The sequence below is a fragment of the Panthera onca genome, chromosome C1 (genome assembly GCF_046562875.1).
Source record: "Panthera onca isolate mPanOnc1 chromosome C1, mPanOnc1 haplotype 2, whole genome shotgun sequence".
Taxonomy (NCBI): Eukaryota; Metazoa; Chordata; class Mammalia; order Carnivora; family Felidae; genus Panthera; species Panthera onca.
The window spans coordinates 160,191,146-160,479,503 of record NC_138346.1 but is presented as its reverse complement, the minus strand read 5'-3'; the positions used below and the strand labels follow the sequence as shown (position 1 = coordinate 160,479,503).

Below are 288,358 nucleotides of genomic sequence, written 5' to 3'. Positions count from 1 at the left end.
GTTTATGATTTACTTGACCAAAAGCACTAGAAATGTTCGATTCCAAGAATGATACTGGTTAGAATCATTTTTTTTCTATTTTTTGCTTTGATTTTCATTTGAGGAGAAGGGGCTTTGGGAATTTTATTTTATTTATTTTGTTTTTTAGAGTTTTGACGGAAGAGGTAGAAAGAGACAAATCCCTTGAATAAACTGGCCAAAAACCAATCATTAAGCTCTTTTACTTCTGCTTCTAAGGAGGGAAAACTTGGGGAGACAAATGTGAATTGCACTAATACTTCAGAAATAAGCCAAAGTTTTCCATATATTATCTGTTTGGACAACACTCATTTGGTCCCTAGTAACATATTCTCCATATTTAGCTGATCTACTCTGATTCTATCTGACTCTATGTTAAATTTTTGAGCTGAGTAATGCCTACTTGTTCTCTCTTTTTATCCTTAAATCCATTTTATTTTTTTTATAAAACTAATTTTTGTGTGTTTATAACAGTCTAACTTCCTTACTTATTATAAAGTGCATACATCTTATGTTACTTTAATTCATCCAGGAATTTGGAGTAATTGTACAAAGATCAGAAAATACATATAAAAGAATAAAGAATATCAGAAGACTCCAAGCTGCTTTTAAACACTTTTTTTTCTTTTTTTTAATGTTTATTCATTTTTTGAGAGAGACAGAGACAGAGTGCAAGTCGAGGAGGGGCAGAGACAGAGGGTGACAGAATCTGAAGCAGGCTCCAGCCTCTGAGCTGTCAGCACAGAGCCTGATGTGGTACTCAAACCCATGAACTGGGAGATCATGACCTGAGCCTATGTCAGAAACTTAACCAACTAAGCCACCCAGGCACCCCAATTTCTTATTGCACTTAAGTAGATAGAGCTTAATTGAAAAGCTCAAGGCTATCCATTTACTTACCTTGAACTTCTATTCCATTTTTATTTTTCCCTGCTCCTATACTTATAGTCCATATTCCACCTAAACTGATTAGTAATTTATGAATTTGTCTCCCAGGTCCAATGCAGTGACTGACACATAACTAGTGATACACATACACACACACACACACACACGAAGAATTTATATATCTGATGGAGCAAATATTGGTGTAGCAGAGTCAGGTTTTGTTTTGTTTTATTTTTTGATAAAAAATTTTTCATACTATTGATTTAAAGTTTTCATGTAGGAGCTTCCATTTGACCTTAGGATAATGGCACAACTGAAGCAAATATCACTTCCAGAAAGAAAGTTTATCACTAAGTGCTAAAATATTGAATACATGTCTGGGACTTGGTAACCCAACATTGACTATAAGAAATGAACTAAAAGTGTGAAGAACTGCATAGCATTCTCAGAGAGGCATCAATTTTGGGGTAGAAGGAAATTGAGAGAAAGTGGCACTTACTCAGCTGACGAAAATCCATTCAACAAAACCAACTATGAAGGGAAGAAAACTATAACACAGCTTCCACACAAAATTGAATGTAATTTTCAAAATTATAAATATGAGGGAAAAGAACTTAAATTAGATATTCCAAAAGTAAGACCACAAATGAACAAAAATAGAGATAAATGGAATGTGATTTTCTCAAACTAAGGTGAACAATTTTTAAAAAGACAAAACTATACCAGTACTAAAGAAGAAAATACAAGATGTACAAAGCAGAATATATTTGAGTAAAAATTTACTAAAGGTCATTGAAGAAAGGATGGTAAATATCCGAGAGAGAGAAAAAAAAGTGAAATAAGGAAATAAATTAAAAGAGAAAAGGGAAAATAATCGAATAAGAAGGCAGGCAAAGATCAAAAAGACTTATAATTGGAGCCATTAAAGTAGAAAGAGAAAACAAACAAAAGAAACTAGAATTTTTAAGCTACAATTAAAAAGATTTCTCAAGAACAAGAGAAAAATAAAATCTAAACATTGAAAGGATCCATCATGTATATGAGATAATTGACCCAGAACAATCAAATATAAGACATATCTTATAATAAAGTTAGGCTTTAAAGACTGAGAAAAATTCTTCCAAGTCTCTAACAAGAAATGATAAAAATATTTTATAATAGTATATAAGACTAGAATAATAATTTTGAAAACCACTAATTCAAAAAATTAGAATGAAACCAGCATTTTCAAGAAACTCACAGAAAAAAAAAGTGTAAGACAATCATTGTGTATATCTAGTATACTTCAGGACTATAGAAAAACAGTTTAAATATGCAAAAATTCAAGACTTATTGTATTGCAGATTATTTCCTGAAAAGTCTGTTGGAGAATGATCTTCATTCAACTAAGAGACATATGAAAGAGACTTTAGCAAAATAATTGTGGGTGAGCATTTAATATATTTAACGATAGATTAATTACAGATCAATACAATGTTTGGAACTAAGCTAGTAGAGTAACATGTAAATAGAATGACAAAATAGAATACATGAAAATTTTATAAAGGGCACAAAAGGGCAAAGTATAATAAATTCATTGATTGATGTTTTAGAAATAGGTAAGAATTAAGGGATACCATTTAAAAGTGAAACAAAATCAGATAGTAAAAGGTTGAGAAGAGAGGCACCTTGGCGGTTCAGTCAGTTAAGTGTCCAATTCTTGATTTCAGCTCAGGTCAGGTCTCACAGTTTGTAAGTTTGAGCCCCATGTCAGACTCTGTCCTACCAGTGTGGAGCCTGATTGGGATTTTCTCTCTGTCCCTCCCCCATGCTCTCTCTCTCTTTCTCTCTCTCAAAATAAATGAATAAACTAGAAAAAAAAAAAAAAGATTAAAGGGGTCCCTGGGTGGCTCAGTCAGTTAAGTGTCCGACTTCAGCTCAGGTCATGGTCTCATATTTCATGAATTTGAGCCCTGTGTCAGGCTCTGGATTCTGTGTCTCTCTCTCCCTCTGCCCCTCGACCACTCACACTCTGTTTCTCTCTTTCTTCCTCTCTCTCTCTTTCTCAAAAAAATAAAATATACATTTTAAAAAAATTTAATAAAAATTAAAACAGGTTAAGCAGAAAAAGAGTTTAAGGGCACTAAAAATTGGATAAATATAAAGGTAATCAAGGCAGCAAAAATACAAGATGCCGTTAATACTTAAAGACGTTAAAAATATTAAGGATATTAAAAATCTCTGTGAACTGATAAGAAATGATTTTTTGATAAGATATTACTTGGAAAAAGTAAAGTACAGAAAAATATTATATAAGCATGGTCTCACTTTTCCAACAGAAAATTCACTGTTCATGGGTCTGTTTAATTTTGCAAAGAGAAACACAGGAAGGATAACCTTGAAGCTATCAAACCTGTTTGTCTCCACAAACAGGTTTTCTTACCTCCACAACAGGTGTGGGGGTAGGGAAATAGAATGAAAGTGATAGAAAAGAAGCTATACTTCCCTGAATATATCTTTTGGTGTAGATCTAACTTTGGAATTATTTAAATGTCCTGCATGTTCAAAATATAAAACTGAATTTTAAAAGATAGAGGAATACTGTAAAATAGATTAGAAACATGAATACAATTGTATTTCAAATGAAATATAACCACATTGAGAGAAAAAAAGATAATACTAATTTATGTAACATTTGCAGAGAAACTTTCACTTCTTACCTTCAGTCTAAAGACAAACAATGCTAAAACTTACAATTTTACTAACAGGTAGGGGTTTTTATAGTGTTGTTGGTATAATGACTCTGAAACTGTATCATGTACACTGTAAGATTATAAAAAGAAATATAGTCCTTGACATTGTTAAAAGCCAGGTTCTCATTATGGAAGAGAACAGAAAGAAGATGAAATGGTGAAACTCACAAAAGAAATCTGTCAATGGTATAGGAACAGGAATTATTGGTATAAAGGCATGGATTCCAAATCTGCCCCTTAAAAAAGTCTAGTAGCAATATACACTATAGGGAGATAGGACAAAGACCTTTCCTGCAGAATTTCAATCAATAAATGTGGAATAAATGTTAGAGTTAGAACATCATCAGTTTTCGAACCTCAAAAGTATAACTGATTTAGGCAAGAATCATTAAGAAATTCCAAATCTAGACAGTGAAAGATTTATGAGGAACATGCATTTACGTAATCACAAAGTATATTCCACAAATTACTTCTTAATTACAAAAGAAAAAGGGTAAATTTACAGTGAAGTTATCTAATGGATAGTACTTTAGTTCTCTACATCTCATTAATAAGCCCCATCTGTTTTATCTCTGCATATGATTTGGCACTACAAAGATCATTAGCTACTTTAGCAAATGGAATGGTACGTTAATAATCAGTTATATCAATATTCAATGGTTTAAAGAATGAATAGAATGTAAAAAATTAGAAAAAGTCAGCGGAGACTAGTCAGAAGAAATTTGGCTGTGAAGAGGAGAAAGATTTGTAGCTTAAGTGACACAGAATTTAAGAAAGAATTCTTAAACATAATAGATATTTTATCATATTTATATACCAAAGACAAATCACCACTGGTGTGCTAGTAAAGTAGCTGTTAAAACAAACAAACAAAAAAAGACCCCAATCTTTATCTTTTGCTGATTTGGATAGTGTAAGTATTCCCACTATGGACGTTTCCAAGCTACCAACAGTTTAACAACCTCTTAAAATCCTTGAATATTTAAGAGGAGCAGCAGGGCTTGGAGACCTCAGTATTGGAATCCAAAGGATAGTTGGAGGAATTAGCTCCTCTGATGCTGAAAAAAAGCATAAATGCAAATAGAGATGTATATGTGTGGGTATTGAGAAAGGAAGTCATATGACTTCATCACTGAAACCCTTAAGTAGCTAGAGAAATAAGGGGCAAAGAGGTCTGGTTAGATCAAAAGAAAAGATCGTAGATCAAGTTTTTGAGAAGAATGATGAACATCAGAAAAAGCTAACAAGGTAAAAACAAAATTGTAGCATTAGGAAGAGTCTCAAATTCTACTAAGGCTGGAGATCATCCTCAGATCATCCTTTTTTTTTTTCAACACTCTTTGGTGGGCTGGGTATAGGAGAAAAGTCAAACGGACTGATGCAGAGAATTCCACAGAGTAGGTAAAATGGAAAGACAAGGTGTTGGTATAGGTACGGGCAATGGTGAGCATTTTTTTGTTACCAAGGTACCTAACTAAGTTGCAGAGGATACCCAGGCTCAACAGAAGGGTGATCATGGGGCAGTGTTATTTTGGATATGGCAATCATTCATTCATTTATCCACAAAGTGAGTTGATGACCTATATCTGATTTGGTTCCTGTGTCAATGGACAAATTTTTCAGCATGTATCAAAGAACAATCTTCCCCCCAATACCACCATAATCAACTTCATCTCTTCTTATCAACTCAAAGACTTTGTTTCTGCAATTATCCAGTCTCTCTCTTACTTCTTAAATTCCCCCTCTCTAGAGAATCATATCTTGGCAAACAAAATGCTTTTTCATGCCCATTTCTATTCAAACCCTCTCACATCCACATCCCCTTCCAGTTGCTGTCCCTTTTCTCTGCCTGTCTCTGCCCCCCTGAACAGTTGTCTATATATATAGGCTACTCTACTTTTTTAGTCCCTATTCTTTCTTGACTTGTGTCTTGTATTTTTAACAAATAATTATTTTGTTCATAGTATATGTCAATGACTAATCTATGTTTTGGGAATGCAGAAGTAAACTAAACAGATCAAGTCTATGGTCTCAAGAAGCTTACATTTCGGTTGGGAGTAAGGGAGAAAAATGAAAGCAAATGAATATTTGTCAGGTCAGCACTACACAATGCTCTTTTGTATAGTAGTTATGTAACAAATATTCAATGAACGGCTGGCTAAAAGATAAGTTTCAAAGAGAAAAAAATGATTTATCAGTCCCATTAGAAATTGGTTCATAATGATAGTGTTTTACTTTTAGTAAAGTAGCCAAAGATTGCTTGTGATGTATATGGAGGATCACTATAAATAAATACTGAAATTTCACACATAAAACTACTAACCATCTTTTTATTTGAAAATTAATAATTATAAGTAGTATGTATACATAAGTAAATGAGAAATACTTGAGAATCCAATACTCAGGGAAGAAAATGGAATATTGTCAATATGTCAGAAACCTTTGTCATGCTTTTCCATAATCCTGTCTCCCCAGGAATGGCTACATGATTTGTGGGGCACAGTTGAAAATGAAAATTTGGGTTCCCATGTTCAAAAATTACAGTGAATTTCAAGATGCCAATAGCATATCATTGTAGAATGTGGGGATCTTTTGAACATAGGACCCTGTGAAAGTGTACAGGTTACACACACAGCCAGCCCTGTATCACCCTTTCTCCACCCCAGGGGTAACCTTTTGTATTCCGTTCAAAGGTATAAAATTGCAACTTTTGGATGTCACTTAATATATAGTTTTTTAGTGTATTTTGTTTTTGAAATTTTCCCAAATAAAATATCATATTAATCTGTCTCGTAATGTTCACTTAATATTATAATGGCAAGATTCATATGATTATCACATGTGGCACTACACGCTTGCTTGTTTTTGTCACAGTGTTATATTATGCTCTATGAATATACTATCACTCATTTATCCAATCTAAAGTTAACAAGCATTTAAATTCTTAAACACATTTCACTATTATGAATATAGCTGTTAGGAATATATATATATATATATATATATATATATATATATATACACTTTTTTTAACTGGGACATAAAGGCAAGCATTTTTCAAGGGTAAAACCTAAAAAGGAAATTGCTGGGCAACAAAGTTAGCACATGTTCCTCTTTATCAGACAATATCACTCTTTCAAAATGGTTGTTCCAATTTATACTGTCACTGACAATATATGGGAAGTTCTCATTACTGCACATTCCCGCTAACACCTGCAATTGTTAGAACTCTTTTTTTTTTTTAATGTTTAATTTTGAGAGAGAAGGAGAGAGGGAGGGAGACAGAAAGAGAGAGGGAAAGAGAGAGAGAGAGAGAGAGAGAGAGAGAGAGTGAGAGAGAGAGGAGGGGCAGAGAGAGAGAGGGAGACACAGAATCCAAAGCAGGCTCCAGGCTCTGAGCTGTCAGCACAGAGCCTATTGTGGGGCTGGACTCATGAACTGTGGTATCCTGACCTGAGCTGAAGTCAGATGCTTAACTGACTAAGCCACCCAGGTGCCCTTGAAATTGTTAGAACTTTTAACGTTTGCCAATATGGGGTATGTGAAATATATTTTAAAATTTTTGTTTTCAAGTTCAACTTTTTTGATTACTAATTTAGTGGAGGGTATTTTATATATTTATACGTATTTAGATTGTTCTGATGTGAGATATCTACTCACAGATTTTTTTTCATTTGTCTATTAGGTTTTTTGAATCACAGAAGTTTTACAAATGCATCATAGGTATCAATCATTTGTCATTTATTTGTGTTAACAAATAACTTTCCTCAGAGTTTTATCTTTCACTTTATGGTATCTACTATCAGTTATTTTTATTGAGGTATTATTGACATACAACATTATACTAGCTTCAGATGTATAACATAATGATTCAATATTTGAATGTATTTCAAAATTATCACAACAATAAGCCTGGTTAACATCATCACTATACATAGTTATTTTTTTCTTGTGATGAGAATTTTTAAGATTTACTCTTTTTGCAATTTTCAGATACATAATACAATATAATAATATTAACTATAGTTACCACTCTATACCTTACATCCCCATGATGTATTTATTTTATATTTGGAAGTTGGTACTTTTTTATTCCATTCACCGATTGCACCAAACTCCCTATCCTTGCCCCTAGCAACCACAAATCTGTTCTCTGAATGTAGGTAGCTTATTTTTATGTTTCTTGATTCCACATATAAATGAGATCATATGTATTTGTCTTTCTCTTCCTGACTTATTTCACTTAGCATAATACTCTCAAGCTCCAACCATATTGTCTCAAATGGTTAAGATTTTATTCTTTTTTGTCTGAATAATATTATACATATATATGTATATATGTGTATACATGTATATATGTGTGCATATATGTAATATATGTATATATGTGTGATATATATATATATATATACAACACACACACACACACACATATATATATATGACACATTTTTCTTTATCCATTCTTCCATCCATAAACACTTAAGTTGTTCCATATTAGCCATGGTAAATAATGCTGTTATGAACATAAGGTTACCTTTTTGTATTCAAATTAGTGTTTTCATTTTCTGGATAAATACCCAGAAGAGGAATTGCTGGATCATACAGTAGTTATATGTTTAACTTTTTGAGGATCTTCTTTAATGTTTTCCAAATTGGCTGCACCAATTTACATTCCCACCAACAGTGCACAAGGGCTTCCTTTTCTTCACATCCTCACCAATACATATCATGCCTTTTTGATGAAAGACATTTTAACAGATGTGAAGTGGTATTTCATTATGATTTTAATTTACATTCCCCTGGTGTTACTGATGTTGAGCACATTTTCATGGATGTGTTGATCATCTGTATATCTTCTTTGAAAAATGTTTATCTAGATCTTATGGACATTTTTAAACAGATTGTTTTTGGTATTGAGTTGTATGAGTTCTTTATACATTTTGGATATTAGCCTCTTATATATGATTTGCAAATATTCTTTCCCATTCAGTGTTTTTTTTTTTTTTTAATTCTGTTGCTGGTTTCAGATTCCTTTGAAGAAGCTTTTTAGTTTCATGTAGTCTCACTTGTTTTGTTTGTTTTTGCTTCATTTGCTTTTGGTGTCCAACCAGAAAATCATAACCAAGACCAATATCAAAGAATTTACCTGCTATGTTTTCTTCTAGGAGTTTTAGACCTGGTCTCAGGTCTCACATTCAAAACTTTAATCCATTTTGAGTTAGTTTTTGTTTATGGTGTTAGATACAGTCCAGTTTAATTCTTTTGCATGTGACGGTATAATTTTTCCTGACACCTTTTGTGGAAAACCCTTTTCTTCTTCCCTTTGTATATTCTTGGCTCCCTTGTGGTAAATTAATTGACCACGTATGTGTTGGTTTATTTTTGTGTTCTCTATTCTGTTCCTTTGATTTATGGTCCTTTTTTATGACAATACAATACTGTTTTTATTACTGTAGCTTTGTAATATATCATGAAATCAGGAAATGTGATATCTCTACCTTTATTTTTCTTTTTCAAGGTGGCTATTCTTTACCTTTTGTGGTTCCATAAAAATTATAGAATCATTTGTCCTATTTAATTGAAAAATTCTTTGGAATTTTGATAAATATTATATTGAATCTATAGACTGCTTAGTGTAGTATGGACATTTTGATAATATTAATTCTTCCAATCCATAATAATGGACTATCTTTCTATTTTTGTCTTAAATTTCTTTTATCAGTGTCTTATAGTTCTCAGTCTACAGGTCTTTCATAACCTTGGTTAAGCTCATGTCCAGTATTTGGGTTATTTTGATGCAATTATAAATGACATTGTTTTCTTAATTTCTTTTTCTGATAGCTCATTATTAGAATACAACTAATTTTGTATGATGGTTTTGTATCTTGCAATTGTTAACATAAACTGTTAGAACTAGATAAATAAATTTAGTTCTAACAGTTTTTCATGGTGTCTTTAGGATTTTTTATATATACTTTCATGATATCTGCAAACAAAGACTGTCATTTTTTTCCTTTACAAGTTAAATACATTTTATTTCTATTTCCTGCCTAATTTCTCTGGCTAGGACTAATATGTTGAATATAAGTGACAGGAATGAGCATCCTTATTTTGTTCCTGATTTTAGAAAAAAAAAAATCTCTCAGCTTTTCACTGTTGAGTATGATATTATCAGTAGGTTTGTTATATATGGCCTTTATTATATTGAGTTGTTTTCTCTCTCTACACCCAGTGTGTTGAGAGTTTTATCATGAATGGATGCTGAATTTTGTCAAATGCTTTTTCTGCATCTATTGAGATGATTATGTCATTTTTATCCTTCATTTTATTCATGTGTTCCTCTATTTAATTTTAAGGGGAAAGCTGTAGATTCATAAGACTTTGTAATATTAATATGGAGAGATGCATTCATCCAGGTTTTTCCCCCATGATCGCATCTTATGTAACCACAATAAATACTAAAACCAGGAAATTAACCTTGATATAATGTGTACATTTATATAATGCACACAAGTATACCATATCATTTTTATCATGAGTGTAGTTTCATGTAGCAATCACTGAAATAAAAATTGAGAAATATCCTGTCACCAGGGAAATCTCTTTTGAGTTACTCCTTTATATTCAAACTTACACCCTGCCCTGAAACATCTCTAACAACTGACAATTATTAATCTGTTCTCTGTCTCTATAACTTGTCATTTTGAGAATGTTGTATAAAATTACTCAGTATATAACCTTTGAAATTCTTTTCACTTAGCATAATACCCTTGAGATTGTTGTATTTGAGGTGAACTTCTTGTAGAAAGTGGATAGTTGGAGCACTGATTATTTGTATCCACTCTGCCAATTTGTTTTTTAATTGGTGCATTTAGACTAATTACATTTAATGGAATTATTGATGTTGGAACTTAATTCAGCCATTTATGGATATTTTTTGTCCCATTTCTTGTTTCTCTTTTTTGTTTTTCCTATCTTCCTGTTGATTATTTAAACATATTTTAGAATTTCATGTTTACTCATCAATAGGGGGTTTGAATGTATTTTCTGGTATACATTATTTAATGGTTGTTCTAGAGATCACATTGTATATGTATACCTTATCACAGTTTACTGTGTCAACATTTTACCAATTCAAGTGTGGAAATCTTTCCTCCCTGTATGTCTCCCTCTCCTTTATTGTCTCCCATTCATAATATAATTGTCATAAATATTTTCTCTACATACTTGGAGAATCATATGAGAATGTTGTAATTTCTGTTTCAGTTGCCAAACATTATATAGTAAACTCAAGCACAGAAAAACAATCTATTATATTTATCCACATATTTGCTCTCGGCATTGGTCTTCCTTGCTGGTATGACAAGATTTCTTCCTTTACTATTTCTTTTCTGTTTAGAGATGTTATTTTGATCATTCTTTTAGATTAGACCTCCCGGAAACAAATTCTCTAACTTTTCCTTTATCTGAGAATGTCTTAATTCCCCCTTCTTTCTCGGATGATATTTTAGTAGATAAAAATTCTGATTTGTTGTCTCTTTTCTTTTAGCACTTGAAAGTTATTGTGTCCTTCCTTCTGAACTTTATGGTTTCTGATGAGAACTCATCTGTCATTTGAATTGTTTCTTTCCTGTAGGTAAGGCTTCATTTCTCTTTGGCTACTTTCAAGATTTTTCTTTGTAGTTTTTAGAAATTTGGTAATGTACCTCGGTATGTATTTCTTTGGGTGTTTCCTCTTTAGGACTCAATCAGCTTCTTGAATCTGTAGGCTATGTCTTTTGACAAATTAGAGAAACTTTCTACCATTATTTATTTATTTTTTTTGTGGGAGCAACACTTACTCCCAACCTTCAACATCACCTACCCCCATCTATCTTCTAAGACTTCGATGACAGTAGTGTTAAATTATTTGCTATAGACCCAGATATTTCTAACTTTGTTTATTTATTTGTTTTTTTTCCTCTGTGTCATTCAAAGGAGTTATAATCTTAGTATTGGCATCTATTGATTGTCTTTTCTCATTTCAGTTGATATTTTCATAGTTTTGGTAGGATAAATTATTTTTTAGTGAAATTTGAAAAAATTGGGGTATTATTTCATGAGGCTCTGGATCTTATTTGAATCTTTTCTTTTAATAGGACTTCTCTGACAGACTTAGCAGGGAAGTCATTACTGTCTCATTACTGCTGGGGGACCATGCTCCCAATTTAGTTTCCTTTGACACTGTGGTGGGAGGAGTCCCCTTACCACTGGCTAGTGGTGATAGCCCTGATTCTTCACTAGGCTTCTTCTGACATCATCCCCTTAGGGAGAAGGAAGAGTATCATTACTGCCAAATGGTGGTGGAAATTCAGGCTTCCCAAGTGGTTTCCATGGACACTATACAAGGTGGAAACCTTTTTACCACTTGATAAGGATAAAATATTGATTCCTCACTCAGTCTTCTTTGCTGACTTGGATTTGGGGTGCTATCTTAGAGTATAGCATGGATAGAATTCTAGGCTTCCCATTCAGCCTTTGCTGAGGTGGCTACGAATGAGGCCATAGTCTTCTCTAGGTTATTTTGCTGGAATAGAGTGGTTATTTTCTAAAACTTTTTCATCTTGCTAGGTAGCCCCTTTAATGGACCCTTGGTTATCACAGTAGGTTTTTCTTACGGCTTTTTATTATCTGAACTCTTTGGTATTTCCAGCTTGATTTTCTATCTGAAAAGATATATGAGACAAAAAGAAAATTTAGGGAGCCCATTGCCATTTTGCTTCTTATGTCCTGAGGTCCCTAGCCCGTCTTTCTTCTTCTTTCCACCTTTCTGAGTGGAAATTATGTTATTTATTTATGTTTATTTTATATATGATATAAAACATATGATATATGATATCTGGGGTTATTAGCCATGGTTAGCAAGAGAAATAAGGAAAAGTAGTCTACTCCATCTTTTCAAAAGCCCACTGTCCATGTTTTTAACCTTTATTTGATCCTACCTCGAAGTGAAATCATGTATATAAAGTTTTTGCTTACTATATTATAAGAATCCCCTAACTCTTACCACCTACATTTGTAAAATTGGGATAATAATATTGCACCCAAGATTGCTGTGAATAGTAAATCACAGGCAGTAAGTGAGGATTTTGGCACAGTGCCTAGAGTTTAGTAAGTATCCAGTAAACTGTAACTCTACAAATAGGAACTGCAACTTCAAAAGATTTTAGTTAAAAAAAAAAAAAAGAACTGATAAAGAGAATAAAGCAAAAACTAATATCAAGAATAACACTAGGGAAAACAAATATTCAACTAATAACAATGATCTTTAATTTTTTTTTTTACTATCAATTATGTTCTAGTCTTTACAATTGTTTTGTGCTTAATTCTGAATATCATCTTATGAGGCCAATAATATTATCATGTCATTTAATTGATGAAAACACTCAGGAAAAAAGGGATAAGTCTCATTATCCAGTTTTCAAAGAATTCAATATGTGAATAGAACTTGTAATTTTCTCCAGGCTATATTGCACCAGAGAGTGATCCTTTCAGTGTCTGCAATATCCCAAAATTTCCATACTGACCTCTTCAAATTATATATGTTAAGTATATACCTAGGAATTGGGGGTTCACATGAATAAAATAATGTAGAGTCTTTTAAATTTAACCAAATAAAAATATGAATTACAACCCATATCCCATGCAAGAGATTAATAAGCTCTCTATATCCAGTCCACAGAAAGTATGGTACAGGAGAACACATTGAATTATTTTAAAACACTTACAAAAGAACAAAAACTAACGTCTATATGCTTTACATAAAAAACGGATTTGAGAGGTAGAAAAATAATCACTCTACAACAAATTAGACAATGAGGTACCTTGAAGAAAGAAAGAAAGAAATGAAAGAAGAAAGAAAGAAATGAGAGAAAGAAAGAAAGAAAGATAAAGACCGAGCATGGATTTATCATCTCTTTAGATACCCAAAATGAGGCACAAGCTGAACTAATATGTTAAGGCTACAAATTCCCACCATACTATTGCTAAAGGAAAGAGAAAGGGGAACAAAAATACCTTTCTATTTTAATTCCTCTCAGCTGTGGACTATATGATTCACTGTTGGTGTTCACTTTATAACCACATAGTAAAACTACATATTAGTGTCTGAAATTTTATTCAGATACTTATATTTGCTCACTTGTTTAAAGTGTTGGAGGAGGAAGGCAGGGAATTATTGGAGCTTGCAAAATGCATGTGATCCACTGAAACTAAAAGTCCAGGCAAGTGCAGTTATTTGCCAAAATATGGTCTCTAAACAAGCAGCAACTGCATAACTAGAAAATTGCTTAGAATGCCAATTCTTATCCTTACTCAAAGCAGGGCTGAATTGGAAATGGGGTGGAGCCCCCAAATCTGTGTTTCAAGAATCCCTCTATATAATGGTTATGTATGGTAAAGTTTGAAACCACTCATGTAAAGATAATAATAAGCTTTCTATATTTAATTCTCATCAATTGTTGACTTTAATATCTACATGTCAATTTATCCCAATGCAATTCTTAAACCAATCCAAACAAGCACAGAGACATAAGAGGTGTGCCTACTAATGTCTTATTTTATGGACCTGAAATATGATTTCCCTTCCATGGGCACTGGGTAATCACTTTCCCACCAACAGATTCTTTGTGGGTGACTTTCACTCAATACCACCTTCCCCAGTGCTTTGGCCTTGCCATACTACTGACATATCTTAACTTTGTTCACTGACAATCAATTCTTCCTTCAAACTTTATTTCTTTCTTGAAACACTATTCCTTCCTTGAAAATCAGCCTCCTTGACTGATATTCTGCTTGATACTCTGTCAAGTTCCATTCAATCTTGAAAATTGGGTATATTGCTGCCTTTTGTTGGCTGCCAACAGTCTGTCTGTGAGATTATAAAGATAAACAAAATATTCAAATTTTGTATTTTCATAGTGTTTGTAATCTAGAGTGGATAGCAATTATTCATGAAATAATTTTATATGTGAATTTTATAAAAGAAAACAAATAGAATCAAGTCCTAGGAGAATATTGCACTCCAGATTGGAGATTCACAGAAGAATGCCCTAATAAAGTACATATAAGTTCAATCCTAGAGCAAGATGGGCAGAAATTAGCTACATGCAGAAGACATGAGGATGAACATGCATGAATATCCCAAGGAAGGAGGATAGAGTATTTAAGTGCCAAAAAAAAAAAAAAAAAAAAATTGGAAGAGAGTGACATGGGATGAGGCAGGGGAGAATCTGCACACAGTGCTCAGCTTGAGAGTTAGGTACTCACAGCCTTGTAAGTCAGGTAAAGAGTATTGAACTCAATCCCAAAGCAATTTTTAAAATTTGATGATGAATGGTATGAGGATATTTTCCATCAAGAAATATTCCTCAGAAGACCACAGAAGACTAATTTGAGGAGGATAAGAGTAGATGTCAAGGAAGGGAGCCAAGAAATTACTGGAATCAGGTAGGGGAGAGATGATGATGACCTAGACTGAAGTGATAGTATTGGAGATAGAGTGTTGCAGATGTATTTGAGAGAAGATTAATTGTTGCCAGAGGGAGTCAAGAATAAAACCTGGTTTCTATAATATGAGAATAGATAATATCAATATCATATTTTTCAATATCATATTTTTATTTCAATTTTTGTTGTCATCTATTATTTCCAGAAGCACTTTTCAAAAATGTTGCAGCATTTGAATATATACATTAGTATCCTCATATACCTCATGGAGTCAGAGTGAAGAAATGGACTAATTAACACGGAAGAGTTAAACTCTTGCCAATTGCCATTTGTATCATAAATGATATTCTTTAGAAACATAGACATTCTCAACATTACACATAATGATATTTTGAACCTAACATGAAAGGCTGAGGTTCTTTAAATTACACATTTATCATGTCTGGATGATATAGTCATATTTTAAATATTATTCAGCCATGAAAAAGAAGGAAATCTTGCCAGTTTTGACAACATGGGTGAACCTGGAGGGAAGGATCCTAAGTTAGATAAGTCACATGGGGAAAAACAAATACTATGTGGTATCACTTATATGTAGAAAATAAAAATGTTGAACTAATAAAAACAGAAAGTAGAATAGTAGTCACCTCTGGAGGTTCATGAATTGGGGATATGTTGTTTAAGGGTAAAAAAATAGGAGCTAGTTATTATATAAGCCCTGGAGATCTAATGCACAGTATAGTGATTTAGTCAACAATACTGTATCATAAACTTCAAAGTTGCAAAGAAAGTAGATCTTAGTTGCTCTTACCATAAAAAATAATAATTATGTTTCATAAAACAAGTGTTAGCTAACACTGTGGTGGTTATCATATTGTGATATATAAAGGCACTAAATCAACACATCATATACCTTCAAATTACACAATGTTTTATGTCGAACTATGTTTCAATAAAAATATAGTAAAATATGAATATATCACTATGGTACAGCAATGAAGAAAATCCCTTGAAATCATAAACAAGTGTTTTGCTAGAAATCATAAACAAGTGATTTCAATATCATAAAAATATTGGTTTAATTTTATTCCTTAATTTAAAAATTCACGGGGGTATCTTTTCTTTCAAAGTCAATTTATATCATATCAGAAAATATTATTTCAGATGTTGTCTGTTTTTTTCACAGAGCATACTGAAAAGTAAACTTAGTAGCCACAGTTTATATTTTGTAATTACCAGTAATTAAATTAAAACTGAGTCAAGATCAGGAGACATGGTTTTGACTATTAATCATTTTCTATAACCTTAACTCATATATCTATTGTCCTCATTGTCATTGTATAAACGGTATTCCATAAGTACTGAGGCCTATGCATTTTTGTATGCTACTCACAAAACAATCACCTTTTTTTTTATAATATGGATTACATATTAAACTAAGAACAAATTCATTGAACTTTAGTTTCAATTCTGATATAGAGAGAGCTAAAAAGAACATTGCTTCTACTTATAAGAATACAATAGATGCACAAGCTGTAATTTTCTTGATTCTATCAGAGAACTGAGGTTACAGAGCCAATAAATAATCCAAACTATGGAGAGAGAAAGGAACCTGCAGAGAGAAACAGGACTAGAACAATTGTTTACCTAAGGCAGAAGAAACAAAGCATCACAGAAACTAGTAAGGGCATCTCAAGAAACTGTAAAGTTTGAGTGGACTAACATGAAAGTGAAAATACAGATTCTAGACAGTAAATTCACACCCTCTTCTAAGTTTTTCCTTCAGGAAATCCTCCAAGATAACTAGAAAAAGTCTAGTTGGAGGAGGAGGAGGGAGGAGGGAATCCAGAGAAAGCTGTCTTTGTGGTACTGACTTGCAGAACTCTGTTAAAATCTTACCTATGATCAGCTGCCTATTGTCCTTAAGAAATAAGAACTTTCATTTGCAGCAGCAGAGCCAAAAACCTGAGACAAAAAACACAAACAAAAAAACCCACATTTATAGCCTGGGTGCACTGGTGGAAAACTACTGCAGCTTGGAAGTAACAAGAGGGAAAAATAAAAACTTCTATTTTTATGGAAGGGGCAGAAGTGTATACTAGCATTACATCTAAAAGACGACAGGAACATGTGTGAAGGTCACAACGTCAAGATTCAGGTTTACAGTGCCTGCCTAAAACAAAGAAGGTATTCCATTTCCATCTGCTACTAACACAGTAAAAAGTATCACATAAAACTAAAGTAAAATACAGGGAGAGCTACAAGAGAATTCTCTCTGGGAAGCAGCACAAAAGAAAAATCTAGGGGTGCCTGGGTGACTCAGCTGGTTACGTGTCTGACTCAATTTCAGCTCAGGTCATGATCTTACATTCGTGGCATTGAGCCCTGTGGGGTCTCTGTGCTGGACATGGAACCTGCTTAAGATTCTCTCTCTCTCTCCCTCTCTGTCTGTACCCCTGCTTTGCTCTCTCTCCTCAAATATATATATATATATATATATATATATATATATATATATATATATAATATATAATATTTATATATAATATAATAATATATAATATATATAAACCTGAATATATATGTTATATATATATATATATATATATATATGTATATATATATATATAAAGCCAAGTGAGCAGCAAGTTCAACAAAGAAATTTGAAACTTCTGCTACACTGAGGGTAACCATAGTGACAATAAACCACAAAAACAACTCAACTTCCTAATAGTAAAAACAAACCCCTATACTCAAGGTCTAGTAGAGAGATAGATGTAGTCATCTCCAAGTATAATCCTCGATATCTACTATTATCTATAATAACATGTACAGCTTTCAACAGCAGCAAATAAAAATTTGAGGCATATGAAAGGCACAATCTGAAAAGACAAAAGCAATCATCAGGATTAAATTCAAATATAATACAAACGTTGCAACTGTGAGACAAAGTTACTAAAATAAAGACACATGTGTTAAAGGCTCTAATTGATAAGGTAAACAATATGAGAAGGCAGATAGGTAATTTTAACAGAGGGAAGAAAATTATAAAGATAAAGAACACAGTAACAGAGATAAAGAATGTCTTTCAAAGGCCGCTTTAGTAGAATTGACATAGACAAGGAAAAATCAGTGATTCTGAAAATAGGTTAATAAATATTAGCCAACTGAAATGCAAAAAAAAAAAAAAAAAAAAGTGAAACAAATGAACAACCAAAAAACAAAACAGCATCCAAAAAAGAAGAACAAAGCTGGGAGCATTACACTTTCTGATTTCAAAAATACTATAAAGCTATAGTAATCAAAACAGTATGGCATGACATATACATAAATCAATGGGATAAAATAGATCAAAAATAAACCCATGCAATGGTACCCGACTGACTCATTTGGTAGATGATGCAATTATTGATCTCAGGGTTGTAAATTCAAACCTCAAATTGAGTGTAGAGTTTACTTAAAAAATTAAAAAAAAATTAAAGAAATAAGGCCATGCATAAATGGTCAATTAATTTATAACAAAGTAACCAATGAGGACATAATAGTCTCTTCAACATATTAGGTTGGGAAAATCGGACAGCCACATTCAAAAGAATGAAACTGAACCACTATATATTACATGATAAAAAAGAATCAGTTAAAAATTGATGAAACACTTGAACGTAAGACCTGAAACCATAAATAAGCTGGAAAAAAACATATGCAATAAACTCCTTGACATTGGTCTTTGTGACAATTTTTTGGCTCTGAAACCAAAAGCAAAGACAACCAAACAAAAATAAACAAGTGAGACTACAGCAAACTAAAAAGGTTCTTCACAACAAAGGAAACCATTAACAAAAAGAAAATGCAACATTTGAATGAGAGAAAATATTTGTGAATCATATATCTGATCCAAACCATATATTTGGATAATCTCTATCCAAACCGTATAAGAAATCTTACAACCCAATAGAAACAAAACACACACAAAAAACAATTAATTAAACAATGGGCATAGAATATGAATAGACTTCTCCTCAAAGGAGATATACACATGGCCATTAGGTACATGAAAAAGTGCCCAATATCACTAATTATCACAGAAATGTGAATAAATCAAGCCCACAATAAGATATGACCTTATACATGTTTGGAATGGCTGTCATCAAAAAGATAAGAAATAACAAATGCTAGTGAAGATGTGGAGAAAATAGAACCCATGTGCATAGCTTGTGGCAATGTAAATTGGTTCAGCCACTATAGAAAAATCACAGATGTTCTTAAAAAAATTAAAAAGAAACCAACCATATGATCCAGCAATTCCACTTCTGTAATATATCCAAAGAATATAAAAATACTAACTTGAAAATATATCTGCACCCCCATGTTTGTTGCAGCATAAATTAAAATAGACACAACATGGAAACTATTTCAGTATGCATTGATGGATGAATGGGTGTGTGTGTGTGTGTGTGAGAGAGAGAGAGAGAGAGAGAGAGAGAGAGTGCAATGGAATATAATTCAGCCATAAGAATTAAATAAATTCTGCCATTTGCAATAGCATGGATGAGGCTTCAGGTCATTATGTTAAGTGAAATAAGTCAGACAGAGATTGAAAAGTACCATATGATTTCACTTATATGTCAAATCTTAAAACAAAACCAAAAACCAAGACTTGGATACAGAGAATAGAATAGACTGTTGATTTCCAGAGGTAGCAGGAGGTATGAAATGGGTGAAGGTTGTTAAAATATACAAATTTGGTTATAAAATAAGTAAGTCCTGGGGCTATAAGGTACAGCATGGTGACTATAGTTAATACCACTGTACTGTATATTTGAAAGTTGTGTGAAGAGTTGATCTTAAAAGTTCTCATCACAAGAAAAAAATTGTAACTATATGTAGTGATGGATGTTAACTACACTATTGTGGTGGTCATGTGGCACTATATATACATATATTGGATTATTATGCTGTACACCTGTAACTACTATAATGTTATATGTCAACTGCATCTCAAAAATAAATTAAATGAAATAGAAAGTAGAAAAAATAAATAAAACCAAATGCTGATTATTTGAATTCAATAAAGTTAATGAATCTCTAACCAGGCTAACCCAGAAAATAACAAGACACAAATTACCAATTTTTGGAAGGAAAGATGGAACTTTACTACTGATCCCACAGGCATTAAAAGTATAGTAAAATGATACCATGCATATCTCTAGGCCAGTAAACTCAACCATTTACATGGCAGACACACACTACTAGAAATTTGGGAAGAAATAGATCATCTGGACTGACATATATACAGAAGAAATTGAATTTATAATGAACACTTTCAAGAAAAGAAACTTTAGAATCATATATTTTGCTCGTGAATTCTACACAATATTTAAATAAGAAATAACACCAATTCTATACAATATCATTCAGAATTGATAAGAGGAGGAAATACTTTCCAATCCATTTTATGAGGTCAGATTCATTCTACTACCCAAAACAGACAAAGACAAGAAATCTATAGAACAATAACCCTCATGAACATAGACAAAAAACACATCAACAAAACTAAAGCAAATCCAATTTAGTAATAAATTAAGAAAGGGACATTATATTAGAATCAAGGAGAGTTCAGCACAGGAATGCAAGGCTGATCTGACATTTAAAAACCAAACTAGAGGCACCTGGTGGTTCAGTTGGTTAAGCGTCTGACTTCAGCTCCAGTCATGATCTTGCAATTTGTGAGTTCAAGCCCCATGTCAGGCTCCATGCTGACAGGTCAGGGCCTGGAGCCAGCTTCTGATTCTGTGTCTCCCTCTCTCTCTCTGCCCCTCCACCGCTCACACTCTCTCTCTCTCTCTCTCTCTCTCTCTCTCTCTCTCTCTCAGAAATAAATAAACATTAAAAACCAAACTATGAGTTATGGACTGAATTGTCTGTCCCTCAAATTCATATATTAAAGTCGTAAACCTTGATGTGACTATAGGGCCTTTAAAGAAATAAGGGCAAATGAGGTCATAAGGGTGAGACTGTAATCCAACATAATTGGTGTTCTTATTGAAAGAGGAAAATATACTAGGTATGCACACACACAGTGAGAAGGCCATGTGAGGACACAGAGAAAAGTTGGCCATTTGAAAACCAAAGAAAGAGGCCTCAGGAAAATCCAACATTGTCAGTACCTTGACCTTGAACTTCCAGCCTCCAGAAGTGTGAGAAAATAAATTTATGTTGTTTAAGGTTGTAATATTTTGTTATGGCAGCCGTAGCAAACTAATGTACTACATAATTCGTCATGTTAGCAGACTGGGTTAAAAACATAAAAGCTTGGGGCGCCTGGGTGGCTCAGTCGGTTGGGCAGCCGACTTCAGCTCAGGTCATGATCTCGCAGTCCGTGAGTTCGAGCCCCGCGTCGGGCTCTGTGCTGACAGCTCAGAGCCTGGAGCCTGTTTCAGATTCTGTGTCTCCCTCTCTCTGACCCTTCCCCATTCATGCTCTGTCTCCCTCTCTATCTCAAAAATAAAAATAAACATTAAAAAAAATTTAAAAAAAACATAAAAGCTTATGTTCACCTCAGTAAAGACAGAGAAAGCATTAGCAAAATTCACCTTTATTTATGACAAAAAATACATTTCTCAGAAATCTAAGAATCAAAGGGAACTTTTCTAACCTACTAAATGACACCTATAAATGTATAGGTTACATAATATTTAACAGAAATATACAGAATATTTTCCTTATGTGTTAAAAATATCTTTTCTCCTTACCTATATCCAACATCATACCAGAAGTTCTATCCAATGCAATAAGTAAAAAAAAGAATAAAAGAAAAAAGTATACAGTTCATAAATGAAGCCATAAAACTATCTTTATCTGCAGAATACATGATTATGTAGAAAAATCCCAAAGACTCAAAAAAGCTCCTATAACCAAAACTCCTATTTTGTGAGTTTAACAAAATCACAGCATTAGTCTCAAAAATACAATTACATTTTTAGATACCAGTAATGAATAAACAGAGTTTGGTATATTTTTTAAAAATCCACTTATAATAGCACCAAACAATTAAGGATTTAGGTATATCTAATAAAATATGTGGTAGATTGCTGTGTTAAAAATACAAAACACTACAGAAAGAAAACAAAGGAAAGCTAAATAAACAGATATATACAATGTTCATGGATTGGAAATCTCAGTATTATTAAGATTTCAATTCTCCCTCACTTTGCTCTATACATTCAACAGAATCCCAAACAAAATCCTAGCTAGTGTTTTGGTAGATAATTCTAAAACCTACATGGAAAGATAAAAAACTAGAATAACCAAAACAATTCTGATAAAGAACAACTTTGGGGGAATTCTGAAATCTAATTCCAATACTTAATATAAAGTCAAAATAATCAAGATATTGATTGGTGAAAGTTTAGACATATAGATCAATGCAACAGAATTAAAAAACCAGAAATAGTCTCACAAAAACTTAGGCAGAATTTCCAGTTTCCAGTTTTTCATATGTGAAGCTTAGAAGTTGCCACTCCATCCAAACAAGTGCAAAGCTAAACCGACTACAAAATCATCAATTCTTCTTAGATACATAGGAGAGGGGAGAACACCGGGGAAAACTTACCCCACTATTGGAGAGACAGACAGGAAAATATAGAGTCACAGCTTACTGGAGCAGACTCATGAGCTGAAACAATCACAGGAACCAGTGCTGGGGTAGGAACTCCTGACCTGTGAGTTGCTGGAAACTCAGTGTGGACAATGTTGAGATTTAAAAACTCCATCAAGACCCAGTCATGGCGAACCCTTCTAGTGTTGTGAGATTTACCTCCAAGAGCTCAACCCAGTTAACACGGTAAATATTTGAAGAAAATCTGCTCGGAGTTTTGGCAGGCGAAGGGGAGGAAAGGAAACCATTCTGAGCACAGAGCACTCTGCTTTTTTAACAAGGCCTACCCTCAGGGGAAACCAGTTAAACAGAACTTAAACTATGGAAGTATTGTCAGAGCCTAATCGACCTAATCCCAACTCCATCCCACTGTAGCCATTTTGTCTCACCAAAGAGGAAGAAATAACTGACAAACACTTGTGAAGTTTACAGTCCAGAAGCACAGGCTCACTAAAAGACTGAGACCTAATCATAGGACCAGAGAATGCTTCCCTCATCAGCCCTCAGCACCATACTGCTAAAGGCCTATTTACAGCAGTTCTTTTTACCTGGTATATCGTGACTGGCTATCAAGAAAGATTACAAGGCACACCAAAAGGCAAAAAACATGATTTGAAGAAACAGATTAAGCATCAGACCAGATGTGGCAAGAATATTAGAATTATCAAATGAGGAATTTAAAATATCAACGATTAATATGCTAAGGGCTCTAATGGATAAGGTAGACATTAAACAATAATAGATGGATAATTTAAGCAGAGAGATATAAACCCTAAGAAAAATCCCAAAAGAAATGCTATTGTAAAAAGAAAAAAAAAAAAGCTTATAGAAAAGAAGAATGCCTTTGATGAGTTTATTAGTAGACTAGACACAGCTGAGTATTGAATGTCTGAGCTTGAGGATGTATCAGTAGAAACTTGGACACTGAAAAGCAAAGAGGAAAAAGACTAAAAAAACCCCCCCCAAAAAAAAAAAAAAAAAACCAAAACAGGACAAAATATCCACAAGGACTATTTGAAAACTACAATAGAAGTAACATATGCATAACAAAGATATCAGAAGGGGAAGAAAGAGAGAAAGGAACAGAATAAATATTTGAAAAGATAATGACTGATAATTTCCCCAAGTTAATGTCAGACACCAAACCACAGAATCAGGAGGCTCAGAAAACAGCAAATAAGAGATTAAGAGGTACAAACTTCCAGTTATAAAATAAGTAAGTCATTGGCATGTAATTAATATACAACACGGAACACAGTCAATAATGTTGTAATAACCTTGTCTGGTGACAGTAACTAGACTTTTCATGGGGATCATTTAAATATGTATAAAGAGTGCCTGGGTGACTCAGTCAGTTAAGTGACCATCTTTGTCTCAGGTCATGATCTCACAGTTGGTAAGTTACAGTCTGACATTGGGCCCTGTGCTGACAGCCTGCCTGAGATCCTCTGTCTCCCTCTCTCTCAGCCCTCCTCTGCTTGCACTCTCTCTCCCTCTCTCCTTCTCCCTCTCCCTCTCCCTCTCAAAAATAAATAAAACATTTAAAAATTAAAAATAAATTAATTAAATTGTATAAAAATATAAATCACTATGAAGTATACCTGAAACCAATAGGGTATTGTATGCCAAATACATATACATATTGTATGCCTATATATATATATATATATATATATATTAGGCATATTGTATGCCTTATATATATATATGCCTATATATATTAGGCTCCACACCCAGCATGTAGCTTAACATGGGGCTTGATCTCACAACACTGAGATCAAGACTTGAAGACCTGAGCTGAGATCAAGAGTGGGATGCTTAATTAACAGAGCTGCCCAGGTGATCCAGCAATTATATTTTTTCAGTAAAAAAAATAACAGCAAGCAGAATAAATATTTTTAAAAATTTTAAAAACTACATATAGACATAATATTTTCAAATTACAAAAAATCAAAAATAAAGAAAAAAATACTGAAAGAAACCAGAATAACATCTTTTTCTTGAGAGAGAGAGAGAGAGCAAGATCAGAAGATAGAATGTCAAACTGGCTCTGCATTGGCAGCACAGAACCTGATGTGGGGCTCAAACTCATGAACCATGTGATCATGACCTGAGCCAAAACCAAGAGTCAGATGGGTGGCTCAGTCAGTTGAACGTCAGACTCTTGGTTTTGGCTCAAGTCATGATTGCATTGTTTGTGGGATGGATACCCCTGCAGGGGCTCCTCATTGACAGTGTGGATGGAGCCTCGTGGTCTTCTCTCCCTCTCTTTGCCCCCCCTCCACATGTGCACACTCACACATGCACTCTCTCTCTCTCAAAATAAATAAACTTAAAACAAAAGGTAAAACTTAAAAAAAATGCCATACTTATAAGGAACAAAGATAAATATTTCATATGATTTATCCAGAAAAGAATGAAGCCAAGAAAATAATGGATTTAAAACGTTGAGAGAAAAAACACCAACCTAGAAATCTTTTCCCTAAAAATTCTCCTTTAAAAGTATAGGAGGGAAAAAAAAAACTTTTTTCAGATAAAATTTGAGAGAATATGTTGCCAGGAGACCTATCTTGCAATAAATGTTAAAAGAAGCTCCTTGGAGGAATAAAAAGTACCATAGGTCAGAAATTGGATCTACATAAGGAAAGGAAACATATCAAAGAAGGAATACATGGAGGTAAGATAAAACTTTTATTTTTCTTATTAACTGACCTCGCAGATACCAATTTATTCAAATAATAATAGCAACAATGTACACACTTATGTATCTTCCATATATATTCTACATTTGTACATATGCTTATACAGAAGTGAAATAAATGACAGCAGTGATATAAGGGACAGCTGAAAGGAATCAGCATTTCTTTGTTATTATAAGGTTCTCACACTACCCATGAAGTGGCATACTGTAATTTTAAAGTGGATTTAGATTAGTTGTAAATGTATATTTTAGACTCTAGGGCAACTACAAAAAAGAAGTATAGCTAAATGTATGAAAAAAGAAAAATGGAATTATATACAATGCTCAATTCAAACCATAAAAGCAGAAAAATATTTGAAGACAAAATAGAACAAAGCTATTTTATGGATGTAGACAAATGAGTTGTAAAGTTTATATGGGGAGGCAAAAGACCAGAATAATCAACAAAGTATTGAAGAGGAACAAAGTTGGAGGACTGACACTAGTCAACCTCAAGAATTACTAAAATGCTACAGTAATCAAGAAACTGTGATAATGCAAAAGAATAGACAAATAGATCAATCGAACAGAGTAGAGAACCCAGAAATAGACAGACATAAATATATAGTCAACTAATCTTTGACAGAGGAACGAAGACACCACAATGAAACAAAAATAGCCTTTTTAAGCAATGGTGCTGAGATAACTGGACATCCACATGTGAAAAAAAAAAGTATTTAGATACAGACCTTACACCCTTCACAATAATTAACTCAAAATGGATTGCAGATTGAAAGGTAAAATGCAAAACTTAAAACTTCTAGAAGATAATATCAGAGAAAATCTAGATGACTTTGAGTATATTGATGCCTTTTTGGTACAACATGAAAGACATGTTTCATGAAGCAAATAATTGATAAGTTGGACTTTATTAAAATGAAAACTTCTGGTATGCAAAAGATAATATAAATAGAAGACAAGCCACAGACTGGGAGAAAATATTTGCAAAAATCTGTGAGAGGACAATTATCCAAAATATACAAAGAACTCTTAAAACAACATTAAGAAAACAACTTTATTTAAAAAATCATCCAAAAAATGGTCTATTAACCTTGACATACACCTCACCAAGAAAGAAATACATATGGCAAATAAGAATATGAAAACATGCTCCACATCATAAGTCATCAGGGAATGTACATTGAAACAACGAGATACTCCTACATACTGTTAGAATGGCCAAAAACAAATGCTGACAAGAATGTGGAGGAACAATAACTTTCATACTGGTTAGAATGCAAAATGGTACAGCCACTTTGGAATACAGTTTGGCAAAACTTACAAAACTAGACACACTCTTACCACACCATCCAGCTTTCGTGTTCTTTGGTATTTATTGAAATTGAAAACTATGCCTACGCACGGACCTTTATAGCAGCTGTTTCATAATTGCCAAAGCTTGGAAGCAACCAAGATGTCCTTCTGAATGAATAAACTGTGATATACCCAGACAATTAAATATTATCCAGTGCCCAAAATATATGAGATATCAAGCCATGAAAAGACATGGAAGAAACATTAACACATATTATTAAAAGAAAGAAGCTAATCTGAAAAGGCTACATAGTGCATGAGTCCATTCTATGACATTCTGGAAAACGCAAAACTGTGGAAAAAGTAAAAAGATTGGTGGTTACTAGGGTTAAGGCAGGAAGAAATGAATAGGCAGAGAAGAGAGGATTTTTAGGACAAAGAAAATACTCTGTATGATATTATAATGATAGATATGTGCCATTAAACAATTATCCGAATCCATAGAATTCACATCACTGAGTGGACTCTAAGGAAAACTCTAGACTTTGGATGATTTTGATGTGTCAATGTAGTTTCATTCTTTATTTAAAAAAAAAAAAAGTACCAATCTGGTGAATGACATTAACAATGGGGAGATTATCCCATTATCTCACTATGCCCATGTGAGTGAGGTATAGGGAAATCTCTGTACATTGCTCTCAATATTGTTATAAATATTGTAAAACTGTTCTAAAAAATATGGTCATTTTAAGTAAAAATGAAAAATAGAAGGTAAAAACCAATTATTTTTTAAAATCATTTTTAAGTTTGTTGGTTTGTTGGTTGGTTGGTGGGTTGTTTATTGATTGATTGAGAGAGGGAGAGAGAGAGCATACAGCGGGGTAGAGACAGACATGGGAGAGAGAGAATCCTAAGCAGGCTCAGCACTGTAAGCACAGAGCACAACACAGGGCTTGAACTGACAAAACATGAGATCATGACCTGAGCCAAAACCAAAGTCAGATGTTTAACCGACTGAGCTACCCAGGCACCCCAAAAGCAACTAACATTTGATCAAAATGCAAAAGCAATTTGATGGAGAAAGGATAATCTTTTTCAACAAATGTGAGCCAAGTAAATGTTCATTTGCAAGATAATGAACCTCAGTACATGCTTCACACCTTATGAAAATGTTAATTTAAAATATATCATTAGCCCTCAATGTAAAATATAAAACTATAAAATTTTTTGGGGCGCCCGTGCGGCTCAGTCAGTTAAGCGTCCGACTTTGGTTCAGGTCGTGATCTCAGTTCGTGGGTTCAAGCCCCACATCAGGCTCTGTGCTGACAGCTTGGAGCCTGGAGCCTGCTTCAGATTCTGTGTCTGTCTCTCTCTCTGCCCCTCCCCAGCTCACGCTCTTTCTCTCAAAAATAAACATTAAAACTATACAATTTTTGAAGAAAATACGGAAGAAAATCTGCATGGATCTGGATTTGGCGATCAGTTTTTAGATATGATAGAAAAAGCACAGTCCATAAAAAAAATATATTGGGCTTCATTAGACTAAATCTTTTGTTCTGCAAAATAAACTGGTAAGAGAATAAAAATACAACACACAGACTGGGAGGATATATTTGTCAAGAACCTATCTTATAAATGACTTATATAATACATACGTACACACACACAGAGACACACACACCCCAATTTACAAAAAATTCAATGGAAAAAAATAGGCAAAAGATCTAAAGGGACTCTCCTGCAAAAGATATACAAATGGAAAAAAAAAAGTCTATGAAAAAATCCTCAACATTATTAGTCATTAGAGAAATGCAAATAAAACCACAATTATATAACACAACATATTTTTAGAATGACTTTAAAAAAGAAGAAAGATATCAGTATGAAATGCTGGGGAAAATGTAGTACAGGGCATTAGGAACTTTCATTCATTGCTGCTGGGAATGCATAATGGTACAGACACTTTGGAAACAGGTTCACAGTTTCTTAAGATGTTAATCATATACTTACAAAACAATCCAGCAATCCTACTCCTACATATTTACCCAAGTAAATTGAAATTTTCTGTTCACACAAAACCTGTGTGTGAATGTTTATGGCAGCTTTATGGATAATGGTCAAAAGCTGGGAATAACAAGATATCCTCCAACAGGTGAATGAATCAAACAACTGTTGTACATTCATTAAGTGGATTACTATTCAATTCTAGGAAAAATTATCTATTGGCTCCACAACAACATGAATTAACCTTAAATGTATTTTGCTATTTGAAAGAAGCCAAACCTGAAGACTACCTTTTTGTATCATTCCATTTACACAGCATTCTGGAAATAGCAAAACAATAGTGATAGAAGACCCGTCACTGATTGTCAGACATTTCCAAGATGTGTGTGGCTGTGTAAAGGGGGCCACATCAGAGAATTTTTAGAGGCTGGAGCTGCTCTATATGATACCTCCATATGATACCTCAATATGACTCTACACATTTTCACAGCTAATAGAACAGTACAACACAAAGCATGAACTTAATGCAAGCTATAAGGAAAATCTAACAGGATATCGATCACAGTATGAAATGTAAGCTGTGAAAAGGGAATCTTATTCTGTAACCACAGGTTACATGAAGGTGAGGGGGGAGAAGCTGACCTAAGTAACTTTCAAAAACAATGTTTTGACTAGATAAAGCTGAAGACTAAACAAATAAAAATAAAACTGCATAATAACATTGTACTCTAGTTTATAAATTTGTTACTTATATGGATTCTATTTCTGAAATTGATTTACAAACTAGGTTGAATGAATAGGTAAATAAATTAAAGATAATGGGAACTAAGTTTCTCATTGTCAGAAAAATACATTACATAAATGCATATACAACAAGGTGGAAGGCATGAATGGACCCTGTGGTAATGGATTAGAGTGGAATACATCATCATAAATTTATATTTATCTTAATATACATCAGATAAAGAGATATACAGATATACAGATGTGTGTATACATAGGTTAGAATACATACACATGTTTCTTAGTCTGTTTACTGAGAAGGCCTACACCCTATAACACCCCAAGTGAAATGAGTACACTTCATATGGAGACATTGGATTCTAAATTCCAATCTCCAAGAAGGATCAGGGCTCCTTTGAGCAATGGTTGATTCTAGGGCTGTAATTAGGAAAATGTAAGATGAACCTAGCACCTTGCAGTGCCAAGCATAAGGAGGTGCTGTGAACAAAGACTGAGTACATTTCAAAAGGATACAATAGCCAACTGAAATGGCTCTCAATGTTCAATGCTAGAATATTTGATCAGCAAAACAAATCAATATATTACTGTATTATAATGCAAAGAATAGGATAAATATCCATAGTACATATTCATACAAATAAATAATTTTAAAAAGAAAAGAAAAGGTACAAATCTTCCTTATAGGTGAGTTCCAAATAATTAATGAATTCCAGATAATAAGTGAGGGAAATAGAAGACCACCATTAAAACATCACAGTAATAACTGATGCAGGCATGAGCCACTGATGACTGATATAATTAGCAGTCACACTCTGAGGAAAAGCAAAATAGTTCCATAACCTCAAAGTATCTCCCTGAAAATATTTAATTACTATGGTTGTTTAACTTATGTCCATAAAGTCTTTGATATTTTTCACTCCAGGAGGTAGAGCTTAATTCTTCTTCCCTTGAATATGGGATGAATTGAGTGGTTTGCTTAAAACAGAAAATGGAAAGGAAAAAGTGGTGACTTTACAGTGGAGAAACCTAGCAGATATCACTTTAACCATGTGAGCAAGGTTAAAATGGCCAGAAAGAAGCCGTATTGATATTAAATACTGATGTGATGAGAAGGGCATTTCCCATCTCTATTAGTCTTCCTCCAAATCCTTATCCCAGTTTAATTAAAAGAAAACATCAAACCCAAATTGAGGGACATTTTACAGAGTACTTGAATAGTATTCTTAAAAAGCACTAGTTTCAGGGACACCTGCGTGGCTCAGTTGGGTAAGTGTCTGACTTCAGCTCAGGTCATGATCTCACAGTTCATGAGTTTGAGACCCGTGTCAGGTTCTTTACTGACAGCCCAGAGCCTCAATCCTGCTTCGGCTTCTGTCTTCCTCTCTCTCTGCCCCTCCCCTGCTCACACTCTGTCTCTCTCTCTCTCAAAAATAAATAAACATTAAAATAAAATGAAAAATAAACTAAAAAAATAGTACCAGTGTTTAGGAAGGACAAGACAAATTTCATAGACTGAAGGAAGCTAAAGGCAAAGCGATGATTAAATGCAACATGGTAACCTGAGTTGTACACTGGGACATGAAAAGGACTTTTGAGGGAAAAACTACTGAAATTTGAAGAAAGCATATAATTTAGTTAATATTTTTCTGACATTATTTTCCTAATTTTGATAATTTATCATTGTTATATGAGATGAAAGCTGTGATATAGAGGAGCTCTTGGTGCAATCTTTGTAAATCTTCTGTAAATCTAAAATTATTTAAATATAAAAAGTTAAGAAAGAAGTCATTCATTCTTACATAGATTCCAAACATATGCCCACGGCTGATTCATACTTTGATATTAGTTGTTTTAGACAACTCTAAATTGACATATCTATTAAGAAACATATGGACTATTAATTTTTCTTGTATATTATATGCCACTGATAGTGTGTAATGACAAAGAATGCCATTTGAGAGAGGAATTCTGCCAACTGCTAATTCTATTTTCTTTCTGAGCATATTATTTGTCTGGTTTTCTAAGACTCTTGGCAGTAGTTTATATCATGTCTATTAGTGCTATATGTGGAGTGAAACTTTGAACGATTCTTCTATACTTGGTCTTCTTTCTGATTTTACTGACAAAACTTTTTCTTTAACTAGAAATATTCATTTGCAGTTTGGGAAAAAATAAAATAATTTTATTGGTTACCACAATTACAATATTTAATTTGAAAATCCCTGATAATCCATGATAATGTAGTACTATTTTGGGGAAAATTTTTATAAGAGAAAATAAACTTTGGATTGGAGCAAACTAATCACTGTTCCAATGAAATTATATACAGAAATTAATTTGGTTTTTTTGCACACATATATTAAACTGTCATACTCACTTATTCAGCACAAATGGATTTACATTATATATCTGTAATACAGCCCTGTCCACTATTATTACAACTTAATTCTGAGTATCACATTGCTACTTTGACTTCTTCAGTGAGCAATTTTTAAGCCATAGATACATCATTGTGTATTAGTGATTTTATTAATTTTCTATTGCTGTGTAACAAATAATGACTACCTTAAGGGCTTTATAAAAGACACACTCCTTATTTTACAATTTCTGTAGGTCAGGAGTTTGGACATGACTTGACCAAGTCTGCACTCAGGATTCCGCAAAGCTTCAATAAAAGTATTAGCTGGGCTGCATTCTCATCCGGAAGTGTGACTGGGAAAGAATCCATTTCTACTGCTCACACAGGTTGTTGACACAATTTATTTTCTTGTTACTCTATGACTCAGGGCTATAGATGCCCACAGGCTACAAGTTGCCATTTCTAGAGGTCACACACAGCTCCCAGAGGCTTCCCACAGTACCTTGTCATATGGGCTTTTCCCCAGGTTGCTCCATCAGGCCTGCAAGAAGAATTCCTATTTCCAGTCTATTTTAGATAGAGTCTTATATAAAGTCACTTAATTGTGAAAGTGACATCCTATCACCTTGCATATTCTATTAGACCCAAGCCATAGGTCTCATCTGCTCCCAAGGGAAATAATTACACAATGGTATGCACACTAAGAGATCACTGGGGATCATCATAGGGTCTACATGCAATGGTAATGTAATATATAATATCATCATAAAATAGAAATTAAATTAATGAAGGGCACCTGGGTGGCTCAGTCAGTTGAGCATCCGACTTTGGCTCAGGTCATGATCTCACGGTTTGTGAGTTTGAGCCCCGCGTCGGGCTCTGTGCTGACAGCTAGGAGCCTGCAGCCTGCTTTGGATTCTTTGTCTCCTTCTCTCTCTGCCCCTCCCCCACTTGTACTCTGTCTCTCTCTCTCTCAAAAATAAATAAATGTAAAAAAAAATAACAACAAATAAATTAAATTAATGAAAATGCCAAACACAAATCATATGAAATTATGTTCATTTAGAATTTTTGTGCTCTATCAACTGAATGGTAGGCAAAACATTCTTGAAAAATAACACCAACCTTTACAGATTTTTTGATTGTTAATAATATAATGGTAATGTATGTAAAATTATAATTAAATTTACATATCATATGTATCCGTGAAAATTTATTTTTCTCTGAAACCACTAAAATGCCTATCAGCCCTTTTATACGTCACCTGAGACCACCAGTATTGAACAGGCGTATCGAACAGGCTCTTGTTTAAGAAACAAGGCCTGGAGTATAGATCTATTAGACAACAGTCCATGTTATCTCATCAAGATAAAGATATGGATTTGGGGCATTTTTCTCACTCTGATTCCAAAGTGATGCTTTAATATTTGTTTCTTCTCAATAAATTCCTTCTTGGTTAATATTTTAGTGAATGTGAAAAATATGCTACAACTGTTACAATATGCAACGTCTTCTTGTCTTCTGGGGAAATAATTTATGTGCAAACGTGAATGCATAGCGTTTTTTGATACATTACTACGCGGGAGCTTCAGCTATGTTGTGAAAATGTAGAGGGATGAGTAAGACAAGATCCCAGACGTTCTGGCTATTTAAAGCAGGCACTATTAAAGTGTGCCATGGCAACTGTTTATGTAAAAGATGGGCAAGAAGTGATCTCAGAGAGGAAAATAAAGTTAATCACTTATTTTGAAGTTAGTTTGGGGGAGATCTATTGAACTCAATTACTAGGAGCAAATATCTTTGTAAGCACAACTGAAATAAGGAAAGAAATATATTACACTTGTAGGTCTTTTCCTAAAGACCTATTGTTTTCTGTGTTAACTGGCCTATTTCAAATACAGATATTCAGTCAGCTGCAGTGCACTCTATTGTCTTTAGTTATTTCTTTTTCCTGGCCTAGAAACCCTAAGTATGCTATTAAACTATATAAGGAAATAGATATGAAAGGCATTAAAAATATAAATGGAGCATTTCAAATATGGCACTATAATGGGAAAGTGATACGTCTCTTTTTTACAGGCCTAGATGAAACACAAAAGAAGATGAATATAGCCATAGATTTATGGAATGTTTCAAGAAGCTTTTTTGTAAGTTTATAACATATAGGTTTTCATCTGCTCTGAACCAACTACTACTTCAGGTGGTAGAACTAACACATAACACACTATTTCATTTCTATGGCTTAACTTTTAAATAGCATAAAAGTGTATTTTTCTGAAATACTTGTTTGCTTTATTTGCTGTGTATCCATAACATTATCAAGACATTGATAATTTATCTAGATATGCTTAAATCACATGATATAAAGACTTCTTCACTTACGTAATTAGTTGTGTTCAAATTCAATAGTTGTATACAATAAATCTCATCTAACTGTGGCAGAAAATATGAAAATTATATATTAATTCCATGTAATAGGTTTAGAGTTAAATACATTTTATGAAGGCATAGGTCTCATTGTTATGAAGCAAACTTTCCCTTTAGCAATATTTTTCTGCGATTAAGTTAGAGATCACATAAACTTCTTATGAAGTATATGCCCAATAGCAATATAAAATTCAATATCAGCTGTTATTATTCTATAGACTTATGCTATCCTACATGGAAAATGAATACAAAGTAAATAGATAAACCAAATATAAAATGTAAAACATACAAAATTTATCACTTGAAAATATGAACAAAGAGAGCAAAATAAAGAAAACAAAATTTGTGGTGGTAATAGAATAAAGCAAAACATAAATCTGCAACTTTACATTTTCAACAAGCATTTTATGCGGGCTTTGTTAAGGCCTGGACACTGTGAAACAGGAAGTGTGACTTGTATAATCATCTCCATTAACATACATTGCCACCGCAGGCTAGAGCTCACATTCATTTATAGTTTTTTTCTTTCCCTGGAAAATGCTAAAATTATTTCATTCGAACAAATCAAAGCATTAATTCAACAACTAAAGCTACAGCTGGCTAATTTACTTATTTTATGGTAAAATAAAGTGGTTGTAGTATTTATAGATCTGAAAGTGATCAGTTAGCCTCTGAAAAATAGATTCTGGAGCCATGTTAGATATCATTATTGTCTTTGTCAAACACAATGTTAGTATGCACTAAACATTGGTTGAGACAATGTGATAGGGGCCGAAGCAACTGGAAACTATTTTAGTGTTGTCTAGTATCAGTGTTCCAGTGGAGTAGGACTGTGTTTAGAACACTTCTGACTTTATACAATTTATTGAACCATATAGAAGCTGATATCACAGCCATTAGGTTAGGCTTTCTTTTCTTTTTTTTTTTTTTTTAACATTTATTCATTTTTGAGAGACAGAGCATGAGTGGGGGAGGGGCAGAGAGTGGGAGACACTGAATCTGAAGCAGGCTCCAGGCTCCCAGTTGACAGCAGAGAGCTCAACACGGGGCTCGAACTCATGAACTGTGAGACCATGACAGGAACCAAAATCAGAGGCTTACCCAACTGAGCCCTTTGGGTGCCCCAGGTTAGGCTTCATAAGAGCACTTTTTTCCTTGGACCTTCTGAGGCTGGACAAGGGTGGGATCTGTAACATAGACAAAAATCAAATACTTGGAAAATAAATTTGTTCTACTTTCAGAACATATTTAGTCAAAATTCACATTGAGAATTGCCAAGTTGAAGCTTGCCATTCTAAAACTCCTATTTCCTCCCTTCCTTGGCAAAGTAGATTGAGATGAGTAAATACATCTCTGAACATTGCATGCTTTTTATCCTTTTTTATAACTTTTGACTCCCTCTCATCTTTGTACACGGTAATTCTTTCCAGTTTTAACAACAAGAGCTGATTTTAATAAAGTTTACTTTTAATTTTTCTGTGAGGAGCAGTCTCTGTTAAATCTGTTTCTTTTTATCCCATTTCTCCTAACAAGGCTTGTTTTATTGTGTAGGAAATGCATATCAACCATACTTCTCACTCATAGCCGCATCATTCTCAGATAAACCTTTAGAAGCAATGATAAGTCAGTATATGCTGCGCTACTTACTTGAGCAGATATTAGCTATACAACTTGAAAATTAAGGAAATATTTTCCAGTTTGGGAAATCATAGTGTGAAAAAAATAAATTCTCCATTTCAGGACTTTTCATAAAATGGTAGACATCTATTTGTCCTGGGTAAATTGCCATTTACCTTCCTGGACATATTTGGTAGAGAAATTAAGCAAATTTTTTGTGCTGGGAAATTTGCTAGGTGTTATGCATGTACTTGACAGATACTCTTTGACTCTATCAAGGAACATGCTGTCAATTAGAAGAGATTGAAGCACCCATAGTGTTTTACACACTAACATTGAGATAAGCATAGGATATATGGAACAGACAGGAAACTCTATCCCAGGTCAGATGGGGAAAGCTGAACCAGAAAGAGATAACTGAATGGGTCACTAACTGATGTTTTTTGGCATTATCAAAAAAAAAAAAAAAATGAGGCACTGAGTATAAGCTGCAAACGTCTACCTTCATAACAAATCACTGAGTTAAAAAATGATATAGCAAGTTTAGTTAATGCAGATCCATACTCAGATATGACCATAAAAACTGAAAAAAAATCTAAGCTTACAAAGCTTAGAAAGTTCAATAAAGAATTTTACCAGGTACCCATCTAGGCATAGAAAAGAGACAAAGACAGTTAACTTGGAGTTGGGATTGTAATCATCTCTTTTACTTTCCTTTTTTTTTTTTTTAAATATTTATTTAAGTAATCTCTATACCTCATGTGGGGCTTGAACTTACAACCCCAAGATCAAGAGTCACATGCTCTTCTGACTGAGCCAGCCAGGGTCCCCAACTTTTTTACTTTGCCTTCGGTTTTTCCAGGGTATAAGAATATAATTTGGAAAGGCTCTTTCGTGGGCCAAAGGTGAAAAGCATCTTGGCCATTAAGGGTGAACATTCAACTCATATTTTCCAGACTAGAGCTCTCCAAATCGTAGTGGTACTGGGGAGCATTGCTGAATAGCTATACAAAAGCTCACAGCCAAAAATCAGAAGCGCTGGCAGCTCTCCCCAACCCCCAACACAATAGACGTCCACCTGTCTGTTATTAGGTATACAGTAGTAACAGCAAAGGAGGTAGCAGGCAAACTAGAGTAGGTGCATGGGTAGACTGGGAAGAGTGGTCAGAAAACATCGATAACTGCAGACTGGTTGCCTACCGTCTGTCCATTACTCATGGCCCAAACTGTGTAGTTCTAGCAGCTGGGACCTAGTTGACTCTTCCCTGTATGAGTACAATGCTGAAATTAAAAACAAAAAAACAAGCAAACAAATAAGTTTATTCTGGGGTATGGGTGAAAGAGTTTATTGTAGAATAGTGAGTGGGTTAGCCTAGAATAGCAGTAATAGAAGGACTCTTTGTTTTTTGTTTTCATTTTGTTTTGTTTTTTTGAGGGGGGTTGCAAGTGGGGTAGGGGCAGAGAGAGAGAGGCAGACAGAGGATCTAAAGCAGTCTCTGTGTGGACAGCAGAGAGCCCAATGTGGGGCTCAAACTCAGGAACCATGAGATCATGACCTGAGTCAAAGGCAGACATTTAACTGACTGAACCACCCAGGTGCCCCAGAAGGACTCTTAGAATATGAAAAGATATTGTTCCTATGCATAAAGTCAACCAGACGAGTATAATTCCATACCCTGTTTTGTGCTTATCCAGAGATGGCTAATATTATATAAAAGAATAGCAGAAAATCAATAATGTAAAAATTGAGGGGTGTGTGGGTGACTCAGTTGGTTAAGCATCCAACACTTGGTTTTGGCTCAGGTCATGATCTCATGGTTGTGAGTTTGAGCTTCATATTGACTCAGTGCTTACAGTACAGAGCCTGCTTGAGATTCTCTCTCTCTCTCTCTCTCTCTCTCTCTCTCTCTGCCCCTCCCTGCTCATGATCTCTCTCTCAGATAAATAAATAAACTTAAAAAAATTGAAAAAAGAAAACATGGTTCATATAATTGATATTTCAAAATGAAAATTTTCAACAGGAAAATAAAGTATGTTAAATTAAAAATTAAAATAAGGGACACCTGGGTGGCTTAGTCAGTTAAGCTTTCTACTTCAGCTCATGTCATGATCTCACCATTATGGGTTTAAGGCCTACATCGGGCTCTATGTTGACAGCTCAGAACCTGGAGCCTGCTTCAGATTCTGTGTCTCCCTCTTGGTCTGTTCTTCCCTCGTTCACACTCTGTCTCTCTCTGTCTCTCTCTCTCTCTCTTTCAAAAATAAATAAACATATTTTTTTTAAGTTACACTAAAATACAAGGGAAAGTCCTAACACATCAGTGATTACAATTCTGCGTGTATTAATCTTGATGATTAAAAGATAAACGTTCTCAAGTTGGATTTAAGAAAAAACAAGATCCAGCTATATGTTGTTTTTAGAAGAAACACTTAAGACAAACACAAAAAGAAGGAAAGCAAAGGAATAAAAAATATAGCAGATAAATATGAATTGGAAGAAGACACAGAATTTTGAATATGTAAAATAATTTAAAAAAATGTACTCAAAAAGACTAATAAAAAAGAAGCTTCTAGGAGCACCTGGGTGTCTCAATCAGTTAAGTGTCCAACTCTCAGTTTAGACTCAGGTCATGATCTCGCAGTTTTACGGGTTTGAGCTCTGTATCAGCTCTGCACTGGCTGTGGGGAGAGAACCTACTTGGGATTCTCTCTCTCTCTCTCTCTCTCTCTCTCTCTCTCTCTTTCCTTCCCTTTCTATATACCCCTCCCCCACTCATGCTGTCTCTGTCTCTCTCAAAATAAATAAATAAACCTAAAAAAAAAGAAGCTTCCTGTAAAAAACTAAGAAAAACACAACAAAATAGGAAATTCAGAATAGAAACTACAACCACAGAGAAATTTTGTTAAAGCATAAGACAGTGTTACGAACAAATAATGAAAAGATTTCGATGACATTAAACAAATTGGCATATTCGGAAAAGCATAAAATGCTAAAATATGTCATTAGCCAGATAAAGATGGTAATTAGAGACAGCAGCATGAATAAATGCAGAAAGGACACCAAATCATCATGGAGTGGTTTAGTGAAAGAAACAGCTTTACTGGAAGAAAATAGGGAACTCTAGAAAGTTTTAAAGCAATGGAATACATCGACCAAAACTAAAATTTTGCAAGATTAAGAAGCTGAAATTTTAAGGTGACCAGCTGTTCCAGTTTGCCACACTGAGGGAGTTCCTGAGATGCATGCTAAAATCAGGAAAGTTCCTAGTGAATTGATCCAAATAGGTCACCCTACCTGTTATATTAAGAAAAAAAGAGGCATGTGGGTGATTAAGCATTGGACACTTAGTTATGCTCAGGTCATGAGCTCATGGTTTGTGGGATCCAGCTCTGCTTCATGCTCCACACTAATAGTGCAGAGTCTGCTTGGGATTCTCTCTCTCTCTCTGTCTCTCTCTCTCTCTGCCCCTCCCTCACTTGTGCTCTCTCTTTCCCTCAAAAATAAATAAACTTAAAAAAAAAAGAGAGAGAAGAAGACATCCACTCATTGTGAAAGTATTGATTAAGAAAAGAAAAAAAGCCACGGGGTGCCTGCGTGACTCAATCAGTTAAGCATCCGACTTCAGCTCAGGTCATGATCTTGGGATTCATGAACTGGAGCCCCACTCAGGCTCTGTGCTGACAGCTCAGAGCCTGGAGCCTGCTTCAGATCCTGTGTCTCCCTCTCTGTCTGCCCCTCCCCCATCCCCCCTTTCTCTCAAAAATAAGAAATATTAAAAATTTAAAAATTTAAACACATTAAAAATGTAAAAAGCCACATGACATAATCCTGCAGAAATATCCAATATTCTGACAGGAGGACATTAAAAAAACACATTTTTGGACTATAAAACACATGCTACCAACTGCAAATGAGAAGAGGCAGGAAGACATCAAACAATGTAGCATAGTGCCACTATCCAATAAGTGCACCTAAGACGAGGGCAAGGAGCCCTACTGACCAGATAAAAGTCAGTCGTTCCCCCTGGACAATATTCTAAGGCTGCCAAAGAGAGTTTGGTCAACTCTTCCTGTCTTTCATCTGCAGTGCTTTTCCTCCTTCCATTCAGAGAGTATAATTGCCATTAGGCTTAAAATCATTACATAGAATGATGAGGTAGGGCTATGTTTTATTTGAGGTGTTATCTAAAAAAATGTATGAAAGTTAAAGTGGGTGTTGAGAGCTTTGCATATAGGAGACTGCATTTATCCTTTCACTATACTTTCTAGATGAGACAGAGAACATGAAAGAGGGATTATTCAGCCCAGATCCTGAAAACATACCTGAGTGTTTGCAGATCATGACGGAGATTATGGAGACATAACCAACCTGGCTTTCATCTTTGAGTTTGAGTGCAAGGGGGTAGCAGATGCGAGCGGGCAACGACAGAGGCATCAAGACCTGACATGAAAACACTGGACCTATAAATATCTCTTCCACTTTGAAGATTAATAGAGAAGAAAAATGGTGTCCATGAAAAAAAAAACACAGCAAAAGAGATAAAAGAACATTATCAGGAAGTCACAGTATAAGAATGTATTTCTGAAAACAATGTTTCATTTAAAAAGTGAAATTTTATAAGTCACCAGTTAATTATCCTGGCGGTGGGGCGAAAAACTTAGAACAAATAGACTCTATAGAAGGACATAGATAGACATGAAGATAGAACAATATTAAAAGGTGAAAAGGAACATTACAGAATATAGGACATTTTTTAAGGTACCTAAAGTGAAATACAAAATTTAAAGTATATGTATTTTAATATAATATACATTTTAGATATAAGGTATACATCAGGATTAGAGAGAACATCAAGTCACTGGTGATCAGGAAACATGACAATCTCTATCAAAATTTAAGGGGAAGAAAAACAAGGAAGAGAGAAACTAAAATTCTAAGAATAAAGGTGATAAGTAAGAACAATGACTATAAATCCAAACTAAGAATAACAGTTTCCAAAGGAAGAAAATAGAACAACAGAAATAAAATCAATCATATCAAATACAATGGTGATGCTAAAGAGGTAAAGAAAATGGATGAAGATAATGGTAACAACAATAACAACATCCTTATGCTAAGACAAATTCTAAACACAGACATCATTGTTTGATACTTTGAAAATTAAGCATTTATACAACTCTCTGAAAAAGCTAAGTGAAGGTTCTAATTCTCTAATACTTGTTACGATTTTTAAATATACAAGAATAATGTGGTTTTATTATTTATAAATCTGGAAATTATGAGAGAGGAGAATCAGAAAAAAGTATATCAAATTATCTATTGATATGAGACAAAAAACATGAGACAAAAGCTATTATTTTGTTTTGTACTTTGGTAAGTAGAGAAATAGGTTGAATTGAACATATGCACTGTACTTTTTTCCAGCTTTACTGAGGTATAATTGACAAATAAAATTATGAGATATTTGAAGTGCACAGTATGATGATTTGATAAACATACACATTGGGCATATTCACTTTAAAAACTTAAAGAAAATCACTAGAGGAGTTAAAAACTGATTTTCTATCTTCTAAAATAGAATCTGATTCACTTTCAGATTCACAAGGGAGTAACCAGAAATCCATGAAAAAGGTGAAAACAAAATCTGTATACTTGCTGAAAACTAAGAGCAACTGTATTTTTTTAGGTTAAAACAAAGATGGGATTTTATTAAAGAACTACCAAGAACTTATTCTCACTCCCTTATTTAAAAGAAAACAATGTCATGGAGAGTGAAAATGACAAGGACAGAACTCCACTATCACAGCCAAAATTGAAAAATGAGTCTAGGTCCAGACATGGGCAGATAAAAATGTAAATAGCTGCATATTTCAGGAATAGGAGACTGTTTTAAAGGAGTGTCTAAAAGGAAACCATCCCCCTGGGAGCAATCAGCCATAAACAATGGTTTACCAAAGGGTGTGATGGATGGTGAAAGCACTCTGTCCTAGGCCAGAATGTAGAGGAGATAAAGGGATAAACATCATGTAGATAGATGATAGATAGATAGATAGATAGATAGATGATAGATAGATGATTGATAGAAGTGATAGATAGATGATAGCTAGCTAGGTAATATAGATGATAGGTAGATTTGCAACACTATATACAACACTATATTTATGTCTTATATTACCTTATATTTTTTGTAACTCTAAGTGAATAAGGAAAGAAAGAATAAAAGGAAACTATGTAACAGTAATTCTTTTAAGAATCTCTCCTACAAGTATATTTGCACATGTACCCGAATATTTATGCATGGGATGTAAATGGCAGATCTATACATAAGAGTAAATATCTGGAAACATCTAGAAACCCATCAATAGGGACTAGTTATATATATGATGGTACATCTATACATAAAATCTATACATAAAATAATAGTGTAAGTCCTTAGGGTAAAAATGAGTTGGATCTAATGGCATTATAATATATGTGATTTAAGTGAAATAAAATGAAGCCAGGTACAGAATAATGCCAATGGTATGTTCCTGCATTTCATTAAAGATGATTGGTATGCACATGTACCATGAAAATGCATCTGCTTTGAAAATCACCAAACTATCGAAATTATTTGTCTTTATGTTGTACAGCTGAGAGTCTGGGATAGCAGAAGAGTATTTTCCATTGCACAACTTTTGTAATGGTTGAATTGCATGTGTCACATTTATTTTAAGATATCTTTTAGAAGAAAATTTCCTTATGCTAAACTTTAGAGTTGGCTACATATGAAATGACTATGAAAAGTAAAAAACTGCACAGATATTTTCAACCAACATGTCTATCACCATGTACTAGTATTATGTGATATTATTTAGATAGAATTATAAGTAGGCAATTTTAAAATTGGAATAAAGCCAGATTTAAGTCTTGAGACTATTTGTTTTCTCTATATAGGAATAGTTGCCAATACTTATCAGATGATGTTGGGGAAATTGGCCATAGATCTCCAGATATTCAAGAACCATTGGAGCATACCATATAGCAGGAGTCATACATAGTAAAATATGAACTTGGAATGAAGAGAGGCAGAAGAGGACAAATTATTTTCATGACATGATTTTTACTAAAATAAAAGAGATTTTTGAATAGTTAAGTTCATGTAGAGATTGGTTATATATGCCAGAAGTATCTTGAGGCAGGATTGCCTTCTAAGAAGTAAGAAATATTTAGGCATTAGTCCTTTGTGCCTGCTAGAAATTCCTTGCATTTATAAATCAATGGGAAGAATATCAATGTTTTGGGGGCAGACCACAGATTGTCACCCTAAATCCATTAGCTCCTTCCTCCACAGTAATTAAGTTTCAGTGGGACATATGGCTACCCAATTAGTTTAGCAATTCCTAGTCTCTTTTGCAACTCGATATGTCAGAGGACTAAGTTCTCACCCATGGAATGAAGCAAAAAATAATAAATGCAACTGATACCTCAGATGCTTAAAGGGAAGTGCTTTGCCCCAGACTCCATTTTTCCCCTTTTCTATAGTCTGAAGCACAGACATGGCATAAGCATAGCTGCAACCAAGCAGATGTGGAAAATTCCCCAGAAGATGATGGAGCAAAGAGAAGAATATAAGAAACCCAGATCTCTGTAGTCCTTGTGGAACAAAATTTTTAGGATAAGAAACAAGTTTCCACTGCATTGCACCATGTTTTTGGTTTCTTTTTGCAGCTACTTAGCCATTGTCCTACCTAATAAATCTTATTCTCAATCGAGATATTCACCCTCTGATGCAGTGACTCGACTGAAGTCCCAGGAAGAATAAGCAGTTACCTCTATCTATTGTGATTACATTCCTCCATACTCCTCAAAATCCTCTCGTAGGTATATTGTAACCCAGATATTTTCATGTCTCTGACATCCTGGGAATATTCACTTGTCTCAGGGTCAATTTCTTTCCCCCACTCCCACTCGTATTACACTTCAATAGAGATTTCTTATTAAATCTATAAATTGATACATTATCTGAATTATAACGATTATTCAGAGGGGAAAAAAAGCCTGAAAGCCTTCTATGGATTCTTCCTCTGAACCCATAAACTCACATATTATTTTTTTTTTAAGTATGGGTATGTTCACATCATCAGAGCTTTAAAAACTAAATTAAAATAATGAGTGAAGGCAACAACTAGTTCCATATCTGGCACCTAAGGCATCTCAAATCTAGTTACTCCCTTTCTCTATTCCCCAAGCTAATGGCCAAAAATTTAATCTTAATATTTTATTTAAAAATACCACAACTAAAACTATTATTTCTATTCTGTTTCTTAAGGAGGGGAAAAAAAAAAGAGGAAGTAAATATGTAAAACATCAGATCCCGATAATTAATATGCTTTCCATAAAATGCAAACAAGTCATGAGTTGTGTTTAGCAATACCTGACCAAAATGAGTCCAAAAATGAAACAGTAGCCATGGATACTGTATGAACTGATATCCAAAAAAATCAAGAATTAACTGCAATTGAATCTGAATATTTACTCAAGAGATCCAGTCTTGGATTTGCATATTCAAAATTTATGTTCCCTTAGCAACTAGAATCCATCTCTTACATTTGGGTAGTATACATGTATATGTATACACACACCTACATAATACATATCACATATATATTTGTGGTATCTTTTAATAGAGTATAATCCATTAATAATACTTACAATAAATTGTAACTAATTACTAACACATTACTGATAACACATCATAGTTTATTAATGTGAATCCAGGAAGAAAATTAATACATGGATCTATTAAAATTCAAAATTCAAGTTATTACCTATTTTGTAGAGATAGCACATTAGCAAATTCTAAGTTGTAGATTAGGCTTGAGAATGAAGAATCTCTACATTTTTTTTGCCATCTTTCACACAAATATCTTTTATATTACTACTCTAATAAACTCTTCTAATGTGGAGAAAACTTTGTACTCTTAATATACAAAATAATCCTTTTATTTCCCACATCGGTGTGCCTATTAGCAGTTCTCACTACTGAAAATTTCTCATTCCAATCTGTATGGACATCCTTTCAACCCAACTTGTATCTCTCCTTCACTACTGAGCCTTCTTGGGCTATCTTTCTAGGACTAGTCTTTGGTATTTCTTTTCTGAATCTCTCCTGTGACATCAAACACAAAAATAACTTTGAAGTATTGAATACCAGAGAGAGTGTCAGCCATTTGATATTATTATGTATATATTATGCATATTATTATGTTTATGTAGATAGTATTACTATTCCTAGAATTAGGAATATAATATAATATAATGCTAGTATTCTTAGTTTTAGGAAGTATGCTGATGAAGACATTGAATCAAAGAGCCCTATGTCACAAGCCCAGTAAATAGTGTAACCAGAATTTTAGACCAGGCCTATTCAACTTTATTTTCCAATATAGCATTGAGTTGAGGAAAATGTTTCAGAAGTCCAAATCAGATGAGTGATATTCAGCTTGAAAATTGCAAATGAGAATTAATCATGCATTTCCTATGATTCTACCTATCTGGCATGAAATAAGTTGAAATATGTACTTTGACTAGGTTTGGAATTATAACAGTGAAGAGTATTGACAAAGTCTGTATCATTCTGAAATGTTATTCTTATGGGGAGGGGGAATAGATGGGGAGAAATAAGATGATTTCAAAAAACAGTAAGTATCAGGAAGGTGGAAAAATAGTAAGATGACAAAGCAATGGAGACTATGGATTTCTCATATTAGACCTGAGAAGCCTGACATCTAAATGATTAGTAAAATCCAGCCATGAAATTATCTGGAGGAAGAACTTAACAAGCAGAGAGCACAGCAGGTGCAAATGCCCTGAGATAAAGAGGATTTGAGAAACAAGTAAAAGGCCTGTGCAACTGGAGAATTCTGTGTAAAATCAGGCTAATATTGCATGAAGTCTGAGAGGAAGGCTGGGCCAGATAACATAGGCCATTGCAAGTACATTGGATTATAACCTAAGCTCAACAGGAAGCCACTGGAAGACTTTAAATTTTTTTTAACGTTTATTTTTGTGACAGAGAGAGACAGTCTCTTAAAATACAACATGGTTCCTCGGTCTGTGCACTGCCTATAGGTAAGTATACCAATCTGGCAGTCTGTTTTCCATTTTGAGTCTCCTGGGTCAAGAATGGTAAAATTAATGGGGTTACATGTTTCTGACTGGCAATTTGATTCAGCCACAGCCTTTTGGAATCTTTAGTCTGCCAGGTGGCCCATGTGACACAGCTCCAATAAAGACAGAAGAATTCAGGTGTCTGGGGCCAGGAACCACACCAGATCCCTTACACATGTATTTATAATTAAGTAAGTACTCTCATTCCCATGTCAGACCTCCACATAGCAAATCATATGGCAATGTGTCACCTACGGCTGTATATACATCAAAGAATATAGATGCCAGCCGGTTTGGATTGGTAATTTGAGTTTTGTTAATTGGCTGGCGCACACCAGTGGTGCCTGTCTTGGGATGACTCCCTACCTCTAACCATTCCTCCATTGGACAGTACTGTGGGTCGAAACAAGTGTATTGACTCTCCTGTTGGCAGATAGAAAGGTGGTCTTATTGTGTATGTATGTCCCCAGGATCTTCTCCCTGGCATGAGAAGTGGGTATGGTATAATAAGTTCCAAGAAACTCCCTGGCCTGACCTGGTTACGCAAATACATGGGTCACATGATGAGGAATCTATGTCTACAGAAGGGGTCCAGATTAGAAGCAACTAATACCAATGAAACATCCTATCCATAAAAAGAAGGTGAGTGCTAACAGAAACCTCTCACCACATTCCCACCTGGCTGGGGCAGCCTCTGCCAATCCTGTGGTGAAGAGTAGAGCAAGAATCACAATAACAACGGGTGACAGTGCATCACAGTAAGGAAACAGAGAAAATAAAGACCGTCAATTTGTTCCACCGGATAGTCGATTCCTCAAGCCTCGGCCATGCGTAGATTAGTCAGCTTCCAGAGTGACTAAAGCAGAGCTGCAGTCTCCCAGAGCCTCTGGAGTTGCAGACTGCTTCTTCCATATGGTTAGCTTGCACAGCATTGATGGATCAGGAATGCACTCCCAGTTTCGAGATGCCAGTTTCACTCTGCTGTGGTGAATCCAGGGACCCACTCTGGCTACCTTTACTGCAGTAGGGGTGGACAAAATGGCAGTGAACAGGCCCCTCCAGAGGGCTTTTAGGGGTTGAGCATTCCATTCCTTCACCCATATAGCATCTCCTCATTTAAAGGGGTAAGCATCTGAAGTCAGACTCATGGGTAATCATTCCCTAAACCCAGTGGTGTAAGGTAGTTAGGGTGGAGCCAAGGGCCTGCATCTGTTGCCTTAGGGTTAAATTGCCTAACTCATTTAGATCCCCCCTTATGCCCTTGATAACGGGGTTGGGGGGGAATAGGACTCCTATAAAGGATTTCATAAGGGGAGAACCCCATTTGCTTCTTTAGCCTTCCACTTGTAACTGCAGTCTGCCTCCCTTATCTCTCCCTGCCTAATGTTAACTTTCCCCCCATTCTTTCCTCCCTCTGGAATAGGGCCTCTAACTGCTGTTAGGGAACAGGGATGATAACCATTCTGGCTCCTTCAAGCTGATAAGGGATTGTGTGGGGGTACAGCAGTTAGAGACTACCCAAGGGTCAGTAGACTGGCCCACAATATGGTTCTACAGGAAGGCTGGCAGGCATGAGATGGCACAAACATTGACAGACACAAAGAAAAAAACAAAGATTATATTGACCAACAAGATGACATCTTAAGATAATGTCCCCAGTTCCCAAACCAGTCAAACAGTCCAGAAGAGACCCTGACTTTGTCCAGTTATGCCCAAATGTCACCTATCAGTTCTGAGACTCTGTGAGAATTATCAGTTATATTGAAACAACACATATATTGAATCTCACATAATCCAGGTGATGGGGGAGCAGTAAGTAATCATTGGTGGCTCTATTCTCCAGGAGTCAAGCCCTAACTTTATTTATTTATTTTTTATTTAAATCACCTAATGTTTGTAAGGTGTTATTTAGAGTTTTGCTGAGTATAAACAGTTTGATTTATTTTGAGGTGTAAAACTTTTTCAAAAGCTGGGAGTCTTACCAGAGAAAAAGTCAAGGTAGCCGTTTACCGTTGTTAATTTGCAAATTTTTAGGCAAGCTGAACCTGGATATTATTTTATAATGCCGAGCTTTTATTACTTCTTGTGCCTTTTGTTCTGTTTTTTTTTTTTTTTTTTTAGATTTTTATTTATTTTTATTTTTTTTCCTGTTTTCTTTTTTTTTTAATATATGAAATTTATTGTCAAATTGGTTTCCATACAACACCCAGTGCTCATCCCAAAAGGTGTCCTCCTCAATACCCATCACCCACCCTCCCCTCCCTCCCACCCCCCATCAACCCTCAGTTTGTTCTCAGTTTTTAACAGTCTCTTATGCTTTGGCTCTCTCCCACTCTAACCTCTTTTTTTTCCTTCCCCTCCCCCATGGGTTTCTGTTAAGTTTCTCAGGATCCACATAAGAGTGAAACCATATGGTATCTGTCTTTCTCTGTATGGCTTATTTCACTTAGCATCACACTCTCCAGTTCCATCCACGTTGCTACAAAAGGCCATATTTCATTCTTTCTCATTGCCACATAGTGTTCTGTTTTGTTTTTAGGGGAAGGCTTCTGCCCAATTAGTAAAAGTATCAACCCATACCAACAAATGTTGGAATTCCTTTGACTTGGCATATGAGTGAAACCTAATTGTCAGTCTTCCCTGGATAGCATCCAGTGTCCTAATTGCCTGGGAGAGCAAGTTTGTGGTCGAGAGGATTGTTTCTAAGACATACTTCACAGGCTGATGCCACTTGCTGAACTGCCCTTGACAAATTTTTCCCAGTGAACATCCTTTGGGCCATTTGATAAGTTTCATCCCTCCCTAAATGAAAGGCCTGATGCAGTGCTGTAATGATATTTTAGCTCTGTGAGCTAGGTGATAGTAATTGCCCCTGCCCTGTTTGTAACCACCCCAGGGCTGGAGACAGTGTCCATGAGTCAGACCCTATTTTATTTCCTTTGGAGAGTAGGTGGAATTGAGTCTCCTTTAATAATTGATACAGTGTGCAAGCTATTTTCCTGAACCCTGGTATCTATAGCCTACAATATCCAGTAATTCCCCAAAACTCACATAATTGCTTGTCTGTCCTGGAGTTAGTAGCACCATAGTCTCTAATTCAATTAGAATGTCTTTTCCTAGCAAGGGAGTAAGGCTTTCTGGTATTATCAAGAAAGAATGAGAAAAAATGAGTTTTCCTTATATGCACCCTAGACGCTGAGAAAAAAATTTAGTTACAAGTTTTCTGGAGACACCTCTAATCATTATGCTGCATTTGGATAGTTGGCCTGGAGTGGAAAGGAGGACAGAAAAGGTGGCTCCAATATCAAGAAGGAAATGAACCGGCTTTTTAGTTACCTGAGTTTTCCAAAGTTTCCCGAGGCTCCAGGGTTCCAATAGACAGTTGGTTCCAGGGAGCCACCCTGAAGAGCCCCAAGGCCCATCAGTTCCTTTCAGGGACACTGGTTACCTGAGGCCTTGCAGATAGAGGTCCCCAAGTACATTCAGACTTCAGGTGATTGTCTTCACACAAGGGGCATGGCTTACAGGGCTTTGACTTCTGTTGTCCATTCTGAGGGTAGTCTCATTTCCAGTGCCCTGACTGGCCACATAAGTGGCATTTGTTGCCAGGACCTGGGGAAGTCTAGTCTGACGTAGTGTGTAAGGCCACAGGTAAGGCCTCAGATTTTTCCTAAGCCTCATTTCCTGTTTTGTTTGTTTGTTCTTATCTTGGTTGTAATATACAGGATTGACAGCTCATAAGAGCTCCTCCAAGGTCTCTTCCAGGCCGACAGCCAATTTTTGCCTTTCCTCTGAATACCATTCAGAGAATACTATTCTCTGAATACCTAGGGCTGATTGAGTGACACATTTGTCCTTTAAAATTATCTTGGCCTTAAGGGTGTCAGGGCAGATAGCCATGTATGTAATGAGAGACTCCCTCAACCTCTCCAGGAAGGCCATTGGGCTCTCATTCTGTTTGTAAAATAGTGGTTAATTTAGCATAATTTAAGGGCTTCACCTTAGACCTTAATTTCCCTAAAGCACAAGCTTGGAAGTGGTGGCAATACCATTTTTAACATGATGTTCATAGTCCCAGTTATGATCTTGGGATGGAATTACCTGGCTCCCAGTAGGAAATGGGAAGTTCCCTATAGGACCTCCAGCCCCATGATAATTAACGAGTTGTGTTTTTTTCCAGTGTTTATGGATCAAAATCAACCCAATTTTTCAGAATGCATCCCAAAGGAGTACTAGCCTTGGTTGGGGAATTGTCCATGTATAGGAGAAAGGAGGAAGAGGCATCCCTTATCTTAATTTTCCATAGTTGGCCAAGAGAAGCCTCATATCCTGGCCCTGCATTTTGGCTGGCTATTTGGACGGGCAGCCAAAAGCTTTGTCAATCTTGCTAGGTGCTGGGAGCAGTCACTGTTATCCAGGCTTGACCCTACTTCCAAGAGCTGACCTTGTCTTCCCTGATTTCTCCTATCCCTCCATTTTCCACCTGCAGGACTTTGGGGGTATCAACTGTGACCAAGCAAGACTTTCCTGGTTGTAGAAGGATGCACCTACTTTATTTTGGCCCAACAGTAATCCTCTTTACAAATATATCTTAAAAGTCTGGTTAAAACCATTTTTTGTAAGGATAAAATTGGCCCTCAAGGGTGCTTAAAGGGCCAATGCTGAGATCTATTCACTTGCCTTTTTCAGCAGTGCCCACATAAATGTGTTCTAGTCATGTTGATATCTGTTTCAGAGTATCTAGGTTGTTACAAACTGGCATACACTGGGCTAAATGTAACAAAATGGCTCCTATGTATTCCAGTAAAAACCCTTTATATATCATAGTCATCCCTTATATGGCACAGGCATCCATTCCTTTACTAAACAGAAACAACATAAATGTGGAGCATTTGGAGGCTGGCAGGAAGGACATCGTCATCACCGTCTCCCTAGCCTTTGGATCAAAGGAGGGGCAATTTCAACAAAGGCTCAAGTAAAACAACTCAAAAGGGCATGCTGTCCTCCACTCCTGCCCTTTTGGTTAAAATCATATTTTTTTTTTCATCTTTTTGGGCAGACAAAGGGGGAAAAAACCTTTGTTTACCTCTTTTTTTGTTTTATCAAAAGCATACCAACAATTCAAGAAAACTCTGCCATTCTAACATAGAATAAAGCAGAATTTTAATCTTATACCAGTGTATTTCTAAAATCCATTTATTTTAACCATAGTCCATCTTGATCACATATAAAATTATTTTCTAAGATTTCCCTTCTCAAACCTTCTACAACTTTCCTTTGCTTTTAGATTTTGACCTAAGCCTTTTTTATCCAAAGAAACAGTCTCATTTAGGACAAAATTACTTTCTTTTACCTTCAACAAAAATGTACTCCCATTCCTTGTAACTTTCTTACATCTCCTACTTTTCTACATACAGAGTTACTTTCCTTATTTTTATTAGTCTTAATTACATTTAGCAGAATTTTAACTCTTACAAATTTTAGTCTCCAGTGAAAACTATTTGGTAACCAAGTTTGAACTATCTGTTACATCAGAGTTTCTTTTTTAGATGGCAAACTTATGAATTCATTAAGTATAAAGCATGCTTTTTTAACAGATCTAAATATCCTTAGGTTTGACTTATTTATTTATTTATTTAAGCCACCTGGGTTAGGTTTTGAAACATTTCTTTTTTTTTTTAATTTTTTTAATGTTTATTTATTTTCGAGAAAGAGAGAGAGAGAGAGAGGGAGGGAGAGAGAGACAGAGTTCAAGAGGGGAAGGGCCAGAGACAGAGGGAGAAACAGAATCCAAAGCAGGCTCCAGGCTCCAAGATGTCAGCATAGAGCCCGATGCAGGGCTCGAACTCATAAACCACCAGATCATGACCTGAGCTGATGTCGGCCTCCCAACTGACTGAGCCACCCAGGTGCCCCTGGAACATTTCTATATATTAATCAGGGTTTTCTGAAAATTTGCCCAGGTCCTTTTTATTTGCTTAGAATCTTGCTAGGAAAATGGAACCTTTATGGGGCCAAATCCACCATGAGGCATTTCAGTCAATAGATACATTGAACATGCCTTGATTTTAGGGAGAGAATGTTTTACCCTGGCAATCCTGGATAAGGAGAGCATGGGGGTCTAACAGGTGGCTTTTCCCTAGGAGAGGCCTCAGGAAGTGAGTTTGCAAGTACTTGCCTTTCTTGGCTCCTTTAAGGAAAGAAGACCTTCTGACCATTTACTCTCTCTTCTACAATATAGATCTAATGTTAAGATAGTACTGTACTGAATACTTCCCTCAGGAGGCCAGGACCCCCCCATTCTTCAGGAGATATTTCAGGTGCCTCTTAGCATTGGCAGGTTCAGTATTAAGCTCTCATCCAGATCAGACTCCCAAGGAAGTCTGATGCCACCTTAAGCCATATGAGGTCACCACGGAACCATAGATAGGACTTAACACTCACTTTGGCCTATTGGTCAGGTTGGAACCTTTCTACTGTTCATCTCATTACACATAGTTACACACCAACTCCAACCCACTGCCCGGCACCCAGTGACTTAGAGTTGTGGTTTCATTCCTTATTCCTTATGGAACTACTCGGGCAACTCTAGGAAGTGATCAGGCTCCCCATCTGCCTCTTAGGGGAAGGTCTACCAAAACAAAATCGGGTTCTTATCAGTCTGATGGGCAGCATTCCCTTAGCTGGTTCCTGGGTCTCACCAGGTTCTATTCTACATCTGGGGTCCTTGCCCCAGAGGGGCTATTCTCCTATAGATTGAGTGGTCTGCTCGTACCAGGCTAGGTCACTTCTCCCGGTGCTCTGAGTTTCACACCACGGCAACGAAGGAGGTGGAAATGCACCATCTCCAAATCCTGGATGAGCCCCCAAGAAATCTAGCAGGATTCTCTCACATAGAGACGGGACACTGAGGCTCTTCTTTCCAGGAAGCAACTTTATTTGTGCTGTCCTGGGCTCAGTGAACTAAGACCCCAAAAAGGCTGAGCCCCGAGCTCAATGAGGTGTAGCTTTTTATGCAATTTCTATTTCTTGTCTCCAATATATGGTGACACATGTAGTCTGTATTGGACACAATCCAAGTTACAGAGTCATGTCAGAGTTAGGCATACACGTATAGGAGTTGATTGGGCCACATTGTATACATTGCATACTTTGTGCACCTACCAAAGTCATAGAGATTGAAGCCAAATAGCTTGATTTCAAATCCAGGCTATGCCATGAATTAGTTCTGATATCTTTTTTTAAAGTTTTTTAAAGTTTATTTCTTTACTTGAGAAAGAGAGAAAGAGCCCAGGGAGGCACAGAGAGATAGGGAAAGAGGGGGAGAATACCAAGCAGGCTCTAGGCCGTCAGCGCAGAACCTGATGACATGGGCTTCAATCTCACAAACCCTGAGTTCATGACCTGAGCCAAAATCAAGCATCAGACATTTAATGAGTGGAGCCACCCAACTGTCTCAGTTCTGATACCTTTATCAATTTGCCCTGTTTTAGCTTTATTTTCTTCATCTACAAATTGAGACAATATCCACTTTCAGATATACTAAATGGATTGAATTAAACAATACTGAAATTGTTAACATAGTGCCAATACATAGTAAATATTCACTAAAGGTAGATATTAGTATTAAAACTATGTTTGTTTCATAATGAAAACCACAAATTAAATTACAATTTTTGCTGAAATCACGATTATCTCAAATCAGTTTCATTGTCTCAGTTCTTTTAAAAATAAACAAAAACAACATAAAGGGTTTTGTTGTTTGTTTGTTTATTTGTTTGTTTTGTAACCAGAAATCTAATACCATCCATCAAATATTCTGTGGTCATTTAGTACAAACAAGAACTGTGGAAGGCACAAGAAAATTTAAAATAAGCAAGAGATAGTCCCTGATTTCGGAGATCTCAAAGGCTCGCAGGTGAAAAATGCAGTAAAAATTACTATAACATGAGTTAAATACAGCAGTGTAGTTATATGCACTCTATTGTGGCGGCATATGTATGGGTAGGAGAGCACGTATTTCTGCGTAAATTGAGCAATGTTAGAGAAAGCAATAGGGAATGGTTTTCTGGGTCATCCTGTAGAAAAGGGAGTAAAAGGGGGAAGAGGGATATTTTAGGTTGAGGAAACAGCATCAGTGAAGAGAATATGGAGGAAAAACACTTGGGTGTGTTTCCTGGGCAGGGAGCAGTCCACTGCACCATTGCAGAAGGTAGAACAGAGAGAGCAGAGGGGTGAGAGATGGGACACTCACCCAGAGGGGTGAGAGACAGGTGAGAGGGACACTGCTCTGTCCAGGTCTAAGAAAGGTTGAGGCAAGATTTATGTAGGGTTGTGAAGGTGATGCTGAGGAGTTAGGAGTTGTTCTCACTGGCAGTGCACTGACAGAATTACCAGAGAGTTTTAAGCATGATCAAATTTATGTTTTAAAAATATTACCCTTTTGGCTTTTGAAGTATAAATCAGAATTAAGAGCTGTTAGATAAGTAAAATTAATTCAGAGACCGTAGGGGTCCCCCTCCCCACTCTTTTTTTCTGATGGAAGTGAAATGGTACACACGTAATTATTAAGCATATAGAGTTTCTGTTATGCATTTCCCCCCTCCTAGCCAGGCACGGGGTAAGTCAAGGTCAAAAAGCAAGTTAAAGACATAAACGAACACACACAGTTCCTGATTCTCAGTACTTTATGCAGCTAAATAATGTGAAAATGTGCCTGGATGCTGCCTGATAGTGGAAAGGTTCCATTTATATATGTAAAAACTACCTTTATATGCACAAAATAAATTATAAGAGCTGTGCCACTTAATCAATCTGTATTGCTAGAAGTAGGCTCTATAGCTATTAAAAGACTTCTACTTCCTGAGACTTCCTCATGCCATGCAGCTTAGTCATGCCTCCTTGAGCACATGGAGGCATGAATAAACTTTAAAAGAGAAAGAGGAATATGCCTTCACTGCTTTTGTAAACACAGCAGCTGATGTGTTTGCCCTGAAGGGAGAAATCTGCCACTTTGTAAGTTAAGCCTGAGTGAATTGCAGGGCTTCTGGACAGATACTCAGGAAATAGGAAGGAAAACTTTTAAAACAAAATCCTTACCTTCTTTCAAGAGCACAGGATATAGGGTAACTGGCTATTTGGGAAGAAGGCTTAAAAGGTTCAAGCAGAACGGCAATGTGCCTTTTCATGACCACCTGAATCCACGGAAGTAGTTTCATACAGAGACCTATTTTTAAAATGAGGAATCATAAGTAAAGTAATTGAGGGGCCTTGTCCAAGGTCAACAGTTACTAAGTTGAAGACCTGTAATGGCAGCTCCAGCCTCATGATGGCACACGCAGGAGACTTTTCTACCAGGCCACTCCACATGCAGTGAAAGCAGGGGTGGTTGATTTGGCATGCTTTCATCCTGTTTCCTTATTGTGCATCCCAAGAAGCCTGTCTTTCCTGTGAATTTCTCTCCTACCTTCCTTCCATGGAGAAATGTATTCTGTGTAATCATAACAAAATTTCCTATTAATTCATCCATCCATCCATTCATCCAGCAAATATCTATCATGCATCTATTAAGCATAGTTGTGGGCTACGACAAAATCCCCAAGAAGTTCATAATTGAGAGGCGAAATTGAAAAGAAAGATACCACAAGTGTAATCACCAGAGGGTATGGAAAATATTCGAATTTTTTTTAAAGAACAGGAGAATCATAGATGAAAGGGATTAGTTAAAATTTATTCTTCCCTCTTTCCCCCCAAAATAAAACTCATTCTTTCCCTTTAAATCACTGAAAATATACTGTTTCAGTTTTTCTTAATCTCTTAAGAAATATCCAGTGTTGAATCTGACATATTCAGAACCACTTCCTAATTTTGACAGTGAAATGAGATGTAAACCACATGATGAGAAATGGAAGTTTTCCCAAAACACCAGCTAGCCTGCCAAAGTTTGAAATTCTCATAATCTGAATAATTTAGTTATTAGACAACAAGACCAGCAACATTAATTTTTTTAAGTAGGGTCCACGCTCAACGTGAGGCTTGAACTCAGGACCCTGAGATTACCAACTGAGCTAGCCAAGTGCTCCCAAAGCAGTAACATTATTTTTATAAAGTGAATCTCAGTTAAAATCATATTAATTCACTAACAGGATTCATTCATTTAGATTAGCTTGTTGACAGACCAGACCCTTAGCCATTGATAACGGAAAAGGTGACCTCAGTGAGTCTTTAGATTGTCAGTAGATTCATCTTTAATACTCTTTCCCCTGTGTCTTTAAAAGGAGTTCTTAAGAAGCATGACAAAGGATCTTAAAATGAATAGTTTCTAGAGATAATGCCTGCTGCTCTGGAGATAGGAAAAAACCAATCATTTTCCTCAAACTATACAAAGACAAAAGGCCAATAAAAGAAACTACTTAAATTTAAAAATGCACTTGCCTCCTAAAAACAGAGTAATTAAATGTCATTTCAAATTTTATATAAAGAGTTGGCTCTGGCCTGCTATCACAAAACCTGGAAGTAATGAATAAGTCACTATTTACCTATGAAAGAGACTTTAGCACAGTCTTTCAAGTTGTTTTCAATACTTTCTATTTCTGAATGTTTCCTTTTAGAATAAAATCAACAAAGGAGATTTTATAAGCAAAAAAAAAAAAAAAACAAAAAAAACAAAAAAACCCAACCAGGTATTTTTGTTTAATGTAATATACCAAATAATATATTTAGTTTTATGAGCTATATCTCAAATGAATTAAAAAGGATCATTTTAAGGCTTTTTCTGAAAATCCTAAACATTTCTGTTAGCTTTGCATATGGCACCTTCTTCAAAGCCTGCAATTCTTTAAAATCTCTACCTTTAGAGTTGAATAATAAAAGCAGGATGATTTATACTTCATTTAAAATTAATCTCTGGCCACTGATATTAAAAATAGTGTGGTCATGACCTCTTCTCCAGTTTGGGGGAGAGGTTTTCTCAAGGCTTCTGATGGGTGTGTCTCTGCTGAGGAGAGGCTGTGGCTCTCCTGAGTGATGAAACCCACTGGAGTCTCCAGGGCCTGCACCTGATGACTGGATATCAGACATAAACTAAGCGACACAAATCAACTGGCACTGTCTGAAATTAAAAAAAAAAAAAAAAAAAAAAAAAAAAAGGCCAAGGTCAAGGTTGTTACCTTTTCAATGTTTCTAACTCATTCTTATGAGCTCTCTTTGATGCTGCACTTCCATGGCCCTGTGCATGCCTGTCTTGTCTGATGGACCCATTAGTTTAATCATCGACTGTCTGGCTCAGAATGTGCAGACCTTACTATCATCAAATACATTTCACAAAGTTTGGCTCGAAAGCCATCTGCGTCGGCATCACCTGAGATCCTTGTTAAAAATACAGATGACTACAGACCTACAGGCTGAAGATGGAGCTCAGAAATCTTTAATTTCATCCAATACTTCTAGTGATATTTTCCAATCTGAAGTTGGAGAACCAGGGACTTATAACATGAGAAATACTTATTATTCTTGAACTTGGTATCATGTCTTTATCACAAAACAAGGGCTAATACTTTAATTTTTTAATGCTCATTTATTTAGGGGCCAATACTTTAATGAACTCTTGGCTTATGGATGAGTTTCTCTATTTTCCTTTTTAAGATGCAGGAATGACATAACTATGAAAAGCTTGGTCTTTAAAACGAGGAAAACCTAAGTTCAATCTGCCTCGGTCTCCTCACCTATAGATCAGAAAACCTAGTGGTACCTAATGTGATTGGTTATTGTCTGTCTACTCTAGAATATAAACTCCATGAAAGAAGGGTCCTACGGCAAAGTCCTACGGCACTTTGTATTCTCAGCACTTTGGACTGCATATAGTATTGCACATATAATTGTTCAAAATATATCAATTCAGAATTTGTTACAGAAGCTAATTTGATGAAAATATATGAAAAATTGTAATGGCACCTCCAAAGTAAACTATGCCATTGTTGTTGTTGTTATTTTTATTACTATTATGATTTTAAAATATGAGAATATTCAAAATAAGAGAAAATAGTAATGACAGACATGTGGACTATGGTTTTCTGAGGAAGAAAAATAAAGTAAGGTTAAATTTTCGTCAATAAAGTATACGTCAATTCAGCAAGGTAGAAAGGTGATTCTGATTCAGAGAAAAAAAGCCCGTCATGTTGAAGAAATCACACAAACTTCACCTTTTCTTAAAGTTATGAGTGCTTAGAGAAAATACTTGAAATTGAGAAATCCTTCTTTTTAAGAATTGCTGAAGTTTAGATTTAGAATTCCACTGAATGAACATCAGAAAGGTACCAATTAGCATTTTGTTAATAATTTAGTATATCCTTAAAGAGGATAAAGGTATTTATAAATTTCCAGATAAGTGAACTTGAACTATAAAAATAGCCATGTACTTGTACTGCTAGGGATTCTCAAAAAGAGCCTAATGATAGTCCTAAAAAAACGAATGGCTCACCCAAAGTTACCATGAGGCCCACCTAAACTACTGCTACCTGTTACCGGTAATTCACTTATGAACCTCTGATACGTGTCTGTCCAAATAGCACCTAAATTACACAAGCCATTTCTGGCTTCCTTACCTGAAATAGTAACTTGTCTCTTACTCTTTTTTACAGCTTACCTTTCTTTATTTTTTTCTTCATGGCACTGATCACCATTCAGCATACCATTCTTTCCTATTCATGTATTGTCTGTCTCCTCACCCAACATAATATAACCAGAAGACCTCCATCAGTGGGCCACTTAAACTACAGACTGTTGGTCCAAGGTTAGGCAAGGTTGGAAAAAAGGCAAAATTTGGGCCAAGACAGTATTGGACATTGAACAGTCAGTACTGGTCTTGGGCAGTGATAGATTTGGTGATGCTGTATCTAACAGGATGCTAATAGATACAGAGAGCCACATGAAAAAAATCTATTTGAATATCAGAGGCTAAGTTAGCATTTCCTAAAGCATGTTCTATGATATAATTTGGAAAAAAAAACACAGATAAATTAGCAAAATAAAATCAGGAAATATTTTTCCAAATCATATCCTTTCTTTGAGGTTTACATTGGGTATTAAGATACCAAAAACTATGAGAAATATTGGCACAAAAACACTTCCTTACTTGAATATCCTGTTTCCCACACTTATTTCACCAAGGACTATTTCTTCTTCCCCACATCACATGCATTAAATATCTGAAATGAGTGATTAAGGAGAATTAAGAATACAATGTTAGCCATTTAAGAAAGGAATTAAACCTCCAGAAGAACTCCAGTGAAAACTCCTCTGATCCACACAAACTCAAGTTAGGGAGATGTGAACCCATCCTGAGATACTCATTTCTCTCATAGAATTCAATAGATACTTTATCTTGCTGGGTCTGACTCTGGGTTCTGGATAGGGATATATAATACCCAATAACACCCTTATATGTATGATTTCTTTATTCCCATGTGATTCAATGAAAGACTAAGGTCACAACATTCAAACTGAACCTAAACATACAGTGGGGTCCCTGAAGTAATGATGTTTATTTCATTGATATGTAAAACAGATCATTTTGATTCATGTTTAATCTAAAACCTGAGTGAAACCTGGGAAATCAAATAACATTTTTTTTCCAGTATCTGTCCAAAGGGCATTTTGGAAAATATCAAATTTAAATGACCTTTCTTTTGCTAGGTCCTGCAACTGAGAAAAGGGAATTTTAGTATGCTAGGAGAGACCTGAGCCTGGGCCAGTAAATCTCTGCTGTGTCCCTTCCCAGATCCTTACCATCAACCTTGATGGGTCTTTGAAGTCAGAGTAGAGATGGAAATGGTGCCGTGTTGGAAGCAGCAGCAACATGAGCTCCAGATGTGCTGACAGGTGGCCTCCAGGAAGGCTTCACTATAAGGGCAATTAATATGGATGTGACCTTCATCCTGAAATGAGCCAAAGAGACTTTTTGATATTTTCCACGTGTCAGGTCTGAGACTATTTCACAGCAGTCAGGATCAGATAGAACAAGCCTATTAAGGCTCCCCGGATTCAAATTTGCAGTGTGTTTAGAGGAAAGAACATTTATCATGGAGGGTCCAAACTATTTTAAGTTTTTTGCCCTCCATAAATGATAAAACTGTATCTTAAGAGCCTCTATTCCCACCCTAATTCACACCACACACATACATGCACACACACACACACCTCTACAAATCTACGAATACGCATGCATGTACACACAGATGTACATTTTATACTATCATAACAAATATAATACATAAACGGAATATAAATTCCATTTGGAATTATATAGCACTCTCTGCATCATTCTTTACCTTTTAGAGTTCACATAGAATATATTTATCCACTCCTAATGTGAAATATCCTACTCATATTTCAAATTTTAACTTACTCCTCTAAAACTCTTCCCTTACTTCAGAATGAGTTAAGTGGTATTCTGTCTGGGTTTCCATAGCATCCTAAAACATCTATGTCTCTTGGAACCCTTGTTGTGTTACATCGAAATATGAATAAGCATCTTATGAACTGAAGATTTCTCAAAGGGCAAGACCTGGTATTGTATTTCCAGAACCAAACAGTGTCTGACACACACTATATCACCAATACTGCTTGTAGAATTTATCCATATCTAAGCCTCTGTACACGGTTAAACAGTGACTTATCCAGAGAATTTGGTCTAATGACTAAGACAGGCATATGAAAATATAATGGGTCAATGCACTAACTATAATTCTGTGTGTATGAGAGACCTTTCTGAAACCCATATTTGACTGATATTTTTGGCAATCACCTGATTAAGTATGCTTAAAAACAATAAACATAGTTTATAATTGTGGTGCTAAATTCTTTTCAAAGTTTTATTTCATGGTAGACAGTCCATAATTTTTTTAATCTAATAATTTAATTTTAGTTTGAATTAGGTATTCTTTGGTCGAACATTGAGGACAATAGGAAAAAAAAAATGATTCCTCCCATTGTTTTGAACATAATATCTCAATCAAGGATGCTTGCTATCACTAAATATGATATTTACAAGTGGTTTATATTTGGCTTGCAACCATCTTTACCATTATATGTTCCTCTTGAAACACCTACTCTCTCTGGCTCTTTCAATGGGAATAATCACGAGCAAAGAAGGGCATTCCTTTTGAGAAGTTAGATCATGGGATCATGGCAGCTGTCACATAGATTATGAATTTCTAACAAAGTACTTTTATTTCCCATTATTGTCACACTTTAAACACCTATTTGTCTCTAGCCCCCACAGGGATTGGTTGAACTGTCACAAGGTTAAAAATGTGTACATACAGAGCTGAGGCTATTTTTAACGACATACGCTATTTTAGGCTTGTCTGATATTTTCTGAAAGCATACTAATACTCCCTCTGGAGTTTCTCACCATCATCTGAACTACTTATTCTCAGAGAAACTTATTATAATGGGTAAACTTTACCAACTTCATATCTACTTCATCTTCCAAATCATTAATAAATACAGCACAGAAACCATCTAATCGACTGTTGTTAAAGAGTCTGAGGCTGATTCTATTTTCCAAAGTTATTTCAATTGCCCTTCCTGCCAGTGTTCACTATTTCTCTAAGTACAGTCTCATTTTAAGTCCCATTGTTCATCACTAGTTACAAGAAAATGACGTCTCCACTTGCCCAAGGATAGAGCACTCCATTGAGGGAACAATCTCACCCTTTCATGATCACCGTGAAAACCGCTTTCATCAACTACTCAATGTCACACATCACAAAACTAACTAAATGCTTCCATTCTCCTTTCTAGGCACCAAACAAGCTATTCAAAGCAGCAATTTATTTATGACAGCAGGAAATTGGTTCCCCCTACTATCTTTCCAATGTGTTGCTGAAGTGGGTATTTCTTCAAAAATTGAGTTCATCCCTTATTCTCAATGTAAAATGATTTTACACTCTATTGTTCTTTATAACCTTTGCCTTTCAACCACAGTGAGAATTAACCACATTTTATGAGTTTCTCCTCTCCTTTTTGAGAGAAACACACACACACACACACACACACACACACACACACAGTAGCAAAGGGCAAGCTTCAACATAGATATATCTTAGATAACCCGAAACAATGCCACTTTTCCTAAGATGGTAACTACAAGGTTAAAAATTAAACCACTGGATGATTTCTTTAAAGACACTTTGGCCATTTCCTTTGTTTATTAGAACAATGTGTTTACAAAGAATAAGGCATAAAGTCAAAAGATCTAAGTTTGACTGCTCTTTTTCAATAAGTATGTGACTTTTGGAAAGTCCAGCTAACTCTTAAATTTCATTTCTCCTTCTGTAATATGGATGATGGTGACTGACCTGTTTACCTTACCAGGCCATTATAAGACTCAAATCAGCTAATATATGAAGGAACTTTATAAATGCAGAGCAGAATACAAAAGTGATGCAATATTATCAGTCTTCCCCCAAAATTAATAACATTGAAGAAAATTAAAAATTAAGGCAATATCATGATTTTTTAAACAAGCATGTGAGAACATATTTTTAAAAAATTTCCCAAATGTTAAAAGATAATTTTAAAAACCAAGCCTAGCACACTTAAACTGAAGTAGTGTTCAAGAGGTGTGATTATAGCAAAGCTGTACTTCTCTTTAATGGAAATAAACATCAAGTAATAAAAAATGAGACAGGCACAGGCAAGTAATTTTCCCACAAAATAGAATCAAACTATTCTTCCTAACAAGACTATGTATAAGGGTGGTCCTCCACTAGAAGGGGTAAGAGAACCAAAGAATAAACTAGAAATTTGAATGGGAGTCCTTAAAAATGTAATCGAGAATTGATGTATCTTTATGTCTTTGGCTTCAAAGCAGCTAGAGAAATAGAGGACTCAGGTACAAGTAATATCAATAAACTTTGCTTAAAGAGAAACAGTCCAATGCCTTACCTGAGCAGTTTAATAAATTGTTTCAAGGAGAATTGCTGTGAACTGGGTTACTAGGAGCTGACCATGGTTGAGAGGAAGAATTGACACATTTAAGAAAAACAAAGCAGGGGCACCTGGGTGACTCAGTCAGTTAAGCATCTAATGTCAGGTCATGATCTCACGGTTTGTGGGTTCTAGCCCCATGTCAGGCTCTGTGCTGACAGCCCACAGCCTGGAGCCTGCTTTGGATTCTGTGTCTCCGTCTCTCTCTGCCCTTCCCCCACTTGTTCTCTGTCTCCCCAAAATAAATAAATGTTTAAAAAATTTAAAAAAAAAAAGAAAAACAAAGCCTAATGAAGGACATTTTGGATAGTCAGGTCATGGTGATTATTCTGTTAATCTCTTGTGCATTTCTTTCCCTTTCTCTAATTTGATAAGACTATACATAATAAAAAGAACTTAGAACTAGTTAATTCCCCACTAGTAAACCAGGTTGGCAGCTTTACACAGAACCTTGAAGTGGGACTCTGTTACTTGATCTGTAAAATGGGAAAGTCAAAATGGGGATTGGGAGTCTTCCAAATTTTAACTATATTTTCTAAAAATCCTTTTTCTCTGAAGTGTTCTTCATGTATGTGTTAAAGCTATTTTTTTATTGCTTTGCTTGTTTTCAGGATACGAATTGAGACTTATATTGGTAACCAGTGACTAATATTGGTTACGCTCCACTCTGTGTCTTACATGGCTCCACATTACTACTTCTCCCACCCCACTCCCGTCCGCTTTCAAGCATCCATTTCTGTCTTAAGAGGCTTCTTTGATGTTTTAAGGTTCTGAAAGTTTCACCAGTCTAGAAATCTTGGCAGACAGGAGTGACTTTAGATTTTGGAAAGCTAGGATAGCTCTGTCCAATAATTGTCTCCATGAAAATCAGTGTAGAGATAGTTGAATGCTCATGGGCAACAGCCAGAACTGAGTGGAAGGAAGGAGGACATCTTCCAATGACCTCCTAAGCAGACAACATCTTGACTCCCAGACCAGGTATATCAGAAGTTCAGAATGAAAACACATTGGCGCCAATATCCCAGAGAAATGGGTCCAACCATGATACTAGTCGTTAACTTTGGCTCTAAGAGAAGATACGATAGCTGTAAGGAACAGATTCTCAACCTTCCACCATGTTATCTGTCTATCAGTTAATTAAGTAGGTAAATTTATGAGAGTATTATGAAAGGTAAATTTATGAGAGTCCCTTTAGTGTATTCTAGGTCTACACTGTATGCAAATAAACTAACCAGTTCATATATTTATATTTATTATTCTTACATACAGTATATTTGTTCATCATAGATACAGTTCAGCAAAGCCTATACTGTTGTTTTTGGTCTGTTTGTTGTTGACAGTGATTGTAGTTTGAGGTACTCAGTTTAATAATGAATTAGCATTCTTCAGTTGGGTTCCATGGTTTATTCCCAACCATGTTCAACACTCTCGACTTTAATAAAAGAAGAAAAAGAGGAAAACAAACAGACAAAAACTTGGCACTCAGCAAAGTGGTAAAAGCTTGAATGACAAATATGTTACACCTCTCACACAAAAGTCACTTTTGAGTTTAGAATGTGAAATGCTCTGCTGAGATAACCTCATCCTAAGAAGACAGGGAGAAGAAACAGGCAAACATACTGGCATGAAATATGGCCAAAATGAAAAGTAAAGAAGACACAGGCGCTCACCATTGTGTGCCTAATATGCATTGAGTGCTTCAAATACAATAGGTGTTTCCTTCATTCTTCAAACCCTGAAGGCAAAGAAAGGGGCAAACGTCGCTTAATAACCTTTCCAAAGTCATGCAACTAAAAAGAAATAAAGTCAAAGATTTGATACGAGATTGATCTGAGCACAGGTTTCATGTCCAGGATTTTTTCAGGTACATGAAGGATAAAAGAAGCAGTGATAGCCCACATTACGGAGCATGTACCACTTTCCAGGCACAGATCTAAGAACTTTGCATATGTTGCCTCATTTATTCTTCTACAACAAAATTTTTTTAAATAGATATTATTAAAATCCCTTATTTAAATAAAGAATGAACATAGAGTTTAATTAACTTGCTCAGTGTTGCCCACCTTGTCAGGGGCAAAAACCCAGGTGTGAACACTGTAATTTTGACCTTAAAGCCAATGTTTAGTCACTATTCTTAGTATACAACAGCTGAACTCTAAAACATTGTCCAATTTTTTATGGACCAGAACTCCATACTCCTTGTACTCAGTGCATTCATTCAAAGGCTATTTATTAAGTGCTGACTATATGATACACTCTATTAGAAACTGGGGATCCAAAGAAAAGTAAACCAATGACTCCTGCCTCTGCTACCTTGTAACAGTAATAGCAGCAAAAACCAAACCCGGTCACAGAAGGCCATCTATACTTATATGATCACCAATGATAAAAACCACAAATCCTAGCCTGGGTAGAAATAGGAAAGAAATAGAATATTAAAACCAAGATGAAAATGATGGGAGGATCTGTTTCAGATATGTGTTGGGTCATGTTATATGTCTAATTAATTAAAGTAAACCCTCAACAAACATCCTGTACCAGGCCTCTTTTAGGTGCTCAGGGAGCTGCTAGTAAAGGAAAAAGAAAAAATTCCCTATCTTAATGGAGCTCACATTTGCTACAGCCCGTTTTCTTTACTGTATTACCTTTATCACATCACCTTTATCAGTAGAAGCACTATTAGTCTAATTAAAATATAAATGGAAGACATTTGCTATTGATTTTGTATATTTCAAGATATATATATAAAGATAGGAGAATATCTGATTTTATAAATAACTATTATTCAGATCCATTGATTAAAAAATATTTAACATTAAATAACGCTGATCATTATATCTCCTGGTTAGTTTGAATATCATTTTCCTCTAGTAGATAGTGAAATAATGCCTACTTCTACTTTTAAGCCCCTTTGTTGAGCTGTTGATTTCAATCCTGGCAGTGTTTACGCATATGGAACTACATGTCAATCAAGCTCTCTTTCTCACTACCTGGGACTCCACCTCCCCCACCCCATGCCACAACTCTTTTTCATCAGCTAATATGAAGTATAAAATGGGATACTGCACCTCTACCTTAAGTCCACACTATCTTATATTTTATCCTGAAATATTCCTTTTGTCTTGGCATCTTTGTTATATATATCTATATACGTGTGTGTATATATATATACACATATATATATATATACACACACGTATATATATATACGTATATACGTGTGTATATATATACGCACGTGTATATATATATACGCACATGTATATATATATATACACGTGCGTATATATATATATATATATATTACCAAATGTATTGTGCCTTTGACTTTATGGCAAATAGACAAATTAAACATGAAGAAATAAAGGCACTGCCCAATCTGGCTTAAGTGCAGAAGTCCATTTAATTCTACTGCTCTTCCCAAGTAGTTCCCAGGGTCCACACTGAATGGATATAATTTTGCAGCTACTAATTTTCTTAGGGATTCTAAAGAAGTCATGAGAAAATATGTATGTGGCCAAAAAAGAGCTTTTTAATGCATTTTGCAATTTATGCAAATCTATACCTACTATAGCTTGCCATTTAGGAAATTACCTTAAACCATTTTCCATTCACCCGCCATTAACCTAGCTTGACGGATGTCCACTAACTTCCCTACAGTTAAGGCACTATAAAATCTCCATTTATCCCACCAGCTAGATTTTATTTTGCTCAAAAGACTCCTGCCATCCCCAATGGTTGTTAGCCACCATGCAGAGCCTTCCCACTTTTGTTTTAGTGAAAACCTTTCAAACCAGTACTCAGAAGCATTTACCTCAAAACCCCCTTCACCATGTCTTGCTGAAAACAAAGCTCAAAGATATTTTCTTTTTACTTTAAAAAAAATTAATACAATTTTACCTAAAGGGCTGTTCAGTTTGGGAAAAGATTGATACAAATCATTTCTGATGTGCAGGCATCCCTGAGTAATGCATATGCTGTTACCTGTTGGCATTTTTCTCTACCTGCTTGAGTGTACCTGTCAACTTTGAAAGAGGCAATAGCTGATTTTCAATGCAAGCTCATCTGCAAGCAGAGGCTTAGAAAGAAACTCTCAAACAGAGCTTTTACATAATGCCTTGTTCCTACAGAAACCATTTTTGTTTTGTTTGAGCAAGAACTGACCCGTATTCTATCATATGAAAGAGTGTATGTGCATGTGTGTTGTATTTTGCATTTTGATCCTCAGACTGTAATTATAAAGCCTGATCCACTCATGTTGAAAGGACATGATCTTGTATGTTTTCTCTGTTTATTCTTTATACAGGGAGAGGGTTTCAATTTGAACTGAAGAAATCAGACACAACCTTTGATATTAGAAGCATTTTAATTGTTTATTAATACAAATCACCATGAATTTATTGAGGTCAGACAAATAAATACAATAATGTCACTGTGTTAATTTATTGATAAAGTTATCTTAATGAGAAGGTAGTTATTCTAGGCTTCATAGAAAGAAGAAGTGTACTTTTTATAAATTGCTCACAAGATGTATTTCTCTGTGTTTAGGAAAAGATGTTGAAATTCATATGGAAAAGATGTTGACATTCATACGACTTCAAGTCCATTTAGTCAAAGTTATTATTTATCTTCTATATATTGTGTAATGCAAGGATCACTGTGCAAATCAGACTGTTTTGATCCTAAAACTTCATTTTTCTTTCTACCCTCAGGGGAAAAAAAAACCCTGTTCAATTTTCAATGACTTTCAATAGCAATGCTAGTTATTCCAGATTGTTCATATCCCTGAATAAGGGAATCGGCCTCAAATGGGAAAGTTCTTTTTCTATCTGTAATAGAATATGTTTTTAAAAATTGGTGGCTCCAATGTCAATGTATCATGGGAAATAATACATATAATCAGTAATTTCTTTGTTTCTGAGATGTATTCCAAAATGCAGAGTATATCTCAGGGGCAAAACTGGATTTATTTTTCTCCTTGATTACAAAACCCATGGAATTAGGAATCAGAAAATCATAAAGTAACTGTGTATTATAGTCATGACATTCCTTCTTTACTGTCCCACTTCCTACAGATATGCATGAAATAATTACCTCCTTTTTCCTTATAAATAACACCTTACAGCCTGAGAAGCACGGTTCATACTATTCATGCTCAGGACTGTATCTCCTGCAGTTGATGCTGTGGGTACATGAGGAGAGGGAGGTTTGTTCATCATTCAACTTTGATGCCTTTATAGTATGGCCATCACTCACCAGAGCATTGCATAAATAATGAAAGCATTGTGTTCTCTGAAGGGACAAGAGAACACAACACAACATGAGTAAAGTTCCCACTATGGATTTGGTTTTTCCAAGACTCTTCTGTCTCTGTTGTTATTTTTTAATCATCACTCCCACCAGGCATTGTTTGCCTATTGCAACAGTAACTAAATGAGTTGAGAATTCTGTCAGGTTTATATCCACAGCGGTTACTGCAGACATTACTAACTCATTAAAAAAAGAAATTCAGAAGAAACAAAGAACGTTTACTCTCCTTTTCAGATATCACTATTTAACAATAACTATTCCTGGTTCCAAAGGTATAGATGCAAACTACGGTTCCACAGTAGGCCAACTTGTTTTTGTTTAAAATAACATTGATAAATGCTTAAGAAAATGTTGCCTTATATGGGGCACCTGGGAGGTTCAGTCAGTTAAGTGTCCTACTTCGGCTCAGGTTATGATCTTGTGGTTCATAGGTTCAAGCCCCGAATCGGGCTCTGTGCTGACAGCTCAGAGCCCAGAGCCTGCTTCAGATTCTGTGTCTCCATCTCTTTCTGTCCCTTCCCCGCTCCCACTCTGTCTCTCTTTCTCTCTCTTTCTCTCAAAAATAAATAAACATTAAAAAAATTATAAATAAAAAAAAATGTTGCCTGATAAAATTCATTCTTTGCTTCATTACAGCTATGTGCATTATATGCCCTATAGAGTTTGTTGTTGTTTGTTTGTTTGTTTGTTTGCTTTTTCCTAAATAGTTTAAATGGCCAGACATTAGCACATCTTTTGATAGATAGTAAGACCTCGGTAAATATAAACTATTACATGTGAAACAATGACACTTTTGAAAACAAATCCTACCCTGAAAGGACATTACTGATGTGCCATCATCAAAGAAAATTAAAACTATGAACTGGAGGCTTAGAATTCTAAATAAGGAGACAAAAAATTGATTTAAAAAACAAAGACTTCATCTTTGAAATTTAAATGTATTGGATTCTTAAGGTGGAAATGGTCATAAATGATTAAATGTCCAACTTTGGACATGTTTGTGAAAGCTTAGCCCTTTTGCTCTCAAAGAGTATTTTTAAATCTTTGTTTCCAGAGCCCTGGGTTTCCGTAGTGTTGCCAGGGTGCCTGCTTCCAGGAACCAGGGAACAGGGGTTGGAAAGGTGATGCTTTATCTGTAGGGAGCTAAAGTACAGAAAGGAGAAAAGAAAATGTGGAGAAGAATCTTGAAGTGGAATATGGGGCAGGATTTTTCCAAAGCATATTGTATTATTAAAAGATAATATATCATGATAACACAAAATGAAAGGCAGTTGGTAGGATAAGGTTGAAACAACACTGACTTCAAGACAAAGAGACTGGGTTTGATTACTGTGATTATCATTTAAAAATGTTGCAGTCCTAGGAAAGTTATTACACCTGTGAGATTGCTTATTCATGAGCAAAATAGTGAATTCCAGTAAGAACCAATGTAATGAGTATACTAACTAACATATGTGAAACTTTCCATACAATGTGTGGACCTTGTAAATCCTGCACTTTCTAAGACAGGCTTGTGAGTATGCTCAGCTGAGGTGAATATAGCAAGATAACAATGTAGGTGCAATTTATGAATGTATAGAGAAAATGAAGACTAGATTTAAGTGATAAGAAAATATCTAAGATAAGATTAATAATAGTCTAGTCCAACAATACAATAGTTCAACATAGGATTTTTCTACTTTATGGTGGTGAGAAAGTGATACCCATTCAGTAGAAACCATACTTTGAATTTGGAATTTTGATCTTTTCCCAGGCCAGTGATATGAGGTATAACACTCCTGTGATCTGAACTGTGTCAGTGAGCTGTGGCCCCTGGTCAGCCACGTGATCACAAGGGTAAAGAAGTGACCATCTTCTGTAAACTTACGTAAACTTACAATCACTCTGTACCCAGACAACCATTCTGTTTGCCACTCTCAGTACAGTATTCAACAAATTACATGAGATAGTCAACACTTTATTATCAAATAGGCTTTGTGTTAGATGATTGTGGGCTTAATGTGAGGGTTCTAAACATGTCTAAGGTCACCTAGGCTAAGCTCTGATGTTCAATAGGTTAAGTAAGTATATTGATTGCATTTCAACTTACAATATTTTCAGCTTATGATGGGTTTATCAGGACATAGCCCCATTGTAAGTCATCAGACTAAAATGTTTAAATGAAAGTAATTTCCCTCTTTAATGTGTGAATATCAATGAAAATATATAAAAAAGATATTTTGGCATTGTCATTTGGAAGACAGGGGGTAGCAGCATGCTTACTTGCTGCTGTCCTGGGGCATGTGAACGTTTTAACATCTCATGATTTGGGTCAGTAGAAGGTATGTTGTAATCCCTCAGATACTGTGATGTTTCTGTAGCATTGAACATTATTAACAATTTCCATAAATTATCTTCTCACGTTTAAAAAAATGTTTATTTATTTTGAGATCGAGAGAGAGAGAGCACAAGCAGGGGAGGAGGGATAGAGAGAGAGGAGAGAGAGAATCCTAAGCAGGCTCCTTGCTCAGCGTGGAGCTTGGCAGGGGGCTCCATCCCACAATTCTGAGATCATGACCTGAGCTGAAATCAAAAGTCCGACACTTAGCCAACTGAGCCACCCTGGCATCCCTATTTCTCACATTTTAATTCCTTATCCAATGTTCCCTGCAAAAATTGAAACCCTTTATCATTCCAAATGTTTATTTTCTCTCCTTTCACTTAGTGTCAGGAACATTAATTGAGAAAAAACTAAAAGCCAATGAGCAGATTAATATCACTACAGGACTGTAGTTCCCAACTTCCTTTGGGACCTTGGTTATGACCATGAATTCTGTAACATGCCTGTTTTGCTTCCTTCTGCAATTCCAGAATTTCCCCAGTCTGATTAAGACATCTACATCTGACATTCACTTTTAGCAGATGCCCTTAACATTTACTTGAGAGTAAAAAGGAGACTTTTCTGTCACCTGGGATGACAAGAATCTCATGAACTTTTTCTTTCGCCACCCACAAGTATATATCCACATCAAAAAAATCTTATTTTATTTTTCTTATTTTAGTAGGAAAGTGTTTTCTTTTGTGTTCTGTGCTCTGAATATACCTCTTCAGAGACCTGTCTCCCTATTTCCTTATATTCTTCCTGTCTCTTAATTCTTGAGGATATGAACACTTTTAAAAATAACAGCAATAAAAAACAAGTAACCATTACCAAATTTATTGTAATGTGAGATGAGAAAGTCATTGTTACCATTTTATCACCGTTCATTTACTCTTCATTTCACTGTTATCTGGATGCTTTTCCTCACCCACCACTGAAACTGCTGTGGCTGGGGTTAAAAGTTCCTTAGGGAAATGATACAGATAGCTGGAAAACCCAGGCCTATGTAAAAGAACCTTTGTTTCAGAAATAATAAACAGAAAAGCCTAATTTTTTCCTGTTTCTTCATTTGATTAAAAGAAAATTGACACTAATGCTTCCAGGAAGATGGAGTAGATATACTTTTCCCTATTTCTCCCTATTAAAAAACACAAACAAACAAAAAACTAAACTAATAACCTTGAACATAATGTATTAAATAAACACAAAAGGTCTATAAAGATAGAGTGCAGATAGGCTATGGAGCTTAGTACCCAAGGAATGATATGATGGTGATGTTTGGAGTTTATTTTTGCCTTAGAGATCTTGGACCAGGAGCTGACTAAGCTAGCAACTTGGAAAGACAAACAGCAGCAGAAAAGAAAAGCCCCAACAAAAACTATTCTCTGTAGCCAAAGAACTCAATAAGAGGAGACTTAGCAAGTCAGAGGTGCTTTAGACATAATCACTCTAGTCTAGCCAATTACATAGAAGAAACTGTGCTTCCATCCAAGCATTATTAGCAAAGGACAAGAGAAGAGCCTGGACTTCCACTACTGCAAATTTCTAGTAAGGTGACCCAATATCCCTACTAGTCTGGGGTCAGAGAAGGCCAAGTAGAGAGCCAGAATTTTCTTACCAACCAGTAGCAAACTCCTCCCCACCGAGGGGTAATGGACACTTAAGGTATCACTATATTCCAGGTGCCTGGATGACTCGGTCAGTTAAACGTCTATCTTCGGCTCAGGTCTGTGATCTCCTGGTTGGTGGGTTTGAATCCTGTGTCCAGCTCTGTGCTGACAACTCAGAGCCTAGAACCTGCTTCAGATTCTGTGTCTCCCTCTCTCTCTGGCCCTCCCCTACTCACTCTCTCTCTCTCTCTTAAAAAATGAATAAACATTTAAAATTTTTCTAAAAGATATCACTATATTCCAAGGAGAATGACTAAAGTAAAAAAAAAACAAAACACATATATGTATCCACACACACACACACACGCACACACACACATATGGCAACACCCAATGCTGGATGCTGGAGGATGCAGAGAAAATGAATCACTCATAAAATGCTAGTGAGAACATAAAACAGTGCTGCTACTCTGGAAAACAATTTGGCATAAAGAGCTAAACAAGTAACTACTGTATGACCCAAAAATTGCACTCCTAGGATTTATTCCAAAGAAATTATGACCTATGCTCAGACACAAAGCCATACACAAATATTTATAGCAGCTTTATTTATAATAGCCCCAAAGGTTTCCCTCAAAGTGTGAAATTTTGGAGCAACCATTCCATGGAATACTACATAGCAATAAAAAGCAAAAAAATAAAAAATAAAAATACTGATCCAGGCAACCACCTGGGTGGATCTCCAAAGAAGCGCACTCTGTGAGAACTGGTTGAGGTAAAGAAAGCCAATCCCAAAAGATAAATTACTGTATAATTGCACTTAAGTAACTTTCTCAAAGTGCCAAATTATAGAAATGGGAAGCATATAATGACTCCCAGGTGTTAATGCAGGGGTGGGGTGGGAAGGAAGTCGCTGTAACTGAAAAAAAGGCAGAATGAGAGCTCCATGTACTGAGGAGACATTCTGTGTATGAATTATGTGCATGTCAAAATCCTGGTTGTGATATATACTATAATTTTGGAAAATCTTTTCCTTGGGGGACAACTGGATAAAGGGTACGTGGTATCTCTCTGTACTATTCCAACTGCAAACAAATTTCTATCTTGAAAGAAAAAGTTTAATTGAATAAAGTAAAAAGAGATAGATAGGAAAATATAATTGAACATTGAATGCAAATACAAGAATAACAAGTTGAATGGTTTGTTGTTTATGACAAACTTAAAGCTTAAATGAAATGGATACATTATTTGAAAGCTAAAATCTACTCAAACCGAAACAAGGAGAAATAGAAATTCTATCAGCCCTAACTCTGCTGAAGAAAATGAATTTATAATTTAAATATTGCTCTAAAGTAAACTCCTGTTCCAGATGACTTTATTGGTGAATTTTCTTTCAAATATAAAGAAGATATGAAATCAGTTTTGCATAAGAAATAGAAAGACAAGACTTCCCAACTCACTTTATGTCAATAAACTCTGATACCAAGCCACACATGAATATTATAAGAAAGAAAACATGTCAGAATAACATATGTACAAAGACACAAAAATTTTAACAAAATGTTAGCAAAAAAAAACCGAGCAGTATATAAAAAGGATAGATTAACATGATTAAAGTGGGATTTACCTCATGAATGCAAGTTTAGTTTTGTTTTGCAAAATCAATTAAAGTGGCTAGATTATTAAATAAAGATAATATGACTATTGCAATAAATGAAGAAATCATTTAACAAAAATCTTTTTGTTTCCAAATTTTCAGGAAAGAAACTTTTAGCAAACTAAGAACAAATAAAAACATCATTCAATGTGGTAGAGTATAATTAAATTTATATAAGTGTATATAAGTATATACATGTGTATATGTGCACACATACACACAGCCACACAGAGCCACGGCTGCTAACATAATTAATGGAGAAATCCAGAGCAGATTTTTTTTCCATTCTACAATAGGTGAGAGGTCCTATCCAGTATAAAGAGGCAGGAAGAAAAAAAGCATAAACTTTAAAGAGAGAAAGGCATTATTAAAGAGAGAAAGGCATGATTAGCAAGATCAGTGGATAGAAGGTCAACATAAAAATTAATTATGTTTTTTATACCAGCAAAAATTTGGAGAAAATAAAACAACTTTAAAATATATATAATTTAGGATATATAAAAATATAAAATACCATTGTATAAATTTAACAAATGATGAGAGACACACCTACCCTGAAAACTGACATGAAATGCTAATTTTAGTTACACCAGTCTTGCATAAATGGAGAGATACACTATACTGATGAGTTGGAAGTCCCCTAATTGTTAAAAATTAAATTCACCTCAACCTGATCTATAGAATTAATGTAGAATGAATGCCTTCCCAACTGAAGCCCTAGCAAGGTGGGTTTTGTTTTTTGTTTTTGTTTTTTGGAATTGACAACTGATTCTAAAATGCATATGGAAATTTTATGGATCTAGAATAGCCAAACAAATATCAAAAGAACAAAGTTGGAGAATTTCTATTGCCAGATAGTCTAACCATATAGCTACAGTATTTAAGACAGTGGGATAGTCACGAGGATATATAACTTGATCATACATAACTAGAACAATGGGATAGAATAAGGAGTCTAGAAATAACCCATACTTTTACTTTTAATTGATTTTTCAAAAGAGGTACTGAAGCAGTTCAGTGGAGGAAGGAAAGTATTTTTAACACGTGCTGCTGGAACAGCCACAAGAAACCTTCGACCCTATTTCATATTTAGACAAAAAATACTTTGACAAGACTCACAGCCCTGGATGTAAAACAGGAGAATATCTTTTTACACAGATGTCATGATTTCTTAACACCCAAAATACTAACAATAAAAGGGAAAAAGATAGTAAATTTGACATGTGCAAAATTTTAAAATAAGCTCTTATTTTTCGAAAGAACCATTAAGAAAATAAAAAGATATGTGACAGATGGGGAGAAAAATATTCACTAATATCCTATCCTTGTTTTCAGAATATATAAATATATACATAACTCAATAATAAATGTAATATTTAGACTTATACAGACACTTCACAATGCATATGATGGGCTGAACTATACCCCCTCAAAATTTACATATTGAAGCCCTAACTCCAAAATGTGACTGTATTTGATTATAGCATCTTTAAAAAGGTGATTTATGAAATAATTGAAATGGGCCCGAGTCCAATAAGACAACAGGAAAAAATTGGACACACAGATAACAGGAATGCCCTTACATGGAGGAAAGACCATGAGAGGAAGCAGCAATGTGTAAGCCAAGGAGAGAAGACTCAGAAAAAGCAGACATACTACCACCTTCATCCTGGACTTCTAGTTCCCAGAACTGTAAGAAGATAAATTTCTATTGTTTTAGCCACCCAGTCTGTGGTGTTTTGTTATGGCAACTCTAGCAAACTACTGCAATGTAGCTATAAGAGTTACCAGTAGCACTGCAATAAATGTTTGATATTACCAGTCATCAGATAAATGCAATATTAAACCACAATGGGATACTACTTTACACCAACTAGAGTTACTGAAATTAAAAGCCTGACAACAGGGGCACCTGGGTGGCTCAGTTGGTTAAGTGTCCGACTCTTGGTTTCAGCTTAAATCATGATCTCACAGTTTTGTGGATTTGAGCCCCACACTGGGCTCTGAGCTGGCAGTGTGGAGCCTGCTTGGGATTCTCTCTCTCTGTCCTTCCCCCAATTGTGTTGCCTCTGTCTGTCTCAAAATAAGTAAATAAACTTAAAAAAAAAAAAAAAAGAAAGAAAAGCCTGACAACACCAAGTATTGGTGAGGTTATAGAGCAATTAGTCCTTCCATGTATTGGTAGTAGGAGAATAAAATAAAATAGTGCAACCAAGGGAAAACTTTGTCAATTTCATATATCAAACATACATGTATCCTATGATCAAGAAGTTCCACTGATGAGGCTCCATCTAAAAGAAATTAAAATATATGTCCACAAAAACATTTATAGGAATATATGATCCAACTTTAATATAATAGACTAAAGCTGATAACAACAGAATTATATATTGATCTATAGAATGAACACACAGAAATTTATGAAGTGTTGTATATTTGGAGAGTATAATACTACTTAACAATAAAATAGAACTACTGATACATGAAACAACATGGATGAATCTCAACATTACGTTCAGTAAGAAAAAGAAGAACAAATATACATTGTACTTGTTAATGTATATGAAGTTCAAGAACAGACAAATCAAAACTGTAACTGTCTCTTAGAGGGAGGACAGAGATTATTTTTGGATGAAACCAAGGGAAATTTGGAAAGCGTGATTCTTTATCCTGATAGGAGCATAATTTACATGTATGCATTTGTCAACACTGACAGAACTATATACTTAACATTTGTGTATTTCACTCTATATGTTTTAAAGTCTCAGTCATTTGGAAGATTATCCTAAAAATTGATAAGAAGACTTCACCTAGGGATGAAATTTGGATGCCAGAGGGACAATGTGAAATTTTTCACTTTTATAGCTTTTGAATTTTGTACCATGTGCATGGATATTACTCATTTAAAAATATAACAAAATGGTTTCAAAATTTTGTCAAAACAAACCACAAACTCCATTTTGATTAAACTAGGAATTAAGTATGATCTCTATACATTGTAAAGGCTGCCAATGGGGCAGGAGCTAAGTGAAAGGAACAGGTCAGGCACATCTTTGGAAGAAGTTTCACAAGTGGCGAAGACAGGAGATTTCAGAGAGTACCAATCATGATACACTTCATGAAGGCGAGGGACGCAATTGATATATTGATTGCCAAATCAATAAATATAAATGTATTTAGCTCAAGTTTAAAAAAGTACATCGCGGGGCGCCTGGGTGGCGCAGTCGGTTAAGCGTCCGACTTCAGCCAGGTCACGATCTCGCGGTCCGTGAGTTCGAGCCCCGCATCAGGCTCTGGGCTGATGGCTCGGAGCCTGGAGCCTGTTTCCGATTCTGTGTCTCCCTCTCTCTCTGCCCCTCCCCCGTTCATGCTCTGTCTCTCTCTGTCCCAAAAAAAAAAAAAAAAAAAAAAAAAAAAGTACATCGCACTATGCCACAAAAGAAAGCATAGCTTTGTAAAATGTAAATAGCATATCAAAATCAAAATGATTAAGAAGTTTTGAAAATAAACAGAAGGATACACAGAGAGTAAAAAAGTTAATTATTAATATTGGATATTGTGGAATTCAGTACAAAAGAGCATGAATTGGAAAAAGTAGAGAACCTAAAATACTAAAAGGTACAACGCAAAATGAGGACATAGAAGTTAATAATGTATATGAATTTAAATAAGATAGCAACATTTGCAAATCTAAAAGCAGAAAATTAAAGGAGAAATAGATAAAACACAGTTGTAATGGAAGATTTTAATTCATTGCTAACTTCCCTAACTCTAGTACAGCTTACGTAGTCAAAATAATTAATTAGGATATAGTACATTCGGATGTAGTCCTAAGTAATAATAATTAATAACAGACCAAATTATAGGATTCAGAGTCCCCTAAGATGAGGATCACATTTGAAGAGAAGTGTACCTTTAAATCTTTTCATGGCAACTTTAGGAATTGGCTGAACCAGCTGGCTTCACAAGACTCCTTGGATTCACTTTGGTTCAATGAATCAGGGGAGGTAAATTCAGAACCACACAAACAAACCATATTTGCAAGAGGCAGTCTGCTTGTCTGGCAGCAGAGCAGAAGGGACCTTGGAGTTAGAAGAGCCAACTAGGCTGGAATACTACTCTGGCTCCTTCCCATCCTGTCATCCCTTTCCAAACCCCACCATAAATTTCCTTCCAGTTAATTTCCTGCCATGAAAACCCAATTCATTCAATGATGATTAATAAAGAAGGATCAAACACAAATATAATACCTAAAATAAGAAACAGAAAGGCAAAAAGACTAGGGGTAAACACTGATCGTATTTGACTCTTCAACTCAAGAGTAAAACCAACGTATCAGAGTGATAGAATATAAAATATTATGTGCCCTAATAAGTAAAAATAATGTAGAAATTATATAACAAGTGAAAATGGAGAAGAGAAGAGAAAGTGGGAGATAGAATAAGATAACTGGTTACATTTTCTGATAAAACTAAGCATCAAAATATCATTTTCAGCTGAAAAATCAAGTAAAGGAGTTCTACTATGTCCTGAAATAAAGAATGGCCCTTATTTTCAATTGTCTATGTAGTAGTTACTAAAATATTTCACTTAGTAGATACCAAAGAAAACCTTCCAAAAAAGAAATAGTGTGTGTACACACACACACACACACACACACACACACACAACATATTATCTGAACAAAATGGGATCAAACTAGAAATGAACTATTAAACCATAAAATAAAAAATTTATACCAACTAGAAATTTAAAACTGTTTCGTAAGCATCTCTTCTTTAAAATAGTGAAATCTTGGGGTGCCTGGGTGGCTCAGTTGGTTAAGCGTCCAACTTCGGCTCAGGTCATGATCTCACAGTTCATGAGTTCGAGACCCTGGTAGGGCTCTGTGCTGACAGCTCAGAGCCTAGAACCTGCTTCAGATTTTGTGTCTCCCTCTATCTCTGCTTCTCCCCCACTTGTGTTCTCTCTCTCTCTCTTTCTCTTAAAAACATTAAAACCAAATAGTGAAACCAAACACAAGAGACAAAATTCTTAGAAAATAATGTAAATAGCTATACTACATACGAACTCTATGGGATGAAAAACAAATCTGGATAGCCCTGCAGCCTGATTTCTCATGTCTGTTTGGGGGATAGCTTAACAGAGAGCTAGCACAGCCAAAATGAGTCCTCTGCAGAGTAGGACCATCACCTCCACTGATGTCATCATTCCTGACTGACAAGGCAGCTCTCAGGGTCCCTTGTATGCATCCTCTTGCTCTTGGTTTGCCTCCGTTCCAATGATGTCCCTAAATGCAGCGATCTTTCGATGCATTTCTTTTTACTTAGAAGAGGGTGATGAGGATGGTGTTCCCTAGCCTCTCTTATACTTACCAATAAATATGAATCACAGTGTAGATATATGACTTGTTCTTGTTCATGTGGTGCTTCTGATTCCAGTCTTGTCTGCTAGCAGAGACAGATGCTTCTCTGCAGTTAAATTGGCCATGGAGCAGGCAGAACATTTATGGTGTGGAATAACAAGATTTCAGGGACGTCGTGTGCTCTGTTACTTCCCTACTGAAGTTATCTTCCTGATAAGACCTCTGATATATCTGTAGGAGAGCTTGCACACCATGTAGATTTCATATTTGTGGAATTAGAGAGTTTAACTGGACCACCCCAGGCCTTGGAAGCTTTTCCACCTAGGGACAACATGAGGTCACAAGTCAGCCTAATAAATAGGTGCCTAGTAACTCAAGATGGACAGCGTCGCCAAACTGCCCATTATCCCAGTATCCTCTAGAGTGGCTACTGAGGCATCACTGGTTGAGATCAAAAGGGAACTAAGCAGCCATGGGAGCCTAATCGTACAGGATGCAGCAAGGTGTTAGAGATAACTATTTTGGGCTCCTGGAGACAATAAGAGAATAAGACCCCCCAACAAGCAGATGAGCTAAGACATAAGGATAGGCCACAAAAGGAAAATTCCAGATGGTAGCTCTTGTAGTAGCCAGAAAATAGGAAGCCAGATTCTTTGAGGAGATACTAAAACATATGCATTATTTCTGAAGACTGGGAAAGTGATGAAATTACAAAGACAAGGGACAAGCTGAGATGAAATGGCTACTCTCATAGCAATAACATAGACAGGCCAATTCCAAAACTCATACTAGACTTCAGAACATTAAGATGGAAAGAACAGATACAGGGATTAGGTCTGGGACTTGCTCCTGCACTCTTCTCTCAGGTGAACAATCCAAACATTCTTGAACTTGTTGGATGCTGAAGTACACATGCCTAGTATTTGAGTTCCTTTTTTTTCTTTCTGAAATATACTTGCTAGTTTTTTGCCACCCTGTTCTCTTGCCTGGATAAAGATGCTTTGGGCACTTGAGTGATATGTTAGTTTTCTATTGCTGCATAAGAATAATACATAAGAGCTTAAAACAACATACATTTTTTTAGCTCTAAGTTCTGTAAGTCAGAAGTCCAGGCACAGCCTAACTAGGGTCTCCACTCAGTATCTTCCAAGACCAAAATCATGTTGTCTGTAAGTTATGTTCTTATCTGGAGCCCGGGGCCTTCTTTCAAGCTCATTCAGGCTGTTGACAGAATTTGGTTCTTTGCAGGTGTAGAGTTGGAGTCCCTGTTCTCTTATTTACTGTCCAGCATAGACTGCTTTCAGGTCTTATAGGGCCTTATAAATCCCTTTCCACATGGTCCAGCCTCTCTCTACCTTCCAAGTGAGCAAAAAGAACCTCCCTCATTTAGGATTCTACTGATGCTTCAAATGCTTCATGATTCTGACTTTCTCATTCACCATCAGATAGAAAAAAACTCTCTGCTCTTAAAAGCTCAAATGGTTAAGTCAGGCTCACCCAGATAATCTCCCTATTTTTTAAGGTCAACTAACTTAGCATCTTAATTATATTTTCAAAATCCCTCCAGAGAGTTACATAGATTAATATTTGACTGAATGACTGACAGAGGAACTGGAACCCCAGCGTTTGGAGGTCATCTTAGAATTCTGTCTACCACATACATAAACAAGTTGATTAGACACAGTTATATTTTGCAATCAAGCAGTGAAAGGAATGCATGGCCAAGAAGGGTGTGTACCTTTCCCAGATTTTACAATTGAAATAATAACTCAGACTAGGAAAAAAAAATAATTGGTCTTCTCAGAGAACAAGTTCAGCTAGTTCAGGCAGTTGTGTTCCCCAATGTCATTTCGTTTTTTAAAAACATTTATTTTTGAGAGAGAGCTAGGGAGAGAGAGACAGACAGGGGGGTGGGGGGGTGGGGAGAGAGAACAAGTGGGGGAGGGGCAAAGAGAGAGAGGGAGACACAGAATCTGAAGCAGACTCCAGGCTCTGAGCTGTCAGCACAGAGTCCCATGCGGGGCTTGAACTCACAAACTGTGAGATCATGACCTAAGCCGAAGTGGGATGCTTAACCTTCTGAGACACCCAGGTGCCCCCCTCAATGTCATTTCTAAACTGAATGTCCCTGAGTGGCTAATGGAAGCCAGTGATGCTTGGAGCCTTACCAGCGACCACAGAGGCTTAGATAAGAAAGCAGCCCTGTTCTTCTCTTTTATCTGACATTCTAACAGTGAATAAATGTGCTGCCACTACTTGCATTTAGTCCTGTGGCTTAGACCTTTTTTTATATATCTCTTGAAAGTAAAACAAAATCAATTTACCTTCATTACAAGGTATCGATACATTAGACAGACCCTAGTACAAATGAGAACCTGCTGCTGGATGTACAATCCCCATGAAGATGACTTTGTAATAATGGCCACTGCTGGGAAAACTGCCTACATTGCACTGAATGCCATCTAAACACAACTGACGAAGGGTGAATGGACTTTGATGGAGGGTATAATCTAAAATTCCACCACTCAAGTGGTTACCATGGGAGCTGTCTGAACTATAACCCAAGAACATTAAAGGCAAACTGTAAACAACTACTCAGGAGGTCCAACACCTGATTAGTCACTTTGGGTATTGGAGACAGCACATTTTACTCCCAGGAATTTTGTAACAACCTCTATATCAAGTTAACAGACATATAGTCAAATTTAAGTGGAAGTCCTTATAGCAAGAAGCTTTAAGGGGAGCATAGACAATAACAAATGAAGTTATCTGCTGGAATGCTTTACCTTACTTCACACTACTACATTCAGAGCTAATTACAACTCTGTCCCAAATCATTTCTCACCCAGATTATTGCAATAACTTCCTAAATTGTCTCCCTACTTTGCCTTTGCTTGATCACTCTCTGTTCTCCATTCAGCAACCATTGTGATCTTTTTAAAATGTAAGTAAAAGATCATCTCACTTTCCTGCTCACTGTTCAAAATGCTCCCCGACTTCCCATCTCTCTCAGAGTAAAATGCAAGATTCCCACACATAGCTCTTACTACCTGGTACCTAATTAAGGGTCTGACCTTATTTCCTGCTATTCCTCCCTTGCTCATTCTGCTTCAGTCATGTAGGACTTCTTGTTTTAAAGAGAATATGCCTCCTAAGCTCCAAGTTCAGAGCTTCGTGCTGTTTCCCCTCCTTGAGTTCTCTTATGCCTTATACCTCAAACCTTATTTCTTACTCCTTCACATTACTCGCTCAAATACATCATTTACTGTGATGCATATTGACCTATTTGAAATACCAGCAATATTTCCCATTCAGAAATCTACCCTCAAAAACAAAATAAATCAATTAAATTAAATTAGAAGAATCTCTCCTCATACCTTGCCTTATTTTCTTCTTAGCTTTTAAGAGTACTCATATATACGTTACTTTCCAGTGTTGGGTCTATCTCCTCTTTTGGGATGCAAGTCTTCCAAAGGCATAGAGTTTTGCCATGCTAAATTACCACTCCCCAGAGCATTGGCTGACACAGTCAGTATTTGATAACTACTTGCTGAATAAATTGAGTAAACAAAAGGTAACATGTCAAATCACAGAGGAATCTAATGGTATTCTAATCCAAGAAATTATATTGTTATAGCATCATAGCCATGTCAGAAAGGTAAAATTGGATCCATGCTTTATAACTTATAACATACACTTTCTGTAGATAGACTCAAAGATATAAATATGGGGGGGAAAGAAAGAGGCGCTTTGAGTGGCTCAGTTGGTTGAGCATCTGGCTCTTGATTTTGGTTCAGGTCATGATCTCAGTTTGTGAGTTCCAGCCCCACGTTGGGCTCTGTGCTGACAGTGCGGAGCCTGCTTGGGATTCCCTCTCCTTCTCTCTCTGCCCCTCACCCACTCGTATTCTCTCCCTCTCTCTCTCTCTCTCTCTCAACAAATAAGTAAACTTAATGAAAAAATTTAAAAATAAATATGGAGCAAAAACCATACAAACTAGAAAATTTAGGAATATTATTTCATAACCTCAAAGGAAGAAGCTTTTTAAACTATGATACAAATTCCAAGAGCCACAAAGGAAAAGATTGATAAATTACATCAAAAAATCCAAGCTCTAACCATAGGGCAAATGCTGTGATAAATAAAATTAAAAGGCAAATAATGTAATGCAAAAAATATTTGCAATCAACAGAGTAGAAAAAAATGAGAAATGTCCCTCAGATATGTATCTATAGCTGGATATGAAAATGACCAAACCAGTAGAAATTATAGGCAAAGTATGTGAATAAACAATTCATTGTAGAGGAGACACAAATAGCTTTTAAATGTGAAAACATGCTCAGTAAGTGAACCACAAAATCTAAATATATAGGGGTTTTAGTAAAGACCTGACAGTTTGATAACAACTTTATTGCCCATAGTGTGAAGAAATAGTAAATATTGGTAAGAATATATATTACTACAATCCCTATGGAGGAAAGTTTACCAAGATCTATCAAAATTATAAATCCATGTGCCCTTTGTATCAGCAATTTCATTCTAAGAATATATACTTCAGACATTCTAGTATCATTAAATCATTGTCTTGATAGAAAAATATTGATAGCTTTTTAAATGGACATTAACAGGGAATGGAGTTAAATAACTTGCACAAAAGCAAATGAAGAGTAAGAAAAGCCTATAGATAATATGCAAAAATTTCCAAGTAGAGAAACTAGTTGTACAACAGAGGTTATAGTATACAATTATTCGTGTTGAAGAAAGCAGAGGGAAAAAAAAAAGACACGTGTATTTTCTTGTATATGATTTACAAACTTTGGAAGAATATTCAGGATATCAAAAATAAGAGTTGCCTGTAGGAACAGGTGGTAAAACAGTTTGATGAGGCAAGGGTGGAGGGGTTTCACTACAAAACTCAATTATCTTTTACTATATAACTCAATATTTGAACTGTCTAAATCCTAACCATTCAACTGTGTGAATGTTGCTATGTGAAAGCATTAATCAATATTGTAAAAAACAAAACAAAACAAAACAAAACAAAAAAACCTCTCTACAGAGTATAGGCCAGTTGTTCTAATCATACTAAACCATGTGCCATTCCCCAACATTGGCTTTCAGGTCTTCATGTTCTTGCATATGTGTCCAGGTAAGTCCCAGAAGGATATCCCAACAATAATGATACAACCTATTAACCAGCATCCCTATAAAAGCATTACCAATTTCCTACTCGCATAGAAAAAAAAATCATAAATAGATAAAAACTAATCACAGAAACTAAGACAGAATGAAAGCAAAATGCCAGAACTGTGTCAGAATGTTTACCACCCCTAAGAAAAATGTAACTAGACAGAAAGGTAGACACAGATTTTAGATCATGGCCCAATAGAACCCATTTGTAAGCATTGAAAGTTATTTTAAACATGGTAAAAACTAAAAAAATAGTACAACAGAAGAACAAAGAGAGTATAAACCTTCATTCAATAAATGAAACAATGGACTATGATATGTTAAAGGATGTGAAGAATGTTAACATATAGAATGTATTCAATTTCCCTGCTATCTGAAAACATATCTTCCTTATCACAGATTCTATGGATAAAATCAATAATTGCCTTCTCAATTGTACCACATGAGGGAGATTATTAAAAATAAGATATTTGATATTTTACCAAGCTCAATACCATTCTCTAGATTGCTTAATTTTTATTATTTCAAAAAAGTAAGGGTCCTATAACACCCTTCATTTGACTTTATAACGTATGTTAAAATGTTTGCATCATGTGTCATTGGTATCATCAAATAAACATTTATAAGAAAAAGGGAAAACAAATGGCTGGATACATGATGACCAATGTAGCCTTGGATAGCAAATTTTCAAAATAGAACAGCTAAATTCACCAAGTTTATTTAATTGAATGAGAAACCTTTTAAAGCTGTCTTCTTGAAAATGTCCCAAAAAACAAAGTTTTAATCAGATGACTCTAAAATAATCTGAAAGCATATGAATAAGTTTTATGTCTACATTACTCAGATATTTTAAAATTAAGGATAAAAGAGACTGACATTTTGTTGCATTGAATTTTAGGAAAATCTTTCATTTGAAAATATTTCCAGACATTTAACAAGTCCAAAATGTGACAGAATTTATCCTTTCTCAATTTAGATGTCTGATTTGACTAATGAGGCAGGGCTTTTCATTTGAAAATGTTTCCATTTTGGATTTATTTTGGCTTAATCCTCCTTAAGACTGAGACAATGACACAGAGCACCCATCTTGATGTAACTTTTTCTTTTCTCCTGTCCTGTACTTGGCATTTTATTTTATCTTTCTCATTATTGGGCAGCCCTGGTCACTGAGAGTGTTCATCTGTTGTTGAATTGTTATGTAATTTATTGAAACCTCCTGATTCCTGATCCTTTTTTTAAAGTTTTTATTTAAATTCCCATTAGTTAACATATAGTGTAATATTAGTTTCAGCTGTAGAATTTAGTGATTCAACACTTACATACAACATACAGCGCTCAATCACAAGTGCCCTCCTTAATGCCCATCACCCATTTAGCCCACCACCCCGCCTGCCCACCTCCCTTCTAGTAACTCTATTTGTTCTCTATAGTTAAGAGTCTGTGTTATGGTTTGCCTCTCTCTCTCTCTTTCTCTCTCTTTCTCACTTTTTTCTTAATCCCTGATTCTTAATATTGAGCTGACTCAACAGAATAACAGAATAACAGAAGGTAAATCTTTCCCTTTCCTTCTCCCACACTTGAAGACAACTATTAGAAGAATTTTTATGGGGATAGCCTTGAACAGGAACCAGGAAAAATAAAAACGTAGACATCAAATTGTAAGCACCTCGCAATCTCGTATGATATAAATTGGATATCCTCTGGGAAAGCCATCTTTCAGCTTTCCAGTGTATGTTTTTCAACCTTTATGTAAGCAACCAATAAATCATAATGCTAATACAATCTAAAGTCACCATTCTGATAATTTTCTTGAATTGACTGCCACCTGGAGTTCCATTATTTCAACCAATGTAAATTTTGCATAATATTATCCCAGATATGATTTGGTGATTAGAAATGACAACTACTTTTAAAAGAAGAGCATAATAGGGTCAAAAGAAGGGAGCAATAGAGAAAAAGTCCCAGCAGAACTAAGAGAGTCAACAATGAAGCCTGTATCAGTGATTTCATCATTCATAGAGTGACTTCTACAAAACAAAAGAAGAAGGAAAGGTGCTTAAATGTAAATTTTCAGAAAAAAAGAAATAAATTTGAAGGTGAAATACTCTAATCGAGCATATTCACAAAGGAAATTATAGGGTTTGTGGTAAACTGCTTGTAGCATACAAAGCTAAGTGACCCTAGCCAAAATTCTGCTGCCAGCGCTTTTGCATCTCCCCTAGCATTTTCTCTTTGACAGTGAACTGATAGGCAGAAACACTTGATTCCCAGTTCATTGACAGACCTTCATTAAAATGGACATGGGAAACAACAGTCTACAAGACAGATGCCCCCATAATGGAGGGTAATAATAATGGAATGGAATCATTTATACCAACATTCAGAAGAGGTTTACATAGAGAACATACAAAAGATTCATTATCCAGTTACAAAGAGTATTACAAAATCAAGAAATTGCAATCTCAATCATATGTTTGGTGCTAGAATTTTCAATGACTCCATATCTGTAAAAGTGAGTGAAAAAAAGTATATGCATTTTTCCTTTAAAATGCATGTCTAGGGGCACCTGGGTGGCTCAATTGGTTAAACATCCTGACTTCGGCTCAGGTTATGATCTTGTGGATCATGTGTTCGAGTTCCGCATCAGGCTCTATGCTGACAGCTCAGAGCCTGGAGCCTGCTTCAGATCTTGTGTCTCCCTTTCTCTCTGCCCCTCTCCTGCTCACACTCTGTCTCTCTCTCTCAAAATAAATAAACAAGCAAACAAACAAACAAAACAAAACAAAATAAATGTCTAATTTACTGTTTAAAGCATGTCTGTGATTATTAGTTTTTTTTTTTAATGAAATGCATACAATTTAAAAAATAAAACTGTGGGGCACCTGGGTGGCTCAGTCGGTTAAACGTCCAACTTCGGCTCAGGTCATGATCTCATGGTTCGTGAGTTCAAGCCCCGTGTCGGGCTCTGTGCTGACAGCTCAGAACCTGGAGCCTGCTTCTGATTCTGTGTCTCCCTCTCTCTCTGACCCTCCCCCCATTCATGCTCTGTCTCTTTCTGTCTCAAAAATAAATAAAAAATAAATGAATAAAATAAAAAATAAAACTGTACTCCTTATATTACCAGAAATATCTAACAGTGGGAACGAAGAAAGGTAGATTTTAGCTTTAAGTCTTCTGGCCTATATTTGCTGCATGTTACTTTACTCATTGGATTTCTTTATGTAGAGTATGCAAAGACACTGCATGTGGTACTCTGAGATGTCCAGTTATCACATAGCCAATTGGGGCAGTACAATCAACAGTTCATTATGGGGTGCCTGGGTGGCTCAGTCAGTTGAGCGTCTGACTTTAGCTCAGGTCAAGATCTTGAGGTTTGTGAGTTTGAGCCCTGCATCGGGCTCTGTGCTGACAGCTCAGAGCATGGAGCCTGCTTCAGATTCCGTGTTTCCCCCTCTCTCTGCCCATCCCCTGCTCATGCTCTGTGTCTCTCTGTCTCACAATAATAAATAAACGTTAAAAAAATATATTAAAAAAACAGTTCACAAAAAAACACATTATCTTATGGCAAACTGAGGCATCAATCATATTTTATCATATTAATAAATTCATACTTTATTTCAAACATTGAGTTTTCTCCTCTAAAATACTACTTACATGGTGTAGTGAAAGATCACTGGACTCAGACTAGGGCTCAAATTGCCATAGAACAGCAACAGCTTTGCATCGTTGTGCAAATTTCATTCTCAATTGACTGATCTACAAAGTTAAAGTACCCTTAAGTTCCCTTTCAATTCTGGCATCCTGTAATGTTCCATGGCAAAACTGCATACAAATCATGTGAGCTATTTTATGAAGAGAATGGTGGTATAAAAAAGAATAAAGGCACATAGGAAAAGGAATGTGTGATGAAGAAAGCAAGTGACTTGTTTGCTAATTGTGATTCACTATTGTCATAACTGTAAAACTCTTAGTGTTTTAAATTCTGCAACCATTGGTTTCCCCAATGGTAAAATATGAAAGTGCTCGAGATCAGAAGTTTTCAACAGCCCAGTTTACGTATTATTTGTACACCTCAAGTTGATAATGAGGAATAAATAACTCCCACATCAATGTTTTACAGCATATCAAAAGGATGGCATGACACATATCACAATAACCCTAGGCCATTGAGTGATTCAAGAATATGTATGGTCTTAAAATTCCTATAACCGTAGGAAATCATTAGAGTCACAGAGTTTTAAAACTAGAAGGCAGTAGATACAATCTAACTTAATTATACATGTTATGTACATATCCTCTGCATATTTCTAATGTATCATCACTTCAGTCTATAATTTGAAAAAAAAATCTGGTATATATATTCAGGATATAATCTTTTGGTTTCTGCAGTTGGCCATGACTATATGTTAATCTCATGGATCCCAAAGATGGAGTTTTCTGAAATTCCCTCGTTGGGGTCCCAACTACTACTCTATTACAATTTGTATGAATTACTTTCACTTAATGCAGTGACCATGATCACATAAGCAAGGATTAGTAAGGATTCTTGAGCACTTCTTTGTAAGTCCCTTTACGTGATGAAGGGAAAGAGACCTTGAAGTTCTTAGATGAGTCCATAAAAGTGACTCATCCAGGGTAGCAGTTGTGAATTGCTGCCAAGTTTTCTAGACATATTTTGTTCAGTTCTGAAAATATGTATTGGTCATCTTTAACATACCAGAAACTATAGGGTTGGGAAATTAGGAAGTCAAAGCTTTAGATGAAGTAGGGGTGGTAAACAATGAATGGAGACCTACCATGGAGCAAGAACACTGAATTAAAGAGCTCAGACAGATTGGAAGGGTCTTGGAGTTAGTAAAAACTGAGTACTTAAATGCATGTACTAACCCAGGATAGAGCATAGGAGGCAGATGGACAGCAAGGAGGAGATGGTACAGAAACATTAAAAGACTGGCTATATCGTGTCATCTTTCCCATGATCCTGAGCAGTAGGTTAATCCTGACATCATCAATGTACCTGAGTCTCTATAATGTACCCGAGTCTCGGGGCGCCTGGGTGGCTCAGTCGGTCAGGCGTCCGACTTCAGCTCAGGTCATGATCTCGCAGTCTGTGAGTTCGAGCCCCACGTCGGGCTCTGTGCAGACCGCTCAGAGCCTGGAGCCTGTTTCGGATTCTGTGTCTCCCTCTCTCTCTGACCCTCTCCCATTCATGCTCTGTCTCTCTCTGTCTCAAAAATAAATAAACGTTATAATGTACCCGATGACCTGCTTATAGTTACCTTGAGAGACAGAGATGAGCTCGATGCTTAAAAATGGAAAGAAGAGTCATACATATAGGGACTTGCCTAGTAAATATGTGGACATTAAGGGACACCACGCATGGGAACTGCAGGATTCTTGTTATAGGGAATTTGGGAACATGACATAAGTTCCTTAAATTTACATGTTCATTTTTAGGAGACAAAAAATCTCAATACTTAACCACAAAGAAGTACGATTTTGATTAAATCCTGTCCCCATCTATAAATTTTGGGTCCAGTTCCTTAACTTTTCTGAACTTCCATATCCCGCATGAAATGGAACAAATCGAGTACCTACATCATTGAGTTGTTGCCAGGATTAAATGAGATGATCCATATAATGCAGTTAGAACTGTGCCTGCAAATCAGTAAAAGCTGAATAAATGCTGGCTATCATTTCATGTAGAGGCCGTGAACCCTTCTCTACGTTCTCCGTGCAGCTTTTGTTTGATGAAGGCTCTCTGGGCTTAAGTCACCTTACTCTAGGTCCTTGTGAGCAGCAGTCTTCTGAAAAGAATAGTTGACGTATTATTTTAGTGTTATAGTAGTTGCTTTATAAGGCACTGTTCTTTCAGAAACCGAGGATGTATTATAAATTCATTCTAAATGCATAGCAACCGCAGCTGTGTGGCAACTGCTGAATTAGACTTGCATTGTTCTCAAACACTAAAATCAAATTAAGTGGTTATCCTATTAATAGCACTACTTATTCAGCTCCTTTCCTCTTTAAAGTACTTTATAAACATTAACTAATTAATCCTCACACTCTTATGAGGTGGGTAAATACTTGTTAACTCCCAGTTTGAGGAAACCAAGGTTGAGGTTAAGTGGTTTGCTTGCTCAGGGCACTAGAGTGAGGCAATATTTAAGTCCTAAATTAGGGCATTTTAATTTCTATTAATTTATTTGGGACACTGTATTGGATTTCTAATGATAATTTATTATGTCAGATTATTGTACACTATGTCATATAGCAGATGGGAAAATGTAATTCATTGCTGAGTGAATAAAAATGGGTAAAAAAGTACTCCACAACTATTGTTCCCCAGAGCTCACTATGACACCAAGAACTTGGAAGCCATGCAGTTAACTAGCCAGAAATTGCCAGTCATTTCATTTAACATCGATTTCTTTACCACGTGCTTATGCACGCCTGCACATGTGTACATAAACACTTATTTTCCACAATAGCATATAAGTTCTTTAATGTTAGAAACCATATCTCATTAACCCAGATATCTCCAAAACGATATGTTAGCAAGGTATGAAAAGTGTGTAAGAAATCAATCTTTTCAGTAACCTTCTGATTGTTTTTTTCCTCTTCCAACTTTAAACCTCATCTTGTCTATCCTCCATAGTTCTATTCAATTTATAAATAAGAGAACATAAACTTGGCCATATTGCTCCGTTACTCAAAGTCACAAATGCCTCCGTATTTCTGCCCCTAACTTCAAGCCCTTTACTTTTAAAAGCAATTTTGTAATGTGAAATTCATTGAAACATGTTTATCATAGCACTTAAGATCTTACGACTCCTTAAACTTTGTATGATTGTCCCGTGAGGGCAAAGAACGTATATTTCAACCTCAATGTTGTGTTGTGTCAGTGCAGACACAAAGCAAGTGCACAGTAAATATTTGGTACATGAAAAGATAGTGGTAGAAATAGAGATGCTGTGCAACATCTTTTTCCAAGGCAAGTTTTGGATTGGATTTTTAATGATAATTTATTACATTTTATTACATATTATTACATGGGAATTACATTTTCTCATCTGCTATATGACATAGTGTACAATAATCCTACATAACATAATGGATTAATTATGAATTATATTACTTATGAAACTCCTCATGTTTAACATTGATGCCCACCAGAGGAAAACCATTGTTGTTTGTCTGTACTTGGCCTTTCTAATCTCCCTGTCATCTTTTTTCTATAATCTACATGTCATCAGAATCCCTGTGCCCTCCTGTATTCTCACTTTCAGGAAACTTCGGTGAGAGTGGATATATATTATTAGGTCTTAGAGTTTAGAATGACCAGTTTGTGAATGTAAAGGAATTCTGACAGCAGACATTTCTGACACAGTATCCATAAGATTAACACTTTGTACTACCTCTATGAAACCTATGCATTCTTGCTTATTTTATTGGCTTTCTTTAATTATAGAAATAATAAAAGTTATTTGTTTGAAACTCTTGATCCCAGTGATGTGGCAGTTTTTCTGCTGCTCTAGAAATGGCTATTTACATGCAAAGCTTGGGAGAAAACTCTTTTAAGCCTTGTAAGGCTATGTTACCCAACCATCATCTCAGTCCCTAACTAATGCCTAGGCTATTGAAGTACATGAAGAACTGAGATCATGGGAAATTTTCAGAGCCATCAGTTTTCAGTCCAGTGGGGAGTACCAAGGCAAGTAAACAGAACTCCAAGAGTTTCTTACAGAGATTTGTTGACTTCAAGATGGCAAGATTGGTATCTCAAACCCTGAATAGAAGTGTGATTATGTGGAATCCTCTCTGATCTACTTTTTGTGTTTATATATGGAATGGTAGAAGAGGACTGCAGGCGATATGGAGGTAGATAAAGGGAGCTCTCAGGGGAGCAACCTGCGCTCCCCACAGTTTGACATGGCCTGGATACATGAGTTTCACACAGGCCATGCAGACACCATGCAAAGTAGTCAGACTTTAGCCATTTTGTCAATAACCCTACTCCTGAAAATGAAGACCCTGGAGGACATCAGGTGGATCTCCCAGGGTGAGAGCTCAGAGATTGAGTTGACATATTTGAGAGACCGATCCAAAAAAGAGACCTTTGAAATTCATTCTAAAGAGCTTTTAGTTGCACCCCACAGGATTTGGATGCCTGCCATTGAGAGGACTGAGGGATGATAGCCAGCGAAGTGGAATCAAATGAGAACAAAAACAGTTTCAATGAAGCAAATCCCAAAGCAGGTAAAATAATACAGAGGGAGAGGAGAAAGAATAAAGTCACGGCTCACTTCCCATTTTAACTGAAGTGAAGTAAAGAAGCTCCTTCTAATTACTAACTTTCGATAGTCTACCAGGGTACATAATCTTGGGGCACCTGGGTGGCTCAGTCAGTTAAGCATCCAACTCTTGATTTTAGCTCAGGTCATGATCTCACAGTTCATGAGTTTGAGCCCCACATGAGGCTCTGCACTGACAGCACAGAGCCTGTTTGGGATTCTCTCTCTCCCTCTCCCTCTTCCCCTCCACCGCTTGTTCTCTCTCTCTCTGCATCTCTCTCCCTCCCTCCCTCCCTCTCTCAAAATAAAGGGAACATTGTCTCAAGTATTTTGCATAGCAAGTTCACCCTTGCTGGAAGCCCTGGAAGTTTTCACTGAGGCCTTTCTTACTAGGTTACTAAATCAAGTCCTTCAAGCTGAAGCCTGGGCAGGGCTGGAAAATGGAATGAGGTAACCACTAATTTGGATAGAAGCCTGACATTTCCAACCAGAGAAAGATAGAACTGAAAATTACTGGAAGGCAATGAGATCTGCCTGAGGTATCATTAATGCCCTGGAAAGGCAGGCTTGACACCGCATGGCTAAAAGAAATAACTGGTAAAAACAAAACCATTTCACATTTATATCTTCATTGAATTCAGACTGTTTAATAAACTGGTTAATAATTACTCAACAAAATAGCTAACTAACCATTTTAATATGTAAGTTTTTTAACATTATAATGTAAGAGTAAGCCACCTGTAATGTTGCTTCAGAAAAATAACAATCTAGTTCAGATTCCTGATTACATTGGTATGGCGCTTTTTTTAATTATGATTGTTTCTTTTAGTAATATCTGCTATCTTTCTTAGATGTAGATAGTAGTAAACATTTGATATGAATGAATGAATGAATGAATGAATTGATAGTTATGGAATATAAGATTACAATTAAATATTCATAATTATCTAGTAAATTATAAGCCACCATTGTTCAGGAATCTATAGAAGAATGCTTGCTTTCATGCTACCCATACTCAATAAGATTGCTTTAAACCCCTTTTATAGTATTCCTATACTATATAGGAAAAGTATACTTTTCTTTCTTTTTGTTTTCTTAGAAAGAGAGAGAAAGAGCACCCAGGAGCAGGGGGAGGGGTACAGGGAGAGAGAGAGAGAGAGAGAGAGAGAGAGAGAGAGAGAACCTTAAGCAGACTCCAAGCCCAGCATGGAGCCTGATGCAGCACTTGATCTCAAGACCCTGAAATCATACCTTAGCCTAAATCAAGAGTCAGATACTCAACTGACTGAGCCACCCAGGTATCCCAACTTATTTGCATACTTCCAATTTTCTGTCCTAAGGATTTCAGGGACACAAGAAATAAAAGTTAATATTTTGTAACAGAGTTCTTGAAGCCAGTGATCTGAAAAACTAGTCTGTTACTGGTTCCTTTATTATACAATGCAGATAAAATTATGCTTTATCTAATACCTCTGACCTCATGATAACTCTATAATCAGTTCTATACCCCTTCTTTCTGTTAAGTCAAACATCTGTCTACAGTATCTATATGATACTTTTGTTTGGGTATTATACATTTTGCAATTACCTTTGCATTTATTAGATACTTTAATCCATAACATTTCCATAGTAAAAACAGAGAAATCCAGACAATAAAGCTAGCCCCCCAGGGAGCATTGTAAATTCTTTTAAGACCACTCTGCTGACCTTATAGTGTCCAGAATACCAAAGGGAGGCAGAAATTGATGGAAATAGCAGTGATGACTCTTGAATAAATTTAAAAATTATGAGATATGGACAAGAACAAGCTTTTCCAGTAATCAAGCACATGCCTTATTATTTCTTAACCCCAGAGCAATACAAGTTCAATGCATGCAATTTTAGAAATCTAATTGCAGCAAATTCAAGAAGATACATATTTTTCTAAGCAATAAATAGAGTCATTTCTTTTTCCTTCTCTGAAGGATAAAGAGACGGGTGCTAGAAAACAGCTGCAACTCGAAAAAGATAGGCTCAGTATCTCAGAATACATGGTTTGGGTTTTTTCTAAGTGGACTAAATGAATAGCCAGTCCCATTTCTCTGCCCCAAGGAGAAGGATGTGCGTGAAGCGCTCTTTCAGACAGCTGCAAATATGAATGATTAAAGGGGCTCAGACAATGGAAGAATTGAAACCTGCATTTACAGATGTCACCTTCAAAATAGTGCGGAGTTGACAGCTTTGTTTTTTACCTGCTCCCTGCACCTAAGAACAAGCAAATTGATTTAAAAACTAGGAACCAATATGTTCATTTTATATATATATATATAAACAAAACACCAGAAAGCCTGGCCTCTGTATTTTTGTTGTTTATCCAGAGGACAAGGCACTACAATGATATTATTTTCTATAACCACAGAGTTGATTTTATCTTTACCAGTCAGGTGAATGCAAAGATATATAAACAGAGGTGTCAGTAATTTTGAACCTCATGTAATTTCATAGGGCTTTAGTCTGTCTCCAAAATTATTACTTTAAGTGCATTTTCTCTGATCTTCAATTTAATTTTGAACATTTTCCTTTTTGTATTGTCCCATGAGAACTGATACAGCAATCATCATACATGGATGAGGAGGGAAGGTGTGTTTTTACAAATTTTTTAATTCACATTTATTTTATCAGAATTATTTTGTGGGGATGAAGAAGAAGATGGTGCAGGAGCAAAGGTTATTTTCACTCTGCTCTTAAGGTACCTGTAAGATTGTCTGGAACTAAGATTTCTGTGAATTCTCAATATTTCTTCTTTTCATGTCATTTCCATCTCTGGCTTCTGTGAAATTCTGTCTCCATTTTGTATCCCAGAGCTGTTTTCCTTATCTCCATTCCCACACTCCATTATGTAGCACTCAACACAGGCAGCTGTATGTAATAGAACTTTAATGGAAGCTAAGATATAATGGTTCCATGGAAACAAATAAACAGAAAGTTGAAAATTAAACACTAAATATCTCAGTTTTTCAAGAAGACCCTGGATTTATTTCCATCAACTTGGGCTCCAGCAGTCTAAAGTGACTCTTGGTTCTCACCTCCTACTTTCTGGTCTTCTTCACTTGTCTTCCAAATTCTTGTTTATTTCTTACGTAGCACTTTCTTTTTTGCCTTCCTCCAAAATACGCTCTCAACTTCTCACCTTAACTTTCCAAGAAGATTGATGGATATTTTACTAGATTGAGAGCATTTTCTTTTCTTTTGGGAACAATTCAGATCATAGTTGCTAATACAATAATTATCTTCATGCTACACACCAAATAAACTTTCTCTCATGCCATTCTGCCTCACATCTTGCTATGCAGTTTCCTTCTCCAGTTCACATTAACCTCACTTCCATATTATACTCTTTGTACTCGTCGTATCCTCTATTTGATCCATTTGGCCCCGAATTATTCTCATGGCTTGCATCATTTTGTCATTCAGCTCTCCTCTCAAAGGACCTCTTCTCAGAGAATCATTCTTTGACCGCTCTACCTAAATCACATTCCCAACACACACTCATATTGGCTTTTTATCGCTTAGTGCTATGGTTACAGCATTTGTTATTCTGTACATTTTATTGTGCTTGTTTACTTTATTCTAATTTATTTTCTGGAGGTGAGACAGCAAGTACAATACAGCCAAGGTTCCGTTGTCACCAACCACTGCCACTGCACACCACCATTCTAACACATGCAGCACCAGCATGCCACCATGACACACTCCCACACATGAATCCCAGTCACTCTGTCACTCCCATGTCAGTCGTTCAGATCCAGACTCCTGTATAGGAGTTTCAGATTATCCTAACCGTAGGTCATGGGACTTCATCTCGGCTGTCAATGCAGTGAATGGACAGAGAGTAACGAGAAGGGATACTGTAATTCAACGGGCAAATAGAACATCGTACCTAAAATGCAAATGGTAAACATGGTGGATTGGTTCTCCAGGATTTTCCTCTTGAATTAGAGAAGTTAACAGAGCAAAATTACTTCACTTTTTTTGACTAAATTTAGTATAAATATCTATATCCATATCTAACTATATATCTATAGATATAGTTATATATTTCTCTGAAACAAGAGACTTGGTATGGCCTTCAGCATGGACTTCAGACCAATTCTTTGTATTACATTTGGTTGCCTCTTGGCTGAGTGTAAATTCTGAGAGTAAATCCTTGAACTCTTTAATGAAGTATTGTAGGAAATAAATCAAAATATATATAAAAAATATCCATAACATATTTGGAGTTGACATAGATCAAGTATTTAGAACACATGGTCTATACTTCACTAAAAATATATTTATGACCTCTACCTGATAGCAGTACCATCTTTGGACACAAAGTTAGTTTTCTACATATGAAATTTAAAAGCACAAAATTTCCCATTAAAATATATACATATATATACATATATGTATACATATATGTGTGTGTGTGTGTATATATATATATATATATATATACACACATATATATACATATATGTATATGTATATACTTACCCCCCCTACAGTATCCATCAGGAGAAAGTGGAACAATCTCACTTTTAGCTTTCAGGACAGTTTTAAAATAAAATTAGATAAAATCTGTTCTAAAACCTAAATTATATATATATATATATATATATATATATATATATATATATATTGCACTGATGAAATTTATATTATGATGAATTATGTATTCATATTTATGATGATATTATGTATGAATAATATATATGAATATATATGAATAATATATATAACCTGTTATATTATGATGAATTATATAAATATATATGTTTATATTATGATGAATTATATATTATATATTATGATGAAATATATATTATATATAAATCTAATATATATATATATATATTGCACTGATGAAATTTGTGAATTGTAGCTTTGAAAAAAAAAGTTTGTAAGACTGCTGCAGTTACCTATTATGGAAATGCCATCTGAACACTTGATTTGTATTCAGAGAAGTCAGGGAAGGCAAGGACTATCCAATTACTAGCTCATTTAATCCATCCCCTGAGCAAGAGAGACCATTCCTTACAATGTGTTCCCTAGAAGTTTGTGATCAATGTGTGATCTGACCTAATTCTTGCCATTTTTTCCCAGAAATCTCTAAAGTTGCCTCTCATTCTTACGCTTTACGAAGGTAAAAAAAATGTTTATGCATCCACAAAGGAAATGATCCTCATTTGAGTCTCCTTGGTTTGTGATTTAATGTCTGTGCCATTTAACGTTTTAGGTTATGTGTATGTGAACAAAGACATCTGGTGCTTCATTATCACATCTAGTAAAACCTACCATTCTCTGCAGTTCAGAATGATGAGAAACTAGTGTAGTTATTAGAAGTCCATTTTTACTTATGCTGTAATAATAGCTAACGTATATTAAGAACTTACTATATGAAATGTACTTTGTGATTCATATTAGTATTCATAACATATTTAATCCTCATAACATAACTAAAAGTTAGTATTTGTCTTCCCATCTTAGAAGCAAGAAAAACATGAAAACAGAAATAACTTATTCAAGATCATACTACTGGAAAGTGGCAAAGCTAAAATTCAGGTACAGGCCTTACTGATTCCAGAGCTCATGTTAGTAACAGTCTGTTAAATTGATTGATTTTCAATAAAATAATAAACATCTGGCCCCAGTTTGGAGTTGCTTTTCAACTGTGGCCGAATCTACAGGTCTTTCTTTGACATTTTATAATTCATTACGGGATTGCTAAATTTATCATCTGGTATTAAGAAAATCATAAAGGTAATTAAAATATCCCCTCATTTTTGTTTTTCCATCTTTACAAATCATCAATATTTTTCTTGGTGATCCTACTAAGGGTCCCTGCAGCTGAACTTTCTATAGCTTCTAACAAGCAGACCGAAGAGGGTAAAAAGTGACCTTCCATGTATTATTTTAAATCCAACCATTTCATAAATTACCAGTACCTGATCAATCAACCTAGAAGTACTTCTTGAACAATTTTTTATACTAGGCAACATGAGCATTTTTGTGCCCCTTTTTCCTTAAGAATTAAGGAAAAGAGCCAAGAAAAGACAGGAAATAAGAGGCACCGTTTCACAAATACCATGTACCAAAACTCCACACCTAGCCTTTCTAATGATGACTTTAGGTATTTAAATGCTCCAATAGTAGTGTCTGAATAGATAGATACACTTAGATGCTAAATAGATATATCAAAATCAATATATGCGAAAATTCTTGTGGCTCATCTCCCCTCAAATGTGCTCCATCAATAGCTCTCCTCCACTTTAGCTGATGGCCATTTCATTTTCATAGTTGTTCTGGCCAAAAACTCAGTGATCACTCAAGACTAACTAACTTACATCCAATTCATCTCTAGTTTGTATCTTTAAAATACATAAAGTTGCTTCAAAATAACCCAAGAAATGTGGAGGAGGTAGGAGGTTGGTGGGATATACATAAACAAGTTTTCTCTGAGTTAGTAATTGAGGTGAATAGCAAGGATCCATTCACTCTACATTTTACTGTGTTTGAAATATGTTCGTAATGCAAGTGTATATAGAAGTGTACACATAATTCTCTCTTTTAGAGAGACAGACTAGTTACAGGGACACGGAAAGAGAGAGACAAAATTCAATCTAATTTGAGTCATAAATAGTATTTTGGAAGATAATTCCAACAGCCCTCCATGTACACTCCTTAACCTTTAGAATTTGTTGTCAATGAAGCAGTTTTAGTAATATTTATAAAACATAACTTTCTGCTGAAAACCCTGAAGTTGCTTCTCATTTAACTCAAAGTGAAAGTCAAGGTCTTTATCACATTTTTCCTCTTGTCCTTCTCACACATTCCTCTTCTCTTTCCTCGCCCTCCTTCAGCCATCTGGTTCTGCTTCTCCTTATTCACACCAGGTTCCCAAGAGCCTGTGATTGATGGCTACTTGCACCAGTAAAGCTTTGCCTGTATATCATGTCTTTCCTTCAGTGAAGACAACCCTGATCACTGTATTATACCCCCACTTCTGGTACCCCCCTATACTTTGTTATGCATTTTCTTTGTGCCAAAGCAATGATCACATTGTAAAATACTATATGGAATGATGCACTTATGCATCCCATGTTTATTTTTCTCCTCTCTTCTACAGTATTACCTCCATGAGGACAGGGATATATATATTTTATCATCACTCTACCATAAGTATATTGAAGATGGCTGGCTCATAGATGCACTAGATTATATGTATCAAATGAAGAACTAAATGAATGATCCATGGAAAAAGTTTTGATGATTTAAAGTGCTATGTAAAATAAAAAATAAAAAGCCATGAAAAAGATGGAAAGATATCATCAGCTCTAAACTTCCAAACAAATCAGATAATCTACCCAATGCTCTTCTAAATTTTATAAGAAGTGATGTTAGAATCACTTGAATCTTTAAACTTTATGATAACCAGCCAAATAGTTTGGAATCAAATGTTTGATAGTAGTATTTTATATTCTGTACATTCATCATAAAATATAATGAAGCCCTCAATCTGAAATATGTTAACTAAACATATATATCTATTTTAGAATAGTTGAAATATTATTTTTTAGTAATTAAAGATTATGAATATTATATATTTACTTTTATCATATATTATTGGCCATGCCTCTGCTTTATTTTATAATTACTTATCAGGAAGTAATTCCTTCCTTTATTTTATCACATTGGTTCCATAGGAGTTTGGATTTGCCTTGTAAGAGATATGATTATATAAACCAGGCACCTTTGTTACCTGGGTTTTCTGCTGTTATTTAATGTCAATTGCTGTAAATTTGGAGATACTCATCATATATCTTTTCAGTGTGATTCTTTGAATGCTTAGGCACACAAAAGCAATTTTTACTTTTATATCATAAATATACCCTGTGTTTTTCTTTAACATTAGAATTATCTTGTTTTAGTATTAGCAGTATTGAACTATCGATATGAATAACAATTGAGTAACTATCTCTAAACCATGGTCTGAACATCCAAAAATGTGTTTAGGATGGGAAAACTTAGGTTGAACAATGAAATACTAGAAATTGTGTTTCTTCTTATTTTTAATTCATTTTTATTTCTTTCTTATTAGATATATATTTAATCTAAATAATATAATAGGAAATGTGAGTAACATAAGTAAATGAATTCATGAAACATATAAAATGTAAATACTATTTATGACAAAATGATATAAATAATAGAGACCTGCAAAACCTTTAATGGTGTTTTACAACGTTATAGTTACTTTGAAGTCCTCTGGTTTAGAACACTTGAGAGTATACAATTGTGTGCCCCATTTATCTATTGTGGAGTCACACACCAATTCAAAACTTAGTGACTTAAAATAATTTATCTCAGTCTGTGAATTGACTGACTGAATGGGGTAGTTCTTATTTGGGGTATCCTGAGATTCCACTTGGATAAGAGCTGGGAGAGACTAAAATCACTGGAAGCCTACACTGAGCAAGACTCCAAGCTTATCTCTTTCTGCATGTGTCTGGTTCCACCTACTTTTCTTACAACCTCTGTCTCTAGGAGAGTAGCCTGGACTTCTAACATGGCATTTGGATCCCCTAGGAATAGATAGCAAAAATTGCCAGGGCTAGACTTGGAAATGGCACAGCACTCAAAGCCACACCAGATTCAAAGAGTTGGGGCAAAAGATGCCATCTGTCATTCAGTGAGTTACATGTGAGCACAGGGGGAATTGATGGCAGCCCCCACCTTTCTAGGCAAATTTTGTAAATAAGCTAAACAGTTTGTACTTGTAAAATTTATTTTACTTTCATAAATTTCTTTTTGTCATTTGTAACATGGAAATAATAATCATGTATAAGTTCTCAAATTGTTGTTAGAACTAAATGGAATTATGCATATAAAATCCCCAGCATTTTGCCATGCACATACTCTCTAAATAAATCCCAGCTAACATCACCTTTGTTTCCCATGACCCTGGGACGTACTAAAGAGCAGATATTCTATTTTCATCAATATCTCAGCATAATATAGTATCTGAAAAAATTCAGGCTACTAATAATTATTATTTAACAAATGAACAAATGACTGTTCTACTATATATTTCTGTATTATAAAGCTATTGGGTCTGCCCATTGTCATCAGGTAGAAATAAAACAAACTGGGTCTAAAATTAAATGGCAGGTATTTTCTTTCCTAAATTAACCAACCTTTAATGGAATTGATTTACTGTTATTGCCTCATTTCATATAGACACAGCCACGGGATGAAAGATTAAAGTAGTATCATCTCTTTACAGCAAAAAATATCTGAAGCTGGAAAACAAATTTAGCACATGCTGGACTCACTAACATTAACTGAGTTAAAGCCTCTTGTCCTTCTTAGTAGGCTAATTAAAAAAGCAATATATGGACATTAAATTCTTGCAAGCAACTCAAATATGATTTATGTTAATGATTAAATGGAAAAGAAAAACAAAACAACATGAGCAGAAAACAAGAATGCTTTCAAGTTATTTCTTATTAATTTATGAAGTTATTGGTAATACAATACAACCAGTAAGCAACAGCGTACTATATAGTCAGACTATTCCTTTTTAAAAAAAAATCAGCTTACCAGGACTTCTGAGGAAGATGGTGGAGTAGGAGGACTTTAAGCATAACTTGTCTCATAGAAACAACTATATACCACCCAATTCAGTGTAAATAACCCAGAAAATGACTCAAAGACTGGCAGAACATACTCTACACAGCTAAATGTAAAGGCAAATCCACATTGAAACAGGTAGGAAGGGCAGAGACATGGTCAGGAACTAAATGGAGGGAGGGGTGCCACAATGCAGAGAGGGGAAAGGAAGCTTTCCTCTTGGAAAGGAAAGGAAGCTTGCCAAGCACCCCAAGCATGGGGAACTTGCACAGGGAGACAAATCCCCATAATACTTGGCTTTGAAAACCAGAGGGGCATAATTTTGTGAGTTCTTACAGTGAGGCTTAACTCTTGGAACTTTAAAAATTAGCAGAATCAGCTCTAGGAGAGCCTAGAGGCAACATGAAACTGAGTCCCTGCCCTTAAAGAGACTGGGCAACAAACACCTCAACGGAGATCAACAAGGAAGCAGCGGTTTGAAAAATGTTTAGGGTATATGAAAGGAAGATTTGTTTATTAATCTCAGAGCTTATGCTGGGGTGGGGGCGGGGGCAAGAATTGTTGAGAGACTTATCCAAGAACAAAGAGTTAGTGAGTGCTATTTTCCTCCTGTCCCCCAGCCTAGACACACAGATACCTGCAGGAACCAGCACAGCAACGATACTTGCTACCTAACATGTTAAAAATGTGCCCTGCTGCAGTATTCTCCTGCGAATACACCCACTCCAGCCAGGTCTCCACTCCAGGTTCCCTCTCACAGCAGACTGTGCAAACAATGCCCTGCCCTCAGATTCTCCTGCAGACATGCCCACTTCAATATGCCCTCAGCCTCAGCCCATCCAAAGGAGTTCTATAAGCCTGGCAATGTGCAAGCATCCCCAACAGGGAATAGCACCACACCAAAGTGACTTCTGCACCCTGGGAGAGAAGATAACCATACAGACCAGTCAGACTGTGGCCCAAGCAGCGGGCTGGGAGCAGACATCCAGTCTGACTGCAGGCCCCATGGACCAACAAAAGCTTCTCAGGGTACAACACAGGAAACGAACCCTGCAATTCTGTGATATAGCTTCTATAGCAAACCCAAGGTGGTTCCAGACTGGCCTACTAACACACAGAGACCAAACACTGTCCACAACAGGCAAAGTAGCCATTTCCAATGACTGAAGGCAAAAGTGGCTCTGTCACAATAGTACGGTACATGAAGCACCCCTGAAGTACAAGGTTCTGGGAAACAGGAAACATTGGACTGTATGGCATTTCAGGAATTCATCTCCACAAGGCCACTAATTTCAAGATCAGGAGATATAGCTGATTTACCCAACAAAAACAAATAGACACAGAGAGTTAGACAAAATGAGAAGACAGAGTCCCAAATGAAAGAACAGGACAAAATCACCATAAAAGAGCTAAATGAAACGGAGATAAGTAATATGCCTAATAGAAAATTTAAAGTATTGGTCATAAAGGCTCATTGGAATTGAGAAAAGAGTGGAAGGCCTCAACAAAGATATATAAAACTTAAAAAAAGAACCAAAAAGAGATGAAGAACTCAACAACTAAAATTTAAAATATACTAGATGTAATAAGTAGTAGACTATAGGAAGCAGAAGAAGAGATCAGTGACACAGAGGACAGAGTAATAGAAATCAATTAAGCTGAACAGGAGAGAGGGAAAAAATAATAAAACTAAAAATAGAGAACCCTGTTATACCATCAAGCATAGTAACATCTGCATTATAGGGACCCCAGAAGGAGAAGAGAGAGAAAAAGGGGCAAAAAATTAATCTGATGAAATAACAGTGGAAAACTTCCCAAATCTGAGGAAGGAAACAGAAGGCACAAAGAGCCCCCAGCAAAATTAACCCAAGGAGGTCTGCACCAAGATATATAGTAATTAAAATGGCAAGGAGTAGCAATAAAGAGAGAATATTAAAAGCAGAAAGACAAGGGGCGCCTGGGTGGCTCAAGTGGTTGAGTGACTGACATCGGCTCAGGTCATGATCTCATGGTTTGTGAGTTTGAGCCCCACATTGGGCTCTGTGCTGACAGCTCAGAGCCTGGAGCCGGCTTCTGATTCTGGGTCTCCCTCTCTCTCTCTCTGCCCTTCCCCCACTCATGCTCTGTCTCTGTCTCAGAAATAAATAAACATTAAAAATTTTTTTTAAAAAGCAGAAAGACAAGATAAAATAGTTACGTAAAAGGGAAATTCTGTAAGTTTATCAAGTGATTTTTTCAGTAGAAATCTTGCAGACTAGAAGGGATTGGCAGAGTACATTCAAATTACTAAAATTAAAAAAAAAAAAAGAACTTCCACCAAGAATACTCTGTCCAGCAAGGGTATCATTCATTAAAAAAAAAAAGGGAGATAGAGTTTCCCACACAAACAAAATTAAAGGAATCCATGACAACTAAATCAGCCCAACAAGATATGCTAAAGGGGACTCTTTGAGTGAAAAGAAAAGAACATAAGTAGGAGTAAGCAAAGTAGGAAACATAAAAAACATTAAAATTAAGTATATCTATAAAAATCAGTCAAGGTATTCACAAAATAAAATGATGTAATTATGATACCAAATATTAAAAATGTGGGAGTGGGGAGTAAAGAATGGGTTCAAACTTAAGGGACCATTAACTTAATATAGACTGTTCTATGGATAAGATGTTATATACAAACCTAATGGTAACCACAAAAACTAGTAATATAAATATATATATATATATATATAAATGAAAAATGAATCTAAGTGTATCACTATAAAAAAAAGCCTGCAAACCAGGAGAGAACCATGAGCAAGAGAAGAAAGAAACAGAGAACAACTACAGAAACAACCATAAAATAAATATCAAAATGGCAAGAAGTACATACTTATTAATAATAACCTTGAATGTAAATGGACTAAAAACTCCAATCAAAAGACATAGGGTGAAGTTTGGATTAAAAAGTAAGATCCATCTATGTGCTGCCTAAAAGACAGCTTGTCAGATCTAAAGACACTTGTAGATTGAAGTGAAGGGATGAAAGAGCATTGATCACACAAATGAAAGTGAAAAGAGGGGCACCTAGGTGGCTCAGTAGGTAAGCATCGGACTTCTGTTCAGGTCATGATCTCATGGTTCATGGATTCGACCCCCACATCAGGTTCTGTCTGTGCTGACAGCTCAGAGCCTGGATCCTACTTCAGATTCTGTCTCCCTCTCTCGCTGCTCATCCCCCACTTGCACTCTGTCTGTCTCTGTCTCTCAAATATAAATAAGCATTAAAAAAAAAAAAGAAAAGAAAATGAAAAGAAAGCTCAGGTAGTGATACTTATAATGGGCAAAATATACTTTAAAAGAAAGACTCTAAAAAGAGAAAAAGAAGGACACTAAATAATCAAAAAGGGAACAATCCAACAAAAATATATAACAATTGTAAATAATTATGCACCCAGTATGAAAGCACCAAAATACACAAACCAGCCAAAAACAAACATAAAGGAAATAATCAATAGTACTACAATAACAATAGGGTATTTTAGCACCCCACTTACAGTAACTGATACATCATCCAAACAGAAAATCAACATGGAAAGTGTGGCTTTGAATGACATTTTGAACCAGATGGATGTAACAGATATATTTAGAACATTCCAGCTTAAAACAGCAGAAAATATGTTCTTTTCAACACACATGGTATATTATCCTGAAGAGACCACTATTAGGCCACAAAACAAGTCTGAACACATACAAAAAAATTAAAGTCGTGCCATTTATTTTTTCTGAACACAACACTATGAAATTAGAAATCATAAGAAAAAACCTGGAAAGAATACACTATACAGAGGTTAAAACATGCTATTAAAAAGTAAATGTGTCAACCAAGAAATCAAAGAGTAATTTAAAAAAATACATGAACAACAATGAAAATGAAAATGCAATGGTTCAAAATCTTTGGGATGTAGCAAAAGCAATTCTAAGAGGGAAGTTTATAGCAATATAGGCCTAACTCAAGAAGCAAGAAAAATCTCAGATACAAAACCTATTTTTTAAACCTAAAGAAGTTAGTAGAAGAAGAACACACAAAACCCCAAAACCAGTAGAAAGAGGAAATAATAAAGATTAGAGCACAAATCAATGAAATAGAAACTAAAAAAGGAGCAGAAGAGATCAATGAAACCAGGAGGTGGTTCTTTGAAGACATCAATAAAATTGATAAACCACTAGCCAGACTCATCAAAAACAGAGAAAGAGAGGGAAAGAGAAATATAGAGAGATGACTCAAAATCACAAATTAAAGAGGAGAAATAACAACTGACACCACAGAAATACAAAGGATTATAAAAGAATATTATGGAAAATTATATGCCAAAAATTGGTCAACTCAGAAGAAATGGATTCCAAGAAATATATAACCTCCCAAAACTGAACCAGGAAGAAATATAAAATTTGAACAGACTGATTATCAGCACATGAATTGAATCAGTAATCAAAAAACAAAAACAAAACACCCAACAAATGAAAGTCCAGAACCAGATGGATTCACAGATGAACTCTACCAAACATTTAAAGAATAGTTGATACCTATTCTTCTCAAACTGTTCTTTAAAAAATAGAAGAGGAAGGAAAACTTCCAATTCATTCTATGAAGCCAGCACTACCCTGATTCCAAAACCAGATAAAGACACCACTAAAAAAGAGAACTACACGCCAATATCTCTAATGAATATGGATGCAAAAATTCTCAAAAAAATGTTAGCAAACTGAATACAACAATACATTTAAAAAATCATTTACCACAACCAAGTGGGATTAATTCCTGGGATGTAAAAGTAGTTCCACATTCACAAATCAAGCAACATGATACATCACATCAATAAAAGAAATGATAAAAACAATATGATCACTTCAATAGATGAAGAAAAAGCACTTGACAGAGTACAATATACACTCATGATTAAAAAAAAAAAAAACACCTCAACAGTGTAAGTTTAGAGGGAATATACCTCAACATAATAAAGGCCATATATGTAAAACCCTCTGCTAACATCATACTCAGTGGAGAGGAAGTGAATGTTTTTCCCTTAAGATCAGGAAGAAGACAAGGATGTCCACTCTCACCACTTTTGTTCAACATAGTATTGGAAGTCCTAACCACAATAATCAAACAAGAAAAAGAATAAAAAGGCATCCAAATTGGTAAGGAAGAAGTAAACTTTTCACTATTCACTACATATATATATATATATATATACATATATATGTATGTATATATGTGTATATGTATATATATGTATATACGTATATATATAAACATATATATATATATATATAACCCTAAAGGCACCACTAAAAAACTATTGGAACTGATAAATGAATTTAGTAAGGTTGCAGGATACAAAATCAATTGGCAGAAATCCATTGTACTCCTATACACTAATAATGCAGTAACAGAAGGAGAAATTAAGAAAACAATTCCATTTACATTGCACCAAAAAGAATAAAATTACTAGAAATAAACCTAACCAGGAGGTGAAAACCTATACTCTGAAAACTATAAAAAAAAAATGATGAAAGGAATTGAAGACAATGCAAACAAATGGAAAGATATTTCATGCTCATGGATCAAAAGAACAAATATTATTAAAATGTCTGTACTTCCCAAACAACCTACAGAGTTAATGCAATTCATAAAATAACAAACAAACCTAAAATTTGTGTGAACCACAAAAAACCCTGAATAGTCAAAGCAACCTTGAAATAGAACAAAACTAAAGATATCAAAATCCTATATTTCAAGATATACTACAAAGCTGTAAAAATCAAATTATATTTTGTGGCAGAAAAATAGATCAATGGAATAGAGTAGAGAGCACTAAAATAAACCCATGCTCATGATCAGTTAATCTTGGATAAGGAAGTTAGAATAAGCAATGGGAAAAAGAGTATCTTCAACAAATGGTGTTGAGAAAACTGGACAGCTACATGCACAAGAGTGAAACTGGACCACTTTTTATACCATATGCAAAAATAAACTGAAAATGGAATAAAAAACCCAAATGTGAGACCTCAAACTATAAAAATCATAGACAAAAGCACAGGCAGTAATTTCTCTGACATTGACCATAGCAATATTTTTCTAGATATATCTCCTGAGGCAAGGAAAACAATGGCAAAAATAAACTATTGGGACTACAACAAAATATACTTCTACACAGAGAAAGACACTGTCAACAAAACCAAAAGACAACCTACTGAATGGTTCCTACTGAACCAAATAAGATATTTGCAAATAACATATCCAATAAAGGTTTAGTATCCAAAGAAATTAGTATACAAAGAACTTAAACAACAGCAAAACAACATCAATACCAAAAAAAAAAAAAACCCAAATAATCCAATATAAAAAAATAGGCAGAAGACATGAACAGACATTTCTCTAGAGACGATATACAGATGGCCAACAGACACATGAAAAGATGCTCAACATCACTCATCATCAGGGAAATACAAATCAAAACCAAAATGAGATATCACTTTATACCTGTCAGAAAGGCTAACATAAAAAAACAGAAGAAACAACAGGGGCCATGGAGGACGTCTAGCAAAAGGAACCCTCGTGCACTATTGATGGGAATGCAAACTGGTACAACCACTGTAAAAAACATGGAGGTTCCTCAGAAAATTAAAAATAGAATTACTATATGATTCAGTAATTTCACTGTTGGGTATTTATCCAAAGAAAATGAAAACACTAGTTTCAAAAGATATATGCACCCTTATGTTTATTGCAGCACTATTTACAATAGCCAAATTGTGGGAGATGCCCAATGTCCATCAACAGGTAAATAGATAATGAAAATGTAAGATCTACATGCAATGAAATATTGCTCAGCCATACCAAGAACAAAATATTGCCATTTGCAACAGGATGGGCAGAAGTAGAGAGTATAATGCTAAGGGAAATAAGTCAGAGAAAGACAAATATGATATGATTTTTTTCATATGTAGAACTTAAGAAATAAAACAAATGAACAAAGAAAAAAATAAACAAACCAATGAACAGATTCTTAACTATAGAGAAGAAACTGATGGTTATCAGAGAGCAGATGGGTGGGGAGATGGATGAAATAGGTGAAGGGGATTAAGAGTGCACTCATCCTAATAAGCACTGAGTAATGTATAGATGGTTGAATCACTATATTGTACACTTGAATGTACATGTTATGTTAACCATACTGAAATTAATTTCTTTAAAAAAAATCAGCTTACAAATAAGAACACATTGAGAGGAGTCTCTAACACTACTTCCCCTGTCCACTGAATATTCTGTCACAAGTAAGTCTCCCTTTCCCAGGGAAAACTGTCTCTTGCTATACTCTAGTTATAAGGATCCAGGATCTACTGGATCTAGATATAGTAGATAATTACTGTAATCTACTAGTTACAGTAGATCCCAGGCATCTACTCCATTTTTAATCTCAATCTCTTTCCCACAGTGCATTAAATATACTAAAACTTAACACATGGTACATCAAAGTCTATGAGCACAGATTCAGACCTAGTAGACATCTAGAAAAAGTACCATTATAAAGGTGATTTGGGCTTCTTAAAGCTAAAATTAAAGTGGATATTGGAACTATGGCAGCCACCATGTATACTTTTGTGTGTGTATGTGTGTGTTTGTGTATCTATTTGTATATGTATATGTATATGTATATATGTATATATGTATATCAATCTTTATATGTCATCTTATCTACAGATAGATACATAGATGTTTTAAATTTCAACAATATCTTTTCTTGCAAACATGGATATTTTCCTTATAATAGATTTTATCTCCTTAAATGGCAAGAGACTATAAAGTACAGAATCAGACACTGTCATTGCTGCATGACTTTGAACAAGGTATGTAAACTTCATATGCTTCTGTTTTCTTAACTGTAAAATGGAGATAATAGTATCTTTATGGAATTGTTGGGGTTACTTATTGAGTTAATACTTTGAAAACTCTCAGAAATAGTTTTCATATATAGTAAATTTACAAAAATAGATCTATAAATAATTATCAGCTAATAAGCTGCAAGAAATCAACTAGCTTTGTCTGTGACTTTGTTTTTAGATACTACTATGACAATGTATTATTTCATGTTCTTTAATTTTTTAGCTGTATTGACATACAAAAATGACATTTTAATATTTTATATGGTATATACATAAAAAAACATATCAGGACAAATACATTTTCTAACGGGTTGTCTTAATGATCAACAATATGAATCTAAGGAAAAAAATTACTCAAAGGCTAGTTTAGCAGACATTATATCAAGAAACTGGAAGTGTAATTCATATACCATGACATTTAACTTTTGGTTGAATATGGGAGCATTGTGGGGGCATACAACTGAATCTTTACCTTATTTGTCTATTATTGCCAGTGAATTATGGTAGGCCATTTTCTTCACAGTATGCTGTATATGAGCCTAGTGGTAACCACAAACCAAAAACTTAGATACACAAAAAATAAAGAGAAAGGAATCCAAGCAAAATACTAATGTCATCAAAAAACAAGGAAAGAGCAAAAAAAGAAGGGAACAGAGAAGAATTGCAAAAACAATCAGAAAACAATTAATGAGATGACAATAAGTACACACCCATCAATAATTACTTTAAATGTAAACTGTCTAAATGTTCCAATCAAAAGACATGGAGTGGCTGAATGGGCCAACAACAACAACAAAATCATCTATATACCACTTACAGGAGACTCACATCAAACCTAAAGACATATACAGACTGAAAATGAAAGGCTAGAAAAAGATACTCCATAAAAATCGGAAGCAACAAAAAGCTCAGGTAGCCATACTTATATCAGAAAAATAGACTTTAAAACAAAGACTACAACAAGAGAAAAAGAAGGATATTACATGATAAAGTGATTAATTCAACAAAAGGATATAACATTTGTAAATATCTATGCACCCAACAAGAGAACACCTAAATGTATAAAGCAAATAATAATAGATATGAAGGGAGAAATGGTGAGTAATACAATAATAGTAGGGAATTTTAACAACCCACTCACAGAAATGAATAAATTATCTAGACAGGAAAGCAATACAGAAACAGTAGCATTGAATTATATATTGGACCAGATGGACTTAAGACATATATGCAGAATATTCCTTCCAAAACAGCAGAATATACATTCTTTTCAAGTGCACATGAAGCATTCTCCAGAATAGACAATATATTGGCCACAAAACAAGTCTCAGTAAGTTTTTAAAAAGTCAAATCATGCCACGCATCCTTTCTGACTGTAACGGTATGGAAATCAATTACAAGAAAAGAAAATGGAAAAACACAAATACAGGGAGGCTAAACAACATGCTACTAAACAACCAATGGGTCAATGAAGAAATTAAAGAGGAATAAAAAAAATACCTGGGGACAAATGAAAATGAAACACAAGAATTCAAAATCTTTGGGACACAGAAAAAAACATAAAGAAAAAAAAACAAATGGACAGCTTTATTTTTTCCCTCAGAAGTTCAGAAACAAGGTAAAATTGCCATTAAAAAATGCATAATGGTTTTTACCCATTGAATAATGATAATCAGAATTTCCCTTTGTTTTTCATAAAGGAAGAATTTCCCTTTGTTTTCCATAAATTTCCCTTTGTTTTCCCTTTGCTAAAATTTCAGCGGCCTTGGATCTTATGGAATTTCTCAATCTTTGAATGTACATATTAAGTTTCTCATAGTCTCACATCATACAGGTGTGGGAAAGGTTGAGTATTTAGAAGAAGTGTTATTTAGGAACTCAAACCATTTGACCCACTAACCTATGCAACAATAGTAATCTGAGCATATTGACAATCTGCATTAAGAAAATGAAGGGGTTTTTTTTTCAACCCCATTTAATATTTACAGCTCTGAAGGTTATGCTTTTCTACAAGAAAAAGGGTTGTCATGGAAGCCTTCTCATCTCCTATCTGAATAAGCAACACTTCTCATTTATACTTGTCATTAAGGGTCAGGGAATCTTCTCACACAGACTAACCCACCAGGACACTTAATTAGAACCATAACATGGTTTATGTCAAAATTAATCATACTTTGTGTTTAAAACAATCTCTCCTGAAGTAGATTATGCCTGCTTATTTTCTGATAATTTTAATGGTGCACATGATGAATACTAGTAACTTTCTTTTCAGGGACAGGTCTAAAGGTAATGCTACTTGGCCAAAGAAGGATTGATCTATACCATTTATCTCATAGGTAAAACATGTCTAAACCTAAACAATGTTGAATAAAGAATTCATTGCTTTGGGCAAGTGTCCAATTTGGAACCATTTTATTCCCTATTAAGAGTAAATTTTACCTATTGAAGGAAGTAGTGTTTAGAAAGAATATGAATAGTTTCATATTATGCATGTGAGTTAAAAAATGTCCCTTTCCCTAAGCAAACTTCATTCCTGATCCCTGCATCATTCTTAGTAGTTATAATAGTTACTGTATGAAAATGAGCATGGTAAATAAAGAATAAACTAACTGAAAACAAACACAGACACATTTTTCCTTTAAAATATTAGGAATCTGGGGCACCTGGGTGGCTCAGTCAGTTAAGCATCCGACTTCAGCTCAGGTTGTGATCTCACGGTTCGTGGGTTCAAGCCCCACATCCAGCTCTGTGATGACAGCTATGAGCCTGGAGCCTGCTTAAGATTCTGTGTCTCTCTACTACAAAGCTGTCATCATCAAGACAGCATGGTATTGGCATAAAAACAGACACATAGACCAATGGAATAGAATAGAAACCCCAGAACTAGACCCACAAACATATGGCCAACTCATCTTTGACAAAGCAGGAAAGAACATCCAATGGAAAAAAGACAGTCTCTTTAACAAATGGTGCTGGGAGAACTGGACAGCAACATGCAGAAGGTTGAAACTAGACCACTTTCTCACACCATTCACAAAAATAAACTCAAAATGGATAAAGGACCTGAATGTGAGACAGGAAACCATCAAAACCTTAGAGGAGAAAGCAGGAAAAGACCTCTCTGACCTCAGCCGTAGCAATCTCTTACTCGGCACATCCCCAAAGGCAAGGGAATTAAAAGCAAAAGTGAATTACTGGGACCTTATGAAGATAAAAAGCTTCTGCACAGCAAAGGACACAACCAACAAAACTAAAAGGCAACCAACGGAATGGGAAAAGATATTTGCAAATGACACATCGGACAAAGGGCTAGTATCCAAAATCTATAAAGAGCTCATCAAACTCCACACCCGAAAAACAAATAACCCAGTGAAGAAATGGGCAGAAAACATGAATAGACACTTCTCTAAAGAAGACATCCGGATGGCCAACAGGCACATGAAAAGATGTTCAACGTCGCTCCTTATCAGGGAAATACAAATCAAAACCACACTCAGATACCACCTCACGCCAGTCAGAGTGGCCAAAATGAAGAAATCAGGAGACTATAGATGCTGGAGAGGATGTGGAGAAACAGGAACCCTCTTGCACTGTTGGTGGGAATGCAAATTGGTGCAGCCGCTCTGGAAAGCAGTGTGGAGGTTCCTCAGAAAATTAAAAATAGACCTACCCTATGACCCAGCAATAGCACTGCTAGGAATTTATCCAAGGGATACAGGAGTACTGATGCATAGGGGCACCTGTACCCCAATGTTTATAGCGGCACTCTCAACAATAGCCAAATTATGGAAAGAGCCTAAATGTCCATCAACTGATGAATGGATAAAGAAATTGTGGTTTATATACACAATGGAATACTACGTGGCAATGAGAAAAAATGAAATATGGCCTTTTGTAGCAACATGGATGGAACTGGAGAGTGTGATGCTAAGTGAAATAAACCATACAGAGAAAGACAGATACCATATGGTTTCACTCTTATGTGGATCCTGAGAAACGTAACAGAAACCCATGGGGGAGGGGAAGGAAAAAAAAAAAAAAAAAAAGAGGTTAGAGTGGGAGAGAGCCAAAGCATAAGAGACTGCTAAAAACTGAGAACAAACTGAGGGTTGATGGGGGGTGGGAGGGAGGGCAGGGTGGGAGGGAGGGCAGGGTGGGTGATGGGTATTGAGGAGGGCACCTTTTGGGATGAGCACTGGGTGTTGTATGGAAACCAATTTGACAGTAAATTTCATATATTAAAAAATAAAAAAAAAAAATACATATTACTAAGTAAAAGAAGCCAATCTGACAAGGCTACCTACTATGTAATCCCAACTATATAACATTCTAAAAAAAAGTAAAACTATGGAGACAATAAAACGATCAGTGGTTGCCAGGGGTTGGAGAAGAGATGAATAGGCAGAGCTTAAAATTGGGGGGGCAATAACAATGCTCTGTATAATACTATAATTATTGATAAATGATAAATACTATAATGATTGATAGTATTATAATACTATAAATGATTGATAAAATCATTATACATTTGCCCAAACCCATAGAATGTTGAACAAGAGTGATCCATAATGTAAATTCTGGTTTATATTATGATCGGTATGTTGGAATATGTCAGTGTAGGTTCCTCAATTGTAACAAATGTACCACTCTCATAGGAGATGTTGATAATGGGAGAGATTATGCATGTGTGGGAGCCAGGGCATATGGGAAATCTGTACCTTCCACTCAATTTTGTTGCAAACCTAATATTGCTCTAAAAATAAACTCTATTAATTAATTACTTAAAAAAAAAAAAAAAAAAAAAAAAAAAAAAAAAGATTCTGTGTCTCTTTTTCTCTCTGCCCTACCCCTGCTCATGCTGTGTCTGTCTGTCTGTCTGTCTGTCTCTCTCTCTCTCAAAAGTAAATAATAAGCATTAAAAAAGTAAATAAAACATTAGGAATTTTTCTTTTGTTTATGACGGAGTGACTGGTTCTAGATTTTTCTTGCAATGTGGCCAAACCCCTTGCCATTTCACTGAATACAGAATGTGATAGAGGCAGAGTTCAGAGCAACCATTTTTTAAAAAATACCTTTATTTATTTTTGAGAAGGAGAGAGTGGGAGAGAGAATTCACACATGAGCAGGGGAGGAGAAAAAAGAGAGGGTGAGAGGGAATCCCAAGCAGGCTCCATGCTGTCAGTGCAAAGCCCAATGCAAAACTCTTATCTCGTGAACAATGAGAACGTGACCTGAGCAGAAATCAAGAGTCCAATACTTAACGGACTGAGTCACCCAGGTGCCCCAAAACAACTATTTTTAAGGAGATGACCCATTCCTTTGCTCACATTCAGATACATAACTTCATACAATTTCAAGAGAGACTAGAAGATAGTCTGTACCAAGGGGATTATGTGTATGGCTGATATTCACATCTTCTACTGCCAGAAAAAAGGAGGGATATTGGATACTGAGGCACAGTTCATATTTCATACCTCATACACATTTGAAGTTTTTCAGCTGCCAGGCATTGATCCTCTTTTCTTCAGCATTATGAATTTCCTGTGGGGGAATCATGCCTCTTCTAAGTTATTTCTTTAAAATTTAATATGGTTTCTATCCCTTGACTCCAGGAGTCATTTTGACTCCAGGGACATTTTACCCAGGTCATATTAATTAGAGTAACTTTGTCTTGCCGTCCTGGGGATTGGTTCTGGGACTGAGGTTAAACCTACCTAGGCACAAATAAATAATCCTTGGTCCTGAACAGGAACTGCATTCTCTTTTCCATTTGATGTGAAAACAAAGCACAATTCTCTCGGAGCTACTGGCAGACATTTAAGTACCACATGGAGACTGAAAAGGAAGCCAATACCAAATGAAGCCAAATCAAAGAATGGAGATAGATAGGATCTTAATTACCTTCTAGGACCTCTGTGTCCAGCCTTATTTAAATTCATATTTATCTCTAGAATTTTCAGCTATGTAAGACAATACATTTCCTTCATGACTTAACTGATGGAAAGCAATACAAGGAAGTACATAGGAGGGAATATATTTAGTTGTTGGCAATGTCTTGTAGATGATGACTTTAAAATATAATAGACCACTAATAAATTTTTACCCTCCGACCACTTATTCTAAATATGCAGTATTTAGGAATTTTTTATGGATTATAAAAAACATTCTCTGCAACATCACTTCTAGTGTACATTATATAAGGTTGAAATATTGAAATGATATTTTTGCCAATGTGCTAAACTGAAATAATCTTTCATTTTTCTCTCATATTAGTGATAATTCCATACTATTGTGCCATATCACACAATTCTTCTAAGACTTTGCTCAAGCAGAAAGCAAAACCTCCTTCAAGAAGTTTTCTCTGGTTTTTACTTTTGCTTAGTTATCTTCTTTGTTTGGTGCTCTGTGTATACTACTATCTTATCACCTAATTATATTAGAATTAGCTTGTTAATTTTCTATCTCCATCATTACAATGTGTTCAATACACCTTTATACTCCCAAGGTCAAAAACAATGCCCGGCAGATAGCCAGAGTTCAGTATTTTTTTTTTATTAAATAGATTTTTTTTTTCAGAGAAGTTTTAGCTCCATAGCAAAATTAAGTAGAAAGTACAAAAAATTCCCATAAAACCCATGCTCTCACACTCACACAGCCTTCTCCACTATCAACTTTCTGAACCACGGTGGTACATTTATTATAATCACTGAACCTGCATTGATACATTATCATCACCCAAAGTCCATGGTTCACATTAGAGTTCATTCTTGGTGTTGTACATTCTATGGGTTTTGACAAATGTATCATGGCATGCATCTGCCATTATAGTATCATACAGAATAGTTTACCCTAAAAATTTTCTATCAGGTCTAGTCATCCCTTCATCCCTCAAGCCATGGCAAACACTAATCTTATTACTGTATTCATGGGTTTACCTTTTCCAAAATGTCATATATTTGGAATAAAGCAGCATATAGCCATTTCAGATTGGCTTCTTTCATTTTTCCCCCATGTTTTTTCATGACCTGATATCTCATTTCATTTTAGTGCAGAGTAATATTCCATTGTCTAGATGAATCAGTTTCTTTTATCCATTCACCTACTGAAAAATATCTTGGTTGCTTTCAAGCTTTGGTAATTATGATAAAGCTACTATAAATCATGTGCAGGTTATTGTGTGGACATAAATTTTCAACTAATTTGGGGGAAATACTAAACATGATTGCTAGATTGTATGGCAAAAGATGTTTCATTTTGTTAGACATGGTCAAGCTGTTTTCCAACGTGTCTGTGCTACATTGCAGTCTGACCAGCAATACATAAGAGTTGCTGTTTCTTCACATCCTGGCCAGCACTCGGTGTTGGTAGTGTTTTGGATTTTGTCCATTCTAATAGGTGTGTAGGTCTTTGGCTGGATTTTAACATGCATTTCCTGCCACACATCATGTGGAAGATCTTTTCATATGTTTATTTATCTTCTGTATATCTTGTTTGGTGAGGTGTATGTTAAAGTCTTTGGTCCATTGTTGAAGCAGCCTGTTTTTTTATTGTTGAGTATTAAGAGTTCTTCATATAGTCCTTTATCAGATTTCTCTTTTGCAAAGCTTTCCTCCCAATCCATGGCTTATCCTTTCATTCTCTTATAGTATTCATCCCAAAACACAAGTTCTGTTTTGTTTTGTTTTAATTTTTATGAAATCCAGCTTATCAGTTATTTCTTTCAAGGATCATTTCTTTGGTGTTGTATCTAAAAGTCATTATGATATCTAAGGTCGACTGGATTTTCTCCTATGCAATCCTCTAAGAGTTTTATACTTTTGCATTCTGTATTTAAGTCTATCATCAATTTTGAGTTACTTTTTGTGAAATATATATAAAGTCATGTTTAGATTCCTTTTTTTACATGTGGAAGTCGAGTTTGTCCATCACTGTTTATTGAAAAGACTATCTTTTCACCATTGTATTGTCTTTGCCTCTTTGTCAAAAGTTAGTTGACTATATTTGTAAGAATCTTCATTCTGTTTCATTGATTTATACATTCTTTCACCAGTACCACACTGTTGACTATGAAAGCTTTATAGTTGTCTTGAGGTTGAGTAGTTCTTTATCCTTCTCCTTCAGTATCGTGGTGGCTATTCTGGATCTTTTGCCTCTCCATATAAAAGGACTTCATTACATTTTGTTTAACTTAAAGCATTTTCCAGGTCTTAGGTCACCCATTCTAAATAGTCTTCACAATGCCAATGGACTTTCCTTCAAAAAAAGGACAATACTCCAGACTCATAAACAATGGACTGTGGGAATTAAAACTTTGTGACAACTTTGTCAGTAACAGTAAAACAGGTGCACTGTTTTCTCTTAGTTAATAGTCACGCACATTATTTTTGAGGTGTTTGGCTTAGCTAGGCTTAGAATCTAATTAATGTCTGGGCAAGGTAAAGGAATTGAGAATGTAGATTGCAGCTTTCATTGCTAATAGAGGTTATTATACTCACACTTTCTGTTTGTTTGAAGATGCCTGTGGTACAAAAACTGGAGTAAAGAGAGTCCTACCCATCCATTTGGAAGACTTAGGTCCAGTCCTGTTATTTCCCATGTAATCAGCTGTTTGATCTTGGACATTTACCTATTCACTTAGCTCACCCAAAAGCTAACAATCTGGAGCAATGCTTTCTTTCATAAATTAAGCCACTTTTCCTTCTACTATTGAAGTATATACTACATGTGAAATTGTATCCCTTGGATATAAGGAAGGTAGTTTTTATTTGATTTTCAGTAGTATTCTTGAATCTTCTATCATCTGATAAGATAATGTAGCTTCTTACTCAGTAATAAGCCCTGTTCCTAAACGTCTCAAACTCTACCAGTTATGTGAGAGGTGGCAAGAACTGGCACATTAAAACAGAGCGGTGGCTTTTTGCTTCTACTGTTATTTTGAACATTTAGTTTTTGAAGAAAGTAACATGTATATAATAGATTTTGGCAACATTTTAAACATAGGCTACTCTGCTCTGGAGAATTTAACTCTGAAACTATTATGTATATTGAAAAGATGTGTTTTTTGAAAGAGTAGTGTTTGTATGCTCCTTATGGGCTCCTCTGTAGTCTTTCTGGACATATGATTTAATAAGTGCATGCATAAAAATTATGGCTTTGGTAGCCTTTTCTTTGTCTTCTTTTACTATTCATACCTTTGATAATTTTAAGCCATGGATTGTTTACACTAGGTATGTTATTTAGTGACTTGAACATTGTGAGAAAGGGATTAAAAGAAAGAGAAAAAAGAGTAAGCAAAGTTAACTGCAGCTCATTTGACATCTGGAATTGCAAGTCATTTATAAGTTAATATAAAAGGATGTATTTTATAATTCATTACTTATGAAAAGACAAGTGTACTTAAATGTTTTTACTCAAAACATTAGATGGGAAACATTCCTCTATCATATTACTATGCTTTATTGTCAATGCTTTAAAACATTTCATTTTTATTTAGAAAACTTTTCTCCATTCCTTTTCACCAAAGGGAAAGGGCAGGATAGCTTGAAAAATAAATAATAGGAAATGATGATTTTAAAATCTTTCAATATTCAGATAATGACTTAGTAAAAGGAAAATAATATATGACAGTTATGATCTCTTTTAAATATCAGGCATTGTGTTAAACACTCTACAGATGAAAACATTTTTTAAAAACCATATCTGGAAATATAAAAGAGTATTTATCACAGGGAAAACATGACCAAAAAAAAAAAACTTTTTGGAGAAAAGGTTTTGTGTCCTAGGGTCACATTGTAGCAAATATGAATGTACCAGAGAAAGCTATAAATAGACATGAGGCTGGAAACACACACACACACACACACACACACACACACACAGACACAGGGATCAGGGAGTTCAATTTAATTGTAAATGAAACAGAGGTACTCCTACAAGTTGGTGGACATACATACATGCATACATACAAATTTGTATTTGGAGATGACCATTAATTGCAATAATCCAAGTGTATAGTAATATAAGCCTGAAGTAAAGCATAGTCATGAGAATTGAAAGAAGAGAAACCTCTCTCTATATATATATATATCTATATATCTATATATTGATATATATAGATATATAGATATATATTTCTATAGATATAAATGTATAGTTCTCTCAATGTATATAGATATACCTATATATAGATATATATGGATAGATAGATTTTTTTTATTTCAAAGCAGAGGTGAAATTATTTGGTGATAGAATGGATATGGATGTTAGAGAGATTAAAAGATTAGAGATTCTATTTGCTTGACTGTTATTTGTTGTTAATAAAAAATCATTAAAAAGTAAGTATATTAATGATGCAATACACAATTTCTTTTGAGAAGTTTTAAACTCTCAAATGTTTGTATGTATGTAGACCAGATCAAAGCCAACAGTGGCTAGCAATGTTACAAGAGGATAAATGATTCCTCTGATTTGCTTTCTTGAATTGTGCTACAATCTCAGAATATAACTTTATTCCTATCTAAAAACTGAGAGATTATGAAGAAATTTTGACAGGGATTCGTCAAGAATTACATGTAAAGCTTATTTAAGATTACACACCAAATCTTTAAATCATACCCAGATTCTGTTATACTCTAAGGGTGAGGTGGTGGTAGGCAGTAAGTGGTGATCACTGTGCTAGAACCATAGTTAATGAAATGTAAAAGATGTGCACTAACCATGCCAAGTACAGGTCTGAATGGGTGTTTTGATGATCTAGTAAACTTCTAGTTAAAAACTTACAGTAGAGATAAAAAAAGAATACCTTTGAATTTGCTGATTAATTGGTATTTTGAATGTATTGTTCTACACATCTTAGGCACTTGACAAATGTTTATTTTAAAAATAAAATTGAACGCCTCTTTTTTTTCTGAAATTTTCCCTTATCATGTTCATATTCATTTTGGACATGGACTATAGATATTAACAATTGAAAATAAGGATTTCAATTGTAAGCACAAATGAAGGCATCAAAAGACCATAAGATATAAGTGATATAGCTCTGGATTCCAGCGTTGGCTCATTTACTAAAATTATATGACCTTGACAAAATATGCACTAAAATCATTTTCCTCATTTAAAATATTGAGATAACACCACATAAATTCATTTGGTTATTACAAGAATTAAATTGGATAACATGAATAAAAACATCTAGCAAAAAACTGGACCTAAAATAAGCAATATTAAATATCTACTTCCTTTATCCTTTAAGTTAAAACAAAGCATCATAAAAATATGGATCAGGGGCACCTGGGTGGCTTAGTCAGCTAAGTGTCCGACTTCAGCTCAGGTCATGATCTCATCATTGGTGAGTTCCAGCCCCAGGTCAGGCTCTGTGTTGACAGCTCAGAACCTGGAGCCTGCTTTGGATTCTGTGTCTCCTTCTCTCTCTCTGCCCCTCCCCCTCTTTCACTATATGTGTGTATGTGTGTGTGTGTGAGTGTGTTTCTCTCTAAAAAATAAACAAACATTAAAAAATATTTTTAAAAACATGGGTCAGAATTGTCAATAATGTAGTCACTAATACTGAATATTTACAGTTAGCATAATCAGAATAAACCATCTGTATGATTATTTTTTTATTTTATTTTATTTTATTTTTTAATATATGAAATTTACTGTCAAATTGGTTTCCATACAACACCCAGTGCTCATCCCAAAAGGTGCCCTCCTCAATACCCATCACCCACCCTGCCCTCCCTCCCACCCCCCATCAACCCTCAGTTTGTTCTCAGTTTTTAACAGTCTCTAATGCTTTGGCTCTCTCCCACTCTAACCTCTTTTTTTTTTTTTTTTTTTTTTTTTTTTCCTTCCCCTCCCCCATGGGTTTCTGTTATGTTTCTCAGGATCCACATAAGAGTGAAACCATATGGTATCTGTCTTTCTCTGTATGGTTTATTTCACTTAGCATCACACTCTCCAGTTCCATCCATGTTGCTACAAAAGGCCATATTTCATTTTTCCTCATTGCCACGTAGTATTCCATTGTGTATGTAAACCACAATTTCTTTATCCATTCATCAGTTGATGGACATTTAGGCTCTTTCCATAATTTGGCTATTGTTGAGAGTGCCGCTATAAACATTGGGGTACAGGTGCCCCTATGCATCAGTACTCCTGTATCCCTTGGATAAATTCCTAGCAGTGCTATTGCTGGGTCATAGGGTAGGTCTATTTTTAATTTTCTGAGGAACCTCCACACTGCTTTCCAGAGCGGCTGCACCAATTTGCATTCCCACCAACAGTGCAAGAGGGTTCCTGTTTCTCCACATCCTCTCCAGCATCTATAGTCTCCTGATTTCTTCATTTTGGCCACTCTGACTGGCGTGAGGTGGTATCTGAGTGTGGTTTTGATTTGTATTTCCCTGATAAGGAGCGACGTTGAACATCTTTTCATGTGCCTGTTGGCCATCCGGATGTCTTCTTTAGAGAAGTGTCTATTCATGTTTTCTGCCCATTTCTTCACTGGGTTATTTGTTTTTCGGGTGTGGAGTTTGATGAGCTCTTTATAGATTTTGGATACTAGCCCTTTGTCCGATGTGTCATTTGCAAATATCTTTTCCCATTCCGTTGGTTGCCTTTTAGTTTTGTTGGTTGTGTCCTTTGCTGTGCAGAAGCTTTTTATCTTCATAAGGTCCCAGTAATTCACTTTTGCTTTTAATTCCCTTGCCTTTGGGGATGTGCCGAGTAAGAGATTGCTACGGCTGAGGTCAGAGAGGTCTTTTCCTGCTTTCTCCTCTAAGGTTTTGATGGTTTCCTGTCTCACATTCAGGTCCTTTATCCATTTTGAGTTTATTTTTGTGAATGGTGTGAGAAAGTGGTCTAGTTTCAACCTTCTGCATGTTGCTGTCCAGTTCTCCCAGCACCATTTGTTAAAGAGACTGTCTTTTTTCCATTGGATGTTCTTTCCTGCTTTGTCAAAGATGAGTTGGCCATACGTTTGTGGGTCTAGTTCTGGGGTTTCTATTCTATTCCATTGGTCTATGTGTCTGTTTTTATGCCAATACCATGCTGTCTTGATGATGACAGCTTTGTAGTAGAGGCTAAAGTCTGGGATTGTGATGCCTCCTGCTTTGGTCTTCTTCTTCAAAATTACTTTGGCTATTCGGGGCCTTTTGTGGTTCCATATGAATTTTAGGATTGCTTGTTCTAGTTTCGAGAAGAATGCTGGTGCAATTTTGATAGGGATTGCATTGAATGTGTAGATAGCTTTGGGTAGTATTGACATTTTGACAATATTTATTCTTCCAATCCATGAGCAGGGAATGTCTTTCCATTTCTTTATATCTTCTTCAATTACCTGCATAAGCTTTCTATAGTTTTCAGCATACAGATCTTTTACATCTTTGGTTAGATTTATTCCTAGGTATTTTATGCTTCTTGGTGCAATTGTGAATGGGATCAGTTTCTTCATTTGTCTTTCTGTTGCTTCATTGTTAGTGTATAAGAATGCAACTGATTTCTGCACATTGATTTTATATCCTGCAACTTTGCTGAATTCATGTATCAGTTCTAGCAGACTTTTGGTGGAGTCTATCGGATTTTCCATGTATAATATCATGTCATCTGCAAAAAGCGAAAGCTTGACTTCATCTTTGCCAATTTTGATGCCTTTGATTTCCTTTTGTTGTCTGATTGCTGATGCTAGAACTTCCAGCACTATATTAAACAGCAGCGGTGACAGTGGGCATCCCTGTCGTGTTCCTGATCTCAGGGAAAAAGCTCTCAGTTTTTCCCCGTTGAGGATGATGTTAGCTGTGGGCTTTTCATAAATGGCCTTTATGATCTTTAAGTATGTTCCTTCTATCCCGACTTTCTCAAGGGTTTTTATTAAGAAAGGGTGCTGGATTTTGTCAAAGGCCTTTTCTGCATCGATTGACAGGATCATATGGTTCTTCTCTTTTTTTTTGTTAATGTGATGTATCACGTTGATCGATTTGCGAATGTTGAACCAGCCCTGCATCCCTGGAATGAATCCCACTTGATCATGGTGAATAATTCTTTTTATATGCTGTTGAATTCGATTTGCTAGTATCTTATTAAGAATTTTTGCATCCATATTCATCAGGGATATTGGCCTGTAGTTCTCTTTTTTTACTGGGTCTCTGTCTGGTTTAGGAATCAAAGTAATACTGGCTTCATAGAATGAGTCTGGAAGTTTTCCTTCCCTTTCTATTTCTTGGAATAGCTTGAGAAGGATAGGTATTATCTCTGCTTTAAATGTCTGGTAGAACTCCCCTGGGAAGCCATCTGGTCCTGGACTCTTATTTGTTGGGAGATTTTTGATAACCGATTCAATTTCTTCGCTGGTTATGGGTCTGTTCAAGCTTTCTATTTCCTCCTGATTGAGTTTTGGAAGAGTGTGGGTGTTTAGGAATTTGTCCATTTCTTCCAGGTTGTCCAATTTGCTGGCATATAATTTTTCATAGTATTCCCTGATAATTGTTTGTATCTCTGAGGGATTGGTTGTAATCATTCCATTTTCATTCATGATTTTATCTATTTGGGTCATCTCCCTTTTCTTTTTGAGAAGCCTGGCTAGAGGTTTGTCAATTTTGTTTATTTTTTCAAAAAACCAACTCTTGGTTTCGTTGATCTGCTCTACAGTTTTTTTAGATTCTATATTGTTTATTTCTGCTCTGATCTTTATGATTTCTCTTCTTCTGCTGGGTTTAGGCTGCCTTTGCTGTTCTGCTTCTATTTCCTTTAGGTGTGCTGTTAGATTTTGTATTTGGGATTTTTCTTGTTTCTTGAGATAGGCCTGGATTGCAATGTATTTTCCTCTCAGGACTGCCTTCGCTGCATCCCAGAGCGTTTGGATTGTTGTATTTTCATTTTCGTTTGTTTCCATATATGTTTTAATTTCTTCTCTAATTGCCTGGTTGACCCACTCATTCGTTAGTAGGGTGTTCTTTAACCTCCATGCTTTTGGAGGTTTTCCAGACTTTTTCCTGTGGTTGATTTCAAGCTTCATAGCATTGTGGTCTGAAAGTATGCATGGTATAATTTCAATTCTTGTAAACTTATGAAGGGCTGTTTTGTGACCCAGTATATGATCTATCTTGGAGAATGTTCCATGTGCACTCGAGAAGAAAGTATATTCTGTTGCTTTGGGATGCAGAGTTCTAAATATATCTGTCAAGTCCATCTGATCCAATGTATCATTCAGGGCCCTTGTTTCTTTATTGACTGTGTGTCTAGATGATCTATCCATTTCTGTAAGTGGGGTGTTAAAGTCCCCTGCAATGACCACATTCTTATCAATGAGGTTGCTTATGTTTATGAGTAATTGTTTTATATATCTGGGGGCTCGGGTATTTGGCGCATAGACATTTATAATAGCTCTTCCTGGTGGATAGACCCTGTGATTATTATATAATGCCCTTCTTCATCTCTTGTTACAGCCTTTAATTTAAAGTCTAGTTTGTCTGATATAAGTATGGCTACTCCAGCTTTCTTTTGGCTTCCAGGAGCATGATAAATAGTTCTCCATCCCCTCACTCTCAATCTAAAGGTGTCCTCAGACCTAAAATGAGTCTCTTGTAGACAGCAAATAGATGGGTCTTGTTTTTTTATCCATTCTGATACCCTATGTCTTTTAGTTGGCGCATTTAATCCATTTACATTCAGTGTTATTATAGAAAGTTATGGGTTTAGAGTCATTGTGATGTCTGTATGTTTTATGCTTGTAGTGATGTCTCTGGTACTTTGTCTCACAGGATCCCCCTTAGGATCTCTTGTAGGGCTGGTTTCGTGGTGACAAATTCCTTCAGTTTTTGTTTGTTTGGGAAGACCTTTATCTCTCCTTCTATTCTAAATGACAGACTTGCTGGATAAAGGATTCTCGGCTGCATATTTTTTCTGTTTAGCACACTGTAGATATCGTGCCAAGCCTTTCTGGCCTGCCAAGTTTCAAAGGAGAGATCAGTCACGAGTCTTATAGGTCTCCCTTTATATGTGAGGGCACGTTTATCCCTTGCTGCTTTCAGAATTTTCTCTTTATCCTTGTATTTTGCCAGTTTCACTATGATATGTCGTGCAGAAGATCGATTCAAGTTACGTCTGAAGGGAGTTCTCTGTGCCTCTTGGATTTCAATGCCTTTTTCCTTCCCCAGTTCAGGGAAGTTCTCTGGTATAATTTTAACAAGTACCCCTTCAGCACCCTTCCCTCTCTCTTCCTCCTCTGGGATACCAATTATGCGTATATTATTTTTTTTTAGTGTATCACTTAGTTCTCTAATTTTCCCCTCATACTCCTGGATTTTTTTATCTCTCTTTCTTTCAGCTTCCTCTTTCTCCATAACTTTATCTTCTAGTTCACCTATTCTCTCCTCTGCCTCTTCAAGCCGAGCCATCGTGGATTCCATTTTGTTTTGCAATTCGTTTAAAGCGTTTTTCAACTCCTCGTGACTGTTCCTTAGTCCCTCGATCTTTGTGGCAAGAGATTCTCTGCTGTCCTGTATACTGTTTTCAAGCCCAGCGATTAATTTTATGACTATTATTCTAAATTCACTTTCTGTTATATTATTTAAATCCTTTTTGATCAGTTCATTAGCTGTTGTTATTTCCTGGAGATTCTTCTGAGGGGAATTCTTCCGTTTGGTCATTTTGGAGAGTCCCTGGCGTGGTGAGGACCTGCAGTGCACTTCCCCTGTGCTGTGGTGTATAACTGGAGTTAGTGGGCGGGGCCGCAGTCCGACCCGATGTCTGCCCCCAGCCCACCTGCTGGGGCCACAGTCAGACTGGTGTGTGCCTTCTCTTCCCCTCTCCTAGGGGCGGGATTCACTGTGGGGTGACGTGTCCCGTCTGGGCTACTTGCACACTGCCAGGCTTGTGTTGCTGGGGATCTGGCGTATTAGCTGGGGTGGGTAGGCAAGGTGCACGGGGGCTGGAGGGGCAGGCTTAGCTCGCTTCTCCTTAGGTGATCCACTTCAGGAGGAGCCCTGTGGCAGCGGGAGGGAGTCAGATCCGCTGCCGGAGGTTTGGCTCCGCAGAAGCACAGAGTTGGGTGTTTGTGCGGAGCGAGCAAGTTCCCTGGCAGGAACTGGTTCCCTTTGGGAATTTTGGCTGGGGGATGGGCGGGGGAGATGGCGCTGGCGCCTTTGTTCCCCGCCAAGCTGAGCTCTGCCGTCCGGGGGCTCAGCAGCTCTCCCTCCCTTTGTCCTCCAGCCTTCCCGCTTTCCGAGCAGAGCTGTTCACTTATGACCTCCCAGACGCTAAGTCTCGCTTGCTGTGGGAACACAGTCTGTCCGGCCCCTCTGCTTTTGCCAGCCAGACTCGGGGGCTCTGCTTGGCCGGGGAGCCGCCCCTCCGCCCCGGCTCCCTCCCGCCAATCCGTGGAGCGCGCACCGCCTCGCCGCCCTTCCTACCCTCTTCCGTGGGCCTCTAGTCTGCGCTTGACTCCGGAGACTCCCTTCTGCTAATCCTCTGGCGGTTTTCTGGGTTCTTTAGGCAGGTGTAGGTGGAATCTAAGTGATCGGCAGGACGCGCTGTGAGCCCCGCATCCTCCTACGCCGCCATCTTCCCTGTATGATTATTTTTAACACAAACATCGACACAAAGAAAAACAAGATAGTAGCAACAACAATAAAACCACCTCAGTGATTTAATAGCCTCAAAAACAGTTTTCAAGATTCTCTAATAAATCACAAATATCACTGGGAATTTATTATGTAATATGTCCAAAAATGTTAATCATAATTATACTTCTTTAACTATTAATTTTGAAATAATATTGAACTTACTGAGAAGTTGTAAAAATAGTAAAAAGAAAGTCCATGTATCATATACTCAGATCCATCAATTTTTATTTAGCCATATTTCCATCCAAATGTGATACTCTAAAAAGTACACAATAAAGCTTCTGCAACATTTATACTGGGAAGCATAACTTGAAACTAAACATGAAAAGACATTAAACTACCCATCTTTTAAAAGGAATCTGTAGCAATGGCAATTCAACTCTTATCATCTTACTTTCCAATCTTAAAAAAGACATTTCCCAGAAAAGAATACAGTTTTTGTCTTGTCCCTGAAAGCAAGCATTTAGCATCATACTAGATGCAGCTTATGACTGGGTTCTGGAAGAATTAGTCAGGTATGCAGGCTGTTAATACTCATGAATTTATTATGGCCCATTTACACAAGTTGGAAAACCCAAACTAGGAAACAGAAATAGTGTTAGGGAAAAATCTGTTATAAGATGGCCAACAGATTGATAGGGAAATCCCAGTTCCTGACCAAAGACTCCCCTTCTGGGTTCTTCTTCCTACCCTGCTTGCCACACACGTACAACAAATTACTACTAATGTGGAATACAGAAGTAACAGACTATAAATTGTTCTTTCTGCTTATGCTCAGGACTCAGACCTCTGGAGAGTGATCTCCTCTGAAACTTCCAGTGTGAAATATACCTCCTCTCCTGCCTTCCAAGATCTCTGAGTGCCACTTGGTTCTTCCACCAGGTGATCCTGGCCAGGTTCCATTACAATAGTTGTCTATTAAAAAATAGACATATTTATGAGTGTTTTCTCATTAGTAATTGTTTAGAGACAAAAATTTCAGTCATTATTTGTTCGAATGACAAGCTGGATATATGAACAATGTACTTGACTCAACTGAACTGCCAAATTCATTACTAAAACATTTCATCATGGGAGTTGAAACAAACAAACAAAACACAAGGAGTAGTCAAATACACCCCATCCTTCAAGTGTATCATAGTTTTATCCACTTGAAAGGAGAATATCATGAAAATTATTTCAAAAATATAACTAGATCTTTCCAGATCAACACTCTTGGGTATTTATTGGACACTTATTTACCTATCAGGGAACTATAAATTGTACTGACATCAATATTTAATGATAGGAATTATGGATGATAGTAGAGAGTCACTTCCCACCAAAACACTCTGAGATAATATTCAAGGCAGCTTAAACTTTCTGAAATTGCTGAAATAACATCTGCCTACAAACAGCTTATTCTTTTTTTTTTTTTTTAATTTTTTTTAACGTTTATTTATTTTTGAGACCGAGAGAGACAGCATGAACAGGGGAGGGGCAGAGAGAGAGGGAGACACAGAATCTGAAACAGGCTCCAGGCTCTGAGCTGTCAGCACAGAGCCCGATGCGGGGCTCGAACTCACGGACCGTGAGATCATGACCTGAGCCGAAGTCAGATGCTCAACCGACCAAGCCATCCAGGCGCCCCCAAACAGCTTATTCTTATCTCCCAGTAAGAACAATGTTCACCTGAATCTCCCTAGCTCCCTGTACCTGTCTATCTCTAATCTAGTAGAAACAATTTTATGTCCTCGGTCTTTCTTCTTTTCTGTACCTGTCTCATTTATTTATCATGGTCTCATAGAGCTAAAGAGTAGAGTAGTATGCAGTTACTAACATTTATAGTAACAATTACATTACGGTCCTGGTAAAACAGAACAAAACAAAACAAAACAAAAGCAAAAACAAGACAAAAACCTACTCAGTGGTATGACAGCTCCTTCTTACTTAATTTTGGGGGTCTAAATCCTGATAATGGTCTGCTGAATAGGACTTTGGGTTTTGTAATACACATTTTTTCTTCTGTTTTGGTTTCCTTAGGCCCTGTTATTACATGCTTGTTCTGTGTCCTCTTCCTGTTACCTTAAGGCTGAAACGGCACTGCTTATGCTAAACTGACAAAATCAATCTCTGCATCTTTTCTGAAGCTTACAGATAGCTTTAATCTTATTTCAAAGAGATAAAAATTATTCATTTGCCCTAACGAATAAATGATCTTTTAACATAGGGAAGTTGTTACCCACTGTATTTGACAAAAACGAGCATCTTTATAAAGCCAAAATGGCGATTTATACATTTTGGATACAGAACTTTATTGCTTGCAGGTTAGTAAGTATGGGAAGACTGTATCCTTATCTGTTTAATTAATGATGTAGGCTTTTATATTTGGTTTTCATAAGAAATCAGTTGTTGCCTGGTAACCGATTTGCCTGTGGGCTCTCAGAAGAAGCTGGGCTTTCTATGCAAAGCACCCTGTTGTCTTATAAATAGGGCAGTAAAGCTTGCTCAGACATGCCTTAGGCATAGCAGCTCTTTTACTGTAGTAGTATCTGATTCTGACTGGGAAGTTCTCTTTGTCAGAGACACACTCAACTGGACAAAGAGGAAGAGGGAGAAAGGCCTCAATTTGCATTTTAGTTTAAAGGTATGAAGGAAAACAAGAGACAGAGAGATAACTGCTCTCATATTCCAAACTGAGGAAATAAATATATCAGAGGAGTATTGACTAACTTAAAATGAACATCAATTATGATTCCTGGACAATTTAGCTTTAGGACAAGCTAAATCACAGCAGGACAATGGCAAACAGTGACACCAAAACAGAGGTAATGAAAAAAATCCAACTTATAAGAATGGATTCTATAACTTATGTAACTCTGGTCATAAGAGAAGGTTTGCTAGGTGAGGGTAACTATGTTCCCCATGCTCCTTTTAAATACCCTACTATTGTTTGTATAAAATTATTGTCTATTTATTACATAAAACTGTTTGGTTTTTTTTTTTTCGTATGACAATACAAACCCCAAGAGGGCAGGGTGTTTTTTTTTCTTTCTTATCTATGTTCACAACATCTAGAACAGAGCCTGACACAAGATTTGTACCCAATAAATGTTTGGTGAATAAAAGTCAAAAGTACTTTTAGTAGTACTTTTAGTAGAACAGAGACAATGTTAACATTCTTTTTTAATTGCACATAGATGTTTTTCAATATAGTTTTATTAAGTGAAGGTAGCATAGGTAAATAAATGGATGGATGAAATGAATGAATGAAAGAATACATGAATGAGTGAATAGAAAAAAAGAACAAAACTCTTAACTTCTTACATGAAATTAAAAAGATTCTGCATAGCAAAGGAAACCATCAACAACATGAAAGACAACCTATGCAAAGGTTTGAAATATTTGCAAGCCATACATCTGAAAAGGGGTTAATATCCAAAACATATAAAGAACTCACAATTCAAAAGCAAAAATAAATAAATAACCCAATTTAAGAAAAAATGGGCAAATTACCTGAATGAACATTTCTCTAAAGAAGATATTTGAAAGTCTAACAGGTAAATGAAAAGAAGCTCAACATCACTGTGGATGATTCCTGACTTAAGATGATCTGACTTAGGATTTTTCAACTTTACAATGGTGTAAAAACAATAGTCAGTAGACACCATACTTCCAATTTCCAGTTTTGATCTTTTCCCAGGCTAGCAATAATATAAAATGATGCTTTCTTCTCATGCTGGGCAGTGTCAGCTGCAACTCTGAGTCAGCCACAAGATCACGAGCGTTAACAGCCAATTCACTTACTACCATTCTGTACCCATTCAGCAATTCTGTTTTTCATGTTCAATACAGTATTCAACAAATAGTTTTTGTGTTAGTTTGCCCAACTGTAGGCAAGTGTAAGTGTTCTGAGCACATTTTAGGTAGGCTAGGCTCAGCTATGACTTTCAGTAGGTTAGGTGCATGAAATATATTTTCAGCTTGTGATATTTTCAATTTACAATGAATTTATCAGGTGATAACACCATGTAAGTGGAGGAAGATCTGTAGTCATAAGAGAAATGCAAATTAAAACCACAATGAGACATGACCTCATGCCTGTCAGAATGACCATCATCAAAAAGATATACAACAAATGCTGTTATGGGTGTAGAGAAAAAGGAAACTTCTGCATTTGGTGGGATTGCAAATGTGTACAGCAGCTATGAAAACAGTATGAAGGATTCTCAAAAAAAAAAAAAAAATTAAAATAGAACTACCATTTGATCCAACAATTCCACTTCTGAGAATATATCCAAAGGAAACAAAAATGCTAACTCAAAAGAATATTTGTACCCTAATGTTCATAGCAGCATTATTTACAATAGGCAAGACATGGCAACAACCTAAGTTTCCATCAATGACGAATGGATAAATAAGTTGTGATATATATGTACAATGTAATATTAGCCATTAAAATTGGGGAAATTGTCCATTTGCAACAACATGGATGGATATTGAAGGCATTAAGCTAAGTGAAATAAAACAAAGAAAGATAAATACTGTATGATCTCACTTAAATTAGAATCTAAAAAACAAAAAACGAAAGACTCTCACAGAGAAAGATCAAACTTTTGATTACCAGAGACAGGGAGTGGGGGTGGGGGCGGTCAGAAGAAGGTGGTCAAAGTACAAACTTCCAGTTTTAAGATAAATAAGATAAATAGTGCTATAGTATACAACGTGATGACTATAACTAACATCATATGATACATAAGGAAAGTTGTTCATTGAATAAATCTTAATTGTTCTCATCAAAGGGGAAATTTTTTTCTCTCTTTTTCTTTTATCATGTCTCTATGAGAAGATGGATATTAGCTGAACATATTGTGGTAATCATTTCACAATACACATAAATCAAACCATCATGCTATATACTTTGAACTTTCACAGTGATGTATATCAATTATTTCTCAATAAAACTAAAAAAAAAAAAAAAAAAGAACACCATCTAGTGGTGACTGAATATCCTATCTATGAATATTGTACTCCATGCTATTGAAGCTCAAATGGTACTGAATCATGTACTTGGGAAAGCTACTTTGACACAATGTCTAAAAGACCAAGGACATATAGTAGGATAAATATTGTCATATGCATTCCAAGCATCAACTGTGAAATATATACTCATTCACTAAAATCTGTCTCAAAGAATTTTTTAGCATCTTAAATTTAGCTACAATTTATTGAGTGTCTACTATATTCTAGGCACTGATCTCAAACTATTTTTAATCATTAACATATATAAAGTTAGGCATTAGACTTACCCTCTCAAGCTGAAAAAACTAAGACAAAAAGAGGCCAAGATTTGTAAAACCTGCATATAAATTAAATGAAATATGCTGTATAAGTAAATTGAAAAATATTCTATATTTATTAAAATTATAACAAAAATCCAAACAAAAATCTTGAGTCAATTTAATACTTAAAGCTTATCTACATGGAAATAAAATATTGACTGAAATGTCTAATCTTCCTTACATAGTACCCTGGAATGTTTAGTCAAGAAGACAGAAAAAATCCTGTAATATTTACACACTAGGCGAGCATGTTTGTTTTTTTTGTTGCTAGTGTTCTTATTTTTTGCCAAAATTAGTAAAGATTCCAGAAAATATGTTACATTGATGTTCAAGTAGACAGAAGCAAACAAAAATTGTTTGGTAAAAACTATGACAAAAAATAGAGTGTTTATTAAAATATTAATTTCAGAGTAGTGACATTTTTTGTATACCTACCAATATTTCAATGTTATCATTGATTTTTTTAAATTACAGCTTAGAGTACCACAAGTAGCTATCAAAACCAAAAAGGGCAGGGGAGGAGCTTTATAAAAATAAATGAAAATCAGATTTTAATGTTTTCCATGCTGGCAATAATGATTCATATTATCATCATTATCATTATTATTTTGGCTTCTAAGTAAGTAATACATTTTTTTTCATAAAGCAAGAATTATTTCTTGAAGTGTATTTGTTTTCTAAGATATACAATGGCTCTTTGTTAAAACAATGGAGTTGAAAGAAGTAAAAAGTGAAACCCATTAAATAGAGAATATTTCTCTGTCTTTGGAAATAACCAGTTGTATCCTATACACTAATGTAACCTGTATGAAGTAGCAAATAAAATACAAAATGAATTGCTCATCTTTCTATATATTTATAGTAGTTCTCTCCTAAAATAGCCATTTTGAGGCATCTGTCATATTGGAAACATATCAACTTGCTAAGAACTTTGGAGAGGATAGTTAGAAAATGATGGCAAAGCAATGGTTTTGAAAATATAATGTCACAGTTGGAGCCAAGTGGAACAGAGCAACCCAACACATCTAATGTAGTATAACTAAAACTATTTTATATCAGTTTATTTCTTGAAATTCATACTATTAACTTTGAAGCAAAGCCCATAAAGCCTAAACTCAGTACCCATTAAAAATTCACTTTCTTATTTCTATTGGGTGGTTCTTTGGAAATAGGAATCTTTCTTATTACTTGAATTTTAAAATTTGTCACTCAAGGGTGTATCCCCATCAATAAGGAATTAATATTCATCTTCCAGATAAAGACTAAACGTCTTCAAGTAGCTTTCATTAAGTCTTCAGTGACATATATTTGTACAGATAAAAGTCACTACAGTAGTAGCAATGTATCATAGTGTTTTAACAGAAACCAGACTCTAGAATCAGACTGTCTGGGTTCCAGCACTTGCTATCTTTGTGACCTTCGTGTATCTCTCTGCTTTAGCAGATTCATAAAATTGAGTGTGCCTATCTTATAAAATTGTTATAAGAATTAAGGAAGATCAAAGATGTTAGATATCACTACTAGCGAATTCTGGTAGATAGTTTCATTTCCACAAAGGTAAAAACCATACATATTTTTGCTTACTACTGACTCCTAATACCTATTAAAATTTCCAGAAAACATTAAATATTTAACAAATGTTTGTTGATTAAATGGGTAGATGTACGAATAAAACGACAAACAATTGGATAGATAAAAGACGAAATGTGATGATCACCTCACAAGCTATTACATTTTGAAAATGCAAAATTGAATACTCAACCAATATTTTTCTTCCCAGTAAATTGTTGTTTTTGAGCTAAGACGACAAATATTCTATATGGTTCCTGAGCATGATTGTTTCACTGCTGCAAGGTAGAGGCAATTTTCTCCAAAAGGAATTTTCAATGTTTCCTTACATTATTAAGCATTTAGAATAGTATGTGAAAGTGATGGAAATGGTTTTGGGTTCAATAACAAAACAATTTATGAAAGGCCCTTTCTTATATTTCATGTTGTGACACTTCAAATGTACACATTCATATCTTCCAGGTGACCTACTGTTCTTATTGGGTGGACACAGTTATACTTTTCTTGAGAGGTAGAGATTCTGTCTATAATCTAGTGACTGACACCAAAATCTAAAGTCTTTAAAGCTTTCTTATTTTGATTTGAAAGGAGGAAAGTTGAAATGAAAATAGTTAAATGAACATTTATTGAGGACCTACTATATTTCAGTTTTGTACAAATATTTTGCTCCTATATATTATCTAATTTAATCATAAAAACAATTTTATTTTATGGTTGAGGAGTGTGTATATATATATATATATATATATATATATATATATATATATATTTAAGCTTATATATATATTTATATATAACATATTATATTATATAAAATATATTATATATTCTTAATATATATATATATATATATATATATATATATATATATATATATATACATATGAGAGAGAGAGGGACAGCAAGCAGGGTAGAGGCAGAGAAGGAGAGAGAGAATCCCAATTATGCTCCCACTGCCAGTACAGAGCCTGATGCAGGGCTCAATCCCGTGAACCATGAGATCATGACCTAAGCCGAAATCAAGAGTCTGATGCTCGAATGACTGAGCCACTCAGGCACCCCAAACATGTTTTTCAAAAGAAGAATCTGTTTCAATTAACTTTAGGAAACAATGCACCTTGGAGTTTTATAGAAGTTGTATTAAGCTGTGTTATTATTCATACCCAGTACTAAGATCACATACTAAGCATGTGAAACAAATACCAAATAAATATTTGTCAAGACGAGAAATAAAACGGTTATTCTATATTCAACTTGTAATGGTAGGCAGGAGGAGTGTTAGTAAGAAAGATTAATATTAGCATATAAAAGTGTTTTTGGTATTACTATAGTAAATAACTTCATGTAATTTCTCCAACCAAGATTTTGCAAAGGTCTAGGGCCTTGTAATTTCCTAGCATATAGACACCAATTAACAAATAAACAAGTGGGGTGCCTGGTGGCTCAGCTGGTTAAGCAACCAACTCTTGGTTTTGTCTCAGGCTCAGGTCATGATCTCATGGTTCATGAGTTCAAGCCCCATGTCAGGCTCCACACTGACAGCAGAGCCTGCTGGGAACTCTCTCTCTCTCTCTCTCTCTCTCTCTCTCTCCTCTCCTGCTCACATGCATTTTTTCTCTCTCTGTCACTCTCTCTCTTTCTCAAAATAAATAACAATTAAAAAAAAACAATAACCAAGAAAATAACATGAGTTAGTTTTCTTAGACTCTAGACAAAGTGTAGGTGCACATTTGGGTTCAATAACAAAACACTCAAACTTGTGTGTGATTATAACTGAGCCAGAATTGTGAGTCTATTTGTAACAGAAAAAATCAGATGTGAGCAGCAATTGCACATGAAATCATTGTTTTTTGTTTTTGCTTTGTTTTGTTTTGTTTTGTTTTGTTTTGTTTTACAGAGGCTTAAACCACTTAGGTCAATGGAAAAACAAAATTCTAGTACCTTGCCCCAATTTTTCTAACTTTAAAAAATCTTTCATTATTTTTACTGGATCATGAATGAAAACATATTTCCCATAAAGCAACTGTAATTCAGGGAAACAGACATAGTTGCATTTTCTAGATCTATCAAATTGCAACTTTAAAGTCTTATCTAAATTAAAGAGAACACTTTTAGATGGAATATTTTGTTCAATACATAGTTAATTAAGCCTCTTCTTGAGTCATCTACAGATGCATATTTTGATGGGTGCAAATTCTCTTTACTTAGCAGATCCTAGCTTCTGGATAATGACTAATATTTAGTTATTTAAGCCAGTTTATTTATGTAACACAGAGGACTAATTGCCCACCAATATTCATGGTCTCTATCATATAAAGTTGTACCTGGGAATATCTTCCAGCCCTTTTGTATCTAGATAGTGCCAAGTGACAAATTCTATACCATGAAATATGAACAGAAATGATATGTGTCAATTCCTGGCTGAGAGATTAAATATACAAGCTCTTCTTCCGTTTTGAACAAATTTAGAAACCTTGTTTTACAGATGGCAAATTCATAAGCTGGATGGAGCTTGAATTTGTGAGAGACACCACATGGAATAGGGCCACCCTAAAGAACTAGTTAATAGGAACATCAACATTGGAATTTACATGAACAAAAAATAAAATTTTTTGTGTTAAGCCATTCAAATTTGAGGGTTGCTTCTGAAAGATCAAGTTAGCCTATCAGACTAACAAAGTTGTCTACAAAATTCCACGACCTTAGAGGCAATTTTCATTACACTTAACAATTAATCTATTATTAATAGGAAGTTGCACCTAAAGAACATCATAAGAATAAAAGATCTTTCTTTTGATGTGAATTTCTCTCCCATCTTCCCTCTTTTGTATGTCAATCTTTGTTTTATAAAGAAGTTTTGAACAATTATTATGTGCCAGGAATTAAGTATATATATTCAGTCTCTACCTTCCAGGAGCTTAGAGATATGTTAAAGAGATGGTACTTTAAATTGTTATAAAATGTGGGGTACCTGGGTGGCTCAGTTGGTTAAGCGACCAACTTTAGCTCAGGTCATGATCTCGCAGTCTGTGAGTTCTGGCCTGCTATGGGCTCTGACCTGACAGCTCAGAGCCTAGAGCCTGCTTTGGATTCTGTGTCTCCCTCTCTCTCTGTCCCTCCCCCACTCATGCTCTGTCTATCAAAACTGAATAAAAGTTTTTAAAAAAAATTAAATTGTTATAAAATATGATGACAAGTACTAGAAGTACACACAAAAGGCATGGGAAAACAAAAGAGTTGGTATTTCAATCTCTCTCCTGTATCAGGAAGTTTTCATCTGCTAGTTAGTTTTTAAGCTAAAAAGTATGAACAGGAGTTTGACAGATGGCCAAAAGGAGCGGTAGATATTTCAGACAGATGGAACCATATGGAAAATGGCATAGAATTACAAAAGGCATGGCATGTTTAGAGAATGGAGAGAAATCCAATAAGGAGAAAGTCTGGAGTTCTGGTGGGTGGCAAGAAGAGAAATTGAGAGATGGAGAAGCAAAGGTATGGATATCAGATTAGCAAACTAGATTGGGGTCAAGGTTGTGAAATAGCATATGTCTTACTAAAGAGTTTCTTTACACAGGCCTTTAAACAGGTTCTTTTCATATTTCATGAAAGATTGTACTCCAACTACTTGGTTCACTTCTTTGTCTCACAATATGAGCTCCTTCATGTTGGAGGCTCTGAAATCATCAACTTTATGTTCCTAACAATATACATACTGCTCAGCAAATAAATATTTCATATTGGTTTAAAAATGGCTTTGATGAATCATATAATTGAGTTCAAAAATAGTCCAACATGATTACAGGAATTGTAATCTGAACTTTTGAAATGTGTACACAGTCATCATCACAGCAAAGTGAATACCTTAGACACCAATTTGTATGAGCTGAGATGATGGAAAGTGTGTGGGGAGGAGTAGTTGTATGAAATACATTTACAGTGGAATAGTTTTAATTGTTTTTAAATAAATACCGACTTCAAAGTATCAGTTGGCATGCCAAAAAACAACCGACTGGTTGGTTGATCAGGAAATATTTGTTGGAACAGTGCAGACTGAAAGGAAGAGGAGAATGGTCAACTACTTGGGACAGTGAAAAGTTAAGAGAGGTCATATGGATTTAAGCTCACAGACTAGATGAGATGTTCTAGAAAAAGAATGAAATGTAAGGGAAACTCTTGTAAATGGGACAGAAATTTCAGGGGACAGAATGGAAAATGTTAGAAGCTAACAGAACATATAAGGTAACATTTGATCCAATGACAAGGAATCTATTTTAGCAACATTTCTTCTTCCTCTTCTTCTTCTTCTTTTTTTTTTATTGAAGAATCTACCATTTTAAAACCAACTGCATAGCCTGTTAGTCAAATGTCACCCTTAATCAATATAAGATCTCTGAGAATTCAACTGAAGATTAAGTGGGTCCATGATCTTCTATTATGTGTTTTGCTTTCTGTGATTGTGCAAGGAAAATATTTTACTTTGGCCCTATGGTTTGCTTAGGAGCTATTATACTGCACTGTAACCACTTTGCTGTCACCATTAGACTGGAAGCCCCTTGAAGGCAAATGTGCTCGCTCACTGTTGCCTACTTAATTGGATGAATTATGAAAGTTACCCCTTTAGAATTCCTGGTTTTAATAAAAGTTATGAGGACAAAAAAGAAACTCATTTACACTCGTTTCAGGTCACCCTGTTACTATATAATAAAAAAATAGAAATATTTCGATAGCTTCTCCTGAAACATAGAAAGATTTTCTATTGTTTCTTTTAAAGACATCTTGTTCATTTATAAATGTACTGTTGTCATGTTCTTCACCATGAATGAAAATTTAGCCATGTTTCTGAAACATTTGTCGTGAAATGGAACACCTGCTGATTCTTCCTAAAGTACAGGAGTAGGATAAGCTAATCAGATAATTAAATTTTATCAAGTTTTTCTAACACCAGAAATGATGAATTCATTTTTTTCCAGATGTTAGAAACATTCTGAGGAAGTATATAAAAAAAAAAAAAAAACAAGACCTGGAATTTTTATCATCAACTAACACTATGAACACTATATTTTCTTACATTATAAAAGCCTTAAATTCAAAAGCTTAATAATTGATTAATAAGAGAATTAAATATGAATCTACCATGTCTTTTCAAAGTTGACAACCTTGCCTCATTCAGTTACCATTTCCTTCGTTTTACTGTCCTGCCTATCAAACAAAAACAAACAAAAGATAAATGAAAAGGCAGCATCTGGCTTCCATATTATGAATTTTCAAGACATGGCTAAAATTTTCATGTAAGAATTTAAAACAAAAACTAAGTAGATTAGAAATAATTTACGATGGTAGATTACAATGAAGTTTTACAATAACAACTGACAATATTGGGGAATTGGTCTTGTTATAAGTGAAACACTCAACCATACATTCTGTTTCCCTTATAAGAGATATAACGAGATCATTTTGAATTAAGGTATATAATGTGACAAACAGTCCTCAAGATTATAATTCTTACATATGTTATAATAGATACTATTATGCAATTATTAAACCAATAAGCTAACTTCTCTTTCATATGTAAGGATTATGCTAATACATATACTGTAGTACCAAGTGCATATGTGTTCTGATTTTAAGAATAATTCAAATAGGAAAGTCTAAACTACCTTATCATTCCACTATTTTTATACTAACTTCTATAGTTAAGCAATTATATAGGAAAAATGGTTTTTGTCCTTAAAAGAGGGCAATTATAATTTAACTTCCTAATTCAACACTAATTCATTAGATCTTAGATCTGAGAAATTTTGTTATTTGTAGAACATAAATAATAAATTTAATGATTAATTGTATCCAATTAGTTTTTATTGATAAATATTTATTGAGTACCTGATATAGGCTTTATGAAATCATATGAGAATAAGAAATTTTATCTGCCAATATATTAAAATATGATCAGGATGACTACATTTGATTATATTTTAGAAATCAAGGTTTTAAAGATAATTTTAAACTACAAAAATGAAGAGATTAAGTTGATGTTTTATGAGGTTTATCATACATTCAAGTACTCATTATCTATATTAAGACTTAGAACTTTCCAGTACCTCTAAAATGTTTCCAGGTATCCCCTGGTGTCCTACTCATGAGTTACTTGCCTGCAAAGGAAGCTATTATACTGACTTTTTTTTTTAACAAGTTGATTCCTTTTGCTTATTCTTGAACCTCCTACAAATGGAATTATATGGTATGCACAATTTTATATCTGACTTCTTTTGTTCAGTATGATGTCTATGAGATTCACCTTGTTGCACATCATGGGGATTTATTTATTTCATTGCTCTGTAGTGCTCCATTTTAATATACTGCATTTTGTCAATTTTGCTGGCATTGGACATTTGTTATTTGCAATTTGTTTTTAGCTATTAAGAAAAAGTAGTCATGAATATTCTTGTACATGTTTTTGGTGGACATATGCACTTATTTATCTTGGAAATACATCTGGCAGTACAATTTCTGGGTCATAGGATACACATATAATTGTTTCTAGTATTATAAAGCAATTTTCCAAAGTAGTTTTGCCAATTTATACTCCCACCACCAATATTGGCTTACAGAAACATGTCACTTCTTGACATCTTCAAACTTGTTAATTTTAGTCATTCTGCTAAGTATGTAGCAGTCCTCAATGGCAGGTATTTTTATACCAAGTAAGCAAATAAGATAAACTTTGAAAAAATGACAATTTATGTTTTGAGAACACAATGACTATTTCAAAAATACTCCCCATGAGAACAAACAAATGAATAAGCTATACATACCATTTACATTTCAGATGCAAAACCAAAGTATTTCCTATTGGGACTTTAAGAGGACAATACATAGTAACTCTTTTTCCTTAAGCAAAATGGCATGAGCAATAAGATCCATGTAAACAGAGACAGAGAAGAAACAACCATCTTTTTTGATATTGCTAAAGCTGTCTGGAGACTATAGTTCTAGATCTGTAACCATTGCCCCACCTTAATCAGACAGTTGCAGCCACTGGCATAGACCATCTCAGGTCACCTTATGACACAAAAGCTGTCCTCCTATGTTGCCTGCATGAAAGCAAGCAGATCAAATACACCCTCACTGCAGAGTCAGCAGGCTTTGAAAAAGAAAAACAAAAAACAAAACCAAAAATCCCAAAAAACAAAAAATTTAAAAAAAAACAGAAGAAATGAAGAGGGAACATGCTCTTTCCTTTTCTCAAAATTAGGGTGGAATGGGCAGAACGTGTCCGGGGGTACTAAGAGTATTAGTATAATGAGGTCTTACCATGTGGCTACACAAAGCCAGAGATTTTTTTTTCCACTGGCCATTTCCTAAAAGGGCTGCTTCTTTGTTTCATAGCATTATTATTAACAGCACTATTTGCATTACCCAAATATGTCCTATGTGAACACCTCTTATAAGATGAGCCTGTTCAAGATAAAGTGTCATTTTTTTAAATTGGCAGAGCATTATACCCACCCCTGTTTTTACAGGAGGTCAGAGGTTTCCTTGAAGAGATTTTTTGGCACCAAGGACATCAGACCCAGCTGCCTGGAAATGCAAGACTAAAAAGGGCAGGACTAAAGAACAGACTACTTAATGATGCGAGGGCTAGCACTTCAATCTCACTCAGTGTACAGTGAGTCTTCTCCCTCTAACATCGGAGAAGGATGTTTCCTACCTAAAATACGTGAAGACCCAAGAGTAAAGGCCTACAGCCATTTGGTGACTCTGGCAAATAAGGAAATCTAGCCCACATAAACTGACTTTCCCATTAGATTTTTACTCATTCTGATAATATCTGTCCTTTATTTACTTTTAATGTAATTAATTATATCATTGGATTTAGGTTTATCATTTGTTTTCTGTTTGTTCCTGCTGACTTTTTTCCCCTTATTTGCTATCTTCTTTTGAGTTAAATGACTATTTTTTTTACAATTCCATTATAATTCACCTATTGGCTTTTTTGCTATACAACATTTGGATTATCTTTTCTTTAGTGTTGCTTTAGGGTTATACCATACAACTTTCACAGTGTACTTAGAGTTGATATTGCACTGCTTTAATGTAAATTGTAAAATGCCATAAACATATCCATTTACCAACCCCCACATCATTTATGCTATAGTTTTTACATGTATCACATTTATATATGCTCTAAACCACATAATACAAGCAATATATTTTATTTAAAAAAGTAACTAGAAAAATTATTTTATGTTTATCCCACAAAATTATAATTTCTAGTGTGTTGTAATCTTTTCTGAAGGGTATATGTTTCTATCTAGACTGATAATCCCTTTATATAGAACTCCCTTTTAATACAGATATGTTGGCAATTAATTGTATTAAGTTTTGTTTATTTAAATATGCCTTATTACACTTTTACAGCTGAAGAATATTATCTCCAAATATAGGGTTTTTTTCTTTTAATACTTAGGATGCTCCAATCTCAAAATTAATTTGTTCTCACGTCCATTGTTGCTAATGAGAAATACACGTTATCTGAAATCGTTGTCCCCTTTTTAATGTATACTTTTTCTCTAATTGCTTATGAGATTTTGTTTTGATCTTTATCTCAGTCTGACTATGATGTCATTTACTTTGTATTAATTCTGCTTTGAAGCTAATACGTTGTGAATCTGTAAACTTATGACTTTTACTAAATTTGGGAAATTTTGGCAATTATTTTTTCAAATCATTTGTTCTGCTCCTTTTCTGACTCCTCCAATTGTGAGACTTCAATTGTTTGTAAATTAGAAATTTAATCGTACAGATAATGTATGCTCTGTTCGTGTATGGAGTCATGGTTTTTTCTCTGTATTCTTCAGATTAGATAATGTGATCTGTATTTCTTCTGTTAAGCCTATGCAGGTATTTTTATTTTACTTACTTTTCAGATGTAGGATTTAAATGGATCCTTCTTGGAATACCTGAGTGGCTCAGTTGGTTGTGTCCAACTTTAGCTCAGGTCATGATCTCATGGTTTGTGGGTTTGAGCCCTGCATCAGGCTCTATGTTGATAGCTCAGAACCTGGAGCCTGCTTTGAGTTCTGTTTCCCTCTCTCTCTCTGCCCCTAGCCCACTCACACTTTGTCTCTCTGTCAAAAGTAAATAAACATAAATTGATCCTTCTTTACAATTTCTATTTATCTGCTAAGATTTCATATATGTTCACTTATTTCAAGAATAGTTGGCTTGTATCATTGAATATAGTAATAAAAGCTGCTTTAAAATGTTTTTCTCTTAAATTTGCCATGTAGGGATTGATGATATTAATTATCTTTTGTTTTAATTATAGGTTACATTTCATTATTTCTTAATAAATCCAGTAATTTGTGCTTATACCCTTGACATAGTGAAATTTATGTTGAAGAGGCTCTGAATTTTTTTTTTTCTATTCCTCTGTATAATGATGATTTGGTTTGTTTTGTTCAGCAGGCAATTAACTTAGTAGGACTGATATTAAAAACTTATTTAGAGTCTCTATTTAGTTATTTTAACCTTTGGGCTGCTTAGAGGCTTATGTATGCATATATCAGAGCTCAGTCAGAATAAAAACAACAAACATCTGAGAACTGTTTACTCAGTCTTTTTTGTCCCCAAAATGTGAAACTCCCTCCAATTTCTCTCTGATTTTTCTGTAGGAGGAATGGTCTATATAGAGCATTTGGTCATCTCTGGATGTTTCAAGGCAATAATATTTTTAATAGTTGATCTCACATATATGCAATTGTGATCCATGTATCATGAAACTTTTAAAGAAAGCATTTCACACCAAAGGGATGAAACAAATGGACAAATAAAAAATGAATGAATGAACAAATAAATAAACAGTAAAATAAAATATAAAAAACTCAGAAAAAAACTGAAACAAGGCAATAAGAAGAAAACTTCCAAAATTTGTAATTAATATCTACAGAGTTATAAGAGAAGGTACTGTGTTCAATCGTTTTAACAAATGTTAACTGAAAGACAGTGACAAAACTGTTCTAAGTCAGTAAACAAAACAGACCTAACAGTCTTCCCTCATTTGGGTTTGTATTCTAGTAGAGAAGGCAACCAAACACAAGATAATTAATAAATTATATCATATATTAAAGGAATCGAATTACTATAGAGTACATAAAGCAAGAAGCTGAGACAATCTCAGCATTTTAAATAGGGTAACCAGAGAAGACTTCACTGAAAGTGACATTTGAGCAAAGACTTGAAGGACATGAGGGAACAAGACATAGAGACATCTGGGGATGACTGCTCTAAACAGAATGAACATGGGGCGCCTGGGTGGCTCAGTCGGTTAAGCGTCAGAGTTCAGGTCAGGTCATGATCTCGTGGTTTGTGAGTTCGAGACCGGTGTCGGGCTCTGTGCTGACAGCTCAGAGCCTGGAGCCTGCTTCAGATTCTGTGTCTCGCTCTCTCTCTGCCCCTCCCCTGCTCATCCTCTCTCTCTCTCTCTGTCTCAAAAATAAATAAAACATTTAAAAAAAATAGAATAAACAAAAAAATGCAAACACCATCAGATAAGAGCTTGCATGGTGTTTTTAAATAAGATCAAGGAGTCTTGTTTGCATAGGGTGAGATGAGCAAAAAGGAAATGCAGTAGGAGAAGAGGACAGATAAGTAATGAGAAGCCAAATTATGTATGGTGTTGTAAGCCATTGTAAGGATTTGGCTTTTTATTCTGAAGAAGGTGAGGAATCATTAAAGGACTGTTAACACAGAAGTGACATGACATGACTAAGTTTTCAAAAAATTATTTTCAATGATATATTAAAAATAGACCTTAGAAGAATTGGTTGGAAGCAAAGGGACTATTGCAATAACCTAGGGAAGGAAAAAATAATGGCTGGGCTCAGAGTGATAGCATTTGGTTTGTAAGAAGTTAGTTATCCCTGTATACTCTGAAGATAAAGTGAAAAGTATTTTGTCATAGTGTGAGTTGTGAAAGAAAGAGTAAAAACTGACTTCAAGGTATTTGGTCTGATCATCTGAAAGAACAGTGTTGCCACCAACTAGAATGGAAAAGACTATAAGTAGAACATAGAACTTGTTTGGAGTTTGGAAAAAGAGCAGGCATTTAAATATTGTTCTAATTCAGTTTGAGATATCTAATAGACATTCTAATGGAGATGTAAAGAAGGAAGCCGTATGTAAAATGTTTGGTGTTCAAATGAGAGGTCCAGCTTAGAGATATATGGCCAGAAAACCATAAGTGTAGAGGATATTTAAAGCCCCAAAACGGAATGAGATCACCCATGAAATGAGTACAAATAGAAAAGAGAACAAAAGATTGAGCCTTTGGACACCACATTTAGATAATTTGAGAGATGAGGCAAAACCATTAGAGGAGATTGAGAAGAATCTGCCAGTGACTTGAGACAATATACTAGAGAATGTGAGATTCTTAAAGCCAACTAAAGCAAGCTAATCAAGGAGGAGGGAATAAACATTCTTTCAAATACTGGTGACAGGTCAATTAAGATGAAGGCTAGGAATTGACCATTGGGATCAGCAAAAAGTAGGCCATTGACAACTTGACAAGAGCAATTGTAACAAGAGCACAAAGTGGCTTATTAGCAAGAAAGGCCTGATTTGCATAGGTTTAAGAGAAAATGGAGCCATGCATATGGACAAATTTTCTAAGATGTTTCCTATAATGACAGTGAAAGTGAATAGTCTCCTGGAGGAGAAAGGAAGAGATTTTAAGATGTGATAAATTATCATGTGATAATATGTTAAGAATGATGCTGTGGAGAATGAAAAGATGATAAAGGGAAAAGATGTGAGAATTGCTGGAGTGATGTCTTTGAGTAAGTGAGAGGATCTGGAGTCTTTGAAAGAAGCATGGGTGATTCATCTATAGTAACAGGTAGGAGGCAAAATAGATGGGTCCAGATTGTGGTATCTGAGTAAATGTGCTAAGTAAGAGCTTGTAAAAATTCTTTTCTTATTTTTCTATTTTCCTCAGTGAAATGGGAAACTGTCTTCAGTTGATCATAAGTATGGGAAAGACACTGTTGGACTTCATAGCTGAATTCATCATCCAGAAGAAAAAGTAAATGGATTAGGATATATCTAGTACATTTGCAGGGCAGTAGTAAGTACCTGGTAGTAAATAAGATGCATTAAAAAAGGAATATTCAGAAAATGAAAGGAAATTCTAATACATTAACATGATATAATAGCAAAAGAAAATATTCAATTGGAGGGCTGAAAAGAAAATTGAGGATATTTCCCCAAATTTGAAACAAATAACTAGTTACAAAATGGAATAAAAATATTTGAAATGTAGGAAATCAATAAATTATTAACATCTAAATAATAGAAGGTCCATACAGAAAGAAGTGGGAAAACATAGAGAAGGGAATTATTAAAGACTAAATAATATAAGAACATTTCTCAGAGATGAAAGAAATTATTTCCATACTTGAAGAGCACAACAAGGAAGAAGAGGGAGAAAAAAAAAAGAGCTATACCAAGGTTCTATTGCTACAACACAAAAATTCAACATTGGAAGCCAAAGGGCAAAGGAACGATTTCTTCAAAATTCTAAAGGGACTTAATTCTCAATTTAGAATTATTTACTCAGGCAAGGTGTCCATTGAATGTGAGTTAGAAATAAAAACATTTTCAGACTTCAGAAAAATTACTTCCCATGACCCCTTTCTCAAGAACGTACTAAAATATTTGTTCAACAAAAATGAAGCAGTTATCAAAAAAGAAAAAGACTTTGGATAGTTCACAGGACATCCCCTGCAGGCAAAGGGTATCATCCAGATAATAAATAGTAAAAAGAGATCCCAGTTTGAATGCATATATTAAGCAATTCAGACTGGAGGAGGCAGGGAGCCCTAGCAATAATGATTCAAGAAAAACACAAAACCTGTAGAGTTCCTGATGTGCGTGAACAACAGGGTCTCAACAGGAAAACAACACCAAATATCTCACCTGATTTCCTGAATTGTCTCTTAACTCTTCTTTCTGTTCTACACTGCTCTCCTCTGCCCCAACACCAAAGGAAAAACAAATGTCCCCACTGTATTCAACACAGCAGTCAAGATACTTTTAAAGCAGAGATGAGGGTGACTGGGTGACTTGGTCAGTTGAGCAACCAATGCTTGATTTTAGTTCAGGTCATGGTCTTAGGGTTGTGGGATAGAGTCCTGTGTTCTTTCTCTTCTTCTACCTTTCTCCCCTATTCCCATGCACTTTCTTTCAAAATAAATAAATAAATAAAGAAATAAAATAAAAATTTTTCCCCCTCAGAATAAAAGTCAAAGTCTTAAGTGGACCCCATTTCCTCTCTAAATGCCTCCTACCATTTACCTACCAATTTCCTCAGTTCTTGCCACAGGTTTCTCCAATATGTCAGGCATGCTTTCATATTGGTACAGTAAAACCTTGGTGTGTGAGCATAATTCATTCTGAAAACACGCTTGTAATCCAAAGCACTTGTATATCAAAGCAAATTTCAAGAACTCTTTGTTAACTTGTGATCATGTGACATTCAGCGTCACGTACTACTTGTATTGCAAGACATTGCTCATTTATCAAGTTAAAATTTATTAGAAATGTTTGCTTGCCTTGCACAACATTCACAGAACAAGTTACTTGCAATCCAAGGTTTTACTGTACTTTACAATGACTACACTCAGCCCTTACCTCTTTTAATGTATTCTCAAAGGTTACCTTTCCAAAGAGATCTGCCCTCATTTAATAATGAAATCTGCATTATACCCATCCTATTCCACCTTATCTTTTCTTTCATAGCTTCTAGCCCTTCTAATATTATAGATAGCACATTTATACATTATAATATTGTATATTACCTGTCTCAAAAATCATAATGTGAGCTCAAAATGGTCAGGGATTGTTTTATGGGACACTGTTATATCTTAGATTCTTAGATTGGTATGTAGCAATCTAGTAGGCAGGCAGAGAATATTTATTAGAGATTTACGTTTCTGTGAGAGTTTAAGAATGAATTAACAAAAATTCTTATGAAATTAAACAAAGGAAAAAAGTCTCAGCTATTAATTCCAAGAAAACCAAAAGTTTGCCAAGAAATAAAATAAAATCTTAAGTCTATACCAGACCCAGCTGTAAAGATATTTACATAGTATTAATAATGTAAGCTTTATATATTGCTGTGAGCAAAATTGGTGATATAAACTTAATAGGAAAAAAGATGAAGGTATAGTGTGTGCGTGTGCTTGTATCAATGTGTGTGTATCTGTAATAAGAAAGAAGAAAACTAAATCTTCCTTTCTCACTGTAGGAAGTAACAGATAACAAATACCTAACTAAAAAATGAATATTTCAAAAATGCCAAAAAAAATGTTTTGATAAAAATTATTGTCAGAGATTTATTCTGGAGTGTGAAAATTGGGGAAGTTGAGGCAGGAAGTCATTGTTTTCTCATAATGATACTTACAGATAATTTTTAAAACTGTGTACCTGAATTATCTCACACCTATTAGGAGAGCTACCATTAAGAAAACTAAAAAGAACAAATGTTGGCCAGAGTATGAAGAAATTAGAACCCTTGTGTACTGTTTGTGGGAATGTAAATGGTACAGCAATTGTGGAAAACAGTATAGTTGTTTCACAAAAAGCTTAACAAAGATTTACCGTGTAATCTAGGAATTCTATTTCCAAGTATATATCCAAAAGAACTGAAAGTAGAGTCTTGAAGAGATATTTGTACTACAGCCATGTTCATAGCAGCAATATTCACAATACACAAAATATGGAATCAATACAAATGTCCACCCATAGATGAATGGAAAAGTAAAAATGTAGCATATATATGCAGACAAATGCTACAACATGGATGAACCTTGAGGGATATTACACTATGGGAAATAAGCCAGACGTGAAAAGATAAATACTATATGAAGTACCTAGAATAGTCAAAATTGTAGAGACAGAAAGCAGAATGGTGGTTGCCAGGGACTGAAGAGAGGGGAGAGGGGTGTTAATGCTTAGTGAATACAGAGCTTCAGTTTTCCAAGATGGAAAGGGTTGGAGATGATTGGTGGTGATGGTTGTACCATAATAAATGCATTGAATACAACTGAACTGTATACTTAAAAATGGCTAAGACGGTAAATTTTGTTATGCATATTTTACTACAAAAGAAATTTGAGGGGAAAAAACTGTACCTTTGATTTTTTTTAATAAATGAATAAATATTTTTAAATGCAATTTATTATTTTGCTACTTTTCCCAGTCATGACCATAAACTGTGTTTAGTCAACACATGTGGATCAAAATCACAAAGTTATTTTATTTTTAATGTTTATTTATTTTTTTTACAGAGAGACAGAGACAGAATGTGAGCTGGAGGGGCAGAGAGAAAGGAAGACAAGAGAATCCAAAGCAGGCTCCAGGCTCTGAGCTGTTAGCACAGAGCCCAACACGGGGCTCAAACCCACAAACTGCAAGATCATGACCTGAGCCAAAGTCAGACACTCAACCGACTGAGCAACCCAGGCGTCCCAAAATCACAAATAAAATCATTATTTTAAATGTGTTCTTTATTTTGAGATCCAAAGTATGACAAACTAGTATCATCATTTTGTAATACAAAATCTGATCCAATTATTTAATCATATCAAACTTCAAAAGCTATGTAAGAGGCTGCAAAAAAGGTAAAGTAAAATCATATTTTATTCATTTGATTAATGGTTTAAATTATAGTTTATGAGAACATATAAATATAATCATACATGTCTAATTTACATGAAATTTGCCTTAGTTATTATCCACCTAATTCATGTCTCTTACATGGGACTGGTGGGTTTATAATTCTTTAGCTGCATAAGGGGATGTAGTATCCTTACGAGTGTAACTCTGTTTTAGAATGAGTTTCAAATTTTACCCTGTCACTCAAAGGAAAAAAAAATAAAATATGGCAATTCCAAGAAGATAGGATTCCAGGACGTTAAAAATCTGCAACAAAATTAGCTTGTGAAAGATAATGGAAAGGAGGAAAACTCAAAAATAAATAATCAGCGCAATGTTGGAATCTGCCTGTAAAGTATTTTGTAAATATACTGCTTAGCTTCAAAATTGAATCTACTAAGTGAGCTGAAGTGTGAAAAAGAAGTGCCGTTTGCAAGTTACTAGCGGCCTGATTACAAGTTTACCATCTCAACGTTCAAAATGCCTTACAGGTATTCACCTGGCTTGTGGATACAGGTGAATGTATTAGTTAAACTAAAGATTCTTTTATAATCTTAATTTTATTTTCTTTGAACTAGGTTCATGGAGACATTTTTTTCAGTTAACTTTTTTTTTTCTTTTTTAAATGTTTTATTTATTTTTGAGAGAGAGATAGAGTGCAAGCAGGGGAGAGGCAGAGAGACAGGGAGACACAGACTCTGAAGCAGGCTCCAGGCTCTGAGCTGTCAGCACAGAGCCTGACACGGGGTTTGAACCCACAGACTGTGAGATCATGACCTGAGCCAAAGTTGGTCACTTAACCAACTGAGCCACCAGGTGTCCCTCAGTTAACTTTAATCATAAATCATAAATCTTACTACCAGTAAGAATAAGTTATATTTAACTTATATTTGAAAAGTCAGCTATCTATCATATATCCTTCTCTGCCTTAAAAAGCAACACAAGATCACACGATTTTATTTTATTTGACTTGCTCCTGATTTATCACTTCTCTGGCTACCAGTGGAACACAGCTTATAGCATGTTGTTCACATAAACTATGATAAACATCTGCCAAAAAAAAATCCCTACTTTCATAAAGACTTCTCTCCTTCTCAGTGAGAGCTCTTCCATTCCTCGTTTGCTTATTTCAGAGGGTATTGCTTTTTAACTCATGCACCTGTTGTCCAAGTTTAGTTGCAGTCACATGTGAAATTTGACTCTGGTTCACAGTACAGCAAAAATACAGTATGCATTCTTATTCATTCAGCATAATTGTACTTAGCAATCATTACATGCAAAGCTCTGTGGTAGATAAGAAGAGTATCATATGTTACATGAAGTTTCAGTATAAATAATGATATATTTTCCCCAAAATGAAATGGATCTACCTTAGAAGTAATTAGTTTCCCATCACCAAAAGTGTCACACATTGGCTAGATCACTAATTTTCACAGTCAGAGATGACTAATTTTTCTGGGCCATAATATATGGGAGAGAAGAATCACAGACAGAATGAGGTAGAATACTGTTTAGTAAAGAATTTAACCTTGGCTTTTTGGAGGCAGTCTCTAAGCCCTTGAATGCCAAGTCTGATAGGAGTGTTTTCTATGCCTGGAAGCCCTGGATCATGCCAGATGGTGTAACAATGTGATTTAGGGTGGAGCATGGCCACTGTCTTTGTGTCTAGTGAATTTTCTGAGTGCACTATTCCATCAGCCACTTGGAATAATCTGACCAATGGAGGCTGGAATCAAACCCATTCAGTTTGTCTCATAGACCATGTAAATAATGCTGCAGACAGTGCTCCAAGCTTCAGAATGAGGCCAACCTGTAGTACTAAACTCAAATATGCCTTCCAAGTTCCCAGACCCCTCCAGCTTAACAAATCCCATAAAATATCAGGGTCTAACTTAAAAAAACAGTGGGTTTTCCCTTAAGTTAGTGTATTAACCTTTCTAAGGTTTGTATATTAACCTCTTCACTTGGCCCAAAGCATCAATGCAAGTACAACATAATGTGTTAGCAGTTGCAGAATCTACTTAGCCTAGTAAGAAAGATATCTAAGGCATGTCTATCATTCATAATAACCTTAGCCAGTGATTTGATGCTGACTTGAATGTCCACTGAGGTGATGTAAAATGATCATGTCAGCTAAATGCAGCGACAAATTTCATCACACTTTTCCTAATTGGAGAACCCACACTGGGTGAAGAAATAACTGTCAGGTGTGTATATATATATATATATATATATATATATATATATATACACACACACATATATACACATACATACATACACACACATGGTATATATGAGCTACTTACTCCTCTAGAAACTCCCACAATCATCAAGAATATACTTCCCAGTAAGTTTAAGCAGAATGGTAATCAAAGTACTGGTCAAGTTAGGTCATCTGGTGGAGGATTGTCAACGCAGAGATTGGTTCAATTTAAGGTGCTTGCAAGTTTGAGAGAGCTAACAGGTCATTTTACTTCATTACAAAGGTTGAGGGTAAAGGCACTTTTGAAAGTCGGATAAGCATTAATGATCCTCTCTCCATCATGTTTCTGAGGAGCTGAGAGACCTTCCCTCCTCAGATATTGAGTGTACTCTTGCACCACAAAATCAGTGTGTTCTTTTCCAGTAGCTATAATTTCATTAGTTTTCAGTAGCTCCCTACTGACACTAAGAAATTTTGTTCAGAAGAATCAGGTGCAAGAGAGGCAAGACCATTTTTATAAAACTCAACCCAAATCAGGGAGCCTGGGTAGCTGTCGGTTGACCATAAGACTTCAGCTCTCAGGTCACGATCTTGTGGTCTGTGGGTTCATGCCCCGCATCGGGCTCTGTGCTGAAAGTTCAGAGCCTGGAGCCTCCTTTGAATTCTGTGTCTCCCTCTCTCTCTGCCCTCCCCTGCTCATACTCTTTCTCTCAAAATTAAACATTTAAAATAAATTAATTAATTAAATAAAACTCAACCAAAGTTAAGTTTGAATCCCATATTCCCCTTTTATTAGGCTGTCACATGGAAAGTGTACGAGCAGGCTGGCCTAGTGTTTCCTTAAGGTACTATATATATATATATATATATATATATATATATACACACACACACACACCATATATATATATATATATATATATATATATATATATATATTATATATATGTATATATACACCATAAACACACACGCACACACACACACACACACACACACACACACACACCATATGTATATATATACCCAGAAATAATCAGAGTGAAATCCTGAATGTTCACCACCTTAATAAATGCTTTTAAGTATTATTAGTTTATTTTCTTCTAACTCAATTTCACTTGGCTAACTTTGTTTCAAATTATATCTCCACCTGAAGTTCTTTTAGTCCTTTGGACCAGATTAAGTGGTTTTCTTCTCTTTCCATGAAGTATTTGTCACAATGTGTAAATTTGATACCTAGACCTCAATGCACTCCAGTCTGTAGGCTTACCTTGTATCTTACTCAACAGTATATCTGCAGCATTAGGATTTGACACATTACTGAATCTCAATAAGTAAGTGTAAAATAAATGAATAGACTAAACAATAGAAAAAAATAAAATGTTTGTAAGATAGTTTCAAAATTTTAATAAAATTTCAAGGGGGAGCAGCTATGTTTTAGCAGTCTCACTAATTCTATATATGTCCATACAGTTTTATATGCATTGTTTGTAATAACGAACATTAGTAATTACATGTTTAACAGTGGGGGAACTGTTGAATAAATTGTGAGGCATCCATGTCATAGAACATTATGTAGCCACTACAAAGAATAAGTTGTATCTCTGTATATTGAAATAATGTATTGCCACTATATTAAATGAAAAGACCAAGTTACAGATCATTATGTATAGCACAATCCCCAGTTATTAAAAAAACAAAATGCACACTTGCAGATAGTTCGGTAAAGAGATGAAGACAAAATGAGGGAGAGCCAGATAGAGAAAGACAGGTAAATCTGAGGAAATGGCAGGAATGCTATAACCATTTCTAGAGAGGGTAATTTCCTAGGACTGTGAAAGGTGAAATGAAATGGGGGTCACTATGTCAAGCGCTTTTAAAACGGAGCTGGTAGGCCAGCAAGGAGATAGTCTTTAGGCACATCCCCTGCAGGTGAAACCATTAATCTTTTTTTATTTATTTCAGAAAGAGAGAGAGAGAGAGAGAGAGAGCACACTAGCAGGGGAGATGGGGCAGAGGGAGAAAGAAAGAACCCTAAGCAGGCTCCATAGTCCGTGAGAAGCCCAATACAGGACTCCATCCCACTACCCTGAGATCATGACCTGAGCCGAAATCAACTGAGCCACCCGGGCGCCCGGAAACCATTAACTTTTGAAGTGGGCCAACCAAAAATATTCCAAGGACTCTACACGAACATCTGCAGCTTCCCACAGCAACAGACTTGTGCTTACTGAGAAGCTCAGCAAATGGTTATATTTAGTCAAGATTAGTTTTCTGCCACCAACACCAATTAAAATTCTTTGTAAACAAGGTATAAAAACATTTCCCTTTGTCTTTAAAAACCTCTGACTTTTGTTCCCTAGTGGGACACAATTTGGGCTGCCACCTAAATCTCTCCTTCCTAAATTGCAATTCTAAGACCCCATATAATTGCTTTTGTTTTACTTTAGCTCTGCCTGTTTTCTGGGTGGATAAGGTGAACTGGAGTTTGTGGGCAGGGGTGGGAAGTGGGGGGAAGCCTGTACTTATTTATATCATGAAAAAAAAAGTGTTGGAAACAAAGGTAGTTTCTTATTCCTATTTTTCAAATAATTTAAATGCTAGATTTATCAGGAGGAAATTCAACAAAATATGAACAGTGTTATTTTTGTGAAGTTGGATTGAAGATAATTTATCTTATGATTTATATCCATCTGTTTTTTTTTTAACTTGCCCTAAAATGGGCCTACACATTAAGTGAATATCATATAAGAAGTTTTCTTGGCAAAACCTGGGAAAGTAGATTATTGCTAGATCTGAATGTGGTGTGATTATATCTTCCACCTCATTCATCTTTAAAGTAAATGGATTGTGATACTGGTCATAAGTTTGTGTTTAATTGTCACTTCTGCATGTTTCTGGCACTGAAATCAAAAGGGACATAATGAAGAAAAAATTTATATCATCTGTAGTAATAATTAGAAAAATGTCTCTCTGAGTTTATCTGCCACCAAGGGTAGACATAATGTTTCTATTTTAGGGATCTATAAAAACTGTGTGAAAACTCTATTGTTTATCCCCACAGTGCCTGGGCTGGTGTTAGTTAGGCGCACATAGGTTTAATAAAAGTTTATTGAACATCAGAATAATTGAATAACTATAAAACCCAAATCAATTAAAAAGAAAGAAGAAGTTTAATTCCCCTAGGGAGTTTTTTTCTGACAAAATTTTACAGCCCAAGGGAAATATCCATGTTGGAGTTGAACTCTCTGTGGCTGGAACTGCATGGGGTGTCGTGATAAATATGTTTCCGTAAGGTTGCCTTTGTCTAACTGTTAGCAACACACCAGGTGGCTGCGAGTGTAGAAAAATATTTAGTTCTTTAAACATTTCAGTCAATGCAGTAGTTATTTAAACAGTGACAAATAGCAAACATTTCTCCATAGTTTATAGCCTTTTTCTTAATAGGTTTTCCAGTGGGAATGAGAGTTTCTATTTAGTCAACATTTAGTTAATGCTATTTTTCTAATTATCCAATATGACTAATTTAAAATGTCTTAACTTTTAATCAAATTATCTTTTCACCACAGCGTGACTATTTTTTCAAATGCATAGCTTCCTCTTTCTCAGTATACTCAACTGATCAAAAACAGTTTTCCTTTAGATTGTGAATTCAGCCTACTATTGATGATTGTGTTCTGGCCAAAACCTATACTAAAATAACCTTGTTTTCTAAAGCTTTCCAATTAGATACTCTTAATACCTGCAAAACATTAACATCTTTGTGTTTGTCAACCCCTTTGACCTTTGCTTTTCTCACACATCCATTCTAAAAATAAATCTTAATCTCTATTTGTTAAAATCTACCCAGTCTGTAAAGTCTAGTCACAGGCCACTTGTCCAGGGAACTTAATTGTTTCTTCTTACTCAGAAGTAGGTTTTCTGTACTTTGAAAATTCATCTTGTATTTATATTTGAATATCATTTTATATTTTGCAACCTGTTTTCATCTATTGATTTCTTCTAATTCCTCTACCATTTTTGATATTCACTTATTTATTCAATAAGCATTAACTGAGTGCATTCTATATGGCAAGTGCCATTTCTGAGCACTGAAAAAGTCACAGCAAACATGCAGGTGCCTCTGTTTTTAAGTTTTGTGTCTTAGTGTATTCAAATTTATGCTAAAATTACTCTGTCTTCCAATACTAGACTGAAAACATCTTGAGGAAAGACACTTAGTCATATTTATTCCTAGATACTTCTTTACTCATGAGAGTGTGATCTACAGAATATGCATTACAATATCTTTTTGATGAATGGATAAATTTTACTTATATAATTTTTATCCTTTACCAAATATATTGGAATATATTATCTCTTTTGACCTCATTGTAACTGTATATATATATGCAATTATATATAATACAATATATAATTGCATATATATATATATATAATTAACTCTATTTGAATGATCTTAAATTCTAGTACTCATTCATTTATACCTCAAAGTATATAGAAAATTTCCTACGATTTCTATATAGTAAAAACTCTAAAACTCTGTAATTCAGTGGTCCAAGAAATCTGAAGTAGTATAGATCAAATATCATGACCATATTTTTCTCCCTAAATAGAAAACGTAAGAAGTCTGAGATAATAAAAATTATTTGGAAATAGGCATCAACACCAAATAACTAGGCATGTTCAAAGCATTTATCACAATAAAGGTCATGGACAACATGGAAAGAGGAACTGCTGAGATAGATGTCTAGTATGATAAAGCACTCAATAAGTATATAATCACTATTATTACAAATATTTGACCTTGTAATTATAGAAAATATAGAGTGGCAACATTCTGTCTTTTATAACTATATTTAAAAACTTCAATGATTGAAGAATACATTCGGTGCAAAAATATGAAATTCAGTCACTGAGTTAGTTCACATATATAGGAACCTAGTATAGCTTCCTGAGGTTACAGAATAAGTCTCAGTTTTCTATATAACCCTAGCTTTTATGACCTATACTCTCTCGATTACTGTTCTTGGTGCCTCGCATTTACTTCTGATCTCCTAAGCCAGTCCTTCAAACCTTCACATGACCACCAAAAGCTGAAGTTCCTCAAAGGTTCTGTGCCAAACCCCTTATCTTATGATTTATTTTTCTACAAAGGTGATTATGGCCACTCCCCTAACTATAAACATACGGTGGTATGTCCAAAATTGCCAGCTTACCAACTCTAGTATTGGTTCATTTTCTGAGCCCTAACTTGCAGAATGACTTAGGAACCAACTTACAAAAAAAAATTCCAATGATCATTTTCCCAAAACCCTCCTAAGGCCCATTCTGAGAGATAGTCTGGATATACCAAGTCATATTTGTCACGTAGGCAATTTTAAGACTTTGGTCTTGTTTCTTCAAGTGCAATGATGAAGGCAGAAGAATGATATGATATACCTTACATTTTGAACCACTCATTTTGGCTGCTTTGGTGAGAAGAGAATATATATGTGTCAGGGGATAGGAGGGTAGAGAGGGTTCAAGAAAGTAATTAGAGACAATTTAGTACTCTGGCCATTATCCAGGAAAGAGCTGATTGTTGATGATGACCAGGGTGATAATAGTGGAGGTGAAAGAGGTACTCTAATTCTAAATATATCAGAGGTTGAATGTACATGGTTTGCTGATGTGAACACTACAAAAGGAGAGTATGAATGAATCTAAATTCTTCACCTATGTATCTAGAAATTTGGAAATGTCATTTACTGAGATGGGGAAATCTGCAGAAAAAGTATCTGAGGGGGGTGGGAAGGCAAAAATTGGGTTCCACTTTGTACTTGTTAAGTTTTAGGTCCCTGTTAGATATTCAAGAAACAGATGTGTAACAGACAGTTGGATGTGTGACTCTGGAGTTTAAGAGAGAAGTTCAAAGTGGAGATACAGATTTGGGAGTCATCAGATGGGTTTTAAAGCCATGAGATTTGATGAATTACCCTTTCAAGTGGGGGTAGAGAAGATAAGTGGATCTGAATTCTTTGTGACTCAGTCCCTGACATCTCTCACAACAAACATAGATCAGACTATGATCATAGTCTGAAAATCAGATCATAGTTCAATGTTTCAGCACATATTTCTCTCATTTATCAGACTATGAGCTCCTTAAAGCTTGAAATCATATATTTATTTATTACTCTCTACATCAACTACGTCTATTTCTTGAACACATTACATGCCCAGTAATTATTGAGTTAAACTGAATTGGAAAATGTTCTTATAGCAACTCAGTTGATACTCACCCCAATCACCTGATTCATCCATGCCTCAGCTGTTGCAGTGTTGGTTGCTAATGGTTCACATCTTCACTTTTCTTTGGAGGCTTGTCCTTGGGTAAAAAGAACTATTCAGGGAGATGCCTGGGATATTATGCCCCACTCCCTAGCAAGGCCCACCAGCAGCCAATGATTAACTGATGGAGCTCATAACAGCCCAGCACCTCAGTCTCTGGTACCAGAGCTCCCATTAGGATCAGGCCTGGGTCACGTTTCTCTTGAAACCACATCTTTGTATAGTTTCTTCCTCTGCCCTATCACTCAGATTTCTCTTGAAAGCCTTCCTTCTGTGAATCACTTCCACAGAGATTTCTGCCACAGACCTTACTTTTAAATTACTGAATCTAAAATAATATCCATAGATACAGGCATCTTGACCCCCAAAACATTTCTCTAATCTAAGTGCATTGGTCTACAATCTTTAAATTATTCAACCTTTCTAGTTTTGGGGGTGGAATGGGGAAGGGTTTTATGCTGTATATTCTCCTCAGGCTTTCCTATGTAAATGGGACACCAAGTCATCACTTTTTCTCATCATCTACCCTCCCACCAAAATTCTATGCACTTTTCCTTTTTACAAGGTAGGCTTAGTTGAACATACGGACATGTATATTGTCTAAATTATAGTAAGGATTCTATACAAAGAGTTCAGAAAACCTTTGTAATGTTTCAAAACTCTGGTGCTTAAAATTTTTTTTTAAAATTTAATCTTTATTTGTTTTTGAGAGAGAGAGAGAGAGAGAGAGACAAAGAGCGAGCTGGGGAGGAACAGAGAGAGAGGGAGGCACAGAATCCAAAGCAGGATCCAGGCTCTGAGCTGTCAGCACAGAGCCCAACACAGGGCTTGAACCCACAAACTGTGAGATCATGACCTGAGTTGAAATCAGACACTTAACCGACGGAGCCACTCAGGTGTCCTATTTTTAAAATATTTTTAATATTTATTTATTTTTGAAAGAGAGAGAGACAGAGCACAAGTGGGGGAGGGGCAGAGAGAGAGAGAGACATGCAGAATCTGAAGCAGGCTCCATGCTCTGAGCTGTCAGCACAAAGCTGGACACGGGGCTCCAACTCACGAACTGTGAGATCATGACCTGAACCAAAGTCAGATGCTTAACCGACTGAGCCACCCAGGCGCCCCTAAAGTTTTAATGTGTTATTTTAATAAATATTTATTTTGGTAAACAAAGTCAATATCCTATGCTCCAACCCCATGGTTTTATGTTTTGTTTTTCTCTTAGTAAATCATGGATTAATATGCTCTGTCCACTTGCCCATCTGTTCACGTGCATGTAATCTACAACATTTGCCTCTCACTGCTTATAGGACCACAGAAAATATCAGGCCCAGGTCTCTCTTTTTGGGGAGTGTAGTAAAGAAGTATAGAAAGTAAGAGAGAGAGAGAGAGGGAGAGAGGAGAGGAAAGAAAAAGGTCTGAGAGAGAGAAGATGAGAATGAAAGATGCCTGGAAAGCTGACATCTGAGGAAACTGAGGCATGATATCTAATTGGTGGACTGTAGGAAACTTCTTTCCTTCACCCAGGGAACTCCTCTTTGTTCAAGAGAATTGTAAGAACTGGAAAGTATCTCCTTTGGCAATGTTAATATACCATATCATAAGTTAAATGAAAGAAAACTAGAAGAGACAGCTCACATTGTTAGAAGACTGGAGATGGTGACTTAGTGAGGATGGAATGTAAATGCTTTCATATTGTTAAAAGTTAGATCTAAAGAAAGACCCCACTGGTAAATCTAACAGTGTCGATGATTTTGCAGAGACAGCTTGTCTGGCCCTGGACCTTATATGGCATCGTGCTGTGGCTAGTTGGAGCAGGAAGCTCTTTTTCATTAGTGTCTTTACTCTCTACTCTGCTAATGTAAAGGTAAATCTATTTTTATCTTCTCAGCTATATCTATTGATATTCAATGACATACAGCTCACCTATCAGTACAACTAAAGATATTGCTGTTTTCAAGATTATTGTTTTTTTTTTTTATCTACACTGAATAACGACATCATCACAATAATCATATGCTATTTTAATGATGGTGTGAATTTATTGGCAGTTTCCCCTTCAGGTGGGAGAACTCGAAGTGAAGCTCTCTGCCCAGAAGATAAAATAACAAGGTTTTCTCTCTATTGCTGTGTATGTAGGTGTTCTGAAGGTGACATGCTGAGAGAACCTGCTCTTTCCTAAAGCAAATGTTAGAAGTTTCAGGAAAAGCTCCCATGTCCTTAGAAATCTCAGCTTCTCTAATAAGGGAGGTGAGGGATGTAAAGAGAAGGGCATCAGCAGCCCCTTGGGAACAATGTGTTTCCTCATAGAGAGCTAGTCATTTGCACCAGGATTCTTTTCCTTCTTTTAATACTTATGACACACTCAGGTTTCCAAGAAATACAACATATGGCATACTTCATAAAAATACCCATTACTATTTCTGTACAGAGTTCTGTCTTAGGAACTCCTCTAGGAACTAGGATGACAATTTAGGAGGAAACCGAAAGGTCCTTTTTCTCCATTAATTCTAGAGCTGACCTAAGTTGTAAGGTCCTTTTAGCCTCACCAGCTTTCAAATTATTCAAAACTAGAGGTACTGCTGAATCCACTTAATCTTGTAAGAGAAAAATAATGACCTTGGAATATAGATACACCTAAGGCTAAGTTCTTCACATCTCCACAAGTTCTTCTGATGTTCAGCTTCACTAAGTGAGTATCCATGAAGGCAGAAGACAAAGGACATGTGACCCAGGAGTCAAGGGGGGTGGTTCTGCTCAAGTCTTCAGTAATATTTATTGAGTGCCTACAATGTCTCAGGCACTGTGTCAAGTATTTTATATGTACTAACTTATTTAATCCTCACCTATTCTGATATAGGTAGTATCATTATCAGCACTTATGTAAGGTGAACAGAAAGACTCAGAGAGGATACACATAACTGGCCCAGAAACACACAGATAGTAAATGATAGAGCTGGGTTCAAATCCAGAGAGCCTGGCACCAGAGACTTTGTGCTCAACTGCGCATTTGAGATAAAAGTTATTAGTCCTCTAACATGGAAAATATTTCTATCAAGTCTTATCTTTTATCTTAAAAACTAATGCAGATTTTGCATGTAATCTTTTTGTTGTTGTTTTGATAAAAAAATACTTTATTTCTTATCTGACTTTTTGGTTAACAGATAAGATGCTATTGCATTTTTAAAAATCAATTTCCAAAATTTGCTAAATTGAAGAATGTGGACACTGCATATCAAACTTTCTGATTGTTGCACATAAGTACATGAAAATTAAAGGTGGAAAATGAAGATCACTGATAGAAGAACAAATGAATAAATGTTCATATTCTGTGGTCTTTAACTCTGCATTCCTAGGAACTGGATCTGGTGTCATATAAGAAGCACAGCAAGGTCATTCTCCCCTGATTGAAATCTTTCTGTGTTTTCCTATTGCCTCAAATTTAAAGTCCCTACTATGAAAAATACAACCCTTCATAATCAAGTCCTGGATAATTCTTCAGATTTATCTAACTCTAGTCATACCTCACTTCACCCCCAAACCCATACACTATGCTCTAGTTAGTTCCAATTGTTTGCTAAACTCCTGCTCATATCCAGAGAACTTTTTGTAGCTCTATGGTTTAATTACTCTTCATCGTTGAACTTCAATTTAGACACTATCTCTTTGGGGGCACCTGGATGACTCAGTTGATTAGGCATCTGACTCTTGATATTGGCTCAGGTTGTGATCTTACAGTGGTGAGATCTGCCCCAAGTCAGGCTCCATGTGGAGCCTGTTTGTGATTCTCTCTCTCTCTCTCTCTCTCTCTCTCTCTCTGTCTCTCTGCCCCTCCCCTGCTTGCACTCTGTCACTCTCAAAATAAATAAATAAACATAAAAAAAACACAACTTTATCTCTTTGGGACATCTTCCTTAATCCTCCAAGTCAAAAGTGAATGTCTTTCCTGTGTATTTCCATAGTATCCTATCCTTCCTTTATTAAATACAGACATTTGGTATTGAAACTTATTGATTATTGATCTGTATCCTCCATTATATTATAAGCTGTTTGAGAGAAAATACAATGTCTTATTCACCTTTATTTGATTGGCATTTAGCACGGTATCAGGCCCACATAGGATATTTCTTTTTTTAAAGTATTGAATATTGAATTAATCCCTTCACCTTTCCTGTTGATGAGGACAGGTGATACATCTTAGCTCCTTTCACTAACCTAAAATTGACCACACTTGTATATAACATATTTCCAATGGCTCTCAATGAATTTATATGTTTCATCATACTTTTCTTTTTTATCCATTTTGTAAGGTCTCAACACTTTTTGTCATATTTTCTTCTGCTGAGGGTGGTCCTTGGTATAGACAAGTGCCCCTCTATAGAACCTAAGTGAGTAAGATAGTAGTGGAGAAAACCTCGGTAAGTTCAAGCAAGCCCATATTATTACTCCAAATTAATGCACTTGCACTTTATAAATTTGAAACTATATATTTGCTCCCAGCTTTAATTTAACCTAATTTCTCTAATTTCTCCTCTCATACACTTAGAATACTTAAATTTTTTTTATTTTTTTTATTTTCAACATTTTTTATCTATTTTTGGGACAGAGAGAGACAGAGCACGAACGGGGGAGGGGCAGAGAGAGAGGGAGACACAGAATCAGAAACAGGCTCCAGGCTCCGAGCCATCAGCCCAGAGCCTGACGCGGGGCTCGAACTCACGGACCGCCAGATCGTGACCTGGCTGAAGTCGGACGCTTAACCGACTGCGCCACCCAGGCGCCCCAAGAATACTTAAATTTTATAAATATAGATCACTGATCTACTTCTTTTGAGAATTATAAATAGTTGTTAGCTTTTTGTTTTGGGTTGGTTTTTTTGTTTGTTTTATTTTTTGTTTTTTTGTTTTGGCATTTCAGAATCACCTGGACTGTAATTTCCAACTTTCTTGATGGGAGGAGTAACATCTGTCTGCTGGTTCACTGTGATTAGTAATCCATTTTATATCTAGCATGAAACCAGTAGGGTTGGCTAAATATTTTACTGGGAAAGGCAACTCTTCTCCTTTGGTATAATCTTTGCAAAAGTAATAGTGGGAGAAAATGCAGATTGTAAAGAAGAGGTCAGTATCTTATCCCTTATAATTATTGGTGTCAGAGTCACAGAAGGAGATAAATGGCATAGTCAAATTGAGCAATTTGGGAAGAACTTAATAAAGGTACTGTTTACAAAACCATGTTCATAATCACAGAGTAGGGCCAGTGCAGCACTCTGGTGATATAACAGCAGGGCACCAAGAGGGAGAAAGGTGATCAGAACCTGCAGACAGACAGAGATGTGAGGAGAGATTCACATTACCACCAACAGATTCAACCTACTCATAGTGTAACCACAGAAAGTGAGTTTATTCACTCCTCTCTCTTCTTCTAGTCCCCAGCCAGTGTTCCTGCAAGGCCACGTAATGACTAGAACCCAGAGAACGAACAAGGAAGGCCATTGAGCTAATTCTTATAGACCTGCTTCCTGTGCAGAGAGTGGCAGAGAAGGCTGGAGAATAGATCTGGAAGGCCCAGCAGAAGTTCACCAACACAGTCTAGTTTCCAGCTGAGTGCCCAACCTACTACAGCTAAGTAACCTTTAAATTCATAAGAAGCCATCACAATGAGCTCTGGCTAAGCTGTCACTCACCCAGCTCTAGGACCTTTTACTGAATTCAATTTTTTTTTAGAGTTGAGGTAGATGTATGGTTTCATTGGCTCCTACCATCATCTAGAATTTTTATGTGGTTGCAGTTATAACTCCTCACCCTATTATGTAGTCCCATAAATATGTGATTTCCCCAAGGAAATGGGTTATTCTCTCAGTAGACCCTAACTTTAACATCTGGTCACTAGAGTGAAAGTTCCATGAGGGAAGGATTAATATTAGATATATTTTTACAGTTTAACCTCCTCTCTCAGTAAGGAGTCAATAAATCTTTTTAAATGAAAATCAGTATGAAATTGCTATACTCCATTTTTTCCATCTTTGACAATGAGAAGAATTCACCCTAATAAAATATCCTTGCATTTGTTCAAGTGTGGCCAAACCTCTTTCTACCTCTCTATTAAGGCCTCTGTATTAACACATATTTCTTATAAAATAGAATTGGAGATAAAGATTACATGCTGAGGACCTGTATTGGGAGGTTCAATCCCAGGGTGACAAGGGTGAGGGAAGGGAGAAGATAAATCAAATAAAGGGTATGTATTTCCAAATTACCTAAAGTTCTTCTAGAAAGCATAGCATGATGCAATCTTTTGGAACATGCATGAAATGTTGGTCAGAGCCTTGGGCCCTTTCCAACAGTTGCCTAGGGAAAGAAAGGAGAAGAAATTATCTTCAGACTTCTTGCTTTTGTCCCCTTTCTTCTCAGTGACTCATGATTAACTGCAGGCATATTGACTTTTCCATAAACTTCCAGGTTGTGTCAATTAGACACTTTAGAAAACTGTTAGGGAACCAGGTCCCATGTCCTATAATATGATCCTTTATCTAAGTCCAGGGTGATGAGGAAGCCAGAGACTCTTTAGATCTGTATATGTTTGGCTTGGGCTCTTTCACTGCTAAAGGTTTCACTGTATTGGAGCCAAAGGAAGCCAACACAGAAACTGACCTTCATCCTGGGAGTAGCAAAGATGGGTGGTAGTGTTGGCAGATGAGGTAACATGGTTTTCTATTAAGCAAATGGTTCAAGGATCAGAGATGAGTTATTTATCAATTAACTGTAGAACAAACTTAATCTGGGGAACATCGTACATTATGCCATTCAGATCTACACACATACTCTCAGGAGATTTGGCTGTACAGTAAAATAAAGGCACTGGTTAAATGCTTTACTTCTTCCTTGAAGGAGGAGGTACAAGTCCAATCCTTTAAAATGCTGAAGGAAGATACCAAATCTGAAAGGCATTTGTAATCACAACCTTATATCCCCTTCCTTGAAATTCTCTTCCCCTGGACAGGCTACCCTCTTAGAATCACTCGTTCTAATATCTATGTATAAATTTGGCCTATTTTGAACTGGAATAAGGATTAGTCAACAAAATCAGTACCATTTTCAAGAATAAGCTCTAGAGATGAGGTATATTTTATCTTATTCTTGCAAGAGAAAAATAACAAATGACAGCACATCTCTGTGATAGGTGCTCCAATGGCCAATGCTCTAAATGGAATGGTACTACTGAAGTACTCTTTGTTCATTTCCCTACAGAATTCTTCCAAAGTTACAGGAAAACTCAACACTGAGCCCCATAACAATTATACTAACAGCTGTGTCCATGAAACAATTATCTTCATGAACAATCACATCATAAAGGAAATAAGAAGCAATTTTGAGATTCACCTATTTCCTAAGATTCCTGACTTCATTATTTTTAAAAATTCTTTTTTTTATAAGCTCATCGAAATGTTTCATTCTTTATATTTTTGTATTTTATACATTGGTTTAATTGTTCCAGTTTTTCAGCATATGCAGTGTGCCATAAAAAATTTTCTAGGAAAAGAAGTACTCTTTTCTTTTTCTTTTCACTGTACTCTGTCTTGAAACGAATTCGATTTAATCCAAATGGAGGTAATTCCAAAACTCCATCAAAACTATTACAATCATGACCTGTGTCTTCACTGATGGTCTCACCTCATCTTATCTGGAAATATCAGATGTAGGTAATGGGATTGATGGTTTCTTTCTTTTCAAAATATTTTTTTTTCACTTGACTCCTAGGACACAACACATTCCTGGTTTTATTTTTACTTCAAGAGCACTTATGTTCAGTATCATGGACAGTTCCTGCTCTTTGACAACTTTCTCATAGAGTGTTTCTTTTTTGTCAGCTCTTCTCTTTTGTCTTTCTCTTCACCCATATACTGAGGTTAACTCATTCAATCTCATTTTTAAAAAATAGGGAAGTGGGAGGAGTGCCTGAGTGGCTCAGTCAGCTATGCATCGGACTCTTGATCTCAGCTCAGGTCTTGATCTCAGGGGCATGAGTTCAGGCCCCACATTGGGCTTTGTGCTGGGTGTGAGGCCTACTTTAAAATTAAAAAAAAAAAAAAAAAAAGTACTGTTCATAGTCTTACAACTTCTAAATTTATATCCCTAGTCTGGACTTTTTATCTTGAACTGCATACCCATATATACAATCGCCTTCCCACATTTCTACTTCATAAATAAAAGATGTCTCACACATTATCTGCCCTGGAAACAATTATTTTTTTTCTCCATCTAAAAGCCTTTCTTCCTCAGTTTTCCTCAATAAACTCCACTGTTCCTTCAGGTAGTCAGGCTAAAGAAATAACAACCCTCTTTAATTCTTCTTTTTCTTCGAAACATAGTATTCAATCCATAAACAAATATGCATGTATTAAGCTTCAAACAATATCGTGGATCACCATTTCTTAACACTACCATGGCCACTATACTGATCCAGAGCACCACCCTGCCTTCCTTGGACTACAGCACTGAGCTTATAATCTTGCTGCAATAAAGTATATCCTCCATTCAGCAGTCAGTGATCCTTTTAAACCCAAATCAGATTTTTTGTCCTCCTGCTCTCAGCACTTCAATAGCTCCCATAATACTTAGAACAAATCCAAAGCCCCTAGCTACTCCTCATTTCTTTCCACATCCCTCTCATGATGATGGAGTCACACTGGCCTCTTTACTCTTTTAGTGCCTGTCTAGGAAACTCCTATACTTCAGGGCTTCACTCCTGTCAACGCTGTAAAGATCTTCCCTTACATGGCTATTTCCTCTCATAAATGAAATATCAATTTCTCAGATAGGCATTCCCTCAACACCCTATCATTATCCTCAGTCACTTTCTATTTCCTTTTCCTGCTCATTAGTCCTAATGGTTCAATATGTTCAAGAAAAATTACGATTACTTAACATTTAGTATTTTTTAGTGGTTTATTTTCTCTCCCTTTCACTGTGAGTTGTGAAAAGATAAACTGTTCCTGACACATAGAAGTGTTTGGTAAATATTTGTTAGATGGATAAATAATTTTCATTTGCTGAGTTCACTGATAGCATGGCATCCTGGGATACTGTTTGAAGAACTTGTTCATTGTCACTTTTGCTTGAGTTATGTCTTATCAAAGCAAAGTCTCACCAAAGAAGTTCTAATAGTCATTGCTAGCTAGCATGGTGATCTTCCTTAACCCATTAAACCTCTTATAAAACAATAGTATGCCAAATTTCCTTTTACAAAAAAGGTAGAAACCCCTCTTTTTGTCATTGATACCATTCTTTATCAGAACAGAGAAACACGACTCATGCCACCTGCTTCTTTCCTAAGATGTTGGCAAATAAGTAAAAGTTGATTTTTTTTTCTTACTTTTCTTGTCTTACTAAATTTTCTACGTTACCTCTCTCTTCTATGGCCTTTAATTGATACAGAAGAAATTTAACTGACTACATTGTGCATTTTAAAAGTATTACATGACAGTAAGATCAACCATGAATCAGCTTCTAACTAGAGAATTTTCTTATAGGTGTCCAAGTATTTTCTTACTGAACATTTGAAGCACATTACTAAGCACATTTTAAACCTAGTTGTTTTTGTCACACTTTATTAACACTACATGGAAGTTTCAGAAAATTTTCATTTTTGTCAAATATGTGTAAATCAATTCAAATCAATGCAGTAGAGAGATTTATTTAAAGAAATTGTACAGTGAATCTCCTTTAAAGACTTATTTTATTAAGTGAATCACCACTTCCTCAAACATCTCATTTTAAATTCCGGATTTTTATTTATTAGGTTTACTTATCATAGGTTTCCCTGCTTCTCCTATTTTAGCCAAAATAGAACATATATCCTATATATATATATATATATATATATATACACACACATATAGGATATATATATATATATATATATATATATATAGATAGAGAGAGAGAGAGAGAGAGAGAGAGAGAGAGTATATATATATATATAGATATAGATATAGATATAGATATAGATATAGATATAGATATAGATATAGATATATAGGGTATATATATATATATATAGGACATATATATATGCGTGTGTGTGTATATATACGTATATATATAGAGAGAGAGAGAGTGAGAGAAGACTCAAGGCATGCATATATATGTATATGCATATATATGCATGCCTTGAGTCTTCTCTAAGAAATAAAGACATTTTTTACAGTTTGATTAGTGTATCATCTCAAATTGATTCCATAACTAGCACATCTCTGTGACTGAGTTCTCCTGAGAGGGTAATCCTTTGGTCATAAGTCCTCAATCATCATTATTTGACCTAATTAACCCCCTCCCACAAAATTGGGTCTTCTTAATTTTACTTTTACAATTTATTATGTTAAAGTTTAAGCATATACAAAAGCAAACTAACATTTTTATCTATAGCCTGTGGTTTCTCAGCCTTAGTGGTATTGACAATTTTTATTTAATAATACTTCATGTGTGGTTGGAAGGAGAGAAGACTATCCTGTGCATTTTAGCATGTTTAATAGGAACCATGGCTTCTATCTCTTGATGCCAGTAGTCTCTGTCCCCTATTCATGACAATTAGAAATATTTCCAGACTTTGCCAGATATCCACTGGGGAACAGAGTGGGACAGGCAGGGGACAGGCATAGAGAACTGGAAAGAGAGTATCCCAAGCAGTGGCAGTGCAGAACCTGAATTGGGGCTCGAACTCATGAACTGTGAGACCACGAAAACAAGAATCAAGCACTTAACTGACTGAACCACCCAGGCACCCCAATAATTTCTCTTTATCATTATATAGTCAGTCTCTTTTTCAAATCCAATTATGTCATAAATGCCATGATTTTCTTTGTGTATTCTTCGTGTTCTGTCTCCTTTCTCATATATGTGTGTGTGTGTGTGGGAATGTGTGTACAAATAAGGTAAACATAATTAATTTTAAGACTTTTTAATGAATTATAATTGACATACAATATCTTATTAGTTTCAGGTGTATATCATAGTGATTCAATATTTTTATACATTGCAAATGATCCTTACAATAGGTCTAGTTACCATCTGTCACTGTACAGTTATTATAATACTCTTGACCATATTCTCTGTGCTGTAAATTATACTTTTAAGATGCTTTAAATCTTTAGATTTAACTTTCAACATTCTCTTGGTTTTCCTTGTCAGTTTTATATTGAAGAAATTGCTTAATTTGTTTTCCTGTAGAATTTCCCAAAGACTGGATTTGTTAAATGCATCACCAAAGTGTAGGTGATTCTGTTGTCCTCGGTATTTCCTGGTAGTTGGATCTAGAGGTGCGACCAAATTCAAGTTCAAAGTCGTATGATAAGATGATTTTCAGAGTTTTGTATCCCTCCAGCACAAGGTACAGGATGCTTGAGTGTATCTCTTTATGGAATGTTAGGGTTACTGATGCTCAATGATCCTTTAGTTCATTAAGGGTGCAAAATGATGATGTTCTTTCTATTATTCCTCTATCAATATATTAGCTGGAAGAGTTCTATAAATAGAAACTTCCCTCATTTCTTATTGAACATTCAACTGCTCAGGGGTGGAGATTATACATAAAAGGCAGGATGAATAATCAATTTTTCTAGTTTATTGACTAGGTTTAAAAATAATAACTAAGTTGACTAGAATATTTCAATTGTGATATATTAGGTTTTTTATATTGTTATTTTTATGTAATCATAGATTTAAACATGTTTGATGTATTTCAATCTATTGTATTCATTACTGTCTTTTAATACTTAAAACTTTCCTTACTTTTTCCAGTAGGTTCTCTGAAAACTGACTCCAGAATTCTTTTGATATGACCCAAGAGTCTTTGAAAACTTCTTTTTTTTTTTTAGAATATATGTATAAATGAGATCACATGGTAGTTGTCTTGTCTGTTTCTAATGCCTCAGTCATCTTTCCAAGAATACAAGAGCATAAATTCTTATTACAACAAAAAGAATGGCTTGGTATGTATTCAATTTTCCTCATATCTGAAAGGCATATGATGTATAACATTTACAAGTCATTGTTTACTTTAAAAAAAAAATCTCAAAATATGCTGATGAAAATTACTAGCTCTGTGAATTTACCAAACTACTTAATCTCTTCAAGCTTCTTTTCTTGTCTCCAAAATGAGCATATAATGTTGATTTTTTTTTTAAGATATCAAGATGCTTTAACTTACCAGTGGATTTTATCATTCCATGTATCAGGGTATTTTCCAGTGCATAGACGCAATAAATAATTTTAGCTAGTAGTATTATTCTCTTTTTCTAATTGATCTCCATCTGTAAGGAAAACCTATCTCTTTCCTCTCAAAACTATAAAAGGTATAATTATTTTGGTGGTAGACATTGTATTACCTGTCTGCCCCATAGTAATTTTTTTTCTGCAACACAGAAACCACAGATGTATGAGATTACTATGGAAAGGATGAAAAGCTGCAGTATACAGGAATGATATCTGATCATTCTTTTCTCTCTTGTTCCTAACATCACCTATTATCTTGTTTACTTTCCTTTTCTACTGCTGTGCACTGATAGTTTCAATGATTCTTTCATAATAACTTCCCAAACCCTCTTCCTGGTCAGTGTGCTGAATAATTCCTCCATTTAGCACCTACTCCCTTGGCTTTATTTTCATCTCCTAGAGAAATGAAAATTTGTCTTGGACTCTAGCAGCCATCTGCCTGTCTGGATTATAAACCAGATGACTTGTCACAAGAATCTTTGGGGAGGAATAGAGTGGTTGTGATTTTGAGTCTAAGACTATTATGCCAATTTAAATGGGTGAGACCACTTGCCCTGTATTCTTACTTATTCCATCAGTACGAGTACTCTGAATTTTTGCAGACTGCGAAAGACTCTCTGGTTGAGTGGCACCTTTAGGAAAACCAATATCTCAGTTCAGAGATTCCACTGCTGAGAAAGAACAAAAAAAATAAAAAATAAAAAATAATAAAAAAAAGATTTTAAAAACCAAAACCAAAAGAAAACAAACCTAATACCTGTCTTTATGGGGACTCAGCACATGCCTTGTTCTCAGCTATGCACAAGCTAAACAGATTTAATTGCCTTTTCCTATGTCAAAAATCAGCCTGTCCAGAGGGGCGCAATACGAGCAGCTTGTACAGGAACATTTTATGCTGTATCTGTTCCTGGAGCATTGGTGCTTGTGTTTCCAGGGCCGTCAGTTAAGCATATTTTTTTCCCCAGCACATATTCATTAAGACACAGTTGCCAACTTCATTGCCACTGCATTTTTTATTATATACATTAGTTCTGGTTGAAGGACAATTTAGGAATGTTTTTATGGGGAATAAAGAAGACCTCTGGCTTGAAAATTTTTCTATCATTTATTACATTATGCTAGCAAGACAAAATGACTTTGTGCTCCTAATGAACACTCTTATCTGCATGTAACTTAGTCTGATCCTTTGAATACCCTTTTTGAGTAATGTTCTATTACCACATTGTTCATACACACCTCAAATTATATTTATTGGCCTTGCATTGAAGATATATTACTAAATATTAGACAGTGGGGGTGGGAATATGCAGCAAGTGACCAAAGGGATTTTATGACAAAAGGAGATGTAGATCCACTAAAAAAGTCAGTCAAACTCTGTCCAGATGGTCATAGGGGTGGAAACAGGGAATGCTCAAGAAAGAGAAAAAGTGAAGGGGGGGTGGGGGGGAGGAGAGATCATGTCTATGAATAAAACAGGTATTGTATGAGGATCCCTTTAAATATAGCTGATAGTCTTCCAGTCCTGCCTCCATGAACTCTGTCCTAATCCCAAGACAGCAGAGAAAAAGAAATACTGCTCAGTGATAGATTGTGACCTAAATTTGGTTACAGGACAGCATCCAACCTTAAAACAATGAATAATGATGCACATGAGTGATCATGTGTCAAAAATTACAGAGCACATGCACACATTTAAATTCCTTGAGTGGTGAATCACATGATATACTCAGAATTTGTTGGTTACTATATGGTAGTGACCAGGAACTTCCACAGAACTGTCACAGAAAGGTCAGAGGAAAAGGACAGCACTAGGATGTTTGGTTTTTGAGGATATATGAAAAATTCTGTAGCTCCTAGGACATTTTCTCTCATCTGAGTTATGCAATTGCAGAGCAGACTCCAAGACCGCTATAAGCATGAACGTGGCTTATTAGGGAGTGTTCTTGGCATCAATACATGTGAAAGAGAAGGAAAGGAAGCAGGAGAGGCAGAAAGAGGAATTCAGCTGTGATATAATACCAACAGACACCACAGCTGACCCTACGGTAGGTTCCAAACATAAGCTGATGCTTTATAGTTATATGGAGTTGGGTTGAGAGGTATGGCTGTTGATAATCCCCAACCAATGTGAGCAGTGAAAGGCTTGTGACCTTGGATAAGACAACTCTCTTCAGCTGAGGCATTGCCCTAAGGAGTCTGGCAGCTGTGGGGTTTAGTTCTGGACAGCACATCAAGCAGATGGGGAGATTCTGGGCACTGCATCACATCTTATGCAACAGTGGAAATGATGACAGTTTTCTCAAAGTGTTGTTATGATAATTAAATTTAATCAACCGACTTCAGGGCATATGGCATGGGCTCAGTAAATAATATTTAAATTCTTCTTTCTTAAAATATCAAGTAACAGTTTTGAAATCTTTTGATATGTATAAAATGGGATTTTTGCTATCTTACATTTCTAGCCTCTTGGAGTAAGAACCAAATTTTCATTAATAATTTTTTCACCAAACCATTACAACAACTATAATATAGGTATTATGTGATTCCATTTTACAGGAACTTGAGACTCAGATTAGAAATATTTGCAAAAATTATTTGTACAAAATATTTGTAAAGAAATGTAGCACTAATCAGCTATAAAGAACCAAAGGTTTTATATAACAACTTTTTTTTTCTATACCAGAATGACAAGACTTGTGATCAGAAGATCTGGGTTAATCATGAACCTTCCCTTTATGAGCTTTATGATCTGGGCAAACTACACTTTTTGATTCTCATCCCTTATTTATAGGCATAACTTGCATTTTCAGGCTCTGTGAGCCATGTTAATGAGGGCTGCCTCCAACTACAGGTGAGGTATGAAGAGATACTTTAAAAACAAAGTAAAGAAACACGGGAAGTACATTCAGTGGTAAGGGAGTCTTCAAATAGTATCTGAAAATAGCTTACTATGATTAGAGCAAACAATGTCAGGACATGAACTTCCAGAGAGAAGTAAGAATGAGTAGTAAAGAAATAGAGCCTTTTATGCCCTGATATGAAACTTAGACTTGAAGTTATAGACAATGATGACTCATTCAAGGTTGAGTAGAAGGGTAGCTATATGAATATTGAGTTTTGGGACTATCACTCTAGAAGCAGGTGGGTACTAAAAAAGAGGAGAAACACCTGGAGGTAGAAACTCTATTCAGAATACCAGGTTAGAAGTATTGAGAGATTAAGAGGGGGAAAATATGATAGTGTATATAAAGAGAAGCATTTAATTAAAGAAATATTAAAGAGATAAAATAAGTATGACTTAGTAAAACTCACCATTTATTGATTTACTTAACAAAATATTTTCTAGTACTCTCTCTGTAACAATAACTTTGTGAACACGTGAAGGTTTTTCCATGGTTGGGTAGAGGAAAATATATAAAACAATTTCTAATTGTTACTAATATTGTTAAGAAAACAAGAAGCACGAATACATTAAATTCTTATTCTGCTACTTTGGCATATTTATTGACTGCCTTAAAAAGAACCTCTGTGTATTCCCCCCTTTTTCCTCTTCTTTGACTTTCTCATTTACTTTGATATATTTTATCCAGAATTATTATGTGTATTAATTCTGCTTTCAAAGTAATGCCATGGGCTAAAAGAAATTAATCCATAATTTCTATGGCTTAATTTAATAAGATTTTAATTCTTATCCACATAATAATCCAATGTGGGTATTCCTGATTGATGAAGACATTCTACTTGGATTTTCCTCAAGATTCTTCCACCCCTCTAGCTATATTCAGCTCTGGACTCTCAGAGTTCTATGCACTAGCCATAAACTGAGAAAATAATGGGAAGATTAGAATAGGGAGATTGTTATAGGGCATGATAGAAATAGCACACATCATTTCTACTTATACACCATTAGCTATAAATCAATCAGATAGCCATACCAAAATGCAGGTGGAGCTGAGAAAAGTAATTTAGACTTGTGGCAAAAGACTAAGGAGATAGGTTTGATAAAAAATTAATTTCTGGCATTTTTGCTTCTGGTCATGATAGATTAACCAGTACCTTAATTAACTAGTACCTCAAATTCACTAACTAGTACCTTAACTGTTCTTTGAGGGAGCCTAGGGAGCATGGTAAAAAGCAGGAGTTAGAATATCAAAGAAGTATCAGGATTATTTAGCTGCTGATAACTTAAGGGTGAGTCAGAGTTTGGAGTTTGAGTACAGCCAACCTGGATAAAAGAAAAATCACTCTTTAGCAGATCATAGCACAATCCAGAAACTCTGTAGTTTATCTTTATGATTGCCAGATCCAATCACATTCAATAGAAAATAAATGACAAAATATAATCCAAAATCAAGAAAAAACATCATAAGCAAAATGAAAATCAAAACTAGAATGAGGTGTGCCTTCGTGGCTCTGTTGGTTAAGCTTCTGACTTTGGCTCAGGTCATGATCTCGCGGTCTGTGAGTTCAAGCCCCGCGTCAGGCTCTGTGCTGACAGCTCAGAGCCTGGAGCCTGCTTCAGATTCTGTATCTCCCTCTCTCTCTGCTCCTCCTCTGCTAACTCTCTCTCCCTCTCTCTCTCAAAAACAAATAAATATTATGGCTATTTTCAAAAAGACAAGAAATATATGTTCACAAGGATTTGGAGAAAAGGAAATTTTGTACACTCTTGGTGGGTGTGCAAACTGGTACAGCCATTGTGAAAAATACTATGGAGTTTGTCAAAACAATATAATTAAGAATTTTAAAATATCTTGAAGATGTGTCTTCATTAGAATGTTCATTGCAATGTTGTTCACAATTGCTAAGATATGAAAACAATGTGTCTAGTGACAGAAAAATGGATAAAGAAAAATGTGATATATATAAGATGGAATATTATTCAGCCATAAGAAAGAAAGAAATCCTATCACTTGCAAAAACATGGATAAGCCTGGAGGATATTGTGCTGAATGAAATAAGCCAGACAAAGAAAGACAAATACTATATGGTCTCATTTACACGTGAAATCTAAAAAAGTTAAACTCAAAGAGGTAAAGAGTAGAATTGTGGTTGCCAAGGGCTAGAGGAAGAGGAAATAAGAACCTGATGGTCAAAGAGTACAAACTTTCAGTTTTAAGATAAATAAGTTCTGAGGAAAAATATTCAAAATTCTAGTGTCTAAAAACTTCCCCAAATTGATGACAAACAGCAAAGAAATATCCAAGAAGCTTACTACATCAGAAAGAAAACTTAATAAGTAAATTTCAAAGTGACTTTGAAGTTCTTTTGATTTTATTGATTTTGTTGATTTTTATTTGAGAGAGAGAGAGAATGAGAGCATGAGAGCAGGAGAGAGAGGCAGAAGGAGAGAGAGAGAGAGAGAGAGAGGTTCTCAAGCAGGCTCCATTCTCACCATGGAGCCCATTGCAGGGGTTGATCCTGAGATTCTGGGATCACGACCTGAGCTGAAACCAAGAGCCAGATGTTCAACCGACTGAGCCACCCAGGTGCCCCTCTTTTTGATTTTAGATTTTATATCAATAATTATATCATATTATATCAATAAGCAAAACAGTGTGTTAAAAATTTTCTTGAAAAGTTTTGTTTGATTATGTTTATTAATTTCATGTAGAGTTATGGTCTTGTGCTTGTGCTTGTACTTAATTTTAAAGTTTACTTTTATAATGTACTTTACTTAATTTTATTTTTGAATATAAAAAATACTGGAATGCTTCAAAAATTAGTCGATACCTGTACCAACTCATTCTTCTAGATTCTGTGTACCTTACAACACATGAATTTTAAAAAGTCAAGTTCTTCATACATTCAGGGAAAGAAGAGGCTAGAAATTCCATTTAAACTAAGATTTCCATTATTTTGTATTAAGCAGACATTAGTAGGATAATAAATGGACATTAAAAAAGACAATAAAGGAATATTATAAGCAACTGTATGCCCACATATTTTATAACCTAGATTAATGGACCAATTCTTTGAAAGACACAATCTACTAAAATTCACACCTACAGAAAACCTACAGCTAACATCATAATTAATAGTGAGAAATTGGATGTTTTCTAACTAAGGTCAGAAACAAAGCAAAGATGTCCCTTCTTACTACTCATTCAAAACTGTACAGTCAAAAATAACAAATCAATAACCGATAAACAATTAGAGTTGCAGAATACAAGATTAATATGCAAAAACCATCTGCTTTCTTATATACAAGCAATAACTGGAATTAAAATTTTTAAATACAATATCATTTACATTAATACCTCTAAGTTAAATATTTAGGTATAAATCTAACAAAATATGTACAAGATCTACATATCTCTGTAAAATTACAAAACTCTAATGTAAGAAATCAAATAACTTAATAATGGAGAGATAACCCATATACATGGATAGAAAGACTCAATATTTCCAAGATGTCAGTTCTACCCAACTTGATCTATAGAAAAGACCTAGAGTAATCAGCACAATATTGAAAGAGAAGAACAAAGTCAAATACTTACAATAAGTCTACAGTAATCAAGAAAGTGTAGTTTTGGTTAAAGAATAGACAAATAGACCAATAGAACAGAATAAAGAGCCCAGAAATAGGCCTACACAAATACAGTCAGTCAACTGATCTTTGGCAAAGGAGCAAAGGCAATTCACTGGAGAAAAGACAATCTTTCCAGTAAATGGTGCTGGAACAATTCGTGAGCTTCAGACAACATCATCATCATTGTCATTGTCATCATCTAGACATAGATCTTACACCTTTCACAAAAATTAACTCAAATGGATCATACACCTAAATATAAAACAGGAAAGTATAAAACCAAAAGATAACAGAGGTGACAATCTAGGGGGCCTTGAGTTTGGCATTTACTCTTTAGATACAAGACCACAAGAAAATCCATTAAAGAAAAACTTAAGAGGTTAGATAACATTAAATTTAAAAACTTATCCTTCATGAAAGATATTAAGAGGATGAAAAGACAAGCCACAGACTAGGAGAAAATATTTGCAAAATGCATATCTGATTTAAAAAAGTAAAGCTATGATCCAAAATATACAAAGTACTCAAAGCTCAACAATAAGAAAGCAAAAAGCTCGATTTCAAAGAGTGTGAAAGGTCTGAACAGACACCTCATTAAAGGGAATATGCAGGGGCGCCTGGGTGGCTCGGTCGGTTAAGCGGCCGACTTCGGCCCAGGTCATGATCTCGCGGTCCGTGAGTTCGAGCCCCGCATCAGGCTCTCTGCTGACAGCTCAGACCCTGGAGTCTGTTTCAGATTCTGTGTCTCCCTCTCTCTGACCCTCCCCTGTTCATGCTCTGTCTCTCCCTGTCTCAAAAATAAATAAAAACGTTAAAAAAATTTAAAAATAAAATAAAATAAATTTAAAAAAAGGGAATATGCAAATGGGAATTAAGCATATGAAAAAAATGATCAATATCATCTTATTAGGAATAACAAAACAACAATGAATTTTCATTACATACCTATTAGAAAGGACAAAATCCAAAATACAGACAGTATCAAATGCTAATGAGGATGTAGAACAATAGGAAGTTTCATTCATTGTTGGTGGGAATGTAAAATGGTACAGCCACTTTGGAAGACTGTTTGGCAGTTTCTTGCAAAACAAAAAATACCCACACTATTTGATCCAGAAGTTGTGCTCCTTGGTACTTACTCAAATGATTGAAAGTTGATTTCTACATAAATATCTATATGTGAATGTTTATAGAAACTTCATTTGTAATTACCAAACTGGAAGCAATTAACATGTCCTTCAATAGCTGAATGGATAAAAAAAACCTGTGGTAATGATGAAATATTACTCAGAAATAAAAAGAAATGAAAAACAATGAAAATACATAGCAGAACCTTCAATGAATAGTGCTTTTCAGAAGCCAGGCTGATCATTAAACATTTTCCAAAAATGTATAGAATGTACATAAAATGTATGACACAAATAGGGAACCCTATGTAAACTACAGACTCGTGTTAATAACATATCAGTATTGCCTCATTAATTGTAACAAATGTATTATACTAACCCAAGAAGTTAAGAATAGGGGATATTGCACATGGGGAGAAGTGAGGGACTATATGGGAACTCAGTAATTTCTGCTTAGTTCTGTAAACATAAAACTGCTTGAAAATAAAGTCTATTAAATTAAAAAAAAAAGAAGTTTGCATTTTTAGGAATTTTAGGTTTTTGTGTTCTGTGATGACTTTTTTAAGTTGTAAAGTGACCGTCTTCGTTAGTAAAATTAAAAACGCTGTTAGCACTATTTTACACATGTTGAAGATTATGCTTTTTTGTTTCTTGGGTTTTTTGTTTTGTTTTGTTTTAATTCTGAGTGTGTGCATGTTTAATTCAGTACTTAGGGACTAGGTCTTTAGAGACTTCTTTTCTGTAAAAGCAGGGATTCAGTACTTGTGAACATGATAATGTGACTTTCTTGAAATCAATCCACTTCTTTATTCTATGAAAAAGAAGACTATTTTACTTCTACAGTTTGGTGTATGGCTTGATGATGGTCTATCCATGTTTTTCCCCTAATGCTCTGAAAAGACACTCTTATGAGATGGCTACTGCAGATGTATGAATGGAAACAGCCCAGAGTACAAACACAATTGGCAATTCCTTACTCATTTGCCATTGTATAGCTGATTTTTACACATGTGCCAAGATTTCTCAGGGCAGTCAGAAAGGGAGTACTTTGTCAATCACTCAGAAAATATTACAGGATGCTTTGGGGCATTGATCTCTTTATCCTGCTGAGCTGTTGCTAACATGCCTTTTACGCTATTTTGCTAAATGCTTTGTTCCTGTCGATTCCCTCATACTAGAAATATGAACATGATTTTTTGCTTCCTAAAGATACTTGAAAAGGAAAGGAAAATAAATTACAATGTATAGAAAAAATACACACATTTTCAGAATCATAACCTACTTGAAACTGGTATGTTCCTTTGAAGAGATAAAATATGAATTTTCTTTAGCTTCTGACCTGGAAGAAAACTTGGAGGATAGATAAATAACTTCTCCTCTAGAGTAGGATACCTAATACAAAAGAAGTATAATTATATGAATTATTGAGATGAATTATTAAGATTATAATAATGATATTGTTATAATTTGTAAAACACTTATTTTGTAACAAATAAGTGCTTTAGAGGACTTAGGTCACTTAAAAAATGATTCACTTACCCTTGAAATAATGCCCCATGATCATACACATCAGATAGTTGAACCTTTACATATTTATGGAACCTGTCTGTGATCATAGGCTAATAAGGAATGAAGTCTGGATTTGAAATCAAGTTTACTTATTTTGAAGTCAAAGATAGCAAAATGGATGGCACATTAGCTAAAACAGATATATAAACAGACTGTATAACTTACTGTAAAGAAATGTTTTTAATGGTCCTTCAGTACTTGCAGGCGTACCTCAGATGCTAGCATTTGACAAGGGTTAGAAAGCTCTCTATTCCTAAGAATTTCCTGTCAAAATAGTCTGATCCTTTGCCTAAAAACCTCTATGTAGGCCATGGCCCACTTGGAAGATTTGTGTCATGAGACATAGTCTCCCCTCTCAGATTTCATGAGCTGATTTACACTCCTTTTGTGTATTTGCTCAAAACAAAAATAAGTTTCTTGCCACTAAACCAAAAAAGATTTCATCTGGTTTATCAAAACAGGATATGTCAAAATGAGGACATTAAATTACAATTGTAGAAAGGATTTCTCATCAGATTTTCTTATATAACCAAGAATTCCTTATCATCCATAGCTATACATTTATCCCAAGTCCAGATAGCTGATTCTCTGCAGTTGAACCAGTTAAGAAATCAGAGATTTGTTTGCTATAAAAAGAATTGAGTTGATACTCAAACTCTACATGTTTGAGAAGATGAGGAGTTTAGTACTTTGATTAGATGGTTCTAAAATAAATATGTATAATTCTTGCAAAACATTGAGCACTCAAAATAACAGCTTCCCTCATATACTCTTTAGTTTGAGCATATGACAAAAATCATTCTTCTGAAAACAAGAAAGGAAAGGGAAGTGATGTCAGGCATTGGCTAGACTGCCTAGATGTGAAGGATTAGCCTGGGACTGGTTTCTGAATGATTAAAAGATATAACAAAGACTTCTCGTGTAAGATGATGGATTGAACACACCTAGTGAAACTCTAGTGAAGTCATGATAAAGGAAAAAAATAATAACAAAAAATAAAAAGAGGATGGTACTATTTCAAAGAAATTTTATAAAATAAATCTCAAAGAAGAATATCTAAAGAAAGTTGGGGGGCACGTGGGTGGCTCAGTCAGTTAAACAACCAACTCTTTATTTTGACTCAGATCATATCTCATGGTTGTGAGACCAAGCCTCACATAGGGCTCCATGCTGAACCTAGAGCCTGCTTAAGATTCTCTCTCTCCCACTCCCTCTTCCCTTCCTCCACTTGCATGCATGCACTCTGTCTCTCTCTAAAGAAAACAAAAAATAACAAAAGACAAGAAAAATAAAAGGAAAAGAAAATTGAGGAAACACTATAAGAATATATAAAAAGAAAGCTTAGTCAAGGAATAAACTATGTGCTCTACAGCAGCACCCTAAAGAGGCACACAAACTAGACACTTCAAGTATTTCAGGGAAAGATAAAAGAGGTAGGGAAGCTTGGAGTAAGTAAATGGAAAAGTTATTCTCTACAATCGTTGTCAACTACTGATCACCTACAATAGAGTCATAAGCCATGTATCCACCAGCAAAAGAAATCGTTTTCTTCTACAAAGAAAACAACACATAGAAAACTCTCTGAGAAGACAAGCATTAGCCAGCAGATGCTGACTGACCCCTAGGGCTACAAGGTACCATGGCCAGCACCCTCCACAACAAGTCCAAGCCTTTGGGTCCACAACTGTGTTTACAGCCATGAGGAACACTAGTGGTGTTTGACTGCCTCATTTTATGATATGGAGGTTTACCAAGGCATTTAAAAAAAGCCTGCAACTTAAATTCATTTATTCAGAAGTAACAATCAAATCCTAATATACGTCAGGCACTATCCTAGGCACTGATGAAACAGTAATAAACAGAAAAGCAAAAAATTCCTCTGTCATGAAGCCCAAAGGGAGACATAGAAAATAAAGAAAAATTATGAAATGTCAGAATTTGATAAGAGTTTTGGAGGAAAACAAAGCAGAAAAGGAGAATAAAGGAAGGGAGAGGTTGCAATTTTCCATGGTGTTGTCATGAAAGTCCTCACTGAGAAGGCAGTATTTGTGCAAAGACCAGCAGGAGACATGAAAGCCATCCAAGTGGAGATATTAAAAAAAGGGGGGGAGGGCAGTGAATAGTAAAGAAAAAAAGATCTGTGGTTGGAGCACACTTAAACGTTCAATGGAAAGCATGAAGGTATGTATGAGATGTAATGCATGTGGACATGAAGCATACAAGGATAAGGTGAGGCTAGATTGTGTAGGGTACACTAGTCATTGAAGAGACTGGCTTTATTAAAGTAAAGTGCACAAACCTGAAGGATACATATCAGTGAATATTGACAAATAAATGTCCTGTGCAACCATCAGTCAGCTCCAGATAAAAAACTTGCCTCTCACCTCAGAGAGTTTCCTGTGCTCCTTTCAAATCAGTTTCCCGAACAATGCAACCAATATTCTGATTCCAATTTCTATCATTATAGATTAATTTTGTATGCTCTTGTACATTATGTAGATGCAATCCCCAAGCATGTATTTTCTATTGTCTCGCTTCTTTAGCTCAACATAAAATGAGAGGGATAATATGACTATATCAGTAGCTCCTTTCCTATTACTGTTGAGTAGTATTCCATTGTGGAAACATATTGTGGTTTGTTTATTGATGAATGTTTGGGTTGTATCTCTTTTGGGGCTAACAACATTCTGGTTCACAAATCTCTAATGCATGTCTTTCTCTTGAGTAAACACTGAGAAGTGGAATTATTGGGTCATAGTGTAGGTGTGTATTTAATTATACTGGAAATTATTCAAAACTTTGTATCAGTTTACATTCCCACAAACAATGCAGGGGTTCCAATTTTTCCACATTCTCATCAGTGTTTAATATTGTCATTCTGCTCAATTTTAGCCATTTACCTGATAATGATGCCAAACATCTCGTCATATAGTTAGCATTCAGAAATCTTTGTGAAGTGTGTTTTCTGTGCTAGTTTCCTCCTATTTAATTGAGATGTTTGAGTTTCCTTATTGATTTGTAGGGATTCTTTATGTATTTTGAGATAAGTCCCTCTTCAGATACATATGTCGCAAATATCTTCTCCCAACCTGGGGCTTGTGTTTTCAATATCTTAGTAGACTCTTCAGACTTATTTTCATTTTGCTGAAGTTTTTGTGATAAATGGGTTTGAATCTGGTCAAGTCATTTTTTCTATTAAAATAATCAAATATTTGTTGATTTTCTAGTACTTAAAAATATTTAATTATTGTTTGATCACATTGTGGTGACAAAATATATTCTAGATTATTGCAATATTTTGACATATATTGAGATTTGTGTTTTGACCCAGATATTTTTAAGTGCAAGTAAAAATAAGAATTCTTCAGTTATTAGATGTATTATTCTATAAATGTCAATGATCTCAAATAGGTTCATAGAAGGGTTCAAACCTCCTAAGGTCAGAACAAGTCAGGAACTTTTACTCTCACCACTTCTATTCAATATTGTACTAGAATCTCTAGCCAGTATAATAAAAATTTTAAAAAAGGGTATTAAAAGTATATACAGACATACCCCAGAGATATTACAGGTTTGGTTCCATACCACTGCAATAAAATAAATACTGCAATAAAGTGAATCAAATGAACCTTTTGGTTTTCCACTGCACAAAAAAGTTATGATTACACTATACTATAGTCTATTAAGTGTGAAATAGCAATATATCTATAAAAAAGTATATAAACCTTAATTAAAAATGCTTTATTGCTAAAAAAATTTTAACCATGACTTGAACTTTCAGTGAGTCATAACCACTGATCACAAATCGCCATAACAAATATAGTAACAGTGAAAAAATTGGAATATTGCAATAATTACCAAAATGCGACACAGAGACATGAAGTCAGCAAATTTATGTTGGGAAAATGGTACCAATATACTTGCTCAATGCAGAGTAAAAAACTGCCAGAGGACAACATAGGAAGAAATCTTTGCAACTTTGGGCTAGGCAAAACTTTTTGGTGAGTCACCAAAGTCACATATCATAAAAGAAAAAGTGATAAACTGGACCTCATCAAAATTAAAAACTTCCTATCTTCCAAAGGCATTTAAAAAATAAAAATCTAGTCACAGACTGAGGGAAAATATTTGCAATATGACAAAGAATTTGTATATAAGATAGGTAAAGAACTTTCAATAATAAGATAAGAAATTCAATTTTAAAATAGGATAGTAATATGAATAAATACTTAACGAGAGAAGATATATAACTGACCAATGAGGCATGAATAAATGCTTAACATCACTAGGATTCAATGAAATGCAGATTAGATCCCCAATGAGATAGCACTATGCATGAACTAGAATGACAAAAATTAAACAACTAGCAACATAAATGATTGGTGAGCATATGGAACACTCAGAGTGCTCAGTATTTGCTGGGCTGGTAAATGTAAAACTGTACAAGCACTTTGGAAAATAAACTGTACAAGCACTTTGGAAAATCTTATAAATTTAAGAAAGCTGCTAAGTATTTACCTGACAGGAAAAAAATGTGTCCACACAAAAATATCTATGTAAATATTCATAAAACCCCAAATTGGAAACCATGAAACTCTCTCAACAGATAAATGGATACAGTAAACAAATCATGGTTTATACATACAACTGAATACAGTCAACAGTAAAAAGGAGGAACAGACTACTGGCCACCTTCAACAATATAGGATGAATCTCAAAGACATACCGGATGAAAGAAATCAGACACAAAAGAGTCCTACTGTATGATTCCAATGGTAGGAAATTAGAGATGAGCTGAGCTAATCTATAGAAATAGAAGCAGATCAGTGGTGACCTTGAGTCAGAGGTGAGGGTGATTAATTGTAGAACTTCAGGGGTGATAAAAATATACTACATCTTGATTGTGGTAGCACTTTTAAGGGTGTGTGCATTTGATTAAATTCATCAACAGTACCCTTAAATTAAAACATTTCATTACAAGTAAAATAAACTTTTAAAAAGTTGATTAAAAATAAAAGTCAAACAGTTTCCAACATTAATCACAGTCACAGACTATATAGAACATTGGAATAATCATCTGTTTTTCCACTTACGTAAATATATCAATAAGTCTGTTCCCCAGGTAGCTACTAAACTATTGAATCTGAACCACAGGTATCAGACTGATTTACAAAGGATGAGGTTGAGATCAAAATCAAATATTTACTTAGTGTTTTTCGCTAAAATCTCTGCCCTTCCAAGAAAACACATGCACCATACTTTTTCCTATATCTGAGTTTATAAAATTAGAAGAATTTTTAAAAATTTTTTGTGCAGCTGTGTTTATTTTATAATGAACTACTAAGAGAATAGCATCAAGGCCCTGGTTTGTTTCAGATACAAACGTCACTTTGAGGAAATGCCCAGTGGTAGACATAGCTGAAAATTCATGAAATTCAATGTCACTCATACTGAGTATTCTTAGAAACCCTAATTGTCTTCTTGAGACAGGATGATGTCTACATACTCTATTCTGTTTCCATCACTAGATCTTTAGTTGTGGAGAAATGTGGGTAGTATTGAGTCTCAAGGCAGATTACAAATTGCAGCTCTATTGTTACAGAGGAAGTTAGGAACAGGGATCTTGATTTTGAAAGTCTTGTACATATTTTACCATGAATTTGATTGATACATTTGTTTATTATTCATAATTAGCACTACTGACACTTATGACTGGTTTAAGAGAAAGAAGGGAATGGACAGTTTTGTGATTTATTGGTAATCGTGTTTGAAGAACAACTTTGGGTCTGAGTAAGTCATGGAAATTATATAAATGCAAGGAATGTAGCCTGTATTTCTGTGGTCTGCACCAAGGAAGAAAAGGTTCTTTGGAATCTTGTTTGGACCTGAGAATACATCCTAGGGCTGATCAGTAAAAATGCCAATGGGTAGTGTCCAATAATAGTAAACACACATAAAGCCAGAAGATTTAAATGTCGTTTATGTTTTGATTAATTAGTATCTAACCAGTGTTCTTTAAACATTTTAAGCTGCAACCCATAGAACAGAATGCATTTCACATGGCTGCCTTTTATGCACACCACATACAGACACATCTGAAGCAAACATTTCACAAAACTGGTCATTCTTAAAATGTGCAATATTTTCTATTCTATTCTAGCATATGCCCTGTTTTTATACCGATTTCCTTCTGTCCCAGTAAATAGATTTCACAGTCTGTTAAACTACAGTTTAAAAAACTGTGGGAAGAAAGAGAGAACTCTGAATCCTCTTCCTCTTCTTAGAAGGACATTAATCCAAATATAGGAGCCCCAACCTCACGACCTCATCAAAATCTATTTACCTCTCAAAGGTGCCATCTCTAAATATATCACACGGGGGGGCTAGGGCTTTGATATATAAATTGGGGGGTGGGGCACAGACCCATTACAGTCCATAATAGCAAGTGATCTTATTTATCTTCATTCTAACAGGATAACCGAACCTCTGGGTAAATAGACTAATTATATCTACTAAAAGGAGGGTATTTACATAGGGAACGTTCTTTCTTAATCAAGCAATGTGTGGCTGTCCACTGCTTATAGTAAATAAACCTAGAATTTATGTATTCATAAGGTGTAGCTCCCTGGAAAATATCATCTAGGTTATGTCATTAAAAGACTAAACACTTTCTGCTTTCTGAGGTAATAGCAGGAGTACCTCACCTGGAGAACTTACAAATTCTGAGCCAAAGAGCATGTACTGATGTAAAAGTTCTCCATCTCTGAGATGACTCACGCTTCAAGCCTCTTGACTGCTTGTGTCTGTGAAATTATTATCAGAGTTTGATGTTCAGTAAGATCTCTGATTTTTACATTTTTGATTTGAGAATCTAATTCCTTGTAGTTCAAGACACTGTAACATATAATCTGGTATATGTATATTACATGCCAGGTTAATTCAGTGCAATGTAACCTATTCCTCACGTATTTTACTTAATAGTAAATCATCATAGTAATCATCTACTATTTATGCCTGACCAGCATTTCTTCTCCCTTTTCAGTAGTAACATTCTTGCAGTCACTGATGTTTGAAAGATACCAGGAGAATAGGCTCTATTTACTTTCCCAAGAAACCCTTTTGATGTTGCACTAGGTGTGGCCTCACCCATCAGTTTACAGAAGGTGAACTGTCTAAGCTTGCCCTGGGTTCACATTTCTCAAAAGTATCATCCTTGCAGGTCTGTTAGAAACAACAGATCTTTCTTTGGCTTTGAAAATAAACTTTAGTAACTTTTCTGGCTCTCCCTGAACTTTTGGTTACTCTTTACATGGCTTTTCCACTTCATGCCTGTCATTCTGCATTTTTATCCTCTACTTAAAGTCTTCTTGTTTCTTCTATTTGTCAGATTCAGCTGCCTCCTGGTTTCTTCTGCTGATTCAGTCCCCATGGTCCATTCTTCTGAACTTTCAGTCTCATGATCGTTCAGCTTATGTTCACTAACAGTTCCATTCTCTCTTTATTCTCTATTAAAATTCCTGAGAATGAAACTCTGGCCTAGATAGTCCCTATACACATTTGCCAGTTCATCATATATGCCGCTGGCTATCCTGGGGACAGGAAATGTGTTTGTCAAAACATGAACATCAACTCTGATGAAATAGATTTATGTACTAACTACTGCTCTACTCTGTAATACTGGGCACTTTAGAAAGGTTACTGAAACTCTCCAGTCCAAATTACTTTATCTGTAAAGTGGGTATAATAATTGACATTTTATTATAAGAATGTTGTGAGGATCAAATGAGATCGTGGACGTATATTGTGTTTGTTGACTACTGTTATTGTTGCTTTCATTGTTATAATAGAGTAGCTAAGATGGGGCAGAGGCAAAACCGAAATATAACCAGAGTGTCCCAAGTTTGGTTGGGTGCCATGACCCTCCTAGGGTTGTCTAAGAGTTGACACTTGGAATGAGTAATGACTTATCAAATGAGGCTATGGTCTTTTCTGTCTCTATATTCAGTATACTTATAGAGTTAATAATAAACAGTATAGTGAGAAAATCTGTTTCATTATCTTCTGCAAGCATTTTACTAATTTATCATTCTAGCTATGCTGACTAGTGCACCACTACCAAAGGTATACATGTGTGTATGTGTGTGTATGCATGTATATGTATTTTAAATTTCAACTCTGCTTCTCCTCCATTTTAATTTTTTTTCCTGATTGAATGGCACAAAGTACAATAAAATATAATCTAAAAAGTAAAGTTTGCCAAAATTATACACAAGCTATTTTTCTTCTTCAAAATTATAAGAAAGATAACTTGGAACTTTACCATGTGGGAAGAATTTTTTTTTTTTTTGCATATGGGAAGAAACTTACTCTAAGAATATGATATTTCTATAGAATATAGTGAGTACATCTTTTAAGTAAATATGTTTTAGAAAACATTTATTAAATACTGCAACACTACTTAATAATCTTATCTTCTCTGGATTTTAAAAATCATGTGTATAAAAAAAGAAAAAAAAATCTGGCTATTGTATGAAATCACTAAATGGCAAAAAGACAACTTTTCTGCATAAAGAAGGATTTATTGCATCATTTATCTACTAATCTCATTTTTAGCACTTTTTATAGGAATAAATTATGGTCCTATACCAGTATCAATGTGTGATTTATTAAGTCAGTAGTGTGATCCAGGATCAAATTACTTACATGGCCCTATTTAAATATTAGTGATGGGTTAATTTCAAAAATTGATTAATGACCATAAAATGGTAGTGTTTTCTAATCATTTATCCAAGATTCACAATTATTTTTCTAAATTTGTCAGTATTTTAAGGTGATAAATCATTTGTAGTAATCAGCTCTGGTAAATATACTGTTTTAAAGAAAACTTTAAAAAATACCCTTTTTTTGTAATAATGGTTTCAGGAGTAGAATTTAGTGATTCATCACTTACATCTAACACCCACTGCTCATCCCAACAAGTGCCTTCCTTAATGCCCATCACCCATTTAGACCATCAAACACCCTTCCAGCAACCCTCAGTTTGTTCTCTGTATTTAAGACTCTCATGGTTTGCCTTCCTCCCTGTTTTTATCTCATTTTTCCTTCCCTTCCCCTATGCTCATCTGTTTTGTTTCTTAAATTCCACATATGAGTGAAACCATATGATATTTGTCTTTCTTTGACTGATTTATTTCACTTAGCATAATGCATTCTAGTTCCATCTACATTGTTACAAATGGCAAGATTTCATTCTTTCTGATCGCTGAGTAATATTCCATTGGTTATATATACCACATCTTTATCCATTCATCAGTCAATGGAAATTTGGGCCCTTTCCATCACTTAGCTATTGTTGATAGTGCTGCTATAAACATTGGGGTGCATGTGCCCCTTTGAATCAGCATTTTCGTATCCTTTGGATAAGTTCCTAGAAGTGCCGTTGTTGGGTCATAGGGTAGTTCCATTTTTAATTTTTTGAGGAACCTCCATACTGTTCTCCAGAGCAGCTGCACCAGTTTGCATTCCCACCAATAGTGCAAGACAGTCCCCGTTTCTCCACATCCTTGCCAACATCTATTGTTTCCTGAGTTGTTCATTTTAGCCAGTCTGACAGGTGTGAGATTTTCTTTGTGGTTTTGATTTGTATTTCTCTGATGATAGGTGATGTTGAGCATATTTTCACGTATCTGTTAGTCAGCTGAATGTCTTCTTTGGAAAATTGTTCATGTCTTTTGCCCATTTCTTCACTAGATTATTTGTGTTTTAGGTATTGAGTTTAATAAGTTCTTTATAGATTTTGGACACTAACCCCTTCTCAGATATGTCATTTGCAAATATCTTCTCCCATTACATCAGTTTCCTTTCACTCTTTTGATTGTTTCCTTCATGGTGTAGAAGATTTTTATCTTGATGAGGTCCCAGTTCATTTTTGTTTTTGGTTTCCTTTCCCTCGGGAAACATGTCTCGTAAGTTGGTAAAGCTGAGGTCAAAGAGGTTGCTGCCTGTTTTCTCCTGTAGGATTTTGATATTTTCCTGTCTTATATTTAGGTCTTTCATCCATTTTGAGTTTATTTTTGTTTATGGTGTAATAAAGTGATCCAAGTTCATTCTTCTGCATGCTGCTGTCCAGTTTTCCCAACAATATTTGCTGAAGAGACTATTTTTTTCCATTGGATATTCTTTCCTACTTTGTTGAATATTAGTTGGTCATATGTTTATGGGTCCATTTCTCAGTTTTCTATTCTGTTGTTTGATCTATGTGTCTGTTTTTGTGCCAGTACCATGCTGTCTTAATTACTAAAGTTTTTAATATAGCTTGACATCTGGGATTGTGATACCTCCAGCTTTGGTTTTGTTTTTCAACATTACTTTGGTTTTCCAGGGTCTTCTCTGGTTCCACACAAATTTTAGAATTGTTTGTTCTAGTTTGTGAACAATGCTGGTGTTATTCTGATAGGGATCATATTGAATGTGAAGATGCTTTGGATAGTATACATTTTAGCAATATTTGAAATATTTTAACAATATTTGTTCTTCCAATCCATGAGCATGGAATGTTTTCCATTTCTTTGTGTGTTCTTTAATTTCTCTCATAAGTGTTCTATAGTTTTCAGTGTACAGATCTTTTACCTATTTGGTTAGGTTTACTCCTAGGTGTTTTTTGGCTTTTGGTGCAATCGTAAGTGGGATCAATGTTTGATTTCTCTTTCTGCTGCTTCAATATTGGGGTATAGACATGGAACTGATTTCTGTACATTGATTTTCTATCCTGAGACTTCGCTGAATTCATGTAACAGTTCTAGCAGTTTTTTCATGGAGTCCTTTGGGTTTTCCATGTAGGGTGTCATGTCATCTGTGAAGAGTGAATGTTTGACTTCTTCCTTGATGATTTGGATGCTTCTTATTTCTTTTTGTTGTCCAGTTGTTGTGGCTGGGCCTTCTAGTACTAGTAGTGAACAACAGTGGTAAGAGTGGACTTTCCTGTCGTGTTCCTGACCTTAGGGGAAAGCTCTTAGTTTTTTCTCATTGAGAATGATATTAGCTGTGGGTCTTTCACATATGGCATTTATAATGTTGAGGTATATTCCCTCTCTTCCTACTCTCTTGAGGGTTTTTGTCAAGAAAAGATGATGTATTTTGTCAAATGCTTCTTCTGCCTTTATTGAGAGGATCATGTGGTTGTTATCCTTTCTTTTATTAATATGATGTATCACATTGATTGATTTTCAGATATTGAACTAGACCTGTGGTCTAGGAATAAATCCCACTCGCTCATGGCAAATAATTGTTTTGATATATTGTTGGATTCAATTTGCTAGTATCTTGTTGAAAATTTTTGATTCTATGTTCATCAGGGAAATTGGTCTAATTCTCCTTTTTAGTGAGGTTTTTGGTTTTGGAATCAAGGTAATACTGGCTTCATAGAATAAGTTTGAAATTCTCCTTCCATTTGGAACAGTTTCAAAAGAATAAGTATTAACTCTTCTGAAATGTTTGGTAGAATTCTCCTGGAAAGCTATCCAGGCCTAGACTCTTGTTTGTTGGGAGATTTTTGATTACTGAATTGATTCCTTTACTGGTTATAGGTCTGCTCAAATTTTCTATTTCTTTCTGTTTCAGTTTTGATAGTTTATATGTTTCTAGGAATTTATCCATTTCTTCCAAATTGCCCAATTTGTTGGCATAATTGCTAACATTCTGTTATTTTTGTTTCTATCTCTGCAGTGTTGGTTGTGATCTCTCCTCTTTCATTCATGATTTTATTTATTTGTGTTTTATCCTTTTTTTCTTTTTTGATAAATCTGGATAGGAGTTTATTAATCTTGTTGATTCTTTCAAAGAACCAGCTCCTAGTTTTGTCAATATGCTGTACTATTTTTTTTTAATATTTTTTTAAATTTCTATATCTTTGATTTCTGCTCTAATCTTTATTATTTCCATTCTCCTTCTGTTTTGGGGCTTTATTTGTTGTTCTTTATCCAGCTCCTTTAGGTGTAAGGTTATGTTCTATACTTGAGAGCTTTGTTCCTTCTTTAGGAAGGCCTGGATTGCTATATACTTTCTTCTTATGACCATCTTTGCTGTATCCCCAAATTTTTCAACTATCGTGTTTTTATTTTCATTGGCTTCCGTGTACTTTTTTATTTCCTCTTTAATTTCTTGGTTAACTCATTAATTATTTAGTAGGATGTTCATTAATCTTCAAGTATTTGTGGTCTTTCCAAATTTTTTCTTGTCACTAATTTCAAGTTTCATAACGTTGTAGTTTTAATATATGCATGACATGGTATCAATATTTTTGTACTTGTTGAGGGCTGATTTGTGACTCAGTATGTGATCTATTCTGGAGAAAGTTCCCTGTGCACTCAAGAAGAATGTTATTCTGCTGCTTCAGGATGAAATGTTCTGAATATATCTGTTAAGTCCATCCAGTCCAGTGTATCATTCAATACCATATTAGTACTACAAAGACTAGATTATTTGTTTTTGGCAACATTTTTCTTTATGTCTGATGATAAAAGAGAACATAAGTCCAAGACAGATAGTCACAAAATAAGTCCATTATGTAAAACTCCATTTGTTTAAAACAAGTTCAGAATATGTTGAAAATTATAAAGATTTACTATGTAAGAATTATTAAATTTTGTTTTATAAAGCCATTTCCAAATAAAAAGGAAACCTATGTAAAAAATGTAGAATTTTCTAAGGGTAAACTTAATATGTTTTTAATTTGTGAGCTGAAAAAATTGATAGCTATATTTCACTTTTTTTGTGTCTGCATAATCACTTTTTAAAATGTAGACCTATCTCAGTTGTCATTTTTTATTAGCATCTTACTTTTTATTAGTAACAGCTAAACACCTTGACTAATATATATGTTCTGCAATAAAAGTGAATAGCTATAAAAATATTCCACAATTTTCACTAGGTCAAAATATTTTCACACATATCTACTGAAATTGATCAGAGATGAAATCATATAATGTGAGTTATTATTAAGGTCATATATAGTGATAAAGAATATCTTAAATTTCCATCTGTAGTTATAGCTTAAAAAAAAGTTTCCTCTTACAATGTGTCTCAAACTTTCCCACAAGTACTTTCATCTCATATATCTTTATTGGTTTGGCAATATAGGCTAACCAATTCTAGCAAGGGTTTTCCCAAAGTTTGTATTTTATTTAAATGTTTATGCAACTTTTGCATTCTACTATCAATTATTCCCATGTCCATGTTATTTTATTTTATATATTTATTTATTTTGAGAGAATGAGAGAGAAAGGGACAGAGAGAATCCCAAGCAGGCTCCATGCTGTCAGCATAGAGCCCAATGTGGAGCTCCATCCCACGAACTGTGAGACCATGACCTGAGCCAAAACCAAAAGTCTGAGGCTTCACCAGCTAAGGCACCCAGGTGCTCCTCTCATGTCGATTTTAGTATGAATTTGACATACCCATCATTATAACCACTTGCTTGTATATAGCTTCAAGTCTCTTACTTCCCTTTTATTCTTTGTTCTTCCCTAGGAAATCCCAGTTCTGATAAAATCTAACTCTTGTTTCACTCCTGGCCTGCTCCTGTGCAGCTAAAAACAGCTGGAGAAGGAAGGCAGGCAGGCAGGAAGGAAGGAAGGAAGGAAGGAAGGATAAAAGGGGAGAGAAGTAAGGAAGAGGGAAAGAAGGAGGGAAGGAGAGAGAGAGATAAAGAGAGGGAAAGAAAGAAAGAAAGAAAGAAAGAACTTACTCATGATCATGCTGACTGATGGTATTTTAAATTTGTAATCCTAAATCTCAATTGGGCTACTACTGCAAACTATCCATTCATTCTTCCACTATGCTAGAAAATGATTTCACACATTCTTTTCCCTCATACTTCCAGTAAATCTCAGTGTTTGGTGTGGCCAAGAGTCCCGCAGTAAACATACCACCTGAGGCTGATTACATTGATTACTTGACCCCATTTTGCCCAGCACTGACCGTAATCCATATGGCAATGTTGTAGAAATTGGTGCTCCTTTTCCAAGACACTTTACCAGCATATGCCAGAATATTGTTGAAATAGCTCTGCATATCTAGGATGAATGTGAGGTAAATGTACTTTTCAGAGTTGTGCAATGCATAATTTGCATAACCACAAGCAGCAGCTTAAACTATGCTAATATGCTAGGATCATTTCTTATGTAAGTCAAAATGTAAAAAGAAAATGGAAGGATCTCTGTAAGAAAAAATTTAACAAATCCCAAACCATAGAAGGAGAAAAACAATGCAAAGTCTCATAGGACAGGAGGAAAGAAAGGGAAGATGGGAAGATGTAAATGGTTCTAAATTTCTTTTTTCCTGACTAAGGGCAGAGTGAAGGATTATAACATTGTAATGGGAAAACTGTGCAACTATGATTGATACCACATTTACAAACTGTAATAGAATATCATATTTGCAACTAAAAGAGTAAGGAAAGCAAGATCAGTCATTAACAAAAAGAACAACTATATTCATGGTTTTTAAAAAAATAAGTTTATTTATTTATTTTGAGAGAGAGAGAACGAGCAGGGGAAGGGCAGAGAGAGAGGGAGACAGAATAGCAAACAGGCTCTGCCCTATCAGCATGGAGCCAGACCAGGTGGGGGTGGGGGTGCGGGTTCTTGAACTCACCATTGGTGAGACCATAACCTAAGCCAAAATCAAAGTGGGTCACTTAACCAACTGAGCCACCCAGGCACCCCAGTATTAACACTTTTAAATAAGCAAGAGAAAAAAATGAAACTAATAGCAATTTGATTAAACCACAAAACATGGGAAATTGCAAAAACAGGAATCAACAATGTAAAATTAGTTTCAAAATACAGAGCTATCAATTTGGATTAAACACTAAAAGATAAACACTGTTTTGTAATAAAGACATGTGAAAAACAAGGTGATGAGTTAATATTTAATGACAGATGACTACAAAAATAACCCTGCTTCTCTAAGCATGCTATGTCCATGCCCTTTGCTGTATAACTTTGCAGCTCTTCCCGCCAAGTAGTGGAGTCTACTGTCACACCCCTTGAATCTGAACTATTTTTTTTTATGTTTATTTATTCTTGATAGAGAGAGACAGGGCGTGAGTGGTGGAGGGGCAGTGAGAGAGGAAGACACAAATTCTGAGGCAGGCTCCAGGCTCTGCACTGTCAGCACAGATGCAGGGGTCGAACTCACAGACTGTGACACCTGAACGGAAGTCGGACGCTTAATGACTGAGCCACCCAGGCTCCTCAAATCTGAACTAATCTTGAGACTTGCTTTGGTCAACTGAAATTGAAAGAAGTGACAGTGTGCCAATCTTGCATGTTTCTGAACTATCTCTTGGAGCCCTGCCACCATCCTGAAAAATTCCAGGCTAGCTTGCCTGAGGTTGAGAGACCACATGCGAAGAAGTCCAGTTGTGTCATCTGAGGCCATTTTAGATGAAGCTATAACCAGCTACCTCCCAAACATTTAAGAAAGCCCATAATGCATGAGCACTTTTGTGTAGAGAAAACAATGCACAAAAGAGATAGACTGCCTATTCTGTCTGTAGCTGACAGCAAACACCTGAGTAGCTCAGTCAATGCAGAACTACCCAGTAGTCTCACTAAAAAGAATACATATGTTATTATTTTAAGCCAGTTAGTTTTGGGTGTTTTGCCACTGTCTCTGGGTGGTTTGCATCAATAGCTAATTTATACTTACTGAAAATAAAGAAAAGTAAGAGTATAGTGTACAAATACTTTATAAAAGAGACAGGATTGGTAATATTAATATTGAAGAAGGTAAAAAGTAAGTTTGAAAATAGTAAATAGGGTAAAGAATAATTTGCTGATCAAAGGCACAATTTAAGAAGATCTGTTAGTAAAAATACAGAAATGTCAAACACTACTTACTCTAATATTAAGCCAATACAAGTAGAAGTATTTTTTAATTACAAAAATACCTATCAACTAATTGAAAATTAATAAACAGCTCCTAGGTAATACTTAGGTCAAACAGCAAATTAAATAAAAATCCTAAACCATCTATTAAGAAATTAAAAAAAGAGAATATTTGCAACAAATCTAAGCACTAAGCAAAAGCAATATTTAGAAGATAAAAGGATAAGAAAGATAATCTTAATTGCCATGATTACCAAAGAAGAACAAAAATTAATGTATTCAGTATCCTTCCTTTTAGAGAAGTAGAGGGAAAGAACTAAATAAGCCATAGGAAATCAGAAGGAATGAATTAACAAGATACTAAAATTAATGAAATGGAGAAAACAAAGTAAAATATCTGTATATGAGAATTTATATTGACAAAGTTAATTCAATACACTGTGAAAGCATGGCACAGTTAATAAATGGTGTCACATAGACTTTCTATCCAGAAGAAAAAACTAAATAGATCATTCTATTATCCAATACAGAAACTTCCAATTGAAATAAAGACAAAAAAAGAAAAAAAGAAAAAAAAAGGAGGGGGGAACCTTAGAAAGCTATGTATACAAGGTATGGTATGCTGCTTAGTAAGACTGAAAATATAAAATCCACAAAATGCGGACATATGATAATATAAGGATTTTAAAACTTTACATAATGAAATATATCAAAACTTCTATAGAAATGAAATGGGTTTAGAAGAATATTTGTAATTCAGATGATAAACAAAAGAGTTAATATCTTTATGCCACTAAATGATCAGAAATAAAGAAAAATAATCCAAGAGAAAAAAAATGGACAAAAGATGTGAATAGATAATTCATATCTAAGTCCAAATGGTTAACAGAAATATGACAAGATGTTCAAATTCACTAGTAGTCATGGAAATGAAAATTAAATAAACAATGAGAAATGATTTTACTCTCATTAGGCTGGCATCAAATTTGGAAAGAGCTTTAAATTTATTGCTGGCAGAGATGGGGGAAAGTTATTGTCTCATACATTGAGGGTGAAAAAATAAATTGTTTAGCCTTTTGGGGGATCAGTATTTCAACTTCCATAAAGTTAAAACTAGACTTACCATTTAATCTAGCAATTTGACTTCTGGGAATATATCCCAAGGGAACACAAACCATGTAAAGATACATATAGAAATATGCTTATTGAAACATTGATGGGGGGGATCATGAAAACCAAATAGATAACCATCAATTGTTGAATAAAATATGGCACAGTCACATCATGGACTATTATGGAGCTATTTAAAATAAGAACGAATTAAGCATATAAGAAAATTTTAAAAATGTTTCTGTTAGGGAGTTTTGAAGACAAAGGCACAAATTTTGAAAGGAGTAAATAATATAATTTGAATGGATAAATAAAATCTAATTTCAAAACACATACTAATCCATTTGAACACATAGGCTTGAATACCATTATACAGTTCTGAACAGTTTGTGTTAAGGAGAGTACAGACTGCCTAAAAAAAGACAAAAGTGTAGGAGGAGGGATGGGGAATAGACCAAGGTCAGTACAATTCCAGAGACCTTCTTGCCTATCACAAGTTAATATAAATAGCACTCTTGGAATTGTAAATGGTAGTTTACACAGTTTATATGAAATCTCTGATATACATTGACAGAAGTTCTATGTAGAGAAAAATTAATGAACCTCATATTTATGTGTGTTCAACAAACGATGCTCCCTAGGTTTGCCAATAGTTTGCTATGGTGTTATGGACTGAATGTTTATGCCCCCCCCCCCCCAAATTCATATGTTGAAATCATTACGCATAATGTGATGGTATTTGGAGATGGGGACTTTTGAAGGTAATTATGGTTAAATGAGGTAATAATGGTAGGGTTATCAGTATGAGATTAATGTCTTTATGAGAAGAGATATCAAACAGCTTGATCATTCTCTCTTCACCCTGTGAGGACACAGCAAAGAGCTGACCATCTGCAAGCCAAGAAGAGAGCTCTCACCAGAATCATGTTAACCATGTTAACATCCTGACCTCACATCGCCAGCCTCTAAAATTGTGAGAAAATAAATTTGTATAGTTTAATCCACTCAGTCTATGGCATTTTTGTTACGGTGGCTTAAGCACACTGATACACACAGACTAGAGAAGGTAGAAGGTAGTAATGAACACATTACATTTTCTTTCAAATTTCTGCTTTAAAATTTAAATATAATTTAGATATAATTAGTCATAATTCTTTGTGCAAAAATAAGTTCATAATTTTAATTTAACACTTCCTTCAAAGAGTTTATAAAGAGTTCAGGAAGAGCAACATGCAGACAAAAATTAACTGTGATATAATGTAATGAGTAATGAAATTCTAATAATCTACTATAGAAGCAGAAAATAAATATGGTTTTGAATGAGGATTTAAAAAAATTCTTCAAAGAATGTATACGTTATTAATAAACCTTAAGAGATTAATATACTTCAAAAAAAAAAAGAGAACTAAGGCATCAGAGAAAGAAGAGGATGCATAAATGTGTATAGATTGGCAGCATAAGTTCATTTTGGGAAAAGATGTATAGTTGATTGAACAAGGCTATGGATTCATGGATGGAAGTGGCCAAAAATGAAGTTGTAATGCTCACTGTGAAAGACCTCTTTCTTAGTATGTGCCCTCCAGAAGCAGAGCCAGAGACAAGGGTTTGAATGCAAGTAGTTTATTTGGAAGGGGCATCGGTAGGTAAATGAGGAAGTGACTCAGGGAAGGGAACACAGTCAATATATTTGCCTTATTAAGTTAGCTACCATACAGAGTAACAGGATACTGAGCTTAATCTCATGGGGAAACTGTGGAAAATTGCATAAAACAGCTCAGAATTATCACACCCAAAATGTGGGTAAGATTTGCAGTACTGTGTTAATTCACCAGCTCCCAAGTGGCATTATCTGAATGTTGTTCCTGGAAAGTATTGATTCTGCAGCTATACCAAACTGTTGTTATACCAGCAAAGCTGCCTTCTGTTATACCAGGGTAAGAAATTCTCAGACTCAGAGAAGCCAATATTAGGTAGTGTACTTTGAAATAGTTAAGGTCTGATGGATATGGCAAAGGATTTATAGCACCTGCTACGATTTGATGAATTCTATACTAAAGACTTGGGATGGATGGATGGATATCAGTGGCATCCCCTTTGGTTATACCTACAGGCTTGTAAAGTCATTAGATATGTGAGCCCAATAACATGGGATACTCCCAAGGATTAGTAAGATGTGTTATTTGAGTGACTGTTTAAATGGTGATGACATTTAACTAATGAGAGAGTTTGAAAGAAAAGACTTAGGAGTAAAGGTTTTAAGTCTGGCTTGAGATGCATTTACTGAGTTGGAAGTTCCTGTGGAATATTCTGATAAATATATCCATTAGACAATGAAAGTGTTTGGGGAACTGGATCTCAGAAAATATCTAGGAACTTCAGAAAGAAGAGATATTTATAGCCAGAGGGTTGTATGAGTAAGCGTATGCCTATTTGTCCACCTGGACGTACCTTGGATCAAAGATCTTCATTCTGGTTTCCAACAAATTAAAACTGATGTAATAGAAAGAAAACAAGACATAAAATAAAAGATCTGGATTTGAATCTACACCCTCATCAATAAACTGTAACAAGGGGTGGGGGAACTTCAAAAGAAAAACACTAGGCTTTTTGATAATAAAGGCCTACAGAGGAGAGAGAGGGAAGATGGCGGTGTAGGAGGACACTGGTCTCACCGCGCGTCCTGCTGATCACTTAGATTCCACCTACACCTGCCTAAATAACCCAGAAAACCACAAGACTAGCAGAACGGAGTCTCCAGAGCCAAGCACAGACGAGAGACCCATGGAAGAGGGTAGTAAGGGCGGCGAGGCAGTGCGCGCTCCACGGACTGGCAGGCAGGAGGGAGCCGGGGCAGAGGGGCGGCCGGCCGGCCAAGCAGAGCCCCCGAGTCTAGCTGGCAAAAGCGGAGGGGCTGGACGGACTGTGTTCCGACAGCAAGCGTGACTTAGCGTCTGGGAGGTCATAAGTTAACAGCTCTGCTCAGAAAGCAGGAAGGCTGGAGGACAAAGGGAGGGAGAGTTGCTGAGCCCCCAGACGAAAGAGCTCAGTTTGGTGGGGAACAAAGCACTCGCCAGCGCCATCTCCCCTGCCCATCCCCCAGCCAAAATCCCAAAGGGACACAGTTCCTGCCAGGGAACTTGCTGGCTCCTCCGCACAAACACCCAACTCTGTGCTTCTGCAGAGCCAAACCTCCGGCAGTGGATCTGACTTCCTCCCGCAGCCACAGGGCCCCTCCTGAAGTGGATCACCTAAGGAGAAGCGAGCTAAGCCTGCCCCTCCTGCCCCTGTGCACCTTGCCTACCCACCCCAGCTAATACGCCAGATGCCCAGCACCACAAGCCTGGCAGTGTGCAAGTAGCCCAGATGGCCACATCACCCCACAGTGAATCCCGCCCCTAGGAGAGGGGAAGAGAAGGCACACACCAGTCTGACTGTGGCCCCAGCGGAGGGCTGGGGGCAGACACCAGGTCGGACTGCCCCACCCACCAACTCCAGTTATACACCACAGCACAGGGGAAGGGCCCTGCAGGTCCTCACCACTCCAGGGACTATCCAAAATGACCAAATGGAAGAATTCCCCTCAGAAGAATCTCCAGGAAATAACAACAGCTAATGAACTGATCAAAAAGGATTTAAATAATATAACGGAAAGTGAATTTAGAATAATAGTCATAAAATTAATCGCTGGGCTTGAAAACAGTATAGAGGACAGCAGAGAATCTCTTGCTACAGAGATCAAGGGACTAAGGAACAGTCACTAGGAGCTGAAAAGCGCTTTAAACGAAATGCAAAACAAAATGGAAATGACGACAGCTCGGATTGAAGAGGCAGAGGAGAGAATAGGTGAACTAGAAGATAAAGTTATGGAAAAAGAGTAGGCTGAGAGAAAGAGAGATAAAAAAAATCCAGGAGTATGAGGGGAAAATTAGAGAACTAAGTGATACACTAAAAAGAAATAATATACGCATAATTGGTATCCCAGAGGAGGAAGAAAGAGGGAAAGGTGCTGAAGGGGTACTTGTTAAAATTATACCAGAGAACTTCCCTGATCTGGGGAAGGAAAAAGGCATTGAAATCCAAGAGGCACAGAGAACTCCCTTCAGACGTAACTTGAATTGATCTTCTGCATGACATATCATAGTGAAACTGGCAAAATACAAGGATAAAGAGAAAATTCTGAAAGCAGCAAGGGATAAACGTGCCCTCACATATAAAGGGAGACCTATAAGACTCGTGACTGATCTCTCTTTTGAAACTTGGCAGGCCAGAAAGGATTGGCACGATATCTTCAGTGGCTAAACAGAAAAAATATGCAGCCGAGAATCCTTTATCCAGCAAGTCTGTCATTTAGAATAGAAGAGAGAAAAAGGTCTTCCCAAACAAACAAAAACTGAAGGAATTTGTCACCACGAAACCAGCCCTACAAGAGATCCTAAGGGGGATCCTGTGAGACAAAGTACCAGAGACATCACTATAAGCATAAATCATACAGACATCACAATGACTCTAAACCCGTATCTTACTATAATAACACTGAATGTAAATGGATTAAATGCGCCAACCAAAAGACATAGGCTATCAGAATGGATAAAAAAACAAGACCCATCTATTTGCTGTCTACAAGAGACTCATTTTAGATCTAAGGACACCTTTAGATTGAGAGTGAGGGGATGGAGAACTATTTATCATGCTACTGGAAGCCAAAAGAAAGCTGGAGTAGCCATACTTATATCAGACAAACTAGACTTTAAATTAAAGGCTGTAACAAGAGGTGAAGAAGGGCATTATATAATAATTACAGGGTCTATCCATCAGGAAGAGCTAACAGTTATAAATGTCTATGCGCCGAATACCGGAGCCCCCAAATATATAAAACAATTACTCATAAACATAAGCAACCTTATTGATAAGAATGTGGTAATTGCAGGGGACTTTAACACCCCACTTACAGAAATGGATAGATCATCTAGACACATGGTCAATAAAGAAACAAGGGCCCTGAATGATACATTGGATCAGATGGACTTGACAGATATATTTAGAACTCTGCATCCCAAAGCAACAGAATATACTTTCTTCTAGAGTGCACATGGAACATTCTCCAAGATAGATCATATACTGGGTCACAAAACAGCCCTTCATAGTTTAGAAGAATTGAAATTATACCATGAATACTTTCAGACCACAATGCTATGAAACTTGAAATCAACGACAGGAAAAAGTCTGGAAAACCTCCAAAAGCATGGAGGTTAAAGAACACCCTACTAACGAATGAGTGGGTCAACCAGGCAATTAGAGAAGAAATTAAAAAATATATGGAAACAAATGAAAATGAAAATACAACAATCCAAATGCTTTGGGATGCAGTGAAGGCAGTCCTGAGAGGAAAATACATTGTAATCCAGGCCTATCTCAAGAAACAAGAAAAATCCCAAATACAAAATCTAACAGCACACCTAAAGGAAATAGAACCAGAACAGCAAAGGCAGCCTAAACCCAGCAGAAGAAGAGAAATCATAAAGATCAGAGCAGAAATAAACAATATAGAATCTAAAAAAACGGTAGAGCAGATCAACGAAACCAAGAGTTGGTTTTTTGAAAAAATAAACAAAATTGACAAACCTCTAGCCAGGCTTCTCAAAAAGAAAAGGGAGATGACCCAACTAGATAAAATCATGAATTAAAATGGGATTATTACAACCAATCCCTAGAGATACAAACAATTATCAGGGAATACTATGAAAAATTATATGCCAACAAATTGGACAACCTGGAAGAAATGGACAAATTCCTAAGCACCCACACTCTTCCAAAACTCAATCAGGAGGAAATAGAAAGCTTGAACAGACCCATAACCAGCGAAGAAATTGAATCGGTTATCAAAAATCTCCCAACAAATAAGAGTCCAGGACCAGATGGCTTCCCAGGGGAGTTCTACCAGACGTTTAAAGCAGAGATAATACCTATCCTTCTCAAGCTATTCCAAGAAATAGAAAGGGAAGGAAAACTTCCAGACTCATTCTATGAAGCCAGTATTACTTTGATTCCTAAACCAGACAGAGACCCAGTAAAAAAAGAGAACTACAGGCCAATATCCCTGATGAATATGGATGCAAAAATTCTCAATAAGATACTAGCAAATCGAATTCAACGGCATATAAAAAGAATTATTCACCATGATCAAGTGGGATTCATTCCTGGGATGCAGGGCTGGTTCAACATTCGCAAATCGATCAACGTGATACATCACATTAACAAAAAAAAAAGAGAAGAACCATATGATCCTGTCAATCGATGCAGAAAAGGCCTTTGACAAAATCCAGCACCCTTTCTTAATAAAAACCCTTGAGAAAGTCGGGATAGAAGGAACATACTTAAACATCATAAAAGCCATTTATGAAAAGCCCACAGCTAACATCATCCTCAATGGGGAAAAACTGAGAGCTTTTTCCCTGAGATCAGGAACACGACAGGGATGCCCACTCTCACCGCTGTTGTTTAACATAGTGCTGGAAGTTCTAGCATCAGCAATCAGACAACAAAACGAAATCAAAGGCATCAAAATTGGCAAAGATGAAGTCAAGCTTTCACTTTTTGCAGATGACATGATATTATACATGGAAAATCCGATAGACTCCACCAAAAGTCTGCCAGAACTGATACATGAATTCAGCAAAGTTGCAGGATACAAAATCAATGTACAGAAATCAGTTGCATTCTTATACACTAACAATGAAGCAACAGAAAGACAAATGAAGAAACTGATCCCATTCATAATTTCACCAAGAAGCATAAAATACCTAGGAATAAATCTAACCAAAGATGTAAAAGATCTGTATGCTGAAAACTATAGAAAGCTTATGCAGGTAATTGAAGAAGATATAAAGAAATGGAAAGACATTCCTGCTCATGGATTGGAAGAATAAATATTGTCAAAATGTCAATACTACCCAAAGCTATCTACACATTCAATGCAATCCCAATCAAAATTGCACCAGCATTCTTTCTCGAAACTAGAACAAGCCATCCTAAAATTCATATGGAACCACAAAAGGCCCCGAATAGCCAAAGTAATTTTGAAGAAGAAGACCAAAGCAGGAGGCATCACAATCCCAGACTTTAGCCTCTACTACAAAGCTGTCATCATCAAGACAGCATGGTATTGGCACAGAAACAGACACATAGACCAATGGAATAGAATAGAAACCCCAGAACTAGACCCACAAACGTATGGCCAACTCATCTTTGACAAAGCAGGAAAGAACATCCAATGGAAAAAAGACAGTCTCTTTAACAAATGGTGCTGGGAGAACTGGACAGCAACATGCAGAAGGTTGAAACTAGACCACTTTCTCACACCATTCACAAAAATAAACTCAAAATGGATAAAGGACCTGAATGTGAGACAGGAAACCATCAAAACCTTAGAGGAGAAAGCAGGAAAAGACCTCTCTGACCTCAACCGTAGCAATCTCTTACTCGACACATCCCCAAAGGCAAGGGAATTAAAAGCAAAAGTGAATTACTGGGACCTTATGAAGATAAAAATCTTCTGCACAGCAAAGGAAACAATCAACAAAACTAAAAGGCAACCAACGGAATGGGAAAAAGATATTTGCAAATGACATATCGGACAAAGGGCTAGTATCCAAAATCTATAAAGAGCTCACCAAACTCCACACCCGAAAAACAAATAACCCAGTGAAGAAATGGGCAGAAAACATGAATAGACACTTCTCTAAAGAAGACATCCGGATGGCCAACAGGCACATGAAAAGATGTTCAACGTCGCTCCTTATCAGGGAAATACAAATCAAAACCACACTCAGATATCACCTCATGCAAGTCAGAGTGGCCAAAATGAACAAATCAGGAGAGTATAGATGCTGGAGAGGATGTGGAGAAACGGGAACCCTCTTGCACTGTTGGTGGGAATGCAAATTGGTGCAGCCGCTCTGGAAAGCAGTGTGGAGGTTCCTCAGAAAATTAAAAATAGACCTACCCTATGACTCAGCAATAGCACTGCTAGGAATTTACCCAAGGGATACAGGAGTACTGATGCATAGGGGCACTTGTACCCCAATGTTTATAGCAGCACTCTCAACAATAGCCAAATTATGGAAAGAGCCTAAATGTCCATCAACTGATGAATGGATAAAGAAATTGTGGTTTATATACACAATGGAATACTACATGACAATGAGAAAGAATGAAATATGGCCTTTTGTAGCCACGTGGATGGAACTGGAGAGTGTGATGCTAAGTGAAATAAGCCATACAGAGAAAGACAGATACCATATGGTTTCACTCTTATGTGGATCCTGAGAAACTTAACAGAAACCCATCGGGGAGGGGAAGGAAAAAAAAAAAAAAAAAAAAAAAAAAAGACGTTAGAGTGGGAGAGAGCCAAAGCATAAGAGACTGTTAAAAACTGAGAACAAACTGAGGGTTGATGGGTGGTGAGAGGGAGGGGAGGGTGGGTATTGGGTATTGAGGAGGGCACCTTTTGGGATGAGCACTGGGTGTTGTATGGAAACCAGTTTGACAATAAATTTCATATGTTAATAAAAAAACAAAAAAACAAACAAACAAACAAACAAGTAAAAAAATAAAAAAATAAAAAATAAAGGCCTACAGAAGCAAGTTTTCTGGGTGGATGTACACGACTGTGTCACATTTTGGTAAAACAGGTCATATGGTGACATAAACAAAAAAATATGTAAAGTAATACTCTGGCAAATTTATATGGGCAGGAAAAAACAATTTTAAGTGTCAAGTTTGATGTCATGACTTGACCAAAATTGCTTAAATTTCCAGATTTACATTGCAAAAACTAATAAAAAACCAAGGAACTTTTATATTGCAGCTCCCAGACTTAGCAAATTTAGGTGATATAAAGCAACATTCTACTTTATGGTGCAGTATACATGTATTTTTGAGTGATATGGATTAGGTTTATATGTTTTACTTCTCAAAAGGAAATTATCCTTAAGAAATGTAGAGACAGTTTGCAGAGATTTGACATAGATGGAGCGCCCTGCACACCACAAATGAAAGAGTTCAGAGCTTTTAAATTGCACTATGTAAACGGAAAAGCCTGGTTAAATAACAGATCCATCCTTCTTCCTCTTTTCAAATAAATTGAATACAAATAAAATGCTGACTTAGTAAAAATGTCGAGAAAGCATGTTTCTTGGAGAAACATGGAATTTAATTATTATGTAAAACTTAAAGGGAAAATGTGACTATTAATGTTTTACATGAGTGAACAGGATGGTAATTTTGAGATAGTAATATATATTCAGAAATAAAAAAAAATAGGTAGCAATGCTATGATGGGTGACTTCCCATTGGGATGATTTGTCTATGTCTGTTTGATATGTAATAAGATAGGAACAGAAGCACCAACTCATTTACAAGAGGTTGTCCTACAACCATAGACAAAGAATTTGCTGAGGAAATGTATGCATTAAAAATGTAAGTTCAAAGATCCCCTTTTATATTAACTGGCATTCATCTCCTCTTAAATCCAATCTGCTCAACAGACTTCAACCACATTCTTACATGGCAACAATAAAGGACTGCAATTAAAAACATTTTAAATTTGACTTTGCAAACTGTTTAAAGCTTTTCCAGAGGAAATAATGTGTAGCTTTTACAACAGTCCATTCTTCATTCTCTCCTAAATTAGCTGCATAATATATGAGCAAATTTCCATGCCTAGTTAGAGCTCATTATTCAGTGAAGTCTCAGGGAATTAGGATTTTTTTAATCATTTTTCCCTTTGCCCTTTAAGCATCTTTCTAATTTAAATAGTCCCAAAGAACACTGATATCATTGTACCCATTAATTGTACTTGTTTTTGATGGAATGGCAAAGAAGCATGAATTTTTCACATTGACCACTTATGTGTGTATACGTTTTTAAGCATATTTATTTTTGTAGAAAGATACATAGCTTGGCAATTGTAAACTTGCAAATAAAATATGTGAAGATTATGACTGAGAGAATTAAATGTAGAATAAATAGCCAACAAGATAGAAAAGAAAAGGGCTGGATAAAATGAAGCCTTAAATTGCCAATCTGTTACTTAAATATTTTAAGTTTCCTTTTCTGGGGTTATTACTTTCTTGATTTGAATGAAAGGGTTTTAAGCACTGTTTGCAGCTGCTGCTTCAATGCTGTTTGCAACCTCAATCCATGTCCGTGTCAAATCATAATGTGATACTGTCAAATTCATAAATAGAAGCCTTTTCTCTTGCTCATTTTTGTGTCCAGGGTATCCAGATGCAACCCCGCCAATTAAGGAATTCACATGAAGCATATCTGTTTGATCTAAATCTTAGTATCTGCGTATGATTTTGTGTTTCTTACTTGTTTGCAAGGTGATTTGTAGCAGGTCAAGAGCCAAAATTAAAATAATTGTGTTTAAGGTAAAACAATGGCTCTTTTAATTAGATCCAACTTGGATAATGAGTTTTTTTTTTTTCTATCAGGAAAACATGATATATAGAGAGAGAGCTATTAAACTGAAGAATCTAGCATAGTAATATAATGTAGAACTGGTTCAAATATGGGTAAAACCAAATTATTCTAAAAATATGTCTATGAATAACAATTAGTATCGAGCACAATGAGAAAAAAAATCTGAGTTTAAGATTATAATTGGCTTAGAATAACATCGAGGCTTTGGTATTTACCAATTAGGTAAATGTAGGATTTAATCTCTAGACACTTCAGTCATATTAGAAAAGTGGTAATATTACCTAACTCACCATGTTAATAAAGGATTTAAAGTAATTATATGTTAAAAGTAAAGGTTAGTGTATTTAATACCTTTCTCATACTAAAGGCTTCATTGAGAATTCAAATTAATTCATCATCTTGTTATATTGATAAAATGCAAAAAGCAGTTAACTGAATAAACCCTTTGGAGACACCATATCGTGTGAACATGTGACATTTGCTCTAGTCAGTGACCAATTTAGATTTTCAAATCCAACCTCCAAGGTACATATCAACTTAAAAAAAAATAAACTGATCATTGAGGTATACTGCAATCATATGACAATACTTTAATATCATTCCAAAATGCCAGGATCTGGCTTTAAGATTAATATGACGGGTCTCTGATTCCATCAGTTTTAAAATCATGAAAAACAAATGATGAGAAATCAGGCAGTAACATTGAAAAGAGGGTCAAAATGTGCTCTGTGTCTCTCCACCTTGCTACATACCATCTAATCTCTCTCTCTGCTACCTAATTCAAGAAACTGCCCATGGCCAGTCGTTTTCATTTCCAATTTAGGGTTTGTTCACCTATATTTCTCCTCTGAATTTTCAGAAGCATTGTTCCTCAAATTACCTTTTCTTTTCTATCACTACATTATTAGCAAGCAATGGTTGCCTTAGCAACTCTTTAATAGGTTGCAACTCTCAAAACCTATCTTTTCTGAAGAGAATCTTCTGACAGGCTTCCTAAAAGAACCAATAGCTCTTCCTAATAAATATGCAAAAACATTATTTCTGATTAGAAAACTAACCATGTAACTTAAACATTTAAAGTGTTTTATTACACATTTAAGAGCTATCTATATATATTAATTGAAAAACTAAGAAACTGTTTTGCAAAATAATAATTGATCACAATAACATCTACCATTTACTAAGTATTACTTTATCATATTTTTTCAATATGCTAAGATGTATGATGTAGTACTTTTTAAGTTTCTGAGATGAGAGACTAAGTTCATAGGGGTTAGTTCAGTAGTATGGTGGTAAATATTTAACAATCAACATCCAGCTTTCTGGGGAAAAATAGATACATACACATTACATATATATATGTAATGTGTATATATATGTGTATGTGTGTGTGTATAATGTATATGCACACAATTTTATTATAAATATTACCAAAATAAAGCATATGTAGCACATAATTCAAAAAATAGTACTTTCATTTCACTATAATGTATTAAATTTTAAGTTTATGTCATTTAATTTTTAATACTGGCTGTGTTTAACAATTGGATTACAGCTCTTGGAATCTAGTACTAGTCTCCACCTTATCCCTAGTTAGTTTCTTGGACCAGGTCTGACTGCTACTAAGGAATGTGCTATTTAGATGCAATTGAGCTTTTTCAGGCAGAGATTCAAAGAAATATGGATACAGGGCTTGCCTCAGAAGTTCAAAGAAAGAGTTCCCTGTTAGCACTGCCGACGCAAGTTTAAACCAACCTTCTTTGGCATATTTCTCTCTGCTTCTTACGTCCCTGGTAATTTACTGCTCAGAACCCAGCACTTATTTATTTAGTGATAAATATATCTTTAACATGTTCAATGTCAACTTGTTACCTAGTACCCATTTTCCTAGTTGGTCTGAAAGTTTGCCTCTTAGGCTTTGACCTCATAAACCACTTCCCTCTTCACTGAAACTCTGCACAGTTTGACATGATCCCTGGCCTCATTTGGGCTGTTTCCACCACCGTTCCTTGCCTCAGTTGCCAGCCTTCATGGATACCTTAGCAGAAAATGGTGCCTTCTGAAAGATCATTGATAAAAGGAAGCTAGAACATGGAACTCCTCCAACCCAAGGACTGGCACTGATAGACTGGCAGCCCACTGAGAAAAAGCTTCATGAATCAGGGCTCACTTCATGAGTCAGGGCACAGTGTGGAAGAAGTGAACTTATTTTTGACATTTCTTTATTACCTTTTCATTACTCTTCCTCCATGAATCCTCAGTTGAACTGGTTCACCCTTCCCATCTAATTTCCTCAGCTTGGACTACCCTTCCCTATTATTTGGTCCTCAGCTCACATAAACATATTCCATGAAAATTCCTCCTCTATCACCTCAATTAGTACCAACTGATTATTTATTTGCCCTCCACAGAATAATACTTATCCCTGCATTATAACAAACAATAATCCCTTTCAAGGGAAGTTTATGCCATGATTCTTATGTACAAGACATTAAAATCTGTGTTAGATAAATATAACTAGAAAATGCTTCTTGACCTGAGGATTCCTTTTGGAAATACAATGACTAGGGACATATAAACATTTAATGCAATCCCTGTCAAAAACAAGCAGCATTTTTTCACAGAGTTAGAACAAACAATCCTAAAATGTGTATACAACCACAAAAGACCCCAAATAGTCAAAGCAATCTCAAAAAAGAAAAACAAAGCTAGGGCATTACAATTTTAGACTTCAAGCTATATTACAAAGCTGTAGTCATCAAGACAGTATGGTATTGGCACAAAAACAGACACGTAGATCAATGGAACAGAATAGAAAACCCAGAAATGGACCCACAAATATATGGCCAACTAATCTTTGACGAAGCAAGAAAGAACATTCAGTGGAAAAAAGACAGTCTTTTCAACAAATATTGTTGAGAAAACTGGACAGGGGCGCCTGGGTGGCGCAGTCGGTTAAGCGTCCGACTTCAGCCAGGTCACGATCTCGCGGTCTGTGAGTTCGAGCCCCGCGTCAGGCTCTGGGCTGATGGCTCGGAGCCTGGAGCCTGTTTCCGATTCTGTGTCTCCCTCTCTCTCTGCCCCTCCCCTGTTCATGCTCTGTCTCTCTCTGTCCCAAAAATAAATAAAAAACGTTGAAAAAAAAAAAAATTTAAAAAAAAAAAGAAAACTGGACAGCAACGTGACGAAGAATGAAACTGGGCCACTTTCTTACAACATAAATGAAAATAAATTCAAAATGGATGAAAGACCTAAATGTGAGACCAGAAACTACCAAAATCCTAGAGGAAAATACAGACAGCAACTTTTTGACATTGGCTGTAGCAACTTCTTACAGACACATCTTTGGAGGCAAGGGAAACAAAAGCAAAAATAAACTATTTGGACTTCATCCAAAGATAAAAACTCCTTCACAGCTAAGGAAACAATCAACAAAACTAAAAGGCAACTTACAGAATAGGAGAAGATACTTGCAAGTAGCATATCTGATAAAGGGTTGGTATCTAAAATATATAAAGAACTCATCAAACTGAACATCCAAAAAACAAATAATCTAGTCAAGAAATGGGCAGAGGACATGAATAGACATTTTTACCAAAGAAGACATACAGATGGCCAACAGACACATGAAAAGATGCTCGACATCACTGATCATTAGGAAAATACAAATCAAAGCCACAATGAGATACCACTTGTCAGGATGACTAATACTAACAACACAGGAAATAATGGATATTGGTGAGGATGCAGAGAAAGAGGAACCCTCTTACATTGTTTGTGGGAATGCAAACTGGTATTGTTACTCTGGAAAACAGTATGGAGATTCCTCAAAAAATTAAAAATGGTACTACCCTGCAACCCAGCAATTGTACTACTAGGTATTTACCCAAAAAAACACAAAAATACTGATTCAAAGGAGCACACACACCCCTATATTTATAGCAACCATATCAACAATAGCCAAATTATGGAAACAGCCCAAATTTCCATTGACTGATGAATGGATGAAGAAGTAGTGTACACACACACACACACACACACACACACACACACACAACTCAGCCATCAAAAAGAATGAAATCTTGCCATTTGCAACAATGTGGATGGAACAGAGTGTATTATGCTAAGTGAAATAAGTCACTCAGAGAAAGACAAATACCATATGATTTCACTCATATGTGTAACTTAAGAAACAAAATGGATTAACATACAAGAAGAAAAAAAAAAGAGAGGGAAGCAAACTAAATGAGACTTTTAACTATAGAGAACAAACAGGGATTGTAGAGGAAAGGTAGGAGACAGATAGGCTAAATGGGTGATGGGCGTTAAGGAGGACACTTGTGATGAGCACTGGGTGTTATATGTAAGTGATGAATTACTGAATTCGCCTCCTGAAACCAATATTACACTATATGTTAACTAACACAATTTAAATAAAATTTTTTAAAATAACAAATAAATAAATATATAATTATTGGATTTTGAGTTCTTAAGGGCTCATTTCTAGCATAAACCACAGGGTTGAGAGACTATTTAGTTTTTATGACCACAGAGATAGGAGATGAAAACATTCTCTTGAAGGCAGAAGAAAGAAGAAAATTGGATACAGAAGCCTAAAGCGGCCCCACTAAATTCACTGTGGCTCCAGAAATTGAGGACAAGTTCTCAGAGTTAGCCAAGAGAGACTGTTCTAGAGAATCTATAGGTATTTCTTCATTTTAATTATAAGGCTTAACTGTAGTAGTAATTTTATCTAGAAGAAGTTAAAATTACATATTTTGCCACCAAGTAAAATGGGAAACCAAAATGAATATCAGGTTGACTAAAAGAAAATGAAAAAAATGCTCCATGTTTCACACTCCCTAAGTCTGCATAAAGCTTATTGTGCCCAACAAAATAATAAAGAAAAAAAAGTAAAATCCTGTAAAAAAAAAGCAGAACCTTAATTCTACTATCTAATTTTTTTGAAGTGATATTTTTAACCATTATATTTCTCTCATTAATGTGTCAGCAATAATACTTCCAAATGCTAGAAGCAGAAATGGGATAAGATATCTTATCTGGATTGAAATATTCCAAAGGGAATCTTGTTTGGGATTTAGCCAACATATATGGAGCAGTTACTACATGACATATACTAGGACAGATAATTTCCAAATGACATTTAATCCTTCCTACAACCTCCTATTTTATAGATGAGAGAACAAAGTTACCTTATAAATGAATCCTTTAACTCGTGTTGAGTCTGACCATGACAACTGGGAAAAATAACACAAATACTAGTGTCCTATTAAGGTAAGGAAGGACAGAATAAAATACCATCAATTCTTCGCTATCTTAGCCTAGTACAGAAAGTCATAATATTCACTAATAAGAACACAGCATCCACAGGGAATGATACCATTGTTGCTTCTATATGGGCAGTACGTGTTTGTTGGTGGTAGTATTGTTAGTATTGTTTTCTAAAAGAGTTTGTAAATATTTTCCTTCTATTATTGTTTTGTTCATTTGTTTGTTTTGTTTTTACAGAAATAGAAGCACTGTGGGCATGGGTTGATGCAGGTGAATCTAAATAATTGCCTTGAAACTTGTGTAGCATTCCAATTCATCTCTAAATGCTCATGAAATTCAAAGCAGGAGAATCTAGCATCAGGCAACACTTAGGCCTTAGCCCTTTCTGGTTTTGTAATTGTTTGCTTTACTTTGCTTTATGAATTCTTTATGACTCAGAATATCAAGAATGCACCAACAGTTGCAGTAAATAAAAGATCCTCCACCATGTACAATCCATGGGGAGAACGCCATTGGAGACAAAGGGAGCAGTCTGACCTTTGCGGGTACATTCATTCCATGTGGGAAGTAAGGATTTCATTCGAGTGGTTCCAGTATCATCACAAAGCTCCTCATCTCTGAAATACCTGGCCCTCTCAAGGTAAAAAAAGACAAAAACAAAAACAAAAACCTTTGATGTAATTATCAAGTGTCCATCTATCTAAAATATTTGTTTTTCTTTTGTATTTGGCTGATTCCATTACTTATAAAATATGAACCTTAAAATCTGGGTAATTTTATGTTCTTTGACTTTGGTCCAGTTTATCACAAGGAATGGCACACCTATAATTTCAACAAAGCTTCATCATCTGCTGTGGTCCTAAAAGCTCTAGATATATAGGAGTTTATACTCATGAGTATATATTTATACACAATAAAATAAATCTAGTATTTATGGAATATCTTCATATATTCTTGTATTATATCCTGAATATTTTTAAAGAGTTTAAAGAAATCTTAAAACCAATGAACCTACAAAACAAATCTTTATCATGTCACTAGGATGTCAAAACAAATATCTCTAGAATTGCACCTACCCAGAATAGTCTTAACAGGATTTAAATTTTTTTTAACTGTCTGCGGAGTTCTTTGGAGAATCATGAATTATAACTTAGTTTGTATTTGCAACAAGAAATGAATATATAAATGTACAACACACAGAAAATAAGTTATGCTCCTGGTATCTTAAGCCGTCAGAAAAAGACAGGGCAGATTTTTAAAGAATCCTTCATATCTTGTTTTCTTTGATTCGATAGTGTTCTTTTAAGAGATTGAAAAAGACTAGAATTCATTACAAGTCCTTAATTGCCAGTTTCTCCACAAAATAGATGTTTATGTGCAGGCTTCAGAATAGCTACCATTCATTTGAGAGAGATCTTGTACAGCCGAAGTTTAAATAAACAGCAATGTTTTACTAAGTTTGCAAAAGCGTAATTAGTCCTAGAGGCACAATATTTTTAAGCGTCAAACACTTGTTCTCCAGCTGTACTATTTGGATCTGTAGTTTCAGACACGGCTTACATCCATCTCATTGAAGTCCAAGCCTTTTCATGACTGACAAGCACTTTCACTGTGTGTGCTCACGGAAACAGAACAATACATCACCACTACTTTGATAGAGGCATCTGCTACATTTTTTTTTAGTTCAGTAGTGCTTATAAACCACTTCAAAATGGATTCCATTAGGGACCAGTAGCATTAATTTGTGTTTGTTCTGTCATGCAATTATATTAGAGAAATGAAATAACTGATCAGGAAATTCACAGGTGGGCAGAAATGGTCGTTTAAATGTATCTTTCCTACAATACCGTGTTAGAGTCTACAGGGATCGTGGTATTCAATTCTCTTTTTTCAAACAATACCCTCGAGAAAATCACTTTGAAGTATTCGAAGATTTTTGGTTTTAAGTGGCAGATGTTTTTTTTTTTTTATTTTTTTCATGTATGTAATAAATAACACAGACAGCAATTACAAAATATGTTCACTTTAACAACTTTGTAGGTAATGCAACCTTTTTATTGTAGCTAGTTTATTCACTGCCTTGGTAGGGTTAATGAGACCCAAGTCACTGGCAATGGTACTAGGTATCGATCACATCTAACTCCACAGACTCTGTTGTGTACCTTGGAATGTGTATATACTTATAACCACATTTAGTTGAAGCCATATAGACTGTGAATGCTCCCATAAATAATTAAAATATATATCATATCATTTGGTTCCAAATCCATCAGGGCTACTTAAAGAAAAAAAAACAGGGGCGCCTGGGTGGCTCAGTCGGTTGAGCATCCGACTTCGGCTCAAGTCATGATCTCGCGGTCGGTGGGTTCGAGCCCCGCGTCGGGCTCTGGGCTGATGGCTTGGAGCCTGGAGCCTGCTTCCGATTCTGTGTCTCCCTCTCTCTCTGCCCCTCCCCCATTCATGCTCTGTCTCTCTCTGTCCCAAAAATAAGTAAACGTTAAAAAAAAAATTAAAAAAAAAAAAAGAAAAAACATATAATAGATGATAAATAGATAAAACGATAACTATGTCCCTTTGTATATGGCAACAGACTTCTTGGGGAAGCCTTTCCTTTTGCTGTTGCTGACACTACTTCAACTCAGAATGCCCTTCACTCCTATTTCTACCATTGAAATCTTATCTATATTTAAAGCTAAACCAAGTGCTTTCCTCCATTAAGCTTTCCCTCTTTTACCTAAATGAAGGCAACTTACTTCCTCTCTTGACATTGAACTTTTGAAAACAAGGATCATGTCTTTTTACCTTTCATTCTCTTGTGACATAGTAGACTCAAAGACCATTTGTATGAGAAGTGATTTTAGCCCTACCCTCCACTAAGAAAAAAAAGGAAAGATGTTATAAAATCTCACATAGTCTTGAGTTACAGATCCCTTATCACACCTCTATTAAGACACTTTTCAAAATACTTTAGAGAACTCTGACTCTACAGAACAATCCCCTCCCTGATTCATGACAAAAATTTTAATTATAATAAAGCCCTAAAAAATATAAATACACAGCAACAAAGAGAATGGCAAAGAAAGCAAAAGTGGAGAGAAATCCAATGGACGAGTTGTGACTGAATAGGCAGTCAAAGAAGCGACATCTGGAAATACTGAAGCCTGAAATATGTGTAGTGGCAACTAGGGCCATAAAGATGGCCGTGGTTTAAAAGTATGAATCTGGGGACGCTTGTGTGGTGCAGTCAGTTAAGTGTCCAACACTTGATCTCAGATCAGATCATGATCTATCAGTTCATGGGATCGAGACCCACATTGGGTTCTGTGCCGACAGACTGGAGCCCGTTTGGGATTCTCTTTCTCTCTCCTCTCTGCTCCTTCTACACATGTGCGCTCTCTCTCTCTCTCTCTCTCTCTCGTTAAAAAAAAGTTCTTATAAATTCATTAAAAAATTGAAAACACCAATTGAGGACTGAGCAAAAGACATAAACAACCAATTCACAAAAAAGAACTTACAAATGTCTAGTAACTATAAAAATGAAATTTTAAATATCAACAAAACATGTTTTTGTGACTTCATAATTGAATATTGTTGATGTCTATGCTATAATACTGTGAAGGCATTAAAAATTATATTGCTTAACTACATGTATTGGCATGGAAAGATGTTAGTGATCAATAGAAAACATGGGTTTCAACAGACTATGTATTGTGTAATTCCATACGTTGTAATATCTACGTATGTATGCATTCACAAAAACATATGTATATATGTGTGCATGTGTATGTGTATGTATGAGTACAGAATAAAAGGCTAGAAGATGTGATGACATCAAGTTATCTCTAGATGGGAAATCTACTTTTGAAATCAAACAATGTAAAACCTATTCTTATTTTTTAAAAAATTTAATACATATTATCACTCAGAATATCAAGCATGCTGAGCTCCATTCTATACTGAGCATTGTGACAAATGGTGTTGGTATGCAAAGTTTGACATGTTTTATGCCTTTAAGAGCAGCTACTCTAGTTAAAGGAGATGAGTAGATACATTTAAAACTACTAAACCAACGTAAACCATGCTAATAACAAGACAAGAAGTATAAATAATACATGCTCCCTGAATTCACAGGAAAGGTGACTGCTGTTGATTTTCAGTTAGAATCCTTAACATTTACTTATTCTTTTTACTGAAAAATGTTGAGTTTCCAATTTCTACCAGCTGTAGTTAAGTCCTAGAAATATGAAATGTAAGATAGACTCCCTGACCTCCAGGATCTCAAAACAAAGATGGGTACACAAAGGACAATACATCAAAATACACACAATCATACAAGTAAGCTCCAGAGTACCTTATCTGAGTGGCTATGCATTAAGAATGCTCAGTCCAGCCCTTCCCTTTAACTTTTTGAGAAGTATACTGTTCACAGTGTCTCACTACCGCTTCCTGCAAACACACACACACACACACACACACACACACACACACACCAAAGGCTGTGACTGGTACAATTTACTAATTTCTCACAGTAGTCTATGTACCCAACTTACTCTATATCAGCAAAAAGAGTGATAATTTGTTTTACATCAGTCCCATGCTTTGTTTGATTCTCAATTGGTCCAATACTCTGGAAGGGAAAATGGAGGCTATGGTATCCTATTCAAATAGCAGCCCAACATTATTGGGAAAGAAATGAAACAATCTCAAAATGTGACACTGAACTATGATTGGGCAAAAGAAGCTATTATCTTTAAACCAATGACATATCTTTATAATAATAAGTAGGGGTGACTTTACTATTCTAAGAAATGAGCTAAGACTTTTATAGCTTTATTTAATAATCTTTGCAAACATGCTAAGAGATTATTCCCTTACTTTGCAAATAAGTAAATTGGAACTCATAGAGTTTAAATAAAACAACCAAAACACAATAATCAGATTAAGGTTAAAACCCACTTCTGTCTAGCATCAAAATGCATACTTAATTAAACCACATTAAGTTTTTTAGTATTTTTTTTCCAAAATGTCTTCTTTAACGATGTAAGTATTTGTAAGCACTTACTAATATTAGAAAATTAACTAGGTGTTGTGAAGATAAAGCTAAATAAGTCAAAGTCTCTTTATTTAATAATTTCACCTTAACCATTTACTTTCAACATACTCTGTTATTTCCCTTCCCTATTGCTAGGCTAATATTACTAAATAAATGAGACAGAACTGTTTGTACAAAAATGAATGGAGAGATGAAGGGCACTCTGAGTTCGCCAGATAGAAGCATGGTATGAGTTTAAGATATTGTAATCATTATGAATTGATACCAAACTCCATGACTCATCTTGTTAAATACTTTTACTTTACTATTCAAATGTAATCTTCCATAATCCTTTTTTGCTCACTTTTTAAATTTGTTCATTTTTTATTCTTTATTTTTAAAATATTTATTCATTTAGAGAGAGATAAAGAGCAAGTGGGGCAGGGGCAGAGAGAGACGGAGACAGAGAATCCCAAGCAGGCTCCACACTGTTAGCACAGAGCCTGATGTGGGGCTGGAACTCACAAACCATGAGATCATGGCCTGAGCTGAAATCAAGTGTTGGTTGCTTAACCAACTGAGGTACCCAGGTGCTCCAAATTTGTTCATTTTTTCAAAGAGAAATATAATACATGCATTACTAGTTCACTTACATTTAAATTAACATGAGATCATGGTTGAATGTGAAGAAACATCAGCCATACTACAGAAAGGGTTTGTACCCAAGGAGACAGAGCAGTTCAACGCAGAGCTGCACAGCCTCAATTCTAGACCCCATTTTGGCAGAAGGCGTACTTTTCAAGCACACAAGGCTAAGGAGCAAGGAATCCATGTGACTCAGTTGCGATTTATTATGTTGCAACTTAATCTGTAGTTTTGGGAACTCTGGGAAAGTTTGTGAAAACCCCACATGGTAATAATGCACATAAAGATAAAAACAAAGCAAAACCACTCTAAAATAATGTTTGCATTTACTTTTTATTTGCTCTTACCTGAGAGGTAGAAATATAGTAATTATGCTTTTTACACACAAGAAATCTCCAAATCTTTGCAGGCTTCCCGTTCTTCTCCATTTTACTGATGTCTAGGCATGTACTGTAAGCTTTCCTTAAATATTTTAATTTATATTTTATATGTACTTTTTATTTTGTATTACCTCAATTTTTTTAATTTTATATTTTAGTTAGTTAATATACCCTGCAATGTTTCAGGAGTAGAATTCAGAGATTCATCACTTTAAGCTTCACAACACCCAGGGCTCATCACAAGTGCCCTCCTTAGTACCCATCACCCATCTAGCCCCTTACATGTATTTTAGGTTAACATGACAAATTTTCAGTTTAGTTATAAACCTCTGATAAGGTGAAGCCATTTTATTTTGTCTAACATCACTGAATTTGGAATTAAAAAATTGGGATCAAGTAAAAATCTTAACACATTTAAAATGGGCTTATAACTGTTGGGGCGCCTGGGTGGCTCAGTCGGTTAAGCGTCCGACTTCGGCTCAGGTCACGATCTCGCGGTATGTGAGTTCGAGCCCTGCGTGGGGCTCTGTGCTGACTGCTCAGAGCCTGGAGCCTGTTTCAGATTCTGTGTCTCCCTCTCTCTCTCTGACCCTCCCCCGTTCATTCTCTGTCTCTCTCTGTCTCAAAAATAAATAAACGTTAAAAAAAAAAAATTAAAATGGGCTTATAAAAAGCAAGGAGGGAGCGCCTGGGTGGCTCAGTCAGTTGAGCCTCTGACGTCAGCTCAGGTCATGATCTCGCAGTTCATGAGTTCAAGCCCCGCATCGGGCTCTGTGCTGACAGCTCAGAGCCTGGAGACTGCTTCGGAGTCTGTCTCCCTCTCTCTCTGCCCCTCCCCCACTTGCGCTCTGTCTCTCTCTGTCTACCAAAGATGAATAAACGTTAATAAATAAATAAATAAATAAATAAATAAATAAATAAATAAAAGCAGAGAGTAGTAAAGGGCAAAGCTGTTAGATCAAATGGTTGGGAAGGGAAGGGACATCAACCAAATGCAGATAAAATGACTTAAGACCTATGGTATGAAGAAAACCCTAAGACAATGTGCAATGGAAGTATCAACAAAGAAATTCAATGATTCTGCACTGGGAGGAAAGCCCTATATGAGAAAGACCAGCCCTATATGAGAATGAACAAAACACCCAATGCAATGAAGATAACAGCGAATAGAAGGGGAGAAAACAAAACTAAACAAAACAAGCAAACACACACAAAGAAAACAGGATTGAATTTTGACTGAAAAATGGAGAAAGAGATGGGATAGAGAGTGAGACGTTTTGGGGGCTTTTTTTCTTCCAAGTTTTTATTTAAATTCCATATAGTTAACATACAGTGTAATTAAGTTTCAGGTGTAGAATTTAGTGATTCAGCACTTCCTTACAACACCAGGTGCTCATCGCAAGTGCCCTCCTTAATCCCATCACCTATTTCACCCATCCCCTCACCCACCTCCCCTCTGGTAACTGTCAGTTTGTTGTCTACAGTTAAGAGTCTGTTTCTTGGTTTGCCTCTCATTTTTTCCCCCTTCATGTTCATTTGTTTTGTTTTTGAAATTGCACATATGAGTGAAATCATATGGTCTTTGTCTTTCTCTAACTTATTTTGCTTAGTATAATACTTTCTCCTAAGATATGTAAGTGAATCATTTTTAATTTCGGTTTAACCAAGGATGTGTTGACATGTTGAGGCTGTCATTTATGCAGTACTCAAGACAGTCCAAGTACATTCAATCTACTACAGAACACTGAAGGCTTCAGAAAGTCTTCTACTTAGGAAACTGAGTTCTGTTTGGCCCAGTGTTTTCCTCAAATTTAGATATACACAATACTTTGCTCTCTATGACTCAAATAGGTAAATGCCAATCCATCATAAATGACGATGAAATATGGACATATCCAGGTGAGACATTCTAGGATTTCAGTTAGACTAAAACTCTCTGAAGGAAGTTATCAGATCCTTTTTGGTCACTAATATATATTAGTATTGCATGCATGCTTGGCATATAAAAAGGTGTTCAGTAAATTCTTATTAAATAAGTGAATTGAGGGGAGACGTAATAAATAAATGAAGGAATGAACATGGATTACTTTGGGATTTTTTTTTAAGTTTATTTATGTATTTTGAGAGACAGAGAGAGAGAGAGAATTCCATGCAAGCTCCATGCTGTCAGAATGGAGCCTGACATGGAGCTTGAATCATGAACCATGAGATCATGACCTGAGCCAAAATCAAGAGTTGGACGCTCAACTGACTTAGCCACCAAGGCACCCCTAAACATTGATTACTTTGAAATAACTATCGATAAGGACTCTGTCAATAGGTTTTTTTAGTAGGATTAAATGAGTTAATATGTGTTAAGTGTCTAGGACTATATCTAGAAATTAGTAACTGCTATAAGTGTTAGCTATAATTATTATTTATTCATAAAGATAGAAGTTAGGGACAATAGAGTTGGAAAACAGACTGGTTCTTAGAGTTGTGGAGTAGGGTTTAGAAAATAAACATTTTCTAAAGAGCAATGGAAAACTCATATGGATTCTAGAAGGCATTGGTATCCTGGTAAGAATCCACCAGAAACTGTATGCATGATAATAAGGCAGATTTCTCACAAATCTCAATTTAAGAATTGGTATCTATGATTGTAAGTGATATGTCCAATTTCAATTTTTTTAACGTTTATTTTTGAGAGAGAGAGAGAGAGAGAGAGAGAGAGAGAGAGAGAATGAGCAGGGGAGGGGCACAGAGAGAGGGAGACACAGAATCCGAAGCAGGCTCCAGGCCTTGAGCTGTTAACACAGAGCCTGACGTGGGGCTCGAACTCACCAACTATGAGATCATGACCTGAGCTGAAGTCAGACACCCTACTGACTGAGCCACCCAGGCACCCTGATACAACCAATTTCAATAGGCTAGGAACATACAGAATAGATCAAGTTTAAAAAGAACAGCACTGGCACAAGTATGGGGCTGTCCCTAGAGGACACAGAATTAGAATAAACTTACCTGCAAAGTCAGCATAGGAAGGATTAAAACACAACTCTATATTGTACCACTGAGACTTCCCTCTGCTCACCACTTTTGTAGCTGCCTATTTTTATGTATCCTGATGAGAATCCCTGGCCATCAAACACCTGAGGGTAGCAGAGAAGGCTTAAGTTTCTGTCCCCGTTGTCTACACATTTGTTGAAAAACTTGTGCAGCATCCAGATCTGCTGAGTTATTGAAGAAGAGGAGTGTTTTTATGCGCAAAAGTACAGTGTTTCAGTGTTGGTTTAGAGTATTCATTTGGAAGCAAGCTTACAATTTTAGTGAAATGTTCTCATAGTTCTTAGGTTTTATTGTTGTGCTGAGGTCCAGCATTTTTGTTTTCCTATCTGGTTGTCTTCGCCATTCATTTTTGGCCAACGTATTTGCTCAGAAGAGATTATTCCTGCCTTTACCACCTTTCTCTAGGCTTAAGAAAACAATGGCATTGCTGGGCATCTCTTCCAGTGATAGCCTTGGGAGTGCTATTTTTCAGCAGTAGAGGGAATGAACACAGCCTCAAAGAGTGTATTCACCATCTTTGAATTGTCCTATTCTTGCTGGTTCCCAACCATCCAATTCAGTGGAAATATCATGAATTGATTTTTAAAGCACTTTTCTGTTCTATTAAATGTTCTATTCTATTTTATTTTCTATTCTATTAAAGCACATTTTACTGTATTTTCCATTAAGAGATACATATTTCCTTTTGAGCTTATCTTTTAAAACATCCTTTTAAAAAATCATATCTATTGCCCTATTTTATGCAATGATGAGAAAGTGTCTTTTATACTTTTTGTAAACATACATTTTGTCAGTTAATTTGGTCAGGATATTTTCACGGTGACTATTTTTAAAGCTTATTTATTTTGAGAAAGAGAGAACATGAGCAGAGGAGGAAGAGAGAGAAAGAGAGAGTGAGAGAGAGATAGAATCCCAAGCAGGCTCCCTGCTGTCACTGTGGAGCCCAACATGGGGCTCAATTTCACAACCATGAGACCATGACCTGAGCCAAAATCAAGAGTCAACCTCAACTGACTGAGCCACCCAGGCACCCCTCAGGGTGACTATTTTTATTTTAATCACATAAGATAATGAACTGATACACTATTGCTGTTGCTTTTCTGCTCACTAAGTAGCAACGACAAGTATGTTGATTCCCACAAATAACAAATACCTTTTTTATCTTTACAAATAATATGTGGAAATGGTCTGATGGATGTGATAAAGCACATATAAATAAAATAATAATAAACATTTATTTCCTAATGCTATATTAAAAAATCCATAAACAAAAAGTTATCTCTTCTTAACAACCATAGCACAAAATATTTATCCATGACCCTAAAGTAAAAACAACCAAATAGAAACTAGAATATCCACTTTGGTGATTATCTTTTATTTTTGCTACTGAACTTAAAAATCTAAGTTTTTATTACATGTTAGTTTTATGTTATCATAAACAAATGACTCCAAAAATAGCACAATAATTAGAATTAAAAAGGCAAATATAATAGCACAAATTAAATGGAGAGCTGTATTGTAACTTCAGAGAGGTTGGTATGTTTCACTGGGACAGCTTTATTCTTTAACAGCACTATATTACCATTTGTTCATAAAAGATAATGCAAAGACTGCAAAGAGATATTTACACTGTAAAAAAACTTGATAAACTATTCATATCTACTATGTATGAAGGATTCATAAAAAATTATAAATAATATTATTAAAGTAGAAAAAATAAATAGATATTTGTTGTAAAAGGAAACATTAATAGACAATAAAAATCTTAAAAAGGATTCAATCTTGTAAGAAACACAAAAATAACAGTTATAACTGTGGTAAGATATCCTTCACATTTAGACTGGTAACCTATTTTGGCAAAATCAAGTATCTCTAAAACCGAAGGAAGGGGGGCACTGCTGATAAGAATATAATTCATTTAAACAACTTTTGAAAACATTTGGCATAATTTGTTACAATGGCATATGCTTTAAGCAGTGATTCCTCTTCCATTCATGTACTGTAGGAAATTTTTGAAATTTGAATTAGCAGACAATATTTAAGAGGCTTTTAATGCTGTTATTCAAAATAAAAAAATCCTACATTCAATCCAAATATCCATCAAAAGGAAATTCGATGGACAAATTGGGATAGTTTCATACAATAAAATAGTCCATGCAAATGAAAAATTAATGAACTATAGTTTTGTGCATCAGCTTGGATGAATTTTGGAAGGTGATAAGTGGAGTTCACAAAAAAAAGTCACAAAATGCTATGATTATTGTGATATGATCTTGATGAAATTTAGAAACTTCCAATACTGAAAAATACATTAATGATATCCTACATATGAGATTAAAATCTATAAGCAAGCATATGATAAACTAAAAGTTCAGAATAAATTTATCTCTGTGAAGGAGGGAGATGCCTTAAAGAGGTATATATAGTGAGCTAAAACAATATTGGTTTGTACCTTAGGTAGAAAGTTAGAACCAAGTTGGCTTGTGTTCATTATTATGATTCATCATTTACATAAATTACATAAAGTTCATATAAGCCATATGCATGGCTATAAGTCTTATATACTTGTACCTATATATCAAGTATTACATAATAATCATTTATTGTTTTTAAAAAGGGAATATGACAGCTTGCTTTAGCAAATGGCTTGTTTATGTATGTTCTGAACATGGGAAAAAAATTAATCCCGTGTTCAAAATTCACATAACAATTAATCATCATATGAGATATTAAGAAGTGATAGACTTGCACTCACTGAAAGCTTTCAAAGATTGGAAAAGTTTTGTTTTTTCTTGATTATTCTCCATGGACAATCAAGTCATAGAACTTGCCAAGCCCACAAATCCCTTCTATGAAGTTCCTGTAATATGTGCTTTCAGGCTGTTCCAATGTCATGTGATCTGGCCACCCTGGCACAACTCTGGACCACAGGAGGTGTCAGATTGGAGTGGGGGGGGGGGGTGGGAGGTGTCAAATTATATCTTATACAGAGGCCTATGAGGTGGTCACTAATAGCAGAATTGCCCAAATCAGTCATACCTTCTCTGTATTGGAGTCAATAAATCTCAATAATGGCCAACAAAACTATTACATTTTAGCTACTGACCAAACAAATGAGATCACCCAATTGCTAGAGTTGCTTTGGATCTGTATCAACATATCCAAAGCTATCCTTTTTCCAGTCTCTTAAGTCCCTCCTATATTACTTTTATTTTGTTTCCATAGGGGTGGCTATCCAGACAAGATTACTCTCTCCTAATATTCATACTCACATTTAGAAGAAATACTTATTATTTGAGATAGAAAGATTCTAAAAAGTGATCTTGCTATAACTGCGTCAATATTCACAATAATGCTTCATAATATATATGGACGTATAATCCAGTTTCTTTCTCCAATATATGCATATATGTTGTCCATTTCATGTGTTTTGTGCATGTGTATTTATATATACTTTTAAATATAACACATTATTGTATTTTCTAAAAATTTTATTTAATATTTTACTTCAAAAGTAAACCTATACATGGCAAAAAGTTAAGCATTATATGTAAGATGAAAAGCAAACGTCTTTCATTCTCATCCTCATCTCTGACTCATTCTCCAAATATAACCACAGAGATTCTTATGTTTCCTTCCAAAAATAAATCTCTAAATATATGCACATTCCACAATTAGGCTTAAAATTAAAACTTCTACATGGACATTCTTACTATAACATATTGTTTTAGTAACTTTAAACTTTTCTAGGGAATCAATTAAAATGAATAATAAACCAAAATGAATATAGAAGACCTACCATAGCATAATTTAGAGTAAGTCTATACAATGAAATTAAGCATCCCCAAAAAATAAAATTGTTTTTGAAACAGCATATGGATTACTATGTTGTGATTTGATTTAAAAATAACTTAATATTATGAATTTCAGATACATAGAAAAGCTGAAACTAGGCCAGCAGAAAAATTTTTAAAGAAATATAAAATACTTTCTATGATACTACAATGGTAGATATATGTCATTATACATTTATCCACATCCATGGACTATACAATAGTGAGACCTAATATAAACTATGGGCTTTGGATGATAATATCTGTCAATGTAGGTTCATTCGGTTGTAACATATGTACCACTCCAATGGAGGAAGTTGATAATGAGGAAGTCTATGCATGTGTGCAGACAGGGGAACAGGGGACATGCAAGATCCCAGAACTTTGACATAATTCTAGAAGGAGGAGGAGGAAGTGTATGAAAGTTTTAGAATTCCATGCCAGTTCAACTGATTAGAGGCTTAGAAGCAACATACAGTTGATTTGTAGGAACTGAAGACATACCATGTCTATACCTTCCTCTCAATTTTGTTGTGAACCTAAAACTGCTTTTTATTTTTTATTTTTTTTTAATTTTTTTAACGTTTATTTATTTTTGAGACAGAGAGAGACAGAGCATGAACAGGGGAGGGGCAGAGAGAGAGGGAGACACAGAATCTGAAACAGGCTCCAGGCTCTGAGCAGTCAGCACAGAGCCCGACGCGGGGCTCGAACTCACCGACCGTGAGATCATGACCTGAGCCGAAGTCGGACGCTTAATTGACCAAGCCACCCAGGTGCCCCTAAAACTGCTTTTTAGAAATCATCTTTGAAAAAATAGATCGAAAAAATAGGTAAGAATAATTTTTACTTTATATAAAGAGAATTCAGATGCTGACCTTGTAATTACATGAAAATTTCTAAAGCTTAAAAATGATATTTTACCTTCCATAGCAAGATATTTCTCCTACCATCATCTTTTTGCAACACATTACTTTTTTACTGTACAAAGGCAAATGTCTCAAATCTGAGAAAATATCCAAAAATTTAACAATAAAAATGTTTAGCTAATAAAGTTTAATGTTTTTGAGAAAGGCCAAACTAATTCTAATTCTTTCATAAATATAACTGAAATGTAGGCAGACAGCTTTGGATCTAAAATATTATCAGAGAAAACAATTATGGCATTTACAGGTATCATTAAGTGGACTTACAAATTGATTTATCTGTGACATGAGTCTCATTTCAATCCTTAACGAAACCTATATTATATGTGTCTGATTTATCAGTAAATCAGTATATATCAGTATATATATACACACATACATAATTTTATTTTTTCTCTTTTGCTTTACGTTTCTGTTTCTCTTATGTTTTATGAAGCAAATGACCACTGGCCCACTCAGTTATATACTCATTCCCAGCCTAGCAGTATGGTTCATGGTGTACAAGGTTATAAAACAAGATAATACAGTCTTATCACTAAAAGTGTCAGAATGGGAGAATATAAAATCTCATTAGGTATACTGGCAAGTAGCCTCGTATTTATGAATCAAAGTTCTCAATTCCCACTAGAAGTAAGTAAAGGCATCTGTTACCACATTCTGTTCAAGTGAAGACATGTGTTCTGCACAGAATTCCAAAATCAACTGTAGTCTGTAACCCCGTGCTTTGGAAACTAATTTGTCTCTAAAATTTAAGTGTTATAGTATGCATGTTCATGTGATATCATCCATTATTTCAAACAAAGCCTAATTCAGAAGACTTATCTAATGATTTGTATGTTGACCCTCTGTGACTGCGTGCTGGGACTACTCACTTTCACTATGTCATTTATTTAATGGTAAGTATATGAGGTTTTGCTCAGTTTTATAATTTGTAAAATTAGAGAAACAGCCTATTTGATGGTACTGTTTTGTATATATGTATCAACTGCCCCCCATTCAAGCAGGCAATGGAATTGTTGCTTCATTATCTGAGGGAGGTATGTGACACAGAGGGCAGGGGAAGTATTAGCAAATAGTTCATTAGGATTTTTAAGAACCAGGACTTGAAAAACAGAAATGACAGAAAAAAAGGGACCAAGAACAACTCTAAGTAAGAGGAAAACTTTCTCTCAACTGAATAGTAAATGACTTTGCTGGGCTGCAGTTGGAGAGAGAGACCTGTGAGTCCTGGATGACTTCAAGGGGTTGGAATATCCTGAGTAAGTCTCCACACCTCATGGATAACCAGCATTACAAAAGATTTTTCTGCCCTAATTGTTGCATAAAAGTAGTAGGGAGACTCTTGTTCTGAAGAGGCCATGTGATTAGAGACAACAGATTTCTTAGCACTAACCTGTGAGACAGACAACTGATAACCAAAAGCCTGACGGTCTGTACTCTTCCAGAACTTTGACATAATTCTAGAAGGAGGAGATAGAAGTATGTGAATTCAACTGAATGAAGGCTTAGAAGCAACATACTATTGATTTGCAGGAATGGAATATTTGCCATGTTTACTGCATACTTGATACTATAGACAGTGCCTATTATATATTAGCTACTATTATTGTTAATATTAGTAGTAGTATTATCCAAATTTTTAAAAATAAAATAAAAGGAGCTATGGTACTCTGAGAGGAAAACCCAAAGTTCTTAAGTTTCATGTACAGAAGAACATGGAAGAGTCACACCCCAAATCAATGAAAATTGCTTTAATTGGAATTTCAACACTTTGTTCAACACGTAAGCTATCTATAGAAACAAAGAAGACTAATTATGACACACTGCTAACCCAACCTCCCTTCCACATTTCACAGCCTTGAAGCCATAATATTCCTGATCAGCTTGCTATGTTTACTCTGCTTAAGTGGAAATTTAAGATTCCAAATTATCCTGGATCTAACTCTGGGATAGAAAAAAGGGTATTAATGAAAGAACTGGTAAAATCCAAATAAAGTCTGAAGCTTAGTTCATAGTAATACACCAGTGTTGGGTACTTAGTTTTGACAAATATACCACAGTAATGTAAAATGTGTGCTGTGTTCAGGGTATACAGAAATCCTCTGTATAATCTTTGTGACTTTTCTGTGGATTAAAAATTATTATAAAATTTAAAGTTTATTTTTTTAAATAAAAATCATTTAATTCCAACAACTCTTTTAAGGACAAAGTACAAGGTAAAGCCTGACATAGATTCCATCATTTAAAGCATTCTAATTTTCTCCTCTTTTTAAACTCCGCCTGAAAATGAATCGAGAAAATCTATAGTCAGCAAATATTTATTGAGTACCTACTCTGTACAGTGAGCTGGAGGATACATTAATGAATACATAGATCATTTACTAGCAGGAGCTATAAATACATACATAAATAATTATGATTCAGAGTTATGTTTGCCATTTTTACTAGAATTTATAGGTGAGAAAATATTTTCTCCAATATAGGATCAAGGGAAGTTTTAAGGATGAAGTATCATTTGAACTGGACCTTGAATGATCACTTGCTTTTGGATGTGTCCTGATTAGAGAAAGGATAAAAAGAAAGAATATAGTACATAAAGTCACTAGGGTATACAGAGTTTAGGGAACACAAAATATAATAGTGGCTATTTTTCCAGTTCTGCATGTCAGGAGCTTGGAAGTAGCTACCCTGTCCTAACAAGTAAAGAAATGCTCAACAGACTGAAAGATCAGCCACTCTTCTTGGATTCATAAGATAGGGAGGATGCAGTGGGAAATGCTGACCCCAAGATTAGAAAGATCTGACAGTTGAATAAAGAATCCCAGTTTAGGGGCGCCTGGGTGGCGCAGTCGGTTAAGCGTCCGACTTCAGCCAGGTCACGATCTCGCGGTCCGTGAGTTCGAGCCCCGCGTCAGGCTCTAGGCTGATGGCTCGGAGCCTGGAGCCTGTTTCCGATTCTGTGTCTCCCTCTCTCTCTGCCCCTCCCCCGTTCATGCTCTGTCTCTCTCTGTCCCAAAAATAAGATAAAAAACGTTGAAAAAAAAAAAATTAAAAAAAAAAAAAAAAAAAAAAAAAAGAATCCCAGTTTACCATAACAGAAATTCACAGGCAGAAATGGCACTGGGAGGGAAAACCCGAACTTGAATTAACGAGTTGCTCAAGACTCAGTGCAGACAACTCTGAGATAAAACAAACAAACCAAAAAGCACATAAAACAACAGCAACAATAACAAAAACAGAGAGATCCAGACAGAAAGGAGTCCCACAATTTTGGGAGATTTACCTCCAAAAGCATAACCAGGTCCCCACAGAAAGTATATGAGAAAAATCCCCTCCTACTGTAGAGAGATGAAGGGGGAAAGGAACCATTTGGAAATGCACCAGAGCACTCTGTTCTCCTTAACAAAGCCTGCCCTCAGGAGAAATTAGCAACCAGAGTCTATCCTATAGGGGTATTATCAGAGTCTAACTAAGAAGAAGGCAGATACTGAACTCCAGCCAGCTCTAACTGTTCACATAGGAGAAAGGAAAAACCCAACTCCAGCCCACTCTAGCCACTTCTATCCCTATCTAAGGGTAGAAGGAAAAAAAAAAAACCCTGAAAAAAAACTCTCATGAAGTTCATGTTCCAGAGGCATAGCTCACTAAAAGACAGAGACCTAATCATAGGAATATAGCACACACATGGGTGTATATAGCAGCTTTATTCACAATTGCCAATACTTAGGAGCAACCAAAATGTCTTTCACTAGGTGAATGGATAAACTCTGGTAATTCAGACAATGGAATACTACTCAGTGCTAAAAATAAATGAGCTATCAAGCTATGAAAAAAAATTGAGTAGCTTTAAATGCATATCACTAAGTGAAAGAAGCCAGTCTGAAAAGGCTACATACTCACCTGGGCAGCTCAGTCGATTGAGTGTCCAACTTCGTCTCACATCATGATCTTATAGTTTGTGGGTTTGAGCCCCACATTGGGCTCTGTGCTGACAGCTTGGAGCCTGGAACCCACTTCAGGTTCTGTGTCTGCCTTTCTCTCTGCCCCATCCCTGTTTGCACTCTCTCCTTCTCGCTCTCAAAAATAAATAAATAAACATTAAAAAATTTTTTGAAAAGGCTACATATTGTACAATTCCAACTGTGTATATTCTGAAAAGGCTTATCTGTAAAGACAGTAGAGGTCGATCAATGATTGCCAGAGGATGGTGAAGGGTACATGAATACCAGTAGCACAGAGGATTTTTAGGGCTATGAAACTACTCTGTATGATACCATCATAATGGATACGTGTCATTTTACATTTGCCCTGACTCATAAAATGTACAACACCAAGAGTGAACCCTAATGTAATTTATGGACTTTGAGTGGTAATGATGTATCCTGAACGTTCATCAACTTTAACAAATGAACCACTCTGGTGTTGAATGTTGATAATAAGGATGCCGTGCATATGTGTGGGTAGAGGACATATAGGAAACCTCTGTACTTTCCCCTCAATTTTATTGTGAACCTTAAACGCTCTTAATTTTTTAAAAATATTTAATAGAATATAACTTTTTATTAGTGGAAACTAAAGGTAGGCTAGTTCTGGCATTTTGAAGAGCACACTGAAGATCAGTTTATTGTTTTGCTCAATTTTTCAGGATGTTGACTTAGGAAGTAATTTGCCAAGGAACTAATTACAAAATACTGCATTCTTCTAGAAACAGTGTCTTGTTTTAATATGAAATCAGAGAAGACTCCAATAAATTTCTCACTTAGTAGGATGAATTAGAACCTCTCAGGAGACAGCTCCCTGGGTATATAGCAAGGCAGCAGCTGGGAAATTTCAGGGTGAAAGCAGAACAGTTCATCAAAAGTAAATGTTGACATATACCAGACAGTGACATGGGAAAGTAGTTATTCCAAGGGACAGAAGGTAATAGATTTCCCTACAGGAAAACAGGGTGAGGATATGGAAATCAGGACAGGAATTGTGTGCAAAAGCATATAGTCACCATAAGGAAAACTAATAACTGAGTCCATGCTATTGTGCTCATATTTGAGACAGGACTCCAAATTTACAAAGAAAATGGATTGATGGGATAGTAATTAGCCTTTGTCTAGAGAGGATGAAGTAGAAACTGATATCATAAGTAGAAACAGACTCCAAAATTCCTTTCATATCCATAGACCACTCTATTCCCCCTGCCAGCATTAAAGCCTCTAATCCACCCTGTGACTGTTTCAGAAATCCATGGGATGGCAGGAGACACAATGCTATTGAGAAGGGCTGTTGAAGAACGAGAAACCCTCTACTGAAGACAAAGCTTTAATAGACATTACATACCAAGTACCAAGGAAAATAGAGTCTTGGACTGAGAGATGGTGGATGGTACCAAAAAGTAAAACCAACCCCAAGGATAGCCCAAAATATACATGTTAAATCTGTTTACAGACTGTTTGCAGTCTATTTACACAACAATGCCTGTGCATATCAGGAAGTATACTAGATGCAGGAGAATTAGGTGTTCAGATTCCATTTTTTGTACTTCTTTTCCCACACTGGACAAGTTAAATTTTTCCCAAGGTATGTACAACCTAGGTTAAATGTATCTTCTTCTCCAATAAACTGATGGTTCAAATGGAAAGGCCATGATAAATCATTGAACTCTAGTCTGGTTCTGAGTCACATTAAATCCTATGACCCATGGGGGTGGCCACACATGCAAGAATTGCTGCCTCTGGAACAGTTAACAACATAGAGACAGGGTATTAGGAGTATCTCAGGTTGCATTTACCAACAACATGTTATAAGACAGACGCTGACAACTTAAGAGTAATGCAGAACACAAGTTTTCCAAATTGGAGAACATGGTTCTGTTTTTCAGGCTTTTTCTAATATGACAAAACAATAATGCCTAGAGAATCTAACATAGAAAATAAAATATGCTATAGTTTATTTAGCATGACTGACCATATCAATGATATCTCCATGCCTTAAATCTGGCAGAATTATTCATATGCGAAAGACTTTATAGGTAATGCCTATGCTCATACAATTGTACTTCCTGTGTAAAGTTAATGGAGCTCGGATCTATTGAACCCAAAAGGAAGCTAGAAATGTTAACTGGTAATAATGTACCTAATAATATGCTTGCTGTTTTACATAAATTTATGCTCAGAAAATAGTAGCAAAATTACATATACCTTACAACAAGTTAGTGAATGCTAGCATATTTTAATTTAGATTCTCTATTAGAGATTGAGATAAATATGCTTATTGGCAAGTTATATTTATTTTCCAACAATTTCTCTAGAACTAAAGTCATACAAATAAGAAAAAGAGGAATGTTGATGAAACTATATTTTAAATGCGTATATTATAAGGATATAAAATATACAATAGTTTTCCAAGCAGGATGTGATTTAATCACCTCTTTAAAAGTCACCTTTTGTCTTCTTATAAATTGAATGTCCTCTCCTGACATTTTAATACACTCATACCTCTAGTCTCTTTGAATATTCTGCCTTCATTTCTTGGTCAGGTGTTCCCATCTTCAAAGCACTTATTCCATCATCATTAAATATGGAATTAAAAGAGGTTTTGGTTACTTTGATAATATTCAAACTGATCATTTCCAGTGAAATACACCTTAAAGTTTATAAGCGAGTCAGTAAATTAAAATAAATGACAAGACAAAGTTGAGATGATTAACATTTCTGCCTTAATTTTCCAGAAATCAACAAAATAAATTATTTTGATGAAGACATAAATAACTTGAATCACTTAGGTGTGGCCTAAAATTATATAAATAATGTGATTATTGTTTCTTAGGAAAAAAATAACTGATGTTTTTCTGCATGAACTATAATAAGGAAAAGTTGGTATTTTTCATTTGACATAGCAAAGGATACTTTAGCAGGACTGTATACATTTTTTCAGCTTGATTTTTGTGACAACCTATTAAATGGCCTGAGAATTTGTGAGGACCTTTTAACGTTATCTTCTTAGAAAAGATCTTTCTGGGAAGTAACCAAAGATAAAGCTTTCCATTTAGAGGAAATAGATTCTGTCATTACAATGCCATTCTAAATTAACTCAGTATACAATTTCAAAATAAAATATTTAAGAGGTTAAAAAGTAATACTTTACTTCATATATGTTTTACATGCTAAGAGATATATGCATTTTAAATGCTGCTATTTCAAATGAAAGTTTACATCAGATATAAAAGGAATCTCCCAAGAAGCATAAGAAATGTGAGGCAGACTATAAGGACTATGAACCAGGATACTCCCTTAAACTAGGAATAGGATCTTAGAGGTTTAGTTCAGAAAGTATCCATTCTGCATTCCTATTTCTCCATCATTTTGCAGTCTGACTTCTTCCCTCCCAAAGGAAAAAAAAATAATGATTGAATTTTAATTTTTAATTTCTTAGAGCTGATTCTCATTAGTTATGGGACTTGATGCTGTGATTTCAAATGTAAGGATAAGGGTATCTGTCCTGAAAAGACTACAGACTAATAAAGGAAGCTGAGACTTACAATTAGTTACAAGTCACTGTCATTTCTGGTGAACCAAATAAAATTTCCAAGATACTGCTTAATCTATAAGTATTACAAATTTGTATGATTCTACTTAAGATCATACCGAAATAGAATGATTAAAATGTCACAGGATAATAGAAGGAGAAGTAAAACAAACCAAACAAAACAGTTTTGGGCCCCCAAAATAATGTGAACATTTAGAGTAATAAAATTACAAATTAAACTATGAAAAATCTTAGAATTTTGAGGGATGGAAAGAAACTTAAATATGTTTTATAAGTTTAATAGAACATTTAAATAGCAACATTCTGGTAGTTTGAAATATTAATCTAGAAATTCTAGGGTATTCCTTAAATACATACACATATAAACGTGTATGTGTTTGCATGCATTAATTTGAACTCTTTTTTTCCCTTTAAAACCTTGTACCATATCCATTTAGAGATGCCAGTTTGGTGTTACTTAATCAGAATAAACTTGCTAATGACTATTAAAGATAAATTTAATAATATTTAAATTGTTTTTAAAATTTTAGTCCTTTTAAAAAAAAATGGATTCTAGCTCATTGAGGAAAATCCTCCTTAAAATATACCTCCACTACTGACATGAGAAGTGGTTACACAATTAATTAATTTTAACCAAGTTATAATGAGTAATGTTTATTGAAAAAAATTTTTTAATACTCGAAACTTTTTCTTCATCTGTCTGTCAACTCAAAAAAATGTAAGTAAAAGTAATTACTATGCAGGTCAAAGTGTATTATTTTTAATATATGAAATATAGTACTTAATTCTCAAACATATAGGAATTTTCTAGTTATCATTTTCTTATTTATTTCTGATATAGAACATATTTTGTCTGAATATAATCTTTTGAAATGTGGTAAGATTTGTTTGAAGGCCTTTCATATGGTCATTTAAAAATGACCATGTTTGCTTTAATAGATTATGTATTCCACAGATGTTGGGTAGATGCTCTATGAATATTCACTAGATCAAGTGTGTTAATTATGTTCTTCAAGTTTTCCATATCTTTGCTTTTTAATCTGTTGTTTAATCAACTACTAAAAGAGATGTTTGAAAAAAGCTCATACTATGTGGATTTGTCTATGCCATTTGAATTTGTCAGTTTTTGTCTACGTATTTTGAAATTTATTTATTTATTTTTTTAACGTTTATTTATTTTTGAGACAGAGAGAGACAGAGCGTGAACAGGGGAGGGGCAGAGAGAGAGCGAGACACAGAATTGGAAGCAGGCTCCAGGCTCTGAGCCATCAGCCTAGAGCCTGACGCGGGGCTCGAACTCACGGACCGCAAGATCGTGACCTGAGCCGAAGTCGGACGCTCAACCGACTGAGCCACCCAGGCACCCCTACGTATTTTGAAATTTAGAATAAGTATATTTTCCTGATGAATTGAACCCATTATCCTCATGATATAATCTGATTTCAATTAAATAATACCCTTTTCCTTAAAGTCTTCTTTATCTAATATAATACCCACCTTTCCCTTAGTTTTTGTATGGTGTATATTTCTTGATTCTCTACTTTCCACACCACAGAATGATTATGTTTTTAATGTGTATCTTATATTAAAAATTGTGTGTTTTAAAGGCCTGACAATCTTTTACTTCAACGGAAATAGTTTCCCCGCCTACGTGGAATGTAACAATGGTCTATTTGAGTTTAAATAAACATCTGACCATGTATTTACTCTATATCCCATCTGTTCATACTCTTTTTCTTTTTTCTACTTCCTAATTTATTAAAGAATGTTTCAATAATCATTTTCTTTTCCTCTATTAGATCTTTTTGTGATTGCTGTAGAAATTAAAACATGTCTCTTTTACCTCTAAAAAGTCAGAATTGACTGGTAGCTCTTTTTTCCTCCTCCCTGACTATGCAAGGAACATGTATCTCTTTACCTTAATTTACTTCCTTTCCAAACTATGCTCTTTCATTGTTATGTATTTTATTTCTCTACATGCATTAAACCTTGCAAGATACTGTAGCTATTGTTGCACACAGTCAATATTCATTCAGTTTAACCCACATATTTATCATTTTTATTGTTTTCCTTTTTTCTTTCTTTCTTGTTTCCTAAGCTTTCCACTGGGGTCTATTTCCTTCTGATTGAAAACACATATTGGGTGTGTATTGAGGGTGTGCTGTGATAAACTCTCAGTTTTGTTACTCAAGAACTGTCTTCATTTTACCTTCATTCTTGATGGGTATCTTTGCTGGTTGTGGACCTTTAAGTTTATATTTATTCATTTGCGGTGTGTAAAGGATAATTTTCCACTAGCTTCTGGTTTTATTGTTGATGTTCGATAATCAGTCTGTTGTTCTTCTTTTTCTAACTGCATTTTATATTTTTGGTATTCTGAACTTTCACTATTACATGGATGGATGTGGATTTCATTGTACTTTCTCTGCTAGGAATTTCTTGGTCTTCTTATTTCTATAATCAATTCTGGGACTTTCTCAATCATACCTTTGCTTATTGCTTTTTCTTCATATTTCCTTCCTTCTTAGCTAAAACTCAAATCAGACTTATGCTTGATCTTGTTTGTCGTGAGATCCTCTCTTCTGTATATGACATCTTTATCTATGTCTGTTATTCATTGCAGATAGTTTTTTTCTGACACCAAGGCACTAGGCTCATCTTGTTTTGTTTGAGTTTCCTGCCCCAGGAATCTAGAATCGTCTTTTTCTTTAAGGATCTCCAGTTTCTCTTAATAGAGAATTGTATTTAGGGACAAGATCTGGACAGTATGTATAATTGTATCAAATAGTGATTAAGATAATTTTTATTTGAAATGGCCATATGTCATTAACAGCTACCATATTAGACAATGTAGTGCTAGATAATTATTCCTATAGTGTTCCTTAGTTAAAAAAGATTATGATTCCCAAATCCTATCACTACTAGTAACTGCAGCCCTCCATATATCAATGTTATACATCATCAACTGGCCCTCATCTCTTTTTCCCCAGGTAATTCCTTCTAGTACTATGACTTCAACTATCCTTTATCACTTTGAATATCTATTAATCTTAACAATTTTTCACTGTATTCATCTTATGTTTCATGGCCAGTGAGTGATCATAATCACTCCCTTGAGTCTTTTGTCCCTCTCTCCATTATACTATGAACACTTTATCCACCTCTCTGAAGTCGAATGTAGAAGGGGAAAAGATATTACCACAATGGCCAGTCTCACATTGAATACATGACCACAAACCGCAGTGCTGCCTGGAAAACATTACACCGATTGCTACTCCATTTACTCTATCATTCTGTTAAATAATGATTTACAACCTTTTCTCTTCTCTAATACTTCCTCTTCCATTTTCATTCCCAGGTAAGGACCTTGTTTCTAATTTCACTAAGAAATTTAAGCAATAAGAAGTTCTTCAGATACAAACTACCACATCGCCCACCTAGCGGCCTCTTCACATGTTTACTCTACCTCCTCAGCTGAGGCCAAGGACCAGACTCATATGAAAAGCCAATCCTTCTATTTTTGTCCCATCATCTGTCACTTCTCATAATTTCTCTCCTACATGCATGAGAGAGATGGTAGATAAAGGGAAATACTTAGCAAGACGGAGGCAGAGGCTGCTCATCCTTAGAGAAGAAACGATCCCCCAATACTAAAAAGAAAATGTGTTTTTTGAGGGTTAGAATAAAGTTTACCATAGTCATTCCACAGAGAACTTTGAAGATGTCATGTAACTTCAGAGAGAAATTCCTGAGTAGTGTCTATACCAGGGCTCCAGTTACTCAAGAATATCCTTATCTAAAATAGGCATGAACATTTTGAGGTTTTCTCCTTCAAATGTATTGTATGGTTTTAGAAAAAAGAACATCTCAGAAATAACAAGGAACTGAAAATTAGTAGGTTTTCTCCCATTTTCTAGTTATCTTCTAAATCTTTTGGATTCTTGCACAAACTTCAGTAGAATGAAGGACCACCCCAAATCCCAATTTGACATTCTCACCTCCTTTACAGGTAGACTTTCATGGTCAAATTTAATCTGATTTAGAAAAAAAATTAAACCGGCCGGAAGATGGCGGCGTAGGAGGACGCGGGGCTCACAGCGCGTCCTGCCGATCACTTAGATTCCACCTACACCTGCCTAAAGAACCCAGAAAACCGCCAGAGGATTAGCAGAAGGGAGTCTCCGGAGTCAAGCGCAGGCTAGAGGCCCACGGAAGAGGGTAGGAAGGGCGGCGAGGCGGTGCGCGCTCCACGGACTGGCGGGAGGGAGCCGGGGCGGAGGGGCGGCTCGCCGGCCAAGCAGAGCCCCCGAGTCTGGCTGGCAAAAGCGGAGGGGCCGGACGGACTGTGTTCCGACAGCAAGCGCGACTTAGCGTCTGGGAGGTCATAAGTGAACAGCTCTGCTCGGAAAGCGGGAAGGCTGGAGGACAAAGGGAGGGAGAGCTGCTGAGCCCCCGGACGGCAGAGCTCAGCTTGGCGGGGAACAAAGGCGCCAGCGCCATCTCCCCCGCCCATCCCCCAGCCAAAATCCCAAAGGGAACCAGTTCCTGCCAGGGAACTTGCTCGCTCCGCGCAAACACCCAACTCTGTGCTTCTGCGGAGCCAAACCTCCGGCAGCGGATCTGACTCCCTCCCGCTGCCACAGGGCCCCTCCTGAAGTGGATCACCTAAGGAGAAGCGAGCTAAGCCTGCCCCTCCAGCCCCCGTGCACCTTGCCTACCCACCCCAGCTAATACGCCAGATCCCCAGCAACACAAGCCTGGCAGTGTGCAAGTAGCCCAGACGGGACACGCCACCCCACAGTGAATCCCGCCCCTAGGAGAGGGGAAGAGAAGGCACACACCAGTCTGACTGTGGCCCCAGCAGTGGGCTGGGGGCAGACATCGGGTCGGACTGCGGCCCCGCCCACTAACTCCAGTTATACACCACAGCACAGGGGAAGTGCACTGCAGGTCCTCACCACGCCAGGGACTCTCCAAAATGACCAAACGGAAGAATTCCCCTCAGAAGAATCTCCAGGAAATAACAACAGCTAATGAACTGATCAAAAAGGATTTAAATAATATAACAGAAAGTGAATTTAGAATAATAGTCATAAAATTAATCGCTGGGCTTGAAAACAGTATACAGGACAGCAGAGAATCTCTTGCCACAAAGATCGAGGGACTAAGGAACAGTCACGAGGAGTTGAAAAACGCTTTAAACGAATTGCAAAACAAAATGGAATCCACGATGGCTCGGCTTGAAGAGGCAGAGGAGAGAATAGGTGAACTAGAAGATAAAGTTATGGAGAAAGAGGAAGCTGAAAGAAAGAGGGATAAAAAAATCCAGGAGTATGAGGGGAAAATTAGAGAACTAAGTGATACACTAAAAAAAAATAATATACGCATAATTGGTATCCCAGAGGAGGAAGAGAGAGGGAAGGGTGCTGAAGGGGTACTTGTTAAAATTATACCAGAGAACTTCCCTGAACTGGGGAAGGAAAAAGGCATTGAAATCCAAGAGGCACAGAGAACTCCCTTCAGACGTAACTTGAATCGATCTTCTGCACGACATATCATAGTGAAACTGGCAAAATACAAGGATAAAGAGAAAATTCTGAAAGCAGCAAGGGATAAACGTGCCCTCACATATAAAGGGAGACCTATAAGACTCGTGACTGATCTCTCCTTTGAAACTTGGCAGGCCAGAAAGGCTTGGCACGATATCTACAGTGTGCTAAACAGAAAAAATATGCAGCCGAGAATCCTGTATCCAGCAAGTCTGTCATTTAGAATAGAAGGAGAGATAAAGGTCTTCCCAAACAAACAAAAACTGAAGGAATTTGTCACCACGAAACCAGCCCTACAAGAGATCCTAAGGGGGATCCTGTGAGACAAAGTACCAGAGACATCACTACAAGCATAAAACATACAGACATCACAATGACTCTAAACCCATATCTTTCTATAATAACACTGAATGTAAATGGATTAAATGCGCCAACTAAAAGACATAGGGTATCAGAATGGATAAAAAAACAAGACCCATCTATTTGCTGTCTACAAGAGACTCATTTTAGACCTGAGGACACCTTCAGATTGAGAGTGAGGGGATGGAGAACTATTTATCATGCCACTGGAAGCCAAAAGAAAGCTAGAGTAGCCATACTTATATCAGACAAACTAGACTTTAAATTAAAGGCTGTAACAAGAGATGAAGAAGGGCATTATATAATAATCACAGGGTCTATCCACCAGGAAGAGCTAACTATTATAAATGTCTATGCGCCAAATACCCGAGCCCCCAGATATATAAAACAATTACTCATAAACATAAGCAACCTCATTGATAAGAATGTGGTCATTGCAGGGGACTTTAACACCCCACTTACAGAAATGGATAGATCATCTAGACACACAGTCAATAAAGAAACAAGGGCCCTGAATGACACATTGGATCAGATGGACTTGACAGATATATTTAGAACTCTGCATCCCAAAGCAACAGAATATACTTTCTTCTCGAGTGCACATGGAACATTCTCCAAGATAGATCATATACTGGGTCACAAAACAGCCCTTCATAAGTTTACAAGAATTGAAATTATACCATGCATACTTTCAGACCACAATGCTATGAAGCTTGAAATCAACCACAGGAAAAAGTCTGGAAAACCTCCAAAAGCATGGAGGTTAAAGAACACCCTACTAACGAATGAGTGGGTCAACCAGGCAATTAGAGAAGAAATTAAAACATATATGGAAACAAACGAAAATGAAAATACAACAATCCAAACGCTCTGGGATGCAGCGAAGGCAGTCCTGAGAGGAAAATACATTGCAATCCAGGCCTATCTCAAGAAACAAGAAAAATCCCAAATACAAAATCTAACAGCACACCTAAAGGAAATAGAAGCAGAACAGCAAAGGCAGCCTAAACCCAGCAGAAGAAGAGAAATAATAAAGATCAGAGAAGAAATAAACAATATAGAATCTAAAAAAACTGTAGAGCAGATCAACGAAACCAAGAGTTGGTTTTTTGAAAAAATAAACAAAATTGACAAACCTCTAGCCAGGCTTCTCAAAAAGAAAAGGGAGATGACCCAAATAGATAAAATCATGAATGAAAATGGAATGATTACAACCAATCCCTCAGAGATACAAACAATTATCAGGGAATACTATGAAAAATTATATGCCAGCAAATTGGACAACCTGGAAGAAATGGACAAATTCCTAAACACCCACACTCTTCCAAAACTCAATCAGGAGGAAATAGAAAGCTTGAACAGACCCATAACCAGCGAAGAAATTGAATCGGTTATCAAAAATCTCCCAACAAATAAGAGTCCAGGACCAGATGGCTTCCCAGGGGAGTTCTACCAGACGTTTAAAGCAGAGATAATACCTATCCTTCTCAAGCTATTCCAAGAAATAGAAAGGGAAGGAAAACTTCCAGACTCATTCTATGAAGCCAGTATTACTTTGATTCCTAAACCAGACAGAGACCCAGTAAAAAAAGAGAACTACAGGCCAATATCCCTGATGAATATGGATGCAAAAATTCTTAATAAGATACTAGCAAATCGAATTCAACAGCATATAAAAAGAATTATTCACCATGATCAAGTGGGATTCATTCCAGGGATGCAGGGCTGGTTCAACATTCGCAAATCGATCAACGTGATACATCACATTAACAAAAAAAAAGAGAAGAACCATATGATCCTGTCAATCGATGCAGAAAAGGCCTTTGACAAAATCCAGCACCCTTTCTTAATAAAAACCCTTGAGAAAGTCGGGATAGAAGGAACATACTTAAAGATCATAAAGGCCATTTATGAAAAGCCCACAGCTAACATCATCCTCAACGGGGAAAAACTGAGAGCTTTTTCCCTGAGATCAGGAACACGACAGGGATGCCCAGTGTCACCGCTGCTGTTTAATATAGTGCTGGAAGTTCTAGCATCAGCAATCAGACAACAAAAGGAAATCAAAGGCATCAAAATTGGCAAAGATGAAGTCAAGCTTTCGCTTTTTGCAGATGACATGATATTATACGTGGAAAATCCGATAGACTCCACCAAAAGTCTGCTAGAACTGATACATGAATTCAGCAAAGTTGCAGGATACAAAATCAATGTACAGAAATCAGTTGCATTCTTATACACTAACAATGAAGCAACAGAAGACAAATGAAGAAACTGATCCCATTCACAATTGCACCAAGAAGCATAAAATACCTAGGAATAAATCTAACCAAAGATGTAAAAGATCTGTATGCTGAAAACTATAGAAAGCTTATGCAGGTAATTGAAGAAGATATAAAGAAATGGAAAGACATTCCCTGCTCATGGATTGGAAGAATAAATATTGTCAAAATGTCAATACTACCCAAAGCTATCTACACATTCAATGAAATCCCTATCAAAATTGCACCAGCATTCTTCTCGAAACTAGAACAAGCAATCCTAAAATTCATATGGAACCACAAAAGGCCCCGAATAGCCAAAGTAATTTTGAAGAAGAAGACCAAAGCAGGAGGCATCACAATCCCAGACTTTAGCCTCTACTACAAAGCTGTCATCATCAAGACAGCATGGTATTGGCACAGAAACAGACACATAGACCAATGGAATAGAATAGAAACCCCAGAACTAGACCCACAAACGTATGGCCAACTCATCTTTGACAAAGCAGGAAAGAACATCCAATGGAAAAAAGACAGTCTCTTTAACAAATGGTGCTGGGAGAACTGGACAGCAACATGCAGAAGGTTGAAACTAGACCACTTTCTCACACCATTCACAAAAATAAACTCAAAATGGATAAAGGACCTGAATGTGAGACAGGAAACCATCAAAACCTTAGAGGAGAAAGCAGGAAAAGACCTCTCTGACCTCAGCCGTAGCAATCTCTTACTCGGCACATCCCCAAACGCAAGGGAATTAAAAGCAAAAGTGAATTACTGGGACCTTATGAAGATAAAAAGCTTCTGCACAGCAAAGGAAACAACCAACAAAACTAAAAGGCAACCAACGGAATGGGAAAAGATATTTGCAAATGACACATTGGACAAAGGGCTAGTATCCAAAATCTATAAAGAGCTCATCAAACTCCACACCCGAAAAACAAATAACCCAGTGAAGAAATGGGCAGAAAACATGAATAGACACTTCTCTAAAGAAGACATCCGGATGGCCAACAGGCACATGAAAAGATGTTCAACGTCGCTCCTTATCAGGGAAATACAAATCAAAACCACACTCAGATACCACCTCACGCCAGTCAGAGTGGCCAAAATGAAGAAATCAGGAGAGTATAGATGCTGGAGAGGATGTGGAGAAACAGGAACCCTCTTGCACTGTTGGTGGGAATGCAAATTGGTGCAGCCGCTCTGGAAAGCAGTGTGGAGGTTCCTCAGAAAATTAAAAATAGACCTACCCTATGACCCAGCAATAGCACTGCTAGGAATTTATCCAAGGGATACAGGAGTACTGATGCATAGGGGCACCTGTACCCCAATGTTTATAGCGGCACTCTCAACAATAGCCAAATTATGGAAAGAGCCTAAATGTCCATCAACTGATGAATGGATAAAGAAATTGTGGTTTATATACACAATGGAATACTACGTGGCAATGAGAAAAAATGAAATATGGCCTTTTGTAGCAACATGGATGGAACTGGAGAGTGTGATGCTAAGTGAAATAAGCCATACAGAGAAAGACAGATACCATATGGTTTCACTCTTATGTGGATCCTGAGAAACATAACAGAAACCCATGGGGGAGGGGAAGGAAAAAAAAAAAAAAAAAAAAAAAAAAAAAAGAGGTTAGAGTGGGAGAGAGCCAAAGCATTAGAGACTGTTAAAAACTGAGAACAAACTGAGGGTTGATGGGGGGTGGGAGGGAGGGCAGGGTGGGTGATGGGTATTGAGGAGGGCACCTTTTGGGATGAGCACTGGGTGTTGTATGGAAACCAATTTGACAGTAAATTTCATATATTAAAAAATAAAATAAAAAAAAAAAAAAAAAGAAAAAAAATTAAACCAATGTGACATTTGTTGAACTCAGGTGTAGTGATTGAAAATTTATATTATACATGGTATATGGGACAATTTCCAGGATTGATGAAAATTTTTGCACACCACATGATGACATCTCAGACAGAATAAAAACCCTAGAATCAGAGCTAACTGATTTAAAACAGCAGCTGTGACCTGACAGATATCTATTATGTAAAAAGTGAGTTGAACCCACAAAAATCACTGGTGATTTGATGAATATAAGTAGACTGTAAAGAGTGTGAGTTTGCAAAAATATGTCAAAATGCTTTAAAATCCTTGAGAAGACACAGAAAAACAACAGAAAAAAATTAAAAAGGAAAAGACTGTGAAAGCTTCCTTGTTAGAGTTTTTTTGACAATATTAATTTCTGTGCAATTCTCTATAATGCAAAGAGGGTAAAAATGATTTCCTCTCATAGTTCAGACTATAGATCTAAACAACATTAATCTTTTCCTAGCTTTACCAGGCGGCCACACAGTACTTAGTCTTGATTCATTCCAACGAAAAGATCACTGCTGTTTCCCTAATTCTGCACGTAACACCAAGTTTTGAATAAATAGTAGGGAAAGTTGTTTTGCCTATTGAAAAAAAAAGTCACTGATTACTTAAAAATAGGCATGCATTACGGTGCCTGGGTGGCTCAGCCAGTTAAGCGTCCAGCTTCGACTCAGGTCATGATCTAGCAGGTCCTGAGTTTGAGCCCTGCATCGGGCTCTGTGTTGACAAGAGTGGAGCCAGGAACCTGCTTTGGATTCTGTACCTCCCTCTCTCTCTGCCCCTCCCCTGCTCAAGCTCACTGGCTCTCGCGCTCTATCTCTCTCTAAAATAAACAAACATTAAAAAACATAGGCATGTATTTTAGGAATGAAATGGCTGCCATAGCCTTAGAGTAAACTAAATGTTAATACAATGGCATTGCTGCAGCAATGGTGGCTCTCTGTGGCTAGGGAATAGTGACAACTGATGGAATATCTAATTTTCCCAGACTTTGTGGCTATTCATACTCACAGAGCTAACAACAGTAAGTACTTCATTGACTCTAGTTGAACAGCTGAGTATATTGAAATAGGTTCCAAAATTTTCTAAAAAGTATCTGTTATACTTCAAGTCACGTATTTCATTCATGGTACTGCCCCTGGAAACTTAAGCCTCAGAAAATGTATACCTCTGTTGCATTAAGACAAATATGTGATCAGGACAAGCTGAACGGCATGCTCTGCCTCTAGCTCAATCAGGCTGCACTTCCTCTTGCTCCCAACTTCTCCCACATGCTAAAACTTGTGTTTTTTTTTTTTTAAAGTAGGAGGAGGGAGAACAAAGAAGAGGAAGAAGTGATGGTCCTAACAATGAGGTCAATCATATACACATAGATCAATTTCAGTGGAACCAGCCTAAGCCTTGCCACCTGAAGTCTTATTAAACAGTTCGAAGTCATAACCACTTGTCAAGCATTTGAGAGACCATGTGAGACCACCTTCCTATAAACCTCCTAAAACTCTGCTGCTCAAAGTGTCATCCCGTGGTCAGCAGCATTAGCATTGCTGGGATATTGCTAGAAATGCAGAATCTAGAAGAATGTTCCAGAGGTACTAAATCACAATGTGAATATTAATAAGATCTTTAGTTAATTCACATGTACATTAGAGTTTGAGAAGCAATCCCCTAAAATCTGCCTTTCAGAGGAAAGAGAACCTTCATACCATCCTAAATATTGAAGTCCTTCAATCATCTATGGAACTGAGTGCTTGGTGCTCAAATGACTTGGAATAAGAGAATAAGTTACATAGAACACCACCTAATGCAATGAGGGAATGTCAACATTTGCCAGGGTACAACTAGGCTATGCCACGGCAATAGACAAATTTGGAAATGTCAATGGCTTAATATAATTGAAGTTCCGTTTTTGGATTTTTGTTCTTTCTCACACATGCTGCAACTCAATATATGTCTGGTGGTCTTCCTGCACTTCATGGAGTTGTCATGTGGAATAGGTGGTCTCCAAGGTCACTGTGGCAGGAAAAGAGCAAGATGAAAGTAGTTCATCAACTCTTCATTGTCCTAGTCTAGAAATGACTGGTTTAGAATCCATTGCCCAGAACTGATTAAAGAGTATAGCACATGAATATTTAGTGAGTTTTGCCAGTCTCTCCCTATGTGTTCTCATAATTATCATTTTTAGATTTTGGTTCACACTTTTATAATCTATTGCAGCTCATTTCATTAGACACCACATGTTTGTGGTGTTCTGTTTATTCTTCCTCTCAATGGCTATTGAATCCCTGTTAGAATATGTTATTGTCACTTATCTACTTATTGGATTTCAGGTCCCACTTCTGGGTACCTTAAGTAAGGGATCGCCAATGAAACATAAACGTGCAAATAGTCTCAACTCTTGTGAGCTGGCAGATATAATGCATCAAGGCACCAGTCCTTAGTTGTTACCGGGCAGAAATATCTCAGTTCCTCTTAGGCCCTTTGCCTCAAAGGAAACCTGAATTCAGCCCATATTTCAGCCTTTCCTTAATTCTTTATGTACCACAGGAACTAGGAACACAAATACATTAATGTGAATCCCTCACCACCACTCCAGAGAATTTGAGATCTCCGTAGATGAAGCTACCTGCTGAATCTTCTAATGTTGATTCTCAGGGTTCTTGGATGCTATCCTCTCAGGCTCTTCTCCCACAGGGAAAAACCTGAGCCTGCTCTTTCTACCAGCAATGACACAGAGACTGGCCTCACTAGCACTGCCCACCCTTAATACTTGCTGCCAGCTGCCCAGCAACATAAAAGTACTCTAGAATACAGGGGATCCAGGAGTCATCTAAAAAGAATTGTCCAACATCTGTCCTTGTGGCAGACTAAGAGGCATATACAACTTTAAATTGTGTATAAAATCTCAAAAATAGTTACAATGTCATTATATTCACTCAGTGTTACATCTGAATTTTTAAAAATACATAGAAAATGAACAAAATTTGTTTATATTTCAATGACAACTATTAAATATGCTTAATTTGCATATATTATACTGTGTAAAGATCATTGAAGCTACAACCTGAAAAATGAGAGAATAGGAAAGAAATCTTGGAAGTGGCTCAAACTAACAAAAATGCCTTTGCAGAAAGCAGTGAGGCCAACAGTCAAGCATTTCATTCATTAATTGCTTCATCATTGATTATTCTTCATTCTATATTAAATAACTACTTATAAATCTCCTGCTTTTCTCCCCATGCAATCTTAATCCCTGAGAAGGTGATGATGAATATTATAATCATCTTACTATATTATACAACAGTAAGATGACTTATTCTGAGAAGAAATACAAAATGAGGTTTAAGTCAGGAAAGATAGAGCACCATTTCCGAGTTTGGTGAATGCCAGGTTGAAAGGTTTAACTATGATTTGAACTCTTAATTGGTGTTTATTAGATCATTTTCATTTGATTATCTATATGAATGACAGTGGAGAATTAAGGGGGGACATTGATAAAGAAGGGTATGAGGAGATTAAAACCAAAAAGGAAAAAATGAGTCCATTTTTTATGTGTGTAACTGCAGAGGATGTTATAAAAATGAGAGAACAAAATCCTAAACATGAAAAAATATAATGAACTCTTAATAGTGATTTCAGATAAAAATATATTCCTAAAGTTACATCTTTCTAGAACTGTTATAAACAGGCAAATAAATAAATCATCTCATGTTTAACAAATAAGTATCTTTCAAAATACAGATTTTATTTTTAACTTGGCAAAGCAGTTTTGCAGCTGTCAATGAATAACTCAGGACAAGCCTCAGCAACAAAAGAGCCATTACTCAGAAAAGAGAAATTCCAGAAGAATAATAGAAGGCTTACTATGGAAAAATAATAATTTCACTGCATTTGAATACATATTTAGATTTCTCAGCTGCATCTTTTGTCTGTATAAATGAAATGACTGGTTGGAAGATTCCCATAAAGAGTTTATATAGGCAACTAAATAAATAAATAAGAACACCTTTACCGCTGTTCTTTTTTTTTTTTTTTTTTTTTTTAATTTTTTTTTTTCAACGTTTTTTATTTATTTTTGGGACAGAGAGAGACAGAGCATGAACGGAGGAGGGGCAGAGAGAGAGGGAGACACAGAATCAGAAACAGGCTCCAGGCTCCAAGCCATCAGCCCAGAGCCTGACGCGGGGCTCGAACTCACGGACTGCGAGATCGTGACCTGGCTGAAGTCGGACGCTTAACCGACTGCGCCACCCAGGCGCCCCTTTACCGCTGTTCTTAATGAGAAAAGGAAGTCCACAAGATCAACTATCTTTTCTAATCATCTATTTTTATATGTTTACTTATTTTTGGGAGACAGAGAGAGACAGAGAATGAGGAGGGGAGGAATAGAGAGATGGGGGAGACACACGATCCGAAGCAGGCTCCAGGCTCTGAACTGTCAGCACAGAGCCTGACACGGGGCTTGAACTCACGAACTGTGAGATCATGACCTGAGCCAAAGTCAGACGCTTAACTGACTGAGCCACCCAGGCACCCCTCTTTTGTAATCATCTAAAATCTATGGCAAGTGATACTTTCCAATATTGTACTCACATCTGATCCTTATAATTTGTTAAGTTGCAAAAATCTTTGGGGAGTTTAACCATATTTTTCCCCTTTATTCTAGGAAAGACTCTACAGCATAGTTGTTAATGTCATAGACTCTGCACCCAGGTTGCCTGGGTTCAAATTCTAGTGCCATTGTTACTACCTTTATGATCTAGTTCTCTGTGCCTCAGTTTGTCATCTATAAAATGGGGATGTTACTCATAGTCCACAGGTCTTGTTGCAAAAGAAATATAAATATACTAAGCATAGTGCCCGGCAGTGTTAGACATTACTACAACTGACCAGTTCATACATGGTCCTACTCTGAAGAGATTACTGATGATCATTAAAATGATAATAACTGAAGACAGAAATTTAAATGTAAAAGAGACAAAGAGAAGGGGAGATGGTGCAAAGACAGAAAATGTCAAAAAGAGAAGGGAATATGAAAGTGGACTTTATGTATATGTGGGTGGAATAAGGAAAACAGAGAAAGGAGATAATGTCCTTCCTAGGAAAGAAAAAAATGATGGTAACCTCAATGATATATCACACTCATCCTATTCTCCAGTTCTTTCCATGAGAATTTATACAGGCAGATCATGAGTACCTAGCGCTTTAGATACAAAACTCTAATGAAGCCAAAATTCAATACAGTTATTGAACTAAATGTATAATACAATTAATGGTGTGAGTGACAGCTAATACTCAAAGTATAAGATAAATCATTCCTTTCCCCAGCAGTCAGGTGGGCTATTTAATCATGATTACTAGACATAGGATTTGCCAACAATCAATATAAAGGAAAGCTATTGTTTCTGAGCTGTGTCACACATCTTGAAGGATTGTTCATTTATTTTCTTCGTTCATCCTATTCGAGTAGTGGTTAGAAATCAATCCATGCCATAAAAGTCCACAGGGGGAAAGTGGATCATGAGGTTCTATAGCTAGAGGTCATCAGTGACAGCCAAGGCATCCAAAGAAAAATCATAGAGATACTACTGAAAGTTGGAAGAAGAAATTCAGATAAATTTGACGATTTCACTTTTAAGCTTTCAGTGTGGTAAGTCTGCTCTAGATATTTTTGCTAATACTGAGATTTATCAACAATGGCAAAAAATGATTAGAAGCTTCAGTTCATGATCTCTTAATTCCTTTGACCAAGTTCAAGTATTAATCAATAATTCAGGGTAATTCTAAATTAAGTCCTGCGTGACTTTTCAATGTTTTAAGGGGAGTAATGCCTATTTACTACCTCAATCTCTGTGATTTCTAGTTCTCAAAGAAAGAAAAAGCATTCAAGTATCCATCCTTCTTAATATTAGCATAAATCTTGTTCTTCAGGGAAACCTTATCTCCTGGTTCATTGTAAAAAAAAAAAAACAAATACACCTAAATACATAGCGCAGATATATGCAAACTTTCAAAACTGCAAAAAGAACAAAATTGAATAACAATAGTGTAAGTGATCTTAGAGCTATTGCTAGAATCACCAGCAGAGCCACTGACATAAAGATCAGGCTGATTTAAACCAGTGAACACTTGAAGAAGAGAACATCAACAAGGTGCTTCAAATGGTAATGCTTTGAGTTTGAAAGCATAAAAAGTGGCTCTTAGAAAAAATGATGACACTCTGGTATATTTTGTAAAATTGATCCTTTTTATGATGTTGCTGCAAAAGTCAAAGTTGCATTTAAGATATCAGGTGATGCTATCATACTATTTTGTCCAAATGTTTACAAAAATATTCAGCAATTCTATATTTAAGGATTAATCATTACCTTTAATTGTAGCCCAAATTTTGCTATATCATTAGTTTTATTTGCCAGGATAAAGCTTCAATCACAGCCCCACCGCAGCATCCCTATGAATTTTTGGCCTTATTTTAGGAGATGCAGTTCTGTCTATTATTTTACGCTAAGTGTCTTTATGTGTGTGTATGTATGTTTTGTATATATATTTAACATAAATATATATGTTTAATAACAATATATAATGTATATCTATAAAGCCATTCTGGTGATAGTCCTGACTTCACTCCCTGATAACTTGTTACATTTAATTCTGAACACAAGAGGATTTTTCTGCAAGATGCTAAAGGGATTCAAAAATTCAGCCAACTAGAGATTATTTAGTCTTCACCTTTCCAGACAGTACAGTAATAATTTGAAATAGGAAAACAAAAAGAAAGCCCATGCATAAAATATCAGAACAAAGAACTGTCCTGTATTAAAGAAATGTGTGTTTCTAAAACATGATTTTCTTCCCTAAGTCTCCTAATGTATGATGAATGCCAAGAACGAATAAAAGTACCTTTATTACCTGATATGCCAAAGATAACGTGAATTTGGGAGTTACCAGAGAAAGTAGAGCAATTCTTGAGGTCTAGAGTATTAACTTTAGAGCTTTTAAACAGTAACTATTCAAGCATATTTGTGGAAATTACATACATATGGGGGCCTAAATCCATATTACTCATGCTCAAGTGTGAGTCCAAGACTACTGAGTCTTTCTGGGTGAGCACCTATGTCTAGAATAAAGTGTTTTAATAATAGTCCACTTTCCACTTATGTTCTAGCATTTTTTTTGTATCTAGAACTTCTTGCTTTTGATCTCAAATAACAATACATACTATGAAATTTGTTTTAAAAAATCTGTTATTTTGATATTATTTAAAGTTGCTCCCTTGTGCATCAACATCTCATTTTTTTTTTTCTTAGAAGAGCCTCCTCATGTTAGTATCCCATGTTTGGACAGTGAATGCAGAGTACTGCTATATTTGTGAGCCCATGTTTCCATCTAACACTGTTGTCCAGCAGCAACAAAGATAAAATGGCCAGAAAGGTGCTCAAAACATCTAACAGCTTAAGGCCATACAGTCAACGATGCCACCTTTCTAGAGAATTTCCTTTTCGTCTTCAGGCTTGGCTTAAATGCCTTAATAATTTATTACAACTCTCAAAGAGATTGAGAGTTAATAAACGCTTAAGATGGCCTGACCAGACTGTGCTAAGCACTTTGCAAACTATGCAGCTACAGGAGAGAAACAAATAGACAATTGACCTCGGTAAGTTGTAAGGCAAGATGATTAATAGAAAATAAATTATATCCATGCTTTCTGCCCACTGTAAGAATTAGTTTCAATGCAGACCTAGTAATTTGATATAGTTTTCTTTCTAAAAATAGCAGCAGGGGCAAAAAATAAAGAATAAAAGAAAACAGAACACAGAGACAGGGACAGATAGACATAAAAATGAAAAGAGAACTCCGTTAGGTACACTTGTGGCATACACAACTGTAGGTAAATGTGGATGAACAACTACATCGTATTCTTATATCAGTCAAAACCTTTGGCAGGTAACAGAAACCAGTGCTGGCTAAAGGCTTTTAGAGGATGTATATGGCATAGAACATAGAATTAAAAGAAAGGATTTTTAAAAACCAGCTTAAATAATTTAGGAAAAGCAGCAACAGGAATCTGGAATCAAGAACTAGTAAGAAATTTCTTTAGGATACCACCGACAGGATCAATCAACGCCAACCATATTTATTCTTTTTGGTTCTCATCTTAAGGAATCAAATTTTAAAGAGAGAAAATCTAGCTGTCTTGGACTGTGGGTCTTTCGGCTAAAAAAGAGCAAGCCTCTTGATTAATGGTCCCATTGCTTTGGGGGATGTTCCTATACAATGGTTAAGTCCTCCAAAGCAAAATCACTGTCCTTTTATCAGTTGGAACAACGGTAGATGTTGAAAATGTAAGTCAACAAATGTTCATAACATACATATAAATTGAAACAGGCAGAAAAAAATGAAAAACACCTTGATAATTTCAGAAATCTTGTCTGAACTAAAACAGAATAATTCTCTTGGCAGAGAGAGGGAAAGAAGGTGGAGGAAATAATTTCACTAATTCCTTAGAGTGAACAAATTAGAAAATCATTTTCAAACAAGTCCTATTAACTTAGTAAAGTCAGATGGTAAAGGACCTTCTCCAGGCATATTTATATTTTAGGACTTGGTATACATCACTGATTATTGCAAGAACAATTCTGATACCCAACACTGATAAACCAGATAAAGCAACTCACTTATAGCATCTTTCTATGGCTTAACTTCTTTCTGCCAGTCTGATCTATCTGTGGTTTGTTCAACTGTGATCATAGCAGCACTGTGACCTAAAGAAAGATGAAAGAGTTCTCCCATTATTCAACTACTATGGGCAGAACTAGGGCATGAACCCTTCTGTTTCTGTGTCCAAGTCCAATTGTTCCAGTGAAAGAAAAAGGCCTCCTCTATTACTCAGGTAGAAGAAGGTTACATGTCCATATCATAAAACTAATGGAGGAATTCTCTTGGCAATTTCCAGTGGCAAAGGAAGAGGCAATTGGAGGATGTGCTTGACAACCAGGATAGGAAACCTGCATGAGAGTCCTGGCACAGCATCTCTGGGTTTTGCTTTCTGAGTACCAGCAACTGCATTCTGTTCACTGCATGTCAACTTTACAGTTTGTGAGACATCGGAGACATTACAGAGTAGAAAGTATTGTTGAGAGGGTAGTTTGATCATATTAAATTGCTTTTCAAGTATAAGGAAAACTTCAGTTTTCTATAAGACACACTATTTCCCCACTTGTATTTAAAATTTTAAGATCATTTGAATACATTAAGCAACACTATAGTGATTACCATTTCCAGAGACCAACAATTTACCCTTAGCAAAGTACTCTTAGTGCTGAACCAGATTTCTATATTTACACTAATAAGAGAACACTGGTGCCACGCAGAGAGGGTATAAGGAAATAGCACATTATTCCCAATTGAACAGAAGCTCTAAATGTTAGAACTCAAAAGGGGCTTGTTTTATTGTTAAAAGAAATATCAAGTTTCTTGTCATCAAAGCAAGATTTTGAAAGATTTGTTAAGATTTTTGAAATAAAGACCACATTTTAAAATTAATATAGGGCACCGATTTACAGAAGGCATTGGTTTTAGTCACAGGACCCCAGCTTACTGATCATCAGGAAACAATATTCAGGAGAGATTAGTCTCTGGATGGATATGTGTAGGCTTGAAGCCCAGCTCTGCCCATTCATACTCACTGTGACTCTGAACCTGCCACTTGATTTCCCTAAGTCTCAGTTTCCTCATCTATAAAATGGGAACATAGAGGGGATATGTGTGTGACAAAACATTTTATGACTATAAAATGCTTAGCACATTGTCTGAAACATATTAAGCATTCACAAAATATTAGTTATTATTTTTTACATTGATAAAGCTGTCTTGGGGTGATCATTTTATCCATAAATCTGTCTTCATTGCTAGAACACTATCGGGGTTGAATAAAATAACATATGCAGGGGTGCCTGGGTGGCTCAGTCAGTTAAGCATCTGACTCTTGATTTTGGCTCAGGTCATGATCTCATAGGTTCTTGAGTTTGATCCCTGCGTCAGGCTCTGCCCTGACAGTGTGGGAACCTGCTTGGGATTCTCTCTCTCTCTCTCTCTGCCCCACCCCTGCATGTGTATGTTCTCTCAAGCTCTCTCTCTCTTTCAAAAATAAACATTTTAAAAACAAAACACATGCGAACTCTCTTATAAAATATGAAAGCATTAAAAGATAGCATTTTGTGATTATAATAGTGAAGTCTTAAAAGAAACAAAGAGATTGACCCTTTACCTAAATTACCTCCATCACAACAAAGACAGAAAATGTTACAGCAACAGAAAAAAACAAACAAACAAACAAAAAGGAATACATACCAAAAAGGTATAAAATGGGATTCACTATAGTTGTTGCCTACCAAATCTAACTCTTATCAATTGAATAGTGTGACCCATAAAATGAATCATATCCTTTTCAAAAAGAGTTGCTCAGGACAAATCTAAGGAGTACAGATCTCTCTTCAGAGTTTGGGAGCAAACTCAGATAAAAGCTCATTACCTGCAACAACCGAAATGATCAAAAATCAAATTAGACTTTTTTTTAGAAAAGCCTGAAGTCATGGGACTATACATGCGCTATGCATATTACATTACAATGATCCATAGCATAATGATGTAAACAGCGTCCTTTGAATCCAAGTTAGAATGGGATTTGTCTCAAACAAAACAAGTTTGTATAATGTAATTATTTACCTTCAATAAATACAGCATCCTAACAGAAGGGCTGTCCTCTAGATGGAAGATAGAAAGTGGATGCCAAAAGATAAGGATCATTTGGTGTCAATCCAGCAATAATACATCATGACTGTGTGCCTGGTCTCTGGTCAGTTGTTGATTCAATCTTCTTAGGCCTGATGGAACAAGTTCTTTATATTATATCATTCTTTTAACTCTGGTTCTTTCAAACCAGCTGAGTATATTTCTCCATCACAAGTTACCAGTAGAGTTTTTATTTTTCAAATATTGCTTAAGTGTTAAGTACATCTATTGGTATTCTTTAATTTTTTTAATGTTTATTTATTTTTGAGAGAGAGAGAGAGAGTGCAAGCAGGGGAGGGGCAGAGAGAGACAGGGAGACACAGAATCTGAAGCAGGCTCCAGGCTCTGAGCTGTCAGCACAGAGCCCAACGTGGGGCTCAAGCTCAAGGACCATGAGATCATGACCCGAGCCAAAGCTGATGCTTAACCAACTGAGCCACGCGGGCACTCCTATTGGCATTCTTATTTACCGATGTCATATGAATGCGTAAGTAGCTTTAGTCAGTTTGTCAGTGATAGACGGACTCTGTGAGAATCAAATCACATCCATTTTGTCATGACTAACAGATAGCTTACACCTGTAAATACTACCTGAAACAGCTGGGTTGCCACTCTGTATGTTTCTTTGCAGCAGTACCTTGGTTCCACTAACTTCCTCATTTTATAGATGAAGAAAATGAAACCAATGCATCTAAAGACAGTTAGTAGTAGTAGAGTTAGAAATCAAACAATTATCTCAGGTTGGTTGTGTTCAACCATACCATAATATAAATAGGAAAGAAGAAAGAAAGAAAGAAAGAAAGAAAGAAAGAAAGAAAGAAAGAAAGAAAGAGGGAAGGAAGGAAGGAAGGAAGGAAGGAAGGAAAGAAAGAAAGAAAGAAAGAAGAAAGAAAGGAGAGAAAGAGAGAGAGAAAGAAGAAAGAAAGGAGAGAAAGAGAGAGAGGGAGGTAAGGTAAGGGAGGGAGTGAAGGAAGGAAGAAAGAGAGAGAGGGAGGGAGGGAAAGGGAGGAAGGGAGGGAGCAGAGGAAGGGAAGGAAGGAAGGAAGGAGAAAGAAAGAAAGAAAGAACGAAAGAACGAAAGAAAGAAAGAAAAGGAGAGGAGAGGAAAAAATAATCGGAGCTTAAACAATTGGAATAAAACTTTTCCCCATGTCTTACTAAGACAAAGAGCAAACAGCTAAAATTTCCATGGTCAGAATACTTAGAATCTTTAATCCCTCTCAGCTTTTATTTCAATGCTTTTGCATGATTCTGTGCTGGAATACCATTTACTTTTTTAATACTTTACACAAACAACTATAAACAAATGAACTTGAATACTCACTTTTTGGAAATTTTGGAAATTTTGAACATTGAGAAAGATGCAAGAACACTAACATTTATCTTTCTTTTCTTAAATGTCTGTACAAGCAGCAAGGCTTTTGAGAATATTCAGGCAAGATAGGAATAATAAGCTGTCAAAAAAAAAAAAAACACTGAAAAAGAGAAAAGGATGAAAGTATGGAAAAATATCCTAATATCTATGCTCTACTTTTATAGGCACATGTGGCAATCTAGATGGCCCTAAGGTGACCCCCCAATAGCCCATGCCTTCATATAATCCCCTTCCTGCAAGTACAGATGGATTTGCAACACATTTCCAATCCATAAAATATAGCAAAGGTGACAGGAGGTCACTCTCATCATTATATATGTATATGTATATGATATACATATTTATTTATAACACATATCAGTACAAAACATAATCATAAAATATGCTATATACAAATTACATTATAAATTACAAATATTTATTAGCTGCACCACAGAAACTGTGAAATAATAATTGTCTTGTTTTAAGCTACTAACTTTGTGGTAATATTTTACACAGCAATGGAAAACTAACACAGCTTTAGTCTATTACAATTTAGCATGGTAATTCTAATAAATTTTCCCCAGGGTGTCAGGATAGAGCCCAATACTCCCAAAACAAAATCCCTAGATCTATCAATATTAACTATTCAATTTTAGGCAAGTTATTTAAACTTGCTAAAGCTCAGTATTCTCATGTATAAAAATGGCGATGGTAAGAACTACCTTTCAGGTTTGGTGTGAAGAGTAGAAATAACAAAGATAAAATGCATGGCACATAATAGACATTCCAGAAAAAGTAGCTCAAGGAATAGTGGAAACCTGGCCTGTTGCTTTGAACCATGGAAAGACAGAACGTATCTTACTCCACAGGTTTACTTCTCAAGAGGATGCCGTTGTTCTAGATCTGGTGGTGAACACTGAGATCTACCAAGTATGTCCCCTCTCTCAGGTCCATGATTTTACTAATTACATGGGCAAGATTCAGCTTGAGGTGAGATGCAGGATTTGGGCTAAGAAACAGATCAAGTATCTGTAGGCTACAAAGATTTAAGCACATATTCTGAGTTTATTCATATCTTACCCTAGCCCACAAGCTAACTAGTCACTGATAGAAAAAGAAAATTGTATAGCCAGTAAATACTTTCTCCCACAAGTAAGAAAAAAATTACAATCACTTAAGGGCTTAAAGTTCTTAATTTAGTTAGGCAAAATCACTTAGCAGATCTCAGCACTAATTATAAAAACTAGGTTGTGGGAAACTTTAATCAAAGGAGAGTAAGACTGAACAAATACTTTGATTTGACTATTTGTAACTTTTCTCAGTTCTTCGTATATGTTTCCATCTGGTTTAGTTCAAGAGTTTTTAAGCACTAGAGTGGGCACTCATGACTGGCAAAAGTCAAAAGAGGATTACTCTACAATAATAAATGTCATCAAGAATATGATATTACCTGGAGAACATTTCTTCATATGGGACTAATAAAACCACAATTCTTTATCCACTGGAAATGCACAGTTATAAAACGCAGGGTGGTACAAATATCAAAATTATGATTTGGGGATAGGGGAATGAAAATAATTTTTTAATAGCCACATAAGAAAACAGAAGTAGAATCTTAGTATACTGTAATTTCAGATATACATACATACACACACACACACCACCGCATATTACTGGAGGACAGACCTTACATTGTGCTGCTCTAAATGCACACAAACACTATCAACAAAGGAAAACAGTCTCTGGGGACAAAAGACATTATGAGCTCTATGTGCTATTCCCTTTGTGCACTCTTAGTAACTCATAAAGCTAGATAGCATCTGGGATAACCAGAAAGAACCTGATATCCATGCATTTAGTTTTACCTCAGAAAGCAAAAATATTATTGCAAAGAACTGTTCATGAGCTAACATTGATGCAGATATCCACCTCCCAGATCTTAAAGGCCTCCATCCCACTATGAGAACAATGAAAATATTCTTGGGTGCTCTTCTTGTTGAGATATTTTGAGGGTCAAGTGCTTTGTATATATTCAACAGAAAAAATTATTTTGCAACTGTCCTGAAAGTTAATGAGATTAGTGAGTATGAGGAATTCAAAATATATATCAATAGAGTCAATGGTATATTTATTTTATTGGATAACTCTGAAGTTCACATTTCTGGCTATAGTTCCATAATTTAAATGACAGAGCCACACATTTCAATGTACTTCATAATTAAAACTGGAAAAACCCACCAAACAAAAAGATGTAAGAATGGATTTTATAAGCACATTAAATATCATTACACACATGAAGAACTTTAGAATAAAATCAAGAATTACATTTATCTTTCATAGCTTAGAAAAAAAAGGATACTACAATATTAGCTGTCTTTGGGACACCTGGGTAGTTCAGTTGGTTAAGTGTCGGACTCTTGGTTTCAGCTCAGGTCATGATCTCACGGTTTATGAGTTTAAGCCCTACATCAGACTCCGCACTGTCGGTGCTTGGGATTCTCTCTCTCTCCCTCTCTTTCTGCACCTCCCCCACTCACACTCATTCTCTCTGTCTTTCAAAATAAATAAACATAAATATATTAGCTACTTTTGACAGATGCTAAACATTTCTGAAATTAATGTTTAGACATATACATTTAATTTATATACTGCTGTTCATATTTACAAAAAATAAAGCCTTCTTTGTTTCATTGTAGCAAATTCACAAGTACTTCAATGAACTTTGGAAAACAACTGTTAATGATTCCTTAAAGCTATCTGTGTTTTTAGTCAGCATCTTGGATTTCTCTCAAGTATAAGTCTCACAACATTCTCCAAAACTATCAGTCAGTCAGTGAGAGGTTTAACAACAACAACAAAAAGAAATTCTGCTACTGAATCACACCCATGTTTATGTCAAAACAAGGATTTCTTATGTCAGAGACTCAAAATGCCCAGAGTACATGCTCATTAAGAAAAGAACATTATCATTCCTTCAATGGTGCAAAAAAGCTTATCTTTTATGCTAGCCATATCACTCCTCTTTCAGCAACTTTTATATTAAACAATAATCTATGTCCTGGACACTGCTTTATAACCTCACTTCTCTTTCCAAAGATAACTGTGATCCAACCACAGGATCCTATTTAAGAGTTCCTGAACATAGCCTGCACTTGTTTGCCTCTGGCTTTCATCTCTGCTTTTCTTGAGCCTGGAATGATTTCTAAATACCCTCTTCTCTTGCATCCCTATCTAGCCTTCATAAATGCTGCTCATTCTTCAAAACATAGCAAAAATGGTATTTCCCTTCTGAAGACCTCAGTCACCACAAGCAGGAATTAATCACACCTTCCTTGGGGCTTCCTAGCATTGTGTTTATATGTAACTTCTGACACCTGTCACTTCATGCATTTTGTTATGGTAATTTTCAAACACATTTTTCTTCCCCACTGGATTGTAAAATCATTTAGGTCAGGGATAACACCTTAGTAAACATTGGCTGAATTTAATTTAATTCCTAATGTTCTGCATGAAATGCACACAAAAAATTAAAATACTTGGTTGGCTCTTATTATTAAAATATATTCCTCCTCAATTTCATCGTTATTCCCAGCAGTAAATGAACCCTGAGGTACTATTCATAAAAATGGGTGCTTAATAAATATTTTCTGATGAGCTTTTCTTTAATTTGAAATTGCCTACAAGGGACACAAAAGCTCTAAAATAAATTTGTTGTGTTTCTTTTTTTTTTTTCTGGAGTCCAGATAGAAAGTCACAGTAAATTGTTTCCTTTATTACCACTCAATTAAATTGTTAAGCAAATTAAACTTTTTATAACCACATCTAGGCCAGTGGTTATAAACTTTTTGGCAAATAGAGATCTTTCTTCAGTAGCAAAACTATCAAGAATCTGCACTTTATTGTTTTGCCTGCTGCTGTATCCCCACCACTTAGAATAATGCCCAGCTCATTTGTGTTCTAGTTTACTCCCACTAGTCCTCTATTCCAGCATTTCTTACACCCCAGGGAAATCTTCAGTTAAATGACACTACCATTTTGTCACTGTCCTTCACCTCCACACTCTTCATGTTCTCATTACCCTTGACACTCAGCTTAGCTTCTATGGCTTATTGTATTTGTCCCTTCCATACATCCTCAACTCACTCCATTTTACTAAGCAGGCTAAATCCCAACGATGATTAAACCCAACTCTTCATATTCTACCCCTGCCTCTGAGCAGGTGAAAGTATCTAGAGAAAATTACTCCTCTGTACCGAGTTCCTTCATCCGAAATTAGTTGTATGAGTCACTAGTGGAGCCATAAAGCCACACTGAGCCATCTTGCTGTATTATTATCAATAGATGAGCTGTTTTCATATTTCACTGTGATTTTGTATATGCTCCCCTCAAATTTTCCAAATAACCTCATCTTTAATCTTACCCTCTGCATGCCCCTCTGTTACACTGGATGAACTGTCTGTACTCCTAACAACTGCCTATAACACATGAAAAATTAGATGAAGAAAGGCTTCGGAACTTGTCCATGTGAAGAGGCTAGCATTTAAGCTTGGGCATTCTGATGCTCATAAATTCTCCGAAGAGATGCTGGTTTGCTTGGATGGCAGAATGACCCATGGCATTAGAATAAAAAATTAGTTAGACAAGCTTGGGTTCAACCTATGAAAATACCATTTACTAGTTGCCCGACTTTTGTCATAATATATAAGTTCTAAGGCCAACATTTTCTCATATGTAAAATGGGGCTAATAATATCTGGTTACAAATAATTATTAGGACATTATTGAACACTGAATAGGTACTCCATAAGTGTTGGTATTTTCCTTTGCCATTTATATAGAGTCTGAGTCTTACTCTCATACTGCTCTATATTTCCCACAGAGTAAAACACACTGCAGAAATTCCATAACTACAACAGAAACCCAAAAATATAGAAACATTGACTAAAACACATATATTTGTGTTCATTCCATTGCACTTTGAAATTTTAAATTTTATTGGGAACTACTATCTTAACCCCAATGTGAAATATGATCATAAACTGTAAACCATTTTATATTAATTATATTAATTATATTTTGTATTAATTTTATAGGACAAGATAGGTCAGGAATAGTGCACTAAGTCCCCCATTATGGGAATCCTGAAATGTCTTCCCATCATTGCCTGTCATTGCTCCAAATGTCAACACCAGCTTATGATAGTGTGTGTGCCTGGCCTTTATTTCACTGTTCTCACTTAACTATATAGTCATACGGTTTGCAAAGCAAGCTATTCCTACCTTCCCAGCTAGTAATTACTACGAATGGCTCCTTCAAATCACGGCAAGGATAAAAGATAGGCACAAAGGCCCCCCACAGTGACACTTGAAAAGTTGGCCACTTAGATATGTTGTCAATGAGGAGATTTTGAAACCATCTTTCAAATCCTGATTCCTAGTGTTACCATATTGTGACAGGCAACTTCAAAAGAGAGAATAAATCTTCCAAGCTACTATTCTTTCTGCAAGTTGCAGATTTATTTCCTTCTCAAATTACAGCCTTCACTCTTGCTTAATTTTCATTGTCCTAATAATTCATCACAGTAGGTTTCATCTCAATGTGACAGCAAAAAATAGAACCTTTGCTGGTGCTCAACAAATTCATATTTGAGGAAAGAATTTATTCAGAATAAATGTTAATAAAATGCAAGCCCAGACTGCTAGATAATGTTAAGATACAGCTATATATAGATAATCAAAGGAGGCTGCTTCAGATAAAATCCTATATTATCTATGATTAGTATTTAATTTTTCAATTCCAGATAATTTACCATTACTAAAATGGCTATGATTGAAGCTGACCTCAGTCCCTCTTACTTCACTAAGAGCACAAATAAAAATAAAATTGAAAATGCCAAATATTCATCATCTTATTGATGCAAGTTGAACATTAATGGTTAAATAACACTGAGTGATACTGTCTGTTTTTTTTGTTGTTTTTTTTTTTTTAATTTAGCACATCCATTCTGTACTCTAGTACATACTGGTAAGTGAGGGAGTGAAAACTAGGAGCCACAAAAGAAAATTTGAAATGCTAATTTGAATTCAGCTTTCATTGATACATTTTCCTCTACCCCAGATAAATAAGCTTCATGTCCATTGGAAAGTGAAGTAAAACAAAGTGAAAAAAGCCAAGGAAGAAAAGTAAGACCCACATTTCACTTCCTTTGGCATCTGTCAGACCTTCTAAGGACATGTCTTTCTATATACCTGCCAAGTGCAGACATGTCCCCCAAATAATCTTTGTTATATTAGAGTGAAGAGACCCTGAAAGCTGTGTATTTATTATTTTAATTGATGATCATTATACATATCACATATAAGTTGTGATTTCCATTTGTCTAATGAAGGAGTAGTAAACTCAAATAACTTCAGGTGCCAGAATCAGAACAATGGGCACCATTAGGAATAGAAGACAGCATGATCTTTGAAAAGGTATTCAAAATTTAAAAAATACATACATTAAACACTCCAATAGATAAATCTTCTTTAGTTACCAGTTTTTGATCGCCTGTCTACATTATTCTAGTTTTATTGTCTACCACGAACTTATAAACTGAGCATCACAATTTAGGAGCAATTATAAATGGCAAAGAGTGTAAATGTCAACTATAGTTGTTGGGATTTTCTAGTGGTCATTTCTTAAGATTGAATAAGCCTTAAATGCACAAACAAAGGCAGAGTTGCCAAATGGTAATGAAGACACAGCTCAGTGGGGACATAAGGTATTCCTCAACTTAAGTAGAATAATGGCATTCTCATACCAGCCCCTGAATAATAGGTGTGTCACTGAGTTCCAAGCGATTACTTCTATGATCTCAGGAGTTCCTGGAGCTCAAAGCCTCATTAAGACGGATGCTCCAGGAAAACCAGTGAGTCCTCCAGAACTACGAAACAAATCCTAACTTAGCTCATTTTGGATGAACACAATATACCAGACATGGGCATTCAGATATTGAAACTTGCTTACAGAGGACACAGCAGTTCAGGCAGGCCAGCTTTAACATTTCTGGCACCAAGTAAAATTCATGATTTTCATCATTTCAAAGTGATCTCTCAGCATAATGTCAACTCATATACTTCCAAGTTCTTTTCCAAGATGTTGAAATCTGCCTAACTTGTTCACTGATTTGTGCAAGTCTCCTTACTGTGCTCGTTCATAAATTTTCAAACATCTGGGAAGAGGCTGTAGATCTTGGCACAGCAAATTATGTTCTCATAACTGCTTAGGTGAGGTTAAAGAAGTAATTTCTTCTCAAGGACTATGAGATGATAAAATGAATTTTGAAAGAATAATCCTTGTTTGAGTACCTGAATGGTTCAATCGGTTAAACATCTCACTTTTGATTTCGGCTCAGGTCGTGATCTCACAGTATGTGGGTTCAAGCCCCACTGTCAGGCTCTGTGCCAACAGTGCAAAGACTGCTGGGGATTCTCCTCCTCTCTCGCTGCCCCTTCCCCATGTGCGCTCGCTCTCTCTCTCTCTCTCTCTCTCTCTCCCTTTCTCTCTCAAAACAAACAAAAAACTTAAAAGGAAAAAAATAATCCTTGGCTAGAATTTTATTTCAATTCTCTGTGATGTTTGTTTGTTTGTTTGTTTGTTTGTTTGTTTGTTTTACCATGTAAACAGGTGCCTAATTTACCCATGTGAGTTTGTCATGTTCAGTCATGACACATAGAGCTTTTATTAATTTAGGACTGCTTCCTAGGTCTATAGAAGGGCAAATCTCACCCAAAACACCCTTTCTTAAAGTATACACCTCAAAACAACAACAACAATAACTAATCTCTGTGTTTACGATGAACATAATCAGAAATAAATATCCATGTACCTATTAGATTACTTCATCATTTTAGCCAGTTCAACTTAACAACAATGGAGTGGAATAGAATCAGTTTGTTGAAAATACATATGCCCTAAGATTTTAGATAAGAATTAATGATGCAAACCTTTCTTCCTAAAAGGAAAAAAACATCAAGAAAACATAAGATTCTAAATATGCAAACAAGACAGAAAGATAGACTTTTGATACTATCCTAAATCATTCAGTTAAAATTCCCTAATGCCATCCATGTATCATAGGAAGATATTTGGTCTTTTCCAAATACTCTTGGAATTTCATAGTGAGAACTGTAATAGGAGTGTCTTTATTTTCTGGTATTCGGATGAGGTAACTCTTTGCAGAGGTGCTAGATAACTTCAGGATAGAACCTGGTCACCAGAGAGACCAAGCCTGATTAACAGCCTGGAACTTTCATCCTTATCCCTAACCTCTAGGTTGATAAGATGAGACTAAAAGTTGCATCTATCAAGGTGCTGGGAGGGTGGTTTACCCTAAAGGGGCATGAAAGCTCTGTGTACTGGCATGTTCCCCCCATATAGTGCTTAGGTATCTCTTTTATTTGGCTGTCCCTGGGTTGTATCCTTTAAAATAAAGCAGAAAATGTAAGTAAAGTGTTTTTCTGGGTTCCTTAGGCCATGAGTGAGGGCTGTGGGAACCCCCAATCTCTAACCCATCAGTTAGAAGCAGTGGGAGCCTAGGACTTGTAATTGGCATCTGAAGTGGGGCACTCTTCTAGCATTGAGCTCTCTAAGAATTGGGATCTAAGGCTAACTCCAGGTAGGTATTATCAGAATTGAATTGAATCATTTGACACCCAGTTGGTTCAGAGAGTTGGAGAAGTAGTGTTGGAAAAGACACCTGTATTTGGTATCAAGAGGAAAAAGAAAACCTCTCATCTTATATATCAGAAGTAGTTTGAGTAAAAAAAGGAGGTCAATGAAGTGTTTCAATTTTTAATGCCAACTGCTTTTTACTTGCTTCCATAAAATAAACCTCTTCCTTCTCACTGAAAGCAAAGCCCATCACCACCACCCCATATCTCTCCGCCATGTTGCTCTACCAACCAACAACTATCTTGCTTCGAGATAGTTTGGCATAGTTTATTGACCGAGATAGTTTGGCATAGTTTATTACACTACTTTATTACACTACTTTTTCAGAAAAAAACATACCTGTGGAATTATATATTCTAACAGTCTTATAATAAACATGGGAAAAATAAACCAGTATGACCTCCCTTATACTATTGTATTGAAGGCTTTCTTATTTCTTAACCCTAATCTCTTTTTTAAGAGACTCTTTCATTGTCCCTTAGTTTTATTGCTATTCTTTTTCCTTTCATTGTTCATGTTCTTATTGTTTTTAATAATTAAGACCTCTAATTGTTTAGACAGTGATTGTCAAGAGTAAATGAAAAGGGTTTTAAAGAAAGTAATCAAACTGAAAGGGAAAGCCATCTAAAATTTGCCTAGTGTTGAACTGAATAAGAGATAAAGTACTTCACACACTTTGTAAAATGACATCAAAATTCTAGATGTAGACTTACAGTTTTGATGCTAAAAACCTGGAGATGATCTATTTGAACTCATTTTCCCACTCTCCACTCAAAACCTCTCGCTGGTTTCTGCATTGTGCTCTGTTCACTTCATCTCTAAAACCCCTTAAGAGTAACCATCAATTCATACAAACTTTGAGGATGCTTGCCTTCCACTCTGGTCCTCAGTAATCTAGGTCTTGGTGGTCTAAGAGTGTATATTGGAAAATATCCCATTTCCATCTACTCATACATGCACTCCTCAAATCTGTCAAAGTCATTAAAAATGAGAGAAGGCTAAGAAACTCACACCTGTGACAGCTTTAGTTAATAAACTTATACTAAGATTTGTTCATCAATTGTTACATATGTTACATACTAATGTATGTAATGTACCACATTAATGTTAGATGTTAATAATAAGTAACTAGTGGGAGGTATATGGGAACTCTGCACTATCCTAACAATTTTTCTGTAAATCTAAAGTTATTCCAAAGTAAAAAATTTTATCAACAATTTTTATACATGATATTTGCTTTCAAGAACTAATAATAAGGAATGGAGACATTGGAAGGAAATATTTTTGGGTTGCCCACAGAAAGGTAGTCCCATCATGGTTATGATTGTGGAGGACATAATATTATATAGCCAATAAGGTATTTAAAAATTTGACAAAGATGTTCATCTGATTTGGTTTCTGTCAGGCCTCTAATTATTCCTAGTGGTAGACATTGATTTAAGTTCTGAATTGTTCTTATGTCATTTGCTCAAGAATTAAAGTTTAAAAGATGAATTGCAATGCTTCCTCTTCCCAAGCTATAATTTCAATTAAGAGAATGGAAACTTCATATGCCATCATTAATTTCAGGTGTTTACATCATATCTTTAAGAATACTCTTGAGGTTTTCTGGTCATAAACACTGGGGAAAAAATGACTCTCCACCTATATCCATTCACTTGAATTGTCATAAGCAAAGAAAGTCCTCAAGTACAAAACTAGAAGAGGAAAATAATGCATTTGGGAACCTATCATTCCCCCCTCCATTCACTTCCCTAAATTGGATCTGGTATTAACAAATTCAGTGATATGATGCTTCTTATAAAAGGAATAGGAGATTTCTACAATTCAAAAAGGTTTTTTACTGCAATTTGAGTAGCTTGTAAATTATGCTACAACTTTAGTCTCTAAATTTATGTTACCGTAGCTTCTTTCTCTTTAATAGTTGCATGTTTCCTGTTTCACTTTTAGTTCCAAGCCATACTAGAATTTATTCTTGGTCTCTGTAATGGTAAATTGGATGTTAGCTGTATGAAATGCACTGATTGTGGTTATCTATTGCTATATAACAAACTACTCTAAAATTTAACAGCTTAAATCAAATAACATTTATTATCTTGCAGTTGTTGTGGGTCAGCAATTCAACAACAGTGCAGCTGGATGGCTCTGACTCAGTCAGAGTCTCTAGTGAGACTGTAATCAAATATTCAGCCAGGGCTGCATTCTATCTCAAGGTTTGACTGGGGAAGGATATACTTCCAAGCTCACTCACACTGCTATTGTCAGGGCTCAGAAGATCCATTTCCATACTTACTTATATGTGACTCTTCAAGTGCTACTTCACAATAAGGGAGCTCGCTTCCCAAAAGTTAGTGATCAGGGGGGTGGGGGGTGGAGAGAAAATGAGACAGAGACAGAGAGTCAGAGAAAGCTCAAGACAGAATCATAATATTTTATAACATAATCTTGGAAGTGACAACCCATCATTTCTGCAATATTCTCTTTATTAGAAGTCAGTAAGTTCAGCCCATACCCAAGAGGAAGGCATTACAGAAGGATGTGAATATCAGGAGACAGGGATGATTAGGAATCATCTCAGAAGCTGTCTACCACAAGTGACAACTAGTATCTTTCCTTTTTTTCTGAAAAAGTTATAAAAGCAATAAGGAGATCACACATGAAACAGAACCAGACAAAACACTGTAGCTTCCACTTTCCATGAGACTGAAAGATATTTAATCCAACCATAAGGGCTACCAAAATCGGGGGTCATCTTCTAAAAACTACAAGACAAAATAGAAGTAAAGGAAATAGTAGGGAATGTAGAGATTGAAGCAGTAATTAGGATGACTATGTAATTTATTCCTCATGCCAGGAAAAAAAAAAGTGGTGTAATTTCACTCATTGTGAGAAATTCATATTTGAAGCATAGGAGAAACCATTACTCATTTTCTTTATTGGCAAAATTATCTAAATTTGATAACTAGCATTTTCTTTCTTTTTTTTTTTCTTTAACAAACCTGGTATTTCTTTTTTTTAACCTATTTTTAATGTTTTTTTAATTAGTTTTTGAGAGAGAAGGAGAGAGAGAAGGAGGGAGGGAGGGAGAGAGAGAGAGAGAGAGAGAAAGAGAGCATGAGTGGGGAAAGGGCAGAGAAGAGGGAGACACAGAATCCAAAGCAGGCTCCAAGCTCTGGCTGTCAGCCCCTACATGGGGCTCAAACTCATGAACTATGAGATCATGAGCTGAGTTGAAATTGGACACTTAAATGACTAAGCCACCCAGGTGCCCCAATAACTAGCATTTTCATTCATTACTGGTGAAGGTTCAAATTGACACAATCTATAGAGTGGAGGATACATAGTATTTGAATATATATCAAATTATGAATCTATGTACTTTCTGATTCAGTAATTCCACTTCTGGAAATTTACTTCATGGATATCTGACACATATCACATTATTTATTGCAGCATTATCTGTAAAGCAAAAGTTTGGAAACCATATAAATATTCATTAATAGATAGCTAGTTAAATAAAGATAGGTACCAAAAATGAAATCCTATGAAGCTGTTAAATAAGAAAAATATATGTATATAAGGATGATGTTTCTGTATACTGATGTGGGAAGACCCCCAAGATATATTTTTAAGTGAGAAAAGCAAAGTCCAGATCGATATTTATAGTAAGTTATATTTGTGTAAGAAACAGGGATGCATTGGTTTTCTATTTTTACCATAAAATATTAACACAAACTGAGCAGGTTAACACAACACAGATTTATTACTTTACTCATCTCAAATCTGGCATGGGTCTCTCTAGGCTAAAAATCAAAGTCAGCAGGCTCTGTTCCTCTCTGGAGGCTCACAAGGAGAGTCTGTTTTCTTGCTCATTCAGGTTGTTGGTAGAATTCAATTGCTTGCACATAAAGGACTGTTTGCCGACTGCCATCTGACAGCCATTCCCAGATTCTAGAAGCTGTTGGCTTCCTAGGCTCATGGCCCACTGACTCCATAATCAAAGCCAGCAAGGGCAGGTCAAGTCCCAGTTACGCTTTGAATCTCTGCCACCTCGTCTTCCCTGGGTGCATCCCTTTGGTAGCTCTTCAGCCTTCCTCCTCTGTTTCTGAGGGTCCATGTCATTACGCTGGGCCCGCCAGAATAATCCAGGATATTCTCCCTATTTTAAAGTTTGTGGCCTTAATTCTATCTTCAAAGTCTCCTTGGCCTAGCCATGTAAGGTAATATACTCATAGAGTCCAGGAATTAGCATGTGGTCATCTTTGGTGGGAGCATAAGAAATATTCATTCAGATTTGTTTGTTATACACACAACTAAATTATGGAAAGATATTTAGGAAACTAAGAAAAATGGTAACATGGAGGGAGCAGATGGGAACTGGGCAGATGGGATAAAAAGAGAAATATGACGAGTGAATTATACTACATATCTTTTCACATATGCTTAGAACCATGTGACTATATCACCCATTTAGAATTTTTAAAAAAATGGATATCTAATAAAATGGCGAAAACTGTGTAACCATACATTTATTCAAGAGTTTTCATCTTCTCTTCCTATCTGTGTAATTAAATTCTCATGCTGGGCCCACAATGCTGAGAATTCTGATTTATAGTTTGCTTGAGAGATACTGTCAAGAACATCAGTATGATCTGCATTGTTCCTTCCTATGATGTCACAAAGGGACAGCACCCTCTTTTCACACAGTGTATCTTATTTTCCTTTTAAATTGATTTTTTTGTAGTTTATTCCACCTGGTTTTCTTTCTAAAAAATTCCACAGATCTGTTTTCTTTGGTCATCCAGAAAATATTCTGCCAGTAAACTTTGTTAGTGGATTTAATTTATCGACCTCTTAAATTCAGGTAGAATGTGAGCAGTCTTAAGGATTAATGCTCATTTTACAATTTGTGTTTGATCCAAACCTCCTTAAATTGACTTCCTTTTCAATGTTACATTGTGATTTAGATTCCTCTTGATTGCTATATCCATAACCACCTGGGTTCAAACATTTTTGTTGCCATAAAACAGATTCTGAAACTCTCTTTTCAGCCTATTGTACAGGGAAGTATTTTAAAATGCACTATCTTCTTCAAAGAGCCCAAATGCGTTTTAATTTGATTCTTACAATCTTTCTACTGACCAATTCCATCATCGTTCAGTTTGATCAATTCCAGTAATCTCTTATGTAGAAATGTGGAAATGCCTTGTGTCTGCCCTCCACTTCATCAAGTGAGTTTTCGAGACTGGAGGCTGAGATGATCTTAAGAGTCACAAAACTGAAGCATCTGCATACACGAATCACTTTACAATTTCACCATGCAAGATGAATGGATCATATTTACTGTGAATTTGGTAGTTATTTTATTACACTATTGAATTGAGTGAAAATGGAATAGTTCTATCTCACTTTTATGCTGCCATTCCCAGAACACCCTGACAAATGCTTTGCTACATCTTAAAGATCTGAACACCTAACACAATTTACAATAACTAAGTAGCAACCGAACATGCACGTGTGCGCACGCACACACACACACACACACCTTCAAGTAGAAACTGTGCCTAATAGGGCTTTTAACAAAGTTATCAGTTTTGTAGTTAAGCCACTAAAGACAAAACACAGACAACAGTATGCATAAATTGAAAGGCTGTTACACAACACACTTGAAAATGTTATATTTACATGGCAAGCAGCTTATTATATTTACATGAACATCTGGTGCAGGTTCACTAAAATCTTAAAAACAGATGGACATGGAGAAAGAACTAGTAATTAACAAAGCTATATGTTGATTAAATCAGCATGTGGTTAATTCTAATGATTGCTGATCTTTATTAAGGATGGTGAGACTTTTCAAAAATCAAATCTCTTTAACTGACATACCAATTGACCGAGGAAGCAGTGATAAGTACTCTGGTCATTAACATGCTATTTCAGTATTGTTACCACAAAACTGACTGCACATGGCACAGTCAAAGAAGTAAAACTCAAAAGCTAAGATTCAATTGCACCTGCAGCCCTCTGGTTCTTATTATATCTACAGAGGAGAGCTGAGCAGCAACATTATTATCATTTGGGAATAATCACATACAGAGACGTATATTATTCGAATATCGTTTCCACATTCTGAATCATTTCAGCCGACTCAGTGCCTCCCGCTGCCCTCCATCCATCCTGAAGTCACATTGTGTACTTCTCTGAGCTCTCCAAATAGCAGCCTCTGGTTGCCAAGCGACCACAGATTTCTACAAGTGCCTCTGCCATGTGTACTTAAACTGCGGTTGGCCTTTTTTTTTTCTTTAACTTTTCAAAGTTTAGAAAAATAAATATCTGAAAGCCAGGCAGAGCTGTGTATGTTTTGAAGGAGGGTACTGAGAAGTCAGAAACCACAAAGAACAAAACCCCTTTGGAGATGTTGTGTCCATACCTCTCTCTTTTAAAAACGCCTTTAAATATATATTATGCTAACAAATTAACTAATTCATCAAATAAGTGAAAATAAAGCTGCCTCTTTTTCCTAAGATAGTAGACATTTTATGTCTGACACCAAATGAGTGGATAGCTGTTCCTGCAGTTTTCTATCAAACATTACAGAGCTTCAGCATGGATGTATAGAATATCAGTTCTGACAGCCCATTTATAATCTACAAGCTCTAGTTATGGTCCTTTTCTCCGATGGAGTTTTTCTAGGTTGAATAGCCTTGGTGTCCAGGGACAGTTATTGAAAACTTTCTCACTAGTTGCTTTTAACACCAATTTGCAAAGAGAGGATAAATTTTAGAGAACAGATCAGTCATTGCTATGTCAGAGAATGGGTCTTGTAGAAAGCTTTAAAGAAAAGACTGAGACCTTAGACAACATTAAAAATAAACAATACATCTCACTAAAAATTAAGTTTATCTCATTTAAAATCAAACTTATACACGTATTTTACCCTTTGTAAATTTTTACATTTTCAGGTCAAAATAGACCATTTTGTTGTCATTTTATTGGGTTCTTATTTTCATCCTGACAGGGTTCAGGATGTACTATCCCAAAAGATGCCCCTTGGTATATTGACTATGCTAAATGGATGGAATTTGAGGAAACAGCAGAAACAGGAAAGTCACTCGAGTGACCCTCCCTTCACCCTTCTGCCCAGAAACAGGTTAAAGCTCCAGAGGTTAAAGCTCCAGATATCTCATGTAAGAGATATCTTCCCTATACCCAGAGGAAAGGGGCATCCTTATCTCTGAGGACAAAGGGACATGGAGAAGAATCCAAACATGACTTCCTAAGTAACTTCCTAAGTTACTACTAACTTTCCCCAGTTTACTACACTGACCTCTTACCCCTTGATCTATCTTATTTCTTCCCTATTGTCTCCTTTTCATCAAACAGAGCATAAAACACTCAAGTTTCACCATTTCATTGGGTCTTCATTTCCTTTTGAACTCCCAAGTTATGTAAAACTTATATTAAATAAATGTGTATGTTTTTCTGCTAATCTGTCTTTGTCATTTTAATTTTCAGACCCACCCAGGATCCTAAGAGAGTTGAGAAGACTTTTTTCCACCCCTATATCACTGAGTTAATTGTTTTCCTGAAGTGTGAGCAAAGACTATTGTGACTGACAGTTATCACTTAGAGATTTAGATTCTTAAATACAGTGTGTTTGTTTGTTTGTTTTTAAGAAGCTAAACCTAACTGGAACACCTGTGAATTTCAGAAGAGAAATGTATCTTTATCAGCTATGGTATGAATGGTTCTTATTGTATAACCCAAGACGAGGAGGACTCTGGAGCTGAAAGGCCTATGTCAGAGTCTTGGCTCTATCACATACCAGCTGAGTGACCTTCAACAAATCCTTTTCTTTGTTATGACTTTATTTTCTCATCTGTAAAATGGATAAGATATTAGTACCTACTTCATGGATGTCGTAAAGACTAAACGACAATAAATGTAAAGTGTTACTACCTGACATATACAAGTGATATATATATCAACAATAATTATTCAACTAGCCTCCTTTGACTCTGCCCCTGAATTTACTTAGCAGACTCAAGTATCCATTATTAATAATTTATCTCTCTTTGATCTGTCTTCCATTGGGACCCTTATAAGACATTGCCACTGCTGGAAGACCAAAATGCCAAAATGTAGAATAATTAGGAATGATTCAGGGTATAAGGTTGTTGGGAAAACGCCCAGGCTACTTAACATTGAGCTGTTAGTGATAGCATAACTGAAAATGGAGGCAATGTCACCATTTCAGGTATAAGGTGGGTCTGCTGTTTCCAACCCACTGCTTGCCTCAGGATCATGGATGAACCTTGTATAAACCACTAAGTGAAAAAATATTCCATGAGAAACAAAAGAATAATTTGCTTCATCTTATAAAACTTCATTAAATGAGTTAAATCATGAGGATGAGAAGGTAGAAAAAAAGAAGAGATACAAATTGATGAGTAGATCTACCTCTTAGACTATTTTCAGCATGCTTCTCACAATTTTATACTTATGGTTTGACTTTCATATGTGGTGAAATGATTACTACAACACATTTAGCTAACATCCATGTTCTCATATATACAATGAAAAGAGAAGAAAGGAAAAAAGGAAAAACAAAGAAAAAAAAAGGAAAAACAAATGTTTCCTTGTGATGAAGAAGAACTCTTAGGATTTACTTTCTTAACAGCTTTCCTATATTTCGTATATTAGCGGTAACTATAGGATTTACTTTCCTTGTTATGATGATCTGTGATCAATGATTACAACTTGCTGAAGGCTCAGATGATGATTAGCATTTCTTAGCAAAAGTTTTAAATTAAAAAATATATATATATATGTATTCTTAGACAAAATACTATTGCACACTTAATAGACTAGAGTATAGTGTAAAGATAATTTTTATATTCACTAACATCCATGTTCTTAGGATTTACTTTCTTAACAGCTTTCCTATATTTTGTATAGTAGCGGTAACTATAATGTCATCATGCTGTACATTACATCCCTAGTACTGATGTATCTTATAACTGGAAGTTTGTCCCTCTTAACCACCTTCCTCTAATTTCCCTTTCCACTCTCCACTGGTAACCACAAGTATGATCTCTTTTTCTATAGGACTGCTTTATAAGAAAGAAGAAAGAAAAAGAAAGAAAGAAAGAAAGAAAGAAAGAAAGAAAGAAAGAAAGAAAGAAAGAAAAAAAGAAAGAAAGAAAGAAAAAGAAAAAAGTTTAGATTCCACATATAAGTGAAATAATACAGTATTTGTCTTTGTCTCTCTGATTTTCTTCAGGTAGCATAGTGCTTTCAAGATCCATCCATGTCACCGTGTAAGGAAGGTTTCCCTTTGTGTGTGTGTGTGTGTGTGTGTGTGTGTGTGTGTGTGTGTGTGTTGTTTGTTTTTGTGGCTGAATCATATTCCATGATACAGTTATATCTTGGAGATATCACAGATTCAGCTCCATATCATTACAATAATGTAAGTCAAATGTAGATTTTGGTTTCCCAGTGAATATAAAAATTATACTATACTATAGTCTATTAAGTGTGCAATAGTATTTTGTCTAAGAATACATATATATATATTTTTTTCTATTTAAAACTTTTGCTAAGAAATGCTAATCATCATCTGAGCTTTCAGCAAGTTGTAATCATTGATCACAGATCATCCTAACAAAGAAAAAGTTTGAAATGTGTAAGAATTACCAGAATGTGACACAGAGACATGGAGTAAATGCTATCAGACAAATGATACAATAGGCTTATTTGATGCAAGGTTGCCACAAAACAATTTGTTTTTAAAAAATGCAGCATCTGGAAAATGTAATAAAGCAAAGCACAATAAAATGAGGCATTATGGGTATATATATATATACATGTGTATATGTATATGTGTGTATGCCTATAAACACACACTTGTATATATAAATTGACATACATACACAAAACATAACACCTTATCCACTTATCCATGATGTACACTTAGGTTGCTCCATGTCTTGGATACTGTAAATAATGCTGTTATGAACATAGGGGTGCAGATATTTTTTCTAGTTAGTATTTTCATTGTCTTTGGCTATATTTCCAGAAGTGGAATTGCTGAGTCATATGGTAATTCTGTTTTTAATTTTTGAGGATACTTCATATGGTTTTCTACAGTAACCGTACCCATCTACAATCCAACAGGGCACAAGGGTTTCCTTTTTTCTGCATCTACACCGGCATTTGTTATCTCTTGTCTTTTAAGTGATGGCCATTCAGGCATGGCATGAGGTGATATCTCACTGTGTTATTGTGCTTTTTTTGTTTTATTTTGTTTTTTGTTTTTTTTTTTTTGTTTTTTGTTGTGTTTTGTTTGTATTTCTCTAATGAGTAGTGATGTTTTGGATCTTTTCATGTACCTGTTTGGTCTTTCATATATTTTCTTTGGAGAAATGTCTGTTCAGGTCCTTTGCCCATTCAATTTTTATTTTATTTTATTTTATTTTATTTTATTTTATTTTATTTATTTATTTATTTTGCTATTGAGTTATATGAGTTCTTAATATATTTTGGATATTAGCCCCTTATCAGATATATGTTTTGCAAATATTTTTTCTCATTTCATAGGTTTTCTCTTCATTTTGTTGATGGTTTCTTTTGCCATGGAGATGTTTTTTAGTTTCATGTAATCCCACTTGTTTATTTTTATTTTTGTGGCTTGTACTTTAGACATCATAGCTAAAAAATTATAACCAAGATTCATGTCAAGGAGGTTTTTTTTCCTTTTTTCTTCTACGAGTTTCACGCACTCAGGTCTTACAATTAAGTCTTCAACCCATTTTTAGTTAATGTTTGTGAGTGGTGTAAAATATGGGTCTAGTTTCATTCTATGTCATGTGAGTATCCAATTATCCCAGCACCTAAATGGTGCTGAGAAAAGTCTTTTCTCCACCAAGTATTCTTGGCTCCCTTGTCAAATATTATTTAGCCATGTGTGCCTGGGTTTATTTCTGGACTCCTAGTTCTGTTCCATTGGTCTATTTGTCTGTTTTTATTCCATACTGTTTTAGTAAGTATAGTTTTATAGCGTAGCTTGAAACCAGGAAATATGACACCACCTGCCCTCCTGCTTTGTTCTGCTTTCACAGGATTTCTTTGGCTATTCAGGGTCTTTTATGGTTCTGTATACATTTTAGGAGTGTTTTTTTTTTTCTCTACTTCTATAAAAAATTCCCCTGGAATCTTGATAGGGATTGCATTGATCTATAGCTGGCTTTGGTAGCATTGACATTTTAACAATATGACTTCTTCCAATCCATGAACACGGGACACATTTTCATTTATTTGTGTCTTCTTCAATTTCCTTTCATCAATGTGTTGTAGTTTTCAGAGCAGAGATCTTTCATCTTCTCAGTTAAATTTATTCCTAAGTATGTTAGTTTCAATATTTATATTGAATATGAAGAACAAAGGATCAAGACTAGCCACAGCACTACTAAAGAAGAACAGTGTGAGGATCTTTCTGTGTAAGGTATAAAGATTTATTATAAAGCCATTATAAACCGTGGTGTCAGCACAGTGATAACAACTACTAGATTTAAAGGGCTAATGGGGCGCCTGGGTGGCGCAGTCGGTTAAGCGTCCGACTTCAGCCAGGTCACGATCTCGCGGTCCGTGAGTTCGAGCCCCGCGTCGGGCTCTGGGCTGATGGCTCGGAGCCTGGAGCCTGTTTCCGATTCTGTGTCTCCCTCTCTCTCTGCCCCTCCCCTGTTCATGCTCTGTCTCTCTCTGTCCCAAAAATAAATAAAAAACGTTGAAAAAAAATTTAAAAAATAAAATAAAAAATAAAGGGCTAACAGAAACAGACCCATGCACATATGGAAACTTGATAAATGTAGGGAAAAAGTACGAGAAAGAATGAAAGATAGTTTGTAACCAGAATTCCCAAATTTCATGTGAATGGTAAAAGAATGAATGTACAAATAAATAAACAAATATATGATAGTTAACATATAAGTGAAGCTGATCAAAATAAGCAAAATTAGATGATAAATTATCTTTTCTTGGCCACCTGAATATCAACTCAACAAACCAGGTAAACTAAATCTCCACTTGACTTTTTGCTGTGTAAACATAGTCTGAAAGACATTTAAAAGAAAGGAGGATGTTGTGAGTAATTGACCTTTTCTCTGGAAAGGAAGTAGTGGTATTTTCAAGCACTACAGTAACATCAAGCAGGTCACACAAAATGAAGGTCATTTTTTTATTGAAAAGGGGAAAAAACACCATGGAGAAATTCATTTTCTTGTCTAGATAATGAAAAGTCTTATATAGAAAACAAAATGCATAAAGCTTTTAAGGGGAACATTATGCTTTTTTCTTGAGCTTCGGTACTGTATCACATTATATTAGCATAGCATTTTGTAGAAAAAATGTATCTGTCATCATTGACATCTTGGGCTGTGAGCCTCTCCACCTTAACTTCAAGGTCACCTGAACTTCCAGGGGCAATTCCCTTGGATTAAGTTCAGCCACACTCTTTCAGTTTCAAGTATTATGAACCTCATCATCTGTTTTAAAAGGCAAAGCTGTATTCTGCAGCAGTCCATAGTAACACAGAATGATTTTTTTTTAAATCTCTTAAACATAGTCTTGTCAAGGAGTGAACACGCAAAACTGACCTTATCAGAGAGGCAAAATACAGCTCCAATTAAAATTGAACTGGGGAGGGGTTGTTGGAGGGTGATCTCAAACTTAAAATGTAAGCCACATAGATAAGGAAATGCTGCCATGTGCAACAGCATCTTTATTCTCATTCAGTGATTACGGGGATCAACAAGACATTGTTAGAAATCATTTCAGTTAGCATGGATGCTACTGTCAAGATTAGATTAATTAAACTAATAAATGCCAAGCACGGATCAAAAACATCTAGTAACATGAAAGAAGTCAAAATATGAGAGAGGCAGTATTGCCGAGAAGTTTTTCAAAGACCCCACTGGCCTAGTAGGATTGAAAAACCTATGCTTTTGAAGAAAATAAAATAGATCAAATGCCAGATAAGTAAGTATAAGTCTGTAGGTTCAGAATTTGCCAGAAATGAGCACTGGAACCAAGAAGAACTTATCATGGCCAAAGCAGGAAGCAAAGCAGGAAGCAAAGCAGGAAGCAAAGCAGGAAGCAAAGGTGAATTCAGCAGCTTCACTCTGACATCCAATCTCACAACAAATCACATTGTGTCTCACTGGAAAGTGTTTTGTGCCTTCTTAATTGAATGCTATATGTTGGTAACTGACCATGTAATAGGAGCAATGACCTAAGGATTTGATGACAGGAAGGATTTAAATTATATCTGCATTAACAAAAGAATTTATGCTCTTTTATAGTGAAGAACGAACTATGAAAATATACCACGAAATCCCAAGGCATATTCTAATACCATGTTAATAAAAAAGAAAAACAAATAGAATTACACCTGCTGATTGGAATTAAAAAAGTGAAGAATGACAGAAGGAGGAATAGAGGCACAGAGGGAAGAGCAATAAAGAAAGAAGGGAAGGAAGAGTAAATTATTCTACGACTATTCTAACTAGTGGAATATGAGACATGTTCATTCAAGTAGAGATACAACCACAAAAGGAGCCGTCTATTTTATAAAAGTCAGTATAGGCCCAAGAAGCTGTCCATCTGTTTTTTTTTTTTATTTTTTAATTTTTTTTTAATGTTTATTTATTTTTGAGACAGAGAGAGACAGAACATGAATGCGGGAGGGTCAGAGAGAGAGGGAGACACAGAATCTGAAACAGGCTCCAGGCTCTGAGCTGTCAGCCCAGAGCCCGACGCGGGGCTCGAACTCACGGACCGCGAGATCATGACCTGAGCCGAAGTCGGCCGCTTAACCGACTGAGCCACCCAGGCGCCCCATCTGGTTTTAAATCCCAGTTTCTTCTGGAGGATCTTCAGGACAGCCCTACTCTCAAAAGTTTCCCTCTGAGAGATGCCTGGGGCTACTTGTGTCTTTGAGAATAAGCCATAGAATTACAGTTCTCTAGAGCCAGAAGGAAACTTCAAAACCATACATCTTTTGTCCAATGTCACAGATCATGGAAAGGCTGTTCATTTCTGGGCCAATATGTTATATATTGTTTATTTACAGAGTTATTTTAAAAGACAAGAGAACCATCACAAGCAGAACAAAATGGTCCTCATATATGATACAGCCACCTCTCCAGAAATCAGTTTTTCTTTTTATATCTATTATTGATTCCAACCTTGGGAAAACCTTCTTATTATCCTTCAAGCTTTGCTAAAAATGAGGTACTCAGGGTCAAGAAAAAAATTCCACCAGTAATGCTCAGACTTTGGGAATAAATGACCTCCAGGATGCAATTAGCACAATCCCTCACCTGGGAGATAGTAAGAACCAAGAGAAAAGAGAAAAGTACCTAGGTTCAAATGATGACTTTTAGAATAATTTTCTGTTCCGGCCACATTTTACTCTAATGACCATGCTAATCTAGTCTTGATTAGCGTGACCATGAAAATAATTATCATTTATATGCAATTTTTAATCTTAAAAGTCTTTGTTAAAATGTTCTTTCCTGCTACAGGACATGCAATATTGACTAGAGTAATGAATTCATTATGGTGTTTCTAACTTTTTTTCCCCCGAAGTCTATAAATGTATATCTTATAACATATCCAAGTGCTAATATTAGCACATAGACTTTGTATTGAATCTTTAATGTGTCTTTCTGGTAATTAATATTTTAAGAATTAAAGTTATATGGAATTTTGCTGTGATATGTGAGGAGACATTTCTGTAATGCATTTATCGTAAACTTTTTACATAGAAAATTATACTCTTCCTGTTCTTTGTTATCTCTTCACGTAGATCACTCTCTTGTGTCAAGAAAGCAAAATTTACCTAGACTTAAGTACTCACTGACTATTTTGTTTGAATATAGAAACAAAAAATGTGTTTGTCCTAACCAAATAATAACACTGAATAGACCTGCTTCTATTTCCTAAGCAAATGGACACATTTGTGTCTTTTAATGCCTTAGAATTATATTACCAATAGATGCATTTGAAATACAGAAACTATAAGCAGATTTTAATGTTACAAAATATATGCAACAACAACAAAATGATAGTGATTCAAACAGAGCAACATGATATCATTTTAAAAGTGTTATATTCCAACAGTTCTTCTTTGTGAAAACTTAAAAATAAAACTGCCAGTCAACTGGCAGACACCTTCCAATCTAAATGAGGAAGATGCAAGGTAACTTCCACATTTGCAAACATAACATTTCTTCTCAACTATAACTATCAGAAGTTTATAAGAAACAAAGTATTACCATGATAAGAATGTGTCTAAAGGAAGTAGTCATAATTTTTATCTAAAAAGTACAGCGTTATAAAATTATATGAGAATTGGGATACAAGAAACTAAGCTTCTAGGTGTTCTAAAAATTTTTTGTCTATTATTTTTATTTTGTCAATTTATTATTTTATAACAGAAACAAAATATGACTCTTATAGAATACTAGGCTAAGGTACACAATGCTTTGAGATGCTAAGAATATCGGTTGTCTGTTCTTTTGTGTTTTTATTACTCTTAGAGCATATAGGTTAAACTGCGATTACCAAAGTGGAGCAGATTCACTATATTATAAGAAATATAGTTTCTAGTATTACATTCAGGAGATTTTGGTTTAATAGGTCTGGAGTGGCATCTGGGAAGCTATTTGAACAAGCATTCTAGGTACTTTGGTATAAGAGATCTACTGACCTGTATGTAGGATTCATAGGGTAGTTAAATAATGATGAAACTCAAAATAAGCTGACATGGGAAGTTAGCCTTTACTCTGTTATCTCTTACCTACTTTCGTCTAGGGATATCACAGTGACCCTGTAAACCTCAACTTTCTTATCTGTAGCAGGAGTGTATTTTGAGAATCAAATGAGACACAGATAATACAAAGGCAAGGTAAGTAGGAAATTATGATACAAATCCTAATTCCTAGCATACAGTAGGTTAAAATTAGTGACTATGTTGGTAGGGGAGATGCTATGTTATATATGCCAACAAAAGTATTGAGGTGTTCATTTGTTTGCGGATCTCTTATGCAAGGGGCACTATGTGCTCATTAGAAGCTCAAAATCTGGTGTCAAACACACTGTATCATACCTCAACTCTACTACTTTCTATTTTGCAGTATTGGAAGTATTGCTTAATCTCTCTATGCCTTAGTTTTTTCATCTATAAATTTAAGATGCTAATATATAACTCTATGAGATCATCGTGAAGAAAAATTAAGGCAACACATGTAAAATACTTATTATGTTTTTTGAAATATATGAGAAGTAAAATATTATTACTATTTTTTAAAGAACTGTATTTTTCTATGTTTATTTATTCTTGAGAGAGAGAGACTGAGCACAAGTGTGTGCACGCAAACAGGAAGGGCAGAGAGAGAGAGAGGGAGATAGAGGATACCAAGAGGGCTGCATGCTGACAGCAGAGAGCCTGATGCAAGGCTCGAACTCACGAACCATGAGATCATGACCTGAGCCAAAGTCAGACATTTAACCAACTGAGCCACCCAGGCATCTCATAAAATATTGTTACTACCAATATTATTATTTTATTATGTATCAAATACTATAATAGATGCTGATAAGCAAAAAAAGGAATATTTTTCTGGACCTATAATCAAATGTATCCATAAAGTTACAACTTTAATAGTGTTCAAGTAGAAGGCTACAGAGAGCCAGGAGATTTCAAACAAAGGATACCTAACCTAGTCTGAGGTCTGTGAGGCAGTAATGGGGGTTTTCTTAAGTTCTGATATTTTCAAAGGATAACAAGGAGTTGCCTACAGGTAGGATATAAGTGGATCAAAAGAGTGTTGCAAGTAAGAGAAGACAGTCGATACAGGGCCATGAGCAGTGGCAAAAACTGGTGATTACGCAGTGCAAAGGCAAAGTCACATAATCAGCTACAGAAACAAAACGAAGGTTGATGTACCATAAAACTAGAAGCCAGCAGAGGAAGAAACATGCAAGCTCTTGAGGGCCTCTGAGTAGTATGCAATCATATCTCACTGATGAAAGAGGTGACTTCATCAGTTTAGAATTATAATGAATTAAATATGAAGAATAGATGTGGGAAGTAGAAATAAAATATGGAGAGACAACATGTCAAAATCACCATACATCCGAAACCATACCTATAAAACAAATGAAATTATTGGAATGAAAAGAAACATAATGGGAGACTCTAACATACCTCTCTTAACGAGCACACAAAAAAATTAGGAGCGTAGAGAAGATCTGGTATAAAGGGTAACTAGTAAATTTGATCTAATTGATACGTAGAGAAAAAAATACACTGAAAAAGAAAAAAAATGCATATTATTTCAAATATGCAAAAAAACCCAAACATTGACAAAATTTACCATATGCAAGGTACTTAAGAAAGACTTAATAAAATTCTAAAGATTCTCTGATTCTGTGGCTGTAAGCCAGAAGTCTATAACCAAAAGATAGCTAGACAGTCCCTATTTTCAAATTAAACAATACCAAATAACATGACTCAAAGAAGTCATAAGAAAATTTAACAATATTTTGATTAAAAATAATAAAATATGGCATATAGAAATTTGACAGATATGATAAATCTATGTGTGTAAGAGTATTTATAGCCTAAAATGTACATATTTGAAAAGAAGAAAGGCTTAAAATCAGTTATTCAAGGAGCCATTGTAAGTACAAAATAAGAGTAAATTAAGCCCAAATAAAATAGAATAAAGGGAATAAAAAGAAAATAGAGGAAATTAATAAAAAGTAAAAATACATTATGAAATAGAGATCAGTCAAAACTTGGTTGAGGGACCCTGGTTGGGTGTCCAACTCTTGATCTCGGTTCAAGTCATTATCACCAGGGTTCATGGGATCAAGCCCCATCTTAGGCTCTGTGCTGACAATGTGGAGTCTGATTGGGATTCTGTCTCTCCCTTTCTCTGCTCCTGTTCATGCTCTTTCTCTTTCTCTCTCAAAATAAATAAACTTAAAAAAAAAAAAAGTTGGTTGACTGAAAGATAATCAACCACATATACTCAGAAAGTTTAATCAAGAGAAAAGAGAGAAGAAATAAATTACCAATTTCAAAAGTTAAAGGTCTATCACTATAGATTGTACAGTTACTAAAAGTTAATAGGATATTTTGCATAATTTTTATAAGCATAAAAATGTTAATAAAATGGACACATTTCTTGAAAAATATAACTCACAAAACTAAAATAAGATTTAAAAAGTATGAATAATCATGTATTCATTTTATCTCTCTCTCTCTCTCTCTCTCTCTCTCTCTCTCTCTCTATATATATATATATATATATATATATATGGATAGGTATTTTCTGTATGTAAAAATGGAAAAGAGAGAGAAAAGGAGAAAGGAAGAAAGAAAAGTGCTAAGATTCCCATGACTCAACAAATTAGTTACAGATACAGGGAGCTAAATTGTCATCTTTTCTCTTTGAATATATGTCCAATAGTAATCTAGACCAAGTAGATCCAGTAACAAGAGGACCTGCTGTCTTTTAATGAAAGTCCTTAATAAATGTATTAAGGCAATTAATGGGTTTTTTCATTGAAATAACTTTAGATCTTTCAAAGAGAGAATCTGTACAAAAAAACTGGTTATATAAGAGATATATGCAACAGCTGAGAAATGAATCAAGGACAGTAAGACAACACAGAGATTAGCAATATCAGGAAAGAGCTACACCCTTAACACCAAAAGGACAAGGAAGGAGATGGTAATGTCAGAACACAGAGCCAGCCTGGGCAGCTAGTGGAGGAAACAAACCAGCTTCCTGAATAAGTAAGAGAGAGGGGAATAAATATCTGGTTTCTCCCCTCATCACACACCCCTAGCCTTCTGCCACAGCTTCCCTGGAAATCAAAGGGAAATGAAATTGGTAAATGTTGGGTCTTATAATCTAAAGGAAAGCAGTGGAAGGGTGGAGCACGAATCTGAAAGCAAACAGGGAGTTTACCAGCATAGCAATCTAATTAGATCCAAATGATTAAAGACCTAAAGCAACACATTCTGTAAAGTCTGGAAGCTAGATTTCTGTAAATACATATATTATTGGTAGACTTTCAGGTAGAAGGGAATAAGAAATACTTCCTTAGAATCATTAATAAATTGACAGAAAATATAATGTGCGCATAAGTTTTGGTCCCCACTCTGGGTCTGCCAAGCTATAGGCCTTGTTTGTAATTTTTGTAATTTTTTATCTATAAAATGTAGATAGTAATATTTGCCTTCAATTTTTTATCTATAAAATGTAGATAGTAATATTTGCCTTACTGAACAGAAACAAATAATAAAAGAGATATGAATAAAAGTAATTAGTACAATGTCTTAGGTGATAACACACAGTAATGGTGTCTTATTATTGGAAATTAGAAAGAAAAAAAAACATAAAAATGGTACCTTAAAAATAGCTTTATAAAAATCTTGCTTTAACTTCTTTTTCCTATATTTATCAGTTTAATTTTATTACTATAATCTTTAAATCTAGATTCTATCTAATGTAAGATGTCATTTTTTATGCACTTGTAAAAAAAAAAACTCAACTATGACACACAATATTTCACCATCTTTCTCACTGAATTGTATGTCACTAGAAGTTAAGCAGTTTTTGTTTAAAGTCAGCAGGAAGTTCCTGACAAAGTATAATAGGAGACCATATCAACATAGCCCTGTACAATGCATGAATTGATCATACCAGCCTCGTTCTGTTTTGAAATTTTTCATCTGCTCCATGGGATTGTCGATTATTCCTGCCTTCAAACTTTGCTTAATATATGGTAGATGATCTTTTTGCATGTATCCCACTAAAAAATGTAACACAGCCTCATCTATTTACGAATCAACTAAAACTGAAAAGCTTCTCTACAGCATAGGAAACCATTAATGGAAGGCAACCTACCGAATGGGGAAAATATTTATAAACCATATATCTGATAAGGGGTTAATATCCAAGACATGTAAAGAACTCATACAACTCAACACAAAAAAAATAATCCAACTAAAAATGGGCAGGTGATCTGAATAGACATGTTTCCAAGAAGACATATGACTGGCCAAAAGGATTACATAAAGAGGTGTCTAACATTAATCATCAGGGAAATGAAAATGAAAACTACAGTGAGATATCACCTCATACCTATTAACAGCAACAAGAAAAAAAAAGCCTAAAAAAAAGAGCAAAACAATACAAAACAAACATACAAGAAATAACAAGTATTGGCAAGTATGTGGGAAAAAAGAGAACTCTTGTGCAGTGTTGGTGGGAATGTAAATTGTTATACTTACTGTGGAAACAGCATGGAGGCTCCTCAAAAATTACAAAAAGAACTCCCATATGATCCAGCCATTCCACTTCTGGGTATTTATCTGTGGGAAATGAAATCATTCTCTCAAAGACGTATCTGCATCTCATGTTCACTGTAGCATTATTTATAATAGCCAACACATAAAGACAATCTAAGTTTCCATTCATGGGAGACTCGATAAAGAAACTGTAGTATAGATACAATGGAATATTATTCACCCATTAAAAAAAGTAAATCCTATCATTTTTGATAACACAGATGGAACTGAAGGGCATAATGCTAGGTGAAATAAGTCAGACAGTTTCACTGTCAGGTGGGTATGATCTCATTTATATGTGGAATCTGAAAAACAAATAAACACACCTATAGGTACAGAAAAGAGATCAGTAGTTGCCAGAGTCAGGGGTGGAGGGTGGACAACATGGGTAAAGGCACTTAAAAGATATAAACTTCCAAACAGAAGTCTTGAGGGTATAATGTACAAATAGTGACTATAGTTAATAATACTGTATTGTATATTCAAAAATGGTTAAGAGAGTAGATCTTAAAAGTTCTCATCACAGACAAAAGTAAATCATAACTATTTATGGTAATGAATGTTAACCAAACTTGTGGTAATCATATTGCAATATATACACATACGAAATCATTATGTTATACACCTAAAATTGATACGTTATTTCAATTTAAAAAAATTAAATTAAAAATAAAAGGAGGTGTATTGGGACACACAAAAATTTTTCCCCTAGGTATTTGAAAGCATTTATGTGTCAATTTGCAAGAAAATGTAGAACTGTGGTCATTTCTCTAAAGACAAATAGTTCTTTCAACCATACGGAATTAATGTCACATGGTTCTCTTCCCGGAACTTTCAGTATACAAAATAACCTTTGTTAAAATACTGAGCCATAGAGCAAACTTCTTAAAGCTATCTGAAATGTCAACTAAACTCCAAACAAGTTATTGTGAGAAACATACAAGCCCTACTTATGTAATGACAGTATGACAAATACCATCAAGTTAACACACCGTGCCACGGCTGTCATCTGATCAACAGCAGCTGTAAAATATCAGTGATTGTAAGATGCATCCTAATTTTAGATGTGATTCTCAGAATCTATAAAACATGATTATATTTACTCAGGTCCCAAGTCAAATCACGAGGAAGTGAAAAGGACAGAAATTAAAGGAAAGGAAAGTCAAATACAGACTTTGCTATGAAAAAAGGCAACATTTAACACATCGAAAATAATAGTACCTACTTAAGGATTTATCAAAACCCAGAACATATTTTCAACACTTAACTATTAGACGCTTATAATTTATAGGTTACCAGAGAAATAGGTCTTTTTACTTAAAAAAAATTTATAAGCATAAGTTTTATAGATTTTTTTCTAAAATCAGCAAATCATTTTTGTTAAAAGTTTGGTTGAGAAACTGATTTTACAGCATAGCTGGGATGAATAAGAGTTAAAATGTTTTATTTTAAGGGAATCATCTAAGTCATTATAAACTGAAGAAAAGGAAACACAACACATGATCACTATTTGCTCAGGAATAGTGAACAGGCGTGAAGATTCCAAAATTGAATGTAATGTGGGCGTGAAAAAAATATCATTATCAAAGCAAAGAATAGCTAAGTTTTGTGATACAAATATGATGACTCATGGAATTAGTAATATGTTGCTAACAGCACCTAATATAGCATCGAATTACATTTTTTTATATCCTTTATAGTCCTAGTTAAACCATTCAACACCCCTGAGAAATGAATCAATATGTTTATCTCTAGCTTATAGAGGAAGAAAAGTTTCAATAATTAGCTATTTTCAGGGGACCACAGAGAGAGTGGTGGAGATAAAATTAACAAAGAAGGTTGTGGCTTCTATCTGAGCTTGGTTCATCCTGACTCTAGGGTGACATTAACCAAAAGCAGTTACAGTTCCATGTTAGCCAGCTGTAGCCACAGTCTGACAGACAGTAATGGGGGGAAGATCTATTAAATCAACCTGAAGGAAAGAATGAACATTCGGGCTATGATTCACAAGGCAAAGTAAAACCTCAATGGGGTTCCAGAGGGAAGGGATGTTAACAGAGGCCTTGGCCTTTGATACGGATTGTTGTATCTAAAGCCAGAATCAAAACTGTAAGGAAACACCATAGCATCTGGGAGCATAAGAAT

The 288,358-nt window shown here is 35.5% G+C and overlaps 1 long non-coding RNA gene across 1 annotated transcript; it reads right to left on the bottom strand.

Moving 5' to 3' along the window:
* Positions 1 to 59,874: 59,874 nt before the first annotated feature.
* LOC132673857 (uncharacterized) lies at positions 59,875 to 286,237 on the bottom strand. Its single transcript, XR_009608239.2, has 3 exons — positions 286,157 to 286,237; positions 90,165 to 90,373; positions 59,875 to 60,017 (listed from the first exon to the last, which is right to left on the bottom strand). It is a non-coding gene; the product is annotated as an uncharacterized LOC132673857 (long non-coding RNA).
* Between the last annotated feature and the right edge of the window lie 2,121 nt (positions 286,238 to 288,358).